Here is a 263,185-nt window from a genome sequence, read left to right as displayed (position 1 = left end):
TACGTGTGCAAGTGGTGCCTGGATGATGCGATAGGTAGATTGGGGATAGACCGGTTATGGTTTTGAAGCAGAGGCAGGCAAACTTGAAGATGACCCTTGCAATTCTGAGATCATATTCGCTTTTTAGGTTGCTAGAATGGGGAGAGAGATACTTAATATCCTACAGATTTATTTTAACCATTTAGGCTTTAGAAGAAATATTAAAACTTTTTTCTTTTCTTGTAATTTGTTTTGAATATGGATTAAGTTTAACAAGTTGCAATTATATTTTAGATTTTAATTTACAGAATATTATTGTAGTTTTACTTGTGTCATGTCATTCTCAGACTGTTTTGTTTTCTTTGTTCTGTAATCGGCTGAGGGGTCCTTTTATTAAGCTGTGGTAAGTAATTGTGGTGCTTACTTAAGATTAAAATGGCTTCTCATGGGATGCACACTGGTAACCTGCAGTAAATGTGCACTTTTGCACACACACAAAATTAAATTTTATTTTTCTGAAAGGGGCCGTGTCTGAGGGCAGGGAATAGGCATGATAATAATAATAATAATAACTTTATTCTTCTATACCGCCACAATCTTGCAACTTCTAGGCGGTTTACAATCAAGAGAGCTGGACATTCAGCGAAACACAATATGCAGATATACATAGGAAATACAGATAGCATAGACTTTAAGAAAGCAAGAATATAGAAATACAATTTGCTTAGCAAGAGTATAAGATGTACATTTTGGTAGGTAATGTCCGAGAGGACCTGTTTGGAATAAGCCACATGTTTTAGAAAATAACAACAAAAAATTACGATATTATAAAGATAATAGTTTATATGTATCACAGTTCCATGAGATTCAGGTGGACTAAGGAGGGGGGGGGATAAAGGTAGGGGGTGGTGGGAAGAGGTAAGGGGGGGGTAAAAGTAGGGGTAGGGGTAGGGGAGACCGTTCTTGGGGAGAGAGGGGGGAGAGCGGGTCAATTGTTTAGGTATTTCAGGAACAGGTATGTTTTTAAGCGCTTCCTAAATTCCCCATAGGTAGTGGGCGAAAGCAGTTGATCTAGGTGTTTACCCCATAGGGCTGCTTGGTGAGAGAGAAGGTGTTCGAGGTGTTTTTTCAGTTTGCAAATCAGTTAGCATGTGGGCCATTGCTGCATGCCAATTGATTAACATGGGGGCCTTTAGGCCTGGATTCTATAAATGGCACCGGCTGCCTTAAAAACGGCCACTGATCACATGTAAATCACATGATGGCGCTGTTTATAGAACTGCACTTTCTGGAAAGATAGGCTCCAGAAATGTAGGCCAGGGTTTTCAAAGCCTACATTTCCGGCACCTAGCTCTTATGTGAATTGTGCCACTTCTGGCATTGTAAAGAGCCTCTATAGGCACGATTCTGGTGCTGGGTTTTTTTAGGCACCCACATTTTTCTTTTAAAAGCTTTTTTTTCTGTTTTAAATGGCATTTCAACTTAAGGCCCCGTTAGGCTTTTTTTAAAGCCGGCTGTGGCAGTATTAGCTCTGATGCTCATAGAATTCCTATGAGCATCAGAGTTAATATTGCCACAGCTGGCAATAAAAAAGCCTAATGCAGCTTCATAAAGGGGTGGGGGTGGGGAGGATAAGTTAGGCACCAGTAGGGCGCCTACCACAATTGTTCTTATAATCTGGGCCTTACTGCCTACAAATTAGAAGGTGTTAGAGGCTCACAAGCTAATTTTTTTAATGGCTGTGCGCTAATGGCAAAATTAACACATATGAAAACAAAACCAAAAACTGTGGATACAGATGTTCTGGAGATAATTTATTAAACACTGACATATAAAACCATGAAAATTCAATTTAAAAAGTACAATGATAAAAAATACAGTGATAAAAATCCAACCGGACTCTAGACGGTCTGTGTTTCGGCGAATACGCCTTCCTCAGGGGTCCTAAAAGGAGGAAGTAATGATGAATAATAATAATAAAGAGAAAGATAAAGAGATAAAAAAATAGAAAGATAAGAAGTGACTGTGATGCCAATCTGGAGCATGCATATTAGTATCTATACTCGACTGCAAGATAAAACAAGTGAGCCAAGTGTGATCATGCTATATACAGAGGCTTGAAACATCAACAAGAGACATGAGAGGAAAAAATGTGGATCATTGGGTCTCCCCATTTTTCTTTGTTGTGCGAAAATTAACACATAACCATTCAGAAAATGCAAATTCAGATCTTTATCTGTCCCCATATGCTTTATGATGACCCCAGTGCCATACCAAGGGTGGGGGGTGGGGAGGGGGGCGGTCCACCCCGGGTGCAGCTTCAGGGGGGGTGCACAGGTTCGCCTGCCTGCCCGACCGACCGGCAATAGGCCCAGTCCGACAAACCTCCCTGCCCTGTGGCCGCGAGTCTAAATGACCTTCTTACAGCAGCTGGAGTATTGAAGCTGCGTGTGGCTGCCGTAAAGGTCATCTCTGACGCAACTGGATGTACAAAGGTCATACATGCTCCACATTTAAAATGACCAAACGAGCCCCCCTGAGACCAGTAATTTGAATACTGGTCATTTTAAATGTGGAGCATGTATGACCTGTGAAGTAACTTTGGAGCTGACTAATACCTTTGTTCATCCAGTCATGGGCCATACTTTTCATCTAAAACATCGGACTTCTTGTACCACTACCTTTGTCGTCTATGTTATTCTCTGCCCGTGTTCTAAAATTTATGTGGGACAGACTTCACGCTCTCTCAGGAGACGCATTACAGAACACAAGAGCTGTTTACACCACAATAAAATCCAGGCTCCTTTGGTGGTTCATTTTCTGGAATGTAACCATACGTTTAATGATCTACGGTGTTTTGTTGTTGACCACATCACAGAAAACATTCAAAATAGATCTCTTCGACTCCTTCAGGCTGAACAATTTTGGATTCATCTCCTTAATAGTGAAGAGCCTGTGGGTTTAAATCAAAGACTGGACTGGAGTGCTTTTTATTGACTTTAAAGATTTTAAAAGCTTTTTTATAATCTTTATCTATTGTTGCACTTTCTTTATGAACTGGAAAACAATCAGATTGAATTTTGTGTTACTAACACTGGAGTGTTTTTAATGTTTTATTACACTGTTTTTAACAATTTTTTGCAATCTTGCCTTTTGCAATACTGTAGCATGCCTCACTTTAATTTAATTTACTGAGAAGATGTAGTAAGATAATAGGACATTAGTTTAACTTTTTAACTCCTTTTTACACGTAGGTTTTGCACTATAGAACGCAGTTTTTGCACAATAGAATTTAGTACACATGAGTTTTACACTTTTTTAAGTTGTAGATGAGAGTTTCAGGCTTTTCCTAAGCAACATATGTCTCCCCGCTCTTCTGTCCATTTAAACTGTAAGATTGACAGCTTTAATATGCTGCTCTAACCAATAGCGTCTTTGATGACGTCATTCTGGTGTCTATCTCCAGTCAGTGGAAATGTTCATATCCGGTTTCCCCCTATAACGGCCATCTTATACTGAGACGTGGAGACGTCCGTTTTGAACAGGTATGTTCTCTATATATTCTTTTTTTTTTTTTTCCATTATATTTTTATTTTCAAATTTCATAAAAAGTGTACATAATAATAAAATATATTTGATACATGCATGTTATCACTTTTATATCTATCACAATATTTGTCTGAATTTGATTTTCCCCTTCACCCTCCCCCCACCCCTTCACCACTTTAATATAATATTTTCAAATTTTGTAAAAGTATATAACATGTTTGAATACAAATGATAATTATTCAATATCATATTTATGTCTATTGTAATATATTCTAGATAAATTTTATTCATTTTCCCTCCCCCCACCCTTCTATTATCCCTTAATCATTTGTTACATTTTGTATCATATATTATAATATATTATATCTAAATTGTTTTTCTTACCCTCCCTATATGTGTGTCATAAGAAGATCTCTAAAAGAAGAAAAGAAGAAAAAGTATTCTATTATTTAATCATTATAGTATTTTGTCAATGGCCCCCATATTTTTATAAATTTATTATATGTCCCCTTTTGTATTGATATTGTTCTTTCCATTTTAAAAACATGGCATATTGTATTCCACCAAAATGTATAATTTAGGTTGTTGTAATTTTTCCAATTGTTAGTTATATGTTGAATGGCAACCCCTGTCATAATTAATAAAAGTTTATTATTTTCTGGTGAAATTTGACTTTTTTTTCTCATCATTGTTCCAAATAAAATTGTATCATATGATATTGCAATATGATTTTCCATTAATTTATTAATTTGTGGCCAAATTGAATTCCAAAATATTTTAATATAAGGACAATGATATAATAAATGATCTAATGTCCCTGGTTCTAGATTACAGTGCCAGCATCTATTAGATTTAGAACTATCTAGTTTTTGTAAACGAGTAGGGGTCCAAAAAGCTCTATGTAATAAAAAGAACCATGTTTGTCTCATAGACGCTGACACTGTACATCCCATTCTCCAAGACCAAATTAGTGGCCATTGAGATGCATTAATTTGATGTCCAATCTCAATGCTCCAAATGTCTCTTAGACCGTTTTTTGGTTTTTTATTCAAATATCCAGATATTAATTTATACCACAATGCGGCTTGATGTCCTAGGAAGTCTGCTTTAAAGCATAAGAACTTTAAACTATATTGATTGTTTAATGATTTCCATTCAGGGAACCCAACCTGAATGGCCTGCTTCAATTGCAACCATTTAAAACTTTGTGTTTTATTAAGACCAAATCTATGTTGCAATTGTGAAAAATCCAGCAGTTTACCTTCTGAAATAATATCATCTAGAGATCTAATTCCTGCAATAATCCAGTTCTTCCACAGGATTTGAGCTCCGCCAATTTTGATCTTGGAGTTTATCCATATGGATTGATTAGTTGATTTATATATTGGGTTGGGTGTTAATTTATCAATAAATCTCAATGTTTTCCAAGTATCCATTATTATTTTATTTTCTCTGTATCTTTTGGGTATATTAATACTTGGTAAATGTACTAAATTTAGGGGAAACATAAGGCGCCATTCCAAATATAACCAATCTGGTGCATTATCCATAAGTTCTGGGAGGATCCAATACATACCCTGACGTAGAATATAGGCTTGATGGTACCTATAGAAATTTGGAAAATTTACCCCTCCCTCCTTAATTGATTTTTGTAAGGTTACTAAAGCTATTCTAGATGTTTTACCAAGCCAAAGAAATTTTGTTAAAATTCTATTAATATTCTTATAAAAGGACCCCTGAAAATAAATAGGTATCATACTCATTTGGTAGCAAACCACAGGCAAGATCATCATTTTAATAGTTTGAACTCTCCCCCACCAAGATATATGTAGTGGGTTCCATTGTTCACATAACTCCGTTACTTTTTTTAATACATATTTTTCATTTTCTTTTACAGTATCTTCAATTGTTTTTTTAACTTGAATGCCTAGATATTTAAATCCTTCTTCTTTCCATATGAATGGAAAAGTATCAAATAATCCTTTTACACAGTGAACATTCAAGGGTATAATTTCAGATTTATTCCAATTAATTTTATAACCTGAAAATTTGCCAAACTTATCAATTAATTTCAATAAAGAAGATAAGGTAGATTCTGGATTTCTCAAATAAAGCAAAATATCGTCAGCATAAGCCGAAATTTTATATTCCATATCTGAATATGGAATTCCTTGTATCTCCTTCGTTTGCTGTATTGCTAACAATAAGGGTTCTAATACAACATCAAATAACAAAGGAGATAAAGGACAACCTTGTCTAACTCCCCTCTGCAATTGAAAACCATCAGATATCTTATTATTAATATTTAATCTTGCAATCGGGAAGCTATACAATGTTTTTACCATTTGTATAAATCCAGAACCTATACCAAACCATTCTAAAGCCTGATACATAAAATTCCATTCTACCCTATCAAATGCTTTCTCGGCATCTAATGAAACTGTAAATGCCGGTTCATCCATTTTTTTTGACAAGTTTAGCATGTGAAATAATAGTCTAGAGTTATTGGAGGAATGTCTTTTAGCAACGAAACCCGTTTGATGCATATCTATAATATGTGGGAGAGCTTTGGCCAATCTCAAAGCCAAAATTTTCGCCAAAAGTTTATTATCAACGTTTATCAAAGATATAGGCCTGTAGTTCGAAACCAAAGTAGGATCTTTATTTGGCTTAGGCAAAACAATTATTATTGATTCAGCCATAGTACCTTTTATATTACCTTTTATAAGTTGTGTCTGATATAATTTTAATAATTGTGGGGAGAGGATATTTTGAAATGTTTTATAAAATTCTACTGTGTAACCATCACCACCTGGAGCGGATCCAACTCTAAGAGATCTCAATGCTGTTTCTAATTCTTTTAATGATATAGGCTCTTCTAAACTTCGTTTTATATGATCAGGAATCTTAGGTCCATTTATTAGATCTAAAAATTTTTTTCCATCTTTTTGTTTCTCCAAATAAGGTTCAGAAGAATATAGATCCTTATAAAAATTTAAAAATTGTTTTAATATTATATTTGTTTGATTTGTTATTATACCATTATCATCTTTAATTCCATTAATATTAGTTCTCCTTTTTTTTGCCTTAAGATAATTTGCTAATAATTTTCCCGCCTTATTAGAATTTCCATAATACATTGTTTGCTTGGAAAACAAATCTTTTCTTATCATTTTTGAAGTTAATTCGTTATATTTACCTTTTACTTTCAAAAGAGCTTGCAAAACTTCATATTCCCATTTGCTTATCAATTTAGCTTCTAATATTTTTATTTCTTTTTCTAATTCTATATGTTGTTTTTTAATTTGTTTCCTAATAAAAGCTGAATATGATATGATATTACCCCTCATAGTTGCTTTAAATGCATCCCATACATTTTCTATAGATGTATCTTCCACTAAATTTATTTGAAAGAATTCATTAATTTGTGTTTTAAAATTTTCCAAAAATTTGTCATCTACAAGCAATGCATTATCAAATCTCCAAAGAGGTCTATTATTTTCTAATTGATCTAATTGTAATTCTATCCATATTCCTGCATGATCCGAAATGATAATAGGATCAATGGAGGCTTTACTCACTTGTTGCACTTTATTTGTTGAAACAAAAATATAATCTATTCTTGAAAATGATTTATGAACCTGTGAACAAAATGAATACTCCTGATCATTAAAATGAAGAATACGCCATATATCTTTCAAATCACATGATCGAACTAAATTATCTAAACCTAAAGATTTAATATTTTTACCTGGTTTTTTATCCAATAATGGATCCATTACAGCATTAAAATCTCCAGCCACCACTAAATTAGAGGCAGCCAGTGGTAATAACATATTTTGTAGCTTTTTGAAAAATTCTGATTGATTCGAATTAGGGGCATATATATTAAATAACGTCAGGGTATCATTTCCCATACTTATATCGATATGTATCCATCTTCCATGTGGATCTGAATTTTTTATCTTTATATTGGCCATACATTTTTTATTTATAAGGATTGCAACCCCTGCTTTTTTACCCACTGCTGGAGCAAAAAAACATTCTTTTATCCATCCACCTGATAATTTTTGTGATTCCTTCATATTAAGATGGGTCTCTTGCAGACAGTAAATATCTGCATTTTGTTTTTTTAAATATGTTAATATTTTTTCCCTTTTAATTACATGATTCAGGCCATTGACATTAATAGAATATATTTTAAAAGACATTATATATTTTAATACTTTTCATTATCTTATTCTTCCTCTCCTCTTTCATATTTAATAAACAAAAAATTTTCTTCATGACACACATATTAAACCCTAATGTATCTCCCTTAATTATTCTAATAAATATTCTTCTTATCCCTCCCTTTCCCACCCAATACATTGGCTGCTTAAGGATACACATTGGAAATATAATCCTAACATTCTCCCCATTCCAGGCAATCAATATTCAATTGTTTAAACAAATTTCCCTTCTATCTATCTATATTGATCTTTTATATTTATTTAATCATTTTCCATAACATTTTATTAATGTATCATTTTCCATTTAACAATGTGTTAATTTGTATTTCCTTAGTGTTTTGATTTCAACATATAATTATTTTAAACTTGTATGCAGTGTATTATTTAATAATTTTCATATATTCTGTTCTTTCTTTCATATAATTATTATTGTCTTTTCTTTGTATTGTTTTCCTCCATTTCTTCAATATTTCGATATGTTGTATTTCCTAATTTTTCATAGAGTCTTCAAAACCTTTTTAATATATTTTGTTAATATATCATAGGTTCTGGTTTAGATAGAAACTCTTTTAGTTTTTCGGGATCCTCAAAATATAACGACTTGTCTCCAGATGACACTCTCATTTTCGCTGGATAGTATAGTCCATATTTAAATCCTTTTTCTTTGAGTAGTGGTCTCATATCTAGTAGTCTTTTCCTTTTAGATGCTGTGTTTTTGGCGAAATCTGGTAAAAACCATAATCTTGATCCTTTATAGTTTAAGTTTTTATCTTTTTTTGCAGCATTTAGTATCTCTAGTGCTTGCTGGTATCTCAACATTTTGAAAATGATTGGTCTTGGTCTGTTTTTATTTTCTGAATTTTTTATTGGGATTCTATGTGCCCTTTCGATTTCAATTGTTTGTTTCAAGTCTAATTGTAGAATTTTTGGAATTAAATTTTCAAGGAAAAGGATAGTATTTTTCCCCTCTAGATTTTCTTGTATTCCAAAGAGTTTGATGTTCTTTCTTCTTCCTCTATTCTCGTAATCCTCCAGTTGATCTTTTAATTTGTTTAATTCCAGGTTGTCGTTTTTACATCTTTTTGATTCACATTCTATAATTTCCATTTTTGATTCTAATTCAGTTGTTCTTTTGTTGTTAACTTCCATTTGTCTATGTATATTTAAAATTTCTTCTTTCATATCAGACATATTAGTAATAGTTTCTTTCAGCATTTGTTTGATTTGTTTTAATTCTTCCATGACTTCAGCTTTGCTTAATGTGTCTGATTCTTCGATAGGAAGTGGTATCTTGCTTGGTGTTATTTGTTCTTGTTTCTGTCTTTTTGCAGATGTACCTGTCTCATTTTTGTTTTGTCTGGTACTTGCCATTTTATTGTTCACTTTTCCTTGGTTATTATTATTTCTTGTATTTAAATCTTTTATATTTGGTATTCTTAGGTTTTTAATCTCTTTTCTTCCAAGATTTTGTTATATCTTTGAATTAGAAAGTTTTCTTTTTAAGTTCTTTTCTTTTCCTTTACCTATGTTATTTTGAAAATTCTTTTCTCACTTTCACTTTTTCAATGTTGTAGGGGAACTTTTTCCTCTCCTCTTACAAGCCCAATCGCAGCTCTGATTAAGGAGAGCAACCCTTTATTAGAGTTATTTTTTCTATTTTGATCAGCTTTAAGCAATTTTCTTCTGTTTTTTCTCAGCGTCTTTCAAATTCCTCAATATCTTGCTGTTTCAGTTTTTTAGAGTTCCGTTGAATATTTTTTTCGTGTCTCCTCTCTCACAAGCCCAATCGCAGCTTTGCAAGAGGAAATTGATAATGAATTCAGTATTTGTTTTTTATTAGTAAGCTGACATTTATTTGTCTTCAGTGCTAAGGCACCCAATTTTTAAGAGAAATGTAAGTCCTCCTCTCTCTCAATTTTTTTTAAATCCCCTTTTTTATCAAAGAATAATTTTTTTTTTCAATATAATTGGTCAGAACACAAATTCCTTTTTTATATTTTTTCCAATCAATACTGATCTTTCACTTGTAATTTGCTAGTTTCAACACTGCATTCAATTTCAATGAAACCGCCAAAATCACAAATGGTTTTCTGTCTTCCCTTTTATTGTCAGCACTTATCCCACTTCAACTGCCGCAATTCAGGTTATATTTTTTTTTTTTTGGCTATATTTGATCAGATCACCTTTTGGTTTTTCACATTCAACTGTATCAGTATTGCTGCTCGCGCTAAGCTGTAAAGTCTCTTAAATCAGTTGAAATACAGGCAGTTCTCAACTTTCCTGACTTTTAACAGCTTCCTTTTTATGTTTCAGTATATATTTGTTCAGAATATAAACTTTTCTCCTCTATTTCGCCAAACTGTTCAATCACGTATATCACGCGGTTTCAGCGCTGCATTTAAACTTCAATAAACTGTCAGCACAAACGGTTCTATGTCTTCCCAACTCTCATCCGCACAAATCCCGCTTTAAATATAGCAATTCGGCTTTTTTTTTTTTTTCTTTAGTTATATTTTGTCAGAATATATTCATTCTTTACTTTTCTCAATTTAACATATATCTCAAAGTCTATTGAAAACGCCGACACTGACAGCTCTCTGCTTACCGATTCCCTTCAGCCTCTTTTTTTTTTTCAGTTTACTTTCGTCTCTCCGTCTCAGCACTGCTTTCAAGCCTCTCCAAACATCCGGAATCACAGACTACTTTCCCGATTCCCCTCAGCTTTTTTGTTATATTTGATCAGAATATAAACACATACTTCGGTACTGTATTCAGTTCTATGTAACCGTCAGTTCAAACGGCTTTCCGTTTTTCCGTCTCCTGTCTGCACATACCCTTCTTCAAATATCGCTATTTAGGATTTTGTTTTGTATCTTTTACTCAGCTTTCCGTATATATATTTATATATAATTATTTTGAAGGAAAATAAATTTTTTTCTTTATTTCATTGCCCGATGGAGAGGAGCTTCAGGATCACACCTCCATCCGTGCTCGCGCTAAGCCACGCCCCCCGTTCTCTATATATTCTAAGAAATTTTTGCCTGACACATTAGAAAGATAGAGCTTGAGGTTCACTATTTTCTTTTGTGTTTTAGAGTCTGATCGGTCGGGACACACCCTGAGGCAGCATGAAAATGTGAAACACTGGCCATCGTTGGTGTACCGATCAGCAGGATAAGTGGAATTTATTCCTCTATCTTTTTTGTTCATTGGCATTATACAGCACAGCATAAGACATGAACATAAAATGAAGGTTTTTTGCCAGTGAGGTGACCGCTCGACTGCCTCTTTAAGCCGTTTTGGTGAGGTGGGAGGGCCCTTTCTGAGGCTTTTTCCTTCATGTTGGAGTGATCTGGTCTATGCTGTTTCTGTTTAATTTACTTTAGTGGACATTACCATACTCCTTTTGAAAGTGTTTATCCTAACATATGCTAGGTACGCCACTGTGATGACCACTTATCATTTTAGAAGCCAGTATTACCTCCTTTCTCATGTGGATCATTCCTCACCCTAAACATCATTCTGGCTTTTCCCCTTACTTTATGAACATCTGGTACCTTCATCTCCCAACTCCACTCTTTTCAATAACAGAACTATCATCCCCTATACTGTACCACTCCCTTAGGTTTTGCAGCCCAAATACATGACCCTGGACGTTTTAGCATTAAATCTTAGTGGAAGCATCTTAGACAAGTGATGGAGGGCAGCAATCTTGTTTTTAGGCAGTCCCCTAATAAACATGCTTGAAAGATATTTGGATACAATACAGGCACTACATGTAAATTGTTCTCATGAATGTGTATTAGGGATAAACAAACAACCTGACTGATTTGTAGCCTTTCAGGACTGAGTTTGACATCCCTGCTCTAGACCAGGGGTAGGGAACTCTGGTCCTCGAGAGCCGTATTCCAGTCAGGTTTTCAGGATTTCCCCAATGAATATGCATGAGATCTATTTGCATGCACTGCTTTTAATGCATATTCATTGGGGAAATCCTGAAAACCCCCCCTGGAATATGGCTCTCGAGGACTGGAGTTCCCTACCCCTGCTCTAGACCATTCCTCAAGTTCTACTAGACCAGGGGTGTCAAAAAGTCACTCCTCGTGGGCCGCAATCCAGTCCAGTTTTCAGGATTTCCCCAATGAATATGCATGAAAGCTATTTGCATGCACTGCTTTCATTGTATGCTAATAAATCTCATGCATATTTATTGGGGAAATCCTGAAAACCCGACTGGATTGCGGCCCTCGAGGAGGGACTCTGACTCCCCTGTACTAGACCCTATTTCTATTTTATTGTAATACATGATTCTTACCTTAATTACTGTAACATGACAATTTTATATTGGATCTACATCCTGGATCTTTATTTTAAAAATGTATATTCCGCATATCCTGCAATTCTAGGCAAAGAAATTACAAATTACAACCTTTACATACAACACATATTGCAATAAAACAACAAAACAACATAGTACAATAAACATATTACAATACAACCAACATACATATAACAATGCTACCGACAATAAACAACACAAACAAAACTACATAATTGCTGTTTCTTGACTAAGACTTGACTGCTGGTTCATTACTCGCTGTTACTGATTGCAAAAGTATGCAAGAACAGAGACGTTTTCAGCTGTTTTTTAAACTGTAAAACTGAAGTTGCTTGATACCTTCCGCCCAATGTGCAGTGGCAGCCAAATAAAGCAAATAAGATGCTAGGAATTATTAAAAAAGGGATGGTTAACAAGACTATGTATTGCTCCATGGTGCGACCTCACCTGGAGTATTGTGTTCAATTCTGGTTTCTCCTTATCTCAAGAAAGATATAGTGGCACTAGAAAAGGTTCAAAGAAGAGCAACTAAGATGACAAAGGGGATGGAACTCCTTTCGTATAAGGAAAGACTAAAATGGTTAGGGCTCTTCAGCTTGGAAAAGAGACGGCTGAGGGGAGATATGATTGAAGTCTACAAAATCCTGAGTGGAGTAGAACGGGTACAAGTGGATCGATTTTTCACTCTGTCAAAAATTACAAAGATTAGGGGACACTCGAAGTTACAGGGAAATACTTTTAAAACCAATAGGAGGAAATTTTTTTTCACTCAAAGAATAATTAAGCTCTGGAACGCGTTGCCAGAGGTTGTGGTAAGAGTGGATAGCATAGCTGGTTTTAAGAAAAGTTTGGACAATTTCCTGGAGGAAAAGTCCATAGTCTGTTATTGAGAAAGACATGGGGGAAGCCTCAACTTGCCCTAGATCGGTAGCATGGAATGTTGCTACTCTTTGGGTTTTGGGCTGGATTGGCTACCGTGATTACGGGCTACTGGGCTTCATGTACTATTGGTTTGACCAATTAAAGCTATTCTTATGTTCTTACGTTCTAATGAGCCTATGGGTCTCAATTTAAAAATAGAGTGGAACCAGTTTATTTAACACTGGACTCGGAGTGTGTTGATTGTTTAATAAGGGAGTTCATTTTATAGTTTCATTTGTCCTTACAGTCAAACCTCGGTTTACGACTGCACCGGTTTGTGAGTGTTTTGCAAGATGAGCAAAACATTCACAAAATCAGTGCCTCGGAAACCAAGCTTGACTCGATTTACGAGCGCCCTCCCCCTGTGATCCGGCATCCCCCCGTGATCTGGCTACCTCCCCCCCGCTTGCATCACTCCCCCCCCCCCCCCCGCTGCGATCTGGCATCCCCCACGCACCCACCCAAACACATTTGCTTACCCCCAGCACCAATGCACAGGACATGTCGGTGCTGGTGCCCGAAGATCTGCTGTCTTCTTTTTGCTGGGCCTTGAGTATCTGCACATGCTCAAGGCCTTCTAGTCTCACTCTCCAAGACAGCAGATCTTCAGGCACCGGCATGTCCTGTGCGTTGGTGCTGGTGCCGATGGCAGATGGGGGTAAGCCAATGTGTTTGGGTGAGTGGGTGGGTGCGTGGGGGATGCCAGATTGTGGTGGTGGTGGTGGGGGGGGGGCGACGCAAGCGGGGGGATGCCGGATCACGGAGGGGGGGATGTGGAGCAGCGCTGGTGGCCTTGGGGGGGGTTAAGGTGGAGCAGCACCGCTGGCCTCAGGGGGTGGGGATGGGTGGGAACGTATCAAGCGAGTTTCCCTTAGTTCCTATGGGGAAACTCGCTTTGAGAAACGTGTACTTTGGTTTACGAGCATGCTTCTGGAACAAATTATGCTCGTAAACCAAGTTTCCACTGTATTTATTTAAGCTGGGAATTCAATTTTATATTGTATCATATGCTTTATAATGGCAGCAGGTAATACTGACCATGATTTATTGTTGTGTGGTGTCTAGTAATTTGGGATATTTACAAAATGTAGCGAGTTTTTCCTTTAATTCTACAGATTCAATATGCTGACAAGCTTGTTTTAATAAATTTTTTATGTTAATGGTGTGAAACAGAGATTTAAGCAAGCTGAAATATTGTAACAAACCGTTCAGTGAATTTGGTTTTAAATTTTGGACATCTGACAAGCTGATTCTGCAAAGATAACCGTGAGAGAGTTCTTAGTACATTACATACCTTCTGAAAGATTCTAGGGTGCTTTATATTGTGACATTTTTAAATTATGGAACGTAACATTTTTTATTTCTCAAGTTGCTGCCTATCACAGTCTCTATTTTTTTTTTTTTAAATGACTAATATTTTAAATAATTCTGGTCTACATGCTTCTTTAAAATTAAAGATGATGCTAGGCCTGCCTGCCCTGCGTATCTATAATGTCGCCGTGCTCCTTCGCTAGATTCATGAGCAACTGGTTTCTTCGCAACGCTATTCCCCTGAATCTTTGCTTGAGGAATGCTGCCTGCCTTGGTCCTTTTCCTCCTTTATCCATGGAGCGGGGGGAGGGGGCGCGCAGCCTCGCTCCGCTGCTATGCCTTTCCTCTTTCCTTTCAGACGGGCATGGCGCTGGTGGCGAGATCTTCAGAACCGGTTGCCTACTGTATCCCCGTTTCTCTCTCTACTACGGAATCCTAACTTTGCTTCCGGAGTGGGGGGCCTGGCGGGACTGAGAGATCGCACTGCACGCACCACGACTGTGGGTGATGTTTTGGCTCTGGGAGGGGGGGAATTCCCCTCCTTTGCACAAATGCGGACGGCGTGGCGTCTGCCTCCTGCACATATGTACACTTTTTTGCAAATTCATCACTATTTCCATTCTTTAGTACGTGCTCATGGGGATAGCTGGAGATGTGGCCCTCTGGATCTGGTTTTTCTCACCACACCTACTGCTTCTAACAAGATTTCTACATGGTATAAGGCGGGGAGAGATCACTCAGGAGAGGGATGCCTCAGTGTCCTGGGGGGTGAGTGGTCCACAGAGCTTGGCATGCAGGTTTCCATAGATGACCTCAGGCTCCTCTTTCAGGCACTTTACTTGCATGTGAAGGCCTCGGGCCTGCAAGAAACACAATATAAAATATTGCATCGGTCCTATATCACTAGAGCTAGAGGCTATCATGTGGGCTTATGGCGTGATGACACATGCTCTAAATGCAATTCTCACAGGAATGACTATGTCCACTCATTCTTTACTTGCTCCAAACTGCATTTCTGGGACTCGGTGAAGCTCTACTTAGCGAATGTCCTGCAGTGTACCGTGCCCTGGAACCCTCCCGCACTGTTACTGGGAGATGTTACTGATTTCAATCAGCAAGGCCTGGACTTTCCTGCTCAGAAGTATCTCCTACACGCGCTCCTTGTGGGCAAGCAACTCGTCCTGAAGTATTGGGCTACTGAGGAGGTACCGACATATAGTATGTGGACAGCGCGGATGCAACTCCAGGCACGGTTTGAACTGGACATCTATGCATCACGACCCCAGCCCCACTGGAAACTCTATTGCTCTTTGGAGGAAGTCCTTAGCTCAGGTTGCTTAGCCAATCTGTAGGATTGGTTCCTGCATTGAATGTGCATGTTTACGCTTATTCTGTATTTTATTACCTACATCATGTACCCTTCCCTCCGTTCTAGTGCTGCGGGTCACAAGTTAGAGCATTTGCATATTTAAGTTTTTGCTTATTTGAGTACCATTACGTTCTTGCTCGTGTGATTCTTGACAACAAGAACAAAACAGTGTGAGTGTGTGTCTGTTGGGTTATTTGTGGTGTGATTGGAGGTTTGCCTGATTTGACTGGGGTGTGCATGACGTGCGGATGTGTTGGATCGTTTGGGGATCCTTGTTGTTGCAGTGCTCTCTAACTAGAAATCATAGGCGAGGGGTGCTGGACAGCACACTGTTCTCTCTTATTGCTAGTTATCCGTTCTTTGCAGGGGTGTAGTGCCTCCTTCTAATATACAGTCACCTGTTTATGCTTGTTTTTGACTATGCTAATTGTTCTGATGTTTGGAATTCCATGTTCATTGCTATGTTTTCATATACACCTGTACTGCTTTTGTTTTGTATTGTAGACGGCAGTGGCTGTCCACGTGTTTCTTGCCTTAATAAACATGATATTTAAAAAAAATAAATAAATTAAAGATGACGTATCTATTGCTGGTAAGAGATATTATAAGAATCTCAAGAGACTGCTTTACCATAAATAATGGGTATGCACTATAGAATTACGTAGTTCAGTGTGGTTTGTATTTGAAAGATGCCTCAACCAAAAGTTATGTGATCACACTTTTTCTAATAAATTATATATTTAGTATAAAGGCGTGGAGGGGCATAATTAAAAAAAATGTCTAAGTCCCCTTTTGGCCTAAGGCCCTAAACGATGAAAGTAGAAGCAAGGAAAATGTCCATTATAAAAAAAAAAAGTCCAAAAGGAGTTTAAAAAAAATAATAATAGCCTGCCTCTACGTTCAGCTGTTTAAACGCCCAGACCACCACTACATCTAAACTTACACCATATAATCAACCTAAAAAAAGCCTAAGTCCCAAATGTCCAAAACAAGGGCTTTTAGGCAAAAGAGGGGCCAGTCCTTCATCTAAAAGCTAGATTCTGTAACCGGTGTCTGTCAAAAAGAACATCGGTTACAGAATGCCCCGCACCCCAGCAATGATCGGGCCAGGAGGGAGCCCAACCCCTCCTGCCCAGGTGACCCCCCCTACCCCACACCTCACTAAGATACGGTCAGGAGGGATCCCAGGCCCTCCTGCCCTCAACACATACCCCTCCCACGATCGCCCCCCTGAACCGCCGATCGGCCCCCATCCGCCGGCCTGCGACACCCCCACACCCCCCTCCCCATACCTGGAAATAGTTGTCCAGATGGACATGTCCCAAACCTGTCCGTCTGGCAGGCCCGCCATCCATCGAATGGCGGGACTTAGGGCCTGATTGGCCCAGGCACCTCAAACCCCGCCCACAGGTGGGGCCTGAGGTGCCTAGGCCAACTGGAATCAGCCCAGTAGCCTTGGGCCTCTCCTGTGGGTGGAGCCTTAGGCACATGGGCCCAACCCATTTCCATAGACTCATAAGAACATAAGAAGTTGCCTCCGCTGAGTCAGACCAGAGGTCCATCCTGCCCAGCGGTCCGCTCTCGCGGCGGCCCATCAGGCCTAATTGCCTGAACAGTGTCCCTAATTTTGTAACTGCCTCTAATCCTATCCCTATTACCTACCTCTACTCCTATCTGTACCCCTCAATCCCTTTGTCCTCCAGGTACCTGTCCAGACCCTCTTTGAAGCCCTGTAGCGTGCTCCTGCTTATCACATCCTCCAGTAGCGCGTTCCATGAATCCACCACCCTCTGAGTGAAAAAGAACTTCCTGGCGTTTGTTCTAAACCTTTCCCCTTTCAATTTCTCTGAGTGCCCCCTTGTACTTGTGGTTCCCCGTAATTTGAAAAATCTGTCCCTGTCTACCCTTTCTATGCCCTTCATGATCTTGAAGGTTTCTATCATGTCTCCTCTAAGTCTCCGCTTTTCCAGGGAGAAAAGCCCCAGCTTCTTCAGTCTGTCAGTATATGAGAGGTTTTCCATACCCTTTATTAGCTTAGTTGCTCTTTTCTGGACTCTCTCAAGTACCGCCATGTCCTTCTTGAGGTACGGCGACCAGTACTGGACACAGTACTCCAGGTGCGGGCACACCATTGCACGATACAGTGGCAGGATAACTTCCTTCGTCCTGGTCGTGATACCCTTCTTAATGATGCCCAACATTCTGTTTGCCTTCCTTGAGGCTGTGGCGCACTGTGCCGACGCCTTCAATGATGTGTCTACCATCACTTCCAGGTCTCTTTCAAGGTTACTCACCCCTAGCGGTGATCCCCCCATTTTGTAAGTGAACATCGGGTTCTTTTTCCCTACATGCATGACCTTGCATTTCCCTATGTTGAAGCTCATTTGCCACTTTTTGGCCCACTCTTCCAGCGCTGTCAGATCTTTTTGGAGATTTTTGCAGTCCTCCTTGCTTTCAACCCTGCTTTATAATTTGGTGTCATCCGCAAATTTAATAACCTCACATTTTGTTCCTGCTTCCAGGTCGTTAATAAATATATTGAACAGGAGCAGTCCCAGCACCGACTCCTGCGGAACTCCGCTCGTGACCCATTGCCAGTCTGAGTAATGGCCCTTTATTTCAACCCTCTGTTTCCTGTCCGCCAGCCAGTTTTTGATCCATCGGTGGACCTCCCCTTGCACCCCGTGGTTCCATAGCTTCCTTAGCAGTCTTTCATGTGGTACCTTGTCGAAGGCTTTTTGGAAGTCAAGGTAAATGATGTCTATAGATTCCCCTTTATCCACCTGGCTGTTCACCCCCTCAAAGAAGTATAATAAGTTAGCGAGGCATGACCTGCCCTTGCAGAAGCCATGCTGGCTCGGCTTTAGCTGCCCAGTGTTTTCGACTCAGCAGACTCAGAACTCCCAGATCATTCCTCCCATTGCATCTACTCCTTCAATGGGCATACCTGTGGCTCTAACTCAGTTGGGTTCTGCTACCTCTCTGAAGCTAGGGTTCCAGTTCTGCTTCATTTGGGCTCAGCAACTAGCTGTCTTTGCTGCTCCCCCTTAGTAGAGTAGGAACCTTCCTTTTCTCTCCCAGCAGTAATGTGATCACCCCCAGGTGCGTCTCTCTCTCCCCAATTGGCTTTTTTCTCCAGGCACTGGACTGGCTAAATAACAATATGCGCATCTGCCTTACCTTTGGGAATTAACCTTTTTTGCACTATTCTCACTGGGGTTTTTAACTCAGTGGTGGCAGGCTTAGCTTTAGACCTGGGAAATGATGAACAGGTACCAGGTTGCTTGTCTTCAGGCTGTGCAATAACTTTGGGGACTATGTTCTTTTGCACAGGCTTAATTGATGCCTTCTGTTTGTGCTGTGCAGGGATGGGTGCTAATCTTTCTGTATGAACCTCTATTACTGACTTTTCCACACTCACAGGGTCTTCCCTGCCACAATGTAGTCTTGGCATGCACAAATTATTATAAGTGACCCCATAAGCATGGAGTTCTTCTAATCTAATCTAATCCTTAGGTTTGTATACCGCATCATCTCCACGTTCGTAGAGCTCAACGCAGTTTACAGTAGGAGAAATAGGAAGGAACTACAACAAAGGGTTAGAGGTAGAAGTGTGAAGAAAATTTAGAGGACTTGGGATGCCAAGATATAAGAGTTTCCTTGATTCCTAAGTTGGAGGGAGACTTACATTTTTTTGAGAAAAGCCAGATTTTCAGATGTTTGCGGAGAGAGCTCAAGCTCAAGTTCTGAAGAGGGGAGGTAAGGTTGTTCCAGAGCTCAGTGATTATGAAGTGGAGGGAAGTCCCTAGCTTTCCTGTGTGGGAAATGCCTTTTAGCGAGGGGAAGGATAATTTTAATTTGTGGGAGGATCTGGTGGTATTAGGGTTTGAGGAATTCCAAGAAAGAGGGATAATGGGAGGAAGGATACCATATAGGATTTTGAAAGTTAAACAGGCGCATTTATAGTGGACCCTGGCGATTATTGGAAGCCAGTGGAGCTTGGCCAGGAGCAGGGAGATATGGTCGAGTTTACTTTTAGCGAAGATGAGCTTGGCCATGGCATTCTGAATCCGTTGGAGTCTGTGGAGGTTTTTCTTAGTTAGGCTTAAGTAGATAGAGTTGCAATAGTCCAATCTGGAGAGGATGATGGATTGGACAAGGAGGGTAAAATGTTTTTGATGGAAGCAGGATCTAACTTTCCTCAGCATGTGAAGGCTGAAAAAGCATTTTTTTACCAAGGATAGGAGGTGGTCATTGAAGGATAATGTGGAATCAATGATGATGCCCAAGACCTTGCTCGAGAACTCAAGCTGCAGAGAGGAGCCAGAGGGTAGTGGGATGGAGGTGGGTAGGTGATCTAGTTTTGGACCGAGCCAAAGAAGTCTTGTTTTGGATTCATTCAATTTCATTTGCACAGTGTGGGCCCAGGATTGTAGGTTCATTATACAAGAGGATATGTTCTTAGACAGGTCGGTGAGGTTCAAATCGGTCTTAAGGAGGACGAGGATGTCATCTGCATAAGTGTAAATTGTTTCAAGGAGGGATAAGTGGAGGAGTTTTATAATAATAATAATAATAATTTTATTCTTATATACCGCCATACCCAGCGAGTTCTAGGCGGTTTACAATAAATTAGATTAGGATCCGCATAGACTTGTAGATTTACAACAAATTTATCGGATTTACAACAACTGTCGCCAAACTTGGCAGATGAAAAAGGGAAATTTACAACAAATTTAGCCAACTTCGTAGATGAAGAGGGCAGAATTACAACAAATTTATCGGATTTACAACGGATTTGGTCAGACTTGGTGGATGAGGAAGGAAGTGGGTAGGAGAAGCAGGGGGAGATAGGAGCTATCGTGAAGGAGAAGAGTCGGGTAAGGGGCCCTGAGATTATCTGAAGGGTCGGTTAAGGGTCTTGTTTGCTGAAAAGGTAGGTTTTGAGTGATTTTCTGAAGTCGAGGTAGGTGGGGGCCTCGAGTATCATTTGGGCTAGCCATGGGTTCATCTTGGCTGCTTGGAAGGCGAGGGTTTTATCTAGGAATCTTTTGAGTTGACAAAGCTTTAGCGAAGGGAATGCGAACAGCTGAATTCTGTGGGATTTCTTATTGGTGCAGTGAAGATTTAAGTGGGGAGTGATGTATCTTGGCGAAAGACCATTTATCGATTTGTAGCATATGCATGCGAATTTGAAAAGAACTCTGGATTCGAATTGCAGCCAGTGAAGTTGGTTGTAGTATGGGGTGATGTGTTCCCATTTCTTCAGGCCATAGATGAGGCGAATGGCGGTGTTTTGGATCGTTTTTAGTCTCCTGGTGGTTTTCTTTGTGGCGCTCAGATAGATAATGTTGCAGTAGTCCAGAATGCTGAGAATGGAGGATTGTACTAGTAGGCGGAAGGAGGTGTCATTGAAGAATTTTTTTATGATACGGAGTTTCCAAAGTACCATGAAACATTTCCTGACAATGAGGTCTGTGTTGTTTTCTAAGGATAGGTTTTTGTCTAGGATGACTCCCAGTATTTTTAAGGTGGGTTCTAGGGGGAAAGTCATTCCTTTCAGATGAATTGTGGTGTTTTTTATTTTTTCCTTGGGGGTGGCTAGAAAAAATTTTGTTTTGTCCGGGTTTAGTTTCAGCCTGAACGATAGCATCCAACGTTCAATCTGGTTGAAAATATTTGTAATGTAGTCAAGTAGTTCTGGTGTGACATTGGTAAGGGGGGATGGCTATTGTGATGTCGTCTGCATAGATGAAAAATTTGAGTTTGAGGGTGTGAAGGAGGTTGCCTAGGGAGGCCAGGTAGATGTTGAATAGAGTGGGGGATAGGGGGGAGCCCTGCGGGACGCCACAGGTGTTGTCCCAGCTATGTGAGATAGTGTTGTCCTTGAGTACCTTTTAGGGAGGACATATAGATGTTGAAAAGGATAGGGGATAGTGGAGAGTCTTGCGGGATTCCACAATTCGGTTTCCAGGGGGAGGATGAGGTGCCATTCATGTTAACAATGTAAGAACGAGAACGGAGGAATTTAGAGAACCAACCTAGGACTGTGGAGTTGATACCTATCTCAGAGAGTTGGTAAACAAGAATATCATGGTGAACAACGTCGAAAGCAGCGGAAAGGTCAAATTGTAGGAGGACGGCGAATTTGTTTCGAGAGTGAAGTTGTTGAACCCTTGAAATCAGGGAAGACAGTAGGGATTCGGTGCTGAAGTTAGGACGAAAGCCATATTGATAGGGTAAAAGAATAGAGAATCTTCTCTTTCATACATCTAGTTTTTCAGGATCTTGTGTCGTCTACAACTTCATCTTCTGTAAGGGAATCAACTTGCTCTTAGAGGCATGGATAACTCATCCTAGTGGCCTCTAGTTAAAAAGAGAGATGATGCCCTGGATGTGCGTGTGATTTTCTGGGAGGTTAGGTACTTTTCACTCTTCTAAAAACTCATCAAATTGTCAGAGGTTATCTCCAAAAAGCAGCTTTTCACTATAGGGAAGTTTATATGAGCAAGTCTTTGATGCAACAGCTGCTGACCAGCTTTGCAGCCATAGAAAACATACTACTGTACCATTAACAGGCCCATTCTCTTGGCCAAAGTTTGAATGAGACTGTATAAAGCAATTGTTCCCAAGCCTTTCCTGGGGGACCATCAGCCAGTAAGATCTTCAGGATATCCCTAACAAATATGCAAGAGAGTTTTGATTGTCTGTCCTCTCCATTATATACAATCTGTCTCATGCATATTCATTTGGGATATCCTGAAGATCTGACTGACAGGTGGTTGTCCAGGACAGGTTAGAGAACCAGGCCAGTACGTTTGTCCCCATCTTCAATCATACTCCCTCAGACTGCTGCCTTCTGAGGGAGAGCCACAACTTTGAAACCCTGTTGGCAGAACCTTTATTCAACACTACTGCAGATCTTCAGGGCCCCTTCATCTGCCACTAGAATAGACTTCTTGGTCATGGCAGACACCAGTATAGTTCCTTAGGAAAACTTACACTCTTCTTGTGATCTCTGCATGCCTAAGAAACAGGGTTTCTCTCCTTCCTGAAAGAGAAAGGGATGATCTGCCTCTGCTTGGCTCATTCTTCAGACTCCAAGGAATTACCTGGTTCTTTAATTTAGGGAAAAAAAAGCAGTAAATATAAGGTTTAAAAGATCCCTTTCAACTAACTGGCAGAGCAAAATCTGATTTTGCAAAATTGATTGAGAACAAGTGTCTAGATCAGTGGTTCCCAAACCTGTCCTGGGGGGACCCCCCAGCCAGTCAGGTTTTCAAGATATCCCTAATGAATATGTATGAGAAAGATTTGCATATAATGGAAGTGACAGGTATGCAAATCTCTCTCATGCATATTCATTAGGGATATCTTGAAAACCTGACTGGCTGGGGGTCCCCCCAGGACAGGTTTGGGAACCACTGGTCTAGATGATGGCAACACATGATTTGGTTGAGCTAGTGACAGAATTTGATTAGGCCGAGACAAAGGTATAGAGAAGGAAGTATTCTATATTATGTATGTTAACCTTGTAACCCATTCTGAACTTGTTGGGGAGGATGACATATAAAACAAATTAAATTCAAAATATCAGCATGAACTGAAGGACCATAACATCATTAGGCCCCAGCCCAAAAGAGAACGGCTTTGTTTTCTGAAAATTGGCTTAGAGGTTTCTAGGCTCACAATACATGCATTGGGTTATAGTTTTGCTTTTGTGGGCCAATAGGGGAAGAAGGATCTACCTGAACAAGAAAATACTTAACTTTTTGGGGATATTCTTTTTGTGCTCCTTTGGAAAGGCATCTTGTGTTTCTGTTGGAGTCCCCAGCTGCACAGAATCCCATGGTAATGGATGCACAGTTGCTGTTCTTACCAGGTTACCAGTGCTGTTGCTTGTTTTAACTACTTCTGGTTAAAAGGACAAGACTTGCTGGCTTGCTCCCCTTCACATTTAAGCCACACCCCTACCCCTGCGGCCCACCAATCTGCAATTACTACGTGTTCCTTAGCACACAGTGCACTATTGATTGTTAGGTCTGCCCATCACCATCTTTAACTCCTCCCCTCAAATGATGTTACATTTTAGTGACACTCCCATCTTTACGTGGCACATAGTTTGCTTTTATTTCTCAGGTTCATCCTTCCTTTCACTCCTCCCCTTCAATGATGTCATGTTTAAGACACACCCCTATCCCTGCAGCCCTCCAATCTGCAATCATTACATGTCCCCGAGCATTGTTTAAAAAGGCTATGTTTTACGTGCGTTTTTTTTTCCTGCTTTTGAGGAATCCTCATCCGCACAGTTATGACTCGGTATTGGTAAGTAACTGCATTATTCATCTTCTTCTTTTGACCCTCCAGTATTTACGATTAAGGCTTGTTTCTGGAATGGTCAGATAGTTTTATGCCCTGACCACCAGTAATTGCAATGGTTTTAATAAGCACCTTTTTAAAGCTCAAATCTCTATAGCCTGACAGCTTTCAAGGTTTCAAACATTATCATAGCAGAGCTTTTTGGTGGCAAACATAACTAGTGGTCTTACCATTTCATTTTTTGTTTTTAACATACAGGTATGCATACAATTTAAATTTTGCTCATCTCCAAGGGGATTTTTAATTTTGTGTCCTTTTAATCCCGCTTAAGCTTTTTTTAAACATTTGCAACAATTCTATGCACGGAGTGTCATGCACACGTTTTTTATTAAAGTTTTTTCTAAATTTTTGTCAAAGGTCTCTTATCTGTTATTAATTTACACTAGGGCTCCTTTTACAAAGCTAGGATAGCATTTTTAGCAAGCACAGAATTTTAGCACGTGCTAAAACCGCTATCGCAGCTTAGTAAAAGGAGCCCTTAATCTTTTTATGTTTTCGGTTTTCAGTTTTTAATCCATGTGTCTTTATATCAGGATTTTTAGGACATGTACATTTCAGTTCATCAAGTCTTACCCATCATTGATCACACCTTAGACCTCTTTTTCTGATGGTCTTGCTGCCGAGATCTTCATTTGGAGATATATATTTATTTTTTTTGCACCTTGGCTGCCTTTCACTGTAGAGTTCTTCTTTTGGACTTTTTTGGCACTTAGGTTGGCTCACTATCCCTCCCCATCTACTTGCCACATAGCACTTGTTAACATTAACATTTATTCATGTCGTCACTTATTATACTTTTTTGACCAGTCACTTTATAAATTAAACACATCAACTACACTCGCAAATATAGGCAGGCACTCTTTAAATACTGTAATATTACATTCATTAGATTGTCATTTATAGTACCCCTGAGGAAGACAGCCTTGTCAAAACACGGACCATGTTAGGTCCATAGCTTTTATATATATATATGGACCTAACAAGTGCTATATATATATATAAAATCTATGGACCTAACATGGTCCGTGTTTTGACAAGGCTGTCTTCCTCAGGGGTACTATAAATGACAATCTATATAGCTATATATATATATATATATATAAGCATATATATATATAAGCATATATATATATATATAAGCATATATATATATATATATATATATATAAGCATATATAAGCATATATATATATATATAAGCATATATATATATATAAGCATATATATAAGCTATATATATATATATAAGCATATATATATATATATAAGCATATATATATATATAAGCATATATATATATATATAAGCATATATATATATATATATAAGCATATATATATATATAAGCATATATATATATATATATATATAAGCATATATATAAGCATATATATAAGCATATATATATATATATAAGCTATATATATATATTAGCTATGGACCTAACATGGTCCGTGTTTTGACAAGGCTGTCTTCCTCAGGGGTACTATAAATGACAATCTAATGAATGTAATCTTACAGTATTTAAAGAGTGCCTGCCTATATTTGCGAGTGTAGTTGATGTGTTTAATTTATAAAGTGACTGGTCAAAAAAGTATAATATATATATATATATATATTGGACTGAGGACTGCATCTTGAACATCATCATCTCCACAGAGTTTTCGTTTTCACTTCCTTTTTGCATACAAGTTAAAATCTTGATCTTAATGCATAAGAATCTTGTTTTAAAATCATCCCTTGTACTCCTACCTGAACCCTCCAATCACCCCCAGTTTTTCATCTTCAGTCCACTAAGCCAGTGGTTCCCAACCCTGTCCTGGAGGAACACCAGGCCAATTGGGTTTTCAGGCTAGCCCTAATGAATATGCATGAAGCAAATTTGCATGCCTATCACTTCCATCATATGTAAATCTCTCTCATGCATATTCATTAGGGCTAGCCTGAAAACCCAATTGTCCTGGTGTTCCTCCAGGACAGGGTTGGGAATCACTGCACTAAGCAATCCATTTTCTTCAGCTATGCTCCAACCTTACGGAATGCATTATGCCCAACCCTCTGTAGCCTCTTGTATGAAAATCAGGTTCAGGTTTGACCAACTTATTTACACAGGATTTTAAGGGAAGCCAAGTAGCTCCAGCTATTTTCTAGGAATGCAGAGATCTCTTTCTCTCCTTTATTACCTAAATCTCTCTTTTACCATTCCCTTTATGCCCTATCTCTTCCTTTTCTATCATCATTTTATATTGTCCTATTATCTGAATGGCATTCTGTTCCAATTTTTGATATCTGTAAACCATTTTGATCAGTCTTCCTGAAAGGCATATATCAAGTGAAACAAACCCACCCTTGACAAGCCCAGCAGAAAGATTGCTCAATTCTATAGCCAATTGCACAGGTCCCCAAGGACTTCTTTTCATTTTTCCTTTAAGTTTGTTACTATTGAAGAGCATGGACAGAGCAAGAATAAGGGATAGGTAGTCAGGAAATGGAAGCAGCAGAACTGCAGGTGAGCATGAACTTGAAGACACATCACAGGACCCTGTAGCAACATTTTGTGGCACCACCTAACAAGTAGGGAAATTGCAAATAGCCAACAGACTGGTTATAGCAGCTCTGAGTTGCCAGACAGAGAGAGAAGCAGTTGGCCCATAGTATGCTGGAGAACTACCCTACTATGATTTTCTGAGGTTGCCACTCTTGAAGTATATAACACATCAAGTTAAGTATTAAGACACTTATACTTCTCTTTCCTCTGCCCTCTGATGTCTCCTTTAAGCATCTCCTAGCCCTGGAAAATAAAGACACCTCCAATCTACAGTACAGGAAGTCACAGACAAGGCCAGATTGGCAGTACACAAGGTAGACAAATTCCTTAGTCAGGTGCTGGGGTAGGGCTAGGCAGGAGAGGAAATAAGCAACATGAGAAAGATAGGGTTCATGAATTTCTGCTACACGCAAAGTGATGAAGGCAATATGCCTCTCAGTAGTGTGGCTCTCTGGATTCTGGGGAAGATATCCACAAGCTATCTTGTGCACTGGTGGATGTCATAATTTGAGCTGCACAAGCTTGCCTTGTGCAGCAAGTACATACAGGGCTAAACAGTGGACTTTTTGGGAATAGCACAGTTGGGGACCTATCAGTACAGGGACTCATGTTAATGCTTCTCTTTCAAGCTCCTACACTACACAAGGTGGCCTCCCTTCATAAGGCTGGAGTGCATCAAGATTTGTATTATATTGTCCACACTTCATCATAAAGATCATATTTTCTATTAAAAGGCCACTCCAATTCCATGTTCTCTGTCTTACTCTTATAAGAACATAAGAAGTTGCCTCCACTGAGGCAGACCAGAGGTCCATCTCACCCAGCAGTCTGCTCCCACAGCGGCCCATCAGGCCTATTGCCTGAGCAGTGGTCCCTGACTATCCCTATAACCTACCTCTACTCCTATCTGTACCCCTCAATCCCTTTATCCTCTAGGAACCTATCCAAACCTTCTTTGAAGCCCTGTAACGTGCTCCGGCCTATCACAGCCTCCGGAAGCGCGTTCCATGTATCCACCACCCTCTGGGTGAAAAAGAACTTCCTAGCATTTGTTCTAAACCTGTCCCCTTTTAATTTCTCCGAGTGCCCCCTTGTACTTGTGGTTCCCCATAATCTGAAAAATCTGTCCCTGTCTACCTTTTCTATGCCCTTCAGGATCTTGAAGGTTTCTATCAAGTCTCCTCTAAGTCTCCGCTTTTCCAGGGAGAACAGCCCCAGCTTTTTCAATCTGTCAGTATATGAGAGGTTTTCCATACCCTTTATCAATTTAGTTGCTCTTCTCTGGACTCCCTCAAGTACTGCCATGTTCTTCCTGAGGTACGGCGACCAGTACTGGACACAGTACTCCAGATGCTGGCGCACCATTGCACGATACAGTGGCAGGATGACTTCCTTCGTCCTGGTCGCGATACCCTTCTTAATGATACCCAACATTTTGCTTGCTTTCCTTGAGGCTGTGGCGCACTGTACCGATGCCTTCAATGTTGTGTCTACCATCACTCCCCGGTCTTTTTCAAGGTTACTTACCCCTAGCAGTGATCCCCCCATTTTGTAGGTGAACATCAGGTTCTTTTTTCCTACATGCATGACCTTGCATTTCCCTATGTTAAAGCTCATTTGCCACTTTTTGGCCCACTCTTCCAGTGTTAGGTCCCTTTGGAGATCTTCGCCGTCTTTTTTGGATGCTACAAACATATTCACATTGTTCCACAGAATAGGAAAAATGTATCCAAAAATCCAAGGTCATCATTTTCCATACTTATTTATTTAAGAAACTTATAATCTACTATCTGAGTGGTTGTTAGTGTAGACCTCAGTGATTGGCAGACATCAGAACCAAGTTTCACAAGGCACTTTCAGATTATTCAAGCAATCAAAATAGAGAATACCCTAAAAAAAGTGACAAAGAAACATTAGATTGCTGGAATTACATTTTCTGTTGCGTTAGAATACAAAATGGAGAGATGAGTTGAATATGATCCTGCCATATTTGAGGGGGATCTTGCTTTTGAGAGCATGAACCAAATTCAAACCATTGCTCAAAAAAAAAAACAAGTCATCTTTCTAGGAACATAAAGAAGGTAAAGATGAACATCCCAAGATCAGAGATTGGGGTTAAATTTTTATAGTGCTGATGTTGCATCCACGATGGAGCCCACGACTGCTATTGCTTCAATTTCAATTCGTCCTTCCTAGATGAAAGAGAGAAATAGATTTGTGGTTTTGATGTTTTTATACTAAGTCTTCACTTAATTCTAAACACAAACGCTGCCACCATAAAAGAACAAGTGTCGTAGGCACAATATAAATGTCAGTATTAGTTTCTGGCCTTTTGGCCAATACCATCACTTAAGCTGCATATTATAACTAAACCAGGGTTAGCAAATGTGCCAAACTTCCAGTGAATGCTGAGTACCATAAACATAGCTACCAATTGTCATGTTTTCCCACATGAGCTTGTCACAAGAAGTAGTCTAGGCTTCTACACCAGGATTTCCATACTATGGCCTAAAGAGATATTTTTTCAGGCCATACTCAATCATTCCTTAGGCTGCATACAATACATGAAAGCAGCTTCATTCTTTTCATAAGGAGCAAAGGGGCTTGGTAACTAGCACCAGTTTATTTTGTGAGCTTATGACCAATGAGATGGGATGAGGATGAGTAGAAGGGAGTGAATGAGAGCAAAAGAAGACCAGAAAGGTAGTAAAGAAGAAAACAGAGGGGAAAGCAAGGGATAAGGCTTCCTGGATCATGACAAGGTTGCCAACTTCTGAGAAATACAGTAGCAGTAATGTTTCTATCTGCCATATCCTTTCCTACCATTCCGCCTAATGGTGAATAAGTGCTCTATATCACAGTTCTTCAACCGCCGGTCCGCAGGAAATTTTTGCCGGTCCGCGCAGGGCCGGCAAGATCAACATGTGAAGCGTGCGCTGGGCTGGAGAGATCTTGGGGAGCCTCCGACAGTGGCTTTCTCCCCTCTCTGCAGCTCTCCTTTACTTCCCAGCGCAGCGATTCACGAAGGCAGCCTCGGGGCTTTTGCTGAGTCGCGGCTGCCTCTGATGATGCAACTTCCTCTTTCCTCAGAGGCGGCGCGACCCAACAAAGGATCCGAGGCTGCCTTCGTGAATCGCTGCACTGGGACGTAAGAAGAGCTGCTGGGAGGGGAGAAAACCACTATCAGAGTCTGGGACAGTGTTCCCTCTAAGGTGAGTGCATGAGCGATCGCTCACTATTTTCAGTGGCGTCGCTCATGCTTCTTCTGGTGTCGCTCACTTGAGCGGAGGTGAGAGGAAGCGGTGGCGGTCTGCCCTGATCGCCTAAGATGCAGCAGCGGCGGCTCCTTTCATGATCCCCGTAATCAGTGGCGTATTAAGTGGGGGGCGGTCCGCCCCTTGTTCTCATTGGTGTAACGCCAGCCCTGCAGCTCCGGACTTCCCCACACCTGCCCCCCCCCCTTCGGATCGCTATTATTTTAAATGTTATAGCGGCGGCGCTGTATCCATCAGTGGAGACGTCTAACCTCAGCCTGCCCCGGAACTCTTATTGCAACAGTGACTTCCTGTTCCTGCCTAGACGGGCGGCTGCTGCAGTAAGAGTTCCGGGGCAGGCCGAGGTTAGACGTCTCCACTGATGGATACAGCGCCGCCGCTATAACATTTAAAATAATAGCGATCCGGAAGGGGGGAGGGGAGTCCGGAGCTGCAGGGCCGGCGTTAGAGGGAGTAAGAGCTGATGGTGCCGCGGGGGGAGGGAGGAAGGAAAAAGAGGAACCAAAGCATGGCAATTTTGGGAGAGCAGGTGTGGGGAAGTCCAGAGCTGCAGGGGAGAGTGTTGCGGTACCCAGCTGGAGGGAGAAGGAAGATGAGGGAGGGAATGAAAGGAGATGCCAGGGCTTGGAGGGAAGGAGGAAGGTATGCCAGACTAAGGGAAAAGGAAGGGGGAGATGTGAGAGCATGGAGGGGGAGCGAAAGATGGAAGGAAAGGAGATAGATGCCAGAGAATCAGGGAAGGGAAGATACCAGACTATGGGGTGCAAAGGAAAGAAAGGAGAAAAGAGAGATGCCAGAGCATAGGGGATGGGGTGGTGACAGAGAAAAAAATGGAGAGGTGGCAGAGCTGGCTGGCTTTGGGGGTGGGCAAAATCTGGAAGACAGTGGGGGGGACATAAGAAAGAGACAGAGAGGGCAGACGCTGGAAGGAAGAGAGTGAAAAGAAGATTGAAAGCAGAAACTAGAGATGACAAAAGGTAGAAAAAAATAATTTTATTTCTATTTTGTGATTAGAATATATCAGATTTGAAATATATATCCTGCTAGAGCTGGTGTTAGACATAACTGGGGACTGCAAAGCCCAGGCAGTGCTTCTTTAGCTTCCAGCTGGCTTATGGCGCTCTCTGACCAGGGGGCAGTTGCCCTAGTTGCACTCCCCTAAAACTATTCCTGTCATGTGTGACTGCAGTATTCTGTTAGCATGATATTTCTGTGTAGCATTCTGTAATAATTTGGCTTGTTCAGTTTTCTTGATAGTAGAGGGGATATATGTGAAGGGGAGGGGAGACAAGGGTTTTGTTGATCCTGCTCTGAATTATTTGTATTTGTAAAATGACAATTGTACAGAATATTGCTTCTTTTTATACTTTAATAAAATACATTCAATATAAAATCATAACTGAGGCTTGTGTGGATGGGATCAGATGATTTGTGGGGACCGACTCGCGGAGATGGGGCGGAAATGGGGTTTTTAAATTTTAGTCCTAGTAGTTTGCCGGTCCACAAAATAATTCTTTTTTTTCTGCCGGTCCACGGGTGTAAAAAGGTTGAAGAACACTGCTCTATATGGCCCTTCTCTTTAAAATTTTGAAGACCTGTGCTCTACTCCCTGTGACCACACACTGAAAATGGAAGTTGGCAGAAAAGCCCTATAAGAAGAGATACTTCAGGATGCCATTCTTAAGAATATTTAATTAAAAAAAACAAACTTGTCTATAGCTCTGGGTCTAACATACCACTTACCATTTTTCCTCTCAAGTCACTTTGATCCTTTCTAGTCTTATTATTTTGTTAGGTATCTCCATATATAAAAAAAACTTAGCGTCCTGAAAGTGAAATATTTGTTGTGATAGTATGATTGAGTGGCTTTGGCCTAAGTACTCTTTGTAAAGGAACAGGGTTGCATGGCCAGAGCAACAGGTAGCTTATGGGACAGAACCTGACAAGACCACCACCTTGAGACAAATTACCGGAATGCAGGAAGTGGTTGGAGACGCTGACTCTTGGCAGTTGGTGACTTCCTCCACAAGAAAATGCAGAGGCCCTAACTCTGTCTCTTTTTCCCCCATACAGGACAGCTCAACATCGACACCTCATATCGCCCTGAGGAACAGATATCAGCTGCTACAGGAAGGTCCGGAGAAAGAGCTACAAGTAGTTGTTCAGCAGACGGTTCCAACTCCGGAATCAACAGTACAGCCCACCCCTAAGAAGCGCAGAGTGGTGGTCATCGGAGATTCGCTGCTGAGGGGCACCGAGGGACCAATCTGCAGACCAGACCTACAATCAAGAGAGGTCTGCTGTTTGCCAGGGGCCAGGATCCGGGATGTCACTGCTTGCATTGACAGACTCATCAAGCCCCAAGACCACTTCCCCATGGTTCTAATCCACGTCGGAACCAACGACACCGTAAGGAGCAGCCCCGACAGCATACCTGAAGACTTCAGGGCCCTGGGGGAGAAGCTGAGGAGGATGGATGCGCAGGTAGTCTTCTCCTCGATTCTCCCAGTGAGGGGCAAGGGCAGAGCCAGAGAGGATCGAATACAAAGGGCGAACGACTGGCTGCGAGGATGGTGCAAGGAAATGAACTTCGGGTTTCTGCACCATGGAGAATCATTGCAAGGACTACAGGGACACGACGGGCTACACCTAACCAGAAGAGGGAAGAATGTCCTTGGACACCGCCTAGCCCGCCTACTCCACAGGGCTTTAAACTAGGTAAGTCGGGGGAGGGTACAGGCACAAACAACATACCAGGCGAACTAAAATGCCAATACATTTATGAGGCTGAGGAAAGTAGACACCGAAATTCTGGGTCAGGGGTGAGTGCACACACTTGAGTCGGGAGTAGGGTCACATCATATTTATGAGTCACATTGTAATTCCGGGTCTAGGGGGAGTACACACTGTAGTTCTGGGTATATGGGGAGTACACATTGTGGTTCTGAGCCTCAGGAAAGCACAAATAACACAAACAATGCTAAAGGTGTTCAAATAGCTCAAACAGGAATATCCCCACTGAGACATAACAAAAATATAACATGGAGGGCTATGTACGTCAACGCACACAGTTTAGGAAACAAGATCCTAGAATTGGAAACAGAAATAAGGAATGCCGACCTGGATGTGGTGGCGATATCCGAAACCTGGCTCACAGACTCCCACAGGTGGGACATGGTCATACCGGGTTACAACTTGCTTCGCCGGGACAGAGAGGGTAGGAAGGGAGGGGGTGTAGCATTATATACTAAAGATGACATTAAGGTCACGAGAATCTCAGATGTCCAGTATACTGGGGAATCCCTTTGGGTTAATTTGGCCAGAGGGAAGGACAAATGCTTGTATCTTGGCGTAATTTACAGACCCCCAAGACAACAGGATGACCTGGATATGGAAATAATCGAAGATATAGAAAATATCACCTTGCGTGGGGACACAGTATTGCTAGGTGACTTCAACATGCCTGATGTGGATTGGGTTACACTTACCTCTGCTTCCGGCAGCAGCAGGAGGCTATTAAACTCTATGAAAGGAGCAAGCCTCAGGCAACTGGTGTTGGAACCGACAAGGGATCAGGCAATACTGGACCTGATACTTACCAATGGAGAAAGTGTCACAGAGGTCTCGGTGGGCGACACATTGGCCTCCAGTGACCACAACATAGTATGGTTCAATATCAGGAAAGGTTTCACTAAATCTACTACACTAACCAAAGTCCTCAAATTCAAGGACACAAATTTCAAAGAAATGGGAGACTTCGTTCACCAGGCGCTACAAAGCCAAGAAGAAACCGATAACGTGGAAGACATGTGGTCGACTTTGAAAGCAACCATCCGCTATGTAAAATCAGTAAGTAAACGGCGAAGGAACAATAAGCCACAGTGGTTTACTGCGGAGATCTCAGACCTGATCAAGGAGAAGAAAAAAGCATTCATCTCTTACAAACAATCAGGGAAGCAGGACTCTAGAGCAGACTACCTGGCCAAATCAAAAGCCGTCAAAACAGCAGTCAGGGAGGCTAAATTCCTCATGGAGGAGTCTCTAGCAAAGAACATCCAGAAGGGAGATAAATCCTTCTTCAGGTATATCAGTGATAGAAGAAAAAACTCAGGCGGGATTGTACGTCTTAGGAAACCAGACGGAGACTATGTGGAAAAGGATTCGGAAAAAGCCAATCTATTAAATGAATACTTCTGCTCAGTCTTCACCCGAGAAGCGCCAGGGCTCGGCCCTCAGCTACAGACAAGGGTTGGCTCAGTTGACCCGTTTAGTAACTTTGAGTTTACGCCCAGCAGTGTCTACGGTGAGCTGTCAAAGCTCAAGGTTAATAAAGCAATGGGGCCGGACAACCTGCACCCCAGGGTGCTTAGGGAGCTGAGTGATGTCTTGGCGGAGCCACTGTCCGCGCTCTTCAACCTCTCCCTTAGTACAGGCAGCGTCCCGTTGGACTGGAGGACGGCTAACGTCATTCCACTCCACAAGAAAGGCTCAAAGATGGAGACAGCAAACTACAGACCAGTGAGTCTAACATCGATAGTGAGCAAACTAATGGAAACTCTAATCAAACACCAATTAGATAAGATCCTGGATGAAGAGAATCTACGGGATCCCCGACAACATGGATTTACTAAGGGGAGATCCTGCCAATCCAACCTGATCAGCTTCTTTGACTGGATAACGGGGAAGCTGGATATTGGGGAGTCCCTGGACATCATGTACCTGGACTTTAGCAAAGCATTCGATAGCGTACCACACCGCAGGTTACTGAGCAAGATGAGTTCTATAGGATTAGGTAACACATTGACAAAATGGGTTGGGAGCTGGCTTGGAGGTAGGCTCCAAAGGGTGGTGGTGAACGGCACCCCCTCCGAAATGATGGAGGTGATTAGTGGAGTACCACAGGGCTCAGTCTTGGGCCCAATCCTATTCAACATCTTTATAAGAGACTTGGCAGAAGGGCTTCGAGGTAAAATAACATTATTCGCCGATGACGCCAAACTGAGTAATGTAGTGGGCAAATGCACAACAGACGAAGATTCAGTGCCCGACAACATGATGCACTACTGGAGCAATGGTCTAGGACATGGCAACTCAACTTCAATGCCAAAAAATGCAAAGTTATGCACCTGGGCAGCCAGAATCCATGCAAGTCTTATACCCTTAATGGCGAGATCCTAGCAAAAACGGTAGCAGAACGAGACTTGGGGGTAATCGTCAGTGAGGACATGAAGTCTGCCAATCAAGTGGAGCAGGCTTCGTCCAAGGCAAGACAAATCATGGGCTGCATACGAAGGGGTTTCGTCAGTCGTAAGGCGGAAGTCATTATGCCATTGTATAGATCCATGGTGAGGCCCCACCTGGAATACTGTGTGCAATTCTGGAGGCTGCATTATCGCAAGGATGTGCTGAGACTGGAGTCGGTGCAAAGAATGGCCACCCGGATGGTCTCGGGACTCAAGGATCTACCATACGAAAAACGGCTTGACAAATTACAGCTATACTCGCTCGAGGAACGCAGAGAGAGGGGGGACATGATCGAGACGTTCAAGTATCTTACGGGCCGCATCGAGGCGGAGGAAGATATCTTTTTTCAAGGGTCCCACGACAACAAGAGGGCATCCGTTGAAAATCAGGGGCGGGAAACTACGAGGTGATACCAGGAAATTCTTTTTCACTGAAAGAGTGGTTGATCGCTGGAATAGTCTTCCACTACAGGTGATTGAGGCCAGCAGCGTGCCTGATTTTAAGGCCAAATGGGATCGGCACATGGGATCTCTTCACAGGGCAAAGGTAGGGGAGGGACATTAAGGTGGGCAGACTAGATGGGCCGTGGGCCCTTATCTGCCGTCTATTTCTATGAACCATGAAACCAGATTCAGCCAGACAGGCAAGCTGAACTAAAAGCCTTAACTTAACAGGGGTGCATATATACATATGCACCTGCATATGTTTTATGGGTGTCTGCTGATTCATTGAAACCCATCATTGGAGTGACTTATCTGTGTTCGAGCAGGCTTAGCTTTCTCTACTATCCATACCAAAATAACAAAATAATTTCAGCAAGTTAATTTCTGGTTAGGACAGCAGTACAATGTTTTATGTACTGTTTCATTTAACAAAAATCACAGTTACTTACCGCAACAGGTGTTATTCAGGGACAGCAGGCAGCTATTCTCACTAGTGGGTGATGTCATCCGACAGAGCCCCGATACGGACATCTTGCAAGCATGTCTTGCTTGAAGAAACTCAGAAGTTTCGAGATGCCCGCACCGCGCATGCGCCAGTGCCTTCCCGCCCGATGTACCGGGCGCGTCTCCTCAGTTCAGGTAGCTAGCCTGAGAAGCCAACCCAGGGGAGGTGGGTGGGACGTGAGAATAGCTGCCTGCTGTCCCTGGATAACAACTGTTACGGTAAGTAACATTGCTTTATCCCAGGACAAGCAGGCAGGTATTCTCACTAGTGGGTGACCTCCAAGCTAACCCCAATGGGATGGTGGGAGAGTTGGCAACTTAAGAGAACAAATTTTGTAACACTGGTTGGCCAAACTGTCCATCCCGTCTGGAGAAAGTATCCAGACAATAATGAGAGGTGAAAGTATGAACCGAGGACCAAGTGGCAGCCTTACAAATCTCCTCAATCGGTGTCGATCTGAGGAAGGCTACAGAGGCTGCCTTTGCTCTGACCTCATGGGCTGTGACCTTACAAGGAAGGGATAATCCAGCCTGGGCATAGCAGGAAGAGATACAAGCCGCCATCCAGTTGGAGATGGTGCGCTTCGATACAGGTCGTCCCAACTTGTTTGGATCAAAGGAAACGAAAAGTTGAGGAGCAGTTCTGTGTGGTTTGGTGCGATCCAAGTAGAAAGCCAAAGCACGTTTACAGTCCAGAGTGTGAAGAGCTGATTCTCCAGGATGAGAATGAGGCTTTGGAAAGAACAATGGAAGCACAATGGATTGGTTGAGGTGAAATTCAGAGACCACTTTAGGCAGGAATTTCGGGTGTGTGCGGAGGACCACCTTGTCATGATGGAATACTGTGAAAGGTGGGTCCGCCACCAAGGCCTGAAGCTCACTGACCCTGCGAGCAGACGTGAGGGCCACCAGAAAAACCACCTTCCAGGTGAGATACTTAAGTGGAGCCTTGTTGAGAGGTTCAAACGGAGGCTTCATGAGATGGAGACAGGACAACATTGAGATCCCAAACCACAGGAGGAGGTTTGATAGGAGGATTGACATGAAAAAGTCCTTTCATAAATCTGGAAACCACAGGATGAGCAGACAAAGGTTTCCCATGTAGGGGCTGATGAAAATCCGCAATAGCACTCAGGTGGACTCGTATAGAGGTAGACTTGAGATCAGACTGCGACAGGTGTAGAAGATAGTCCAACACAGAGGATAAGGAAGCTCGCTGAGGTTCCGTGGCATTGGAAATACACCAAGAGAATCTAGTTCATTTTTGGGAATAGCATTGTCGGGTAGCAGGCTTCCTGGAAGCCTCCAAGACATCCCTCACTGCTTGGGAGAACTGGTGAGGGGTTACGTTGAGAGGAACCAAGCTGTCAGGTGGAGAGACTGCAGGTTGGGATGAAGTAGTGAACCTTGATGTTGAGTAAGTAGTGAAGGAAACACTGGAAGAAGTACTGGCTCCCTGCTGCTCAGTTGAAGTAGAAGGGAGTACCAAGGTTGTCTGGGCCACCGAGGAGCAATCAGAATCATGGTGGCATGGTCTGATCTCAACTTGACCAGAGTCTTTTGGATGAGAGGAAAAGGAGGAAACGCTTACAGGAATCGATTCCCCCACTCCAGTAGAAATGCATCCGCCTCTAGGCGATGAGGAGTGTAGATCCTGGAGCAAAATTGAGGCAGTTTGAAGTTGTGAGGGGCCGCGAAGAGGTCTACCTGAGGCGTCCCCCACTGAGTAAAGATCTGATGCAGGGGGTCGGAATGGAGGGTCCATTCGTGAGGCTGGAGAAGACGACTCAATTTGTCTGCCAAGACGTTGTCCTTCCCCTGAATGTAGATAGCTTTGAGGAAGACGTTGTGGCGCACAGCCCAATCCCAGACCCGAAGAGCTTCATGGCAAAGAGGGGCCGAGCCCGTGCCCCCTTGTTTGTTGACATAATACATGGCGACCTGATTGTCTGTGCGAATAAGGACCACCATGTCGTGAAGCAGATGCTGAAAAGCTTGGAAAGCATTGAAGATGGCCCTGAGCTCCAGAAGATTGATTTGATGGAGTCGTTCCGCACTGGTCCAGAACCCCTGAGTGCGAAGACCATCCAGATGAGCCCCCCAGGCATAGTTTGAAGAATCGGTCGTGAGAACTTTTTGGTGGGAAGGAGTGTGAAACAGCAAACCTCTGGATAGATTCGAAGAGGTCATCCACCAGAGAAGAGACTGCCGTAGAGCAGGAGTGACTACAATGTGACGGGATAACGGTTCGGACACCTGAGTCCACTGAGATGCCAGGGTCCATTGAGGAATTCTGAGATGTAGTCACATGAACTGTAGAGGCCATGTGGCCCAAGAGGACCATCATGTGTCTCGCTGAGATGGATCGGCGAGAAGACACCGACTGGCAGAGCAGAAGGAGAGCATCCATGCGTTGAGGAGGAAGGAATGCTCGAAGTTGGATGGTATCCAGGACCGCCCCGATAAAGGGGAGAGACTGGGTGGGCTGAAGATGCGACTTGGGAAAGTTGATCTCGAAGCCCAAGCTCTGCAGGAAACAAATGGTAGTCAAGGTCGCCGAAATGACCTCTGGAGCTGACGGGGCCTTGATGAGCCAGTCGTCGAGGTATGGAAACACCTGAAGACCCATGTTCCGGAGTGCAGCGGCCACCACCACCAGACACTTCGTGAAGACTCTGGGAGACGATGAAAGGCCGAATGGAAGCACTCGATACTGCAGATGTAGATGTCCCACCCGAAATCTGAGGAACTTGCGGGAGGCCAGATGAATGGGGATGTGAGTGTAGGCCTCCTTGAGATCCAGAGAGCATAACCAATCGTTCTGCTCGAGGAGGGGATAGAGAGAAGCAAGGGTCAGCATACGGAACCGCTCCTTGACCAAAAACTTGTTGAGGACTCGAAGGTCCAAAATGGGACGCAGGTCGCCCGTCTTCTTCGGGACAAGGAAGTACCGGGAGTAAAACCCCCGGTTTTGCTGAGCTAAAGGGACCGGCTCGACAGCCCGAAGCAGAGCCTGAGCTTCCTGAAGAAGAAGAGCGGTCTGCGTCAAGTTTGAAGGATACTCTCTTGGCGGATGGTCCAGAGGGACCCGTTGGAAATGAAGAGAGTATCCCTCTCTTACGATGGTAAGGACCCAAAGGTCCGAGGTGATGCTCTCCCATCGATGACAAAAATGATGGAGACGACCCCCAATGGGAAAAACGGGGGGAGACAGAACGAGGTTGGTTATGCTCCCTGGGATAGAGTCAAAAGGGCTGATTAGCCTTGGGTGCAGCCGGCATCTGAGGCTTCTGCTGAGGCTTCTGGGGAGGCTGTCTCTTTGCAGGTTGTCTCGCAGGGGGAGCCTGCCTCGGCTGATACCGACGCTGGTAAATCAACGGCGGCCTAGTGGGGCGAGACTGTTGAGGCTTTGGTTTAGGCCGTAGGATAGACTGGAAGGACTTCTCATGGTCCGAAAGCTTCTTAGTAACAGTCTCGATCGACTCATCGAACAGATCCGCCCCCGCACAAGGCACATTTGCAAGTCTGTCTTGGAGGTTCGGGTCCATATCAATGGTACGAAGCCATGCTAGGCGACGCATGGCGACCGAACAGGCCGCGGCGCGTGCCGAGAGCTCGAAGGCATCGTAGGAGGATTGCATCAGCTGTAGGCGTAACTGGGAAAGGGTCGCCACTACCTCTTCAAACTCGAATCGAGCCTGAGCATCGATGAAAGGGATGAACTTGCGGAGCACCGGCAAGAAAAAATCCAAATATGAAGAGAAGAAAAAATTGTAATTGAGCACCCGAGTCGCCATCATCGAGTTCTGGTAGATACGTCTACCAAACTTATCCATCGTCCTCCCTTCTCGGCCCGGTGGTACTGAGGCGTAGACTTGGGAGGGATGAGATCGTTTGAGGGAGGACTCGACCAGAAGGGACTGATGAGATAGTTGAGCCCCCTCGAACCCCTTGTGGTGGACGATGCGGTATCGAGCATCCAACTTACTGGGAACTGCAGGGATGGAATACGGTGTCTCAAAACAACGCATAAAAGTCTGGTCCAGCAGTTTATGCAGAGGAAGCCGGAGCGTCTCCGCCGGAGGGTGAGGCAAATGCATGGTGTCCAGATACTCCTTAGAATATCGAGAACCTGTGTCCAAAGTCACATCCAAGTCATCCGCCATTTGTCGGAGGAAGGAGGAAAAGGACAGTTGGTCCGCCAGCGCCGGCCGACGAGACGGACTAGAAGAAGTGGAAGCCTCATGGTCTAGAGAGAGCTGGGAGCGGCAAGGAGAATAGGAGGTAGATGGTTCCTCATACTCCGGTCCCTCAGGCGGGGATAAATCCGACGAGGAGTATCCCATACGATGTATCTTCTTTTGCGGAGACACCTCCGAATGCCGTGAGGAGTGTCGAGATGAGTGTCGAGAACGATGCCCCTCCTGGTGACGGGATGGGGAACGAGATCTTCTATGCATCGCACGATCCCCCGAAGCCTCCAAGGAATGGATAGGACTAGATGCAGTGGATCGCAGAGGTGGCAAGGAGGCGGACTCACGCAGCGCCACCCAGGTCTGGTATGGAGTGCGAAAGAACTCTTCCTGCGATGCAGTATGCCCAGGACTCCGATTATCAGAGGCCGACCTAGCACCCTGATGCCGAGGAGGCGTGATGGGCTCCAAAGGCGGCATATCACCCAAGGAAGCCCGCCTGGAGGCTTCCGCCGCTCTCCTCCGATCCTCCTCGTCGAGCAGAGAGATCGAACGACGAGGAGGAGGGGGAGGGGGCGGTCCGCCCCCCGGGACCGGGAGGTCACCCTGAATAGAGGCAATAAGCCGGGGTCCCATAGACTGCATAAGCTCGACAAACTGAGCTTCTAGCAGGGATCACAGCGAAGCCGATATGGAGGGATCCGCACCGAAAGGGGGTCCTCCAGCACGGTCTTCGCGCTCCTTTGTGGCCAAGTGCTTCTGCTTGCTAGCTTTAGGCACTTTGATGACCACCGGAGGGACAGTGGAAGGCAGTACCTGAACCGAGGAGACGGAGACAGGCACCGGCGTCGAACTCGATGCTGAAGTCGGTGTGAACGATGCTGGCTTCACAATGCCCGATGCAGGAGTCGTCGATGCAGGTTTCGAACGGACCGGCGAAACATCAGCAGAAGTTGAAGCAGACGGCTCCTTGGCAGTCTCCAACTTAAACATCGACTCCCAGAGCAAGCAGCGCCGTTTAAACGAGCGCGCAGTGAGCGTGGAACAAGGCCGGCACGATTTCGGAACGTGTTCTGGACCAAGACACTGAAGACAGCGTCGATGCGGGTCCGTCAACGAAATCGCACGCTGGCACTTGCTGCACTTTTTAAAGCCGGTGATTGGCCGGGACATAGGACGGAAAATCGACGCTGCAAGGTCGAAGGCGCTAGGCTGCAGCCACGAGGCCGGCCCGGCCGAACCGCCGGAAGAAATAATTTTAACTTTTTTTTTTTTTTTTTTTAGAAAATATAAAATAAAATTGAAATAATTTCAAAGAAACAAACGCGGTATAAAGAAGGCAAATATACTGAAATTCAGTCAGCGCAGAATGAAGAGAACTTCTCAGCTCCGCGGAAAGAAAAGAACTGAGGAGACGCGCCCGGTACATCGGGCGGGAAGGCACTGGCGCATGCGCGGTGCGGGCATCTCGAAACTTCTGAGTTTCTTCAAGCAAGACATGCTTGCAAGATGTCCGTATTGGGGCTCTGTCGGATGACATCACCCACTAGTGAGAATACCTGCCTGCTTGTCCTGGGATAATCTCACATATGGGTGACGTCATCGACTTGCAGTGCAGGGCGCGTCTCTTCAGTTCAGATAGCTAGCAGAGAAGCCAACCAGGGGAGGTGAATGGGTTGTGAGAATAGCTGCCTGCTGTCCCTGGATAACACCTGTTACGGTAAGTAACATTGCTTTATCCCAGGACAAGCAGGCAGGTATTCTCACTAGTGGGTGACCTCCAAGCTAACCAGAATGGGATGGTGGGAGTGTTGGCAATTTAGGAGAATAAATTTTGTAATACTGTTTGGCCAAACTGTGCATCCCGTCTGGAGAAAGTATCCAAACAATAGTGAGAAGTGAAGGTATGAACCGAGGACCAAGTAGCAGCTCTACAAATTTCCTCAATAGGTGTAGATCTGAGGAAAGCTACTGAAGCTGCCATTGCTCTGACTTCATGGGCTGTGACTTTACTGTGATGAGGTAATACAGCCTGGGCATAGCAGAAAGAGATACAAGCCGCCATCCAGTCGGAGATGGTACGCTTAGAAATAGGATGGCCCAACTTATTTGGATCGAAGGAAACAAAAAGTTGAGGAGCAGTTCTGTGTGGTTTGGTGCATTCCAAGCAGAAGGCCAAAGCACGTTTACAGTCCAGAATATGAAGAGCTGATTCTCCAGGGTGAGAATGAGGCTTTGGAAAAAACACTGGAAGTACGATGCTCTATTCCCTGCTCAATCCGGCTTCCGAACAGGCCACAACACAGAGTCAGTACTCCTAGATATCATCTATGACAGCTGGTCAATACTAAACAAAGGTAGCGATGCTCTACTAGTCCTACTTGACCTCAGTGCTGCCTTTGATACGGTTGACCACCACCTCCTCATATCCAGACTCTATGACCTTGGAATCAAGGACTCTGCCCTCCAATGGTTCACCTCGTTCCTCCACCAAAGGACCCAAACTGTCTTACTAGGGACGCACAAATCTAACCCCAAGCCTATCAAATATGGCGTTCTCCAAGGCGCCCTTCTATCCCTCCTCCTATTCAACCTCTACATCAGACCTGTCATTGATATAGCGCAAAAGTACAACATTAAAATCCACTCCTATGCCGATGACATCCAGCTGCTCCTCCCATTAGGCGAAAACCGATTGTCCCAAATTGCTAACCTCCAACACTGCTTCTGACATGAAAACCTGGATGAGAAACAACAAACTACAACTGAACGCCTCTAAGACCGAACTCTTATGGATCAGGAACAAAAACACCAAATACACACGCCTAACACTATCATGGGACTCCACTCTACTAACGGCAACAGATCAAGTTCGCAGCCTAGGAGTAACCTTAGACGAACACCTATCCCTATCCACCCACATATCCCAAGTAGTCTCCACCTCCTTCTACTACCTCCGCCAACTGAGAAGAATCAAACCCTACATCTCCACACCTGACCTAGCCCAACTCCTCTATGCATACGTCCTCTCCAGAATGGATTACTACAACTCCCTATTTAATGGAATAACCAAAAAAGATCTCAAGCGCCTCCAACGGGTCCAAAATGCAGCTATCCACCTCCTATACAGCCTCAACTACCATGATCCCATCTCCCCAGCACTACGCGCTGAACACTGGCTCCCAATTAGCCAACGCTGTGCATTCAAGGCCCTGGCAATAGCACACAAAAGAATTTATGCCACCACCCCCTCCTACATAAAATCCAAGCTACCCATCTACATCTCCACCCGCACCCTCCGCTCAGAAATGGAGCTACGCCTATGCATTCTCCCCGGAAGGTCCCTCCTCTCAGAAACCGCCTGCAAGCACTCCTACAACCACTTCATTCCCCAACTCTGGAACCAACTCCCCCCTCAACTCAGACTACAGAACTCACTAATGACATTCTGGAAAACGGTAAAGATCCTCCTCTTCAACTAAAGGTCACCCTCAGTCTACACCCAAACTCTTAAACCCCACCTCTACTCTTCTTTCTCCATTCTAATCTTCTGCCTAAATTTCTGTATAGTCCACTCTCAGCCTATACTCAAATAACTTGTATCTAAACTAAACTACTTATATTTAAACTACTGTTCTTAATTTGCTGTATAGTCCCTATATTTACACTGCTGTAAAGTCTCGTATGTCCAAGTATTTAAATCTACTGTATAATCTTGTATGTCCAATTCACTCCATTGTGAATGCTTACTTGTAAACCGTTCTGAGCTACTAGGAGGACGGGATAAAAATCTAAATAAATAAAAATTCTGAGACCACTTTAGGTAGAAATTTCAGATGAGTACGAAGAACAACTTTGTCATGATGGAACACCGTGAATGGTGGGTCAGTAACTAAAGCTTGCAGCTCACTGACTTGTCGAGCAGAACTGAGGGCAATGAGAAAAACCACTTTCCAAGTGAAATACTTCAGATGAGCCTTATCAATTGGTTCAAATGGAGGCTTCATGAGTTGAGTAAGGACAACATTGAGGTCCCAAACCACAGGAGACGGTTTGAGAGGGTTGACATTGAAAAGTCCTTTCATAAATCTGGAAACCACTGGATGAGCAGAGGGGTTTTCCTTCAATAGGCTGATGGAAAGCCGCAATTGCACCGAGATGGACTCGTATAGATGTAGACTTGAGGCCAGAATTGGATAAGTGCAAAAGATAGTCCAAAACAGAAGATAAGGAGGAATGCTGAGGCTCCTGATGAGAAAAACACCATGCAGAAAATCTAGTCCATTTTGGTGATAGCATTGTCTAGTTGTAAGCTTTCTAGAAGCTTCTAAAATGTCTCTTACAGACTGAGAAAACTGAAGAGGGGTTATGTTGAGAGGTACCAGGTTGTCAGGTGTAGAGACTGCAGGATGGGATGAAGCAGGGATCCTTGACTCTGTGTGAGCAGAGAAGGAAAAACTGGTAGAAGGTATGGCTCCCTGCTGCTGAGTTGAAGTAGAAGGGAGTACCAGGATTGTCTTGGCCACCTAGGAGCGATTAGAATCATGGTGGCATGATCATTCTTCAATTTGACGAGAGTCTTGAGAATAAGAGGGAATGGAGGAAAAGCGTAGAGGAAAAGATTCATCCATTCCAGAAGAGAAGCATCTGCCTCGAGGTGGTGAGGAGAGTATATCCTGGAGCAGAACTAAGGCAGTTTGCAGTTGTGGGGAGCTGCAAAGAGGTCTATCTGTGGTGTTCCCCACTGTGAAAAATGTGGCAAAGAGGCGAGGAATGGAGAGTCCATTCGTGAGGTTGCAGTAGACGACTCAAGTTGTCCGCTAAGTAATTCTTTGCCCCTTGAATGTAGACAGCTTTGAGGAAGGTGTTGTGGCGGATTGCCATAATACATGGCGACTTGGTTGTCCATCCAAATGAGGACTTCTGTGTCGTGAAGTAGATGTTGAAAAGCATGTAGAGCTTTGAGGATCGCTCTGAGTTCCAACTGATTGATATGACACTGACGATCCGCACTGGTCCAGAGGCCTTGAGTACGGAGACCATCGAGATGAGCGCCCCAAGCATAGGTCAAAGAGTCTGTCGTGAGGACCTACTGATGAGGTGGCGTTTGAAAAAGCAAGCCCCTGGAAAGATTGGAAGAGAGCATCCACCAACGGAGAGACTTCTTCAAGGAAGGAGTGACTGAAATGTGTCGAGAAGGAGGATTGCAAACTTGCATCCATTGAGATGCCAGGGTCCACTGAGAAATTCTGAGGTGAAGTCTGGCAAAAGGAGTCACGTGTACTGTGGAGGCCATGTATCTTCATGTATCTTGCTGAGATGGAAGAGCGGGAAGACACTGTATGACAGAGTTGAAGAAGAGCTTCCAGACGTTGTTGTAGAAGGAATGCTCTGAGTTGAACAGTGTCCAGAACAGCTCCAATGAATTGTAGATTCTGTGAGGGCTGAAGTTGAGATTTGGGAAAGTTGATTTCGAATCCCAAACTTTGTAGGAACCAGGTAGTCCATTGGGTCGCTACAATAACGCCTTGAGAGGTGGAATCTTTGATGAGCCAGTCGTCGAGGTAGGGAAATACCTGAAGACCATGGTTTCGGAGAGCTGCCACTACCACTACCAGGCACTTGGTGAACACTCTGGGAGATGAGGCCAGGCCGAATGGTAGTACTCTGTATTGATAATGCAGATTCCCCACCTGAAATCTGAGGTATTGACGGGAGGCCAGATGAATGGGGATATGAGTGTAGGCCTCCTTGAGATCCAGAGAGCATAACCAGTCGTTCTGCTCGAGAAGGGGATAAAGAGATACCAGGGACAACATTCGAAACTTTTCTTTGACTAGAAATTTGTTGAGAGCCCTGAGATCCAGAATGGGCTGCAGATTGCCCTTCTTCTTCGGAACAAGGAAGTAACGGGAGTAAAACCCCCTGTTCTGCTGTTCTAAGGGAATTGGTTCGATGGCATGGAGAGAAAGCAAGAGCGTGAGCTTCCTGAAGAAGAAGGGCGGTCTGGAATGGATTGGAAGATCTTTCTTGGAGGAAGCTCTGAGTGAAATGAAGTGAAATGAAGAGAGTATCCTTCCCTGAAGATGGTAAGCACCCAGAGGTCGGATGTTATTATCGTCCATCGGTTGTAAAAATGATGGAGACAACCTCCTATAGGGGGAAAAGGAGACAGAGACAGAACGGTGGAGGTTATGCTCTGTTGCAAACAGTCAAAAAGGCTGAGAAGCCTTATATGCAGCAGAAGGCTGAGGTTTCTGTTGCTTCTGAGGTTGCTGTTTTTTCAGAGGAGGGCAAGTATGAGGAACCGGCTTCGGAGTAAAATGCCTTTGATAGATAAGAGCAGGGCGTGCAGGCTTGGTGGGAGCTGGCTTTGGCTTAGGTCTGACTATAGAAGCAAATGATTTTTCATTGTCAGATAATTTCTTGGTGGCTGCCTCGATGGATTCATCAAAGAGGTCGTTGCCCTCATAAGGAATGTTAGCCAAGCGGTCTTGAAAGTTAGAGTCCATGTCAATGGTATGAAGCCAGGCAAGACGACGCATAGCTACAGAGCAAGCAGCCGCTTGGGCAGATAACTCGAAGGCATCACAAGATGACTGGAGGAGATGCAGACGTAATTGAGATAAAGAAGCAATGACTTCCTGAAACTCAAAATGCATTTGGGTATCCAAACAATTCAAAAACTTTGGTAGAAGAGAGAAAAGAAATTCAAAGTAAGTGATGAAATAAAAATTATAATTGAGGACATCATAGCATTCTGGTAGATGCGACGTCCAAATTTGTCCATAGTTTTCCCTTCCCTTCCAGGAGGGACTGTGGCATAAACCTTGGAAGGATTGGACCTTTTCAAGGAGGACTCAACGAGCAGGGATTGATAAGATAACCGACAGTTGTCAAACCCTTTGCGATGCACAGTCTTATACCTAGAGTCCAATTTTCCTGGAACAGCCGGTATGGAAAAAGGTGTTTCCATGCAACGACCAAAAGTCTGATTCAAAAGCTTATGAAGTGGAAGCTTAAGAGACTCTGCCAGAGGTTGAGGAAGATGCATGACTTCAATATACTCCTAAGAAAATTTGGAGCCAGTATCCAATTGAATATCCAAGTTTACAGCCATCTGTCGGAGGAAAGATAAGATAGCTGATCTGCCAATGCTTTGCCTCGAGAAGGACTCTAGGATGTCGAGGCAGCCTGTGTCGAAGATGAAGCTTCAGCAGGGAAAAAGGCATCAAAGGAACCTGATGACTTGGACAATGCAATCAAGACCGGGACATCCTTGAGGTCTGGCATCGGAGACCTCGAACGAGGAGTCGGTGGTCTGGTCAAGGTTGGAGTAGATCAAGGAAGAAGGTCTGTCGTGAGATGAAGAACTATGCCTGGAAGGCCTCGAATGTCAGTGAGAACTGTGTCTTGAACCAGATCTCGAGGAGACTTTGCCTCGGAGACGTGGGCAGCCGAAGCCGATGTACGAATAGGACTAGAGGCTGTAGATTGAAGCTCCAGAGGCTTGGTGGAGGAACCTCGATGCACTCTCAAAGACTCTGCTCCTTGTATAGAGTGAGAGGATTCTTGTCGAGGCACTCGCAAAGAATCTGATCCTTGCTTAACGTGTTTGGATGCCAGACCAGACACTCGCAGAGATTCTGCTCCCTGCAAAGAATGTGTAAGTTCAGACTGGGACAAAGGAAGCGGCTCGACCTCGTGGGAGTCTGCTGGATGCCCAGGCTGGATAAGAGGAAGCAATTTGGGCCCCATATTAGTAAGGAACTGAATAAACTGCTTCTCTAACATGGTCTGGAAAGAAGCCGTCAAGGACGATCTGCGTTTGAAACCGAACCACCTGCTTTGGCTGGAGGTTCCTTCGAGGTAGTGTGAGTGTGCTTCGACTTGGGAGTCTTAAGACACTAATCACCACCGGCAGAACCGACTGCTGAGCTATCTGACCTGAGGAAACGGGAAGATACAGCAGATGACGTCGAAGCAAGAGCCGCTGCAAACGAAGAAGGTCTGATGAGGCTCGAGGTGGAAGCAGTAGGAGCCTCAGTGGGAGTCGAGACCGAAGACGCCTTCAAAGTTGAGGGATCCGTAGAAGACTCCATCTTGAAGAGCTTAAAAGAATGAGGCTGAAGTGTTTGGCAAGGCAGGCACGACCTAGGATGATGTTTCGGTCCAAGGCAGCGTCCGTGAGGGTCCGTAAGAGAGATTGCATGCTGACACTTGCTACACCTCTTGAAGCATGTAGCAGGCCGGGACATTGAAGGAAAAATAGCCGCCGCAAAATCGAAACCCTCGGGCTGCGGCCGAGCGGCCTGTCCCAGAAAACAAACGGAAGAAGAAAATTTTTTTTTTAAAAAACTAAAATAAAAGAAATAAACTAAAACAGTGATTCATGAGGAAAAACCCCCCCACAAACCGCAGTTGAGAGAAGGCACAAAGGAACGAAGTTAAACACAGAGAGTCAAAGACAGACTTCTTGGCTCCGCGGAAAACTGAGAACAAAGGAGACGCGCCCTGCGCTGGGCGGGAAAGCATGTGCGGTGTGGGCGACTTGAAACTTCGAGTTTCTTCAAGCAAGTCTGCTTATGAGGCATCCGCATCCGGGCTCCGTGATGACGTCACCCATATGTGAGAATACCTGCCTGCTTGTCCTGGGATAATGTTAATCTCTATATATATATATATATATAAAATCGGAGGTATGTATGTGTGTATGTATGTGTGTGTGTATGTGCCGCGATCACGCAAAAACGGCTTGACCGATTTGAACGAAACTTGGTATGCAGATCCCTCACTACCTGGGATGATATGTTCTGGGGGTCTCGCGGCCCACCTGCACACGTGGGCGGAGATACAAACAGAAAATCAGATTTCACCCATTCATGTCAATGGAAAAAATGTAAAAAGCTGCCATTCTCACAGTAACTCAAAAACGACTTGACCGATTTGAACGTAACTTGGTATGCAGATCCCTCACTACCTGGGGTGATATGTTCTGGGGGGGTCTCGCGGCCCACCTGCACTCATGGGCGGAGCTACAAACAGAAAATCATATTTCACCCATTCATGTCAATGGAAAAAATGTAAAAACCTGCCATTCTCACAGTAATTCAAAAACGGCTTGACCGATTTGAACGAAACTTGGTATGCAGATCCCTCACTACCTGGGGTGATATGTTCTGGGGGTCTCGCGTTCCACCTGCACACATGGGCGGAGCTACAAACAGAAAATCTGATTTCACCCATTTATGTCAATGGAAAAAATGTAAAAAGCTGCCATTCTCACAGTTATTCCAACTATAAAACACTTTCTATGACACTATAACCACTAGGGACATCGTTTCTATTCTACCACGGACTCCATACATATAGAGTTTGTATGTTCTAACTGTGTTTGTAACTGTTTCCTTCATGCACCCCAGTTCATAATGTTATTATATTACATGAGTACTCACATATGCTGAACTAGGAATACAGGTTCCATTCTGAACCGGGAAAAAACTGCATGGCGTTTCTTTTCAACCTGAGTTTCCACATCTTGAGTTGTTTAAATCAATACTGAAACTTTTGGATGCCACTTATTCCAACAGATCTTCCTTTTCAGTTTAAGAGATTGCAAATTCCAGTGAGACTTGCATTCTCTATCACAATGAACAAATCACAGGGACAGACTATTACATACTGTGGAGTGGATTTAAGCTCCCCCTGTTTTTCCCATGGACAACTCTATGTTGCTTGATCAAGGGTGGGTTCACCCAAGAATTTATATGTTCTTGCTCCTGGAGGTGAAACTAAAAATGTTGTTTATAATCAAGTTTTGTGTTAGGTGTATTGTATTCATTTTGTCAAATATTTCACATTATAATTTGAATATTGTACTTTTTATAAAGCTGTAAAAAAATAATTTCATTCACCACTATAAAGTATCTTTATTTCAATCCATTTACTGTGTTATTGCTATAATTAAATACCCGTGCAACGCCGGGGCATCAGCTAGTAACTTAAAAAGTTGTTTAAAATGAAGGTGAAAATCCTCGTGCTGCAAAACCATTTAGGCAGTAAATCTGTTTGAGTGAGCAAAAAGCAGAGGTGAAGAAATCCAATATAGCAAAAAGCAGAGGTGAGAAAAAAGCAGGCTTTGTTTTTGCTATACAGATGTTACTTACTTTGGGCAACTTGGCAACTTGGTATGCTGCTCTGGCTGGGAAGTTATCCTGGAAAACTAAAAGGAAAAAAAAATAATTTAAGAACATTTTATTTTCTACATTTCAATTCTGTACTATTCAAAGTTCTAGATGGATTGCAACAGACATTCACAGTATTAAATGAAACGACAATGAACAGTTAGTGATAATTAACAAATTAACAAAAACACCAAACCAAGATGGTTAGAGAGTAGGTATACTCATGAAGACTATTCTTATTAAATTCCACACAATGTAGGGCATAAAATATTATTACAAATAATAACCCTTTCACCACAGTAAAATGGACTGAATGGGGCACAGTTTGGGACTCAGCATTCTCACAAACCTTATATGTGCCTCCTCACCGGCATAAAAAACCCTGTTCTGACTACGATTAAACAGTCTTGATTTGGGGTGTGTGGCTTAGCGCGCACACAAAATGGAAGTGTGATCGCGACGCTCTTCTTACCAGGGCAACAGTTTTATCAAGTGAAAGATATTTTCTTGGCGGTTTTCGGCTTGAAATTGTCAGGAGAAAGCATGGGAGCATGGCGTGTACTCGGCAGACTAAAAATGAAACCCGAGGGATGGCGAAGCGCCAGAAGCAGGATCAAATTACGCCGACTAAAGTTCCGCTTCCAGGAGACGCATCGGAGGAGCTAAGCAAAGCCAAAGTTATGGGGAATTAAGGCAGATTAAACAAATACTTAAAGAAAACGCAAGTAATATGGCGGAAATGAGGGAAGAAATAATAAATATTCATAGGCAAATTGAACTGGCAAATAAAAGAACCACAGAGTTGGAATCTAAAATGGAGGTTTTGGAATGTGCAGAGAGAAGATGTAAAAAATGACAGTTTGGTGATTATGGAGTTAAAAAATCAAATGGAGGATTATGAAAACCGTGGCAGAAGAAAGAATGTTAAACTTTTTGGCTTACAAGAAAATTTGGAAGGAGGAAATGCCATACAGTTTTTAGAGAATCTTCTACCCAAGCTGTTACAGTTGGATGTCAAACAGCCTATAGAAATAGAATGTGCACACTGGATTCCAATAAAATGTGTGGCTAATCAAGGGATACCAAGACCATTAATATTTAAGATGTTACGGTATCAACAGGCAATAGACATTTTAAATGCAGCTAAACGTGACAAAAATTTAAACTACAAAGGTTTCAAAATATGGTTTTTGCCTGATTTTGCTAAAAATACAGCAAATACTAGGAAACAATTCCTCACAATGAGACCTCAATTAAAGGAAAAATGGTATAAATATGGATTATACTATCCAGCAAAAATGAGTCTCTTGTGGGGATAAATCTTTATATTTTGATGACCCAGAGAAGTTAAAGATCTTTCTCTCAAAATCAGAACCTATGTCATTTTAGAGAGTTGTTTGGTGGATTGGTTGGTGGACATGATCCATGGTGACTCCTGTTTTGATTGATTAATGAGAATAAATATGAAAGAACAGACAAATTAATAAACTGATAAAATGGAAATAGACAGTAATGGAATGGTAAGAAGAAGAAAGCAAGATAAACTGATTACAGACACTGCATTTGTGTAAGAGGATTGAGTGGATGATGACAGGGATGATGCCATCCAACATATAACCAATAATTGGAAAAATCACAGAAACCTTAGTTACACTTTTTGGTGGAATTCTTTATGCCATATATTTAAAATGGAACGAGCAATAGCAATACAAAGAGGGACATTTATTAACTTGATAAAAATATGGGGTCCATTGGCAAAATATTGTGGTGAATAGTCATCAATTCTTCTCTTCTCCTTTTCTTTTTCTTATTTAGCACACTAAAGGGGGAAGGGAGTTGGGATTAATGTTACATAATTTGTTATAATATGATATATAATGTGTACATTTCTGTTGAAAATGTGATGAAAGATGGGTGGTTGGGGGGTGGGGGTTATTGCATCACTAGATTTTTATGTGATAGATATTAATGTGCTATTATGATATAATTTGTATAATATATTATTTTGTGCACTTGCTGTTCAATTTGAAAACGAATAAAGAATTATTAAATAAAAATAAAACAGTCTTGATTTAATCAATGTTAGGATGCACTGGGAAGGGGAAGGACCCACCATTTTGAAGAGGTGGGCCTGTTGGTAGAAGGGAGTGGGCATCCCTTCTGCTGAACTCCTCCCCCCCAAAAAAAAAGGTACCGGGGGAGAGTGTCCTTGTCCTGTGGCAGTGTGCGTAACACATGCACACCACTTGTGCCCATTAAAAAAAAAATGGAAAAGGCTGCTCTGTGCCCTGATCAACTGAGCCGCAGGACTTCCTGAAGCCGCCAGTAGCTTTGGGGCTTCCCTTGTTGGCTCAGCTGATAGCCGAGCCGAGAGGGAAAGCCTTGAATAGCCAAGTGGCAGGGGAAGCCCCCAAAGCTTCCAGTGGCATTAGGCAGCCTAAAGCACCTACAGAAGCACAATTCTGGCGCCAAGTTTTTAGAGAATTTGAGCCTAAGTATATAGCCCTCGATGGAGACTGCTCCAACTTTGTTGGTTGGGCTAAGAACTTTTCAGCAGCCCCTCGTACAGGTGATTCTACACATGAATGGCATACATATAATTTGATGCTATTGTGCTGAGCATCACCAAGAAAAAAAAATTGCTTCTACTACAGCATTTTTTACCGTGGTGTCAGAGCTTTGTGCATCTGGGCCTCAGTCTCCATCTGGTGGCAGGAGCGCACAACCCACTCATTTGGACTGGCTGGAGTCAATAAGGAATGAGTTTTATCTGACTAGATGCTGTGAATGCCAGCAACACTGAGCAGGACTACAAAAAAAAAAAAAATACAAAAAAAAAAAACACATTCACACAAAACAAACTATTAAACCCACTTACCCTGCTTGTAGACTTCATTAACACCAGTGAAATCATTCATGTCAGCCAGCAAAACAGTAGTTTTTACAACTAGAAGACAAAGCAATGCAATTAAGGAGGATCTACACTATAATTACTTTCAAATGTAGAGTTTAAATCTGCTAGTATTAAAGTTTGGGGGTTTTTTGGCACAGGTCACACACTCATGCTACGGAGCCATCGTTTAATTGCAAACCAGGTCAAAACTGAATATTTTCTGTATTTGTACACTTGTGGCTCCTTTTACTAAGCTGCACTAGTGGTTTTAGCGCACGCTATATGCTAATGCCTCCATTGAGCTGGCATTAATTTTTCCGTGTAGCGTGGGGGATAGCACACACTAATCTGCTGCGAACGCTAAAAACGCTACTGCAGCTTAGTAGAAGGAGCCCTTGGTTACACCAGTATATTAACCCTCCGTCTCAAAAAAGAAAAATTAGCACTAGTGTGATGCAGTGGTTAAAGCCACAGCCTCAACACCCTGGGGTTGTGGGTTCAAATCCACGTTGCTCCCCGTGACCTTGGGCAAGTCACTTAAACCCCTCCTTACCCCAAGTACATTAGATAGATTGTGAGCCAGCTGGACTAGACATGGAAAAATGCTTGAGTACCTGAAATTCATGTAAACCGTTCTGAGCTCTCCTAGGAGAATGGTATAGAAAAAAAAATAAATAAATGGGCAGAATTGGGTGTTTAGCCATACTCAGAAGTTGGGCACAATCCTAAAGTTGCCCAGGGGAAATACTAATCCAGCACTATCTAGAAAGAATACATCTGGCTTACTGTTTATTTCTATTTTTCTAAGCACTACTTCCAGTATAGCACATTGGTATCATAGGTTTACTGGATCCAGTTTTCTAAAGGGCTGGTATATACTGAAACAGTTTCAGACAGCATAGAAACATAACAGATAAAAGGCCAAATGGCCCTCCAGTCTGTCCATCTGCAGCATCCACTATCTCCTCCTCTCCCTAAGAGATCCCACATGCCTATCCCATGCTGTCTTGAATTCAGAGACAGTCTTGTCTCCACTACCTCTTACTGGGAGATTATTTCACGCATCTACCATCCTTTCTGTAAAAAAGTAGGAATTAGGTGTAACATAATAATCTAATTTCACTCAAAACATACCATTCAATTTTCTAGCAAATTAGCACACCACTATAAAACAGATGGCAAAATATTTATAAAACTAAGGCATCAGCCCAAATTTTTAGACTCCTTGAGCAAAGGATTACTTATAGTACATGGTTGTCAATATTCCAACAGGGATCTATCTAGATCAGTGGTCTCAAACTCAAACCCTTTGCGGGGCCACATTTTGGATTTGTAGGTACTTGGAGGGCCTAAGAAAAAAAAATAGTTATGTCTTATTAAAGAAATGACAATTTTACACGAGGCAAAACTTTATAGTTTATAAATCTTTCCTTTTGGCCAAGTCTTAATAATAATATTCGAATTTATAGCTAAAGAGACATATGATCAAGAAACTGTTTTATTTTACTTTTGTGATTATGATAAACATACCGAGAGCCTCAAAATAGTACCTGGTGGGCCGCATGTGACCCCTGGGCTGCAAGTTTGAGACCACTGAACTAGATCAAACCCTTTGAAAATGCATCAGGTTAAGCAATTAAGTTCTGCTCATATTCTTGGCAAGCTTAGCAGTGGGGACAGGTCAATGGGGGAAAGCCAGGGATTAATACTCTAGAATCAGTGATAGCCACCCAATTTGGCTTGCAAAATCTAGGTGCTAACTCTAAATGGCATGCTATCCTGAGATGTAGGTGCAACTAACTTGGCTAACAAGCCAATTGGTGCCAATATTTGAGTGCTAGCTATTGGCGATAATTGGCAACATTTTTGACTCCTTTTACTAAGGTGCGCTAGCATTTTTAGCGCATGCACAAGATTAACGCGTGCTAGCCGAAAAATTACCGCCATCTTAAAAAGGAGGCGGTAGCGGCTAGCGCACCTTTATAAAAGGAGTCCTTTGTTTTTGAGCGAGAATCTTGCTAGGTGCTATTCTATAAAGAATTACTCCACAAGTTGAAGAAAAAATATATATTAAGTGCACAAAATGCTATAAAACCAGTAAGTATTAATAAATATAAAGTGAAGTGCTCAGTCACCAACCGATCTGTGCAAAAAGTACTTATTAATACTTACTTCAACTTGTGGAGTATTTTCATTGATTATATTTTAACACAAGCAATTGCTAATTAGCTTCTTATTTTTGGAGAGTTTGTTATTCTATAAAGATCTGTGTGCAAATTTTACAGTATGCAACTCAAAAGGGAATGGGGCTGTTTCCTTATTCACACCTGAAGGTTAGGCCTCTGACATCAAGCCTGAACCATTGTTTGCAAGAAATCATTCCAGCCTAAATCTAGCAAGAAGAGAAAGAAGAATACATCTTTGCTGTTCCTGCCTGATGCATTCTGGGTATATACCAGAACTGTATTCTAGTCAAGGACATCCAGCTATGTCTACATGCTCTGCCTATGTGAATCTTGGGGGAGTTATGGCTCATGTGCTGGTCTTATCTAATGAAGGCGCCTCTGTTTCACGGCCTGAGCGAGACTCTATACAGAAAGGCTATTCATCTAAGTTATGTTTCTGGATTGGTCTGGAGAGGTCATCTGATGAGATCCAAGTGAAATGTGCTAGTTATAAATTTAGTCTATGCTGGGATGTGAGTGAACTTGCATCTTATCATAGGTTTCTCTGCACTTCTTCTATAATAATTAAGACCTGGAAAGTTACCTCTTGTGACTCTCTGCCCGAGAGAGAGAGAACCGGACTTTAAACAGATCTGGATTCCATCACATAAAGGAAACCTTTGCTGCCAACCTAATTTACAGCTGGACCAGTGGCTGACGAACTCTTGTTCCTGTACCAAAGGAATTCATATCTTTCGTGCTGAGAAGAATAATTCCGTCTCCTGGACTAAGGCCTAATTGGATGGTGAGAGTAAGGAACTTATCTATCTTTTCAGCTGGGTTAGAGAGGGAATCCTATTGTCTATAGGATAAGGATTTGTAAAGCTGCTCTTGATGATAAACTGTAATAGTTTGCTGCTAATCAGGAATTATCATTATAAGGAATTATTTAGAGTGTAAGAATTAATTTTACTTATTTATCTAATAAGTGTGGTGTGATAATTATGTACTGAGTTTCATACATGTATTCGGATATTATGTGAATAATTAGTTATTGCTGCTGGCTTATGAATGAATTATGTTTTTCTATTTTCATAATAAAAGTATTTCTCATAGCCTTGGTCTTTATTCTTAGTATAAACTGGCAAAATAACGAACCTTGGGTAGGAAATTATGGTTTCCCTAGCATTTGACTAAAACAGGCACAAATTTGTTTATGTAACTGATTAGTCATCCATAAATCTTTTTACAGGGCCATGGGAGGGGGATCAGTACCTAAATTACGCAACAGGTTTCAATTGGGGTAAAGCCTTGCACGCAAAGTTTGGCACAAAAATTGGCTCTAAATGCTATTCTATGAACAGCATGCAACATGGAGCAGTTTATAGAATAGCACTCTGCACAGATTTTGGGAGGTGCTGGGTTTTTTTAGCGACATTTACTAAATCTAGTCCTATTTGGGGTTTTTTTTTTGCTGCCATCTTGCACTTTTGTTTCAACTACTTAGGGCTCCTTTTATGAGGGTGCGTTAGGGCCTTAAAACGCAGAATAGTGCGTGCTAAAATGCCATGTGCGCTAGTCACTACCACCTCCTCTTGAGCAGGCGGTAGTTTTTCTGCTAGTGCGCGCTAATCCGGTGCGTGTGCTAAAAACGCTAGTGCACCTTCGTAAAAGAAGCCCTTAGATTTTCTCCCTTCTTCTCTGTTTTCTTCCAGTCTCTCTTTTCTGCTGCAAAGAGCAGTCTCAGGGCTCCTTTTACGAAGCTGCGTTAGCGGTTTAACACGCATAATAGCACGTGCTAAAACACTGGCCACGCTAGCCACTACTGCCTCCTCTTGAGCGGGCGGTAGTTTTTCGGCTAACGCGGGGGTTAGCACTTGATAAATGTCGCGGTGTGATAAAACTGCCAACTCTACTTTGTAAAAGGAGCCCTCAGTTTCCCAAAAGAATGACAGTAATCAGGCACACAGATACTATGTAATTTCCCACTCTTACTAAAATATACTAAAAAAGATATTTTCCAGCCTTTAAAAACCCAATGCATACAAACTTCTGTAGTGCAGGCAGTGTAGATATGGGAGAGGACTCGCATGGCCAAAAGAAAGGGAATTTCACACAATCAAATATGTCCCAGAGGGTAAATAGAGATATCAATAAAAGTTTCCCTCTATTCCGTTTTGGAAAAGGTGGATTGCAAGACTGCCCAATCTTAAGGCAAAAGGCCACCTTGAAAACTATTAAGAAAATTTTTTAGTGATTTTGATGTAATCTCAGTGCAAAGGTATAAGCTATCGGCCTTGGGAAATCCAAGTTCCAGGCTTATACACTATGAAAAGGGCCATTTCTCAAGCCACTTTAGCACCATCATAGGTATACATCTAGTGCTTTTAATAATAAACCCACACAAAAGTGTTACAAAGTGATTTAATAATATGGTACAGTATTGGAATCCACCAAACCCAAAAAGGTGCTCAAACTAACGATTTCAAAGAACTTACCTCAAGCAGTCTTCAATCACTTGAAACTGAAATTAATTTTTTCAACGCTTTCCTTCTGTTTGAGATTGTGTTCTGTGCTGTGAATAGTTATTGGAGAGATTACGTCAGACGCACGACGTTCAGTTCTGCTGTTTAAATAGCTGTTTTTGTCTCTGCCTCTCTGACTTGTTAGTGGCACCATAGATTTTCTCCCAGGCTTGCTTTCTTCTCTTGATGATTATGGACATCGCATTTTAGTCCCTTATAATTAGCTCCTGAAGAAGGGAACATTCCTGAAACTGGGCACAATCGAGCCTATTTTCCCGGTGGTGTATCGTGCCAAGAAGAATTACTGTTTGCAGACCCATCAAGAGATTGAGGACTGCCTGAGATAAGTATTTTGAAATCGCTTGTTTGAGCACCTTTTTGGGTTTGATGGATTCCTATACTGTACCATATTACTAAATAATCACTTTGTAACACTTTTGTGTGGGTTTATTATTATTTAAAAGCTAGATGATAGAGCTAAAGTGGCTTGAGAAATAGCCCTTTTCATAGTGTATAAGCCTGGAACTTGGATTTCCCGAGGCTGATAGCTTTTACCTTTACACTGAGGTTACATCAAAATCACTAAAAAATTTTCTTATAATAGTTTTCAACGTGGCCTTTTGCCTTATTAAGATTGGACAGTCTTGCAATCCACTTTTTGCAAAACAGAATAGAGGGAAACTTTTATTGACAAAAGAAAGGGAAAACAACAAACAGACTGCAGACAATGTACAAGATGCAGGCGTTATTAGTAAATGCAGTAACATATACAACCTTATAGCCAACCAAGGGACCCGACACGGTCCGTGTTTCGGATGACACGCCTTCCTCAGGGGTCCATGGTGGTTAAGGTATAAAGCAAACTGCGTAAAAGATAACACACGCCAAATGGGGTCAAGCAACACACGATCAAATGGGGTCAAGCAAGTCTTACACAATTTTTTACCATTGTGTAAGACTTGCTTGACCCCATTTGATCATGATTGGCGTGTGTTTGTTATCTTTTACGCAGTTTGCTTTATACCTTTTTTTTTTTTTTTTTTATTTATTTATACTTTTACAAATTAACATGTCAATCAGTGCTTGAAGGAAATATAACAATCCAATAAGAAAAACAATTATTAATTATAAAATAATGCCACATAGTAACTATGAGTAAAGTCCACAATCTGAGAGGAGAAGGAATCAATCACTTCCAAGGGTAGTTGGTTTCAAGAAATAAACTAAATTAATACAATACAAATAACAGAGTGCAGTTGGAGTTATTTAACTAATGGCCTGCTGGGTAGATTCCATGGAGGTATCTGGAATTCTTGTGGTTACTTTACCTTCAAGAAAAAACTGCAATTGATCGGGTTCATAAAAAATATATCTATTACTCTGATAAGTAATGCAACATTTACAGGGGAAACGTAATTGAAAAGTTGCCCCTAAACTCAAAACAGACTGACGACAAGCCAAAAACTTCTTACGTCTGGCTTGTGTCCACTTAGATACATCAGGAAATATAGAAATTTTGAGTCCATGAAATTCCACCTTTTCAGTCCTATAGAATAGACGAAGAATTGATTCTTTATCTTGAAGAAAGACAAAAGTTACCAATAAAGTAGCTCTAGTCATTAAATCTTCTTGCGATGTCTCCAGCATACCAGTGAGATCCAATTCTCCCGGTATAGCGTTCCCTTTATCTTTATCCTCCTTTGGTAAATTTAAGTAATATATCTTTTGTAATGGTGGCATGTTATTTTCAGGAAATTTCAAAACAGTATTCAAAAAAGAATGAAATAGATCCCTAGGAGATTGAAACTTGGAAACAGGAAAATTTAAAAGTCTCAAATTTAGGTTCCTATTAGCATTTTCCAAATTTTCAATTTTCCTAGCAAGTAAAACTTTCTCCTTAAGTTGTAAATTAGTAGTAATCTTCCCATCTGCCACAGATTTCTCCAATTTATCCATTCTAAGAGACTGTTGCTGGAGTTTCTCTTCAAAAGTTTTAAATTTAGTATTAGTATTTTGTGTGGAAAGTACAATTTGGGAGCATACCTTATGTAAAGTCTCCATAGCGCTCCATAATGCCTCCATGTCAATCACCGCTGGTTTAATCAGGGGAGCAGGGGTAGCTATTCCGGGGGACTCCACCATAGGATCCATCTCCACCTTCCCCGCTTCCCGCTGACTTTCAGGTCCTCCGGTTTCCAATGCTGACTGTAAGGAAGTCAGCAAGCTGTGGTTTCCATCCGGGGTCAGGGGTGAGACCTGCAGCGCCGCCGGAGACATCAATTCCGGCGCTTCCTGTGCGTCTGAGGGCGTCCCCGACATCATCCCGGGACGCGGAGGAACTCCGGGCCCAAAGGGGCTAAGCGAAACGTCGCCTTCCAAGACCGAGGTCTGCCCTCCTCGGTCAGCGGATGCGCCCTCTCCAACTGGGACGACATAAGATGTTATTGCCGTTTGCCGAGTCAGTGAAGTGGAAGAGGAGGCAGGAAGCACACTCCTCTGCTTACCCCTGCGCTTAGGCATAGCAGGTAAATTTCTATAAGAAAGAGTTGAAAAATTGAAAAAAAATGCCAAACAGAGCAGGAGCCACTTGGTAGCTCGACTCACTCCGACGCCATCTTGATTCCTTCTCTTTTGCTTTATACCTTAACCACCATGGACCCCTGAGGAAGGCGTGTCATCTGAAACACGGACCTTGTCGGGTCCCTTGGTTGGCTATAAGGTTGTATATGTTACTGCATTTACTAATAAACAACGCCTGCATCTTGTACATTGTCTGCAGTCTGTTTGTTGTTCTCTGGTTGCTGTTTACTGCAGACTACGTTGGATTTTCTTTCTCCCTTTTGTGCAAAAGAAAGGGAAGCCATGAATATATATTCATCAGTTTTTGATCAAGTCGTTTGTTTTGATTTGAAGACATACAATGAGAATTTTGTATTCAAAATTTAACACAAAAATTGATTAATATGAATATTCAATCAATTTTTGATCTTTGTTGTTTCAGTTTTGAACATATACAATGAGACTATACACAATGAGAATCTTGTATATAAAGTTATTTGATGACATCATCATGCTATGATTTACATCATTATATTTTTAACGTCATTTTGTTGGTGTTTCAGTCCTATAAGTATAGAGAATATCGTCAAGTTTGGTTAGCTCCTTAATGAAGCAGTTGTTTCAAGACATTTTGTAGAAGGTGGTTTTCTTCAGTCACAAATTGTCCCCGAGGCAAAAGATTAAAACAAGGCTTCGTTGAACTTTGAGATCAAAATGAGGCTTGGTTGAACTTTGAGAACAGCCAGCAGCCAGGTAAGTTTTTATATTTTTCAGTGTGGTTTTTTTTTTTTAGCAGCACATTGTATGAATACATTTCATATGTGCATTTATTTTTGCCACTTTGAGAACTTATATATTTCAGAAAGAGTCTGTTATGTTTGCATAAAAAGACACCGATAGATAAGTACAGTTTTTGTAATTATTTAAAGAACTCAGTTTTAGGTGTTTATATAAAATAGAAGAGACAGCATTTGTGATGTAACTGTGCTTGTATTTAAGAGTTTTCTTTGCGATGCAGCTCTTATAGAGCAGTGTTTACCACCAAGGTTACTGAAGTTCTCTCTTCATTATACAGGTCTCCCTCCATATTCAAGGGTTCGGCATTTGCAACTTTGGCTACTCATGAGTGTTCCACCCTCCCCAAACAGATGCAGTTCCCCTGTTCCATTTTTAGTTCTTCCTCCTCACCTGCTCAATTGCAGTCATGCTGCACACTTTTTTTTTTTTTTTTTTTACATTAAAACTGATGCACCAACTCTCACTGTATACTCTCTCCAAACTGCTGTCATCACTGTGGGGACTGGCTTTCAAATATAAGGGATGAAAGTTGTTCACGAAATTATGGTATCCATGAGAGGACTGCACACCTAACCCCTGTGAATATGGAGTGAGACCTGTAGTTGTAAGTGGTAGGTTTATCAGAATATTTTCATCCAAGTTTATGTCAAGGAGTGTTGGTAGCCTTTTAAAGAGAACAACTGCTCCACTTTATAAATTCCCTACCAAAATTAAATCTGAGTTGGACATAATGTATGGTGATGTGCTCCTTCATTTTCAATGGTGAAAGCATGGGCTGCCAAGTTTAAACAAGGCTAGACAAGCACTGTTAATGAAGAACTTTCTAGAGGTCCAAAAATAGCAATAATAGATGCCATCACATTGACGTCCGTGCATGTGCAAAGGCCCTCCAGACAGTGCCCTGAGTCGCCAATGGGGGTGGGGTTCTGGAAGGGAAGAGGCACAGAGATGCGCTGAGGAGGAGAGGTGTTAGCTGACTGCTTACAGCAAGCATGTCAAACTCATGGCCCACACAAAACATCTTTGCAGCCCAGCTAATGTAATCCAGTAAGTCACAACTAGAGTCGCAAAATTTCTCCCGCAATCCATCAGCGCCGAGCAGTTGCCTATCTAAGCCAGTCGAAAACAGTGATAGAACGTACAAGTATAACCATTTGCTTATTCTTATTAAGTACTATGGTGTGGATGCCTTTGGTACCCAAGACAAGTTTGTGCCTATAGTCATAACGCACCATTCCCCCCAGTAATACTAGCAGCGAATCAGACGATAATACCTATCACGCCATTAGTCTTATTGACTTGCTTAGTGCGCCTAACAGGAAATATTTTGCCTTTAGAGTACAATAAAATACGAGTATAGGTTTATTTATGTTACACTTATTAATTTGTGCAATTATTCTGTGTCTGGTAAGATTTAAGAAAAGATATTGATTTTTATTGAAATGTTTTATTTTTTTGTGTTAATGATTACTCATTTATTTCAGCTTTTTGTATTCAGTAGTCTATTGAAACCAAGTGGTAGTTAAACTAAACAAAAAGATTGCTGATGAACATCGAAATTTCCAAGAAAAGTGGGAACTGGAGTATTTTTGTTGTGAAGTAAAAGATAAAATGATTTGCTTGATATGTAATAATGCTATTAGTGTGCCAAAGTTATATTTATTCATTCCATTTTCTATACCGTACTCCCAGGAGAGCTCAGAACGGTTTACATGAATTTGTTCAGGTACTCAAGCATTTCCCCCCTCTGTCCCGGTGGGTTCACATTCTATCTAATGTACCTGGGACAATTGGGGGGGGGGGGGGGGGAGATTAAGTGACTTGCCCAGGGTCACAATGAGCAGCGTGGGTTTGAACCTACAATCTCAGGGTACTGAAACTGTAGCTTTTAACCACTGCACCACACACGAAGGATTAATGAGAAAAGAAAAGTTGAACAAGCTCAAGTTGGGATGAAAACCTCCAACAGTTTACTAAAGTGTCACATGAAGATGAAGCAGCGGTGTATGCAAGCTACGCCTTATCGGAGTTGATAGTTAAACACTCAAAAAACCTTTTACCGAAGATGATTTCACCAAGGAATGTCTAATTAAAGCTGCAGAAATTGTTTGTCCTGGAAGTATGAAGGTTTTTCAAATGAACAATCTTTGTCTTGAAATAGTTGCAGAAAGAATTACTGATTTGGCCGGCAATTTAAGTGATCAGATCAAAGCAAAATCATCTAGTTTTGAAGCTTTTTCCATTGCCTGCGACAAGAGTATGGACATTGGGGCATAGCTCAATTAGCTGCGTTTCTTCGTGCTTGCGACACGAATTTCAACATGAATTATTGGAACTAGTACCGATGCGTGGTACTACGCAATGGCAACAGGAAGTTGCAAGTCAGCTGACGCCGGCACCTCTCTTCAAACCCAGAGTGTGAGATCGGGTACAAGACTGCGGGCCGCAAAATAGCACCTGGGGAGCCACATGTGGTCCATGGGCCGCGAGTTTGAGATCACTGCTCTAGACCATGTACTGTGGCTGTTGAAGGAGTCTTGCTGCCGCAGACGACATCATTCTGCACCGCAGAAATGCCTATAGATGTTGTGCTGGAATTAACATGGCTCCTGTTCATTTTCCAGTGCTAAAGGTCAGGTATCAGCTTATACACTTCCCTTACTAAAAGGCACTTTATCCTCCCTGTGTCTTAAGGCAGGTACAAGGAAAGAAAAATCACCAGAATCATAGAAAACTAGGGAGGGAAGGAGAAAAGAAACTGAAAAAAAACAAAAAAAACTTAAGGATTCTTACAAACCGCACTCAGAAGGCCTCATAAGACCTACTGCCAAACAGATGGGCACCTTCAACACTGAGGGCCACAGGATCAAGTCTTGGAACTGACTCAATTACAGATTAGTCTATGGATCTTTACCCCAAAAGCAAAATCAGGGCACTAGATTTTGAGACCAGAGACCAGTCTGCACCCAGAGAGACAGGACATACAAGAGAAATCCCACTGCACCAGTGCAAGGCTTCATCACTTCTTACATTGGTGATGTAGTCACAAAGTCAGTGTTCTTGCTGCCATGCTGGGGAGCATAACCCACTTATCTTAACTAGTCTGGCAGGATAAGGAAGTGGAGATGTTCACCACAGATATGAAGCTGGATGTTTAAACCTTGCAAATATGAAGCTTGATAAAGGTCTTCCTGATTGGAGAAATTCTAAAAAAAAAAAAAAAAAAAAAAGTATTGATTTTTCTATAAAAACCAGTAAAAGTGTTTTTTGGAATATTAGGGGTAGTTCTTCAGCTCTGTTGCATTCCCTTTGCACTATAACCAACGTATCTGTTTTTTTCAATTGTTTTTCCACAATTGATTATCAAGCATTTCTGAAATATACTGTTTGAGAATGATCAAGGATTCCTTTGCTTATACATTTTGAAAAGCAATTCACCTTTGAAAAAAAGACACCATCTTCCAGCAGAAGAAAGGGGATGAGAGAAAGCATAAATAAATCAGTAAAGGAAACTAGGACCAAGAAATACCAAAGAGGATTACTTTATATTCCCTGGAAAGAGAATTCATTCCTCACCATTACTGTAGTTACAACCTGCAGCTTTCAGAATTTCTCCCATATTCTTAAGAGCCTGTTGGATTAAGAATAAACATTGTTTTAGCAGGACCCAAAGCTGTAGCATATGTATTACAAGCTCACAATTCAGCTGAGTGCTCAAGTTAAAAATTTTATAAGGAAGGGGAAGAGGAAGAGGGAGAATGCATCACTAGTATTTTCAGCTTGTATTCTGAACTGATTTGACAAACAAAATCTTCATAGGACACCCTTCCCCCCCCCAAAAAAAAAAAAAAAAAAAAAAAAGATTAGATTGCAATGTTTTCCTACAAAGCATCAGGGCATAAGATGCATCTTGAAGCTACAAAAGTCTTGAATTCTATTCCTGGGGCTGGGATGGTAAAGGAAAGACTAGGCTCTTACCTCGATAATCTTCTTTCTAGTACACATACGCTCTATTCCTCAACCTGTGGGTAGTCAAGCTCTTCTCGCGAGAACCCTTGTAGGGAGCTTCATTTGGAATCTTTTTGCTCTTCCTCCTTACCTCTGGGCTGCCCTTCAACTTATCAGTCTGTAAAAAAGCAGAATAGGGAGGGCATGGGGACACTCCACCAAGAAACATAGCAACAAGCAGAATAGGGAGGGCATGGGGACACTCCACCAAGAAACATAGCAACAAGCATATAACAGATAACCAAATTCAAATAGTCAAACCTCTGTTAGCGAGTAACCCGGTTTGCGAATGTTTTGCAAGACGATCAAAACACTCAGCAAACTTTTGACTCGCAAACCGAGTGTTGACTCGATTTGCGAGCACCCCCCCCCACCACGATAACCGGCACCCCCCCCCGCCCGAACAACTTAAACTTACCACCCTCCCACCCGTCTAGTGCAGGCACAGATCGTGTGCCTAGAAGATCTTCCGGCTTCTGCCTGCCTTGAGCATGCATCTGTGCATGCTCAAGGACTTCTAATTCTCCCTCTCGCCTGCGCTAGCCAGGGGGGGGGGGGGAGAATGAATCAAAGCGAGTTTCCATTATTTTCTATGGGGAAACTCGCTTTGATAAACGAGCATTTTGGATTATGCTCCTGGAACGGATTATGCTCGTAATCCAAGGTACCACTGTATTTGCAATACATAACAAGGTGAAAACCAAAGAAGTCATCAACTTGAATGCAAACTGCACTAAAATACTCCTGCAGGAATTCTGCATAAAATTGCAGTGTCATCCCCTTTCCCGTGCAGAATCTTGGACGTACTGGAGGGGTGGGGGGGGGCAGGGGACGGTCCACTCTGGTTGCAGCCCATAAAGGGGTGCTCTCTGAGGGCCGGCATCATGAACTTCTTCCGGCAGCAGCAGCATTCACAGTTTGCTACTTTTTCCGGCTTTGGGTCTTCCTCTCTGCCGGGTCCTGCCTACTAACTGTTTCAGCAAAGTGGCGAAACAGGTTCCTGTCAGTTCACACACAGTTTGGAGATGTTTGTCATCTCATGCTATTGAGTCTAGTTAACATCTAAGCAGGCATATCATTGAAGATTGCTAGCATTTCATGGCTATAGGGAGTGTTGCACCCAATGGAATTTTTTAATGTGATGGAGTGCTAGGAGAGCCCAAGCCATTTTTTTGAATTTCTCTGCTTTAATCTCTCCCTTTGCGTTAATACTGTGTGCCAATGGTATAAAATTTACAAGAGATCTCATTTGGATATAAATGTTTGTTTTGCCAAAGGTTTTTTCACTTTTTATTTAAAAAAAAAAAAAAAATTCCCAAATGGGATCACATATTGAGAAGTAAAATATTTTTAAAAATTAAAAATTTATATATTTGAAAATTCTTGAAGGTTTTTTTTAGGATTAAATAAAGATATCAATCCGTTGATAACCAATCAACAGTCAACTAGTCTATGGTTTGGATTTCTGAGATCCTTTTCCCTTAAATTTTGAACATATCACTACTAAGGGCTTCTTCTACCAAACTGTGTTAGCAGTTTGTTGCGCGGTGAGCCACACTGCTCCTGACGCTCATAGAGTTCCTGGGCACCATCAGGAATGGTGCACTTCTTGCAGCAGACATAAGTGCGCCCTTGCCCAGGGGACTACTTCCATGGTTGCAGTCATCGACCCCAGAACATGCAAGTACTGCCAGACAAATGGAACAGGCTAGCTCTGAACTCCCGTTTCTGATGCAGCAGCTTTTCTTTGCAGGCTTCCGGAAGGAATATTTTGTTTTCTCCCCCATCTCTAACTGGACTCCCAGATATTCCAGGCTCTGCACTGGTTCTAGGTGGCTCTTCCAGAGTTGACTATCCAGCCAAACTTCTGCAGCAACTGGATCACTCAGTGAACCACTAGTATGCCCTTGGATTCGCACTGGGCTCTGATTAACCAATTGTCCAGGTATGGATGAACTTGCTCGTACTCGTAGATGAGCTGCAACCACCACCATCACTTTGGTGAAGGTCCTTGGTGAGGTGGCCAGCCCAAAGGACCAGCTGTGAACTGGAAGTGTTGATACAACACATGGAACTTCAAATACTTCCTGTGGTCTGGAAAAATGTGCATATGCAGATAGGTCCCAGTCAAATCCAGGGTGCCAAGAAACTCCCCTGGTGCCACTGATACAATCACCGACCACACCATCTCCTTCAGAAATGTGGTAATTTGAAGGCTGCATTCACCACTTTGAGTCTAGAATTGGCCTCCAGTCTTCGGAGCCTCTCTTAGACCCGATGACGTATATCAAGTATCTGCCGGAGCCCGAATCTACCTCTGGTACAGGCTCTATGGCTCCCAGATCTAGCAATCTTTGCACTGTCACTCTGACTTTGGCCACTTTTTCTGGATTCCCTGCTGGGGAGTCTGATTAAAAAAAAAAAAAAAAAAAGTCCACTTGTGTTGCTCTCCAGGTCAAATCTGAACTTTTTTCCTGTTCCTTGGACTGACTGGGTGCTAACTCCCCCCCCCCCCCCGAGGGACCAAAGGAGGCTAAACCAATGACTTCTGCTCCCCCATATACTGTGCGGCACGTGAAACACAGGTGCTCCTCAGACTGCCATCCACTACAAATGAGGCATGAAGCCAAAGTATCCTGACCCGAGTCCATCCTACCTGTTTTTAAGCAAGGTCTTTTGAGGCAGATAGAGACTTTTAAATTCAAATTCAAATCAGGAAATCCAAGATGGCCACAGCAGCAGTGATTTTAGTGCCAGAAATGCCCTGGGGAGCCACATTGAAAAATAAAAAAAAATAGAGATTTGGGGCTTTTAGGGCCGTAGCAGTAGTGATTTTAGTGCCAAAAACGCCCTGGCGAGTAACATTGAAAAAATAAAAAAACAATGATTTGGGGATTTTAGAAATGGGGGAACCTATCTCAAACTCTAGAATTCCTAAAAAACAACCCAAAAACAACTCAATCAGTTTTGGAGGACACCCTCCCGATTTGGTTTGTCAGCATGTCACTCATTGTGCCATGCTGTGTGCTGGGAGCTGCAAGAATGGAAACTGCATAGAGCTTATAGGGAGAACCTCTGCCTCAACAATCCTGGAATCCGAACTGCTCGTGTATTCAGACTGCCTCTTGAGCCCAACACACTGGCCAGAGACCTGAACCCCCCCCCCACCAGATCAAGCGCATGCAAACAAGGGGGGGGGGAAGTCTGTTGACCCCAATCCTAGAAAAAGCCACCATGGAGCCAAGCAGACTGCGAACAAGCCCACTGCGGATGAACCTGGGGTGAGCCCTGCTCCCAAGGGAACAGTTCCTGAGCAAAAAACACTTTGTGCAGGCTGTCCAAAAAGTGCACTGCAAAGTAGTCTGCCCCTTGGAAGCAGACTCTCGACATCAGAGTCTACGCTCTCCTGCAGCCAGAGCTGTCCCACAAGAAGGCTCCTCTGAAGCACCTTGCAAATTTATCAGATCTCCCCCAATTTAAATGAAAATACATACAAGCAAAAAAGACAAGCTTCTACTGTCTCACTTGTAGTAAGACAGCTGAGGAGTTTAAGGACAGTGCAGAAATAAGGGAGAAAGAGCAAAAAGAATGCAAATGAAGCTCACTACAAGAATTCTTGTGAGAAGAGGTCGAGTACTCACATGCTCAGGAATAGTGTCTGTCATACTAGAACGGAGCATTCACAACATTTGTGAGGAGAGCATCTTACTTATTCATTAAGATAGACATCTAGGGGTCAGATTCAGAGATCAACTTCCTGCATTGTGACCTCTTGTCAAGGATTACTTCTGAAATGACCAAGCAAAGCTAATGTTGAACCCAGTGGTTCTCAAATCAGTCTTTGGAATACATCTAACCATTCTAGTTTTTGGAATATCCGCAATGAATATGGGTATCTTAAAAAATCATACAGGCTGGACGGGCTCTTAGGAAAATCTGCTTAGTACTAATATACAGTGGTGCCTCGCATAACGGACGCCTCGCAGAGCGAACGCTGCGCACAACGAACTTTATGTCTTGATCCGTACAACGAACTTCGTTTCACACAATGAAGTCGCCCGAGCTGCATCCTTCCGCGCAGGCACTGCGCTTAACTGCCCTCTCTCCGCCTGGTTCCCTCTTGCCCCCCCGACTCACCGACACGATCGGGGCAAAAAGGAGCCCAAGCCCTCTTGCCCCGCCGATTCCCCAACTCCCCACACAATATCGGGCCAGGAGGGAGCCCAAGTCCTCCTGGCCACGGCGACCCCCTAACCCCACCCTGCACTACATTACGGGCAGGAGGGATCCCAGGCCCTCCTGCCCTCGACGCAAACCCCCCCTCCCCCCAACGACCGCCCCCCCCCCCAAGAACCTCCGACCGCCCCCCCAGCTGACCCGCGACCCCCCTGGCCGACCCCCACGACACCCCCAACCCCCTTCCCCGTACCTTTCTGTAGTTGGCCGGACAGACGGGAGCCAAACCCGCCTGTCCGGCAGGCAGCCAACGACGGAATGAGGCTGGATTGGCCCATCCGTCCCAAAGCTCCGCCTACTGGTGGGGCCTAAGGCGCCTGGGCCAATCAGAATAGGCCCGGGAGCCTTAGGTCCCTCCTGGGGGCGGGGCCTGAGGCACATGGGCCCAACCCGACCATGTGCCTCAGGCCCTGCCCCCAGGAGGGACCTAAGGCTCCCGGGCCTATTCTGATTGGCCCAGGCGCCTTAGGCCCCACCAGTAGGCGGAGCTTTGGGACGGATGGGCCAATCCAGCCTCATTCCGTCGTTGGCTGCCTGCCGGACAGGCGGGTTTGGCTCCCGTCTGTCCGGCCAACTACAGAAAGGTACGGGGAAGGGGGTTGGGGATGTCGTGGGGGTCAGCCAGGGGGGTCGCGGGTCGGCTGGGGGGGCGGTCGGAGGTTCTTGGGGGGGGGGGCGGTCGTTGGGGGGAGGGGGGGTTTGCGTCGAGGGCAGGAGGGCCTGGGATCCCTCCTGCCCGTAATGTAGTGCAGGGTGGGGTTAGGGGGTCGCCGTGGCCAGGAGGACTTGGGCTCCCTCCTGGCCCGATATTGTCGGGGAGTTGGGGGGTCGCCGTGGCCAGGAGGACTTGGGCTCCCTCCTGGCCCGATATTGTCGGGGAGTTGGGGAATCGGCGGGGCAAGAGGGCTTGGGCTCCCTTTTGCCCCGATCGTGTCGGGGAGTCGGGGGGGCAAGAGGGCTTGAGCTCCCTCTTGCCCCGATCGTGTCGGGGAGTCGGGGGGGCAAGAGGGCTTGAGCTCCCTCTTGCCCCGATCGTGTCGGGGAGTCGGGGGGGCAAGAGGGCTTGAGCTCCCTCTTGCCCCGATCGTGTCGGGGAGTCGGGGGGGGCAAGAGGGCTTGAGCTCCCTCTTGCCCCGATCGTGTCGGGGAGTCGGGGGGGGGCAAGAGGGCTTGAGCTCCCTCTTGCCCCGATCGTGTCGGGGGTGCCAGGGACCACACGGAGTCACCCACCGTACCACCCGATTCGGGTAAGCGCAGGTATCGGTGGGTGGCTTATTTGCGGGGGGGTGCCTTATTTTACATTTTTTTCTAAAAAGGGGGGGCTGTCTTATTTGATGGCCCTGCCTTATCATCGGGGAAACACGGTAGAAAAAAAAAAAAAAAATGAACAGTTAAGTCCCAGTTTTTGCCGCTGAGACTCTGCCCTCTCACTGTAAAATTAGACTCTACTTAAGTCTGTCTTTAAATTTAAAAAATGTGTGTTGTTTTAAAAAACAATTATGTTTTTAGATGTATCTAAATAAAAATAATAACCAAAAATTTATCTTTTTTTATGTCATCTTAGCATATTTTATGCTACAGAACGAATTATTTTTTTTAACATGTATTGTTATGGGAAAACGCGTTTCACATAACGAACTTTTCGCATAACAAACTTGCTCCTGGAACGAATTAAGTTCGTTGTGTGAGGCACCACTGTATATGCATCCTGCACAAAAGGAATTAGCATTTTTTGAAATGTTACGACTACTATTTGAAGAGTTAACTATAAACAGTAAGACATTCTTTTGAGATTATATTTTCCATAAACCAATTATAATTAGGGACTAAAGGACATCACCTTCATAAATGCCCTACCCTTAAAAACTGCCAATAGAATCAACTTCTTACCTGTTTAGCTTCCTCCAACACACCACCAGATACGAGCTGTCCAGATGCAGGGTCCATGCCTAACTGTCCAGAAATATACATTGTCTTCTCTACCACCACAGCTTGGCTGAAAGTTGGAGATAGTCATTAAAGAAGAAGAAAAGGGAATGGGATTTGAATACTGCTTTATTTGTGGTTATTTATTGGTAGAGGGGAGAATTCTGCTGAAATGCTGAAAATCTAAATTATAAATTATATAAATTATGAAATAAAGAAAACTAAACAATAGAAGTAAGCTTTTGCCATGTTGGGAAGAATGAGGAATTGAACCCCAGTGAGTTATGATACTCAGGGGGAGGGGGGTTGAAATCTCATAGGCACTAGGCAAGAGTTTGTTTGCAACGTGACTGAAAATTGGTATTGTGTTACACTGATCAGAACGTGCACCAATTAAGAGAAGATGGCTTATTTGTAGTTACACATTCAAAGTGGTTTACATATATACAGGTATTTATTGTGTAGCTGTGCTAATGGGGGGATTAAAGTGACTTGCCCAGGATCACAAGGAGCAGTGCCTCAGGGTGCTCAGGCCACAAAAAGTGCCAACAGACGATAAAGCTCAGTTTCAGCCGAGGAGATCTTACTTTCCTGTAGATGTTCAGTTTTCAATTCTTATGCAGCAATGATTGTGATCATTTTATAAGTTAAATTGGCTTCTATAATGCTACTCTGTATATAAGACAACATGAGAGTTAAGATGCTTCTCAGCTAAACTAAACTAAACTAAACCTTAAGCTTATATACCGCATCTTCTCTTTAAATATAGAGCTCAACACGGTTTACAAAAATTAAAAGGGAATTACAGTGGGAGTTGGCTTTACAAAAGAATATATTGCTCTATATAATTAAATCCAATAGCCAAAGAAACTGCCCAACAGGTCCCTCTGTTCTTCTCTGACTGAATCTGCTCATATGTTATAAAAGACAATAATTAAACTGTAATGTATAAAGCAGTGGTCTCAAACTCAAATCCATTGCAGGGCCACATTTTGGATTTGTAGATCAGTGTTCTCCCTAGGGCCTTTTAGCCAGACGCTCCGCCCGGCTAATTTAGATGACCGCCCAGCTATCATCCACTGTGAATTCTGCTGCCGCCGCCGCTGCTGCTCAACACCAAAAAAACAAAACAAAACACGGCTTGGAGATTTCACATCTTAGCCCGTAGCGAACTTATGCTCCAGGGCTCTAATGTGTGCGTGCTGGCTTCCCTTCTCTTCCCTCCGAAACCAGAAGTTATGTCCGGGGGGAGGGGGGAAGGGAAGCCGGCACACACACGTTAGAGCCCCGAAGCATGCATTCGCTACGGGCCAAGTCAGGAGACAGGTCAGTGAAGCTTACAATTTGCTGTTCTTGCTGCCGGGTCCTACCTACTTTCTGTTTCCGCGAAGGCAGGACCTGGCAACATTTCTCCCAATATGTCGATCGTGATCTTGGGCCGATCAGCCTTCCTCTCCCCGACGTCAATTCTGCCGTCGGAGAGGAAGTTCTGGCCAGCCAATCGCTGCCTGGTTGGACCGGAACTTCCTCTCCAGCAGCAGAATTGACGTCGGGGAGAGGAATGCTGGTCGGCCCAAAGCAGGGAGAGCTTGGGCGGTGGTGGCTTTGGGGCCTGTTCCCTGATGGCAGCGGCAGTGGCTTGGGGGAGGGCAGGAAGAAAGAAAGAAATAGGGCAGGCAGGGAGACAAAAGGAAAGAAGAGAAACAGAAAAAAATAAAGGGGGCATGAAGAGAGAAAGAAAGAAAGAGCAGGGGAGAGAGGAAGAAAAAGTTGGGGGAGGGAATGAGGTCTGGAGGAGAGGAAGCATACAGGCTGAAAGAAGGGAAGAAAGATTGGATGCACAGTCAGAAGAAGAAAGTGCAACCAGAGACTCATGAAATCACCAGACAAGATAGGAAAAATGATTTTATTTTTAATTTAGTGATCAAAATGTGTCTTAATTTATATCTGCTGTCTATATTTTATACTATGGTCCCCTTTTACTAAACCGCAATAGCGGTTTTTAGCACAGGGAGCATATGAGCGTCGAGAGCAGCACTGAGCATTCAGCGCAGCTCCCTGCGCTAAAAACTGCTATCATGGTTTAGTAAAAAGGGAGGAGAGTATTTGTCTATTTTTGTATGGTTGTTACTGAGGTGACAGTGCATAGAGTCATCTGCCTTGACCTCTTTGAAAAAAACCCCGGAATATAAATGATAATTAACATTTTCTCTGCATACAGTGTGCTTTGTGTTTTTAAAAAATTTTATTGTTGGTAGATTATATTGACTTGGTCATTTTAAAAGTAGCTCGCAAGCCCAAAAAGTGTGGGCACCCCTGCTCTAGAACATCGCTCCTTAGTTTTATCAAGTGGTGCAGTGAGGGGCCAGCACTTTACATCTTATCACCTCATTCTTTCTATTTTCTCCTCATGTACAGCACAGTTCTTTATTCTAAGCAGCTCTGGCACTAATAGTACTACGGGTGCCTTATGCTACTTTCACTACCACTTGCAGTCAGGTTCGGCATTTTATCATGGTTTTGGTTTTTTATTTAGTTTTTCACCAGTATTTTCATTTATTTATTAAAGCAGCATTTTTTAACAGCCTGATGCCCCTCCCCTATCAGTGTGCATTCAATCCACTGCAGACACTTTTTTGGCGCCTCTTTCAACTGATCAAATATCATAGCTCCACTGTCACGTGTTCACATTTATTCTGCGTACGAGTTTCTCATTAGTGCAGAGACTTTTTCGGTAAGTCCAATTTACTCTCCCTTTTTTAATTTCGAATACTGTGGTTTTATTCTTTGGTTTTAATAGAAGCTCATTTAAACAATAATTTAGATTTTTCCCAGGTTTCACTTTTCATCTATCCGGTCATCTTGTCTGAGCTACTATCGGCTTATGTTTTCAAGATACACTCTGTATTATCAGCTGTTATTTCCCATACGTTTACTTTTGCCCTGTTTCGGTCTATATAGTCTAGGCATACTGTTTGTAACCAGCCATCATTTTAAGCATGTATATGCCCTATTTTAAGGGGGGGTTAAGTTCTTTTAGCATGTTATTTCATTAATTCTGAGTTTGTTGTTACAATATGTTGTTCTTGGTTTTTAGTTTACACATTATTTATTCTTTTCTATGACGTTTGCATCGCAATTTTACTCAAAAGTTTAAATAGGTATCCATATTCAAGTTTCATCACGGTGCTCTGGTTTTGGCTCCAGTATTTATCACTTCCATCCACCAGGTCTGGCTATCCGTTACCGTCTCATATTTTAAAGACTCACTCGTTAGAATTAGCGGTGATCCACATGTTTCTTCATAATGGACATGTCCGATTTTAGCATTTGAATCGTAGTACTATGAGTTTGGTCTTTTCTGGTTTCCTTTCTATAATCTGCTTTTCGTCTGGAGTCTTGAGTTTAGAATTACATTTTATGACATTTTTGTGGTTATAATTGTACGACATGTCTAAATTGGTCAAGTTATCCATTCTTTTTATTATTTTTTGTCCCCTTATACAGTGGCAGACTGCCCCCGGTGGCAGACTGCCAGCCCTTGGGGGGTACACAGCCGGCTGGATCCAGAACCTTCCGAGATGCTCTAAATGGCACCTGCACCTCAGCGTGGCTGCCGTACTTATTCTGAAACAGAGTCTGCAGCCGCACTGAAGTGCAGGAAGTTCCCGCGATGACAGCATTTGCCGCCTCTGCCTCCGGAAGACATAAGTGACGGAAGGGGTGGACCGGCAGCTGCAGTCATTGCGGAACCTTGCCGCAACTCCCTGCTTCTGCCGGCCCACCCCCTCCAACGTCACTTACTTCTTCCGGAGGCAGAGGCAACAGAAGCAGTCATCATGGGACCTTGCTGGTTTGGAGGGAGAGAGGAGCATAGAAGGGTGGTGGAGGGAGAAAAAGGGGGTCAGGGTGGTATGGAACGGTGATGGAGGGAGAGAAAGGGGGCAGATGCTGATGAAATTGGTGTGCAGGGAAAGGAGAGAGAGACATAAGGGGGAAGGATACTGGATGGAATTGGGTTGAGGGAAAGAAAGGGGGCAGGATACTGATGGAAGTGGGGGGGAAGGGAGAGGAGAGAGTGAAATGCCAGACCATGGGGGTGTGGGAGAGGGAAGGAAAGAAGAGGAGAGAGATGCCAGACCATTGGAGGAGGGAAGGGAAGAAGATAGATGCCAGAATAATAGGGGTGAAGGGAGAGATGGAAGTGGAATACAAGGAGAAAAGATGCCATATAGATGGAGCAGAGAGAGTTTAGACAGTGGATGAAAGGAAGATAGTGACAAGACTATGAGGAAAGCAGAAACCAGAGAAGACAATGTAGAAAAAAATTCTATTTAGTTATTTTTTTGATTTAGGGGAGATGCATCACTGTTTCTGTGGTGTTGCATTGTATGCAGAGTCCAGCTTCTTGGTGGTTCAATTTAATCTTTGTCTACGTTTTTCTATTTATCCCCCTTTTACAAAATTGTAGAGCGTTTTTTTAGCACTGGCCATGGTGGTAATTGCTCAGAATTCTATGAGAGTCTGAGCTGTTACCACCATGGCTAAAAACCACATTACAGTTTTGTAAAGGGAGAGGGGTTAGTTTGCGATTACATATTCCATACTAGGCAAAGGTGTTTTCTGTGTTCAAAAAGACATGGTTTTCTGTTAGGATTGATCTGTACAAGTCTGGCTTGTTTAGTTTTACAATGGGTGTATTGATGTACTGCTCACTGCAGTATGTAAGATGTTGCCTTTTCCTAGGTACACTCTTGTGTAAAGTGTGGATTGTTACTAAAAATCATATTTTTCATACAGATGGTGGGAGGGTGTCAAAATATGATGGGCCCCGGGTGTCACATATGCTAGGTACACCACTGCCTTTATAGTTTATATCTAATCCACAAGCCTGCTTTTCAGACCTACAGGGTATGTATCCCTCCGATTCATGACAATTTCACTTCTCATATTATCTTATCCATTCTTTTTATTATACAACTGCCCAGATAAGCATCATTCTTTGACATGATTGGACCTTGAAAACTAACGGCAACAGTGTTCTCCCCAGAAATTTTTTCAAGCCATGAAAAACATTTGCTGCATTTAGTGTGCCGGAGTTAAAAAAGTTTGAGAGACGCTGCTCTATACCATTTGAAAGAGGGCAAACATCTAATTATTCACTTCTAGAATTGGATAATTCTTAAATTTAATAAAAATATTATGGAACAAGTATCAAACTTTAAGAAAGGCAGTCATATTGAGCTTTGGAAAATAACTAATAATAATTAACTAATACAAATAGTACACATTTAGGGCTCCTTTTACTAAGCTGTGATAGCGGTTTTAACGTGTGCTTAGCTCGCGCAGAATTGCTGCATGCGCTGGTGTTAGTTCTAGCCATGTAGCACAGCAATTCTGCAAGCGCTAAAAATGCTATTGCAGCTTAGTAAAAGGAGCCCTTAATTTTCCCCACCACCAAATTTCCCCGTCCCACCCCACCGGCTTCTTTTTTATGCCACCCGGCTGGAAAAAATTTTGGGGGAGAACACTGTAGGTACTTGGAGGGCCTCAGAAAAAAATAGTTAATATCTTATTAAAAAAATGACAATTTTGCATGAGGTAAAACTCTTTATAGCAGGGGTGATCAACCTTTTGGCTTCCCTGGGCCACACTGGCCAAAAAAAAAAAAAAAAAAAGTTTTGGGGCCTCGCAAATGCTGCAGCAAGGCAGAGGAGGGAGCAGGCAAGACGGTAAACACCCGGGGACAGCAGAGGAAAACATTGCATCGCCCTCGACCGGGGCCGCACACAATACTTCATGGGGCCGCTGTGGCCCTTGGGCCGCAGGTTGGACACCCCTGCTTTATAGTTTATAAATCTTTCCTTTTAGCTAAGTCTTAATAATAATATTGTAATTTATAGCAAAAGACAAATGATCAAGAAACTGTTTTATTTTACTTTTGTGATTAAGATAAACATACCGAGGTCCTCAAAATAGTACCTGGCGGGCCGCGAGTTTGAGACCACTGGTATAAAGGAATGAACATTACCATTGAATAGTAAAACACATTAAATAAAAGCAATAGCTTGAACATTAGTGGAACTCAATAATCTCTTGAGATTCTGTTTACAAACTGATTCTGAACCCGTAGTAGGACCGGCAGAGAAGTCTTAGCTATGGAGAGGACCATGAAGCAAAAGGCAAAACAGGTGCATCAGAATTTATTGGGTGAGGAGTTCAGCATACCATTCCTATCTACTGGAAAAGATATTATCAAGGTAAGAACCGGATATATTTTTCCAGTGCAACAGGAATGGTATGCCGAACCTTAGGAATGTACCTAAGCAGTCCCCAAAGTCCCAGGTGGGAGAGATAAGCCTGCTCATTGAGAATCCAAAAGCGCAATCCTCGTGCGCTGCCACATTCACCTTATATAATTTAGTGAAAGTGTTTAGGGAAGACCATGTCGCAGATCTATCTTGAGTTGGGCACGGTTTATAGACTATGCATAGCTTCCATTCCTACAATTAAAGTTTAAGTGCAGCTATTTACACAACTAAAACTTGGTATAAATACCTGCACCTAAGTTAGGCATGGATCGAGCGTATTCTGTAACAGTGTACGCAACATAGTAACATAATAAATGACAGTAGACCAAACAGTCCATTCAGTCTGCCCAATAGTCACACACATTATATATTCATGGATAAATTGCCTTTATTTAATATTTCTGGGCAATATACCATAGAAGCCCACACAGTACAGTCTTTAGATTCTTACTGCTGGAGTTGCCATTGAAGCTCACTCCAGCTTATCCTAACCATTCTGTCACTGGAGCTTCCATCAAAGCCCTCCCCAGCTCATCCTAAACCAAGTCATCATATACGGGATACAGGCCATGCAGGATTGCCCAGTACCGGCCTTAAGTTTGATTTATATCATTCATTTTCTAATTAGAGATCCTCTGTGTTCCATCCTATGTTTGTTTTTTAATTCTTTCACCGTTTTCTTCTCCACCATCTTCCTCGGGAGGGCATTCCAGGCATCCACCACACTCTCCATGAAGAAGAATTTCCTAACATTACTCCTCAGTTTGCCATCCCTCAACCTCAATTCATGCCCTCTAGTTTTACCATTTCCTTTCTCTGGAAAAGATTTGTTTCTATAGTAATATCTTTCAAGTATTTAAATGTCTGTATCTTATCTCCCCGTTCCACCTCTAGAGTATACATATTCAGGACTTCTAGTCTCTTCATGAATGTCTTTTGGTGCAAACCCCATCCCATTTTTGTTGCTTTTGTCAAGATCACTTTAAGTCTTTTTACATCCTTAGCCAGATATGGCCTCCAAAATTGAACACAGTACTCCAGGTGGGGATCTCACCAACGACCTGTATAGGGGCATCAACACCTTCTTTCTTCTGCTGGTTATGCCTCTCTATACAGCCCAGCATCCTTCTGTCTACAGCCACCGCCTTGTAACTCTGTTTCATTGCCTTCAGATCCTCAGACACTATCACCCAAAAGTTCCTCTCCCCATCTGTGAATATCAATCTCTCACTTCTCAGCACATACAGTTCCCTCGGATTTCTACTCCCTAACTCTGGGCTTATTCGCATTGAATTTTAATTGCCAAACATTAGACCATTCTTCTAACGTTTGCAGATCCATTTTCATGTTTTCCACTCTCTCTGGGGTGTCCACTCTGTTACAAATCTTGGTATCATCCACAAAAAGGCAAACCTTACCTTCCAACCCCTCAGCAATGTCTCTCACAAATATATTGAACAGAATCGGCCCCAACACCGATCCTTGTGGCACTCCACTACCCTCTGACTTATGTCCATCAACCAATTTCTAATCTAGTTCACCGCTTTGGGTCTTAAATACTGCCTATCAAGTTTATTCAAGAGCCTCCTTTATGCTCCTTCCTGACTAGGTTCCGTTTTGAAATCTACGAGGCAGAATTTATGCACACAAATTTTATAGAACATGCTTAGCAAGCTGTGAGTGTAAATTCTAATTAGTGTCAATAACTGCTTGTTAAGTGGCAATTATTGGTGCTGGTTGGCTTGTTAACCAATTAAGTTGTGCATGCAGATCAGCAATATGCAGAGATTTGTGTATGCAACTTTTGAGTCGCCATATACAGAATCTGGGGGGTTTGTGAAACTGCCTCCTAACATAGGCTGTCCAGCTAAAGGCAAGTAGAAATCCACAGCACGGGTTTAAAAAAGCAGCACTGCTGGAAAATTCTTAGGTTGACCATAGTTGCTCGAGAGCTCTTCTTCTTAGTGCCATTACATGTATCTGCCCTGGCTCCTCATCATGACATAGGACCTTGCCAGAAGTGAGCAGGACCTATCACAGCTCAGCACTTTTTAACTAAGCCTCTCCTAAACTGCAACCACTTACATTGCCTATCAGACTTAGGCAACTCCGGTCCTCAAGGGCTGGAATCCAATTGAGTTTTCAGGATTTCCCCAATGAATATGCATTGAAAGCAGTGCATGCAAATAGATCTCATGCATATTCATATGCATACAACCGATTGAATTCCAGCCCTCGAGGACCGGAGTTGCCCATGTCTGGCCTATCATGTTTCTTAAGCAAGGAGTTTGCAACCCCATCAATGTGTTGCCTGTAAAACTCCAGAATATTTTCTAGCCTTTTAAATATGTATAAGCCTGAAAATTCAACAGCAAGATATTCCCAGTAAGTCAAAAAAGAGTGTCATTGCATGAACTGATAAAATGCAGTTAACAGCTGAGAAGCATACACAGCACACAACAGTTCAAAGGGTATGGTCCATTTGAACAGTCCACCCTTCCTATAAATGGCCGAGATCCAGAACTCCAAAGTTCAAAGCACTTTATTTTATGCAAATTCCAAGACAAATCAGGCACTTCTGCAACTGTAGCACAAAGAAACAAAAAAGACAGGATCAAACACCAAAATCTGCTTTTTGATGTTGCAGCTCCTTTAACAGCAGTATGTGCTCTCATTCTCTGACATTCAGTTAAAGACATTCTTGCAATATGAAAGACTGCTCTCAGTAGGATTTCCGCACATAGAAAGGAAAATTCCTGTACTATTTTACAAGAGGTTCGGACAAATATAAAGCCCCCCTCCCTAAATAAACACACAAAGCTGCTTCAAGGTCCAAGACTGCTGCTCCCTCTAGAAAGGGCTACCGGTACATTCTTCCCATCAGTGGCTCCCCTACCCAGTTTGCTAGCTCAACCCCTCATAGGCCTAAGTTAACTCCCCAACACCCCAATCAGGTCCCCACATGGAGGCAAGAGCTTGACATGCAACAACCTCCCTCAAGTTAAACATCTCTTATGTACAAACTCCTCACCAATTGCAATCCACACCCTCCATCCCCGCCAATGCTGCCTCCAGGTTTACCAGGGTCCCCTAGGTCACTAGCCAGGCCTGACCCTGCTTAACTTCCGATGGTAAGAATGGACCTCAGGGTGGCTAGGTCACAGGCCATCACTCCATACATTCACAAAATTGTGTAGAGTGGATGTGGCATCACAAATTGACTCCACTTTTGGGTCCTCAGTGCTAGCAGCAAGCTCATATGTGCCACCCTAGACTCAGAGGACTGCTTTGCTACATCCCACTGGTTCAAGTCTCGTATGCCTTTTGCACTAGAAGGGACGATTTAGGTTCTTACCTCCATAATCTTTCTAGTAGAAAGGCATACAAGTCCTTTATCATTTTAGCTTGCTGTCTCAGACATATAGGTATTTCTAGATGTTTAGTTTTCTCCTGTCGGGCCGGTCTGAAGAGTAATACGATACCTCTCTGTTAAGAGGAAAATGAGACTTTGAGAGCTACATAAGTTTTAGTGCTAGTTGCACTTAGGTAGGTGGCTTGGTTGTTTCCACCTTTGTTTATGTTTCTATTTGCATTGATTTGTTGCATTTTAATGATTGCAGAGCAGAATAGTGGTTAGCTGGAGAGTTCCCCCGTGCCCCGCCTCCATATTATTCCTCTTACGTTAATGGTTAACTGCTTTGGTATGAACTGAGGAGCTACAACATCCAAGTGAGGCAGGAGGCGGAGCCGAGAGAAAAAGAAAAGTAGATGATTTTCCTCCAGTTGCTAGTTTTGTGTAGAAGGAATAACCCACTGGTTCAATACTCGTATACCTTTCTACTAGAAAGAGAAGATTATCGAGATAAGAACCTAATCTTCCCTTCCAACTTTTCAGAATACCTTGCAGAAGCACAGGTATGGATCATCAAATAAGCCTGGTTATAGTCTAAGGGTGTTCCATATACTTCTGAAGCTCTTTGGGTTTCTCTTCACTTCTTTGCAACTAAGAAACTTATGTATTGTCTCCTTGAATACCTTCAGGGCAGGAATGTCCAACCCCTTCAGATCTTCAGGGCAGGAATGTCTAACCCCAGTACTTAAGGAAAGCAAACTGGACAAGTCTTCAGGAGATCCTTAATAAATATGCATGAAATACGTTTACATATAGCCGAGGCACTGTGCATGTAGAACTCTCTCATTAAGGATCTCCTGAAGACCTGCTCATTTAGTGACCTTGAACTAATAATTAAATCTGATAAGCGCTCTTGATTTGTATGAAAGAGAAACTAAGCAAGAAGAGTTTTGTGAAGTTAATCATTGTGTGTTTGACCGTTAATTTCCTGAAATTTATATGGGCTGTCTTAAATAAACATAATTGTTTAATTTTTGTTGTAAAATACACTGGATTTTGCATGTTGCTAAACATATTGGATACTTAATCTAAATTTAAGCAGTTTTTTGTTTAGAAAAATTGATAAAGTCCCTTGTATATTTGGGAATACATTTCCTCCTGATATTTAGCCAACAGCTGTCAGCATTGTTTTGGGGTTTTTTAAGCACTAAGTACTACTGACTAAATTTATTCCCCGATACTCAGTGCCGGGCCATTTCAGGCACTGAATATTGGGGCATAACTTCATGCAGCCAGGCTGTTATTCAGCTGGGCCCACATAAGTTGTTGGGTTTTTTTCTCTTTATTAAAAAAAATCTGCCCCCTCCACAACTGCCCCACAGTGCCTTCTGTCTGCCCCCTCCAAGCAGCCAGCATTAATTAATCCTTCCTCAGAAGGTCTCCCAACCCACCCAAAGCGTTGGTAGGCCTCCCACCCACTCCTCCCCACCCCCATCCCAGGGGCTATTTTACAGTGTTGCTTTTACAGGCTAAGAAAGATTAGATCCATTTGAGCCTTTCTTTATCCTTACACACGCAATATTCTGATATATTCATTAGTTCTAGTGCAACAGACACTCCATTCCTGAATCTGTGGATAGTCAATCCCTTCTTGCAAGAATTCTTGGAGGCAACTTCATTAGCATTCTTTTAATCTGCCTCCCATCCTTCTGGGTTGCCCTTCAAGTCCTTGGTCGTCTCTCTACAAGCAAAATGGTAGGAGCCTGTCTTTTCTGCTCGTGTTTATCTTTCAATTATATTTGGGGGGTTTTGGACTGTTTGCGAGTCTTTTCGGTGCTGCAGAGGATCCCACTCTTGGAACAGCTCTGGCCGCAGGAGACTGACGTTAAGGGTCTGCTTCCAAGGGGCAGACTGCTTTGCAGTGCACCTACTTAGACTTGAAAGGTGGCAGGAGCCTCTGGCTTAGCCTCTTCTGGTTCCTCGGGTGGGAGTGTAGTTGTCAGTTGGTCCGAGGACCCAGCAGAAAGTTGAGGGAACATGGTCAGGGGGGGTCTGGAGTTTTATTTATTTATTAAAACAAAAAAGTTGTGGGTGCCAACACTGAATATGCTGGTATTCACATAACCTGGGGCTCCTCCCAAGTGCCAGCGCCAATCCTGACCTGTCAACTTTTTAGCTGAGGGTGTGAGAAAATGCTCGGTGACATTTTTCAGTTAAGTGCCACTAAATATACCTTCTTAGGCAGCCAGAAGCAATTTAAGTGGGCAGGAGAGCTTCCTGTCCACTTAAATAGCTCTGAATATTGGGCCCATTGTAGCCATTTTTCAGCAACACAAGTAAGGTTACTTAAAAGGATCATTGACATAAGTAATTTATAACCAATTATTGCTCAGGCAAATTTTGAGGCTAGATGGGAGACCACATGGGAATACCAGCTGCTGTAGGTTGAGGAGCCCTATGTTGGAAAGCAGCAACAGAGGAGCCACACATTGCATGGGAGAAGGCAATGGCAAACCACTCCTGTACTCTGCCGCGAAACATCACTGGGTAGCCTCCTTACTGTGCACATTGCCATGAGTCAGTGGCTGACTATGTGGCATAAGCTATCCATGGAGTGAAGATCAAGTGGCCACCTTACAAATCTTCTCAGATGGAACTCCTCAGGACTCTGCCCATAAAGACACCACACTTATGGTAGCATACGCTCTTAAAGCAATCAGTGATTTCTTACCACACCCAATGTATGCAGAAGAAATGGCCACGCAAATCCATCTTAATATGGAAGTCTTAGCAGCTGGCCTCCCTGGGCAACTAGGACTTGTAAGAACAAAGATGATCCGAAAGAAGAAATCATTCATCATCTCAAGATATCTGAGGAGGACTCTCCTCGCATCCAACAATGCCAAAACTTTGTTTTTATTCTTAAAATCTGTGGTAGAGAACACAGGTAGTTGGACGTCCCGATTTATGTGGAAGGCCAAAAATCACCTTTGGTATAAAAGAATGTACCATGCGCAGTGAGACGCCAGCCTCTGTAAATCTGAAGAGATAGCTACTAGGAAAACCACCATCAATGATGCTTCTTGTAGAGGCTTGTACGGAGCCTTAGTGAGGGCATGCAAAACAATATTAAGATTCAGCCGCAATGTTCCCTTAAAGAATCTAGCTATATCAGGATGAGACCAAGGAAACTTTCTCCACTCATAAGAACAAAAGGATAGCCTTACTGGGTCAGACCAATGTTCCATCAAGCCCAGTAGCCTGTTCTCACGGTGGCCAATCCAGGTCACTAGTACCTGGTCCAGGTCACTAAAGCACGAGAGGCCTGCCACCTGCAGCTTGAGGGATCCTACTGCCAGGCTCTTCAAGACCCATCCTGAAGAAAAGCCAGGACCACTAACATCAGAGTCTTGAAGGGCTCCACATTCTGTTTAGCACACCAGTGCTGAAACATCTTCCAAGTCTTGGCATAGGCCACAACTATCACCGGTTTCTTAGACCTCGCATGAGACCCTGAATCTTCTAGAACTGAAGATTCACTCTGAGGGAGTAAAGGCATAGATTCTGACCCCAAGTCATCCCAGTACTGTTATGACTGGACCTCCAGTTCCTACAAATGAACTTACATTGGAGGAATGCTGCTCTGTGAGGATAAACCCTCCTGCAAGACCCTAGCTGGTGCAGGTCACCCCTGATAATTCAGGTAGGCTCATAAAAATCAGGGGTAAAGCCCTGAACAAGATGCCCAGAGGACTCCTGCAGGGACTCCTCTTGTATTCTCATAGGGCCAGCAATTACTGTGCATTTGCACTTCACTGAATCCCCAAGTCACTATCCAAGGGCTTTAAAATGATTTTTGACCCTAAAACTGAGCCTACTGCAATTCCATTGGCCCAGATCAGAAAGATGCCTTCCAACTCATGTGTAGAAGAAAAAAAAAACACAGCCCTGTGAGGCAGGAGGTGGAGTCAAGAGAGAAAAAAAATGTAGATGATTCCTTCTACACAACTCATGACTAGAGATGAATAACTCACTGATTCAAGAATCATATGTCTTTTGTACTAGAAATCCCATTCTGCTAGAGCAGTAGTTTTCAACCCAGTCCTTAGGACATACCCTGATATTTGTGGATGCCCTGAAAACTAATGTTAGTGAAATGGATTTGCATGCAGTGAAGAATGCACATAAATCCTTCTTGTGGATGCCCTGATATCTTTGCCCAGCTTCAATATCACAAGAACTGGATTGAGAATCCCTAAATTGTCTCTCATGAGCAGGAAAATCATACAGTTTAGCCATATCCCAAACAGGCCTTTTTGTTGGACTTTCCTGGAATAAACTGTACCAAATCACTACAATATCATTAATGTTAGCAACTGTCAGAAGTTGACTTCCACAAGGCAGTGTAGGCAATAGATGCCAAGTATTAGTGCCCCTCACTGAAATGGGCAATTCCGCAAAGTCCTATCATTATTTTAGATCCATTTACCAATGCAACATTGAGGGGTACCCCTTTGGGCCCACTGCAACTCATGAATTCAGAGGAGGTCCTCCCTCTTTACTGCAGACAGCTGGCTATCTCAATACCTAGGAACAGCTGGATGATTAAATCTATCAATATGATGTTGGACTACCACAATATTCTATATTCCGATTGTCTGTGTATTAATATAAAACATTCAAAACAGGTTTCTATCCTGCTTACATCAGTTTTTCAGCTTTGTTAAAAAAATAAAAAAATTCTGAACAGAACAGTTGTATGCCAAGCAGATTGGGGGGGGGGGGGGGGTGATCTCCAGCTGCTGAACTATGGAGGGGTACTAGCTGACCTAGAGCTTAGGAGCTTCACTACTGGAAGGAGAAATGGATGTGGTGAACCAACTGCAGCTTTACAGAGCAAGACAGATCACAGCTATAGGGGCAAGACAATAGCTGTTGCTAAGGATGGAACTGGGTATTAAGCTCAATACAAAACTACCCTTCCCTGGACAATGAAGAAGCCTGTACAACACTGGATGACTGATATATCCATAGACAGATGGAGGGGAAGAAAAGATGACAAAGAAAAACAGATGCAAAGGAAGAAAGGATAATTGAGAAGAGGAAGTAGAAAAAGACTGGCAGACACAAAGCATGTCAAAAGCTACTGTAAATGCAGCTCCTAGAACAGTAGCCATTACTTCTTCTCAAGGGCAGTTTTGTTGGTTGCCTGTCCTTTGGAGAGTCAAGTCTAAACTGGTGATCTTACTATTTAAGGTACTGCACAGAAATGCCTTGCTTTAATAACTGATATCTCTCCATGCGTGCATAGGCCTCATTTGACAAGACAATGATTTACTAGCTGATCTTGCAGTAACATGTGCAATCATTTTCTGCTGCTCCTACTGTAACCCACCCTTTGAGATCAGATTGAAGTTCATTTTATAAACGTTAAGAAAAAAATGTTAATGCTTTTTTAGGCAAGTTTTTGATCAGTTTCTAATGTGTATGCTTTTTATGTTACGATATTGTTTGCTTGTTATGCAATATATTTTGCTGTAATCCACTGTGGATCTATCAAATAGCAAAAATAATACTGAAATTCTGTTCCTTGTTGTTCACTATGCACCATTATGCACATACATTGCCCAATTCAGAGAGGAGAAGCGGAATGGTTAGGGATACTCCCTAGGAATAACTTAATAACCTTGGAATTTTTAGCTTTGGTATTACTGTATACTTAAATCAAGGGCACCTTGCTGATTTTGACAAATATGTCTCCTACATAAATATGTATTAACCCCCTATTAATAGTGTCACCACGATTTATAATTCATGCCCTTTCCTTAGTAGCTCATGGCGAGTTACATTTTAGTAGATATATCTCTATGTCCAAAGGTCTAACAATCTAAAACAGTGGTTCCCAACCCTGTCCTGGAGGACCACCAGGCCAATCGGGTTTTCAGGCTAGCCCTAATGGGAGGCTAGTACCTGGATGGGAGACCACTGGGGAACACCAGGTGCTGTAGGCTGCAGGGCCCTATGTTGGGCAGTAGAAACATAGTAGAGCCACACATCAGAGGATTATTTACTGTGCATGCAGCCATGGGTCAGTGGTCAGCTCAAAGGCATATATACACACTCTTTATATCACCAGTACCTGGTGTGTACTGAAAGGGGGGGAGGAGGAATGAGTGATCACTAGTGACTCTCTCTTTCAAAATGGTGACAGCAGTAATCTCACAGTAATACTACTAAGGGGGTCAAATTATAACAAACACAGGGGCCGATGCAGAAAGCCAGTGCTGTATGCACAAATTAATGGAAGGTACAGGTGTATCTCACAAGGAAAGACATGGCCATAGACTATTACAATATATGGTAATGAGGCCATTTCAGTATTTTACAACATAAGATATATCCTCTAATGGTTGCATGACACTTCTGCTGTGAAGTGAAGCAATAATTGTAGAGAACAATAGGAAGCCCCTCATATACACACTGGAGGCCTGAGCATTCTCGGAACATAGCAAGAACAATAGGTGCGGTCAATGAAAAGATTCATCTCCCAACTGGTTGAATAGAACATAAGAACATAAGAAGTTGCCTCCACTGGGTCAGACCGAGGTCCATCTCGCCCAGCAGTCCGCTCCCGCGGCGGCCCATCAGGTCTGCACCTGTGAAGTGGTTTCTGACCACTTTTATAACCTACCTCAAGTTCTATCTGTACCCCTCTATCCCTTTATCCTCCAGGAACCTATCCAAACCCTTCTTGAACCCCTGTACAGAGTTCTGGCCTATCACTTCCTCCGGAAGCGCGTTCCATGTGTCCACCACCCTCTGCGTAAAAAAGAATTTTCTAGCATTTGTTCTAAACCTGTCCCCTTTCAATTTCTCCGAGTGACCCCTAGTGCTTGTGGCTCCCCTCAGTTTGAAGAATCTGTCCTTATTTACTCTCTCTATGCCCTTAAGGATTTTGAAGGTTTCTATCATGTCCCCTCTAAGTCTCCTCTTCTCCAGGGAGAACAGCCCCAGCATTTTTAACCTGTCAGCGTATGGAAAATTTTCCATTCCTTTTATCAGCTTAGTCGCCCTCCTCTGCACTCCCTCGAGTACCGCCATGTCCTTCTTGAGGTACGGCGACCAGTATTGACTTCAGAAATTGAGGGGTTGATATTCAGTGGAAGTTAGCTGGACAGAAACTTCTCCTGCTTGGTTAACTCCCACTGTCCTGTTTCTGAGCTGATTTTTTGGTAGAACCTAACGAAACAGTAGACAGCTCCAATCTCAAAATAGCTGCCATACTGGGACAGACCAAAGGTCCTCAAGCCCAGTATCCTGTTTCCAACAGTAGCCAGAAATACCTGGCCAAGATCCCACAGAGTAAACAGATTTTTTTGCTGCTTATCCTAGGAATAAGCAGTGTATTTCCCTAAAACCACCTTAATAATGGCTTATATATTTTTCTTTTAGGAAATAATCAAAACTTTTTCAAAACCTTGCTAAGCTAACTGCTTTCATCACATTCTCTGTCAAAAAATTCCAGAGTTTAACTAAACGTTGAGTGAAGACGCTCGGGAAAAAAAAAAAAAAAAAAAAGCACATTTTTGAAAAAACAAGATAGACGTTTTGTAGTTTTGAAAATGGACATGTTCACTACATGGAATGAGAATGCCTCTTTATATCATTTTTTGAGATATGGTAACCAGAATTGCACAAGATGGAGCATTACAAGAGCATTTTGTTCTGGGCTCCTTGGGGAGGATGGGATACAAATAAATAAATAATTTACTGGTAATAGTTGGCCCCCGGAACTCCAAAAAATTCCCTTTTCTCTGGACCTTCCCCAAGTTGACAGCCCCAGTGCCCCAGGCCAACATGTGCAATGACTGTTCAATTCATCCTCAGACCAGTGGCAGAGTCCGGGCCTTTCCAAAAGGTCCTCCCCAGCTGCCTGCATTTAAAATTGGCTCGAGAGTGTACACCGGAATCCAAGATGGCCGCACACTGGAAGTGCTGAGGAACGCTCCTCACGGTTCGACCGATATAGGAAAGAAAACTTCGAGGAGTGAGATCACTACCTACTAGGAATGCTGAAGAGACGAGGCCGGAGTGCCGCTGCTGCCTCTCGGCACACCGGAGGAATTTTGGTTGGCACTTTAGATGAACTGCTGAGGAGGATGCAAAGTGCCCTGTTGGCGTCAGTAGTTAACCCGCTGGAGATGCTGGGAGAAGGCGGAACCGCGGCAACTCTCCTTGGGCCAGATACCACACTTAGTCCCACACCGCCCTCGCAGCCTCGGACCACAAGTTCTCCACGGAGTGGGGAGACTACGCGGATCGGATTGTCTCCTCCTCTGGAGGAAAGCATAAATCTGAGAGTCTGGGATATGGGGAATTTCGGCAGGAAAGCCCCATTATGGAGACTGAGGCAATATCAACGCTGAGTGAAGGACATGCCCAGAAGGGAAAATGCCAAGCAGATTCAATTGACGATGAGCATTTTTTCACTAAGCAAGGGGAAATTCCTAAAACTAAACCTGCTGAAGTGACCCTGGAATCATTATGGGATCTTGTGGCTAACAAGGACAGGGATAACAGAATGTCGCGATTAAGAAAATGTTTAATTGAAACACACAGTCACTCGTCACTTCAACACCACTGAGGTTCAGCAGTATCCATCAGTCCATCCATGTCAGATAAGTTTTTATTTATTTTTGTTTGTTTATTTCTTATTAGAAATTGAGTTGTTATTTGGATGGCATGGGGGACAATGAAGGCGATGATGGGCCCCCCTAGTTAACCTCAGTTTGGTGTTATCACTGAATCACGGGTTATAGGGTCTGAGCTATTCACAATTAAGTTATATATATTTTGAATAAAATATTTTAGAACTGTGATTATTGATATCATTTATAACTTTGGTAAAACCAAAAGTCCCCATTTTCAATATATAGAAGGGAAACTAATTGAACAAACAAGAGATATAAAAGAACTTAAAGATGATATGCTTTCTTCTAAAGTAATTAGTGGAAAAATGGAACAGGACTTGGTATCTTGTAAAAACATTCAAGATACATTAATCAAAGATAACACAAATCTTAGGAGAAAAATTGAGTTTTTGGAAAATAACACTCGTGGTAACAACCTAAGATTGATTAATTTCCCAAGGGTCGCTATGGTGTCCCCTAGAGAAATGATTAAACGATATCTACAGGAAATACTGGGAGTTTCGGAGGAATGTCTACCTCCACTCTCTCAGGTTTACAATTTGCCTACAAAAAACCAAGTTAAACGTCAAGTGATTAACAACCAGGAGGTATTAGATGTTTCAACTTTACTTGAATTAAATTCACTACTCACAGCTCTAATAATATTCAATAAATAATTAATAAATATGAAGTGCTCAGACCCAAACCATAAAGATGTTTGTGATAACTACAAACTTATGGCTGTCTTATGGGACCATCATTGCGCTTTATTGTCCCATACCACTCACATCATTGACAACATGCCATAAAAAGCAATGATATAATAATCACTTATCTGTTTGAATGAGTGGTTGATGATTATTGAGGCAGCCAAACTTTACTTGAGACATCAAATAAAGAACTGGCAATTCCAGCGACATTAATCTTAACAGTGGCTCTTCAGCCAGATAAAGCATGGATTTTGAGACTATTCTTCAAAAATAGACAAAAAGAATTTCATGGACTTAAAATTCAGATGTTTCCCGATCTCTCACGTGAGACGTAGAAGCGCCGACGTGAATTTCTTCTTTTGAAGCCAGGTGTTTTAGCTTTAGGGGCTACATTTTACTTAAGGCACCCTTGCAAGTGTACTATATTTTCACGTAGATAACGCGCACCCGTGTAAAACGCGCACACGGGTATAGCGCGCGGAAAACACAAAATTATATACAGAAATTTTTATATACCGCGCACACCCGTATACCACGCATGCTGCCCGACTCTCCCGTCGCCGCCCGACTCTCCTTTCGCCCGCCCCGACTCTCCTCTCGCCCTTGAAGTCCTGACCCCACCCTGAAAGCCTGATGCCCCCCCCCCGATGTCCGATTCACCCCCCCGCAGGACCGCTGGCACACCCACCCCGAAGGACTGCTCGCACGCACTCCCACCCGCACCCCCACCCTGAAGGACCGCTCGCACCCCCACAGCCTCCCGACCCCTCCCCCCATCATGTAGAAGCTCCTTCCGGTGTCCTGCTGCTTTCTCTTGGCGATCCCGGCCCTTCCATGAGCCCTGAGCCCTGAGCCTGCGCTGCTTCCTCTTCCAGCGGTTCGCCCTTTCTCGAACGTCAAGCCCTCTTGCCCCGCCGACTCCCCGACACGATCGGGGCAAAAGGGAGCTCAAGCCCTCTTGCTCCAGCCAACCGCGGCACCCCCGACATGATCGGGGCAAGAGAAAGCTCAAGCCCTCTTGCCCACCCCCGACACGATCGGAGCAAAAGGGAGCCCAAGCCATCTTGCCCCACTGACTCCCCAACTCCCCGACAACATCGTGCCAGGAGGGAGCCCAAACCCTCCTGGCCACGGCGACCCCCTACCCCCACTACATTACGGGCAGGAGGGATCCCAGGACCTCCTGCCCTCGACGCAAACCCCCCTCCCCCCAACGACCGCCCCCCTGGCCGACCCCCACGACACCCCCACCCCCTTTCCCCGTACCTTTGTGTAGTTGGCCGGGCAGACGGGAGCCAAACCCTCCTGTCCGGCAGGCAGCCAACGACGGAATGAGGCCGGATTGGCCCATCCGTCCCAAAGCTCCGCCTACTGGTGGGGCCTAAGGCGCCTGGGCCAATCAGAATAGGCCCGGGAGCCTTAGGTCCCTCCTGGGGGCGGGGCTGAGGCACATGGGCCCAACCAGACCATGTGCCCAAGGCCCCGCCCCCAGGAGGGACCTAAGGCTCCCGGGCCTATTCTGATTGGCCCAGGCGCCTTAGGCCCCACCAGTAGGCGGAGCTTTGGGACAGATGGGCCAATCCGGCCTCATTCTGTCGTTGGCTGCCTGCCGGATAGGTGGGTTTGGTTCCCGTCTGTCCGACCAACTACACAAAGGTACGGGGAAGGGGGGTGGGGGTGTTGTGGGGGGTCGGCCAGGGGGGGTCGCGGGTCGGCAGTCAGAGGTTCTTGGGGGGGGCGGTCGTTGGGGGGAGGGGGGTTTGCGTCGAGGGCAGGAGGGCCTGGGATCACTCCTGCCCGTAATGTACTGCGGGGTGGGGGTAGGGGGTCGCCGTGGCCAGGAGGGTTTTGGCTCCCTCCTGGCCCGATATTGTCGGGGAGTTGGGGAGTCAGTGGGGCAAGATGGCTTGGGCTCCCTTTTGCCCCGATCGTGTCGGGGGGGGGGGGGGGCAAGAGGGCTTGAGCTCCCTCTTGCCCCGATCGTGTCGGGGGTGCCGCAGTTGGCTGGGGCAAGAGGGCTTGAGCTCCCTTTTGCCCCGATTGTGTCGGGGGTGCCGCAGTTGGCTGGGGCAAGAGGGCTTGAGCTCCCTCTTGCCCCGATCGTGTTGGGGAGTTGGCAGGGCAAGAGGGCTTGACGTTAGAGAAAGGGCGAACCACCGGAAGAGGAATCAGCGCAGGCAGGGCTCACAGAAGGGCCGGGACCGCCAAGAGGAAGCAGTAGGACACCGGTAGGAGCTTCTACATGATGGGGGGGGGGGGGGTCGGGAGGCTGTGGGGGTGCGAGTGGTCCTGCGGGGTGGAGGTGCGTGCGAGCGGTCCTGCGGGGTGGGGGTGCGTGCGAGCGGTCCTGCGGGGTGGGGGGGGTGAATCGGACGTCGGGGGGAACTATGTAAAAAAAAAATTTGTACAACGCGCTCATGCGTATAACGCGCAAAATTATGCGCAGTTTGTAAAAACCACGTATAACACGCGCGTTATATGCAAGAAAATACGGTATAGTGCATCACCGTGAAATTAAGTATGTTTTCTTTGAACCTTCTCAGCTAACTAATTTCTTGGCATTATCTCGTTTGAAGGAAGAACATAATTAGCTCTTTAGATTAAATTTAGGCATTAGCTCTCAGCTCTACAATTTTATATCCTTGACTATTTTCTTAATTTTCTCGCATTTTGTTAATCTTGGATCCTTTTGTAGAACTTGAGTAAAGTTAAAACATATTTTCTTTTCTTTTATGATTGTTGCAATGTCAATTTTGATGGAATTTATTCTCATGTTTAACTTCTTTCTGTACAAGTTAATATGGTTGATATAAGTTTGAAAATGATAAATTAATTTAAATAAATGTATAATTAGTTTTGTCTTTCTCTTTGAATGCCTAGCACTTGAAACAGTTCATACAGAATTTACATTACTGACTAAGGCTAAATAGATAACCACCACAAAGAGTAAGTCTACAGCTTCCAGAATTACTAGTATTAAATAACTAAAAACGTATTAGATGCATGCAGAGTAATAAGAAAATAAGCAAAAGCACTTTCTCAGAAACATATTGGAACTACAAAGTGCAATGTCTGCAGAAATACAAGACGATATGAGCCAACACTTAAACATACCCGAAGTTCGCACAGTGTCAGAGAAAAAAGTTTGCATTTCACAGTTCATTAATATTACCTGTAGGGCCCAATGGCCGCTGGGGCTTTGGTAGTACAGATGATCCGCCTGACCAGTGAAGCCATTCTTCCTTCCGCAATTCAATCACAACTACACGTTTAACCACCTGCACCAAGACACACTACCAAAACGAGAATCCCTTTATAGTTGCCAACCTACGCGCCTCGATTATTTGACCAATAACCTTCGCCCACTTCAGCGAAGGCGTATTCCTCCTTCGGAATGAGGCTCGGAACGCAAAAAGATATTCACGCACAAGCCTCGCGTGAGAACAGCTAATGGGCGTGGGGTTTAATCTAGGGGCAGGGCACATAGTACGCGTTCCGTGATTGGTAGTCCTTCTAATGGTGGCCGAGCCTTTTGATTGGCCTTTGGGCACGGCATGGGCACTTGGCGCATGCGCAGTGCTTTGTCACGTTTGAGCAACTACGGAGCTCGTAGTTGTTGGGCTTTGGTTTGAGCTGGCTAATGAATTGAGGTAGGTAGTTGCTATAGGTGTTGGATAGAGGTTTGTCTTTCCTTGTACTGTACTCGTTCGTGTGTTTTCATTCATTCACTCACTAGTTTGTTCTTGCACGTGCTTACATTGGGTTGATTGCTTTATTATTCATGTGCTTAGGCATTCTACGTTCTGGTGTATCAGTGTAATACGCTTTTAGGTCCTGGTAAGGCTGAGCGGTCAATGTGACAGTCTTAAAGCCTTGTGCTGATGCTTACCATACTGCTTCCTAACCTAGGAGTAACACCAAGGTTTTGCTTCTCCATACAGTGACTAAGTAGTATGCAAATAGGCCCAGTATAAAAAAGTGCACTTTATACTCAGTTGGAGTGGAGGAGTAGACTAGTGACTGGAGCAGTAGTGCTGACAACTAGGGAAGCCGGTTTCAAATACTATTGCTGCTTCCTGTGATCTTGGGCAAGACATTTAGCCTTCCTTTGGCTTTTATAAACTGCCTTTTCTCCCAGTGAATTCAGAGTGGGGTAACGGTCAGGAAAACTGATTCTATGTTTGGTAAGGATGATACTACATTAGGTCATAAATCCTTTTTTAAAAATATGTGACACCTACCCCACACCCCATGAAAACATTTATTTGATATGAAAGAAACAAAAGTTGCCCAGAAATAGTACCCTTCGGCTGACTGGAGCTTAACCCAGTCCTAGCCTGTGCCCAACTGAAAAACAATCCAAAACCCTTCTTCTCCAAGCCCAGGTGACAACCTGGCCCAATCAGGACTTGTCCAGTAGGTTATGGCCAGTTACACATAAGAAGAGTGTATGGACTTCTTGTTGAGCCTTCAGTAGCAAGGCAGGCACAAAATGTCTTGCCAAGATAACGAAACGAGATGGACTTCATAGCAATGCCTGTGAAGCTTTGTAAACAAGTATCGGACAGGATCTTTGGTGCTTGGTTCAGAAAAGATGGTTCATGGCCTAGCAAGGCCTGAAGTCTCCAAAAGGTAAGGCAGGGATGCCAATGCTGGAAAGAGAAATAAGCAGTAAAATTAATTTCAGCTGCAATAAATTTCATATCTTTGTACTTTGCTAAAGAAACTTTGGGCTGGATGCACTAAAACCAGTCGTTTAGACTAGGGGTCTCAAAGTCCCTCCTTGAGGGCCACAATCCAGTTGGGTTTTCATGATTTCCTCAATGAATATGCATGAGATCTATGTGTATGCACTGCTTTCAATGCATATTCATTGGGGAAATCCTGAAAACCCGACTGAATTGTGACCCTCAAGGAGGGACTTTGAGATCCTTGATTTAGACCATGCAAGTCACTGGGCTGATTTTTTTTTTTTTTTTTGGGGGGGGGGGCAATTTTCAAACCAGCAGTCGAGAACAAACAGCTTCCCGTGCAAATGAGTTTTGCGGAGGTCTGCCATAATCCCATACAATCGTTTGTTTTGAAAGCAACTCGCACATGTGCAGAGCCAGTAGGATAAGTCACAAAGCTCTAACCACAGCACCACATTTTCAGACATAGAATGAATGGTCAAAGGAGGTATGGTAAATTTGGTCTGCAAAGATGGCAAAACAAAGTTGGCAAAGCATGGTAAAAATGTAATATGATAAAACAAGGTATGGTGAGATATATCATGACAAGCCTTACCACTGAGCACATATGCTATTGTTTGGCTGGTTTTACTTTGCTTTTGAAATTTTTAAATCTGATGGGTGTTTCTTGCTGTTTTATGTTTGCCAATTGATGATACTTAAAGACTCTTTCATAAAGATTGTGACTTAAGAGAGGCACGAGCTGTCGAAACACAGGCAGTGTTGTGTCCATAACCAATAAAACAGCCATTCAGCTGTTTGAGGCTTTTTTTTTTTTAATGGCACAGATGTGCATGTGTTACACACTCACAATACCTGTCCTCATTAGAAAATAAGCCATGTAGGGTCCCCCCTCCCCCCGTATAAGGAATCTTGGCAGGAGGAATGCCCACTCCCTTCTGCCTTGCCCCAAAGATCGTGGTGGAGCCCCCCCCCCCCCATGAAGACCCTTGGAAAGAGGGATGCCCACTCCATCCTGCCTTGGCACGTTTTAGTGCATCTAGTCCCCCTGACACATAGGCCCCCCCCCTTTCTGACCATCCCACCACCCCACCAAAGTCCCCCCCAGCTCAAGAATACACCCCAACCCCCTCTCATACATTGTAGGCATGTCATCATTGAAATCTGGCAGGAGGGATGCCCACTTCCAACTGCCTCGGAACATTTTAGTGCATCCCTTCCCCCAACATGAAGGCCTCCCCTTACAACTCTCCTACCACCCTCCCAAAGTCCCCAAAAGAGGGCCATGGTGGACTGGGGGAATTAGGTCCCCCCCCCCCCCGCAGCTCAAGGACACACCCCAATCTCCAACAAAAGAATCCACCTTCAAAACTACAATAATTCATATATTAAGTCGTTCAATAATAATCATCAAAATATTAAATTACATTACATTAGGGATTTCTATTCCGCCATTACCTTGCAGTTCAAGGTGGATTACAAAAGAATTTTCAAGGAAGTATTACAACAAGAACTTAAGAAATGAGTATGGTTATTTGTTTGGAGGTAGTTGGCTTTAGTGAGAGGTGGTGTTTGAAACTTGCGGTGTTATTTCTTTTTTCAGGCCTCTCTTGAAGAGTATGGTCTTTATTTCTTTTCTAAAAGTCTTGTAGTCGAGGGATGCCGTCAGTAGATTGGCGATTTGGTTGTCTAGTTTGGCTGCTTGAGTGGCTAGTAGGCCATCATATAGTTTTTTCCGTTTGATTTCCTTAATTGGGGTGTATGAGAATGGGGTGTGAGTTTTCCTATGTCTGGTTGAGATGTTGTAGATGAGGCGATTGTTCAGGTAGCTTGGATTGTCTCCATATAAAGTCTTAAATAGTAGACAGTAGAATTTGAATTGTATTCTTGCTGGGATTGGAAGCCAGTGCGATTTGAGATATGCTTCTGTAATGTGGTCATGTTTCTTCAATGAGTAGATGAGTCTTAGTGCTGTGTTTTGGATTGTTTGTAGTTTTGTTATTGTTGCAGGGCAGGGGAGGTAGAGGATATTACAGTAGTCTAGTAGGCCTAGTATTAGGGACTGTACTATAAGCTGGAATTGCGATTTTTCAAAGAATTTCCGCACTTGTCTTAAGTTTCTCATGATTGAGAATGATTTTTGTATTGTTTTATTGATTTGCGGTTGCATGGTGCAACATCTGTCGATTGTTATTCCTAGTAATTTTAGAGTAGTTGATTGCATTGATTTCAATGTTGGTTATAGTTGGTATTTTATTGTTTTCGAGGAGGATGAATTTAGTTTAGTCTGGATTCAATTTCAGCTTGTGATTTTAGTGTTTGATGTATTGTGTCTGTCATGGAGGGTATTGGTTGAACGAAAGGTACGAAAATGGTGATGTCATCTGCATAGCTGTATGAGGTTATGCCTTGTTTGTCCAGGTGGGAGCTGAGGGAGGCTGAATAGAGGTTGAAGAGTGTAGGAGATAGAGGGGATCCCTGGGAAACTCCGCAGGGGTTTGACCAAGGTTCAGATTTTTCTTTGTCTGATTTAACTCTATAGGTTCTTGATTTTAGGAATTCTTCAAACCACGAGTATACTTTATCTGTGATACCTATTGTATCTAGGATTTGTAGTAGGATGTATGGTCCACCAGGTCGAATGCAGCAGTCAGGTCTAGTTGTATGAGCATCATTTTTTTTCCCATGCTAAGATGTTGTCTGGCTGTGTCTACTGTGTTACTCATATAATCAATTAAATCCACATACATCAATACATATACAAAATACTTTAATAATCTCAATATAATCTTCAATAATCATAAATACACATATACATCCACATTCTCAAGCCCTAAAAAAGCAAAGGAGTCCAGAAGTTCATACTATTAACATGTTCACATCAGTCATTTCAACAAAAACTTATCTTGGATGGAGCCAAAGTACAGCTCAAGCACAGCTAATTCATCTTCCAAAAGTATGGTCCACCCAGATATAAGGAACAAACCGGAATCCTTAGCTTGAATTCATACATTCAAGTGCAAAATAATCCCAAGTCACCATAGTAAATATCGTGTAAGTGCGAAAATCCAGTGAGGCAATCCACAAAGCTTTCAGTGCCCTTAGCGCCCTTCTTGACACGAGCCGTGTTTTGATATTAATCTTTGTCAAGAGGAAGAGTAACACTGGAAAACAATAAAGCACAAGAACATATCGACTACAATGCACATAAAATCTTATAACAAACAAACAATCTAAGCATAAATGCAAGCACTCATACCAGGTGGGAGATAGAAGCCGGCATAACCAGGAGCCACGAACAAGGCTGCCGCCCAAGCGACTGAATATATGAATTATTGTAGTTTTGAAGATGGATTCTTTTGTTGGATATAGTTTTGAATCCTCTGTTTGTGTTTTTTTCTCTCAGGGATTTTGTTTTGTTTGTAGCACACCCCAATCTCCCCATACCTTGTAGGCATGTTGTCACTGAAATCCGGCAGGCTCCACCTCTGCAGAATGGTGGGTCTTCCCCTTCCTGGTGCATCCTGGGATGCAGTGGGAGGGAGGCTTAAGACTCTGCCTGCCGGCAGGAGGGTGCAGCATCCCTCCTGCCAGATTTCAGTGATGACATGCCTACAACAGGGTATAGGGGGATTGGGATGGGGTGTCCTTGAGCCGGGGGGAGGGGTCTGACCTGAACCCCCCCCCCCCCCCGGACAACCAAGGCCCTCTTTTGGGGACTTTGGTAAGATGGTGGGAGGGATGGAATAGAAGGCTTTTTGGGGTTTGGAGGTGTGGGGGTGGCAGATGCCCTAAAATGTGCTGAGGCAGTTAGGAGTGGACATCCCTCCTGCCATGGATATTCGTCAGGGGGGGGGGAATGTTGGGGGTCCAGGTAGCATGACATGGTGTTGTAGGGAGGGGCAGCATGTCGAGCATATTAAGGCACTTTTTTATGGGAACAGGTATTGTACATGTGTAACACACACACCTCATCTGTGGCCTTAAAAAAAAATGGGAAAATAGGGCAGACTTGCCAATATAACAGCTACTGATAGGTCTAACTAGCCCTGTCAGTAATTTCAGGCCCTTAGTCAAACTGGTTTAGCAATAATTGTTAGATGGTTGGAGAGTTTTGTGCATCCGGCCCTTAGACTCATAAAAAGACTTCAACCTCGGACCTTTCACAGATGGAAAGTACAAAAGTGATTGGTTCATATAATGATGTAATAGTCTAATAGATGTGCATAAGGTCTCAGACTAGTGTCTTTACAGTGACTTAAAAACTAAACAACATATTTTAAACTGTACTTTTAACTCTTAACCAGCAACCAGTGAAGATGTCTCAACAATGGCATAACATCAGTTGACCATTAGTAATCTATATTGAATTCTGTTAAACAATTTTGCAGATAAACCAACATATAAAGAATTACAGTAAGTTGTGAAACCCCTCCACAATTGAACAGCAAGAGCAAGTTCTGATCATCCGATCTCTAACTTCTATCCTTGAAACTAACTCAATCACTATCCTGATACATTCATTAGTAATTTCTCATCTCGATTACTGTAACTCTCTTCTAAATGGCCTCCCTCAAAAAGAAATTCGTCGTTTACAACTAATACAAAATACTGCAATAAAACTTATCCATAAAGTAGGCAGATACGACCATATCACCCCTCTTTTAAAGAAGCACACTGGCTCCCTATTACTCACCGCATCACCTTTAAAATTATCTTACTATCCTTTAAAATAAAACTTTTTCATCTGCCCTCATTCCTTGACAAACTTCTCATTCCCTACTGTTCCTCATGCACTCTGAGATCAACTGATCAAAAACTTCTTTTTATCCCCTCTATCAAAGACTTCTACAATACACGTAAAGTAAATTTCGCAGTAACTGCCCCTACCCTGTGGAATTCCCTGCCACAGCAACTCCGCGACGAATCACGACTCGATAAATTTAAGACAGATTTAAAAACTTTTTTATTTCGTGACGCTTTCGCTAACACTTAGAGCTATCATTCCTTTTTTTTTTTTTTTTTATTCTATTTATCAATAATAACCGCTTTCTTTAAAGCGTCCCTCTCCATTATGTTTTATCCTAACCCCACTATCTCCATTTTTCTTCTCAAATATGTAACTTCACCCTCCCTTCCCTTCTATCCTCACTGTCTAGTTCGTCTGGTAATGTTATTTGTATATACACAATACCTTTTTTTTTAGTTTCTTTTAGTTTCTCTTTCTTTTAAATATATTGTTAACCGGCCAGATATTAACTTGATGGTTGGTATATCAAAATTAATAAAACTTGAAACTTGAAACTTCTGTAAAATATGAACAAATTAACAAAAGTTGCTTAGGTTTATAAAATGTAAGCCCTGTGGAGACAGGAAAATACCTAGCATGCTTGTGTATAATGCATTGTGAGCTAAATCCAAAATGAATAATGTGGAAAAGCACACTGGATACATGTGTGCATGTCTCTTCACTAGTGGCAGCTGTGTTTTGTGTACAAATAACCTGGATTTGCATGTGCTTGGAAAGCTGTTCTGTGTATAAATCTTTTTGCACCATCGATTATTTCTATATGTAGAATAGCATTCTGGGACCGGATGGCTTCCATCTGAGGGTCATCAAGGAACTGAAAGAGACTATAGCTGAACTGCTTCAACTAATAGCCAATCTGTCGATCAAATCGGGAAAGATTCCGGAAGACTGGAAGGTGGCGAATGTTACGCTGATCTTCAAAAAAGGTTCGAGGGGAGATCGGGAAACTACAGACCGGTGAGTCTGACCTCGGTACCGGGAAAGATGATAGAGGCGCTGATAAAAGACCGCATCATTGATCACCTTGACGGACACGGTCTGATGAGGACCAGCCAACATGGTTTCAGCAAAGGCAGATCTTGTTTGACGAACTTGCTGCACTTCTTCAAGGGAGTAAACAGGCAGATAGACAAGGGCAACCCAGTCGACATTGTATATCTGGATTTTCAGGAGGCGTTCGATTAGGTTCCACACGAACGACTACTTCAGAAAATTGCGAGCCATGGAATCGAGGGTGAAATACATGGATTAAAAACTGGCTGGAGCACAGGAAACAGAGTGGGGGTAAATGGACAATACTTGGACTGGAAGAGCTTCACAAGTGGGGTGCTGCAGGGCTCAGTGCTTGGACCCGTGCTCTTCAACATATTTATAAACGATCTGGACATTGGTACGACGAGTGAAGTGATTACATTTGTGGACGATATTAAGTTATTTAGAGTAGTGAAGACACAGGGGGATTGCGAAGATCTGCAACGTGGCATAATCAAGCTTGAGAAATGGTCATCGACATGGAAAATGAGGTTCAATGTGGATAATTGTAAAGTGATGCATGTCGGTAACAAAAATCTCATGCATGAATACAGGATGTCCAGGGCAGTACTTGGAGAGACCTCCCAGGAAAGAGACTTGGGAGTTCTGATTGATAAGTCGATGAAGCCGCCCATGCGGCTGCAAAAAGGGCGAACAGAATGCTAGGAATGATTAAGAAGGGAATCACGAACAGATTAGAGGTTATCATGCTGCTGTACCAGACCATGGTGCGCCCTCACATGGAGTACTGCATCCAGCACTGGTCGCCATACATGAAGGAGGACATGGTACTACTCGAAAGGATCCAGAGAAGAGTGACTAAGATGGTTAAGGGGCTGGAGGAGTTGCCATACAGCGAGAGATTAGAGAAACTGGGCCTCTTCTCCCTTGAAAAGAGGAGACTGAGAGGGGACATAATTGAAACTTTCAAGATACTGAAGGGAGTAGACTTAGTAGGTTGTTCACCCTCTCCAAGGTAGGGAGAACGAAAGGGCACTCTCTGAAGTTAAAAGGGGATAGATTCCGTACAAACATAAGGAAGTTCTTCTTTGATACTCAACTTTTGGAGGTCAATATGGGGTAAGATTAACAACATATTGAAATCATCAATTCCACTGATGTATGACATATGACATATATGTTAAGCCCCCCATGGATCAATATAAATGCCGTCTTTTCCTAATCATGACCGGGATAGTCATGCAGATGGTAACCCGTAATTGGAAGAATTACGATTGCCTAAAATTTTCCTTTTTGGTGGGCAAATCTTTGTTCCAGCTATAGGTATGAAAAAATGAATGAAAAATGAATGCCGATAGTTTGGGGCATAGTAATTTATTTAAATTGGTTTGGGACCCATTGACATCTTATATTACTTCATTAGAGTAGGTCTTTAATTATGAGTCAATTTTTGTTTATTTTTGTACCAATCTAGGGGAGGGGGAGGGCTATTTCTGTTTCTGTCTTAATTTTGACCTTTGAGTGTTTACACCTGGGGTGGGTGAGAGGAGGGTGGGAGGATATTAATTTGAAAAGGGAAAGGTTATTGGAAAAATCTCTATTTCTGTTTTTTATTGATTGATCATTGGGTGGGTGGGATAAAATGGTTGTAAGATGTATGTAAGATGAATGTGCTTTTATCGACTTATTATATGTTATATGTTATATTGATGTTTGGAAAATCAATAAAGAATTAAAAAAACAAAACCAACAATTTCTTCTTTGTTCCAGCACACCTCTTCCTCATCTTTGCCTACTCTACCAGCCCTGCATGCCATGTTTGTCTGTTATAGCTAGATTGTAAGCTCTTCTGAGCATGTACCGTCTATTAAATGTCAAAATGTATAGAGCTGCATACGCCTTTCAGCGCTATAGAAGTGAAAAATAGTAGTAGTAATAGCCTCTCTTACTTTTCTGGATATTTTTGCCTGTCTTCCTCTTTCTGCTATCTTTTGTAGTTGATGAAAGCTAATCTTTTTCCTTATTTTCTCAGCTACTACTTTTGAGAACCAAATCACCCTTCTTTTCCTCTTACTTTCCTTACAGAATGGTTTGTTGCCCTTACAGTCCCCTATCTGAATAAAGTTTAGAACATTCAATTTCGAATGAGCCCTCTCTACACCTGTCTTATTATTAAACCACACCATGCGGTGATCACTGGATGCCAAATAATTATCCATTATAACATCAGAAAGACTTTCCCGTTTGTAATCACTAAGTCCAGTATGGCTCCATCCCGCATGGGTCCTATTACCAACTTCTGGAACAGTTCTCCTTGTAGAGAATCCATGATCTATCTATTTCTCAGAGATCCCGCAATAGGGATACCCCAATTAACATCTGGCATATTAAAATATTAAAGTACGTCACCTTTTTTTATAGCTATATTTTGAATGACTTCTATTAAATCTCTGTCAACTTCTTCCATCTTTGAAGGAGGTCTATATATCGCACCAATATAAAAATATTTTCCATTCCCTCTTTCCAGTTTGACCCACAGTGCTTCTTCTTACCAGGCCTTGCAACTGAATTTCAAGTTAAATGACGACTATTACAATTCCCAATACTTTTGAGTTCAGATTCAAATTTCAAAGATGTATCTTGCAGTTTTAATTGCAGATCATAAGTGATAATCAGGGGCATATCCATGCATAAATTAAACTTATTGATACAGAGATTTATTCTAAATCCAGGTAGATAAAAAGTTAGTGGTAGGAGGGTATAATGCAATGTATACATAGGTGCTTATTTTGGGATTTTTTAGAACATGTACAAAATTACTTTGTGTGGCAACTTTTGGAAAGTAATTTTGTGTAGGTATATACAGGTCAGGCCCATCTTGTACTTGTTTGCTAAAGATAATGTATCCTTTCATAGTATGGGTATCTTGTTAACAAAATTACCCTTAATATGTAGCAAGCTTCAGTAAGAGAAGATTTTTCTATAGAAAAAAACCAACTCGGGGATGAGGTTGAGGATTCATGGTTTGAAGATGGAAGTAAACAGACAAAATGATGAAATATTTGTTTCCTGAGAGAGTTGTAGATGTTTAGAATAGCCTACCAGAAGAAAAGATAGTGATCAGAAAGGACAAAATTTCAAGTGTGTGTGGAATAGCTGTGTATTAGGAGCAATAAATACTTATATCTGGCCTAGCCACAGTAGGCTATAATAAGAAATAATATCATCTTCAAACAAGAAAAACAGAAGAGCTCTGAATATCCACATGGCCAGAACAACCATATCATAAGAACATAAGAATAGCCGTACTGGGTCAGACCAATGGTCCATCAAGCCCAGCAGCCTGTTCTCACGGTGGCCAATCCAGATCCCTAGTACCAGTTCATAGACAAAAGCGCGCGCCGACAAAGGCGCGCTGACAACCCAGCACAGACAACTGAGCGCAAGACGGAAGTGCGCCGAAGAAAAACAGTATTTTAAAGGGCTCCGATGGGGGGTGTTGGTGGTGAAATCCCCACCCCCCACTTAACAGAGATCGCGCGGCGTTGTGGGGGGTTTAGGGGGTTGTAACCCCCCTCATTTACTGGAAACTTAACTTTTTCCTTCTTTTTTTTAGGGAAAAAGTGAAGTTTTCAGTGTAATGTGGGGGGTTACAACCCCCAAACCCCCCCAACGCTGGCGCGATCTCTGTTAAGTAAAGTGAGGGGGGGGGTTCCCCACCAACACCCCCCATCGGAGCCCTTTAAAATACAGTTTTTCTTTGGCGTGCTTCCGCCTTGCGCTCAGTTGTCTGCGCTGGGTTTTCGGCGTGGCTTTGTCGGCATGCGCTTTTGACCTGTCACCCTAGTACCTAGCCAAAACCCAAGGAGTAGCAATATTCCATGCTACCGATACAGGGCAAGTAGTGGGCATGGGATTTGATATACTGCTTGGATAAGGTGTATTAAGCGGTTTACAATCAGGTACTCAAGCATTTTCCCCTATCTGTCCCAGCAGGCTCACAGTCTTATCTAATGAACCTGTGACAGTGAAGGATTAAGTGACTTGCCCAGGGTCACAAGGAGCAATGCGGGGTTTGAACCTACAACCTCAGAGTGCTGAGGAGGAAGTGGAGAAAAATATACAAATAAATCAAAAATTATACCTCCAGTATTAACTATTACTACTACATCTGTGACATGCATTCATACCGCTTGCCAACAAAAATGCAGGACTCCATGTGCACTCAAAAGCTAGAATAAGCAGACATTTAACAGTTTCCTTCAGTGGTGTCTGATTTGATGCAGGTAACCAAGCTGGACTTAGTGGCCCTTATCTGGTGAATATCAGTATTTATGTGGGTTGGAGATGTGGTTTTATTTAAAAAAAAAAAGAGGAGGAGGAGGATGGGGAGGGTTGTTGGGAATTGTGTTTAACTTTATTAGTGATATTTAAATAATTCTTTTATGCATGGTGAATTGGCACACTGAAATCAGCTAAATGCATTGTTTGGGTATTCCCTGACAGGAAATGTCTAATGCAAAAGAAAAGAAACGTGCTAAAAAGCTGAGAAACCAACCTTTGAATGTGGTCTTGCCTTTTTCTGATACTGGAGCTGGCCATGGTGGAAGATCACATCAAGATGGAGAGAGAACTTTCCAGCCTGCACAATCAGGTAACATAGTAAATAAAAGCAGATAAAGACCTGAATGGTCCATCCAGTCTGGTTAAATTGACTTTTTTTTTTTCCTTTAATATTTCTGTGCAATTGATCATAGAAGTCCGCACAGTATTGTGTTTAAGTTGCCACTGCTGAAGTTGACATTGAAGCTCCCTCCAGCCTATCCTAACCATCCTGTCACTGGAGCTTCCATCAAAGCCCTCCCCAGCTCATCCTAAACCAAATCGCCATATATGGGACACAGGCCAAGCAGGATTGCCCAGTACCAGCCTTAAGTTTGTTTTATACCATTAATTTTCTAATTAGAGATCCTCTTTGTTCATCCCAACCTTTTTTGAATTCTGTCACCGTTTCATCTCCACCACCTATTGCTAGATGTATTTAAAAATGGTACTATTCAGACTAGTGTCATAGTTCTTAATGTCATTCACTGTATATATCTCATAACCTCACTCCCAATATTTTTCCGTGAGGACAATTTTCAAAACAGTGCAGAATCACTGATGTCTATAGGGATCCTCAGACCACCGCTCCAACAATCTAACTCGTAACAGTATAAATCCTCATTAATCCCAGCAACATCTATCTTAGAGAATTGCTTTACTGGCATTCATTTAATTTGCTTTTAATTATTTTTGTACAAGTTTTATGCTTTTCATATATAAATGCTACCTAGTTTAGCTTTTGGTTAAATTCCCATGCCTACGTGTTTTGGGTTTCTTTATCAAGGACGGGGTTAATCATAGACAAAGCAGTCTGCAAGACTATTCATAAACAGCCGCCATAACCATACAATCTATTACAGTCATTCTGTACTGTTATTTGGTTAGTGAAAAAAAAAAGAATTGTACCTACCTTTAGCAGTTTACTTTAGATATCCGTGTAGCTCTGAGAGAAGGGTTTATATTTAGAGCGTCTAATCTTTAGGTTAAACACCCCAGTGTGTTTTCTTGTGTCTCTGATATTTTATTTTGTGCTGTTTTCTTCACGCATGTATTTCTGCCTCTCTACCAGAGGCACATTCTGGTACTTCGCATCATCAGAAATTGGGACATTCCTTTCATGGGGCTTATTCTAAGCAACAGCCATCAATGTCTAGAGGGGAACGTAGAGGAGGAGGGAGAGGGCAAGGAATCTCTCGGGAAATCCCTAAATACATAACCGGTAAGAATTCAAATGTGACCAATTCTGAGAAATGAATTCTGTTATAATAAACAATTTGTAATACAGTAGTCCAAATCTTAATCCTTTTATGTGTGTGTGTGTGTGTGTGTGGTGGGGGGGAAAGGAGTAAAAATATTCAGCCAGCAGTGGTGAGCATTTTGCCAGTGGTATTTCCAAATATTCAATGCCAGGCCATGTCTGTCTGCTTTGGCACTGAATATCCAGTTAATGCAGCGCCAGTATCACATAGCCAGTTAAGTCAATATTCGGCACTTAATTGACCATGGGTGGCCAAGTTACATGTGTATGTAAATAATGTTTCTTCTTGCCACTACCTCACTGGCACTGAAAGGAGGCAACTAGTATTGATGATATTCATTGTAAGCCATATCCTCCTAGGCTATTGAATGTGATTTAGGTTTGAAAAACATTTTGATTTCACAGGCCATAAGAAAAGATCTTGTGTGTTAACTGTAAGTGTCTTGTCATCAGCAGCAGATGAATCCAGACGAGTGGGTTAAGTCTACTTACCAGCAGGAGGCAATGGCACAGAGTTGAGCTCTGCCATATATGTGATGGTATGGTCACTGGTACCTCAGTATTCTCTATCTCCACAGGTGGATGGATGTTCTTATATGCTGCTCAGTTTGGCCTGTAAGTGGTGGCTTGGTTCAGCTAATCTTCAGTTGCGGCCATGCTGTCTCAGTTGAGCAATGGGATTACGCTTCTAGGTGCCTATTTAGGGTATAACTGGTGGTGCCAGTTCCCTACCCATCCCTGGTAGCCCCATTTGGCAGATTCTTGCCAGAGAATGACACGGGGAAAAAATCTGTCCCCGTCACCGCCCCGTCCCACCATCCTCTGCACTGCCCCGTCACCGCTGTTCCCTTCACCGCCCCGTCACCGCCATTCCTTTCACCGCCCCGTCACCGCCACTGCCATCCCATTCACCGCCCCGTCACCGTCCCCGCAGCATCCATATAAGCCTTAGTACTGTAATATTTAGCTTATTCCTTTCTTATAAACCAAAGTTCCTGCTGCTGAACTAGAGAAAGAGATGTTCAGCTGGCAGGGCTTTGTTTATAAATTTTTATCAACACAACTAATATACTATTTTATCCTAAAGCAAAAAATAAATAAATAGAATTTTTTTTCTACCTTTGTTGTCTGGTTTCTGCTTTCCAGATCTTCTCATTCAATTCCTTCCATCCACTGTGTGTCTTCTCTCTGCGTCTTCCATTTGCTGTTACTGTGCCTCTCCCTTCACCCCCCCAATTGGTCTAGCACCCATCTTCTTCCCTCCGCTCCCCCATAGTCTGGCATCTGTCTTCTTCCCATTCTGTCTTCCACATTTCCCTTCAGGGTCTGTTCCTCTCCACCCTCCTTCAATGTCTGTCCTATTCCTTTCCACCACCACCCTTCCCTCCCTCCTTTACCATCTGTTCCTTTCTACCACCCTTCAGCTCCTCTCGCATGGCCTATCTATCTACCTTCCTCCCTCTTATTTTCATGGCACATTACAATGTAATTTGTGCAAGCCACTGGAGCCTGCGAGCTTGGTCCCTGTCCCATCCCCACAAACCATCTCGCTTCTGTGCTCCTATTTTCCCCATTTCTAATATCTCCCCTATGTATCTGCCATTGCCCCCCCCCACCCCCGTGTCTATATACCATCCCCATGGCATGTCCCCTTTATGTCTCTGTCCCTATGCTCCATGCACATAATTTCCCCTCTTTCTGTTACCTTCCTGTGTCCAGATTTCCCCTTCCAGTGTGTCCAGATTTCCATACCAGTGTGTCTCTTCTTTTCAACCCCATCTAGCTTTTTTCCCTCTTTCTTCCTCCCCCCTGCTTCTAGCATCTGGCTCACCTGCTTGTCCTTCCCTTTCTTTCCTGCTGTGGGGTTTTCTTTCCATCTTCATCCCCTTGGCCCAGAATCCTTTTCCTTTTCACTCCCTCCTTCCAGTTTGAGCCGGGAACACGGGCGATCGCACGGTCTTCGCAGCCCCCACCTGCCTGCCCGCCCAATCGATCCTAGTGTTTAGCCAGCTCTCTCCCTTCTCCTCACCTTAATTTGCAGGCTTTCTTTTTCGGCGACCTGCACGCTTTCCCAAAGAGCCGCGCACGCGCGGCTACTCAGTGTTCAATCTTCTGCTCTGCTGCAACTTCCTGTTTCCGGTTGCGTCAGAGCAGAAGATCGAAACTGAGCAGCAGCGGGTGCGCAGCTCTTTGATAGCATGCGAGTCTCCGAAAAAGAAAACCTACAAACTAAGGTGAGGAGAAGGGAGAGAGCTGGCTAATCACTAGGATCGATTGGGCAGGCGGGTGTGGGCTGCGGGGACCGCGCGATTCTTCATGCCTCACTGCGGGGACAAGACCATTCACCGCTCCACGGGGCGGTGAATGGCCTTGTCCCCGTCGCCGCAGCGACTGCTAGTTTTCGTTCCCCATTTTGGCGGGTTACCCGCGGCTAAACCCGGTGGCCGCGGGTAAACCGCCACCGTGTCATTCTCTAATTCTTGCACTCCTTGCTCCACCTTCACAAAAAAAAACTCCTAGAGGTAGTGCAGTGTAGGAGAGACAAATTGTGGTATATCATCAGTATTACTTGTCTCAGAAGTTCCGGGGGTTTGTTTTTCTTACTGCACAACTCTCATGCTTGGGGTCCATCTCGTTAACTGGATCTTGGCACTGGTGCCGTTCCTGGGGAAGGGGATAGAAACATAGAAAGATGACGGCAGAAAAGGGCTATAGCCCATCAAGTCTGCCCACTCTACTGACCCACCCCAATAAGTCTAGATGCTAGTGATTCGTCCTACGTAGGGATCCCACGTACATGTAATGTACATGTCCCATTTACTCTTAAAGTCAAGCACGCCGGTGGCCTCGACCACCTGCACCGGAAGCTTATTCCAGTGATCTACCACCCTTTCCGTGAAAAAATACTTCCTGGTGTCACTACTAAATTTCCCCCCTCTGAGTTTAAGCGGATGCCCTCTTGTGGTCGAGGGTCCTTTGGGGAAGAGGATGTCATCTTCCACATCGACACGTCCTGTGATGTATTTAAATGTCTCAATCATGTCCCCCCTCTCCCTGCGTTCCTCTAGAGTGTAGAGCCGCAGTCTGCTCAGTCTCTACACTCTAGAGGAACGCAGGGAGAGGGGGGACATGATTGAGACATTTAAATACATCACAGGACGTGTCGAGGTGGAAGATGACATCCTCTTCCCCAAAGGACCCTCGACCACAAGAGGGCATCCGCTTAAACTCAGAGGGGGGAAATTTAGTAGTGACACCAGGGGATGGGGTGGACAAAACTCCTTGTTCTTCTGCAGCGCCCTAGGGGTTTGAAGGCTCTGTAAAGGCGATGGGCCTTCTGCTTGTTCCCATCAATGCTGGATGCTAAGGCTGTTTCTCTCTCTCTCTCCCCTCATTGGGTCCCCGAGCCCTGATTTTTCTGTCTTTGGGATCGGCCATTGTTGGTGTGTCTGCTTTCCGTGTATGACCCCTTTAGCGCCCTTTTTTTCTCCAACAGCAGTAGTAGCCATCTTCCTTTCTCTTGGCACACTTCCTAGTTTGGGGCCTTTCTCCTTTTGCTCGCTGGATCCGAGATTACGTGTTGCCAGTAGGGAAGACTGGCGGAATCTTTGCTATCCAGTCTGCCTCCCACATTTGAGGGAATGTTCGCTCTGGATTCAGGTCCATGTTTGCTGTAGATACCACTCTGCTTAATTTCCTGGACACGCGGTAGAAACTGCAGTTAAGCTCTCTAAGGGGCTTAGGGCATTCCTGAATTGGCCTCTGCTGAGTGCTGTCTGGGCTTGAGGAACCTTGGCAGTTATAAGGGCTCTGTTTTTTTTTCCCCTACTGTTTGGCTCAAAAAAATAAAAATTAAAAGGTCATGGCAGGACCTCTACAGTTTTCGCTGTGGACTGGATGGGAGGGTTGCCCCCTCCTACAGTTTGCTTTCTCTTCTCTTTGTGTCCTACATTGGGTTTTATAACCCTCTATCTCTGGGACGCTGGAAATTGCTGGCTCCATTTCCTCTGCTCTTGGGACACTGCCAGCCATTTTTTCATCGATGTGGCTCCAAGTAGCAAAGAGCCTGCAGCTTCTCATGCCATCTTAAGTAGTTTGGGGGTCTGCTAGCGGTGCCGGTAGGCACCGGTTGTTCTCAGCAGTCGGCTGCCATTTGCCCACCCTTTCTGAGGCGTGGAGTTGTGTAACTGTGATACAATGATAGGCAAGTCCTAATCCTTGTCCTAGGGTTTCAGCCTTTTTTGTCCTTCCAAGCTGGAGTCTAATGAATGGAGGCCTCCTCAACAACCCGCAACATGGGGTTTTCTCCCCATCTCTGTCTGCAGTCCTCGGAAACAGGGTGCCAGTGTCTCTAAGGTATGTTATCCCGCCATGCGCTATGATACACTAATGCATTCAGGTTCTGTTTGTTAATTCAGTGTGTTCTTCCAGGGACGCTTCCTCTTCTGGGTGGTTGCTTATGCCACTCTGAGTTTCTAACTGGAAGCCTGTTCCCAAGTAGCTCTTCTCACAACTTCCGGTATTTCTTTAGCAAGTTTCTGGATGTTATTTTTGTCTATGGCTGTACTGGTGCTTTCCTTCCAACTTCAGGGTTGACATCAGGCCTCAGTGGCCTTTATAAAAGGCAAACCCCAGGGAGTCGGATCCAAGATGGCTGCAGCTAATTACTGTTGATATCAGCACGGATTCAAGTCTGCTTTTTATTGCTTGACCCCGATTTACTTTGAGGTCAAAATGACGCACTCAAAACAGAAAGGAAGTGTCCGAACTGTTCCCCTTGTGACTCGGACATCCTCTTCCATGCAACATTGAATTCTTGAGTTCGCTGCTACAGCCGAGAGTCCCCTTCTTTTTACTGGAGGTCGATCTGCTTTGTCCTCTGCAGGAGGAGTTACTTGGACCTAGATCTGGAGGTTTCTCTCTCCCTTCCACTGGCTGTTTGTCCACCACCCCCTGCTCTACCCGCGGAACAATTCAGGGACACCCAGTAGATTATTCAAGTGGGGGAGAATTCAACAAGACGTGAGTTCAACAAGAACAGAGTGATTTTGGAGTTACCCAGAAGGAGAGCTCCCCACTGTTGAGACCATCGGTAATAACACTTGAGGGCATTTGGGAAGCTCTTGAGAAGCTGAATTTGTCAGTTGCCAGGTCTTCCCAGGAGGTTGAAGCACTTGTGAGTATAGTGAAAGATTTGGGAAAAACTCTGATACCAAAGAAGGATTTACCACAGAATTAAAAAAGGTTAATGAACAGGTGGAAAGTATTCAAGCAGTATCCACTGAACTACTTAAAGACAAACATCTCTAGCTGTAACACCATTCGAAATGTTGACAAAATACCTTGTAGAGATACTGAGATTTTTGCCTGAAAATATACCACCAATCAATCAGATATTCTATTTGTCTACAAAGAAAAAATTAAGCGCACCTTTGGAGACTGGTCAATTGGGACTAGATTTAAGAAATCAATTGAATATCACTGAATTGCTTGAGACTTCACTATTTGAAGTTTCAGACAGAGCTTCCTTTGTTTTCGAACAAGATGTTAATGCTATATTTAGATTATTTTTCTGCAACTCTGAGACTTTGTTTCATGGAAGTAAAGTTTCCCTGATGTCACTAGACAGACATAGGAGTGGAGGAAATTGTTCTTGGCAATGAAAACTGAAGCATCAGCTTTAGGTGCGAAGTTTCTATTGGCTTATCCATGTAAATGCATGGTTAAGTATTTAGGGGTAATTGGGCAAGCTTAGTTATAGAACAGTATTTAGATTAAAGGGGTCTCTGCTGTTAAGCCTATTCCTTATTTAAAGTTCTTGATTCTGAGTTTTCCTTCACTCAACTGTGATCCACCTTCCGTTTTTGTGGTCTAAGGAAGATAGGTTTATTACATTGTTTATGCAGATTAGTTAAATCTGATATCTTGATTTGATGTTACTTCTATGTTACTTTAACAAGAGTTCTCGTGTGAATATTATTTTAAATTGCAATTAAAAAAAAAAAAAGGCAAACCCCTTGCTGTCTGATATATGTTCTTTTTTTTTTTATATGTTCTACCCTTCATTCAGTGGACTCTGCCCCTTCTGAAGGCATAGTGTGCCCTGCCCCTGTTGAGGGTGTAGCTATGCCACAGTTTCTGGAAGCTATCTAAGGGACTTACGCTATTCTTTGGTGGAAGGAATTCTTCTCTGCTTTCCTTAATGGTTGTAAGGTGATTTGCTCTCCTTCTGCAGAATTGGCAGCAGGCTTTGACGATGAGCTGATTCAGTCACAAGTGCCCCTATCTCAAGCTTACCTTCTTCCTATGAAGATGGGACTTGCCTCAGTTTTCACAGGCCTACTTTCCACCTTCATATACTCGACATGGAATACTCAGGTGGGCATTGGTGGGCCTTCACACTTGCGTGCTTACTTTGAAGCTGTCCACAACTGTGGATTTGGCCATCTCCTGCAGAGACCTTCTCTTACAGGGGCGAGGAGGTGATGGTTTATGTTTATGCCACCGCTGTTATCTCTGTGGTGTGGGTTGCAAAACAGACCTTGGCGGTAGCCTGTCCAGCTCTTCCTAGGAGATCATTGTCTCCTTCATAATACTAGTTTCCTGTGTCTGTTCTTCAATCAGAGTGTGGACCCTTCAGCTGCAGTATCGCCGAGCGCAATTCTATTTCCAGCTCCTTATTCTATTCCACTGACTAATGCAGCTGCTTCGCTGGCACACTAGCTATTGCCGGTACATTTCCAGATTCAGTTTGGCCTAACCTGCTCGTCTCCTTCTCTGGGTTAGCTCCAAAGCAGATGAGTCCAGAGCCCTATCCTTTAGGTTGCTTTAGTTTTTGTCTTTTGCTCCATAGGAATTGGGCCTGGAGGTGGCCTTGATGAAGGCTCTACATTTGTGAGGAGGGAGTTCTGTGCCGACAGACCTGTTCGGTCGATCTTCTTCTTTATTACAAGGAATACCGAAGTACCATTGAGCATACCATCGCATATATGGCAGAGGTCAACTCTGTGCTCTCAGTCTACGCCTGCTGGTAGATGGACTTTTAACCCACTCATCTGTATTCATCTGCTGTGACTAAAGAAACAAACATTATCAGGTATATAATGTTCCAAGGGTGCTTTAGCTGAATTGCTCAACTTGTTGAATTCTAGTTTTGAAACGTTTGTGGATTTGATTGTGCAATAACCTCATAAAATAATCAGAGTTCCGATAAGATCTATAAATATTTATGTAGTGCTCAGACCCACAACCTATAAAAGTGAACCAAATGTAGGCTGCCCAATCAGACCATCAGAGCACTTACATAGTCTACATGCAGATATTTCAAAATACTTATCTGCATGCTTGTGGCTGGAATGGTACAGGTCACAAAACATGGGCAGGCGTCTGTTTGTAAGTGCTGGTGCAAAGGTGTATTTAAAATAAAGCTGAAGCCATGAAACACAAGTTGTCTTCCCCCCCACCCCATGACAAAGTTGCCTCGCGTATCTGTGCATGTTTTTAACACATAAATCTGGGCTTCTCTATCTGTAGAACCCGTTTTCCTACATTCCCCCCAAAAAAAACTGGTTCCTATTTTTCTGCCTCATAAGCAGACCTTGTTTTAGAGCCATAGCTTTATAAGGATCTAGTGATCTAGTTCTGGATGCTAAATGGTTAAATCATATACACTTCTCCATATATACATAGACAAGGGGGAAGTAGGGTCACAAGTTATTATAGGCTTGAGTCAGTGGCAGTCAGCTGGGATGCTCCATTGAGTATCACACCCAGCCCTGACATCTTGAAGTTTATATTTGCGTTAATATCTATCCAGAGGTTCCTGGATCTTAAGCTAAGTAATACTGTATAGCCATTAGGAGTACAAGCTATCTAATTTTGTTGTTGTTGTTGCTATTCCTGTGTGTTTTAATTTCAGCCACAACGTTTGCCCAGGCTCGTGCCACTGAAATTAATGCTATGCTGAAGGCTGTGTCACAGAAGTCTGCCAGTTCCCTGGTTTTCCAGAGTCTGCCCCGGCACATGAGGAGACGAGCAATGGGGCATAATGTTAAGCGCTTACCTCGGCGTCTCCGGGAAATTGCTTTACGAGAGGTGCGCTATACCTTTGTAGCTATTTTTAAAAAAAACAATCAAAAAATGTTGATAATGTTCTTTTAAAATTATTTCAGCTGCTATAAACTCTTGAGATCCTCCCTCTTCTTTCCCCCCCCCCTCCCCTCTAAAAATGTAGCTATGACATGTATGCCTGGGAAATTAAGAGCTAGTGCATTAAGGTCTACAAGATCTTTGATTGATCTGTGTTGACTGTCTATAATTGAACAAAGGGTATGGAAAATCTCTCATATACTGACAGACTAAAAAAGCTGGGGCTGTTCTCCCTGGAGAAGCGGAGACTTAGAAGAGACATGATAGAAACCTTCAAGATCCTGAAGGGCACAGAAAAAGTAGACAGGGACAGATTTTTCAAATTATGGGGAACCACAAGTAAAGGGGGCACTCGGAGAAATTAAAAGGGGGAAGGTTTAGAACAAACGCCAGGAAGTTCTTTTTCACCCAGAGGGCGGTGGATACATGGAACGCGCTTCCGGAGGCTGTGATAGGCCGGAGCACGTTACAGGGCTTCAAAGAAGGTTTGGATAGGTTCCTAGAGGACAAAGGGATTGAGGGGTACAGATAGGAGTAGAGGTAGGTTATAGGGATAGGAGCAAGAGGTAGTTATAGAAATAGTCAGGGACCACTGCTCAGGCAATAGGCCTGATGGGCCGCCGCGGGAGCGGACCGCTGGGCGAGATGGACCTCTGGTCTGCCTCAGCGGAGGCAACTTCTTATGTTCTTAAATGGGCAAGCAACTGATCCCTCCTTGACCAATATTGTGAACAAATCTTTGCAAACAAGTATGAAGCCACAGCTATTGAAAATTGCTACAATTAAACCAGTGTTTAAAAAAGAAAATCTGGATGAAGCTGTTAGTGAGAACTATAGGCCAATATCAGTGTTGCCTTTTGTAGGGAAACTAATTGGAAAAAGTAGTTTTTAATCCATTAGAAAATTATGTTAAGCAAGAGCATTTATTGGATGTTCATCAACATGGTATTTGATCTGGCCATAGTTAATTTCTAAATAGCTACTTTATATCACAATACAAAATTAATAAATTAACATCTGGATTTGTAAATAAAAAACAAAAACATGGTCTTAGAGACATTTGGAGCATTGAGATAAAGCATCAGATTAATGCATCTCAATGGCCACGACTGTGGTCTTGGAGGTTAAGATGTACAGTCTCAGCATCTATGAGACAAACATGGTTTTTTCTTTTACATAGAGCTTTTTGGACCCCTGTTCGTTTGCAAAAAATAGATAGTTCTAAGTCTAATAGATGTTGGCACTGTCATCTTGAAGCTGGGACATTAGATCATCTTTTATTCTATTGTCCATTCATATTATTATTTTGGAAATCAATTTGGCCTCAAATAAATAGGATGTTGGAGAATCCGGTAGCCTTGACATATGATACGATTTTATTTGGCACAGCAATGAGAGCAAAGAGTCAAATTTCTTCAAATAACAACAAACTTTTATTTATATTAACTGGAGTAGCAGTTCAACAAATAACAAACAATTGGAAAAACTATGACAGGTTAAATTATAACTTTTGGTGTAATTCAGTATGCCATATATATAAAATGGAGCGTACATTTGCAACACAAAAAGGGTATATATATATAAGTTTAAGAAGATTTGGGGACCATTAACAGACTTTTGCAATGAATGATATAATTTTCCCATAATAAGATATTTGATAAGGGGGGTGGTGGGTGGGTTTATTTTATTCATCATAGAATATAAATAATTTAACATTATATTTTGTTTTATTGTATGCATTTCCCAAAGTAAGGGGAGGGAGGGGGCTTATAATTGAGTAATAGTTGACATACTTATTACTTATTAAGTATTATATGCTGTTTAAAAATTATAGTAAAAGAGTATATAATGAAATGTTATATTTACAGTAAGGTATGAAAGAATGTCAAGTGTATACTTAATGAATTTGTATGAATTTAGATTGTACACTTGTTGTTATATGAAAAATGAATAAAAAACTTAAACCAAACAAAAACCACAATACAAAATTTTTTAAAATATAAATATATCCATATAAATTAGTAAATAGTGCTCAGACCCACAACCTTAAGTGTTTAAGTGTATAAAATAAAACACAGGCTGCCATCAGACCATCATAGCACCATTGTTGTCTGTACCACCTGATATTTTTATAAATTCACTTGTTTAATAAAAACAAAATGGACTTATCTTTTATGGTGGTAAACTTGCATTCGAAGGTCACGTGACAGGCAGCTCCGTGTTATAAAGTGCTTGTGCCAATTATAAAAGACCTTCCCTTCTACTCGAGTTTCGCGATGAGTGCTTCCTCAGGAAGGGATATCTAGAGTTAAAAATCAAAACAATCCATATACCATATGTTTTTTCTACCACTCTTGTTAACCACTATAAATAATCTTGTATCTTAATACATTCTTTCATATACATAATTAACATTTACCTTAGTCTAGCCAAGTGAATTTATAAAAATATCAGGTGGTACAGACAATGATGGTGCTATGATGGTCTGATGGCAGCCTGTGTTTTATTTTATACACTTAAACACTTAAGGTTGTGGGTCTGAGCACTATTTAATAATTTATATGGATATATTTTATATAAAAAAAATTTTGTATTGTGATATAAAGTAGCTATTTAGTATATCATCACAATTATAGATTCATATTTATCCCTGTTGGTAGTAACATAGTTAATTTCTACCATTGTTGAACTGAGAATTGGGTATGGATAGAAATGAAACATTTTATCTAGTGCCATTAGATGTTGTCAGCTTTCGACACTGTGGATAGTGATATTTTAATGGGTAAACTGAAAACAATAGGGATTGGTGGGTCTGTGCATACTTGGTTTTCCTCCTATCTTCAAAATAGGCCAGTCCAGGTTAAGAGTAGAGGGTATATTTCTAAAATTACGTCAGTAGATAAGAGGAGTTCCGCGTTTTCAATGTTATTTTTTAAAAAAATTTAGCGTCATTGAGCAATGTGTTTAAGTAATTGGGTGTCGGCTATAGATTTTATGCAGATGGCATCTAATTCTTTTTCCCAATGATTGACAGGCAGGGGAATTACAAAGTAAAGTGGTATTATATTTGAGAACAGTACAGGCAGCAGCTTGAAAGTGGAGGTGGACATGGAGAAGATAGCAACTGAGATCCCCCAGTCTGAGGAACAAGCTCGCAAGCGACAAGAGGAAAGAGGAAAAAGAAGGAACCAAGCAAGTTGAGCAGAGTCAAAATGCAGCAGCAGCTGTTGAAGAGGAGAAGGCAGCCAGCAAGACTGAGGGAAAAATGGTGCATAGTTTTAAAATATAAAATTGATCCTTTTTGTATTTTGACCAAACCCAGTGCTGCAAATGGCAGTAAGATACTGCCTTTGAGAAAATAGTAAAGATTCTTCTGTGGTCTCGCTCAACTAGATGTGTGAAGGGGCATAATAAAAAAAAACATCAAAGTCCCTTTTTGGCCTAAGTCCGTAAACGCTGAAAGTAGGCAGCAGGGAAATGTCAATTCTCAAAAAAAAAAGTCCAAAATGAGGGTTTTTTTTGAGAATTGCCTACCTCTTTGTTCTATCAAAAACGGATGATGAAAGATGTATATCAACAAAAACTAAACAAGTACTACAACAAGTTGATATTAAGAAAATTACTTATCAGGAGGAAAAGATCTCAGATTTTACCACATAGGGAACATATATGTTTTCTCCCTATATTTTTGTGGCAATGGTTGTCTTTCATTGATCAAAAACCTCCTTTATTGTGTGAACAACTAATCATTTTTAATGCATAAATGCGTTTTTTATTTTAATCTTTTTATCTTATTCTTTATCTTTTTCTAATCTTAGAATGAGACTAATATCATGAATATGACAAATACCAAAGGCTAAATCAAGTAAAAAGACGTTACTTATCTTCTTCTTTGTAAAAGTAGAAGCCTTTAAGGAAAGTGCTGAGTGCTACGATGAAAAGTGCTGAGTGCTTAGATGAAAGTGCTGAGTGCTTCAAATAGAAGGTGCTTCAAAGATAAAGTGCTAAATGCCTGAAATAGAAAAAGTATATTGCACAATGAATAAAGTGCAAATGCTTAAACGTTGCCACAGTATATTGAATTCAAATGGCAAAAAAAGCACTTATCTTAAGATGCTGACAAGTTAAAGTCACTCCAACAGCTAAAAAGCTCGAAGCTGAAGATAGCACTCAAAAAGCAACTTTTCCCTGGTTATATATTCGGTTATTCATTCAATCCACGGGCCCCGTTTCGCCCAAGAAGGGCTTCATCAGGAAGCTCTCTTAAACATAAGTACAATAAATACAGTTAGAAAAATCATTCTAAGTAGATTAAATATTGAGTATATTCATACAAACTTACTTTGTGTCTGCTAGGAATCAATTCAGTACACAAACTGCCAAATGTAAAATGGCGCTTTTATCTAAAAAGACGCTTGCACATGCGCATTTTCATCACGGAATTTAAAGTGATATTCCGTGTGTATATAGCTGATATGTAAAAACGAAAAAGAAAAAGAAAAAAGAAAAATATATATCAGACATTCTAGAAGACCCTCCATCATTCTGTAGTATTAGATGAAGCTAGACCATTCAACTTTCGTGTTCAAACCTTGTGGATACACACTATTTAATCTGAAGATCCATCTGGACTCACGTTGCTTCAGACGTCCAATTCGATCTCCTCCCCTAGATGACTTGGGTTCTATGTCAATTACAAAACAGCGTAAATCGTAAAAAGAATGTCCTTTTGATTGACAGTGTTCCACAATCACTTCAGAACTACGACCCAACTTTAAATTTGACTTATGTTCACGCATGCGTGTTCTTAAATCACGTGAAGTCATGCCAACATAAATTTTGTCACACGGACAAATAATTAAATAAATTACAAAGTTGGTTTTGCAATTGGTAAAGTTCCTTAAAGTGTATCTTCTTAAATCTTGAGGATTAATGAATTCCTTACATTCTTTTGTGATTTGACAAATATTACAACCACCACACCTATAATGTCCTAACACAATGTCTTTAAATGAGCATTTTGATGAAAGGGACGAAGGACTAAGAATTTCTTTTAGATTTTGATTTCTAGAGAAAGCAATTCGCAGTTTACTATTTTCAAAACAAGGATGTAGATTAATAATCTCCCAGTTTCTTCTAATAATGTCCGCTGCTGTCTTACTATTGGAACAATATCTCATAATGAATGTATGTTGATCTTCATCTTGAGTAGAGGTGCCTTTCAGTTGTTGTAATAAATGATCACGATTCAAATACTTGGCACGCTTTCGGGCTTGATGTAATGTATTTTTAGGATATCCTCTCATTGTAAGTTTTGATGATAAATCTTTTGATTGGATATTAAAATCATTGAGAGAAGAACAGTTCCTTCTGATTCTGACCATTTGAGAGAAAGGGAGACTTTCTTTTAACTTTCTCGAATGACTGCTATCAAATTGCAAAAACGTATTGCGGTCTGTTGGTTTGAGATATACTTTCGTAGAGAAATTATTGTATGAATCCAAAAAGATATCTACGTCCAAAAATTGTATATTGTTGGTTGAAGATTTTAAGGTGAATTGGATATGTATATCACAAGTACCCAACCAAAAATAAAATTGATTTAACTCAGAAAGGGTTCCACCCCACAGCATGAAAATATCATCAATGAAGCGATACCAGCATAAAATTTTTTCTGCAAATGGGGAGTGTTGTACCCATTCTTTTTCAAAATTACTCATATAGAGGTTAGCGATGGACGGTGCAAACGCTGCCCCCATCGCTACACCTGAAGATTGCAAATAAAGCTCATTGTTGAACATGAAAAAATTTTCGGTGACGGCTAGTCTAGTAATCTGAGTCAGGAATTCAAAAGGAATCAACTGTGGTCTAGGAAGATTCCAACGTATCTTTAACAATCTGAACTGCTGCTTTTTGGGGAATGGACGTATATAAAGAAACAACGTCTAATGTAGCCATAATACAAGGTGAATTTAAATGAATATTATTTAACAGTCGCAAAAAATGTGCTGTATCTTTGATGTATGAATCACTCTGCATGACTTGGTTTTGAAGAAAGAAGTCAACAAATTTACTGAGGGGTTCTAGTACAGAATTTCTAGATGAAATAATAGGTCTACCTGGGGGATGATGTAAATCTTTATGGATTTTTGGTAAAAAATACAAAATTGGTGTAACCGGATGAGATTTATTCAAAAATCTTACATCCCTTCCAGTTAAATATCCGTCTTTACATCCCTTATCAGTTAATTTTCTGATCATATTTTGTAGTCTCTTAGTTGGATCTAACTTGATTTTTTTATAAACAGTGGGATCACTAAGTTGTCTAAACGCTTCATTCATATATTGACTCTTGTTTAAAACTACGACTGCACCTCCTTTATCGGCCTTACGTATGATAATTGAATCATCTTCTACCAGTTTTTTTAAGGCTAATCTTAATTCTTTATTTAGATTATTAAATCCATCCCTTTGTTCTAAATTGCTAGACTTAATTTCTTTTAAAACCTTATTTTTAAACATATTTAAGATATTATCTAAAGGGCCTGGAGGATACCAATTTGAATGAGGAGACAATATAGAGTGATCGACAGATTCCCTACCGTGAAAAAAGATTTTTATTTGGAGATTCCTAATGAATTTCTCCAAATCTATGTTAAATTGAAAAAAATCAAATTTTTTTGATGGAACAAATGATAATCCACAGTTCAACAATTGTATTTCTTGAGATGACAAAAATCGATCAGATAAATTAACTACAGCAGGATCCACTATTATGGTTGTTGTTGTTGGTACTGGGACCTCGTAAAGGGCCGTCCTCTTTGAAACCATTTTCCTCTTGTATTTCCCTTTCTTCCGCGATTGGTTCTTTGAGGTAAAAAATTTCCAGAACCGCTACTGTTAGAAGAAGAAGATCTATTGTCCAAGCTGGTGTTACTTGTATAAATGTTTGTAGATGAATCTCCTCCCTTATCTTGATTAATGTTAGACCAAGCATATACATGATGTTCTCTATAGTCTTTTTCATCTCTTTGGAACTTACGCAATTTATTTTTCTTTAATTGATCTTTAAATTTATCGATGTTATCTTGCATCTGCTTGAGTTGAATATCAAATTCAGATTGATTATATTTAGTTTTGATGTTGATTAATTCATCTTTAATTTGATCTTGTAAATCCACAACCACTGATTTACTTTTCTCAATAATCAAAAGCATAATATCCAAAGAGCACTTATTCAAAATCATTTTCCATTTATCAAGAAAGTCAGAGTCATCTTTAAAAATTTGTGGACTAGTATTAACACGTAGTCCTCTAGGAATTCTACCTGCTCTGCAATATTCGATCAGGAAAGCACTATTTAATTCAATTCGTGTAGCGTTCTTATTTAAGTTTAATAACTTGAACCACTCATTATTATCTGACAAAGGACTCAAATCACCAAATATGGATGGGACTTTAAGAATGTCTAACATCTTCTCATTAGAGAAGCTTAATGTTGGTAATAAGGAATTATCAGCCATCTTTCAAAAAATTGAACTATCAAAAACGGATGATGAAAGATGTATATCAACAAAAACTAAACAAGTACTACAACAAGTTGATATTAAGAAAATTACTTATCAGGAGGAAAAGATCTCAGATTTTACCACATAGGGAACATATATGTTTTCTCCCTATATTTTTGTGGCAATGGTTGTCTTTCATTGATCAAAAACCTCCTTTATTGTGTGAACAACTAATCATTTTTAATGCATAAATGCGTTTTTTATTTTAATCTTTTTATCTTATTCTTTATCTTTTTCTAATCTTAGAATGAGACTAATATCATGAATATGACAAATACCAAAGGCTAAATCAAGTAAAAAGACGTTACTTATCTTCTTCTTTGTAAAAGTAGAAGCCTTTAAGGAAAGTGCTGAGTGCTACGATGAAAAGTGCTGAGTGCTTAGATGAAAGTGCTGAGTGCTTCAAATAGAAGGTGCTTCAAAGATAAAGTGCTAAATGCCTGAAATAGAAAAAGTATATTGCACAATGAATAAAGTGCAAATGCTTAAACGTTGCCACAGTATATTGAATTCAAATGGCAAAAAAAGCACTTATCTTAAGATGCTGACAAGTTAAAGTCACTCCAACAGCTAAAAAGCTCGAAGCTGAAGATAGCACTCAAAAAGCAACTTTTCCCTGGTTATATATTCGGTTATTCATTCAATCCACGGGCCCCGTTTCGCCCAAGAAGGGCTTCATCAGGAAGCTCTCTTAAACATAAGTACAATAAATACAGTTAGAAAAATCATTCTAAGTAGATTAAATATTGAGTATATTCATACAAACTTACTTTGTGTCTGCTAGGAATCAATTCAGTACACAAACTGCCAAATGTAAAATGGCGCTTTTATCTAAAAAGACGCTTGCACATGCGCATTTTCATCACGGAATTTAAAGTGATATTCCGTGTGTATATAGCTGATATGTAAAAACGAAAAAGAAAAAGAAAAAAGAAAAATATATATCAGACATTCTAGAAGACCCTCCATCATTCTGTAGTATTAGATGAAGCTAGACCATTCAACTTTCGTGTTCAAACCTTGTGGATACACACTATTTAATCTGAAGATCCATCTGGACTCACGTTGCTTCAGACGTCCAATTCGATCTCCTCCCCTAGATGACTTGGGTTCTATGTCAATTACAAAACAGCGTAAATCGTAAAAAGAATGTCCTTTTGATTGACAGTGTTCCACAATCACTTCAGAACTACGACCCAACTTTAAATTTGACTTATGTTCACGCATGCGTGTTCTTAAATCACGTGAAGTCATGCCAACATAAATTTTGTCACACGGACAAATAATTAAATAAATTACAAAGTTGGTTTTGCAATTGGTAAAGTTCCTTAAAGTGTATCTTCTTAAATCTTGAGGATTAATGAATTCCTTACATTCTTTTGTGATTTGACAAATATTACAACCACCACACCTATAATGTCCTAACACAATGTCTTTAAATGAGCATTTTGATGAAAGGGACGAAGGACTAAGAATTTCTTTTAGATTTTGATTTCTAGAGAAAGCAATTCGCAGTTTACTATTTTCAAAACAAGGATGTAGATTAATAATCTCCCAGTTTCTTCTAATAATGTCCGCTGCTGTCTTACTATTGGAACAATATCTCATAATGAATGTATGTTGATCTTCATCTTGAGTAGAGGTGCCTTTCAGTTGTTGTAATAAATGATCACGATTCAAATACTTGGCACGCTTTCGGGCTTGATGTAATGTATATTTAGGATATCCTCTCATTGTAAGTTTTGATGATAAATCTTTTGATTGGATATTTCTTTCTGATTCTGACCATTTGAGAGAAAGGGAGACTTTCTTTTAACTTTCTCGAATGACTGCTATCAAATGGTCAGAATCAGAAGGAACTGTTCTTCTCTCAATGATTTTAATATCCAATCAAAAGATTTATCATCAAAACTTACAATGAGAGGATATCCTAAAAATACATTACATCAAGCCCGAAAGCGTGCCAAGTATTTGAATCGTGATCATTTATTACAACAACTGAAAGGCACCTCTACTCAAGATGAAGATCAACATACATTCATTATGAGATATTGTTCCAATAGTAAGACAGCAGCGGACATTATTAGAAGAAACTGGGAGATTATTAATCTACATCCTTGTTTTGAAAATAGTAAACTGCGAATTGCTTTCTCTAGAAATCAAAATCTAAAAGAAATTCTTAGTCCTTCGTCCCTTTCATCAAAATGCTCATTTAAAGACATTGTGTTAGGACATTATAGGTGTGGTGGTTGTAATATTTGTCAAATCACAAAAGAATGTAAGGAATTCATTAATCCTCAAGATTTAAGAAGATACACTTTAAGGAACTTTACCAATTGCAAAACCAACTTTGTAATTTATTTAATTATTTGTCCGTGTGACAAAATTTATGTTGGCATGACTTCACGTGATTTAAGAACACGCATGCGTGAACATAAGTCAAATTTAAAGTTGGGTCGTAGTTCTGAAGTGATTGTGGAACACTGTCAATCAAAAGGACATTCTTTTTACGATTTACGCTGTTTTGTAATTGACATAGAACCCAAGTCATCTAGGGGAGGAGATCGAATTGGACGTCTGAAGCAACGTGAGTCCAGATGGATCTTCAGATTAAATAGTGTGTATCCACAAGGTTTGAACACGAAAGTTGAATGGTCTAGCTTCATCTAATACTACAGAATGATGGAGGGTCTTCTAGAATGTCTGATATATATTTTTCTTTTTTCTTTTTCTTTTTCGTTTTTACATATCAGCTATATACACACGGAATATCACTTTAAATTCCGTGATGAAAATGCGCATGTGCAAGCGTCTTTTTAGATAAAAGCGCCATTTTACATTTGGCAGTTTGTGTACTGAATTGATTCCTAGCAGACACAAAGTAAGTTTGTATGAATATACTCAATATTTAATCTACTTAGAATGATTTTTCTAACTGTATTTATTGTACTTATGTTTAAGAGAGCTTCCTGATGAAGCCCTTCTTGGGCGAAACGGGGCCCGTGGATTGAATGAATAACCGAATATATAACCAGGGAAAAGTTGCTTTTTGAGTGCTATCTTCAGCTTCGAGCTTTTTAGCTGTTGGAGTGACTTTAACTTGTCAGCATCTTAAGATAAGTGCTTTTTTTGCCATTTGAATTCAATATACTGTGGCAACGTTTAAGCATTTGCACTTTATTCATTGTGCAATATACTTTTTCTATTTCAGGCATTTAGCACTTTATCTTTGAAGCACCTTCTATTTGAAGCACTCAGCACTTTCATCTAAGCACTCAGCACTTTTCATCGTAGCACTCAGCACTTTCCTTAAAGGCTTCTACTTTTACAAAGAAGAAGATAAGTAACGTCTTTTTACTTGATTTAGCCTTTGGTATTTGTCATATTCATGATATTAGTCTCATTCTAAGATTAGAAAAAGATAAAGAATAAGATAAAAAGATTAAAATAAAAAACGCATTTATGCATTAAAAATGATTAGTTGTTCACACAATAAAGGAGGTTTTTGATCAATGAAAGACAACCATTGCCACAAAAATATAGGGAGAAAACATATATGTTCCCTATGTGGTAAAATCTGAGATCTTTTCCTCCTGATAAGTAATTTTCTTAATATCAACTTGTTGTAGTACTTGTTTAGTTTTTGTTGATATACATCTTTCATCATCCGTTTTTGATAGTTCAATTTTTTGAAAGATGGCTGATAATTCCTTATTACCAACATTAAGCTTCTCTAATGAGAAGATGTTAGACATTCTTAAAGTCCCATCCATATTTGGTGATTTGAGTCCTTTGTCAGATAATAATGAGTGGTTCAAGTTATTAAACTTAAATAAGAACGCTACACGAATTGAATTAAATAGTGCTTTCCTGATCGAATATTGCAGAGCAGGTAGAATTCCTAGAGGACTACGTGTTAATACTAGTCCACAAATTTTTAAAGATGACTCTGACTTTCTTGATAAATGGAAAATGATTTTGAATAAGTGCTCTTTGGATATTATGCTTTTGATTATTGAGAAAAGTAAATCAGTGGTTGTGGATTTACAAGATCAAATTAAAGATGAATTAATCAACATCAAAACTAAATATAATCAATCTGAATTTGATATTCAACTCAAGCAGATGCAAGATAACATCGATAAATTTAAAGATCAATTAAAGAAAAATAAATTGCGTAAGTTCCAAAGAGATGAAAAAGACTATAGAGAACATCATGTATATGCTTGGTCTAACATTAATCAAGATAAGGGAGGAGATTCATCTACAAACATTTATACAAGTAACACCAGCTTGGACAATAGATCTTCTTCTTCTAACAGTAGCGGTTCTGGAAATTTTTTACCTCAAAGAACCAATCGCGGAAGAAAGGGAAATACAAGAGGAAAATGGTTTCAAAGAGGACGGCCCTTTACGAGGTCCCAGTACCAACAACAACAACCATAATAGTGGATCCTGCTGTAGTTAATTTATCTGATCGATTTTTGTCATCTCAAGAAATACAATTGTTGAACTGTGGATTATCATTTGTTCCATCAAAAAAATTTGATTTTTTTCAATTTAACATAGATTTGGAGAAATTCATTAGGAATCTCCAAATAAAAATCTTTTTTCACGGTAGGGAATCTGTCGATCACTCTATATTGTCTCCTCATTCAAATTGGTATCCTCCAGGCCCTTTAGATAATATCTTAAATATGTTTAAAAATAAGGTTTTAAAAGAAATTAAGTCTAGCAATTTAGAACAAAGGGATGGATTTAATAATCTAAATAAAGAATTAAGATTAGCCTTAAAAAAACTGGTAGAAGATGATTCAATTATCATACGTAAGGCCGATAAAGGAGGTGCAGTCGTAGTTTTAAACAAGAGTCAATATATGAATGAAGCGTTTAGACAACTTAGTGATCCCACTGTTTATAAAAAAATCAAGTTAGATCCAACTAAGAGACTACAAAATATGATCAGAAAATTAACTGATAAGGGATGTAAAGACGGATATTTAACTGGAAGGGATGTAAGATTTTTGAATAAATCTCATCCGGTTACACCAATTTTGTATTTTTTACCAAAAATCCATAAAGATTTACATCATCCCCCAGGTAGACCTATTATTTCATCTAGAAATTCTGTACTAGAACCCCTCAGTAAATTTGTTGACTTCTTTCTTCAAAACCAAGTCATGCAGAGTGATTCATACATCAAAGATACAGCACATTTTTTGCGACTGTTAAATAATATTCATTTAAATTCACCTTGTATTATGGCTACATTAGACGTTGTTTCTTTATATACGTCCATTCCCCAAAAAGCAGCAGTTCAGATTGTTAAAGATACGTTGGAAAATCTTCCTAGACCACAGTTGATTCCTTTTGAATTCCTGACTCAGATTACTAGACTAGCCGTCACCGAAAATTTTTTCATGTTCAACAATGAGCTTTATTTGCAATCTTCAGGTGTAGCGATGGGGGCAGCGTTTGCACCGTCCATCGCTAACCTCTATATGAGTAATTTTGAAAAAGAATGGGTACAACACTCCCCATTTGCAGAAAAAATTTTATGCTGGTATCGCTTCATTGATGATATTTTCATGCTGTGGGGTGGAACCCTTTCTGAGTTAAATCAATTTTATTTTTGGTTGGGTACTTGTGATATACATATCCAATTCACCTTAAAATCTTCAACCAACAATATACAATTTTTGGACGTAGATATCTTTTTGGATTCATACAATAATTTCTCTACGAAAGTATATCTCAAACCAACAGACCGCAATACGTTTTTGCAATTTGATAGCAGTCATTCGAGAAAGTTAAAAGAAAGTCTCCCTTTCTCTCAAATGGTCAGAATCAGAAGGAACTGTTCTTCTCTCAATGATTTTAATATCCAATCAAAAGATTTATCATCAAAACTTACAATGAGAGGATATCCTAAAAATACATTACATCAAGCCCGAAAGCGTGCCAAGTATTTGAATCGTGATCATTTATTACAACAACTGAAAGGCACCTCTACTCAAGATGAAGATCAACATACATTCATTATGAGATATTGTTCCAATAGTAAGACAGCAGCGGACATTATTAGAAGAAACTGGGAGATTATTAATCTACATCCTTGTTTTGAAAATAGTAAACTGCGAATTGCTTTCTCTAGAAATCAAAATCTAAAAGAAATTCTTAGTCCTTCGTCCCTTTCATCAAAATGCTCATTTAAAGACATTGTGTTAGGACATTATAGGTGTGGTGGTTGTAATATTTGTCAAATCACAAAAGAATGTAAGGAATTCATTAATCCTCAAGATTTAAGAAGATACACTTTAAGGAACTTTACCAATTGCAAAACCAACTTTGTAATTTATTTAATTATTTGTCCGTGTGACAAAATTTATGTTGGCATGACTTCACGTGATTTAAGAACACGCATGCGTGAACATAAGTCAAATTTAAAGTTGGGTCGTAGTTCTGAAGTGATTGTGGAACACTGTCAATCAAAAGGACATTCTTTTTACGATTTACGCTGTTTTGTAATTGACATAGAACCCAAGTCATCTAGGGGAGGAGATCGAATTGGACGTCTGAAGCAACGTGAGTCCAGATGGATCTTCAGATTAAATAGTGTGTATCCACAAGGTTTGAACACGAAAGTTGAATGGTCTAGCTTCATCTAATACTACAGAATGATGGAGGGTCTTCTAGAATGTCTGATATATATTTTTCTTTTTTCTTTTTCTTTTTCGTTTTTACATATCAGCTATATACACACGGAATATCACTTTAAATTCCGTGATGAAAATGCGCATGTGCAAGCGTCTTTTTAGATAAAAGCGCCATTTTACATTTGGCAGTTTGTGTACTGAATTGATTCCTAGCAGACACAAAGTAAGTTTGTATGAATATACTCAATATTTAATCTACTTAGAATGATTTTTCTAACTGTATTTATTGTACTTATGTTTAAGAGAGCTTCCTGATGAAGCCCTTCTTGGGCGAAACGGGGCCCGTGGATTGAATGAATAACCGAATATATAACCAGGGAAAAGTTGCTTTTTGAGTGCTATCTTCAGCTTCGAGCTTTTTAGCTGTTGGAGTGACTTTAACTTGTCAGCATCTTAAGATAAGTGCTTTTTTTGCCATTTGAATTCAATATACTGTGGCAACGTTTAAGCATTTGCACTTTATTCATTGTGCAATATACTTTTTCTATTTCAGGCATTTAGCACTTTATCTTTGAAGCACCTTCTATTTGAAGCACTCAGCACTTTCATCTAAGCACTCAGCACTTTTCATCGTAGCACTCAGCACTTTCCTTAAAGGCTTCTACTTTTACAAAGAAGAAGATAAGTAACGTCTTTTTACTTGATTTAGCCTTTGGTATTTGTCATATTCATGATATTAGTCTCATTCTAAGATTAGAAAAAGATAAAGAATAAGATAAAAAGATTAAAATAAAAAACGCATTTATGCATTAAAAATGATTAGTTGTTCACACAATAAAGGAGGTTTTTGATCAATGAAAGACAACCATTGCCACAAAAATATAGGGAGAAAACATATATGTTCCCTATGTGGTAAAATCTGAGATCTTTTCCTCCTGATAAGTAATTTTCTTAATATCAACTTGTTGTAGTACTACCTCTTTGTTCAGCAGTTTAATCATCCAGAACACCAACATATTATCAACCATAAAATTGCCCAAGTCCCAAACACCCAAAACAAGACCTTTTAATCGAAGGAGGGGCCAGTCCTTTGCCTAAAAGGAGGATTCTGTACCCGGCGTCTGTCAAAAACAATGCCAGTTACAGAATCCTGGGGACCCCCCTCCCAAACGATCGCAGCAGGAGAGATGCCTAATCTCTTCTGCTTCTCCCCCCCCCCCCCCAACTGGCGTGAACCGTCAGGAGAGATGCCCAAATCGCTGGAGTGGGGGGGTTATGCGCCTTCAGGAGGGCTTGGGCTCCCTCCTGCCATATTCGGGGGAGGTGGTGCCTGCAGGAGAGATTGAGCATCTCTCCTGCCAGTTCGCACCAGTTCGGTGGGGAGATTAGGAAAGATCACGGCAGGATCAGATCAGCGGCCCCTATTCTGAACTTATACCTGTTTTGACTTGGTCTAAGTCAAAATGTATAAATTCCATCTGGCAACCTGTCAACCCTTTTATGGCTGCCAGACGACTAAGTCTAGGTCGGCCCTCCTCCAAAAACACCTCTTTTCACGCTAGGCATTCAGAGGCAGGGTAAAGGCCTAAGCTGGTTTTAGATACGTCTAAAACCAGCTTTGATTATCGGTACTTGGACGATCTGTCTTTTTTATCGTCCAAGTACCGACTTAGGCCACTTTTTGAATTTTTTTTATGATCCCCTTAACCTTTTGGTTAAGTATTTCTAATTTGCAAATCACGGAGGGTTGCTTACTGAGAAGAGAGGTTGATCCTTTTGTTGGCCTAATCATCAATATTCAGTTAAAATAGAGGTGTTTATGTGCACTGTAATTTGAGATCTTTGAGGAATAGGTCTTTTTTTAGGGTTTTTGACCTTGGCTGTGTTTTGTTTGCTCTCTTTTATTGTATGCTCTCTTTTATTGTAATCTACCATTGTGCTACTTTACAAAAAGTAGAATGTTAATCAAATAAATGACTGTCTACCCTTTGCAATGTTTGCTTGTATAGTTAGTTGAAAAACATAATGTTATTCCTGTAGGCTTAGGCCAAGTTTTTATATACCAATATGAAAAAACTCAGTTGTTGTATAAATGTTTTTGTTGTGGAAACACAGGTGGAAAAAGTTGCCCATTTGAAGAAAGAACAGTCCAAAAACAAATGTCGCAAAGCTAGAAGGCGTCATATCAACTTACAATTGGAGTTTAACCGCAGGCAAAAGAAGAACATTTGGCTAGAAACCCACATTTGGCATGCAAAGAGATTCCATATGGTGAAAAAATGGGGATACTGTTTGGGAGACAGACCCACAGCAAAGTGTTACAGGGCCTGCTACCGTGCCATGGCCAAGTATTGCCTTCTACAGGTAGTGAACTGATCTTAAAATCACTTAAGGTTGTTTTTGTGCTTGCAGGGTAAATATTATCAGACTCGAGTTCAGTCTAAATTCAGAATGAAAATATTCAAGTAGCTGATGAGTATTTTTTGCTGGTAAAGAGACGGCTGAGGGGAGATATAATTGAAGTCTAAAAAATCCTGAGTGGAGTAGAACGGGTACAAGTGGATCGATTTTTCACTCTGTCAAAAATTACAGACTAAGGGACACTCGATGAAGTTATAGGGAAGTGCTCTTAAAACCAATAGGAGGAAATTTTTTTTTCACTCAGAGAATAGTTAAGCTCTGGAATGCATTGCCAGAGGATGTGGTAAGAGCAGATAGCGTAGCTGGTTTTAAGAAAGGTTTGGACAAGTTCCTGGAAGAAAAGTCCATAGTCTGTTATTGAGAAAGACATGGGGGAAGCCACTGCTTGCCCTCTATTGGTAGCATGGAATATTGCTACACCTTGGGTTTTGGCCAGGTACTAGTGACCTGGATGGCCACCATGAGATGGCGGGCTACTGGGCTTGATGGACCATTGGTCTGACCCAGTAAGGCTATTCTTATCTTATGTTCTTTTAAAAAAATTGCCTAGTGTGTAATACAGTAGCAGTTTTTTAATGCATTATTTTACCAGCTATATGTGGAAGTGTTTGAAACTATCTACACTGATTTGCATACTCTCCCAGTTAATTTTTGAAATTCAAGTATGCTTATGCTTTTATTTATTTTTTTTTTTTTTTTGTGAAAAATCCTGTGAAGTTCCCATGTTGTGACTTGTATATAAAATTACCCTTAAACCACACAAGATGGGTGCAACAAGCAGGTAACTTTAGTAATGTCACAGGTTTTTTTTTTAGTTGTTTTTTTTTTAGCACCAATAGATTCTCTCCCTTTCTCTGCTTTACTCCTATCTTCATGCTCCCTTCTTCTTTGCACTCCCTTGAAAATTTTGCTTTGTTGTAAATAAAAAATGAGGTCCCAGTTGACTGGAATTCTGCTGTCCTATGCAGATCTGGATTTTGTGTTTAATAGGTTTTCCAAACCTTAGCTCACAATGGGTTAACTTTCAAGTGTCTTCCCCAAAGGGCTTACAGTGTAGATTTCCATCTAATGCAGTAGAAGGTAAAGTGACTTGCCCAATGATTCAAGGAACATTATTAGAGAAAAAAGAGTTTAACTGGGGCTTCCCTAGTTTCCTTGCCTGCCATCCCATGTAAGTTTATCTTGGCAGAGTAATAATCGCCAAAGATGTCATTTGTTTTTTAATGGTAGTCTGTTAACTTTTCTTTTTTTTTTTCCAGGATTTATCATACTTTTGTTGCCTGGAGTTGATGGGAGAAGAGGAGAAACTCTTGAATGCTTTATCACGGTTGTCCAGTATAGATACAGGTAATGTCCAAACACATTTCATAGCTAGTGAAATTTTCAACAGTAAAAATCTTCAGAATATTTTAATCATTTTTTTCTGCCTAGATTCTAAAAGCCCATGTCTGAAAATATATTGTTAAAAGATAAGTGACTTGGGGCTCCTTTTACGAAGCTGCAATAGCGGTTTAACGCGTGTAATAGCACGCGCTAAACCGCTAGCTGCTACCGCCTCCTGTTGAGCAGGCGATAGTTTTTCGGCTAGTGCAGGAATAGCGCATGATTAAAAGTCACGCGCGTTAAAGCCGCTATCGCGGCTTCATAAAAGGAGCCCTTAGAAAAGATGTCACTGAGCTCCAGCAGCAGTGCTGTATTTTACCTTGGTGGCATGACATTGATTTTAAGTGCATTTATAATATATAAACACGGGATTATATCTATATACAGTTGATATAGATGCTGGATTACTTTGTCCTTTAAATAGGTTTCTATGTTACATTAGAGCTTATTGGATTTGGCTTTCCTTGCTGTAATTTAATTGATGATAACTTGAGTTAAGGCCTTTAGGGCCAGATTCTATAAAGGACGCTTAAATCAGTGCTTACGTTAATTACCTAAATGAGCTTTAACAAGCTCTTAATTGGAAAAAAAATTAATTGGACGATAAGGTGCCTGCCCAATTCTATAAATGATAGGCGCCTATCACCTGATGCCTAGCGGCACCCAGTGCTTAAATGTGCATATTTGGGGGGTGGAAACATTAGTCGTAATTCTGAAAAGAACTTTGGTACCTGCAATGTAGGCCAGTAAAACCCTGGTCTACATTACTGGTGCCTAAGTTTTGTGATGGGCACTGTGAGATGCGATTCTGTAAATGGCGTCTACGTGTGATTGACATACGGCTGGCGCCTTTTTTTCAAGATGCCTGCCGATTTTGGTGCCGTTTTATAGAATCTGATGCTTAGAAGAGCCTCATTTGTGGAATCGGCTTGCACCATAAGGACAGATGTCCAATGAACAAGATTTATTGAAGAAGCTTTCACATAAATCTTGTTCATTGGACATCTGTCCTTCTTTGTTGCTAAAAGCCTTTCTTATATAGTTGGTAAGTTGGATGACTGTATTAGTTTAATAACATCTTACAGAAGGGTAATTTTCTTATTTTGTTTGGAGAAGATCATTTTGACTCCGATTCCAAAAACAGAAGTTGCAGATTGAACTATTGTTTCAAGCTTTCAATCAGCAGCTAGTATCCCTTGAATGGCAAAACGTTTAGAATTGATTGTTGCTGTCCATCATATTTTGAATCATTTAAATGTTTATATGATTCTCAATTTGGTTTTAGAGTGATGCATAGTACAGAATCCTAAGAGAACATGTAACCCAACTCCACGGGGAGAACATCTTTAAACCTACCAGTCCATTCTATGGACTTTCACAACAAAATTCAAATTCTTTAGCGTCTCTGCAGACTGGCACAGAAACAGATGGGTTTACGCTCTTGTGCCAGCAGGTGGAGACTGAGGCACTGAATTTTGGCTACAGTACAAGTGGGCTGTGCAGTCCCTATTACAATCAGTCTTTTCTCAGTCTCCAGCAGGTGAAGTCGTAAGATTGTGCAATCTGTGCTGAGGTTTTTTTGGGCCTGTTGGATCTGATTTAAGGAATCTTTCTTGTCCCTTTTGCTTTCTGGGGGTCCTACTGACCTAGGGGTGCCACCTGGAGGGAGTGGAAAACATTAAAAAGGATCTGCAAAAGTTGGAAGAATGGTCTGATGTCTGGCAACTAAAATTCAGTACAAAGAAGTGCAGAGAGATGCATTTGGGGAGCAAAGAAATCCAAAGATGTATGTGCTGGGAAGCGAGAGGCTGATATACATGGATGGGGAGAGGGACCTTGGGTGATAAGTGTCTGAGGATCTGAAGGCAACAAGGCAGTGGCTGTAGTCAGGAGGATGCTAAGCTGTATAGAGAGGCGTAACCAGCACAAGAAAGGAGGTGTTGATGCCCCTGTATATGTCATTGGTGAGGCCCCACTTGGAGTATTGTGCTCAATTTTGGAGGCCGTATTTGGCCAAGGATATAACAAGACAAAATGCTAGGGGATTTGTGCCAGAAGAAATACAAGAAGAGACCTGCAATGGATGGGGAGAGGGACCTCAACATGTATACTCTGGAGATTGTAATGCATGTGATCACAGGGCAGACTGAATGGACCATTCAGGTCTTTATTTGCCATCATTTACTACGTTACTCTTGTTAACTCTTGGTTGTATTGCTTTAACCACTTGAAATTTTTGTAATCTTTGTGGGTTAGGTACATGGGATCTCTTAGAAAGAGGAAAGGGTAATGGTTACTGCGGATGGGCAGACTAGATGGGCCATTTGGCCTTTAACTTTCATCATGTTTCTAGAACCTTTGAAGGTAGACGTGAAATTTAAGCTCAGAATAACATAGCATAAAGAGAATTTAAAGTGACGTTTGCCTAGAGAATGGCATGGTGACTGTTATCCGTAACCCGCCGAAACGGTGGGGAAAAAAAGTGGTCACTGCAGGTATGGGGAGAAGGCCATTCACTGCCCCATGGAGCGGTGAATGGCCTTGTCTATGCAGTTAATGGAGGGAACCCGCGAGGTCATTAATTCCTTCTTCCTAACGATCGCTGACATCAATCCGAGCATCTCTTTCCCTCCCTTCCCCTTCCCTTCATGGCAATTTTTAATTTTCTTTCTACAAGCAGCTGGAGCCTTGAAGTCACGTGTGGCTGCCGGAAAGTTCTCATCTGATGCAACCGGAAACAGGAAGTTGCGTCGGAGGAGAAGTTTCTGGCAGCCGCATGCGACTTCAAGGTTCCAGCTGCTTGTTGAAAGAAAATTAAAAATTGCCACGAAGGTAAGGGGAAGGAAGGGAGGAAGATGCTCGGACTTCGGTGAGCGGGAGGGAGGGGGCTGCTGGACCACATGAAGGGTGCTGAAGGGGGGGTGGAGAGGAACAGACGCTGGAACGGAAATAGGGAAGAGAGAGTGGGGAGAATATTCTGCAAGGGAAGAAGACAGAAATGCCTGACTGGGGGGAGTGGAGAGAAGAAGATGGGTGCCAGACCAAAGGGTGGAGGGAGAGATGGAAGGGAGAGGCACAGTAACAGAGCATATGGAAGAGGCAGATAGTGGATGGAAGGAATTGAATGAGGAGAAAATGAGGAAAGCAGAAACTAGACAACAAAGGTAGAAAAAAAAATTCTAATTTTTTTTTTTTTTTTTTTTTGCTTTAGGATAAAGTAGTATATTAGTTGTGTTGATAAACATTTATAAACAAAGCCTTGCCAGCTGAACATCTCTTTCTCTAGTTCAGCAGCCAGAACTTTGATTTATAAAATGACAATTGTACAGAATATTGTTTCTTTCTATACTTTAATAAAATAAGATCAGTATAAAAGTATTTGAGGTTTGTTTGGATGGGATCAGATGGTTTGCGGGGACAGGGACAAATTTTTCCCCGTGTCATTCTCTAAGTTTGCGGTAGGGGCAAAAACTTATTAAAACCTTTTCAGGTATAGTACAAACAATAAAGGTTGGTAATCCCCTATACACCAACTAGGATATTTAGATCATTACAGAATCAAAGGTTAGTGATACCTATGTTAAAAAAAAAAATAAAATCCAACTAGGTGGAAATCACAAGATTCAAAGCTTTTTGTTACTTAACACTATCATTATGGAATCAATTGCCCAAATCAATTGGATTAGAGGAGAATTAAAAAAGATTTAAAGTGCATTTGAAAATCTGTTTGTTTTTTTTCAACAAGGATTAACCCCCTCCTTTACAAATCCACGCTAGCATTTTTAGCGCCAGCAGCAGCAGTAAGAACACCAACGCTCATAGAATTTGTATGAGCGTTGGAGTTCTTACTGCAGCAGACAGCGCGAAAAACATTAGCGCGGCTTTGTAAAGGAAGGGGTAAATTATAAGACAGAGTTTGGTCTGGTGCACCCTTGACTGGGTCAGAAGGATAAAGTGGAGGCACATTTGCACTTTCTTTTAGCTCTATAAGGGTGGTTTGAGGTCTATCCTTTCAATTTTATGGAATTCTTTTCTGTTATATTTTTGAATGTAACTGTTTTGAATCTGTTGCAAGTTTAAAAGTGGATCATCGGATTTTAATAAAATATATTTCATGTCTTTCTGTAGTACAATCAAAGTGATTTGCATATATTTTATATGCAGGTACTTTCTCTGTCCCTAGTAGGCTCACAATTTTTATTTTGTATCTGGAGCAATGGAGGATTAAGTGACTAAAAATGAAGGCTTAATAATGACCAAATTTAAAATAATTCCTAGTGCTTGAAAAGTGGAACTGCAAAGTTGGCTAGGCACGTCCCTAAAGTTATGGCTTTCAAACATTGTGTTATCAATACTGTATGGATTTATTTACAATTTCAGGGCCAACATTTGCTGCTGTCCAGTGTCTATCAGGAAAACGCCAGGGCTCGTTGGTTCTCTATAAAGCAGACAGATACCCAAGGGACTCACTGGGCCCTATCACATTTATCTGGAAGCCCAAGGATAGACTCTTTAACTCTTCTGAAACCAGGCAGCTATGGATTTGGGTACATCCAGCTCTGAAAAAGGTACTTTCACAGTAAAAATATGGCATTGCATGGTAGCTATTGGTTCCCCCTGTGGGAGTCTTAAGCCTCATTTCTGCCAGTGGAGAGGGGGTTATGGCAGTGTTGCTTCAATAATTGTCTTTGCAGAACTTTCCTCTTCCTTGCTATTTTTCTGAAAGGGGAAAGGGGATGGGATTTGATGTACTACCTTTCTATTTACAATCAAATTGGTTTACACATTATATATACAGGTACTTATTTTGTACCTGGAGCAATGGAAAGTTAATTGACTTACCCGGAGTCACAAGGAGCTGCAGAGAGAATCAAATCCAGTTCTCCTGGTTCTCAGGCCACTGCACTAACCATTAGGCTAAAAACAAAGTTTTATTGCATGAAGTAAATTTGTTAAAATACTGTAACAGCAAGTGGAAACTCAGTGTAAAGCAGGAGTGTCCAACCTTTTGGCTTCCCTGGGCCACATTGGCTGAAAAAATGTTTTCTGGGGCTGCACAAACACTAACACTAGCCGATGAGCAAAAAAAAAAAAAGTTGAGCAGGTCCCAAATTTGCAATCACTAATATAAAAGATGTATGTATCTAATAATAAACCTTCATTAAAGGGACACTTACCCTGACTGAGTGATCCCACCACGTGTACCGCTGACAGTGGGAGCAGCCACAGGCTTCCGCATCCCCATTCTGATGAGCAAGGATGCGTGGATGCGTGCTCCTGGTTCCCCCATTCACTTCTATTACAGCTATGGTGAGCCTCATCAGAGCAGGGATACTGAATCAGCTGTCAGCAGCGCACATGGAGGATCGTTTAATCAGGGTAATTATTACTGCTTTTTTGGGCCTCCGACTTTGAGCTTAGGCTCCCTCAAAATGAATATCTCCCCTGCTGTAGCTAGTAGGGATCCCCAAACATCACCAACTAATGGCCACCTCCTCCCCCTCCAACTTCCCAAGTTCTGCAGCTGGCAGCAATATTGCAGAGGGCTGCCTTCCCTCCTCCCTGCACCCCCCCTTGGCATTCATGCATGCATGAAAGCAGTGGCAGCTTGAGGATATTGCCATTGGCTGCAAAGCTTGGAGATTTGAGGTTGCAAGACCGGAGGAAGTTGTCTCTAGTTGGCAGGGTTTGGGAATCCCCCCTACTTCAAGTATTTATAAATAGAATTCAGGCAGGGAGAAACTTTTGTGCCCATCCACTAATTATGGGCTCCAATCCGTCCCCCAAATCAGCTGTATATGACTACGCCACTGAATACAAAAATAATTGTGATGCACATATCCCAAAGCTAACATATTCCAGTTAATAAATTCAAAATAAAACAATTTTTTTCCTACCTTGTTGTCTGGATGTTTTGTTTTTCCATCAGTTTCTCTTTCTGCTTTTTGTCTGTCTTCAACTTATTCTCTTTCCAGTGTCTGCTGTCCATTTTTTTCTCCTCTTCTCTCATTCTATTTCCTTCTTATGCCTGTCTCCAATGTATTGATTTTTACTTTTCAGCTTTCTTAACTTTTTTTTTCTTTTCTTTTTTGCCTCTGTCCACTCAAATCTTGCCTTCTTTCTCACCCTTCTTCTTTTTAAATGTTCAGCTTCCTCTTAATTCTCCATCTTCTCTCAGTTCCTAACTCTCCCATTTACCATCTCGCTCCTTTCCCAGCCTCCTATTTCCTGCTGTCTACTCTCCATTACCATATTTCTACCACTGTACTAACTGCTCTGTCACTCATCTTGTCATCTCCCTTTTGACCTCATCCATCTGGCTCACCACTTTAAGAATCCCCCTCCATCTCTCCTCTGGTCAGGCTATAATTCCCTGTCCTTTTCTTTCCATCTCCTAGCATCTTCTTATCCCAACTCTCTTCCCTCCTGCCCTCCTGCTCCTCTATCCCCATGGTCCAACATTTTGCTCCCTCTCTTTTCTGTTTTTCTTCTTTCCTCCCCCCTTGATGCTGAACAATGAAATGGAGGGGAAAAAAAGAGAGATGTTGCATCTCTCTGCCTTCCATCCACAGACCTAATATTTCTCCCTTTCTCCCTTCCATCCCCAAATCCAACTTCTCTCCCTTTCTCTTTCCAACTGCCCCCATCCCATCTCTCCCCCTGCCTGCCTGCCTTCCCTAGGTCCACTATTTCTCCCTTTCTCTTCCCAACAGTTCTCCCTTCAAGTATCTCTTTCCCTCTTCCTCCACACCACCCCAGGTCCAACTTTTCTCCCTTCAGACTATTTCCCACCATCTCTCTGGCCTGTTTCTAGCCATCATCTCTTTGTCATCTGTTTCTGGCCCTATAAGCTCTCTCCCCACATCCAATCTAGCACTTCTTTTAATACCCTCCCCCTCTGTACTTAAAAAAAACAGTCCAGGAGGCTTCCTCGGCCCAGTATGTTCTTCCCCTTCTCTCTCCCCAATTGCACCATCTCTTTCCCTCTCTCAGATACCCAATTCTCCCTTTCTGTTATCTCCCTCACCTCTGTATCTCTTTCCTTCACTCCCTCCATTCTTCCATCTTATGGCTCATGCTCCCCTCTATCATTCCCTTCATTCTGTCTCCTTCACTACTGCCCCCAGCCCTCTCTGCCTTCTCTTGGAGGGCTACTGCTGCTGGTGTCTGTAACTCCCAGTTCCTAAGCCTGTTGATGTTTTGGGGATTTTTTTGTAATTCTTTATTTAAACACAGATAGGAAACAAGAAAAACACAAGGACCCAATCTCCTGAAAAGTAACAACCAAACAACAATGTCCCACCAAGCACAAGAACTGATGTCGAAGTGATGATGATGTACGCATGTCTGATGTCATCACATCGCCATCCGCACAAGCGTGGAGACCCTGTAGCCATGGCCCTGAGCTTGCGAACCCTGGGAGGAAAGTTACTGGCAAGGAGAGGTACCGGCACTGGCTGACTGCCTATGAGACGTGCCTCTTGTCACGAGAATTCAAAACCCCAAAATGATTTTTTAAGACCCAATTTAATTTCTCTCAAACCATCCTTCAAATAAACTCGTACCATTTCAATAAACAACCTTAGCTTTATCAAAACTTCAGAGGTGCCACTACGAGCTCAGTTAACCTCTCATTGCAAGGAGCTTTAACGCACCAACCTCCTCATTAGTTTTGAGAAAATATCAGGTTTTAAAAATTTTTTTTTACTTATTAAACCTTTAAAGTGTAGTTAAATATATAAATATTAATGAAGTAAAGCTTTTAAACCCTAAATCCCACCATTTAGCTTTATCAGGGTAAATAGAGACATGTACTTATCTTAGCATATTCAAAGGGCATTCTGCCTGTGGGCCAAGGGGTGTGAATCCGACATGTTTCGCCTAGTAACAGCGGCTTTTTCAAGGATTCCCCCTCTAATTGCTGAATCAACTGGATGCCCCCACAGTTCTGCATTTATTTAAGTCTTCTGCCTTGCCAAATCTTATTTCAGAGTCTCTGTATGAGTTGGACTTAGTCATTCAGCCGGCTCCTTCTACTTCCTCCTCCCTTATGTGTGGCATGAGAGCTCAGTCCTCAGCGTTTCCTTGGCATCCTGATATTAACATCTTGAAACAGTGGGATTCTGCATAGGGGGGCTCTCAAAGTAGCGAGAGCCATGTCCCTTCTGTATCCTATGGCTTAAGTGTGTTAGCATCTTTTTAGTTAGCCTTAAGTAGATTCCTTGGTTGCCCAGGTCACTAAGTGTACTTTCCTTGTGAGTGAAGGCAGTGTGGTGCTCAAGGACATGCAGGACCGCTGAGTGGATGTAGTTCTCAGAAATATTTTTGAGGTGGTAGCTTTGGGAGTCCAAGCTGCCTCAGCGTTGTGTTTGTCTAGACTGCGCACTTTGGAATATAAGAACATAAGATTTGCCGCTGCTGGGTCAGACCAGTGGTCCATCATGCCCAGCAGTCTGCTCATGTGGCGTATGTTCTGTTCCAGTAGGAACTTATCCAACTTTGTCTTGAATCCCTGAAGGGTGCTTTCCCCTATAACAACATCCGGAAGAGCATTCCAGATTTCTACCAATCTGGGTGAAGAAGAACTTCCTTATGTTTGTACGGAATCTTTTCCTTTCTAACTTTAGTGAGTGCCCTCTCGTGAGGGTGATGAACATGTTCCTCAACTTCTTTTATCTGCTGTGGATTATGTAACTGACTTTATTCTTGTCCTGAGTAAAGCGTCGGCTTATTCATTTCTGCTCGATTCCATCTCTAAAGCTACTGTTGCCAGACTCTCTCTTTTAAGTGGCAACTATTATTTGATAAAGGCCTGGATGATCTCATGAATTGTGTGGTGGACCGTCGCCCCGAGACCCTGCCTGATAGTAGACCCAGAACTTCTAGAGTCTCGGGGCATTCTTAATTTTCATGGCTCCAGGTGATCTCAAAAGTATTCCAGTCCCACATCGCAGAGGTTTTCTCAGGGCTAGAAGCAGAGGTTCTCCGTATACGTATAGGCGCAACCAGACTTCCACTTCCCATGCTGCTATATCTACCAAGAAGTCACAATGATGCCAGACCAAGGGAGGCCCCTCTGCGTATCAGGGGCAGGCTCTCGGCATTTCTGCAGGCCCGGGTCCAGATTTCATCCGATTGCTGGGTTCTGGACATCATTCACTCCGGCTACAGGCTGGAATTTACCCAGCATCAAATGGATTGGTTTGTGGACTCTCCTGCAGGGTGCCCGGAAAAGCCACTGTGAGGAGGTTGCTCAACATTCAGGCCATAGAGCCAGTGCCGCTCGAACTCTTGGGCTCAGGCAGATACTCCTTATACTTTATACAGTAGTGCCAAAGAAAGGGTCCAACGATTGGAGACCCATTCTGGACTTTCACGTAAATGCAGCGCACAAAGCTCCGCGCTTTTGCATGGAGATGGTTTGATCATGATGACGCAGTGCCACCTATCTCCAAACATCTCTTCTGCACTCTTGGATGTGGAGGGGCGAGAGGGAGAGGTGCTGGACATTGGGAAGGAGGGAGCAAGGAAGAGAGAGAGAGACAGATAATGCACCTAGGGGAAGAAGAGAGAGGGAAGGAAGAGTGGTAGAGATTGTTGGATCTAGGGGGGTGAGTGAGCAGAAGAGGAGTGGGATTTGATATGCCACCTTTCTGTGGATACAGTGAGAGATTTACATCTAATACATATATATAGGTACATATTTGGTACATGGGGCAGTGGCGTGGTTAAGTGACTTGCCTAGAGTCATAAGGAGGTGCAGTGGGAAATAAAATACCTTTAATTGTGTGAATAATTAAAATATAGCCCTATCAAAAACATAAATAAAAGTTTGTGCTAGGTTAGCTGTCATACATTGCTGGACTTTAAAAATGTAGTATGAGATGGCATGGAAAATTGTATTAATCTCTTTATACTTGAAATTATTTGTAATGAGTATATGTGGCTCTTTTGAAGCTCGTACCTAGAGCAGGTCAGACAAAAGAGGGGTAAAGAATCCTCAGTTTAAAGCTCATTACAGGGAAAAGGGACTCTACAACAGGAAAGAATGAGAGAGACACTGCAGACTAACTGAGGTGCCCAAAGTAAGGTATCTCATTTGTGCCTGCTTTTTTTTTTTTCCCCTCTGTTTTGAATCTTAGTTTCATTGATTTGATTTATACTCTATGCATGATGTTTGTCCCTTATTAACAAAGAAATCTACTGCTACCCTCATACGTATGCTTATGAACAAATGAATTACTGTACATTATACAGAGTGTCTGTGTTCTTGATATTAGATGTTGACAAATCAAAGTGCTGTTCTAAAACTCATGCGACTCCTCTTATGATTGCTGAGTATTTGCTTCTCATCTCTTCAAAAATCCTGTATAAACTTGTCCTTCTAACGTTCAAAATTAGGGAAACGGGATGACATCTGTTTCATCTCCTAATTCCCTAGGTCCTGGCAAGGAATGTTGATCTTCACACAAAATCCTTGAAAGTCCCCTCATTTTGCAGTGTTTGTTTTGATTTCATAAGGATCTCTGTATTTAGCTCAATTATATCTTTAGTAGGAGACATCTTTGTTGAATTTTGAGCAAAAATTTTCCTTCTTTTAGTTGGGTAATTGGTATGGGAATGTTGGCTGACACCAGGACAATATGTTAAAAAAAAATCCTTCGGCTGTTCTTTTTTCTGTTTATGATATAATTTCTCTCTAATTTTTTCATGTACATTGCTCAAATGGAACTCAAAATGTAGTATATAAAATATTATAATAAAATGTTTAACTGCTATATGCCTTTTCTGTGAAAATAAGAAATGTTCCAACTGAAGCTTTACATGAATTGTTTCTCCAGGATATATTGATAGAGCTAAAACAAGTGTGCCAGTGTGCCGAGATCACAAATACAAATGCTTGTACTACTGAGCTCATACCAGCTCCACATCCAAAGGAGAAGCTAGCTGTAGGAGCAAAGATTGTGGGCAAGAAAAGGAAAAGAGAATCTAGAGAAGGGGAGAAAGCGGTGCCCGTGAAAAAGATTATCGGAGATGGAACCAGGGATTCACTGCACCCATATTGCTGGGTGTCGCAAGATACTGGCATCAAAATCAGGTATGTACTAGAGAGTGACGGGATGGATGTCAGGGGAGGAAAGGAAGGAAGAAAGGATGGATTCCAGAGCAGGGAGGGATGGGTGGATATCAGAGCAGGGAAGAAAGAAAGGATGGATTCCAGAGCAGGGAGAAATGGGTGGATGTCAGAGCAGGGAAGGAAGAAAGGATGGATTCCAGAGCAGGGAGGGATGGGTGGATGACAGAGCAGGGAAGGAAGAAAGGATGGATTCCAGAGCAGGGAGGGATGTGTGGTTGTCAGAGCAGGGAAGAAAGAAAAGATGGATTCCAGAGCAAGGAGGGATGGGTGGATGTCAGGGCAGGGAGGGAAGGAAGGAAGGATGCCAGGGAGGGGAGAGATGGATGGATGGATACTATAGCAGAGCAGGAAGGAGGGATATCTTCCTGCCTGCCTGCACAAACATAGAGGGTGAGGAGAGGAAGGGGGAGAGACAGAGATGCCAGGAGAGAAAAGGGGGAGAGAAAAATGGTGAAGGGTGAAGCTGAAATGAGTTATGTATAAAGGAGAAAAGGGGCACAGGCCTGATGGAAGGGGATGAGGGTAGACAGTGTATGGAAGGGGTATAGAAAGAGGGAAGATGCCATATGGAAGGGAGAGAGAGGACAGACAATGGATGGAAGGGGCAGAGAGAAAGAGAGCAGACGCTGGATGGAAAGAAATGATGAAAGCAGAAACCAGAGATGACAAAAGGTAGAAAAAAGATTTTTGCTTCTTTTAAAATAAAGTAGTATTGTAGATATGTTGATAAGCATAAATAGTAAATAAGGCAATCTTTTTATTGGACTAATTTTAATACATTTTTTACTAACATTAGGAGACCAAAACCCCCTTTCTCAGGTAAGAACAGGATACCGTAACAGCAGTATACTGTACTGAACTGAGGAAGGAAGTTTTGGGCTTTGAAATAAAATGGCATTATCTGCTTAGGCAGCTGCTGAGACCGGCATCCTTTTCAGAACTTCCCCCTATGTGTATGTCTAGTAGAGTTATAAAAATGGTAAGTAATACGTTTTTGGGTTTTTTCCCCCAAAAAATCTGTTTGTTTTTTGTTATTGCCTTTTTAAAAATATAAAGAAATAATTTTTAAAAATATATATATAAAGAAAGGTGAAATAATTTTTTTAAAGAAGCCCAAATCACGGGAAAAAAAGACAAAAAAGAGAGAATACTCACCTGCTATAAATTGAGTTGATAATATATAGCCCCATTTCACTAATCACCACTAAAGAACATTAGCCTAATCACCACTTTCTGCTTCACTCCCTAAAATAAATTTCTCCAGCTGTGAAGGTTCAAAAAAAGTTTGTCATACATATATTTAAAATATGCAGATCTGTGTTGAATTATGTAGATATGAAACCTCCAAATAGCATTATCATTTGAGAACTGAGAAAAACAGATAGTATTGGTAAAATAAATTAACTTTTTAAAGTGACAAGGTAAAAATGGAGAGACAGTAAGCAGCAGCATAGAGATACAGGGATACAATAAGTTTCTTTAAAGGGATCAAGGATCAGTCTGCTATATGTTGGCCAAGTCCTCTAGGGGCCAGTTTTCTTTGGTAATCTGAAAATTGCTGAGAGGAACTAGATTTTTAACAGTTTTCTAATGTCTTAACAGCTTAGGTGAGATCTGATAAAACTAAGATGGGTATGACATTTGGGTATGTATTCTTCATTGGGGTTTGGGGTGTTTTTCAGTGATTTGACAATGGAGTTGATCCGCTTTCGGCTGATTGGACCTCTCTCTCATTGTGTTCTTGGTGAGGTTCTGAAGGCTGCTCCTATCCATTCGGTAAGATCACACTTCATTTATTTATATACTACTACTATTAATTATTTCTATAGCGCTATCAGACGCATGCAGCACTGCACAGAGTCACAAAGGGTAAGAAAACAGTCCCTTCTCAAAAGAGCTTACAATCTAAACAGGCAAGACAGACAAACAGGATGTCATGGATACAATTAAGGGGAATGGTTAATCAGTGGGCTGGGTTGAAGGGCAGAGGAGTAGGGTAAAGGATTGAAAGCTGTATCAAAAAGATGGGTTTTCAGTCTGCTTTTAAATGAGGGAAGAGGCTTGACGGACAAACTCAGGTAATTTATTCCAGGCATGGGGGCAGCTAGATGAAAGGAACGAAGTCTGGAATTGGTAGTGGAGGAGAAGGGTAACGCTAAGAGTGACTTATCTGAGGAACAAAGTTCTCTGTGAGGTGTATAAGGAGAGAGAAGTGAGAAGAGATATTGAGGGGCAGCAGAATGAACACACTTGTAGGTCATCAATAAGATCTTGAACTTTATGCGATGATGGATAAGGGAGCCAGTGAAGTGACTTAAGGAGAGGGATGACATGAGCGTAGCGAGATTGGTAGAAGAGGAGTATATTATAATACTGTTACAAAATTATTCTGAATGTTACTATGCCAAAGTGGTATTTTTGAGGCTTTTTCTCCACTTGTTGAAAATACCACATACTCCTCAGTGTTCTCCCACTTTTGGCATTGTAACTTTCAGAATAGTTTTATAATAGAATTAGTTACTATACAGTAATCAATGTTGTATTGTAATACTGTGCCATATAGATAAGTGTGCATTCTTAGCATCAATGGCTCAAGGCCTCACTCCCAGTGGGCCTTATTGGGCAGACTGGATGGAACATACAGGTTTTTGTCATCTATTATGTTACTAGGTAAATACAGATTTTCTTTTTTTTTTTTCATATGAACAAACATGAGTATTCTGTAATGTAGAAAACAAAAAGGATTCTACATTACAGGTTTCGCTAATAATTCTTGAACCACAAACTTCTATATGTTGGTATAATCTTCTGGTCTTGAGTCGACCCCATTGTCTACTGTTGTTAAGACTCCTGGAGGCTCACTTAGCATTTTCATGTTCTTATAAAACCATAGAACATGATGTATTACTTATTCAATTGCTTATGTATTCTGCATGGTGTAAGGTACTGAATATACAAGGGATGTGCAGAAAATAATGCAAAAGTGGGCATAACTTTTTGATTATAGGTCGTTCAAATTTTGCTTGTTGGTAGAGTAACTCTTCCTCTTTACAGGTGTTTTAGAATCTTTCTTCATTGCAGGTGAATAATGGATTCTAAGCAGAAGCAGCATGTCACCGTTGATCAAGTAGATCAAAAGAGGAGATATGTAGTACTTGACGAAGAAGGGGCACAAGCTGTTTGACATTCACAAAAGGCTACAGAATGTTTATGGAGATGGCACTATTGACGAGCAATGTGCACAGATGGATGAAGAAGTTACGCAGTGGAAGACCATTAATGGAGACCACTGACACAAACTGTTAGTGAATGGATGAATTTATTAATGCATACAGCCTTGCACAACTGGACTGTGGTCACTGCCATCCAGAAGATGGTGGAAGACTTAGGTTATCGGAAAGTGTGTGCCAAGTGTGCCTCAGCAGTTGACACCCGATTTGAAGAAGAGTGGAAATCTAGTAGATCAGAGCAGAAGAGTTTGAAACCAATGAAGACACATTTTTTTTTCTGATCTGGGATGAAACGTGGGTGAACCTTTATGATCGTAAATGAAGAATCAGTCCATGGAATGGCGTGACACCTCTTCTCCAAGGCCTAAGAAGTCCAAGAGCCAACAATCGGCAGAGAAAGTCATGGTGATTTTTTGGGGAATGACAAAGGCATCATTCTCCTTGATTTTCTGGAATGTGGCCTTACCATGACCAGCGAGTGGTACATTGAGACACTCCAGAAGCTTAGAGAAGCCATTAGGAGGAAGAGACCAAACAAGAATCTGGAAATGATCCACATTCATCATGACAATGCAAGACCACACTCAATCTTTGGCAACAAATCAGGCGATTGGCAAATTGGACTGGTCAGTAGTCCCCCATCCACCGTACAGCCCGGATCTAGCACCCTTCAACTTCCACCTGTTCGCTCCAATGAAGGAGAGTCTTCAGAGAAAACAAACAAGAATCTGGAAATGATCCACATTCATCATGACAATGCAAGACCACACTCAATCTTTGGCAGCAAATCAGGCGATTGGCAAATTGGACTGGTCAGTAGTCCCCCATCCACCGTACAGCCCGGATCTAGCACCCTTCAACTTCCACCTGTTCGCTCCAATGAAGGAGAGTCTTCAGAGAAAACAAACAAGAATCTGGAAATGATCCACATTCATCATGACAATGCAAGACCACACTCAATCTTTGGCAGCAAATCAGGCAATTGGCAAATTGGACTGGTCAGTAGTCCCCCATCCACCGTACAGCCCGGATCTAGCACCCTTCAACTTCCACCTGTTCGCTCCAATGAAGGAGAGTCTTCAGAGAAAACAAACAAGAATCTGGAAATGATCCACATTCATCATGACAATGCAAGACCACACTCAATCTTTGGCAGCAAATCACGTGATTGGCAAATTGGACTGGTCAGTAGTCCCCCATCCACTGTACAGCCCAGATCTAGCACCCTTCAGCTTCTGCCTGTTCGTTCCAATGAAGGAGAGTCTTCAGAGAAAACAATTTGACACAGATGAAGTAAAAGTGACTGTGAAGAAGTAGGTGCAACAAGCGTACCCCTGAATTTTTTCAAAGAGGATTCGAGAATTGGGTTAAATAATGATGCAAATGCATTGCTTGTGATGAGACTTATGTTGAGTAGTACCTTTTGTATAGAGGAAGAGTTCTCTACCAACATGTGCAATTTGAATGACCTATGTCAGTTAATAAAAAAAAGTTAAATGTCCACTTTTGCATTGCTTTCTGTACAACCCTCATATTTCCCTCAGCCCAGACCCTATACAGTCGGGGCAACTTTAAAAGGCTTTTTCTGCATGATTCTTTTTTTTTTCAGGCAGAAAAGGGCTTTTTAATTGGACAACTGAACACATATATTAAAGTAGGCATATGGGAAATGATTTTCTTCCTTATACATTGAGATGTGCTTGGGAAATAGTTTGGGCTGAGCAGAGATTGACACACATTTATAAAATACACACAAATTTACAGTTTCAGTGCAGGTATATTTATTTAAAAAATTTATATACTGCCTAAAAATCTAGGCAGTTTACAATCAACATACAAAGTATTAAAAACAGCACCTCATATATCTAATAAAAGCTTCCCTTACCCACACTTCTGTCCATTTTATAATTTTTCACATAATTCCATCAACAAACTAACTATCTCCTCCAAATTCTAAAGATATTGCACAAATGCTGATCATGCACAATCTGTTGACATAAATGTGTCAACAAATAATTGTGTCTTCAAGAGTTTTTTAAAGATATCTCTAGGCTTACATAAGCGCAACTGACTTGGCAATGTGTTCCAGAATTTCACATCTGCAACTGAGAACATTGAATTCCTAAATCTAGCATGCATTATGTTCCTCTCCTTTTCTGTAGATAATCTCTTAACATTTTCAGATCTTAATGCCTTTCTTGGACAGTACAACTCCAGCATATCTTGAAAACATCCAGGTGCTTTATAATACAAGACTTTCCTATTTAGAAAGCTAATGCAACTGCTTCAAAATAATATGGGTCATCCATGAGACACCTGTCATAATTCTTGCAGCAGAAAATTGCCCACTATACAGTATGTATAAATGTGTGATTAGCCCTAGGCTTTTTAGGGTTTGTTTGTTTTTTAAAACAAAGGGTTCTTTTTTATTTTTCTCCATTAAACATCCAGTTAAAAAAAATAAAAACATATTTTATGAGATTTGAGAAGGATTAGTTACACTTTAATTTACTTAGATGAAAAGAATAATCTATTTGAGTATGCAGAAATAAAGGTCAGTAAACAATATAAGCTATATAAGTTTAGATTAGCTTAATAAATTACATGGAACCTAATACTCCTTATCAGGCCAAAGAAAGAGAGGTCACTGCCTGAAGATACACATGAATCACAGAATAGTTACATTCACACATATGATTTGTGATTCACTTTCATCAGATCTGCTCTTGTGCTCATGTTTTTCCTTTGGTCAGTCTGTCTGCTAGTGTTATCTGTGACAGCATTGTCATAAATGGACTGACAAAACTGAAAACAAGCGCTTTTATTTCATAAATAAGCATAAAACAATTATTTTATAAATTGTTTATCTGTTGGCTTTCTAGGAACTGGAAGCTTTAGAAGTTAGTCCTCACCAGTGGTGGACAGAACAATGCAGGAGCCCTGATGCTGTCGCTCTTCATTGCCAGCAGGAAACAATCTTTCAATTGTTGCAAGGTATGAGCTATGCTAGGCAGATACCAGCCCTATGTTTTTACATATTGACTTTTTAATAAGTCTTCAAATATAAAATGTGAATGAGCCCTTTTTATTTAGGTAGTCATATTGAATGATTGATAGCTCCTATCAAAGATGTGAAAGTGATGTGCTGGAAGGAAATCAGAATAGAGCCTCGGAGGGATTGGAAGAATAGCGGTTGTCCCACTATAAGCTTGCACCTTCAACTCCTTCTCCTTTCTTCTTTTCTGAATATACAAGCAGGATGTAATCAGCTGCTTATAGGTGATGTTGTCGCAAACTACTCCCCGGAGCTTTCTTGGTATGCATGAATGTTCTCGCCTGCGTATCAGCCATTGTCTTCCAGTCTTTTATTCACTTGGCCAGCAGAAGAAATTCTGCTCTGTCTCCCTCTCCTTTCCTTTTCCAGTTTCCATCTTTAAAGAATTTGAGACCTGAAAGTTTTCTTCTGTTCAATGGCCTTTGGTGTTTGAAAAGACTCCATTTTTAATCTAAACCTTAAGTTTATATACCGCATCATCTCCATGAGTATGGAGCTTGACACGGTTTACAAGAACTTAAATAATAGGTAGAGAAGAAGAAAAAGGTTTACGTGAACTTATGTGTAGAAGGGAGGAGAAAGAGGGGGAGAGGATAGAGTTACAATTTGGTGAAAAGCCAAGTTTTCAGTTGTTTGCGGAATAATTGAAGGGAGCTCAGGTTCCGCAACGGGATGGTGAGGTCGTTCCAAAGACCTGTGATTTTGAAGAGAAGGGATTTTCCCAGTTTGCCTGCATAGTGGATGCCGTGTAGAGAGGGGAAGGATGTGCCTGAGCAGTCATCTTCTAGGACTGCCGGAATGAATGCTTAGAGCTCCAAAGTGGAGAATTCTGCCATGTTGTTGGCAGCCATATTTAAATTGACCTGCAGATGATTCTTTGGGAGTGTCGGGCGGTTGGGTTCTGCCAAAAACAGAAAGCTGACTTTATCCACCCCTCTAACTTAATCATGGAGGGACTCGTTTTATTTTTTTATTTATACCTTGCCTATACCTAGGCAGCTAACATAATAAAAACAACTGTTAATAACACATTTTACAACAATAATACAAAACCCCCCTAATAAGCTGCTGTACTAAGACTCAAGAGTTGGAGAAAGCCTGCACATACAAGTGTGTATTAAGCATTTTTCAAAACCAATGCCTTCCCATGGAAATGGTCTATTTGAAAATTGCCCACTGTGTGTGTGGGTAAAGGTAAATCCAGGTAGATGTGTAGTGGAGATGTGCTGGGTATAGGGCTATGCAGAGACTGCAAAAGTACAACATGCGTGTATATTCTTTTTCTGCATGTACTTTTACAACCAAGTTAATGCATCTCAGTGTTGTTCCTGTTACCCTGTTGAACCCTTTCTAATAAAAATGATTTTTTTTTTAAAAGGATATCTTGCCTTGGATCATTTTCAGAGTGAAAGTATGGGTCTGTTTTCCTTAGAAAAACTGGAGCCAAGTCCATGTGTAAAGAATACTTGTGGGCCTCCTAGCTGTGCAGCAATATGAAAACCATGCTCTGTATGTCTTACTCGGGTTTTACAGAAATCGGGTCCAGTGATTGGGGCTATTGTGTTTTCTTGGTGTCAAAGCTACACCCAGATTTTTCAATCCATAGCAGTGGGAGTGACTGAGAAGGAGGACCTTTCAAAAACTTAAGACCAATGCTTGCCTTGGGCATGAGACTAAAATTTAGGATAATCCAAAGATTTTTTTTAACTGTTGTTCTATTGTCATCCACAATCTTAAACTGCATTGGTATTGCTGCTTTAAATAGTAAACTTTTTTTTGCATAAATATTTGACTTTTACTAAGAAATGCAGAATAACAAGTTAAAATGAAGGCTGGTGTTTATAATTGCCACTTGGTAACATGAATGTTTAACTTGTGTTTCTGATTTCAAGGGGTAACTTCATCAGCAGAAATCCCAACAGGCACTGTGCTTGGATTGACAGTTGGCGATCCTAGATTGAATTTGCCAAGAAAGAAGACAAAAGCCATGCCAGATTTATCAAAATATTCAGGTATGTCCCTTCAGATCCTTGGTTTACATGGCTCTGATGGAAGAAATAGATTCTGGCAGCTGTTTAACCCTTTTTCACTGGAGTTTAATTATCTGGAGATGGAAATCGAGATGACCTTTGATGTACGCCTATAAAATGAAGGACTTTTAACTGCTAGGAAGGGACTTGTACACGCTGCTGGTCTTGTGCTCAGAGGGAGCCTCTGTCTAACCATACAGGTGATCCGGGTTCAAATCCTGGCAAGGCCAACAAAGTGCTCAAGTTAGCTAGCATTAAGTTAGATAATGACAATTATTTGTTCTTTGCTTGTTGACAGAATGTTTTTGACTTTATCTATGGCCAACCTCCATTTTGTCCGGGGTTTCCCAGCACATTGTACAAAGTGGTGCCTTGGGGCATCCCAGCCACCTTCAACACAAGTTCCCTTTTCTGCGATCTTTTGCATATCTAAAAGGGCAGCAGGCAAATTGTTGATGACTTAGCTTTTTTATTGGACTAACAAACATCTGGTGCTAGCTTAGCTTCCTTTTGCTATTTAGATGAAGAGGCAGCAAAGATACATTGACTTTAAGTAGAGAATCAACTAGGCATAAGGCTCTTAAAATATACCATTGCAGCTTTATAAAGCATGAGAAGGTGTGGTGTTACAGTAAATGTTAGTTTCTACATATTCAAGTGGAATAAGATTACAACAATAATATTCACTTCACCCTGAACATCAAAACCATAGTAATTTGTGCGGAGTCACTGGTCCAAAATTATTGACAGCTTTCCTCCTTTTTCTTGGAAGATGTATCTAAAGATAAGTCGTGTTACTTGAAAATATAATATGGAGACAATCTGCATACAAGCTTCTTATGTATGGGCATTTTGTCAATTGTGTGTCTAGATTCTACAAGTAAAAGGCCTAACTCCTAATATCAACAGAAAAAGTATTTGTTTTGCTTCTCACCTGCACATGTCACTATACCTGTCCTCCAGAAGATTACAAGTTTATAATACACAAGCATGTCACTTAGATCATTCTAGTATGTCCTAAGAATAAAAGCAGAAGCATGTTGATTTAGGTATCCATCAAGCCCACTATCCTGTTTGACAGTAACCAGTCTAGGTCAGAAAGACCTGGAAGGCATGTTAATAATAATAATTTTGTAGATTTTTTCCTTCAGGAACTTATCCAAATCAGTTTTGAATCCAACCATATCATAGAAACATAGAAAATGACGGCAGAAAAGGGCTATAGCCCACCAAGTCTGCCGATTCCAAGTGTCCGCCCCCCAGAGTTCACTCCCTTAGAGATCCCACGTGAGTATCCCATTTCCTCTTAAAATCCGTCACGCTGCTGGCCTCAATCACCTGCAGTGGGAGTCCATTCCACTGATCCACCACTCTCTCGGTGAAGAAGTACTTTCTGGAGTCGCAATGAAATTTCCCTCCCCTGATTTTCAGCGGATGCCCTCTGGTGGTTGAGGGTCCCATGAGACAGAAGATATCATCTTCCGACTCGATACGTCCCGTGATGTACTTATACGTTTCATATCCTGTAGCAACAAATTCTACTGCTTAATTAGATGCAAGGCTTCTGATTGTTTGTTTGTTTGTTTTGGATTTTTTTAACTAAAATTTTAGATTCAAAATGGTACAGGCTACTATGTATGAACTACTGCCAGATGCACCAATAACTAATAATTCTTTACTTTGGTTTTAATGGAAGATGATGTAAGAGATCTGTCTTTACCAGAAATAGTTTTTAAGGGTGACCAATGTGGAGGAACTGAAATCTTGGTGAATGTGGAAGACATACTGAGCCAAACTGACAAGTTAAAGTGATAAATCACCTGGACCAGGTAGAATTCTTCCCAACATGCTGAAAGAACTTATGAAATGACTGATCTGCAACCTGTCATCAAAATTGTCCATTGTACCTGAAGATAGGAGGGTGACCAATGAAACGCCAGTTTTTAAAAAGATTTACAGGGGTGTTCTGGGAAATTAGACTGGTACTTGATGTCCATGCTGGGCAAAATGGTGGAAACTATTACAAAGAATAAAATTACAGAAAACTTAGAGAAACATGGTTTAATGGGCCAAGGGATGTCTTGCCTCACCAATTTGCTTCATTTTTTTTGAAAGAGTAAGTAAACATGGATAAAAGTGAGCCAGTTGATGTAGTGTATCTAGATTTTCAGAACGCTTTTGACAAAGTTCCACATGAGAGACGCTTGAGAGAATTAAAATGTTGTGGTATAGGAGGCAATGTTCTGTTGTGAATTAAGAACTGGTTATTGGACAGAAAACTGAGGGTAGGGCTAAATGGCCAATTTTTTTAATGGAGGCAGGTGAATAGTGAGTGGAGTGCTTCAGAGATCTGTACTTGAACTGGTGCTATTTGAAATATTTATAAACAATAGGGAAATCAGAACAAGAAGTGATATGATTAAATTTGCAGATAAGAACATAAGAATTAGAACATAAGAATTTCCATACTGGGACAAACCAAAGGTCCATCAAGCCTAGTATCCTGTTTCCAACAGTAGCCAACCCAGGTCCCAAGTAGTAAAACAGATGTTATGCTGATTATCCTAGAAATAAGCAGTGCAATCTCACCTGGAGTAGAGAGTTGCGCGGGGACAGAAATCCCACCCGTTCCCGTGAGGGATCGCACCCGTCCCCGCGAGGAATCCCTCCGTCCCCACCCATCCCCGCGAGGAATCCCCTCCGTCCCCACCCGTCCCTTGGAGGAATCTCCTCCATCCCCGCCCATCCCTATAAACTTCAGAAATAGTTATTTCATTTAATTATGCTACTGAATATTAAAGGCTCTGGTAGAAACCCATTTATAAATAAGCAAAGAGACTTTATTAATTTGGAAATATTAATTGGGAAGAATACATACTTTTTAAACGGGTTTCTACCAGAGCCTCTAATGTAAATATAAAATATAAATACTCAGCTGATGAGAACCCCCAAGCTGTCAGCTGAGGACTTCCTTTGCAGTTGGCCAGGGGTCCCTTTTGCCAAGCTTGGCAGACACCAGTAGCATCCCTGATGCTGGCACCTCAGTGGCTCATGGATGTTGCCAGTGACTGCTGTGCTTGGTGGAGGGGAAGTTCTGGCTATCTCTAGAGGAGGTCCTCTGCTGGCGGTGCTTAGAGATCCCCACCAGTCACAGCAAGGGTCAGCAGGTACTTCAACACTGTAGAAATAAAACCAGAAATGCATTTCCTTTTCTTTTGAACACAATACAAAGACATCTGCTATATACATTTCTCAAAGCTAACATATTTTAGTCAATAAATTCCGTTTTTTATCTTTGTTGTCTGGAGACTTATTTTTCCATAAAGTTGGTCCCAGTTTCTTTTTTCTGCTTTGCCATCTTCTGTAAATTCTTGTTTCTGTCCATTGGTTCCTCCTACCATGGTCCAGCATTTATCCCTTTCTCATCTTTTGCCCATGCCCAACATTTCTCCTTCTATCACCCCTCTCCAGCACCATGCCACATCTCTCCCACTATTCCCTTCACCACTATGTCCAACATTCCTCCCTCTTGTATCCATTTCAATCTGTCCGTTCCAGCACAATATTTCTCTCTCAATTGTATCTCACTCCCTCCCTATGACCAAAAATTCTCCTTTCTTCTATTCTCCGTGTACACAACCATCTCTTTCCCTCCCTTCCTCATCTGCCAGCAAATTACCATCCAAATATAATAATAATAATAATAACTGTTTATATACTGCAGGACCGTGAAGTTCTATGCGGTTTACAATGGTTAAAAGATGTTACAAATTAAGTAGAATTAACAAGGTTAGAAGCTATTCATATGTTCTAATACAAAAAAAAAAAAGTTTAGCGAGCACAAATCCTAAACTTAACAAGGAACATATTAGCACTTAATGCAGGACCCTCTAATTAGCTAGGAATCAAACACCTAAATTTTCTGATAAAGAAGCACCTAAGAATAAAAGCCCTAATTATGTGCTATGTGTATATTGATGGGGGGAGGGGTGTTGGAGAGACAATTTTTTAAAGTAATTGATCCACCTTATATGAAATTTGAAAACAGGATGGGCTTGTGCACTTAACTTAAGTTCCTTCCAAAAATAATGTTGAGTTTCCATCTTAACCTGTCAATTTTTCCTGCAAATATTTTCACAGGGCTTCATGCCCTTGTGTGTGGAAGTGCGCTGCATACATTGTATTGCAGGATAATCTTAGCCTTCTAATTGGAGTGGAATAAAGCCCTGAAAAATCCACCCTACACCCTCCCTCCATCTCAAAATTGCACCCAAATTTGAGGTGCCCATTTTCTCAGCATGTATGCACACTTTTAGGCTTATGTAACCTCTATTGGCTGGGTTTCCTCATTGTCAGCTAAATAATTACAGCTTGTGTGGAACCCATCAGTGAAGCTATTAAATGCTAATGATTTCATCATGTCCCTTTTTACTAGTTCCACAACATTGTCTTTCCATCTACTGCATGTTTACACTGACACTCCTGTCTGTCTAATTTCTTATTCCCTATATCGATCTTTAGGTCTTCTCAGGTAAACTACTTTGTTATCCCTTCTACAACTAGATTTATCATCTAGTACTTCCTTTAGCTGTTTAGCCCCATACTCAGAAATTAGTTGCTGTAGAGAAATCTTACAGGAAATTTTTAAGTTTGGTGTAAAGAGATGGGGGTCGATATTCAACCGGTGGTGTTATTCCCGGAGATTAGATACTGGGCCATGTCCGGGTTCCAGCATTTAATTTCCGAGATTATAGAGCCAGCGAAATCATAACAGTGTAAGTGCGATATTCAGTACTTAACTGGCTATGGTAAACCGCATAAAGGTGTGGTTACCTTGGCTGGTAAGTACTGAATATTGGCACTTAACCAGCTAAATGCAAACTGCAAAAAAAAATCCATTTGTGACATAGGCATTAGCCCAGGAGTAGGGAACTCCGGTCCTCGAGAGCCATATTCCAGTCGGGTTTTCAGGATTTCCCCAATGAATAAGCAGTGCATTCAAATAGATCTCATGCATATTCATTGAGGAAATCCTGAAAACCCAACTGGAATACGGCTCTCGAGGACCGGAGTTCCCTACCCCTGCATTAGCTGGACATTTTTAGCAACACTAACCGGTTAAGTGCTACTGAAAATGACTGATTAGCCCTGAATTGGTTAACTTGCTAGTCGCCATTTCTGGTTAAATCACTTTGAAATATCAACCTCATGGCTTTTTAATCAGACACTTGCTAGATTAGACATGGGCAACTCCGGTCCTTGAGGGCCGGAATCCAATCGGGTTTTCAGGATTTCCCTAATGAATATGCATTGAAAGCAGTGCATGCAAATAGATCTCATGCATATTCATTGAGGAAATCCTGAAAACCCGATTGGATTCGGCCCTCAAGGACCGGAGTTGCCCATGTCTGTGCTAGACTATTAAAAATAATCTCTGTTACCGTCTGTTAGCTGGGATGGTTTGGCTAGGTTTGACAGGCAGCTGTTTTTAACCTTGTACCTTTTTATCTACCTGTTCAGTTATTTCTACACAGTTTTGGATATTATCTGTTCAGTCCCCTCCTTTTGTATGTTCTTTTCATGTTGTCTTTAAGTTTCTTTTTTTTTTGTCAGAATATTGCTGGTATATCAAGTAAATGAAACACACACTAACCTATTGGATAGCAGATGGGATTTGCTTCATTTATGCCCAAGCAGACTTGATTTATCACATCACAGCTGTTAATGTCAGAGTGATGGCAGTGCCAGTAGCCCACTTTGCCAGCCTCTATGGATGAAATTTGCAGGGATACAATATAAACTTCGGTTCATACATTCAATGCAATAGTGAGTTTTGCCAGTCACTTCTTTAGAATATCTTTTGGGTTTAGAATCCAACTCCATTTCTCTTTAAGGTCGTTTCCTTTCTATTGTAGGCTGCCTTCCAAAAAGAGAAAAACATGGAAAGGGCCCATCAAAATATGTTGGTGTCCTCACGTTGCAGCTCCATAGTACTGTTTTCCTCTTTTCAAGTTTCAAGTTTATTAGGTTTTTATATACCGCCTATCAAGGTTATCTAAGCGGTTTAACAATCAGGTACTCAAGCATTTTCCCTATCTGTCCCGGTGGGCTCACAATCTATCTAACGTACCTGGGGCTATGGAGGACTAAGTGACTTGCCCAGGGTCACAAGGAGCAGCGCGGGGTTTGAACCCACAACCCCAGAGTGCTGAGGCTGTAGATCCAACCACTGCGCCACACACTCCTTTTCTGTTGAAAACAACCTGTAGAGAGAGAAATCCCATGTTTTGACTTCTTGTTCTGTTTGTCCATGAAGAAAACCAATTGACTTAACTTTTAGTAGGTGTTCTCCACTGACGGCAAGATACAAGTCCTTGCATACCCATCCATCTCCCCAAGGAGTTGTATTCTACTCTTAGTAGGGTTACCTTATGGCTCCAGAAAAGGAGGATGGATTGAGACATCCGGGTTTTACTTACATTGAAAGCAGTAGAAATATACCCAGATATCTCAATCCATCCTCCTTTTTTTGGAGCCATATGGTAATCCTAACTCTTAGCTAATGAAGAGACAGAGGTTACTGTGAAGCTTTATGTTACAATAAATTGGAGTAACTTCCCACACAGGGGCGCTTTTGGTGACGTCATCTATGTTGCGAGGTCTTTATTCTGTGGAAACTGTATGTAAAATAACTCTATTTTAGGACAAATCAGGCTCTTGAATGTGGGCATCTTGGTCCTCTGAACAACGGACCCTGCTTAATAAGCTGCATGAAGAAATGGTGGCTACATGTAGAATAAAAAGTAAAAGTTGGCTGCTCTCAAGGGCACACTGAGTCTCTGAATGCACGTGCTGCTTTCTCACATAGGGATCTCCACATTATTCCCAGAGTGGTAGAAAACTGGAATGCTCTTCCGGAGTCTGTCATAGGGGAAAACACCCTCCAAGGATTCAAGGCAAAGTTAGACAAGTTCCTGCTGAATTAGAACGTACTCAGGTAGAGCTAGTCTCAGGGCGCTGGTCTTTGACCAGAGGGCCGCCGAGTGAGCAGACTGCTGGGCACGATGGACCCCTGGTCTGACCCAGCAGCGGCAGCTCTTATGTTCTTACCAGTGTGCCACTTCAAGCTCTTGTGTTTTGTTCCTTTTTCCAAGCCTCAGTAGCACTCTTGTGGTGGGATCCTTGTCCTAAAGTATGTATGGCATATTGGCAAGTGACCCTTCAATTTTTAGTGCCCCAATTTAGTTCTTTGTAAATAGGTTGGGGGTGGTTTTTCCCCAGCAGCTTTTGGCTCATTTTGTAACAGAACAGATACACTTTTTCTCTTTAGCTGTCAGTCAGTTGGTTGGGTTATTTTGTTTTGGGTATGGGTTGCCATTTTTAGGTCATTAGCTCTGCATTTCCTCGGTTATGAATGTAGATGATTAGGGACAGAAAAATAACTACTGTAAAAGGCATGAACTAAATCCAAAACTCTTCTTCCTCCTGTCCAACCTATCGCAACAGCCATTCCTAGCCAGCGTCCTCAGGAATTTGATTTATAGGTACCCTGAATGTGGCCAGTAGGTGTCGCTATTACATCATGGTTAGAGGCTGTGAGCTCTTCAGCATTACCAGCTCAAGGAGAAGCCAGACTAACCTTGGAGATTAACCCAAGTCTGTGTTGTGAGCTATCTGACTGCCCACATGCTGCATGTTAAAGTGAAATGGTAGTAGAAGAAAGTGCAGTGTTGGCACTTTTTTTTATCACCACCACTATTTGTGTTAGGCTCAATACATTCTATGTACACTGTGGGAAATAATTTCAAAACATCTAATACATTTTGGCTCATGAAAGATCTTGGAATGCATATCCATGCAGAAGGCCAGAGTAAGATAAAATCACTATGAATTTTAATGAGCTCAAAACAAACAGTGCTCCAAAGTGTGTGTGATGGAGATCTTACCCCAAAGCACTGGTTTGTGCTTTTGTTTTTATACTGGCAAAGTTTAAATTAGATTATCATCTCTTCCAGTTTGATTTATGGATGGATATAGGTACAGATTGTACTGAATAATATTTACTTTATTGAGATGATTTGTATCGATAGTTAAACAGTTCTTTACACAAGGGCAAAAGAAATGCTGATGCAAAAGCTTAAAATCAAGGTTGGTAGCTGAGGCAGCAGCTGGTGGCGATTCTAAGATCACAAGAAATATTGATGTTGGAAGCAGAGTCTGAACCCAGCTCTCCTATGTCCGATTCTGGTCAGAGTCCCCAAGCCACCCACGTTACCTGAGGGGGATCTATAAGGAAACTTTTTTTCCTGGGGATTATTTTGAAATCTAAAATATTTTTTAAATGCTAAAAGGGGTCAGAAATACAGTTTGAAGCGAAATGATAAAACTCTTCTTTCAAAGATCAAAATGTTCTGCCCAAAATTATTTACCAATCAGAAAAGACATATGTACGTTTGGCTTTTCTTTTCACTTTTTACCTTTATCAGCAATTTCGGAAAGATTTTAAGACCTATCTATTTAAACAGTACAATACTTAATAAAACAGTACAATACTTAATAGATATCAATAACAATTTGATAAATGGATTTTTATTATTTTTATGGAATAAGGCTTACAGAAGCTTATCTATTTAGTATAAATAACCTGTATTGTGCATACTTTGTTTGAATGAGTTAGGGTCGTACTTTGTCAGTTAGTATCTTTTATTGAATTGTGTTACAGTGGTACCTTGGATTACGAGCATAATCTATTCCAGGAGCATGCTCGTAATCCAAAATCCTCGTTTTATCAAAGCGAGTTTCCCCATAGGAAATAATGGAAACTCGCTTTGATAGGTTCCCCCCCCCCCCACACGAGAACTGGCATTGCTCCCCCCGAAGGCCCCCCCCTTGCGATCTGGCACACCCCCCCCCCGATGCGATTGGGCACCCCTCCGCCGTGATTGGGCACTCCCTCCCGCCGCTTCTTACCGTCATCTGGGCACCGGCATGTCCGGTGCCGGTGCCCAGATGATGTTAAGAAGCGGCGGGGGGGTGCCCAATCGTGTGGGGGGGTGCCCAATCGCGTCGGGGGGGTGCCCAATCTCGTCGGGGGGGGGGTGCCCAATCGCGTCGGGGGAAGGGGGTGCCGGATCGCGGGGGAAGGGTGCCGGATTGCGGGTGGGTGCTCGTAAATCGAGCCATGCTCGGTTTCCGAGGCGCCGATTTTGCAAATGTTTTGCTCGTCTTGCAAAACACTCGCAAACCGGTGCACTCGTAAACCGAGGTACCACTGTATTTCCTTTTATAAGACACTGTTATCTGGCTCTGCACTTTAAATACTTTGTAATTTATTGTGTAAACCACCAAGAACTGATGGTGTGGCGGTATACAAAAATAAACTATTATTATTATTATTTGTGCTTTTTCATGGGTTTTATAATGAAAAATGTAAAAGTAGAGTTACCAGACGTCCGGATTTCCCCAAACATATTCTCCTTTTGAGGACATATCAGGGGTCCGGACAGCTTTTCAAAACCTGGCACTTTGGGTTTTGAAAAGCCTCCCTTAAAATCACTTTTGGGCAGGAGGGCAACGTGATGACATCGCATGCCTGCGTGCATGTGTGGATGCCCTACTGCCCGACCAGAGCAGGTAGCAGGGGGTGGGACTGGGATGGGGGATGAGTGGGGCGGGTCTAAGGGGTCCGGATTTTCCAAACTGAATAGTAAAAGGCATTTTTATAAGCCCACAGGAGGGTATGGGTTATAATTTTGTGCACACAGTACAAGGTTTCTGAGCGTACCAAGAAAACAAAAAAAGTTGTGTCAAACAGTGCAGTTTTAATCTCGACACTTTAATCCTTGAATAAGGACATTGCCTGATGTGCCACTAGTGATGGGCAAGGTAAGGTTAAAACTTTACTCCCCTTTTTAATATACCGTATTTTTTGCTTCATAAGATGCACCCGATCATAAGACGCACCCCCCTGTAGAGGAGGAAAACCCATGTAAAAAATAATTCTGCCCACCGCCCTGCCCTGTACCCTGTCCCCCATCTGGTGATCTAGTGATAGATCGGGACAGGGTACAAGGAAAGTAGAGAGAGAATGAAGATTGCCCAGAGAATGGTTTTCAGAATAGCCCTGTAAGAAGAAAGTAAAGGATCTAGGTGGGAATACTGAAAAGGAGAGGAGAGAGGGGGAGATATGAGAGAGATATGCCAGCGACAGAAGCTGGAAGTTAGATCAGTTCAAAGATATGCTAATCTTGTACTTTAAAGTTAACAGAAATTTGATATACAAAAGGAATGAAAGTAGCAGTAGGCAGCGGTAGGGTAGGCAGGCAACCCCCCCATCCCTGGTACCTTTTTTTAAAACCCGGCGGCTGAGCACGCTCCTGCCTCGCTGGACGGCTGCCTCCTGATCTGTTCCCCTGCTCTCTTCTGGCAGCAGCAGAGCGGCTCATGAAGTAAGCACCTGCTTTTTGCATGCCTTCCTGGTACTTAACCACTCCCTGAATGGCTGCTGTCGGACTTGCAAGAACTGACGGCAGCCATTCAGGGAACGGCGCAGAGCCAGGCAGACACGCATAAAGTGAGCGCCTGCCTCGTGTGCCGCTCTGCTGCAGCCAGAAGAGAGCAGGGGAACAGATCAGGAGGCAGCCATCCAGCGAGGCAGGAGTGTGGAAAGTGCGAAGGACCGCCAGGATTTAAAAAAAGGTACAGGGTTTTTTTTGTTGTTTAGTTATATTCACTCCATAAGACGCACCCTTATTTCCACCCACTTTTTTGGGGAAAGAAAGTGCGTCTTATGGAGCAAAAAATGTGGTAAATGTACTTTAAAACTTGCACAAATCCGGCTCCTACGTGGCTCTGACGGTGGAGGAAAACTGACAAAGGAGGCAGCAGCAGGTGGTAAATGCTGTTCTTTAGCTAACTGGAGGACAGCACATGAGGAAGGGGTGAAAATGGACATCTGCTGGCAGCAATTGTTTGGTCTCCCTCCCTCCATACTCTCATTTCTGCCAGAGCTAAAATCTGCCTATGGAATCATAGGATTACACATCTGAGAGGGTGCCTCCTAAACATTTGGGCTCTAGGCACATGCCTAGTTTGTCTGTACCTTAATTCTGCCCTGTATCTGTATAGGCACTGTGGGAAGTGGGAGAATTATGCCAACTAACAAATTGAAAAGGGAAGATACTACTATTATTTATTTATTTATTAATTACTTACTATATCGCCTTAATAACTACAAAACAGAGCAAATCGGTGTGCAATCTAAAAGGAACCATGACGAGAAAGAACTACAATAAAATTGATTGGACAGTAGCATCCATTCAAGCACAAAACACAGCAAAAAGAAAACCCCCAACCCTTAATTGTCCCAACACAACAGCCGGGTCTACCGACTCGTCAATTAAGGAATACCTGTGTAAATAACCACATTTTAATAGCTATTAAATTTCTTAAGCTTCGAATGTGTTGTGGAAAGATCCAGAGTTATAAAGAAAAATGCAGCATGTCTAGTGGATTCAAAATGTGCTAAACAAATTATTGGTCTATGATCAGATATTGAACGGAGGCTACGAAAGAGAGTATATGAAATTTGTTAACCATTATGTCCTGCTACAAACAGGACAAATAAGAGCTAGGCAGTTTGATTTATTGTGGGAAATGATTAAAAATAACACAGGTATAAACTGGAGAATTGGGGGGACATGTGTGAGTGGCTCCTTGCAAATCCTCTTCTGTTTTCTCCCTGAGGTCCCTTTTTGTCGTCTTCCTACTTGGAGATCCCACCTTTCTTCATTCCCACACTTTAGAATTATCCCTCCTCCTATTCATGCCTCTCTTACTTTCCCAAAACTGATCACTGACCCCCAACCCTTTTACAAAACCACAAAAGCGGTTTTTAGCACTGGCTGGCGTGCTGACTGCTCTGTTCTGCTCTCGACGCTCATAGCAAACTCTGAGCGTCAGAGCAGCGCAGAGCATTCACCGTGCCGGTTGGTGTTAAAATCCACTTTTGTAAAAAGGGAGAGATAAAAATGTTTTCTTCAAGAAAATGGCTTTTTTTTTTTTTTTTTTTTTCATACAAACTAATATGCTGATCTGAATAAATTTATACAAATACACTGCATTGTTTCAACAAAGTTTATTATTGTCTTATGAAACTAGGGGTTGTGCTTTAATTTTTGTCCCTTTACTGTTTTCTTAATTGCATCCTTTTTGTTCCTTCTAAAGTTGTGGGTTTGTTTGTTTTTTTTTAAGAATTCCAGTACTACCGGTAATCACTTTACCTTTTGCATAGTAGTTGCTTTCCTTGTTTTTTTTATTTTTTTTGCTCCTGGGAAGAGCTTTGTGTTCTACATTTTCCTGAATTCTGAATGTCTTTTTGTAAATTTTTTTAGTGCTTCATTCTCCCCGTCAGAAGACTTGTATCGTCATCACTCCAAGCTTGACCTAGCCCTAAACCAATGTTCTTTTCAGGCTTGCCCCTCCCCACCTCTCCGTTCCCAACTTTAGCTCCCTATATTTGATCTCTTTCTTCCCAGCACTCTCTCTCTCTCTCTCCCCTTCTCCTCCAGCTTTTTTTTTATTTTTTTGCTCTTCTGTTCTCTGTACTTTCAGCTAGACCCCCAGGTCTATCTCTGACTAGCTCTTTTCCTAACTCCTAGGAACAATCCCCATTTCCTCTTACCACATGCTCTTTCCCTTCCCGCTTCCTCTCCAGGAACACTTTCCTCTCTCCTACTATCTCTTGCTAACTCACTTTCATCACCCTCATGGCAATATCTTCAGCCTATCTCTGCCTTGCCGCCACTCCTCCTCCAATCCTTTCATGGCAAATCAGCTTGCTGTCCAACTCCCGCCCCCCTTCAGCAACAATCATTTCTGCTGCACACAAACCGTTGCATGCTGTTTTAACAGTGTGAAGCAAGGAGGATTTTGGCTGCTTCTTGGCCATGTCCTCTTTTTCTGCTGTCCAGACTTAGTCTATTGATTTTGAATACATATCTGTACAGTGTCCCACGCAGTTTAAATTAGAGGTTCGGCGCAGAAAGAAGTTGCAGCCCAATGAGCGGCCACTCTCCATTTTGCACATGGCTAGACAGCAAGGAAAGGTTGTGTGGTACGGAAGTGGTTTTTGTGGAGAGAGGGCAAGGTTTGGGGAGAAGGAAGGGGAGCTATGAACTGTCATTGTACTGAATTTTGTGCGATTCCTCCAGGACTTTTTTTTTTTTTTTTTTTCCTTCCTTTTTTATTTTTTAAGGTTTTCTGAATTATGTAATCACAACAAATTGTTATGACAATTGAAATCAGCAAAATTCAATGAAATAAAGGAGTATGGTAAAAATAATAAACCTTTATATTTGCTCACAAAATTATAGGAAAAACAGTAACAAAGTTAGGAAACAAAAACTTGAAAATAATTTTCATCAGTTACTACTTCTCATCAATATATCTCAAACTGACCACTGTGATGAACTAGAGTACTCATGTCTGAACATTAATATCTTCTTTTGACACAATAAATTCCATTTGCTGTTTAGGGGGAAAAAAAAAAGAAAAAACAGAAAAGATTTATCCTTTAACAAAATATCACAGGTGCAAGGAAAACATAAAAAATAATACCTCCCACTGCCAGGGCTCTTGGATGTAATGCCAAGAATTCTTGGCGTTGCTTCTACATAGCCCTAGGTAAGTCAGGAAAAACTCACTTTAGATCCCAAAAACAACTCATTCATTGCACAGAAATACAAAGGACTGTTAGTCTATCTCCAAAGCTAATACTGTCCCTGAGATAGTTCTTTGAGTTACAGCCTCCCAGGATGATTCCAAAAACTGTCAAATTCATCAGACTCTTGATCTGATTAAGGATCTCCAATTTCAGAACATACTGTACCATTAAAGTTAAATACTGAGCTCCCACAATCGGAGGAAACATTTCCTCAGAAAGTCTCATGCCTATTTACATGCCATATTGACAGGGGAAAGTAATGGCTATTTTGGGAGGTTCAAAAACCTAAATATATTCCTCCTTACTCGACTCTCCAAAAATTCCATCCTCTTATGCAAATAGTTGTTATGTTTTACCAGTACTCCAGTCAGTTCTTGGAATTCCTGTAGGCTGTGATCTTTTCTTTGTCTGGATCAATAATAGTTATATTCAGTTGCTACAATTCTGGTAATTTACACTGAGTTGAAGCATAAAAATAAAGACCTTATGGTGTATCATGATTTTGAAACTGTTTTGAGGGCATCCGGCCTCCATGATGGCAGAGGCTTGTAGACATACTATGTGCTAGGGGAAATTTCTTTAGCGAGAGTCAAGGAGGCAGTGGATCTCCCCCTCCCCTCTGGCCTCTTTCACATTTCGGGGGTGGGGTGTTTTTGAAAGCAAAAATGGCTTACTAAACCATCCTTCAGATAATTGATGACCAAAAACCTTAGTACAGCAGATCCTAATGACAAACCACCAGAAGATGTCATATTAAAGACAAATAAAAATTAGGTACTGTATATTAAGGCTTCTGATTCCATGATCTAGGAAATCATTCCACCTAAAGGCCTGAAACTGAGAAAAGATACAGCATTGGTATGAAGGGTAAAAGGGGAGGGGTCATAGATTTAATATACCTTGTTTCTGTGGTACAACCAGAGCAGTTTACATATATCATATGCAGGTACTTTCTCTGTCCCTAATGGGCTCGCAATCTAAGTTGTTTTTTTTTACCCGGGGCAATGGAAAGTTAATTGAATTTGGCCAGGGTTGCAAGGAGCTTCAGTGGGAATTGAACCTGGTTCACCAAGTTCTCAGCCCACTGCACTAATCATTTGGCTAATCCTCAACTCCAAGGCCAAGTAACAATAAACAGAGAAGGAGTTAAATCTTAAGGTAGGTTATGTCATGACAAATCACAGTTCCATAGATGAAACAATTTTCCCAGTGTCTCATTGCATCAATAAGGTTTGAACTGGAAGATCCAATATGGTGACTTGAGCAAGCATACTGTTTTCTGTTTAGCCCTAATGATTTAAATGTATGATAGACAAGAGGAAAGTGCCCTAACCCACAGTTCTTCAACCACCGGTCCGCAAAAAAATCTTGCCGGTCCGTGCCACAAGGAAAGGTGCCGGTATCAGCTGACTTGCAACTTCCTGTTGCCGTCGCTGTGCAGGGACTCCTGCCTTCCACCGTGTATGCTTCCTGCCTTGTCTCCGCACCTCCAGACCAGCAGCGGCAGCTCTGTGTGCTTTTAACTTCGGCACAGAGCTGCCCCTAAGCAGTAGTTTAGCGCGGTTTCATGAGGCAGCCTCAGGGCCTTTGCTAGGCCAGCCCACATCGCATCATCGAAGCGGGCCGGCTATCAAAGGCCCCGAGGCTGCCTCATGAAACCGCGCTAAACTACTGCTTAGGGGCAGCTCTGTGCCAAAGTTAAAAGCACACAGAGCTGCCGCTTGCCTAAAGACTCTTGGGCCGCTGAAGGAGGGCAAAGAGCAGCTGTCCTGGAGGTCTCCCTTCATCTCACCTTTGCAGGTCCCCTTTTTTTTTTTTTTTCTTCAAACGGCAACGGGCCCCAGCATGACATCAAACAAGTTCCACTGTTCCTTGCAAGTGGTTCTGCTCGGCCAAAGCTTCCCCTCTGACATGAGCCACCCTCAGGGGAAAGAAAGTGATCCGCAAAGGTGAGGGAAGGGGGGCAGATGATGGAAGTTGGGGGGGGGGAAGAGAGAGAAGGGGCAGATGATGGAATGGAAGAGATGAGAGAGAGAGAAGATGATGGAAGTGAGAAGAAGGGAGAGAGAGCAGAAGGCAGATGTCAGTTGAGAGGGGAGAGCAGATGCTGAATGGAAGTGGGGAAAGAACACATACTGGATGGAAGGAGGAGATAAATAAAGGGGGAAGAAAATAGTAAGATAATGGAGGGGTGAGGGAAAGGGGTGACAAGCTGTGGGTAGACACAGTGAAAAGAGGGAAACAGGACTAAATAGTAAGAAAGAATTTAATTTAGATGGAGGCAGAAAATAGAGAAGGAAGACCAGAGAAGAAAAGGGAAGAGAGAGCAGAGAACGATATCAGATCTGAGTGGAGGAAATGAGAAGAGAGAGATGCTAAAAACCACAGGGGGGAGGGAAGGACAGAGATGCCAGACCATGAGGGAAACAGAAGGAAGATGATGGATGCCAGACCAAATTGGGGGGGTCAGGAGGAGAGATGGCAGGGAAAGACAGACAGTGAATGGAAAGGGCAGACGCTGGACTGAAGAGACAGAGAATGTTATCATGCCGCTGTACCGGGCCATGGTACGCCCTCACCTGGAGTTCTGCATCCAGCACTGGTCACCGTACATGAAGAAGGACACGGTACTACTTGAAAGGGTCCAGAGAAGAGCGACTAAGATGGTTAAGGGGTTGGAGGAGCTGCTGTACAGCGAAAGATTAGAGAAACTGGGCCTCTTCTCCCTCGAACAGAGGAAATTAAGAGGGGACATGATCGAAACATTCAAAATACTGAAGGGAATAGACTTGATAGATAAAGACAGGTTATTCACCCTCTCCAAGGTAGTGAGAACAAGAGGGCGCTCTCTAAAGTTAAAAAGAGATAGATTCCGTACAAACGTAAGGAAGTTCTTCTTCACCCAGAGAGTGGTAGAAAGCTGGAACGCTCTTCCAGAGGCTGTTATAGGGGAAAACACCCTCCAAGGATTCAAGACAAAGTTAGACAAGTTCCTGCTGAACAAGAACGTGCGCTGGTAAGGCTAGTCTCAGTTAGGGTGCTGGTCTTAGACCAGAGGGCCGCCGCGTGAGCGGACTGCTGGGCATGATGGACCACTGGTCTGACCCAGCAGTGTCAATTCTTATGTTCTTAAGGCAGACGCTGGATGGAAGAGAGTGAAAAGGCAATGAAAGCAGAAACCAGAGACAAAAAAAGGTAGAAAAAAATAATTTTATTTCTATCTTGTGATTCAACTATATCAGATTTGAAATATGTATCTTGCTAGACATAACTGTGGAGTGCAAAGCCCAGGCAGTGCTTCTTTAGCTTCCAGCTGGCTTAGGGCTCTCTATGACCAGGGGGCAGTTGCCCTAGTTCCACTCCCCTAACACATTTGTGTAGCATTCTGTAATAATTTGACTTATTCAGTTTTCTTGATAGTAGAGGGGATATATGTGAAGGGGAGAGGAGACGGGTTTTGTTGATCATTGCCCTGTATTATTTGTATTTATAAAATTACAATTGTATAGAATATTGTTTCTTTTTATACTTTAGTAAAATATGTTCAATATAAAATCATAACTATATGAGGCTTGTGCGTATGGGATCAGATGGTTTGTGGACCAAGCTCGCGGGGACGGGGCGGCAATGGTTTTTAAAAAATATTTCAGTCTTAGTAGTTTGCCGGTCCACGAAATAATTATTTTATTTCCGCCGGTCCATAGGTGTAAAAAGGTTGAAGAACACTGCCCTAACCCACCTACCCCATGGGCATCTGTCTGGCCCAGCAGAATAGAGTCCAGACAGCAAAAAGGCAACAGAGCCACAGAAGCCTAAGCAAAACACCACAGCAGATCCAAGATCAATAACAGAATGTTTGACACAATTTATTAAAGTACAACAAATACAAAAGAAAAGCAAAGCTGATGTCACAATACAACACAAGGGATTATTTTTTTTTTTTTAAGTTCCTATGGGAAGTATCAACTAGGATCAGGAAAGGTGAGTAGTGGAGTCTCTCAGGGTTCTGTGCTGGGGCCGATCCTGTTTAATATGTTTGTGAGTGATATTGCTGAAGGGTTAGAAGGAAAAGTTTGCCTTTTTTGCAGATGATGCCAAGATTTGTAACAGAGTAGACACCAAGGAGGGAGTAGAAAACATGAAAAGGAACTACAAAACTTAGAGGAATGGTCTAAAATCTGGCAACTAAAATTCAGTGCAAAGAAATGCAGAGTAATGCATTTGGGGATTAATAATCGGAAGGAGTCGTATATGCTGGGAGGGGAGAGGCTGATATGCATAGATGGGAGAGGAATCTTGGGGTGATAGTGTCCGAAGATCTAAAGGTGAAAAAACAGTGCAACAAGGCGGTGGCTGCTGCCAGAAGGATGCTGGGCTGTATGAAGAGATGCATAACCAGTAGAAGAATGAAGGTGTTGATGCCCCTGTACAGGTCGTTGGTGAGGCCCCACTTGGAGTATTGTGTTCAGTTTTGGAGACTGTATTTGGTGAAGGACACAAAAAGGCTTGAAGCGGTCCAGAGGAGGGTGACGAAAATGATAGGAGGCTTGCGACAAAAGATGTATGAGGAGAGACTGGAAGCCCTGAATATGTATACCTTAGAAGAATCGAGGAACAGGGGAAATATGATTCAGACGTTCAAATACTTGAAAGGTAGTAACGTAGAACAAAATCTTTTCCAGAGAAAGGAAAATGGTAAAACCAGAGGAAATAATTTGAGGTTGAGGGGTGGGAGACTCAAGAGCAATGTAAGGAAATTCTTCTTTACGGAGAGGGTGGTGGATACCTGGAATGCGCTCCCAAAAGAGTTGGTGGAGAGGAAAACGGGGACTGTGTTCAAAAAAGCGTGGGATGAACACAGAGGATCTAGAATCAGAAAATAATAGTAAATGTTGAAGAACTAAGGCCAGTACCAGGCAGACTTGCACAGTCTGTGTCTGTATATGGCCATTTGGTGAAGGATGGGCTGGGCTGGGGTGGGCTTTAATGACCGGGAGGGTGAAGATGGACTGGAGTGAGCTTTGACGGAGACTTCAGTAGTTGGAACCTAAGAACAGTATCGGGCAGAGCTTTGGATTCTTGCCCAGAAATAGCTAAGGAGAAGGGGAAAAAAAACAATTTTTAGATTGAATCAGGTTGGGCAGACTAGATGGATCATTCGGGTCTTTATCTGCCATCATCTACTATGTTACTATGTTTTCCTCAGGGGACATACTAAACTGATAACAGGACATTACAGTAATATCTCTATTTCGGCTACTGCACACTATCGGTTCTCACTGTGAGTTCTTCAACAAGTTTCTTTAGAAGTTTGGCTGTCAGTACTTCTTTCAGTACGTTCCTAAAGGTCTTTTTCAAGACTACCCGAAACCAGGATCCTAATTGGGACTTCCCATAGGAACTTTCAATAAAATCCCTTGTGTTGTATTGTGACATTGTCTTTGCCTTTCTTTTGTTTTTCTTCTCACTGTGCGGGGCAAAGAAAGACTCCCCTTTTTCTATCGAGTTACATTAAAGTAGAACAGTTTTCAAAAACCTACAGATCATGATCCAAAACAGAGAAGAAAAGAAGAAGATGGAAAGGAATAGGGCAACACACACTGTATCTAGTCACTATCTAAGCAGTCACAAATTCACCCATTTGCCTGTCCATCCAAATCCACTCATGCACACAGACCCCTATTACAGGCTTTATCTACTGGATCTACTCATATCCCAGGCATGCACATACTTACCATTTCCAGGCTTTTTCTGTCTTCATCCTCCCTTGTTCAAAGAGGTTTTACTCCCCGATGCTCAAAAGTTTTCTGTGGCAAGAAGACTCGTAAAAGCAGTCTTAACTGACATGGAAAGCTCTATCCCAGTGCACAAAAGATTTCTCCATGGCTGCTATCAATCCTCGTAGCAGCCACCGAGAAACCTATACTAATGCATTACTAATGCACTAATAAGAATGCTCCCATCAACTCCCCCAGCACTAAGTAATTGGTGGCAAAATTTTCCGGTAGCTCTATGCATGTGGTGCCAAAATGTTCCGGTAGCTCTGTGCATGTGTTGTGCGCATGCACAACAGTTGTGCCCATTAAAAAAAAAAAAAAGCTCAGCGGTTCATCACTATCATGGCAGGGGAATCCCTGATCAGCTGAACCAGCAAGGAGTGACCCATTGATTCCTCCCTCCCTCCCACTGATCCCCCCTGCCCCGAGCCCTCCAAAGAGGCTTGACCTCCCCCCCCATGACATTCCCAAACTTGTTTAAATATCTGCAGAAGAGATGCCCACTCCCTCCTGCCTCAAAAGCCACCTTTTCAAAATGGTGGTGCACCTTGGGGTACACTTGGAGGGGCCCAAATACCATCTAAAACCCATGCATGTAGCATGCATATAATTTGCTTGCTATTTGTGCTGAGCATCACCTGTTCCTGAAAAATTGCTCCCACCATGGTTTCGGAGCTTTCTGCATCCTGCCCTTATTCCCTCTTTCTTAACCACCACTGCAGGCTTGTTCCCCCCCCCCCCCTCCTTGTTCTAGGACTCATCTAGCCTCAGCCATTCATCATCATCCTCTGTTACCCAACCTTTCCCTTCTCTTTTCTCTGAGGCTCATTCCTTCACTCTCCCACCAGACTCACTCATTCATTCCTCCCTTTCTTGTTCATTCCATTTCACTCATTTCTCTCCAGACTTACCTTTACCAGACGACTACCATTTCTCCTTTCCTAAAAATACCTTCTTACACTCAGTCTTCTACAGTCTTTCAACTCCATTTACCTTGTAAATAGTAGACCATTACCAGTGGGAGGAGGAAAATGAGGGTGCTTCAGGTCATCCTGCATGGTGGAAAATTGTAGTACTGACCTCTTTCCTTTTTTTTTGGGGGGGGGGGAGGGGCGAAAACAATGAGGTACAATAGGCTTGGTGCTAGAAGGAAGGGAGAGAAGACCTAGTAAAGCTATACTGATGTAGGCTGGAGAGGAAGGCAAGAAGACCCTGGCTGATGATTTGTACAGATAATGAGGATCAGAAGACCCAGGAAGACATTGGTGGTGATCAGCAAGGTGGGGGGAGGGGACATGCCAGAATTGGATATGGTGGTGATCAGTGGAGTGAGCAGGTCTTGGCTGGGAGTGACAGCGATGAAGAGAAACAAGAGTAGGTTTGGGTGGTGGTAGTGATTGTCGGAGGGAAAACAGTGATGGTGAATCCCTTTTAGAAAAGTACAGGCATATGTGTTTGTGTATAGTTAATGACCATAGGGATTTTTTTTATTTATTTTTTTGCAGGGAAGATATCTGACACTAATTGAAGATTTTGTGATCCCATTGGGATCATACACAACCCCCCTCCCAATTTGGGAACTGCTGCATTGTTGTGTTCTAAACCAATAGTTTCCAAACTTCTTTTGGGGACCTCATCTGGTCAGGTCATATCCACAGTTAAATATTCATGAGAGAGATGAGCATGCAGTGCTTCTAAAGCATTCATATTCATTGTGGATATCCTGATAAATTGACTGGCTTTGGGTCCCTGTTCTGAAATGTTATGTGTAACATGTTCGTATTGAGGGGGTCTAGTTAACTGAACTAATCTTCCATTCTATGAATAAGCTGCTAATTTCACTCCATCTGAAAGGAAAAGATCCACAACTTGTACATCCCACTTATTTTATTAGCCGCAGGAATATAGCTATTTTCTTGGAAATGCAGGCCTGCTGTCATCCTGGTATGTGCAGGATTGATGAAGCCCCAATCTGTCTACCCTTTTATCTATTGTTCTTTCATGTGCAGTGTTTTACTGTTGAGCATGGTTACTGTAGAGCAGCAATATCCAGCTGAGCATGTTGTAGGTGTCCAAATATCCTTAAAGAAAAGCTCACTGTGGAAATAGAGGCCATAAGGGTTACAATATCTTACCATTGTTAATAGCTACCCTAGAGCAGTGGTTCTGAACCCTGTCTTGGAGGACCACCTGCTAGTCAGGTTTTCAGGATTGCCCTAATGAATATGCACGGGGCAGATTTGCATGCCTTTCACCTCCATTATATGCAAATCTCTCTCATGCATATTCATTAGGGTTATCCCAAAAACCCAACTGGCTGGTGGTCTTCCAGGACAGGGTTGGGAAACACTGCCCTAGAGTACTCAATTACATTGAATCACAAATTGTCTAGTATAGGAGACCTTTTCCATCTATATCAGGGGTGTCAAAGTCCCTCCTTGAGGGCCACAATCCAGGCGGGTTTTCAGTATTTCCCCCAATGAATATGCATAAGATCTATTTGCATGGACTGCTTTCATTGTATGCTAATAGATCTCATGCATATTCATTGGGGAAATCCTGAAAACCTGACTGGATTGCGGCCCTTGTGGAGGGACTTTGACACACCTGATCTATATCATTTGTCAGAAGCAACAAACCGAGCAGAATGGCGCTGCCCTCTTGGCTGGTCTCTCTTCACTGGCTACAGGAGGTATGGCAGGTAAAGTTTAAAATGCTGGTTTTGATCCATTATGCTTTCGTTTTGGGAGATCTTCCTTTTAACCCTTTAATTGGCAGATGGTGAAATGGCTGCTTTATGTAACTCGATGTTGAACAAGAGCAACAGTGCCAAATAACAGGCATTTGGGGTTGCAGATCTCCTATAAGAGCCATAGAAAACGCATGTTGCTTCTGAGCAACAATGCCAAATAAAGGGCTACTAAGGTCTTAAGACCTTTGTGATCATTCCAGTCTGAAGGTACTCAAGTTACTGCCTAGTCCATCAGTAGGGTTAGCGATCTTTGCTAAAACGAGGGATCAGGCATTTTCCATAGCTGGTCCAAGTGTCTGGAATAAATTTATTTATTGGGATTTATTAACTGCCTCTTATAAAGAGATTCACCCAATCGCATTTAGACTTTCAAATGGTAGAACTGGAAACTGTTTTAAGGAAGAAAATTAAAGTGTTCTCCTGAATATCAGGTTAGCAGCCCCAAATATAAGGGACTGAACAGCTTTGTGGAATATCTCTGAGCAAAAACAGCTTCCTCGGGCAATGATATTGGACATCATAGGAGGAATTTATTTTTAAAATGTATATATCGCCTGGAGTCTCAGCGGTTTCCAAGATAACATACATAAAAATAACACATACATAACATTATACAGTAATTCAAAACAACTTAAATAGGGTAACCTAAAGACTTCTCTATATTATCTTTCACTACAGTTAGAACATAAGAATAGCCTTAGTGGGTCAGAACAATGATCCATCAAGCCCAGTAGTCTGTCTTTACAGTGGCCAATCTAGGTCAGTAGTACCTGACCAAAACCCAAAGAGTAGCAACATTCCATGCTAATGATCCAGGGCAAGCAGTGGCTTCCCCCATGTCTTTCTCAATAACAGACTATGGACTTTTCTTCCAGGAAATTGTTCAAACCTTTCTTAACCCCGGCTACATTAACCACTCTTACCACAACCTCTGGCAACACATCCCAGAGCTTAACTATTCTTTGAGTGAAAAAATATTTCCTCCTATTGGTTTTAAAAGTATTTCCCTGTAACTTAATCGAGTGTCCCCCTAGTCTTTGTAATTTTTGACAAAGTGAAAAATCGATCCACCTGTACCCGTTCTACTCCACTCAGGATTTTGTAGACTTCAATCATATCTCCCCTCAGCTGTCTCTTTTCTAAGCTGAAGAGCCCTAACCGTTTTAGTCTTTCCTTATACGAGAGGAGTTTCATCCCCTTTACCATCATGGTCGCTCTTCTTTGAACCTTTTCTAGCCCCACTAGGAAGCAATTCACAGATATGCATCGACAAAAAGCTTTGTTTTAAGCAATCTCTTAAAGCCAAGACATAGTATTAATTGACCCCGTAGTTTATTCCATAAAGAAACACCCATACATATGAGGCCTCTGTTGTCTCTGTTTTTGACATTGTGAGATTGTTGTATGTTTCCACCATGAATTTTATGACAAGAAAGGATATGAATGATTTTAAATAAAATAAATATACTCTTATTGTTGGGCTGTTTTGCAGATGTAGGTTTCTTGCATGTACTGTATCTTATCTTACTAATTAAAAAAAATATATATATACCAATCAAAAAAAGAATTGAAAGTAAGGGGGCAGCAACTTAAACAGAAGATTTCACAGATGCTGGACAGTACTGCTTCTGACATCTAGTGCCTAAAATGAGAACTGCAGGTTTTCACTGATGATTAACGGGGAGCAGAGGTATGTTTACCGATTTTCATATTATTTTTGCTTTTATGTGTTTTTTTACTTATCTGTACAAATGTATGTATTTTGTGTATTATGGAGTTTCCCCTCGGCTATCTCTGCTGCCATTTACCCTCTCAGCATATCTGGATGACTCAGTGGACCCTCTACTAGATGCACCCTAAGAATTGCTGGGTTGTTTGACAGAGCTGTTTTCCCCATCTCTCAAAGTCCGAGGATGTTGTGTGTGTGGGATGTAGTTCACTGCAACACAAAGTACTGTGATCTGAACCACAAGACCGACAACCTTATGTTCGTATGGTATCTTATGTACTTTGTTTATTAAAGAGAGAAATTTATTACTTGGTTTACTGTCTCTTGTGCTGTTTCAGCTGTGTTGTATATATTTGTATTGTATTTCCTTCCATTTTTGTTCTCTGCTTGTTCTGTTAAATATAAGAACATAAGAATTGCCATACTGGGACAGACTGAAGGTCTATCAAGCCCAGTATCCTGTTTCCAACAGTGACCAACCCAGGTCCCAAATACCTAGCTAGATATCAAGTAATAAAACATATTTTATGCTGCTTATTCTAAGAATAAGAAGTGGATCTCTCCAAGCCCTCTCAATAATAGCCTATGGACTTCCCTTTTAGGAATTTATCCAAACCTTTTTTTAAACCTCGCTAAGCTGATTTCACCACATTCTCTGGCAACAAATTCTAGAATTTAATTACATGAGTGAGGAAATATTTTCTATGGTTTGTTTTAAATTTACTGCTTAGTAGTTCCATTGCATGCCCCATAGATGTGAATTGCTTGTTTATTCTTTCCAATAATACTAGGACTAGGGGACATGTGATGAAGCTACTAAGTAGTAGATTTAAAACAAACCAGATAAAATATTTCTTCACACAATGTGTAATTAAACTCTGGAATTAATTCCCAGAGAATATGGTGAATCAGCCTAGCAGGGTTTAAAAAAGATTTGGATAATTTCTTAAAAGAGATGTCCATAGGCCATTACTGAGTTGGCTTGGGGAAATCCACTGCTTATTTCTAGGATAAGCAGCATAGAATCTGTTTTGCTATTTGGGATCTAGCTAAGTGCTTGGGACCTGGGTAGGCCACTGTTGGAAACAAGATACTGGGCTTGATGGACCTTTGGTCTGTCCCAGTATGGCAATTCTTATGTTCTTATGAATGTGGCTTGCCTTATGCTGCAATTTGAAAAAGACATGAGCTAAACCCAAAACCTTTTACCTTTCACTTCCCTAAGTGATTCAGAGTGCCTCTTGGTTACAGGAACCCAAACCACCACACTACATGTGAAAATTCAAAATAAATCTAAGTCAGTGTGTATAAATAATCTTCACAAAATTATAGCCTTCATATAGACCATTGAATATTTAAGAAGCAGATTAATTGGGTTTGAAAAATGAGAGCTGGTCGTGAAGATATAAAATATGAATAAAATAATAAAATATTATCTCTAATGTTCGAGTGGGTGCTCACCTGGGAAGTAGCGATCATCAAACGGTTTGGTTTGATATAACGGCTAAAGTGGAGAGCGGCCACACGATACTTAAAGTCCTAGATTTCAAACGTACAGACTTTAATGCAATGGGAAAGTATCTAAAGAAAGAGCTGTTAGGATGGGAGGACATAAGAGAAGTGGAAAGACAGTGTCTAAGCTGAAAGGAGCGATAAAAATGGCTACGGACCTTTATGTGAAGAAAATCAATAAAAACAAGAGAAAAAGAAAGCCGATATGGTTCTCCAACCTAGTGGCTGAGAAAATAAAGGCGAAAGAGTTGGCGTTCATGAAATATAAAAAAACCCAAGAAGAGGAGAGCAGAAAGGACTACAGGGTGAAACTGAAAGAAGCCAAGAGAGAGATACGTTTGGCGAAGGCACAGTCGGAAGAACAAATGGCTAAAAATGTAAAAAAGGGAGATAAAAATTTTTTCAGATATATTAGTGAAAGGAGGAAGATAAAAAATGGAATTGCTAGGCTAAAAGATGCTGGGAACAAATATGTGGAGAGTGATGAGGAGAAAGCAAATGTGCTAAACAAATACTTCTGTTCTGTGTTCACAGAAGAAAATCCTGGAGAAGGACTGAGATTGTCTGGCAAAGTTACACGAGAAAATGGAGTAGATTCTGCGCCATTCACGGAGGAGGATGTTTATGAGCAACTTGAAAAACTGAAGGTGGACAAAGCGATGGGACCAGACGGGATCCATCCCAGGATACTAAGGGAGCTCAGAGAGGTTCTGGCGAGTCCTATTAAAGACTTGTTCAGCAAATCTCTGGAGACGGGAGTGATTCCTGGGGATTGGAGGAGAGCGGATGTGGTCCCTATTCATAAAAGTGGTCACATGGATGAAGCAGGTAACTACAGGCCGGTGAGCCTCACTTCAGTTGTTGGAAAAATAATGGAAGTGTTGCTGAAAGAAAGGATAGTGTACTTCCTTGAATCTAATGGGTTACAGGATCCGAGGCAACATGGCTTTACAAAAGGTAAATCGTGCCAAACGAACCTGATTGAATATTTTGATTGGGTGACCAGAGAGCTGGATCGAGGACATATGCTAGATGTAATTTACTTGGATTTCAGCAAAGCCTTTGATACAGTTCCTCATAGGAGGCTGTTGAACAAACTTGAAGGGCTGAAGTTAGGACCCAAAGTGGTGAACTGGGTCAGAAACTGGCTGTCGGACAGACGCCAGAGGGTGGTGGTTAATGGAAGTCGCTCGAAGGAAGGAAAGGTGACTAGTGGAGTCCCTCAGGGTTCGGTGCTGGGGCAATCCTGTTCAATATGTTTGTGAGTGACATTGCTGAAGGGTTAGAAGGAAAAGTGTGCCTTTTTGCAGATGATACCAAGATTTGTAACAGAGTAGACACCGAAGAGGGAGTGGAAAATATGAAAAAGGATCTGCAAAAGTTAGAGGAATGGTCTAATGCCTGGCATCTAAAATTCAATGCAAAGAAATGCAGAGTAATGCATTTGGGGATTAATAATAGGAAGGAACCGTATATGCTGGGAGGAGAGAAGGTGATATGCACGGACGGGGAGAGGGACCTTGGGGTTATAGTGTCCCAAGATCTAAAGGCGAAAAAACAGTGTGACAAGGCAGTGGCTGCTGCCAGAAGGATGCTGGGCTGTATAAAGAGAGGCGTAGTCAGTAGAAGGAAGAAGGTGTTGACGCCCCTGTACAGGTCATTGGTGAGGCCCCACTTGGAGTATTGTGTTCAGTTTTGGAGACCGTATCTGGCGAAAGATGTAAGAAGACTTGAGGCGGACCAGAGGAGGGCGACGAAAATGATAGGAGGCTTGCGCCAGAAGACGTATGAGGAGAGACTGGAAGCCCTGAATATGTATACCCTAGAGGAAAGGAGAGACAGGGGAGATATGATTCAGACGTTCAAATACTTGAAGGGTATTAACGTAGAACAAAATCTTTTCCAGAGAAAGGAAAATGGTAAAACCAGAGGACATAATTCGAGGTTGAGGGGTGGTAGATTCAGGGGCAATGTTAGGAAATTCTACTTTATGGAGAGGGTAGTGGATGCCTGGAATGCGCTCCCGAGAGAGGTGGTGAAGAGTAAAACTGTGACTGAGTTCAAAGAAGCGTGGGATGAACACAGAAGATTTAGAATCAGAAAATAATATTAAATATTGAACTAGGCCAGTTACTGGGCAGACTTGCACGGTCTGTGTCTGTATATGGCCGTTTGGTGGAGGATGGGCTGGGGAGGGCTTCAATGGCTGGGAGGGTGTAGATGGGCTGGAGTAAGTCTTAACAGAGATTTCAGCAGTTGGAACCCAAGCATAGTACCGGGTAAAGCTTTGGATTCTTGCCCAGAAATAGCTAAGAAGAAAAAAAAATAAAAATTTAAATTGAATCAGGTTGGGCATACTGGATGGACCATTCGGGTCTTTATCTGCCGTCATCTACTATGTTACTATGACTTTTCCAGAAAATTTATTTGTTTGTTTAATTTTTGAGAAAAGGAGCTCTGTAATAGACATGAGATCTTTTATATTGGACCTATGATCAGATGGGAAGTGAAAGGAGCTCTAAAACTCGATAGAATGTTTCCTTCTTCCCTCTGAATTCCATAATTCATATCTTTTCATCCAAGGATCGTTATGAAGGTTATAATTTTGTGAAGAATGTTTAAATGTTATCTTAGTTTTTGTTTTGTCTTGGTGAAGCTAAGCATAGTGTGTGGCATGGGGTGGGCTGTTGAGTCATAGATCCCAACAATATTTTACCCAATGCAGCCTCAGCAATTAGAAAGCTTGGGATAGGACCAAAAATTAGTTTCTTTGTGCCCTTCAACTAAAAAGGTATTCCACTGGCCCTGAAGCTAGGTAGAGTGGGAACTGACCTAGGTTATCTTATGGTTGTTAATTTTTGGACAGCAACAATGAGGAACTGATTAGACTCTTGAGTTTTTATATCATCTGATATGTCAGTTCCGCAAGATCTTAACATGCATTTTGAAAATTGGCATGATTCAGTGGCTGTGAGGCTTTTAGCAGCAGCGTCAGTTCTAAATCTTACAACAATTCATTTTTTTCCTAACCATGAAGCAAGCTACACCTTAGATTTACTACTGATACTTTAAAGGCCAGAATTATCAAAAATAATATTGATGTTTATATCTTTTTTTTTTTTCAGTAGAAATGTATATATCTATACTTGGAATATCCAATCAAGTGATTGGAGTGGAAGGGGCAGATGCAATAGTGACAGTAACCCTGGTCAAAGTAGTCAGCAGTTCAGCATAGGAAGCTGGAGTGAGAATTGCTTCCCTTACCTAATTAATTATATCAGTTTAATCCAGTTAAGGTAGCACAGATACAACAGCTAATTGCTCATTTGGGCAAGTTCTTAGATTGCTGACCAAAATGACTGTCAAAGCATCTACATCAGGGTGCCCACACTTTTTTGGCTTGCGAGCTACTTTTAAAATGACCAAGTCAAAATGATCTACCAAAAATAAAATTTTAAAAAAACAGAAAGCACACTGTACACAAGAGAAAATGTTAATTATCATTTATATTCGGGGTTTTTTTCAAAGAGGTCAAGGCAGATGACTCTATGCACTGTCACCTCAGTAACAACCATACAAAAATAGACAAATATACTCCCCTCCCTTTTTACTAAACCACGATAGCAGTTTTTAACGCAGGGAGCTTCGCTGAATGCCCTGCGCTGCTCTCAATGCTCATAGGCTTCCTTCATTAAAACCGCTATTGCGGTTTAGTAAAAGGGAGCCATAGTGCAAAATATAGACAGCAGATATAAATTCTCAAAACGGACACATTTTGATCACTAAATTGAAAATAAAATCATTTTCCTACCTTTGTTGTCTGATTTCATGAGTCTCTGGTTGCACTTTCTTCTTCTGACTTTGCATCCAATATGTCTTCCCTTCTTTCAGCTTGTATGCTTCCTCTCCTCCAGACCTCATTCCCTCCCCCAACTTTTTCTTCCTCTCTCCCTGCCCTTTCTTTCTCCCTGCCTCCCTTTCTTTTTTTCTCTCTTCATGCCTCCTTTCTTTCTGTTTCCCTTCTTTCCTTCTGTCTCCCTGCCTGCCCCTTCTGTCTCCCTGCATGCCCCCTTTCTTTCTTTCTCCCTGCTCTCCCCCAAGCCACTGCCACCGTCATCGGGCAATAGGCCCCCAAGCCACCGCCGTCCCAAGCTCTCCCTGCAGAAACGTCGGGCCGACCAGCATTCCTCTCCCTGACATCAGTTCTGCTGTCGGAGAGGAAGTTCCGGGCTAGCCAGGCAGCGATTGACTGGCCCAGGACTTCCTCTCCGACGGCAGAATTGACATCGGGGAGGGGCACCCCTGATCTACATGATTGTACTAGTGTACTACTTTGGCTTATCTTTATTGTTAATATTTCATTCTCTGCTGGGAAGGTACAGGGCTTTTAAAACAGAAATGCTTTGCCACACCATAAAAAACCTTCCTTAAATACCACAGAGAAAATTACTACCCTGTTTCTAAGCTACCATTTTATAGTAAACATGATGATAAATTCTGTTACATGATATATATTTTTTTATTTTGGGGGCCTTATAAATAGCTTAGATCCAGCACAAACCAGTATTCATTCTATCTTTAGTGCTGAAATTGTCTTAATTATGTTAATGGACAGTATGCGGCTGATGATGGTTCATGGAGGGTTAGGAATATTGAACCTTCTTAATATCACTCTTGGTTTTGACGTGATCAGTCTTATGACTCTCTCTTGAGACAGCCAAAGAGATTTGATATTTTGAGTACTGCAGCTAAAAGATTTGCCTTTTTACTCTTTGAGAGGTCATAAATCAACACAATAGAAAGTGGTTTATTAGTCATAGCCTCTTCAGTGGAGTAGACCACAGGTATTCCCCTGTGTGTCTGGTACTGTCCAAAGTATACCTTCAACCTTTGAGAACATTGGTTTGAAGATATACAGAATCAAAGAGGAAAGCAGAACTCCAGAGTCTGAATTTATATATGAGGCAATGTGGTGGGGGGAGGAGAAATTTATATAAGCATTTGTTAGAAACTGGGCAGTAGTGCTGCCCGATTCATGAAAAACAATTTTGTTTCGATTCAGCCTATTGAATCGATTTTTCGATTCGATTTTCTTGCCCAATTAGGTGTTTTTTTCAAACATCCTAGTGGGTTTATTTTATATCCTCTTCACCCACTTCTCCCCTTTACCCTCTCCCACCCACACTGGCGCTGTGGCATAAACAAAAAAGACTTTTCCTCTCTCTGTTAGGTCCTAGCTCACGTTCATTGTCTAATACCAGCTCTGGCAGGATACACATTTCAAATCTGACACATTGTAATCACAAAACAGAAAATAAGATGATTTTTTCTACCTTTTGTTATCTGGTCATTATTCAAATTATTTTGGTCCCATGCTCTGGAACAAAAGTCTTGTGATTACTCGCTTGGCAGGGTCTCGTGCCCATTTGTCGTTTTCTTCTTTCTCCGTGCTAACCATCCATCTTCCATCTCTGTCCTCCCCTTCCGTTTTCCTTCCCTCCCCCGGAGGTCTGGCATCTTTCCTTTTTTTCATCTCTATTCCTGTAGCTGCAGCGATGGACCCCACCATCCCCAGATCCACCATATCTCCTTTTTTCAACTACCCTTTCATCCAGTATCTCTCCCTCCTTCCCCACCAGTTTTCCCTTTCTCTTTCTAACTACCCTCCTATCCAGTATCCTAATGGCCCCCCTCTACACCATCCCTTGTGTCCAACTTCTCTCCCTTTCTGTTCCTTCCCTCCCTAAATCCCATTGTCCACCATCTCTCTCTCTTTCCTGTTTTTAGATCCATTATTTCTTCTATCCCTCCCCCATATCCACTCTCCATGATCTCCCTCAAGTCCATCTCCCCCCTCCACCAAGTTCATCTCTCCCATCCATCTTCTCCCCATCTCTCTTTCTCCAATCCACCAATTCCCCAAAGTTCACCTCCCCTCTGCCTCCATCTAGCTTTATTTTTACGTTACAATATGTTGCCATTGGCGGTAGTGATTTAGCGATTCACTCCTTGCGGTCTTCTCTCCACTGTGGCCCGCCCTCAGTGAAAACTTCCTGTTTCCGCTTGGACGGCCGAATGGAGAGAAGACGCTTGGAGTAGCGGCAGGGTAGTGAATTGCATTCTCTACTGCTGCTTTTGCCTGGCCGGAGAGGAGAAATACTTCCTGCCGGGGAGGAGAGAGCCTTGCTGCCACCGATCTGCACGAAGAGACCCGTTCTAGCTTTGCCACCGGAGTCCTTGCTTCTGATGTAACTTCCGGTTTCGCAAAGATGGAAGGACTCCGGTGGCAGAAGGAAAGCCAGAACGGGTCTCTAGCAAGGGGGGCCAACGAATCTGTAAGTTTGATATTTTTTTTTCCTCCCCCCAAAAAAACCAAATTGATTCGAATTGGTTCACCCTACTGTGGTCTATTGGAGTGGCACGGAACTTCTGTAAGGAATCAGTGGCCTTGAAAAAACTTTTGAGTGAGACATGTCGGCACCACTATCCCTGAAAGGAAGACCACATTAAAGTTAAGTAGCAAACTACATAATAAATATTCTTAATGTTTCTTATAAATAATTTTGTAGTTTATTAAGTATTTATTTATAAAAATGCAAATATATGATCCAGTGAGATTTTTTTGAGCCCTAAGTGGTACTTCTGAGGGTCATTGAAGAAGGCTGGTTATGAGGTCAACTACAGAGAGTATTAAAAAATATATGCTCTGAATGGATGATATGTACTAGTATAAGCATATAATCAGATTTTTATAACACGCTGAATGAATTCTCAGTGTGGTAATAAATTGAACAAGGGGAAATGATTTAAAATTAAATGCTGAAAAAAGAGAATCTAGGCTACAGTTTGAGTTGCTCTGCCTAAATAGGTTCAAGGCGACATATACTTCAAGCAAAGGCAGTAGTGTAGAGGAGTGTTCTTCAACCACCGGTCCACAGAAATTTCCTGCCGGTCCACAGGGCCAGCATGTAGGCCCAAAACAGTGTTCTTCAACTGCCGGTCCACGGAGCGATCGATGTGGTGTTATTTTCGAGCCAGCTCCCTCTTCCTAACTGATTCAGTGCACAAAGCCACAGTCAGTGGCTCCTATGGGCATCCTGTGCCTGAACCGGAAGCCTTCTCTCTGACGTTGCAACGTCAGAGGGAAGGCTTCCAGATGAGGCACGGAACGTGCAAGGTGCAATTAGTACTATTATGGGGGCGGGGTCTGGGGTGGAGATTGGGTAGAGATGTGCAGGATCTGGCCCATGACTTAGCCCAGTGTTCTTCAACAGCCGCCTCGTTTTCCTTGCCTGGGGGTTTGAATGATACTGTAGTCAGGGTGGGTCAGTTGGGTCAGTTCTAGGCTAGTTTTGTCCTTGAGCCAGGTTTCCGAGAAGAAAGCAAGGCCGAGATCCTTGAATGTAATCAGTTCATTCAGATGTAGTAGTAGTTTGTTGACCACAGATCTGGCATTGATGTATATACATAGTATAGGGGTAGTTATACTTTTATTTGCATGGTATGGAGCTGTTTGGATTTGTTTCAGGTTTGGGTGAGCAACAGTATGAGGAGATCTGGGTTTCTTTTTGTAGGGGGGACGGTTGCTGGAGATAGTGAGTATGGGATTGTGGGTTAGGATGGAGTGGTCAGTGTAGTATGGGTTTAATTGCCCGGGAATTTCATAATTTCTTGATATGTGACAGGGAACCACGTGGGAAAAGGCTCTTTCGGTGGTTTGTGTGGGTTTGGCTACAGTGAAGTTTGTAAGGACTAAGAAGAGTATGAGTAGTGTATGGAGATCCTTCATGGCTGTAATGAGAAGAGGTCTGTGGTCTATGGAGCTTGTGTTTGGTTTAGTAGCTGTGATTATTTATTTATACCATTCTCCCAAGGGAGCTCAGAATGGTTTATATGAATTTATTCAGGTACTCAAGCATTTTTCTCTGTCTGTCCCTGTGGGCTCACACTCGATCTAATGTACCTGGGGCAATGGGCGGATTAAGTGATGCCAGATCCACGATTGTGAGGGGGGGCTGCCGGGAGAGGAGGTGGGGAGAGATGCAACTCATGGCAGTCATCCTTTACTGTGGGACCAAGGTCCTTTTCCGTTCCCATAGGGCAGTGAAAAGCCTTGTTCCTGAACCTGCAGCAAATGGGCCAAATCTTTCCTCATTCCTATGGGTTTGCCACAGCTTACTGCAGGAAAGACACCATGTCACTCTCTAGTGTGCAGCAGCAGCTAAGAAAGCATATAGAATGTTAAGAATTACTAGGAAAGGAATGGAAAACAAAACTGAGAATATTATAAACCTTTGTATTGATCCATGATACAACTGCACCTCCATATTGCATGCAATTCTGGTCACTGCTTCTCAAAAAATATATGGTGGAATTGGAAAAAGATAGAAAAGTATTGAAAATAATAGAAGGGATTGGATGACTTCCTTCTAAGGAAAGGCTAGGGCTCTTCAGTTTGGAACTGAAATGGCTAAGGGAAGATACGACTTGGACAATTTCCTAACTAGGCCCTGCGAGTCTACTACGGGGATGGTTGCTTTACTGATTGTTGGCTGCTTAAACCATTACCCTTGACACAGCATGTGTGCGAAACAGGACCTCAGTCGGGTTTGGCCTGTTGGAATATAATGAAGAACAGCTGGGATTGTGCTGGCATATTGCTAAGTACTTTTTGTTTCTCTGTATGATGTTTTGAAAATATTGTGGAACTTTCTCCTTTGGAGCTATCATCTATAGCAGTGTTTTTCAACTTGGTCCTGGAGTACCCCCTTGCCAGTCAGGTTTTCAGAATACACACAATGATCTTTTCTGCATATACATTGTGGATATCCTAAAAATCTGACTGGCAAGGGGGTACTCTAGGACTGAGTTGAGAAACACTGATGCAGTAATGAAGAATGGATTTTAGCCTTACTGATATATGGAGGGTTTTTTTCTGAGACCGATGACTGTATTATATGACATGTTGAATATTAGTTTAATTGGGGTGAAATTTTCTGAGGTTTTTTTTTCCATGTGATTTTTGCTGATTTGTATATGATCTGCAGGTGTGCTGTGACTTAGTTCCTACTTTATTTTGATTAGTGTGGTTCATGCATGTATAAACCAGGTGTCTGCTATAAATTTATTCAATTGCTGAGGGTTCTACATCCTTCCTCCTCTTTAGACTATTGTTGCTGTTCTCTGCAAATGTCAGAAAACAGATACCTTTCTGTTCTTGAATTCATTAAACTTGTGTGGTTCACTTGTCCTAAAATCCCCTTTAACCTTCTGTCCAAATGGATTTCAGCCAAAGTATACACATTTCGCCTACCATTGCATTTTAATTTTTTTTTTTTTTGGTCAATCCTGTTAAATTCTCTTGGCCCTGGAGCTGCTTCAAGCTGACTATGCACAGACAGTCGTATGCTGTTTGGAACTGAATCAGGAATTGCTTCACACCTTGTGGTTCCAGAAGTATTTGTTTTAAGAAGCCATCTTTTGCTATTTAGAAATTCTCTTCCTTTGGAACAATGGACTCTGTGCTTGAATTTGTTGTCTGTAAATTGTATCCCTAGGATTAATTGTTTAAGAGACTCAGACAATAGCCAGACATCAGATATTCCTTGTTTCCCTCTCGTTTTTCCCATTTCCCTTTCTTTTATTTTTATGCAATGTATCCCACCCATTCTCCTTTTGTAGCATGTATTGACTGTGTAACCAGTCTTTTATTTTTCTTTTTTATATATTAAAATTTTTTTAAAAAAATTTGTACAACTGTAAACCGCTTTGGCATTTAAAGTGACATATCAAGACTAAATAAACTTGAAACTTAAATGGGCTCTTCATCTTGGAGCTGGTAATTGTCCTAAACCCAAAGGAAAGTCAAATATATTAAATATTACATTACATTACATTACATTACATTACATTAGGGATTTCTATTCCGCCATTACCTTGCGGTTCAAGGCGGATTACAAAAGGTTAGTTTAAGGACAGAATTACAATGAATAAAGAATTACAATGAATAAAGAATTACAATGAATAAAGAATTACAGTGTTACTGAATGACAGATTTATATGAATTGTAGAGAATAGCTAGAGAGATAATATGAAGATCTTAAGGGTTTTCAGTGGTCGTGTTGTTATTTCTGTTTTAGGAATTTCTTGAAAAGTGTGGTTTTTATTTCTTTTCTGAACGTCTTGTAGTCTGGGGTGGTCATCAGAAGGTTGGAGATTTGGTTATCCAGTCTTGCAGCTTGTGTGGCTAGGAGGCCGTCATGTAGTTTTGTTCTTTTCACTTCTTTGGATGGGGGGGGTATGAATGGGGAGTGCGTTTTTCTGTGTCTGGTGCTGGTTGCCTGGATGAGGCGATTGTTCAGGTATGATGGGCTGTCTCCATGTAGTGTTTTAAATAATATGCAATATATATTAAACTATAAAAAACAAAAAACACCAAAACCTAAAGAATTAGAACCATAGAGATAACTATGTATTCCAGAAAAAAGAAACCAACTATTACGAATGCATAATCTAAAAGAATGTTTTTATTCAAATATGAGCCTCTGTTAGGTTGTGATAACTCCCATCTGTGCTATGGTATAAAATTTCTTTTCTCCTAGGGAAGATGACCCTAGCTAATGGAACTACTTAATCTATAATTAGGTTATTTAAATAGGTGGAAATGTGTAGTATTTAGCTTGGTATCGGCCCAACATGCATACAATAATACTGACTTTTATCTGATCTTTCTAATACAAACATTCACTTTTCCGTTTATAAATGTATATTAACCAGATTTGATTGCACACAGATTTTCTACCAGAATTGCATGTTTTTTTGTCCTTTGGCTATCTAGCAATAAAGGCGATTAAGAACTGTTTTTGATCTCCTGAAATACTTTACTACTATTTTGGGGTAAGTAAAAATGAAGTTCCAGTACATGATATATAGTCAGAACTGACCAGTTGTGAACAAAAATCGTAAATGTACTCCAGTGTTCAAATGTCATATTTATCACACACACACCCCATCTCCTTTTTTTTTCAGCGCGGCAGTTTCTTGCTGCTCACTATGAACATTTGTACCTGTTTATTTTTTGGTGCCAAGTTCTTTTCCTTTAATTTGGCCATTCCAACAGTATCCTTGCCACAGCTAAATTGGTAATTTGACCCCATTATACATGACACGGACACTGACTGACACAATTCTGTCTTGCAAAGAATTTGAAAATACATTTCTACTTAATACTCAGCCTGATATTTATTTTAAAATTTCCTAAAAAAACTAACACTGCAAATTGAAACCTAGCCTTGCAATTAAAAACCTGTAAGCTGGTGAGAAACTGGGGAGGAGCTAAAGGACTAACCATGCACCCATTAGTGGGCTCGCACCAATAACTCTTGCACCCTATGATACAAAACAACTTCATCTGCAATCTAAGATCCTTATTGAAGATCAACCTCACTTCCTTTGTCTACAACAGCGTCTCACAAACTTTGCAAAGTCACAGCACACTAAACTGGTGGCCGCAGCTCGAGGGTATCCAGAAGTACGCGGACGTTGTCATGCACATGTGTGATGTCATCACATCGACATCCGTGCATGTGCAAAGGCCCTCTAAATGGGGCCTTGAGCTGCCAGTGGGAGGTGCTGGAAGGGAAGAAGCATGGAGAAGCACCAGGGAAGAGGAGGAGGAGGAGGAAAGGTGCTGGCTGACTGCCTATCGGATTTGCTTCTTGCCGCAGTCAGCCGGCACCTCTCCTCATCCCCGGCATCTCGGCACATGGTTTGCAATATACTGGTCTACAGAATTCGAGAACAAGTTTATGACGGTGAGAGGGAATAAATTTTTCCACCCATATTTCTGGAAGATCCAAGAACTATATACTAACTCCTCAAATCAGAGGAGTTTTGTTATTCACAGATCTCATGTTAATCAAGTATATTCCATACAACATCCACCAACCCTCCCCTCAGTTGGATTTAGGGATTTGCAGCCTACCATTTCCCTTGTCATTTATGGGAATTTTTGTTGTGTTTTATTTTCTTTTTTTCTGTTACAGGAACAATAGGCTCAATATTCAAAACAATTTAAGTGGGTAGGAGAGGCACTAATTGGCCATATTGCATCCAAGCAGGAAAGGAACATTCCAGGGGCAGAGCTGGGGAGGAACCTGGAGTTATGCAGGTGCCGGCAATATCTAAGGCGAGTGCCCACATAGTTAATTGGACATAAAGTACCACATAAATTGCAGTCCTAACTGCATACACAGCTATGCTGGTGTCAGCACTGAATATTGGCTAGCATCCACATTAATTTCCAGGTAGCAGTTGGTAGCCTGCCAATGTCTCCCCTCCCTCCTGACCCTCCAGTGTGACTTGGCCCTCCTGTCAGATCCCCACAACAAATTTCACCCTCCATTTCACTCCCCAGGTCAAAAGACTCCCATCCAATCTTTCTTCCTCCTTTCTTCTCCCTCTTCAAGATTAAAAGGCCTACCCCCTGATTTGATCCCTCCTCCAGAGCCTTTTAGTTCCCAACATAGCTGCATCATACCTTGTAGCACTCTTCTCCTTCCCCCCCCCCCACACACACACACACGGGCCTACCTTTGAAATCCATGGTCTAGGGGTTTTCGGAACAGGAGTGATGTCAATCATGGCTTCATATTTGAGATGTCTGCTGCAACCTCTTGTGGGAGCTTCACATTGCTAGTACCGCAAGTGGGGGATCATTCCTGCCATGATAACCCCTTGATCACCATGAATTTCAAAGATAAGGTGGGAACATGTTTGGAGCTAGAAAACTCTGGGGGGGAGGGGAAGCAGTTTGATTGGATCAGGGATGGGCCTTTGCTTTTGGAGAGATGGATTTGGGTATTTTTTGAGGAGAGAGAACCTCACCAGAAACAGTTATGTTGGTTCCCAGCTGAATATTGACTGAGAACCACATCAGGGTCCATAATTTTTTTTCTATCCCTTTCTGTCCTTCCTTTACCTCCTAAGGCCATTATTTTAATTTCAAAAAACAGGGCATGTCACCTCCCCTCCCTTCTTCTTTCCAGCCTTTGTCCTGAGTTCATACCCCCTCCCTTCAGTGTTCCTACGCAGTCCCTCCCTTCCTCCTGTGTCCCAAGCTCATGCCCCTTCCCTCCTTCCATACCTTCTTTGTCCCAACATACCCCTCTCCTTCCCTCCATCCATACCTTCTTTATCCCAAGTTTGTACTCCCCTCCCACGGGTGTGTACCTTTGGCCAACTCTAAGATATTCATGTAGACCACCTTGTCATCCTTCCTTCCTTCCAGTGGCTCCTGCACACTGCCCATAGCTGACCCGGAAACCTGTCAATTGTCCTACTAATTTTGATATCCTACCAATTGTTTGATGAATTGACTTCCTTTCTACTAATTGTCATTGTCCACTCAATCCCTAAAACCAACATAAACTCTCACTCATTACTACTTAACTTTAAGACAATAGGCTTAGTTTGAATCTGAACAGATCTAAGGCTCTCCTTTTTTACCAATCAACAAGGGAATCTTTCTTCCCCTATTTTTCTTGATAACATACCAATTTCTCAGGCGCAAACTACATGGCTACTTGGATTCTTTGTAGACACTAGCTAGAAAGAACTTGGTGCAAATCCGGCACAGACACTCCTGGTGAAAAAAAGTTATTGAATACAAAAGAATGATCAAAGAGAAATGCTCCAAATACTACGCCCAATCAATCAACACCCCATCCCTGAACAGCAATAAACTCTTCAGACTAGTCAACTCCTTATTTGACATCAACTCATATAAAAGCTCCCCCACAGATCTTCCACCCTCCCCAATAAACCTAGCCAACTACTTCATCAATAAAATTCTTAACTTAAAAACCTCTCTTGCCACAACAAACACCAGCCCAATAACCCATCTGCCTCCCCCAAACAATGAAGGTACTACCGCCGACATGACTTGGAATCGCTTTGAAAACCCAGACTGGAACCTATTTCTAGAGCTATACTCCAAATCCAACTGCCTACTAGATAATTGCCCACCCTCTATCATGAAAATAGCTCCCCCCCCCCTTCAAAGTGGAGCTCTTCAACTGGGTCACTCTCTGCCTATCCACCGGCTACTTCCCGCTGGAACTCGGCCACATCCTCATATTTCCAACTATCAAAAACCCCAAAGAACCACTCTCCACAGCCACCAACTACAGACCCATTGCCAACATATCATTCTTCCTCAAAATTATGGAAGGCCTTGTCAACCAGGACCTCATGTTACACCTCGAGAAATTCAACATCCTTCATGACTCCCAATCTAGATTCCGCACTAACTACAGCACGGAAACCGTCATAGCATCACTAACCGACTACCTCCTCCAACTATTCTCCCAGGGAAACAATGCTCTGTTACTCCAGTTTGACTTCAGTAGTGCCTTTGACCTGGTAGACCATGACATTCTGCTTAGTTGCCTTGATTCTATAGGCATTTCGGGACAAGTACTAACCTGGCTCACAAGCTTCCTAAAAAACCGCACCTACCAAGTACACAATGAGGGAGCCTACTCCCATACCTGGTCCAACCCCTGTGGAGTCCCACAAGGCTCCCCCCATCACCTTCCCTATTCAATATCTACATGGCATCACTGGGACACATGTTGTCAGACCGAAAACTGAAATCCTACATTTATGCAGTTGACATTACAATTGTCATCCCCATCTCCTCATTGTCACAAGAAACAGAACAGCACATCTCATCAGTACCCACCATGGTCGAACATTGGACAACACGGTTCAAACTGAAACTAAATCCAGAAAAGACTAAACTCTTCCTTGCAAGTCCCAACCACAAATTAATGACCACCACCCTACAACTCAACGGTCTAACTTACCCTATTAATCCCACCATCAAAATCCTTGGAGTCATCCTAGACCGCTGCTTGACCTTCGAAGTCCACACCAATGCCCAGGTCAAAAAATGTTTTTATACCCTCTGGAAACTCCGCACCATTAAACATTACTTCGACTTCCTCTCCTTCAGACTGCTGGTCCAATCCCTAATCTTAAGCACCCTGGATTACTGTAATATCATATATTTGGGCTCCTACATCATCAAACGTCTAAGACTCATTCAAAACACCACCGTCCGCCTAATCTATGGCCTCAAAAAGTCAGACCATATCAGCCCTTACTATAGAAAACTTCATTGGTTGCCACTAGAAGCGAGAATCATCTTCAAATTCGCCTGCCTCTGCTTCAAAACCCTAACTGGCTTGTCCCCGATATATCTCTCTCACCACTTTGCGTTCCCAGGCACCACTCGCAAACGCAATGCCTATCTGTTCACCTACCCATCCCCACAGGGATGCACTTACAAAAGATTCCTTAATAGAACTCTCTCATTCCAAGCTGGCAAATGGACAGATTGCCTGACCACCCTCATCTCATCTGCCCCATCTTACTCATCCTTCAGGAAATCTCTCAAATCTTACCTCTATGATAAATTTATCGAACCTCCCCCCTCCAATTAACCAAACCCTACCACCTCTCCTCCCCCCCGATCTCTCCCCTCCACCTCAATCCAATACTTCCACCCTTCTCTCTTACCCCTCCCCTCTCGACACCCTCCCTAACTGATACTTGTCATTTACCACTCTTTATCCTCGCTATATAGGTAACTATCTTTGCATTGTAAACCGCTACAACCGCATTATCCAGTCTCTTACACTGTATCTTACTCTTTAAGTCTCTCGCACCGTATTTTCACTGTATAAATATCGCTGCTGTAGATGTACAGACTTCTGCACTGTAATTCTGCTTTGATTTCCGCTGTATTAATACCTATGCTAAATATGTACAGTCCCCTGCATTGTAAATTGCTCCCAACTGCATAGTACATTCCCTTACATTGTATCTTCGCTGTATATGTACTGTCTCTTACATTGTAAACCACTCTGAACTGTTTGTGGTATTGCGTTATACAAAAATAAAGTTATCATTATTATTACATTACAACACCAAATTTCCCAGGTCATATAACTTCTCTGTACAACAACTACAAAACTGCTACAAAACTGTATTTGGTCTATCCCCAAGCTACCTCATCCCCCACTTTAAACTAAATCTCAACAATAAGAACTCTTGCAGAATTCATCTGTTCGCCTTCCCCTCCTTAAAATTATGTCACCTCAAAAGGATCCTTGACAAAACCTTCTCCTTCCAGGCAGCCAAACTAAACCCATGGCTTGCCCAAATTGTACTCGACGCCCCCACCTACCTTGACTTCAGAAAAAAACTCAAAACTCACCTATTCCATGGACAGAACTCCTAACACACACTCTCACTTCTTCAACTCCCATCAATACACGTGAACCTACACCTTCCCCTCTTATTGTACCCATCAAACCAATCAACTTCTATGACCGGTATTTTTCCCTGTAAATAAAATTTTACCTTCCTATTGTACACTCTTGTATATTCCTGTCAACTTCAATGACTTGTACACTCCATAAATTGTTAACTCCAATGTTATCTTCGTTTGTAATCTTAATTAATTGCTGTGAACCGCCTAGAACTCTCTGGGTATGGCGGTATACAAAATAAAGTTGTTATTATTATTATTATTACATTACAACACCAAATTTCCCAGGTCATACAACTTCTCTGTACAACAACATTTATCTTTAACTCAATTTAAGACCTCTCTAAAAATGTTTTTGTTCCAAGATATGTATTCCTAAACTTCCTGTCCTTTTCTGATGACTGAGTATGAATGACTATAGAGCTATGGAAGATGTGAACATTTACCTTATGTACTTTCCTCTCCATCGTTGTATCAATAATTATAATTTCCCATTTCCTATTGTATATTGCTATGATCCGGTCAAGTCCCTCTGGTTCACTTATGTGATCTGGCCTGGTCCCTCTGGCCACTCGTCCTTGTGTTCACCTCTGATCTACTCTTCCAGGTTTACTGAAGGTTAGGTGAGAAAGCAGCATTCCTCCCCTCAAGGATTGCCTGCAGGAGTCAAAACTTTAAAAAAACACTAAGAGATCAATCTTAGAATAAAAGGGCAAAACAATCCTCCAGAGCCCTTTCCCCTCAGGGTGAGTGACTTCTAGTAACTCGAAATAGAGTCTCTTTATTTCCCTTCTCACTTCCAAAGGTTTGCTCCCACTTTCATTAGTTTCCGAGGTCCCAGAAAATTCCTAAGACCTTTTAAGCAACAGTTTTCTTCACTAAAAAAAAAAAAATACAAAGCAGGTCCTCTTCAAACCATACAAGAAAGGACCAACTGTCTCTCAAGCTCAGTGAATTCACGTCAAACTTGCGGGATGTGATGTTTCTTCCACCTCCTACTGTAGCCTTCCCTGACTAGCTACTTCCACCTGCTGGCAGAGCGTTGAACCCCCCTCACTCTGATACTAACAGGGACCTATCAAGACCTAGTCTTGAACCCAGATTTTCTTCCTTGAACTTAGGGTTCCTGGTGATGAGATGTCTTTCCTGTCACAATTGCCTAGCAACAAACCAAGCTTAGTATCATGTCTATGTTTTTCTATTCTTAGATTGTAAGCCACCTAGATTTCATACACTATTGAGCAATGTAAAAAGTTTTAATAAAATGTGAAACTTTGGAAATGAATCCAAGTCTCCAGCATAAGTCATTGGGCCATCCCAGAAAACTAAAACTAAGCTTTTCAATGCATTGATTTGACTTCCTGTAATTTAGTCCCTTATGCACAAAGCTTACTGTCTGATTTAGACTGGCTATAGTCAGTCTAGCATGCACATTATTCAGTGTGTAATGCGAAAAAGGAGTTCTGTGTCACTTCTTCCATTCACGATAGTAGCTACCGATAAGCCAATTCAAATGTATTACAAAAAGCTCATTAGTATTAAAATGAACATTCCATGCAATGCACCAGAATCTTTAATGCTCAAACTTTTCCGATAGATCTGGAGCTGCTGTTGCATGAGGGCCGCATCTGAATTTATAATACTTTTGTTTAATGCTTAGCTCTGGAGTAAAACAGTTCTGCTTTGCCTTTCCTTCCTATAAATCCCATCATTTAATTGAAATGAAAGAGACAATAAAACACATTTTATAAAACAGAATTTTGAACTGTTGAATATTATGTACTAGTAGAAATCCAACCTGTTCATGTACGTTAAGTTTAATCTTATAAAGTACTCCAGTGACATTTGTTATTTCTTTCATGGAGCTTCAAACTGTTTAAAAAGAAAACCCGATAGACAACTCAAAACTCTTTTATTAAATGCAGATTTTATAATAGCAAAACAATGCTTCAGGCCATATGTAACTATATAAAAATGCATTTTTTTTGCCTTATTATTCCCTGCTTTGCCTGTACTAGATTTTTTTGATTGCTCTGTGATCTAGTTACAAGGTAAATTCAGATTTTGTTCCTGCTAACTTGGCTTCATTTCAAGTTTTATTTGTATCTTCTGTCTATACACTAGGGCTTGAATACAGATGCAAAACAGTAGAATTGGGGGACCTTGGTGTCTTCCCACACCAGAATTAAGATGTTTCCTTTAGGTACCACTTTCACATGGATGAAGAAAACTTTTATTGTTTTGCTAATATTTTGCTAGAGCAACATTTGACTTGCTTCCAGTGCTTCAACTGTTGCATAATCTGGTATATTTTTACCAATCACTATGTCTAGATGATGCAAAGAGCTTATTTCTCTTTTAGATGAAGAGGTTAAACGATTAACTCTAGAAGGAGTGCCTGCGGAATGTGCTTGGAGCTCCATTTGGACTCAGACGGTCCGAAACAGTGTGACTGACAATAAAATATCTGAGCAGGTAAAGCCAAGGATGACAAAGAACAAGATTAATTTTGCATAGTTTTCCTTCCCACACTCTTAAAATATCTTTGCATGATACTGTTTCATTGACTAATTAAATGAATACATGTGCTCATGTCTCTCATTTGCAATGACACAATTCCAAACCTATCCATAAGACCACCAGGCGGCGAGAATACAATAACATAACCATAAAACATTCTAACCAAATAACACACATCACTACCAAAAAGAACACTACTCCGATCACGTGTCTTTATCTCAATGCCAGAAAAGTAAGTAATAAGACACATGTCCTGAGAGTTCTCATGATCGGTCAACAGCCTGGATTGGTATGTATCAAAGAATCTTAAGAGCATAAGAATAGTCTTACTGGGTCAGACCAAAGGTTCATCAAGCCCAGTAGCCCATACTCGCGGTGGCCAATTCAGGTCACTAGTACCTGGCTAAAACCCAAAGAGTAGCAACATTCCATGCTACTAATCCAGGGCAAGTAGTGGCTTCCCCCATGTCTTTCTCAATAACAAACTATGGACTTCTCCTCTAGGAAATTGTCCAAACCATTGTTAAAACCAGATATGCTATCCGCTCTTACCACAACCTCTGGCAATGCATTCCAGAGCTCAACTATTCTCCGAGTGAAAACATATTTCCTCCTATTGGTTTTAAAAGTATTTCCCTGTAACTTTGAGTGTCCCCTATTCTTTGCAATTTTTGACAGAGTGAAAAATCGATCCACTTGTACCCATTCTACTCCACTCAGACTTTTGTAGTCTTCAATCATATCTCCCCTCAGTTGATTCTTTTCTAAGCTGAAGAGCCCTAACCTTTTTAGTCTTTCCACATTTGAAAGGAGTTACATCCCCTTTATCATCTTGGTTGCTCTTCTTTGAATCTTTTCTAGTGCTACCATATCTTTCTTGAGATAAGGAGACCAAAATTGAACACAATACTCCAGGTTGCACCCTGGAGTGATGCAGAGGCATTTTAACATTCTTAGTCATGCTAAATGTCCCTTTTTTCATTCCTAGCATCCTGTTTACTCTTTTGGCTGCTGCCGCACACTGGGTGAAAGGTTTCATCATATTGTCTACAATGACACCCAGATCCTTTTCTTAGGAGCTAACCCCCAAGGTGGACCTTAGCATCCGGTAACTGTGATTTGGGTTATTCTTCCCAATGTGCATCACTTTGCATTTGTCCACATTAAATTTCCTATGGTCTGCCTGCAATTTTTTCACAATCTGCATGCGTTTAACTGTTTACTCTGCTCTATTGAGAAAAATGACCATTTAACCCTACCATCTGTTTTCTATCAGATAACCAATTCCTAATCCACAAATGAACTTTGCCACCTATCCCATGACACTCTAATTTTCTCAGGAACCTCTCATGAGGAACTTTGTCAAAAGCTTTCTGAAAATCTAGATCCCCAATGCAGACTCCCCCCTCCTAAAGGATATCTGTCTACCAGACTACAAGCTTATCTACTTCCCCAGATTGTGAAAAAGAGGAGGGCTTTGTCAGCCCAGCCTTAACTTGCTGGCCTATTGCATTGCATACCAGGGTCAGACATAATATATGATCTCATATCCCATACTCTCATACTCATGGCATCTTGGTACCTTTTAAGCCTGAACCTCCTGAGAAAGCTTCTTGCATCCCTTATGAACTGTTCATTCACTCAAAGACGGGTAAGATATAGCATATTGGGTTTCCCTGCCCAGATGACTGTACAACCTAAGACAGAGGTCTGAAATCGTAATGGGAACTATATCTTCATAGCTTGGAGATTCTGCAGGACAAGGGGACATGCTGATATAATGTTGGAGGTAAGAGAGGCATCTGCAAAGGGCAAACTGTTTACAAAACAGTTGCAGAAGTGCATGTCATATAGAAGGGTACCGCAAGCTTGCTTTCATTCCAGAATAATAAAAATAAAAAAGGTATGGAGTGTCAGCCCATCCTTAACTTGCTAGCCTTACCAATGTCAGTAAAGGCCTATGGGCGATCATATCATTCATATCTGACCTTAGGATATGTCAGTTCAAACAGCCTCAGATTACCCCAGACAGTCTAAATTACATCAGTGCTTAAAGGTAACAAAAGACCTTGGTACAGCTAAGATGTGCTAAGATGTGTTAATGTCTGTTCTCAAGATATACAGTAAGCCCAGGTGCATGGTCTAACACAGATAGTTAGGTTAATCAGAAACCATTGTGATACTGGAAATTCTCCTTCTTTTCTTCTAGAGTCTCTCACACCCCACTCACCATTGTTTCAAACAGTTTACAAATTATAAACAGAAAGATACTGGGACATACAATAGTTTAAAACTCCAACCTATAAAAGCCCCCTCTCTGCAACACCCCCTCCCTTCTTTCTCTTTCTCTGGATTCTGTAAGGCAGGTAAACTGTCTTTTCTCTCTCATTAATTATAATGCTTGATGTATCTTTTATAAATCTTGCTTTTCTGTAATATTAAGCTAATTTCTGCACAATATATATATTCTTTATGCAAGCACTCTTAGCTGTCTTTGTCAGTAATTTTACTGCCTACTGAATCTTCGAGGGTATTGAACACAGGACCTGGCGGATTGTAAGGCCGCTTCAACATTACCCCTCCAAAACCTTACATTGGGGGGGGGGGTTAACCTTACAGACTTCTCTTTCTATATAACCCCCCTCTCCCTTAGTCTTTTCAACAGCAGAACTGACCAATCCCTAGAATACGTGCTCTGCAGCATCCCAAACCACAAGAGTGGAAAAGACTTAGGATTAACATAGTAACATATACATAGTAACATATGTATATGTTACTATGTTAATCCTAAGTCTTTTCCACTCTTGTGGTTTACTATGGATTACTTTTGATCTGCAGACCACCAGGTAACTGGTCCTCAGCAGAAGAAAACTTGTACAATCTAATCTCCCACACCTCAACCTCATTCCCAAACATGGTGCTACTTGGAGTCATAAACCTCCACTTGGAAGATCTTGCAGACCCCCAGAGCCCGCTCCTTCCTTGACATGCTACTCCAGCTGAACCTATCAACCTTCCCTCATGATAAGACCCACACAGGCGGGCACTGCCTCAACTTCATAGCATTCAGCTCGGATGACCCAGCTCACCCCCTGATTAATCTAGCTAAATGAGAGCCAACAAACTGGTCCAACCACTACTTGCTCTCCTTTTAACTAAACCTTCCTGCAGCCTTCAAAACCAAACCAAGCATCAAATCACTGCAAGTACGGTGCGGTAAAATACCACCTGAGACATTCTGGGAACAGACTTCAGCCCACCTAGCTACCATTGACACAGATATAGACAGATATAGTGGCATAGCAGGGTCTAGTCTCATCTGTCCTTGACGACCTCACACCGGAAAGACCTATCAAACAAACAAACAAAAAGAAACCAACCCATGGATCTCGACATCACTGCTAACACTAAGAACTGAGGTGAGAAAGCTAGGACACACTTGAAGAAAGTCCCAGACTCAGGAAAACCACACCCTCTGGTGGAGGAAAGTAAATCAATACAAAACAGAGATAAGGGAAGCCAAAAAACTTCCCTATGAAAAACTAATTAACCAGTCAGAGAACTCCTCCAAGATCTTTACCTCTCATCTCTACCAAGGAGTTGACAACCTCATTGTATTGAGTCCTAGCACAAAACAACCGGATGCCAAATGCTTTGCTACTTATTTACAAGACAAAATTAAAATTGTCCAGAGACTCCTTTAACCACACTTTGGAACATTGCATTGAACTAGACCATGCCATGGCAGATGATGTAACTGGCATTCCAGCCGACACAGGCTGGGATAAATTCAGCCCTATCAACACAAGCACCATCTCAGACCTACTGAACAGGCTATCAAAGAAACTATGCTGCCTAGGCATCTGCCCATCCCATCTGCTAGCATATGCACCCGATGCCTTCAAGCAATGGCTAACCAATCTCATCAACCTAAGCCTAGAGCAAGGTCAATATCCAAAATCCCTATCCTCTATTGCCCTATCCCTAAAACAGCAGGAAAAGATACACCCGAACCTGAACACTTTAGACCAGTGGTGGGAATCCCATGGCTGTCAAAATTAATCGAATTCTGTGTCAACTCCCAACTGACAGATCATCTATACAATGTTGAAGTGCTACATAATACACAACATGGATTTAGACCCATGCATAGCACTGAGTCCCTGCTACTGGAACTAATGTCAAAGGCCAATTCATACCTCAGCAAGAGTACACAAACAGTCCTCCTACAATTCAACATCTCTACAGCATTCGATGCAGTAGTAGACTATTCACTCTTAATGTTCAGACTCGACGAGCTAGGCATACAAGGTGCTGTTATGAAGTGGTTTACAGGCTTCCTCTCTACCAGAACCTATGAAGTGAGAAAAGATGATGACATATCTCCGACATGGAAGGCCACTTGCAGAGTTCCTCAAAGCACTCCCCTGTCACCTGCTCTGTTCAACATATACCTCAGCACCCTAGACAAGAAACTCAAACCCTTATGTCCATTTGTGCTCATATACAGATGACATCTTCCTACTGTGCCCAGCTAAAGACACCTTCACTGGCACCACAACACACATAGAGAAACTAAACAATCTCAGTACATGGACCATGTTGAACTTTCTCAGACTCAACAAATTGAAAACCAAAATTTTATTGTTTGGAAACTTCAACATATTACCTCACATTGACCTGGTACTGCCAATTGGAAAAGCTCAAAATAGAGAGATGTTCAAAAGTACTAGGGGTGTTCCTAAACTCATATCTTACCTACATCAAATCAATGCTCTAGCCAAAAAAATTCTTCTTACGCCTCTGACAACTAAGAGCAATCAGATTATCTCTAAGCCAACCAAACTTCAGAACAATTACACAAACAGTTGTCCTCCCCTATCTGGACTACTGCAACTCCTTATACAGTGGTATTGTAGAAAAAGACTACAAAAAACTGCAACTCCTCCAAAACACAGCAGCCAGACTAATTTTCTGACAAAGCAAATTCGACAGCATCTCCCCTCTCTTGAAAAATCTACACTGACTCCCAATACGAAAGAGGATACAGTACAAGATAGCTTGCATAGTCTATAAGGCCATTTATGGCAACAACTCCACACTCTTTTCTCACTGCCAGACTACAATAACATTTCAAACTAATGCCATCCTGCACAGGTCATCCGTAAGAAACTACATTAATCCACATTCAAGTACCAAGGACCCAAGACTTGGAACAACCTCCCGCTTCATCTACAACAAATACAATCATAACTATATCTTCAGGAAGACACTAAAGACTCACCTTTCAAACACATAACTACAGTTCTAACCTGCCTATATTACCTTAACTGGTGTTCATTCCCTCATTAAGACTCTTGTCAGGAATCCACTACATCCTATTGTAAATCTCACCAATCTTATTGTAAACCGCACTGAATCCCAGTTGGAATTTGTTGTGTAAAAGAAACTATGGTATGATATTTAGAAGGAAAACCAAAGGAAACATGAGATCTATTAGCATACAATGAAAGCAATGCATGCAAATAGATATCATGCATATTCATTGAGTAAATCCTGAAAACCCGACTGATTGCGGCCCTCGAGGAGGGACTTTGACACCCCTGCTTTACTGCATGGCTCAGGCTCAAATCCATGTGAAACCAGAAAAGTGGCTTTGATTGGACAGTCAGACAACAGCTGAAGGCAAGGTTCTATTACAGGGGTGGGCAGCTCCAGTCCTCGAGGGCCGTGTTTTCAGGATTTCCCCAATGAATATGCATTGAAAGCAGTGAATGCAAATAGATCTTTTGCATATTCATAGGAGAAATCCTGAAAACCCGACTGGATTCCGGCTCTCGAGGACTGGAGTTGCCCACCCCTGTTCTAGTGGCAGGTAGAATTGTGCAGGGAGCCAACAGGTACTCTTCATGGCTGCAGTAAAAGCCTTTGGAATGGAGGCGTGCAATGACCTGAAAATCTGAGGAAATGATCATTCCTTGTGACTCTGGGCAAGTTTCTTAACCCTCCATTGCTCTGGGTACAAAATAAGTACCTGTCTATACACAGAAAGGCAGTACAGGCAGTCCCTGAGTTAGACTTAAGTATGATTCGTACTTAAGAATGTGGTCGCGGCTTCATTTGATTTCACCAAGCAGTATTTCCAGTGGCATAGACGCCTACACTTCTCCTGCAGCATATTCAGGAATGGTGCATGGCCACATTAAGAGCGGTGTGTGCTTGTGCATGCTGTACCCTAGAGGGAACTGGTGGGGACAGTTGTCCCTTTTATCAGCTGTGATCAGAGGTAAGCAGCAAGAATCTTAAAATCTACAAGTTCTAAGTTGTATACAAATCCGACTTAAGAACAGCTTTAAAAACATAACTCGTTCTTAACCCGGGGACTGCCTGTGTTTAAAATTCCACCCCCTTTCCCTTCCCATTGTTGCTGCATCTAAGAAAATGTGCAATGACTGCATCAAGTCTCATTCTAGGAAAAGACCTCTGTTGTATGGCTTTAATATTGTACTGAGAAGAAACCTCCAGCAATATATAGTGAATGATTAATTTAGTGTATCTTGTCACTTCCACCAGGAAATAAATCGTATGAGAAGTGAGCTTTTGGTGCCTGGTTCACGGCTGGATCTTGGAACACATGAATCAAAAATTCCTGTGCTTTTAATTCAGCAGCCAGGGAAAGTAACCGGAGAAGAACGCCCAGGATGGGGAAGCGGCTGGGATATCTGTTTCCCAAAGGGTTGGGGTATGGCTTTCTGGATTCCTTTTGTAAGTGATGCTTTTGTTTTGTCACATAAGTGAAGTCTATATTTCATCATATTAGTGTTAAGTAAGATCTCTGTGCTAAAATTTCAAGTTGATTACTATCTTTGTGTCTTTTGTGCCTGCTACAGAACAGTGATGTCAGATTTATTTATTTTTTTTCAGTGAATGCACACTTAAGCTGTGACTTTTGTTGCCAGAGATCTGGCCAAAGCTAGTAGTATAGTTAGATTTTTAAAAGGTTTGGATACTTTTCTGAAGGTGAGTTCTATTAATAACATTACCTCATTAGACTTGAGAATTAATACCTCAACAGCCAGAACTGAACAAGAAATAGACTATTGTTCTGACCTTGATTGTTATTCTTATGTTGCTAAATCTAGAACCAAACAAAACGTGAGCTGTCAGACCAGACCAGACCATCTAGCCTAGTCTCCAGGGGATGGGCATACTTCCCTAGCTGAAAAATATTTCACCTTGAATTTTGAACATGGAGTTATTCTTTAATGTTACCTCTCCTTGAGCATTTTTAATATTTTCATATCTTTTCCTAAATGTTCCATTAAAGTCCTTATGCTTAACTTTTTCTGCTGCTTTGCCAACATCACTATAGTTCAGCAACATAGCTAAACATTTAAGAACTGTTGTAATAGTGTACAGATGAAATAATAAAAACAGAGGTAGAACATAGAAACATAGAAGATGACGGCAGAAAAGGGCTACAGCCCATCAAGTCTGCCCACTCTGCTTACCCACCCCCTGTCTATGCCCTAATGACCCAATTTCCTTATCTTGACCCTCGTAGGGATCCCACATGGGTATCCCATTTATTCTTAAAGTCTGGCACGCTGTCTGCCTCGATCACCTGCACTGGAAGCTTGTTCCAATGATCAACCACTCTCTCTGTGAAGAAATACTTTCTGGTGTCGCCATGAAATTTTCCGCCCCTGAGTTTGAGCAGGTGCCCTCTTGTGGCCGAGGGTCCCTTGAGAAAGAAAATATCATCTTCCACTTCGACACGTCCCGTGAGGTACTTAAATGTTTCGATCATGTCTCCCCTCTTCCTACGTTCCTCAAGAGTGTAGAGCTGCAATTTGTTCAGTCTCTCTTCGTACGAGAGACCCTTGAGCCCCGAGATCATCCTGGTGGCCGTCCGTTGAACCGATTCAATTCTGCGCACATCTTTACTGTAATGTGGCCTCCAGAATTGCACACAGTACTCCAGATGAGGTCTCACCATGGCCCTGTACAACGGCATTATGACTTCAGGCTTTCGGCTGACGAAACTTCTATTGATACAACCCAATATCTGCCTTACCTTAGATGAAGCCTTCTCCACTTGATTGGCAGTTTTCATGTCTGCACTGATGATTACTCCTAAATCTCGTTCTGCTGAAGTCCTAGTTAAAGTTTCTCCGTTCAAGAAGTACGTCCTGCATGGATTTCCGCTTCCGAGGTGCATGACCTTACATTTCTTACCATTGAAGCCTAGCTGCCAGGTTGAGGACCAACTTTCCAATGTAAGCAGGTCCTGCGCCATATAATTCTGTAAACTGCATTCACTTACTATATTACATAGTTTGGCGTCATCGGCGAATAGTGTTATTTTACCTTGAAGCCCTTGAGTCAGATCCCCTATGAATATGTTGAAAAGGAGTGGACCCAGGACCGAGCCCTGCGGCACTCCACTGGTCACCTCCGATGTTTTAGAGAGGGTACCATTAACCACCACCCTCTGAAGTCTGCCACTCAGCCAATCATTGACCCATGCAGTTAGTGTCTCTCCTAACCCCATCGATTCCATCTTGCTTAGCAGCCTGCGGTGTGGGACACTGTCAAAAGCTACTGTGGGTGATGAGGATTTTGGGCACTTCGGGAAAAGCAAACCATGCTAAAGCTGCTGATCACTTTTTTTGATAGCTTCCATGTTTTTCTCAATGCGTTTAATTATTGTAAATATAAATATATGTAGTACTCGGAGAAGAGTGCAGTAACAAGCAGTTGTTCCTTTCTAGCTTTCTACAAGATTGACTCTGGTAAATTGCAGGAGTTGAGCAGCAAAAATAGCATGGAGGCTGGTGGCATCCTATGGATTTTAAGAGCCTGTTTACTAAAGGGTGTGCAGTGCTTTTTAAGTTTATTCCCTTGTACTTCTAGAGGAATAAAGTTATTGGGGAAAAAAGAGGATCACACCGGTCCAAATAGGCAGCAGGGAAGTTCAGGTTTAGTTGTCCAACTAGGTCCCCATGCACTGGTAAGCTGCGGTAGGCTGTTGGGGGGGGAAGGTTACACAGACACCAGACATGTGATGTCCCTGACATCATAGGTAGGCAGTGGTCATAATAACGTGACTTGTCTATGTGCATATGAGCACTAAAATTACTGTTTTGGACTCTGCAAGCCCGCTGTTGTGTGACCTTCAGGAGCTGGCAGCAGAGCAGTGCTGCCAGCTCCTTTTGTTCTGCTTGAGTCAGGACCGCACCAGACCTAGAGCTGCTGAGCAAAATGAGGCATTCTTGTAGGGCCCGTGATTGATGTGTCGTCATTTTGCAGTGTGAGTGGCTCTGGACATTTCTGCAGCAATTTCATGGTTGACTCTGCAGTGTGGGAGTTTTACTATTTCGAATACAAGCTCCACACAATCTGATATAAGATAAGTGCAAATGGACAATTATTGAGAGAGGAAATGAAATGCTTTTTGAAAATTGTGCTGCTATCTTGTTAAATAATGAGTAAGAAATACATGGTTTAGTCACATTATTATGACCACCTGCTAATATCCAGAATAACTGCCTCTGTCAGCTCAGATGGCAGCGACTTAATAAGATGCTGGATGGTTGCTAGAGGTATCTGGAGCCATACAGACTGCAGTGCATCTGACAGCTGCATGGTCCCAAATGTGCTCGATTGGGATAAGGTCTTGGAAAGTCAGAGGCCAGAGAAGTAGCTGAAAGTCTTGCTCATGCTCTGTGAACCACTTTGAAACAATTCTGGTGATATGATGTCGCATTGTCCCATTGAAAGATCTCAATGTCTATGGGGAAGGCCTTCAACATATTCAGGTGTACTCGAATGGCAAGGATGGAGAGACACCCATATCAGCTGAAAGTGCCTTCCAGAGGTATTAAGGCCCAAACCATACCAAGAAAACATTCTTCAGACCATAACGCTGCCAACAATGGTTGTGGGGTGTTATCAGCAGTTTCACGCCTGACACACCAATGATCCGTATCCCTATTTGCAACAGGGTTCACTGCACAATCATTTTGGACACACATCTGGAAGTCCCCTGGTTGTTTGGACGGTAAAGGTGGTCCACGGTAGCATGCTGATAAGCCTGCACCAACCTGCCCATCCAACGTTCACCTCTCGCATTAATGGTGCTGCCCTAAAGTTACCACATTGGGTCATCAAAAATGTTTCATTTGTCCACTCATGGTGCACTTTAACCACAGCAGCCCATGAACAGTTGACAAACTCCACCGTTTCTGAAGTGCTGTTGCCCTTGGCTGGGTAGCCGATGATCATGCCTTTTTCAACGTCTGATATATCGTGCTTTTTTCCCTATGACGGCCATAGTTGCTATATTGGCAATTTGCTGACATCCCACCTTATATACCCATGAAGTCTGCATGCAACATGTGCATTCGTCCAATGGCTGTGCATCCCTGACATCAGAGGTAGGCAGTGGTCATAATAATGTGACTTGTCTATGTGCATATGAGCACTAAAATTACTGTTTTGGACTCTGAATTATTGCACCATTTTACTGCTTGTTAGTGGAGTTTTTAGGACCTATGATGATAAGCTCAAGAGAGATTTTGAGCTTTTAAACTCTCACTAGATTTGAGACCGAGTTCCCTTTTCTCCATTTTTAGGCAAGTTTATCATTGGGGCAGAGTAGTTCCAGTATTATATAGAGTATGCTCTAGTTTTTGTTCTCTACTCTATAGTTTTGAGGTAATTGAAAATACCCTGCAATTTCAGAAGGTTTCTAATTGCTCTTCTAATCAAGTGAAAGTATAATAGAAGCCTTTCAAAATTGAGTGTTTTTATGTATGTGGCTAGAGGCCTATTAAATTTTGGGTTTGGCTTCAGTGCCAAAACTTACCCAGAATTTATGTTCAGCCTTGTTTGGTTTCAGCTAAAAATTCCAGTGCAGAAAGATCTCCGCTCCTGGGTCCACCATATCATTGTTGACTAGTGAGGGCAGGAGCTATTCCCTCTCCTGTGTTTTGTCATATCTATTTACAATTTATTCCGCAGTTGGCATAGATAATTTGCAATCTTTACAATCAGACTGCTCTGAATTTAAGGAAACCTGGTCTACTGTGGCCTGTATTGCAATCTCACTATCATGGATGCTCTGTCGTCCCTTTTATGATGATATCTTATAAAGATACTTTGTCCTAAACCATGCTTTTTTGAGCAACTGTCGGCCTTCCCGTATCTGTATCCCACACATGATGTGATGGTTTGAATAGGCTAGAGTGAGCTTCGACTGCAACTCCAGTAGTTGGAAACCAAAGTTTTAAGCTTCAACAATAACTTCAGTGGTTCCAGGTGGATTTCTTTGGTCTAGCACCCATTAATATCAAAGAAATAAGATGATTAAATTTAAGCATGAATTTATAATGAGTGTATAGACCATTATCTTCTGTAATTTACTGTTACTTAACCACTTAGTGGCACTGAAAATGTCCAGTTAATGGCTATTTTGAGGGCAATCTGGGGATAGAGTTGGAATTTGGCCAATTAAGTGCCAATATTCAGCACTTAACTGTTCAAGGTAACAGCATATGTTAGTCCTGTGTGATTCGCCGTAGCCAGTTAAGTGCTGAATATAACACTTAACCAGCTATGGTTTAACCAGCTCCATAAACCCAGAAATTCAATGCCAGAGCCCAGGCATGACCCAGCATTGAATTTCCAGGAAAAACCTTGTGACAGCAAAATGCCGAGCGTGGCCAGTTGAAAGTCAACCCTTAACACTTATTGGTTGGGCAGATTTTAGAACTGTGGAATTCAACCTCCCAACTATGCTTTAACCTGAGGAAAATCATTGTGTTTATTCTTAATTTTATTGCTATGGTGTTATGGTTCTCCAACAGATATACAGAGGTGCAAGGGTAGGAGGCTTACAGCAAGGTTTGCAGCACTCACAGTACATGGGAGTACCTCATATTACCAGTGATTTTCCAGATTGCCCTGCTGGAGTCCAGATGGCCAAGGATTTAGAGAAAGATCTTCTTAAAATATATAAAAGGTAAAGAAAAAAATTCTGTTTTGGGACTTTTTTGTGTGTGTCTGTTTCATTTGTGTAGTTTTTACACACTGACTACAAATAAAAAACCAAAATCTCTCAAGGAGGAATAGACTTAGTAGATAAAGACAGATTGTTCACCCTCTCCAAGGTAGAGAGAACGAGAGGGCGCTCTCTAAAGTTGAAAGGGGATAGATTCCGTACAAACCTAAGGAAGTTCTTCTTCACCCAGAGAGTGGTGGAAAACTGGAATGCTCTTCCGGAGGCTGTTATAGGGGAAAACACCCTCCAGGAATTCAAGATAAGATTAGACAAGTTCTGCGGAACCGGAACGCCCACAGGTAAGGCTAGACTCAATTAGGGCACTGGCCTTTGACCTAAGGGCTGCCGCGTGAGCGGACTGCTGGGCATGATGGACCGCTGGTCTGACCCAGCAGCGGCAAGTCTTATGTTCTTAGACGTAAGTGAGCTTAAACCACAGATCTGCCCGCCTTGCTACAAGCTGAATAAAACCCAAACTTATAAATTCCTAACAAATATCTAGAGCCTGAATTTACGGAGTTCAATATTTTTAGTGAACAAAGCAAATAGGTCATTGATTTTCAGAAGAAAAGCTCTTTTCAGAGACATAAGAATTGCACTCTCAGCTGTGAACAACCCTGCTTTTATTTATATGAAATAATACATTGTGGATAACCCACCCCCCTATGTCTTTAAAATCGAGAATAATTTTGTAGTTTTGTGTAAGGCCAAGGGCTCCATTTACAAAGGTGCGCTAGGGCCTTAACGCGCGCAATAACGAGTGTTAAATTCCCGAGTGTGCTAGCCACTTCCGCCTCCCCAGATCTATGCATCCCCTACGTAAATCTGGTGTCTTCAGCTCCATCTTGAAAGCTCTTTGGCTGTAATCTGTACTTTGTATAAACTACACTATACCCCCCCCCCCTGTTTTCTTGCATAGAAAGATAACCTTGGATGTGTCCTTTCAGCCTAAATCTTTTGTCAAAATAAGACCTCCTAAGTTCTTCAGACCAGAAATTACTTAGAACCTTATATCTAGCAGTATTGTTTTACTGAAAGAGGTTGTAAGTGTCCATGATGTTGGGATAGATTTCTCATTCTAGGCAATGATATGATAATCTAAGGTGGCTGTTTAAAATTTTGTCCCACTCTATCTGATATCCTGAATAACATGCAAAATAACAAAAATACAAAAATAACATACAAAATAATAAAAAATATATATGAAACATAATAAAGATAGAAATACTGTAAATACAATGACATGCAATAAAACATAAATAAGATTCTGAATTAATACTCAGATACACAATATACATTGGTTTGCCCCAATGTAAAGTGAAACCTGACCATATGCCAGTCGGGGCAGTGCTAGACTACCAAAGCATTGAATTAAGTCCTCAAACAAAAAATCATTGCAAAATTATCTTATTAGGACCTTGATACTTAGCATTTTTTATGTTCAAATGATTTTTATTGTTCCAATAGAAAACAAACAGTACAATCGGTAACTTATTACACTAAAGAACAATGCAACCATCCCCCCCCCACACCCAACCCTCCCCACCCCCGGAGTCCAGTGCCATAACGAAAACTGAGAGTCCGAGATCTTCCTAAATATTCAAGAGTCTGCTACGTGCATGTGGAGTGAGATCCTGCCAGAAACATTCCCAGGTCTGGCGAGATCTACGACCCGGTCCACGATCCAGATCTCCCACCAATCTCCGCTCTAGCGTTGCGTGAATTATCATCAGGGATCTCCATTGAGCATAAGTCGGGGGAGTAGTAGACAGCCAGTTGGTGAGAATGGCTTTCTTCCCTAGCAAGAGTACTCTGGTTATAAATCTTAGCATTTTTTAAACATAATTTAAAAACCAAATGGTTATATTTTATTAACAAATTCATATTCATTTTTTATTGAAAGTTAAATGGCATAATAATTTAAAAAAAAAAAATAAAATTTAAGAAATCTCTTCCTAGTACTTCATCTATAGCTACTTCTCAGGGGAAAATGTTTTCCTTTAGGATTTAGTAGTTCAAGGGAAAACTAGTTGCTTGCATGCCTAGTTTGCCTAAAGAGGAATTCAGTTTGTCTACAAAAAAAGAAGTTGAAGTTAAGATTTGGCTTTGCTTTTATGCTTAAGAAAACAATAAAGTATGTTTGTTCTGTCTGTGTAATTGCTTATAATGTCATCACTACTATTCATCTCATTGGACCAACAGATGGAGACCAAGAACTAGATTGTTGATGTCACCCTCTATAACAGGCTTGTCCAAGTTGACTTTTCAAGGACTGCAAGCAGAGCAGGTTTTCAGGATATCCCTCATGAATATGCATGAGAGAGGTCTGCATACAATGGATATAGTAGGAATGTAAAGTTTTCTTATGCATATTCATGAGAGCTATCCTGAAAATTGGCCTGTTTACAACTCTCAAGGACAACGTGGACAAGTCTGTTCTCAATTGAGAAAGGTAAATAGTGAGGTTCCCCAGGGGTCTGTGTTACGGCTGCTGCATTTTTAAATATTTATCAATGATCTAGAGATAGGAATAACTAGTGAGATAATTAAATTTTCTGATGACACAAAGTTGTTAAATCTCAAGAAGATTGTAAAAATTGCAAGAGAACCTTGGGAGACTGGGCATCAAAATGGCAGATGACGTTTAATGTGAACAAGTGCAAAGTGATGCATGTGGTAAAGAGGATCCCAAACTATAGCTACATGATGCAAGGTTTCACATTAGGAGTCACTGCCTAGGAAGAAGATCTAGGTTTCATCGTTGAGGATACATAAGAACATAAGAATTGCCACTGCTGGGTCAGACCAGGGGGGTCTATCGTGCCCAGCAGTCCGCTCACGCGGCAGCCCCCAAGTCAAAGACCAGTACCCTAACTGAGACTAGCCCTACCAGCGCACTCCTTGTTCAGCAGGAACATAACCAACCCTGTCTTGAATCCCTGGATGGTGCTCTCCCCTACGACAGACTCTGGAAGAGCGTTCCAGTTTTCCACCACTCTCTGGGTGAAGAAGAACTTCCTTATGTTCGTCATTGAAGCCCTCAGCTCAGTGTGCGGTGGTGGCTAAGGAAGCAAATAAAATGTTAGGAATTAATCAGGAAAGGAATGGAAAACAAAGTTGAAAATGTTATCATGCCTTTGTATCGCTCTGTGATGCAGCTGCACCTCAAATACTGTGTGCAGGTCTGGTTGCCATATCTCAAAAAAGATATAATGGAATTAGAAAAAGTACAGAGAAGGGTGATGAAAATGATAAAACGAGTAGGACATCTTCCCTATTAGGAAAGGCTAAAGTGGCTAGGGCTTTGTAGTGTGGAGAAAAGACGGCTTGGGGCCGATATGATAAGAGGTTTATAAAATATTGAGTGGAGTGGAAAGGGTAGATGTAAATCGCTTGTTTACTCTTTCCAAAATTACTAGGACTAGGGGGCATGGGATGAAACTACTAAATATTAGATTTTTTTAAAAACGGAGAAAATATTTCTCCACTCAACAGGTAATTAAACCCTGGAATTTGTTGCAAGAGAATGTAGTGGCAGCGGTTAGCTTAGCAAGGTTTAACAAAGATTTAGATAATGTCTTAAAACAGAAGTCCAAAAGCCATTATTAAGATAGTTTGGGAAAATCCACTGCTTATTCCTAGTATAAGCAGCATAAAAATCTCTTTTTTTCTTCTTGGGATCTTGCCAGGTACTTGTGACCTGGGTTGTCCATTGTTGGAAACAGGATACGGGCTTGATGGACCTTCAGTCTGTCCCTGTATGGCAGCTCTTATATCTCACACGTGCTGAGAACTGGAGCACATCCATTACATTACATTACATTACATTACATTAGAGATTTCTATTCCGCCATTACCTTGCGGTTCAAGGCGGATTACAAAAGATATAAAAAAATGGGAGTTACAAAAGATATAAAAAAGGGGGTTACAAAAGATATAAAAATGGGGATTACAATGGAAGAATCTCTCTTGAGATTGATGATTCTAATCTAGGACTTAAACTTAATGCTCAGGACTCTGGTGCCTCCATTTGAATTCATTAGAAAATATTTTAGACAACAGCCCTCAAGGATATTACCCTTAAGATAGTGATTTTGGTGGCAATGTTAATCTCTGACTGCCATGTCTATTTTCAGATAGAAAGAAAAATAACTGTGTTTTGTTCCTTTTAGACGGCCACCTGCAAAGAGGGCAAACTATGTCAAGCATGGCACGCTGGCCCCTTTTCTCTGTCCTTGGGAGCAGCTCACACAAGACTGGGAAGAAAGGTTCAAAGCCCTAGGTATCTCTCCTGCAACTGCTCCTAGTGGCACCTATGAAGATCAAGTCCAGCTCTCCAGCAGTTCGAACTTCGCAGGTGCAACGGCTGTTTCAACTGAGGTTGGAAGCCCTGGAAAATCAATGGTGGAGGTGAAAAAGGGAGTGATAGGAAATGTGGAAAAACACCAGGATGTACACAGAGAAGAAGAAATTAAAAGTAATGACTTTTGCGTAATCAGGTACGTAGATGCAAATGATTTTGGTATGTTAACATGGAAACCATCCCTATAATTCATTTTTAATTAGAAATATGACGGCAGATAAAGGCACTGAAGAAAAAAGCCCAAGGTGGCCTCACCAACGAGAAGAGCACAGCACAACAGAGGAGTCGTGAGGATAAGATATCAATAATTCAGCTATGGGTGTAAAATTCAAGATACACTTTGATTGTAGCACTGCGAAGACTTGAAGACTTGATACTGATAGTGTTTCGGCATCTTATTCATGACCTTCAGCTTTGCTTTGGACACCAGTTACTGCTCTGTTCAGTCCTTAAATTGACCTGTGTTGAATGCTCTATTCATGTGATAGAGTAATAAGCCTTTGAGACTCTTGACAAAGGCATAGACGCTGAAACACTGTCAGTGTTGAGTCTTCGCAGTGCTACAATCAATAAGGTGTATCTTGAATTTTGCACCTGTAGCTCAATTATTGACATTTATCCTCATGGCAGATAGAGGCTAAATGGTCCAGCCAGTCTGCCCATCCTCAGCATCCACGATCTCCTCCTCTCCCTAAGAGATCCTACATGCCTGTTCCTTGAACTGTGTTACCGACAGGTCTGCCAGGGTTTTTTTATTTTTCATTTTTTTTAATGGCACAGATATTTTGCATATATTACATACGCAAAATATCTGTCCTTCCCCCCCCCCCCCCAAAAAAAAAAAAATATATATAAGAATTCCCTACTGCTGCCAACGGTTCCCCCCCTCAGACAATCGTGGTGACCCACCCAAACCCCAAAAAGATGGCAGCAGGGATTCCCACTCCCTCCTGCCATGAAGACCCTCCTTCTCCACCCCAAAGAAAAAGGCAGGATGGATGCCCACTCCCTCCTGCCCCCGAAGGCGCCCGCCCGTACCTGAAGAAAAAAAAAAATGGCAAATGGGATGCCCACTCCCTCCTGCCTGCAAATATCTCCTCCCTCACCCCCCCCCCCCCGAAAAACCTGGCCGGAGGGATGTCCACTCCTGCCATCACCCCCCGTTGTCGGCCCCCTCCCCCTCCTGTATCTTTACATTGGGAGCAAGAGGGGTGCCCAATCAGACCCTCCTGCTCCTCCGGCCTCCTCCTGCACAGGGAGGGGCTTAAAGCCCTGATTGGCTCAGGAACCTCGGGCTCCTCGCTTGGGAGGATCCTGAGGTGCCTGAGCCAATCAGGGACTTCCTTAGGGAGGAGACTAAGGAGTCTCTGGCCAAAACAATGCCATTTTTTTGGGTTCGGGGAGGGAGGGACGCTTTGTCAGGGAAGAGCGGGTTTTTTTTTAAATTGGGCAGATATTTTGCAATACACGCAAAATATCTGTGCTATTTAAAAAAATAAAAATGAAACCCAGCAGAAGCCCTGACAGCAGTGACGGGAGGCTGCTTCTCCTGTCACTACTGTCCGACTCAATCGCTCACTGAGTGATTGAGTTGGTGAATTTGCATGCAAATTTAATAGTGAATCAATCACTGTTTTAAAATCGACCAGAGAATCGGCCAACAGCCATTGAGTTGCTATCTTTCGGAATCTGGGCCTTAGCATGCTAACTGCTAAGTTAACAGCTAACACAGTTTACTTAAATAATCTCTTCCTCCCCAAAACACCAACCAAGTATTCAGATCCCTGAAATGTAACGGAATCTTATTTGTACTCTAACTGTAATCTATTTGTTATATCACACAGTAACGTACAGTCAATTTTTTTTTCAAAATTTTTATTCATTTTCAAAATTACATAAAGTGTAAGTACATATTCAATCAGATAATCAATGCAAATTTCACTTACATTCTATCTTTGGTTAATTACAGTCAATTTAATATCAAATTTGCAAGTTCTTCCGGAATTAATCCAGCTACCTCTCCTCCCTTGTAACCAAAAAAAAAACCCCAACCAATACTGTTGTAACTTCACTGGAAATGTCCAGTTAGCTCTTTTGTAATCCGCCTTGAACTGCAAGGTATAGGCGGAATAGAAGTCCCTAATGTAATGTAATGTAAATAGGTCCCACAAAGTATGTTAAAAAAAAAAAGATGAACCAGTTGCTCACAGTGCTTTTCAACACAGTCCTTGGGGCACACCCAGCCAGTCAGATTTTCAGAATATCCACAATCTATGCTCTGCCACCTTGGTATGCAAATCTCTCTCATGCATATTTATTGTGGATATCCTGAAAACCTGATTGGCTGGGTGTGCTCTAAGGATTGTGTTGAGAAGCAGTGCCCTAGCGCAGGGGTAGGCAATTCCAGTCCTCGAGAGCCGAAACCAGGTTAGGTTTTCAGGATATCCACAATGAATATATGTGAGATGGATTTGCATGCACTGCCTTCTTGAGATGCAAATCCATTTCATGCATATTTATTGTGGATATCCTGAAAACCTAACCTGGTCCTCTCGAGGACCGGAATTGCCTACCCCTGCCCTAGAAGATAGAGATTTTTTTCTGAAATATAGCAAAGCAGTGTTTCTCAAGTCAGTCCTGGAGTACCCCCTTGCCAGTCAGGTTTTCAAGATATCCACAATGAATATGCATGAAAGATTGCAGACAATGGAAGCAGTGTATGCAAATGAATCTCTGACTCGCAAGGGGGTACTCCAGTACTGACTTGGGAAACACTGCTTTGCTATATTTCAAAAAAAAAAAAAAAATCCCTATCTGCTAGGGCAGGGGTAGGCAATTCCGGTCCTCGAGAGCTGGAGCCAGGTCAGGTTTTCAGGATATCCATAAGGAGACGAGTGAAATTATCAGCAAGAGGTGTCATGAGGAATACCTGATGATTGAATTATGTTTTCTGTTTTTTTTTCTGATTCCAGCTGTGGTATATTCTGATCATTTTCATGTTTGTTTCATTTTATTTTTTACCTATGTTATGCATTTAATTGTTTTATGTAATTTATCCTTTGTTTTACTTGTATACTGCTTCGGGCAGTGTTTTGAGTTAAGAATACAAATAAAGTAAAACAGAATTTTAGATGCTATCTTGTATATGCAACATAAGGAACTTTTTCTATGTATGTCCTCAGGTTCAAACTGCTCTCATTGAGAGAATTTGCTGCCAGGAACTGCTGCCTCCTGCTGATCACCATTCTCTGCCAGAAAGTAGCTACAGTACTCCCCCGATATTCGCAGGGGTTCCGTTCCAGGAGCCCCCGCGAATGTTGAAAAACCGCAAATACGGTTTTTAGCAGGAGAGGGCAGCCTGAGAGGCAGGAGAGGGCAGCCGGAGCACCGGCGAGTGAAGGAAATCACTTGTGGTATGCTCCAACCGCCTCTTCCTGTACTAAAGCCGGGCCTCACCAATCAGGAGCAGCTTTGACACGCAGCTCCTGATTGGTGAGGCCTGACTTTAGTACAGGAAGAGGCAGTAGAAGCATACCACGAGTGATTTCCTTCACAAGCCGGCGCTCCGGCTGCCCTCTCCTGCCTGGTTATTCGTGGTCAGAAAATGCCGCGAATGACCGGGACCGTGAATCGTGGACCGTGAATGACCGGGGGAATACTGTATTACTGTTAAAAGATAATTAGGGTTTCTCTAAGATTTTTTCATGGGTTATTTTAAATATGTAAATGAGATAGAGTATAGAAACTTTGAAGCGGGACTAGTACACAGTTCTAGATGACCCCAAAAAACTTAGAAAATAGCACCAAACCAGTTAACTTCAGCACTGCCTTCCCGAAAATAGCTAGACGTCCAAATATCGAATGGAAAAAAAAACCTCACAATTCACAAAATACTGCTTCAGAAGTACCATAACTGGGTTATATTTCTTCAGTGGCAGCCTGTACGCTACAAAATCATTAAAGTGATATACTGTCATGGCTGCATCCCAGAACTTAAGCCCACTAATTTAATAAGGCTGTTACAGTGTTTGTGGTCTGTGAGTTCTTGTGTGTAGGCCATGACAAAATGTCTTCTAATGATTTTGTACTTTGAAAATACTTTTATGGTAGCTGCATTCCCATTCCAGTATTTTTGTGGTTTTCAACTGTCCCCAGTTTCTTTGATTTTTGCATTCTAAATAACCAATTTGCTTATAAGGAAGCTGGGCATTTCATTTCCACACAGCATTATGTAAATAAGTGAATGCTTTCCCAGAGATCTTTTTATTCAGAACGAGCAATAAACATATGCAACTTGTGTGTTAGTAAAATGATTATTATTAGATGTTCTGTACATTTTCAATTTAGGAGCAGAAAATTCCTAAAGCGGCTGTCAGCCTGGTGTAGTCCTTCTGCTAGGAGAGGTCAGAGAGCGTGCCATTCTTCCCAAACGCTGGAACCAGAAATGAGCACTGGAGCCTCATCTCCTCTTGTGAGCCACCTCCCACAAGCACTGGTCTGGATCAGACTCGCTCTGCTGAGAAAGGGTAATCCAGAGTTGCATGCAATGATCTGTATTCCAACAGAAGAGGATTTGCTCAGACTGAAGAAAGACCAGTTATACTGTGGCCCTCAGGAACCCAAGCACAGAGATATATTCAAATGCAAGCTGGTGAAACTCAAGAAAAACAAGAAGACAAAAAATAAGACAAAGGATGAGGAAGCTGGTGTGCCTGGTGCTTTGCAAGCCCCTGCAGTAGGAACAGATCACGAAGATCTGATTCTTGGTTTATGGTCAGCACCTCTTCCCAATGTGAGTTTACATTGCTCTAGGGTCCTTCTAGGGTTTGCCACCCATGGTGACTTCTCCTTGGCTACAGGCGGTGGCGAAGCTTTGGGTTTTGTTAGTTTGACTGGACTACTGTACATGTTAGCCAGCCAGCCTGCTGACAAGAAGGGGCTTGTTTTAGTCCGGAACCCAGCATCATTACAGTACAGGTTTGGGAGACTTACTGTTGATGTATGAAAATTTGTTACAAATAAAAAATTATTGGGATGAACAATTTGTTGTTGTTGGAAAGGCCAAAGATTTATGGGCCAAATTTCAATTTTAAGGGGACAAATTTAAGTTTTAAAATGCAAATAGATTAGATTCAATCCGTGTGGTTCTGAAATAGTGCATTGTTTACCCTTGAATTTAATTTCTTGCACCTTATAGGAATTCCACCTACATTTGTGCAGGAGAAAACTTCTATACAAAACTGTGTATTTTTTTTTTTAATCCTAAAATTTAGTATTTTCAGAGATAGTTGCCACAATAATTTTGTACAATTTTTGTGACCTTTTTTTCTTTCCAGAAACTGCAGAAAATTAAATCCTTTAGTAAGAGATGCAGTTTTAAAAATTGTGCAAAAAATAACTTGCAAGTATTTTCTACCTTTTTTTTTCCCCCTGAAATTTCAGTTTGGCCCTAAAATTTGATTTGGCATTGCTTCACCCCTCCCTCTCTCCCCCCCCCCCCCCCCAGCTGATGTGGGAAGGGAACAGAATTGCATTTATTGAATCTAACATGTTCATTGAACTGTATAATGGTTACATTATTGAAAAAGCATATTCTTAATGAACTATGTAATAGGCTTTAAATCAATTAATTATATACAACAAGCAATAACATATGGAACTTTTAACAGCTGAAACAAGTAAAATAGTCCTTTGTGGCATGAGAACCATCTGGATTTTTAACTGCAATAAATGTATAATGTAAAATTCTCCTTGGAAGGGCTGTTCTATCAGAATGAATTTCTCCTCTAATTCTGTAATTACTATATGACAACAGTCAAAAAGAGCCAAAAGTGGTGTCAAAAGATGACTCCACCTAGAGTAACTTTTTTTTTTATTTTTTTTTAATAAATTTGTGTAGTTTGCATGTTTTCATAAATCCCAATATGGACCTATGTTTTAGCATTGTAATGCCACCTTCAGGGCAAAATACATTGAATACCTCTATAAAATTGTAAAAAGTAGCACACACAGTGGAGATGACCAAAATAAACTAATGGAATGCCAGATAGATAGGATTGATTTAATGAAGAAGTTCAATGAGACTCAGCATAGCTGCGTTTTGGCCACCAGCCCTACATCTGGAGTCTTTCATCAACAAACATGTACACATAAAAACAATCTTCTGAAAAAGGTGCCCTGATAGGAGCCAATATGTAGAAGCAAATCTCACATTGCCATAGGAATTGGATATATAAACCAGAAGGTGACTCTTCAACTGCTTGTGAAAAAAAAAAAATAAAAAGTTATTCTAAAAAATGTTAGTCCAGGTCATCTTTTGACTCTTTTTGACTATGGTTACATGTAGGGTTATTGTTCCTTTCTGGTACTTGTATTACAATATAACTCACACTAACTGGGGTTTTTGCAATTAATGAAAAATGAAGCCAGATACAAATTCTCTTCCAGTTGTGTTTGAGGTCTTCATTTCCCTACAGGCAGGGGTCCTCCATACGAGTCTTGATTTTGATGATCTCCACAATGAATTTTGTATGAGATCTGTTTACATGCACTGCCTTCATTATGTGCAGAAATATTTCATGCATGTTTTTTTGTGGAAATCTTAGAAACTCAGCTGGATTGTGGTCCTTGAGGACTGCCGCTTCAGAGGGCCATAATATGAACTGTTAAAGCTTTCCTATGATGAGCAGAATTTTTTTAAAATATATATTATAGGTGGTAAATGACTATTTAGTCACCATGTTTTATTTTTTCCCCAGTCACAAGGGGCAAATGATCATTGAAATTGATTGTTACAATTGTTAGAGCCCAACAATAAATCCAGCACAGAAGAAATAAGATCAAAATATACAATAATTTCTTTTTTTTTTTTTAAACTTTATTAAGAAAAATAAGAATTGCATGTCGTATATATCCCAGTCAGAGAGTAAAAAAAAAAGTCTTATGCTAGAATACTTCAGAATGTGAGTAAAGGGATTTTATTTTCTTTTGTTTAAAGACGATGCCTCTTCCCTGGTAAAAGTAAAGGCAGAAATGATCACGAAAGAGCAAAGAAAAGGGGACATTATTTACTTCTGAGTACAGAATGACATGGGGACAATTTTCCTGTCTTTTCCTCTCCCTGCCCCATTCCTGCAAGCTCCGTCCTCATCTGCACAAGTCTCAAATACTTTAGAATCATAAGTGTTCAAGGCTTGTGTGGTTAAGGCAAAGCTTGCAGGATTGGGACAGGGACAATGAGAAAACTCGTGGGGATAGGCTGGGGAAATTGAATTCCTGCAGGGATGGGGACAAATTTGCCCCCGTGTCATTCTCTACCTCTGAGCTTCTTATAGTTTTCTAAGTTTGGCAAGCCAAATTGTCAGCATGAACATTTTTTGAGAGAAATTTGCATATAATTGAGTCTCCAGTGCTCGCAAAGTTTCTCTTTTGCCTAGGGCAGGGGTGTCCAATGTCGGTCCTCGAGGGCCGCAATCCAGTCGGGTTTTCAGGATTTCCCCAATGAATATGCATTGAAAGCAGTGCATGCACATAGATCTCATGCATAGTCATTGGGGAAATCCTGAAAACCCGACTGGATTGCGGCCCTCGAGGACCGACATTGGACACCCCTGGCCTAAGGGGTTCCATTGGGATACCCATCCTAAATTTTGCTTTCTGCTTTTGCCCAACCCAAGATAATGGAGTATTAGATAGATGGCAGATATTCTTAGAAGATTGTACTAAGGTCTCAAATGGTACTGGGGTTGACTTATTCTCCTTCCACATGGCATGATCTTACCAAACTGCAATAGGCAGAATTACAAGAAAATGCTAGACATCTAAAAAAAAAAAAAAAATCTCTCTTTATTCTTTTCAGTTTAAAAAGTCTCTTTCCCAGCTCCTTTTTGCCTTCCTTCTAAGGGGAAGGATGACTTTCTTTAGAGCAGGAGTCACTCTTTAAATTATGCATTATTTTTTAAGCTATCTTACTGATTTATGAAACGCTGAAAAATTGAAATAAAATGTATTTAAAGCTACACATGATGTGAATGTTTCGTGCTTGAGACAGTATTGACCTGACATATCTGTATATTAAACTGAAAATTTATAAGCTTGCATCTTTGTTGTGCACATTTCTTTTTTTAACCAAGTTACAGAATAAAAAAAAACCCTGAGTTAGTCGAGCTCTGGGTATTTTAATATGAACTCTCAATTACAGCTTCCCTAACCAAACTGAGGTACCTTGTAGCCACAGCTTTTCAAGACATTCCTAACAAATATACATGAAGGGTCAAATTTTCCAAATAGCGTCCTGAAGTTAGGCGACAGAAGACATCCTACCGCCATCTAACGAACCAATTGAGACGCTTTTTTTTTTTTTTTTTTAATGCAGGCACCGTTCTTAGGCGTCTGTCTCACCCCTCAAGAGGTGCATAGGGACGCCTATGGACACCTAAGGCTGGTGTGGGCGTGGTTCGCACCAGAAGTGGCATTAGGCGTCCCTATGCGCCTCCGTAGGTGTGAGACCGGCACCTTAAATGTAGGCCTTTAAGGTGCCTATGGTAAAAAAAAAGGCGCAATTCTGGATACGGCAACTGCCGGTGATGAACATGCAGTAGGCGCCTGTTTTGCAGACACTTGCTACGACAGGCACTGCTTCCAGAATCAGGTCCGTGAGATACTTGAATGTCTCGATCATGTCACCCCTCTCTCTGTGTTTCTCGAGTGAGTACAGCTGCAACTTATCCAGCCGTTCCTCGTACGGGAGATCCTTGAGTCCTGAGACCATCCGGGTGGCCATTCTCTGGAGTCGGTCCAGAGAATGGCCACCCGGATGGTCTCGGGACTCAAGGATCTCCCGTACGAGAAACGGCTGGATAAGTTGCAGCTGTACTCACTCGAGGAACGCAGAGAGAGGGGTGACATGATCGAGACATTCAAGTATCTCACGGGCCTCATCGAGGTGGAAGAAGATATCTTCTTTTTCAAGGGTCCCGCGGCAACAAGGGGGCATCCGTGGAAAATCAGGGGCGGGAAACTGCACGGGGACACCAGGAAATTCTTTTTCACTGTAAGGGTGGTTGATCGCTGGAATAGTCTTCCACTTCAGGTTATTGAGGCCAGCAGCGTGCCTGATTTTAAGGCCAAATGGGATAGACATGTGGGATCTATTCACAGAGAAAGGTAGGGGAGGGTCATTGGAGTGGGCAGACTAGATGGGCCGTGGCCCTTATCTGCCGTCTATTTCTATGTTTCTATACAATGACACCTGTGTATTATTAGTATGACAGGGTTCTGAGGACCATCAGCACACTTCATCCTGTGTAAACAAGCAGGAGATGCTTTTTGAACACGTAAATCTAATGAGGAATGCAATAAATAGCTAATTGAGAAAGGAGGCATTTCAGGTAGCAATTGAGTTATTTATACAAATTAATTTCATTATATTTTACATTTGGGTTGCTACTGCTGCTTTTATATTTGTTTGGAAATGACATGAACAAGATTATGGTCTGTACAACAACCTTGGGACAATGGATATCATAGAATGAATAGCTTCTGGTCTCTAATTCACTTATCAGCAGGGCCAACTTCATCATTAGGCAAACCATGTGATCACCTAGGCAGGGCCAGTCCAGTAGTGTCTGACACCCTAGGCAAACCTCACTCATGCACCCCTCCCCTCCCAGATGTGGCACAAAGCTTTACACTTCCCTTCCCATCAGTATCTCCTGTTCCCTTCCCTTCACTCTACCAAATTGTTCAGCATTTCCCTTTCTCTTTTCCTGCCCGCCGCCCCCCCCCCCCCCCCCATTCTTCCAAGGTGTTCAGTATCTCCCCTGTCCCTACTGAAGATGTTTATCATCTCCCCTTGTCTAGTCCCCCCAAGTTGTTTAGCATCTCCCTTTTCTCTATTCCCTCCATCTCCCTAAGATATTCAGCATCTGCCCTTGTCCTACCCCCAGTTGAAATGTTTAGTATCTTCCCTTATCCCCCCCAAGTTGTTTGGTGTCCCCCCTTTTCTATTTCCCATCCCACTAAAGTGTTCAGCATTTGCCCTTCCTTTCCCTACACCCCACTGAAGAGTTCAGAATGTTTCGTTCTCTTCCCTAAACCTCCATCTACAGGGGTAGGATGCAGCATGCCTTGAGCATGCATGGATGCTCAAGACCCAGTGTGAGCTGCACTGACTTTTGTTCTTCCCTATGCAAAGACCTAGTATGCCTAATGTCAGGCCAGCCCTCTGCCTAGCAAAACAAACCAAAACCCAGCTGCAACCACAGAACTCGATAGCGAAACTCTCTCAGACTTCTTCCAGTCCAAAATACAAAACATCCGAGCTAACCTCGACCTCAACACCAAACCCACTCCTACTCAGCTCCAACCAACTCCATATACCCCCCCTTCCGCCTCTCTCTCCCAATTTCATCTAGCCACTCATGCGGAGGTCCTCGAAACTCTGAGAGAACTTAAACCCTCCAACACCATCCTCGACCCCTGCCCGTCCAGCCTCCTGCTGGCTGCTGGAGACACCATGGCAGAATCCATCCTCCCCATCATTAACACCTCTCTAACTACTGGAACTGTCCCCCTCAGCTGGAAATCAGCTATTATCAAGCCCACTCTCAAAAAACCCTCCCTTGATCCTAATGAACCTGGCAACTATCGCCCAGTCTCCAACCTCCCAATTGTCTCCAAACTCCTTGAACGAATTGTACTCCACCGCCTATACCCTTTCATTGAAGAACAAGCTGCCCTATCCCCAGCCCAATCCGGCTTCCGTAAGGGCCACAGCACAGAATCAGTTCTCATTGATATCATAGACGACAGCTGGTCAATACTGGACAAAGGCAACGACGCCCTACTAGTCCTACTTGACCTTAGCGCTGCCTTCGACACAGTTGACCATCACCTACTCACATCTAGGCTCCACGACCTCGGAATCAAAGACACAGCCCTCCAATGGATCACCTCCTTCCTTCACCAAAGGACCCAAACAGTCCTACTAGGGACTCATAAATCTAACCCTAAGCCTATCAAATATGGCGTTCCTCAAGGTGCCCTTCTATCCCCCCTCCTATTCAATCTCTACATCAAACCCGTCATCGATATAGCGCAAAAATATAAAATCAAAATACACTCTTACGCAGATGACATCCAGCTGCTCCTCCCCTTAGGCGAAAACCGGCCATCCCAAATTGCTAACCTCGAACTCTGCCTCACTGACATGAAAACTTGGATGTCAAACAACAAGCTTCAACTTAACGCCTCCAAAACTGAACTCCTATGGATCAGAAACAAAAACACCAAATACCTACGACCAACACTAACATGGGATTCCACTCGACTAACGGCAGCAGATCAAGTTCGCAGCCTAGGAGTAACCCTAGACGGACACCTATCCTTATCCAACCACATATCCCAAGTAGTCTCCACCTCCTTCTACTACCTTCGCCAACTAAAAAGGATCAAACCCTACATCTCCAAACCAGACCTCGCCCAACTCCTATACGCATATGTCCTCTCCAGAATGGATTATTGTAACTCGCTATTTAACGGACTAACCAAAAATAATATCAAACGCCTCCAACGGGTCCAAAATGCAGCCATCCGCCTCCTACACAACCTCAACTACCGCGATTCCATTTCCCCGGCACTCCATGCTGAACACTGGCTCCCAATTAGCCAACGCTGTACTTTCAAAGCCCTAACAATTGCCCACAAGAGAATCTACTCTACCACCCCCTCCTACATAAAATCCAAACTTCCCATCTACAACCCCACTCGCACCCTCCGCTCAAAGTCAGAGACACGCCTATGCGTCCCCCCCGGAAGATCCCTGCTCACAGAAACTGCCCACAAACGATCCTACAGCCACTTCATTCCACACCTCTGGAACCAACTTCCCCCCCAACTTAGACAACAGAACTCATTATTAGCATTCCGTAAATCGGTAAAGACCCTCCTCTTCAATTAAAGATCCCCTCTGTCTCTCCCCCCCTTAAGCCCCACCCTCCACTCTCCTATCTCCTTCCCGAAATTCCAGTATTACCCTCTCTTACTCTTTCCACTAAAAAATTGCACCTATACGCTTATAACTTTCCTTACATGAAACTACTGTATTTCCCCCCTCTCTCTCTCTGCTCAATCCCCCTGTATTTAATTCTCTCCAAAAACTATAAATCCAACCACCAAACCTGTTGTACTACTTATATGTCTAGTTACTCCGCATTGTGTATGTTCAATTGTAAACCGTCCTGAGCTACTGGGAGGACGGGATAAAAATCTAAATAAATAAATAAATAAATAAATAAATAAAAACCAAAGAAAATCAATAGGGCTTGACAGCTGAACGCATTCAAAACTTTCAGAGCTAGATGCACTAAAGTCAGCAATTGTTGCTAAACCAGTTTTAACTGCTTTAGCAACGATCACATTTGCCGACCCGATGAACAAAATGGTTCACTGTGTGTTTTTCCCCTCGATCGCCCATTTTCTGATCTGACCATGCAAATTAGCTATTTAATATTAAAACCCCATGCAAACTACCTGAACAATTGATGCACTAATATCGCTTGGTGATGCACAAAAAGAAAGTGACTGGTCAAGACCAGTCGCTTACCTTCCCCGAACAACTGAGTGGCAAGAGGCTGCTTTGGGGCTTCCCCTGCCTCTCAGCTGTTTGGGCTTCCCCTGCCAGCTCTGCACATATGTGTGAGTCGCTTTCACAGTGATCAATCAGATAAGAAAGATGGGGATTTTAATGAACCTCCACATAAATCATTTGTATGCAAAATTTTTAGTGCATCAATTTAGAATCAACCAAAAATCAGAGCGGATCGGATCCACATGGTCTTACTGATCCTGTTTTGTGCATCTAGGCCTCTGTGTGTACTTTGATATGTAGGGAGGGTGAGTAGTTCTCAAATAACCCACTTACTCAGGTAAAAGACTGGAGAAATTGCCGTTAATCGGACATTCTAATTTTTATATATTAAGTTTTATAGGATTGCAGTGGAAGGAGTGAGATTGGGATAATCTCTTGGTCACTATCTCAGAGATGTGCCTAAGGGTCTGAAATTTGTGGGGAGAAGGAGTGCAAATCTGAAGTTTTACCTAGGGGCCTAGTATCTTTGTACCACCTATGGCCGGATTTAGACACGCTAGTGCCTATGGCAAAAATTAAGGAGGGGGCCCCAATCTCTCTCTCCCCTACCTCCTCCCTCAATCTCCCCATCTGCCATTATTACCACACACAAAACATCTTTAAATTAGATGGCTTCATCACACACAAAACACAGATAGACCATCACCAAATACAGAACAAAGGAATGCAAATAGAAATATGAAGACCAAAATTGAACTAGTAACTCCAAGAAATTAAACTCAGCAAGTACTGCAGCACTGGAGAAATAAAACAGAAGTGCACTCTTTTTTTTTTTTTACTGAACATAATCGGTAATTCAGCTAAAGGGAGTCCTGCCCCCCCCCCCCCCCCCACTGTTGAAGACAACCTCATTCAGTTATGCAACAAGAAATCTCCAATTCTGCAGCTAGTGGCAGTGTTCCTAAGCTGCCACCAGCTGCAGAGCTTGGAGAAATTTGATGCCTGTCTAAGTGGCAGAGATCTTCAGCTGGTGGGGCTTAGGGATCCCTGCCATATCAGGTATTTATGTTTTGCATTTGGTCAGGGGACATGGAGAAAATTTGGCTCAGCCTCCTCCCAATCAGTTATCTGGTTATGCCACTAAACCATTCAAAGCTAACATATTCCAGTTAATAAAGTCCAAAATAAAAGACTGTTTTCTACCTGTGTTGTCTGGACATTTTGTTTTTCCATCATGTTGGTCCTAGTTTTGTGTCTTCTGCTTTCTGTGTCTTCTGCTAATTCTCTTTCCAGTGGCTGCTATCCATTTGGCTTTTCTCATCTCTCCTGTCTTGTGACATATATATTAAAATATTTTTTAATTTTAGTGTTTATAGACCACTTATAGCCTAAGTGCTTTACATTCAGGTACTCAAATACAGTCAAACCTTGGTTTGCGAGCATAATTCGTTCCAGAAGCATACTTGTAATCCAAAGCACTCGTATAGCAAAGCAAATTTCCCCATAGGAAATAATGGAAACTCAGACGATTCGTTCCACAACCCAAAAACATTAATACAGAATACTGTACATATTTGTATTGAAAGACTTTGCTTGTTTAGAACAGTCACTACACTCCAGCATCAGAGAGAGAAGAACCATCGGCTCAGTTGTGATGACGTGACGTGTGTATACTGTATGTACTCGAATCACAAGACTTTGCTCATTTAGAACAGTTGCTACACTCTTGCAACGTCAAAGAGAGAAGAACCATCGGCTCAGTTGTGATGATGCGACACGTGTATACTGTATGTACTCGTATTGCAAGACTTTACTTGTATATCAAGTTAAAATTTAATAAAATGTTTTGCTTGTCTTGCAAAACACTTGCAAACCAAGTTACTTGCAATCCAAGGTTTTACTGTATTTCTCCCTATCTGTCCCGGTGGACTCACAATCTGACTAATGTGCTTGGGGCAATGAAGTGTTAGTGATTTGCCCAGGGTCACAAGGAGCAGCACTGGGCTTGAACCTGTAACCTCAGGGTGCTGACGCTTTAGCACTAACCACTAGGCCACTCCTCCACTAAAGCAGCGTTTAAAAAAGGCTTGGATAATTTCCTAATAGTGAAGTCCATAGGCCATTATTGAGATGGTTTGGGGAAATTCATTGCTTATTCCTAAGATGAGCAAATGGAATCTGTTTTACTACTTGGGATCTAACTAGGTACTTGATGGCCACTGTTGGAAACAGGATACTGGGCTTGATGTATCTTCAGTCTGTCTCAGTATGGTAATTCTTGTTTTTATGTTTCATTCCCTCACTACACCTGTCTCTGATATACTGATCATTCCCTTTTAGTTCTTTCCTCCTTTTTTCTGCCTCTGTCCACTCAAATTTCACTCTCTTTCTTTTTACTTTACAACTTTCTATCTCCTCTCATGCTCTAGTGCTCCCATTTCCTATCTCACTCTTTCCCTAGCCTCCAGTTCCCTGCTACCTTTCATCTATACCTCATTATCACATTTCTATCTCTGTACTCGCTATTCTTATCTCACTCATCTCCTTGCCATCCTTTCCCTGTATTTCTCCTACATGATTCCACTATTTCCAGTATATCCCATCCCTGCACTCTTGTAGCTCAGCATCTCGTCTCCCTCTCCCTTCCCCTCATGGCCTCATATCACCCAGTCCCTATCCCTCCACAATCTTCTGGCCAATCTCTCTTCCCTCCTTGGTCAATCTACTCCCCTCCATGGTCTGACATCTCTCCTCTTTCTCCCCCATCCAATTCTGCTTTCTCTCCTGCTGTTCTTCCCTACTCCTATCCCATTATCCAACATCTCTCCCTCCTTCCCCTGTCCAACATTTCTGTCCGTCATTCTTCCTTCCAACCCCTAAGATGAACATTGCTCTTGTTTCCTAACTATGCTCTTATTCCTCTCTGCATTCAATATCTCTCCTTTTATCTTCCCACCTTCACCCCCCACACACACACTTTGTCTACTATCTCTCTCTCTCTCTCTCTCATCCCCTCCCCCTCCCATTTTTGGGCTGATCATTTGTTTCTCCAGGCCTTTTCCCCCAGCTTTAGTCCAGCATGTCCACCTCTCTCTCTTCCCCCCCCCCCCAACTAAATTAAAAAGGCTCCAGGGGACCTTGTGGCTAGCATCTCCCACGTTTTCTCCAGCATGGCCCAATGTTTCTCGCCTTTTCCCCTCAACTTCCAGTCTACAAAATCCATTTCCCATGGTATCGACTCCAAATGGCTGCCTTGAAGATTTCTCTCTGCTGCAGTATGGCACTCCCCCATACAACTTCCTTTTTCCACTTGGGTGGAACATGGCAGAGAGAAATCTTCAAGACAGCCGTTCCGAGTCACTGCCACAGGAAATAGATCTTGTAGACTGGAAGGTGAGGGTGAAGGGAGAGAAGTGTCAGGCCATGCTGAGGAAAAGGAGTGAAATGCAGTTGCTGTGGGACCCAAGGCAAGTGCCCTGTTTGTACCTCCCTCCCCCCCCCCCCTTTTTAATGCCAGCCCTGACATCACCTCAGTTTACTGGGAATAACCACAAGAAATATGCAAAAGCTGCATTTGACCTGTTTTGTGGGCACAAGGGCCAGAGTTGAAAATCTGTTAGCTTAGAGGTTTCTGAGCTCTTGTCTTTTTTTTTTTTTTTTTTAATATAAAAGCTGTATCGTTTTAATCTTTTAAGTGTGAATGGTCTGTCTACTGATTTATGGTGTGCTTTTCTTTATAATGATTTTATGCTTGTATTTTATTGTAAACTGTCTGTATCCCAGTGGGCAAGGTGGCGTATCAAGCTTTTAATAAACTGTGAACTGTTTTCAGACTGTCCAAAATGAATATTCAATATTTATGTTTTTATATACTTGGCCCTTGCATTGGTTTAATTAGCATTTTATGGCTACCTAAAGAATTAGAATTGTCTGTGGCCTGTGTAGGACCACAATCTATGTACCAGCCTCTGAATGGAAGGACCAAATCGGAGAACTTCTGCCCGTGTGGGAAAATGTTGCATACCTCTTTGTCTTGGTCTTACCGGTAACTAGAAGCTGTACACTAGATGGCTCCATAAGCAAGCCCAATAGCATATTAAATCTGGGCCTTGAGAAAACTTGGCACTCGGCAGTTCTGTACAAATTAGACAACTCCCCTCATTTCGGGAACTTGAAAGATGTTACTGATGTTGCATTCTTTGCTGTCGAAAACAGTTCAATCAATGCAAATATTTTATTCAAACTTCAGAAGAAATTAATTAAGATCTTTAGCAAATAGAATTTGACAGCTAATTGTCTCTTGAGTTTTTATTTTCTTCTCTTCCTTATGTATTCCCTTAGATTTTATCTGACATGTTAGGATTTTTTATTTCACCATCATCTTTAGTGCTACGTTTTTGGGTACTATGTACGAATTTGGGTTTGCATTCAGGGCTTATAGGTCTGCTTAAGTTTGTGTACAATTCCAGAGACTATGGGCTCCTTTTACAAAGAAGGTGCGCTAGCGTTTTTAGCGCACGCACCAGATTAGCGCTCGCTATAGCACGCTCTAGCCGAAAAACTACTGCCTGCTCAAGAGGAGCCGGCATTTTAGCACATGCTATTCCGCGCGTTAAGGCCCTAATGCACCTTTGTAAAAGGAGCCCTATATCTTCAAAAAGATATAAACAGGATGGAGTTGGTCCAGGGAGCAACTACTAAAATAGGCAATGGCCTCCCATCATAAATCATATGAGAATAGACTTAAAGTTCTCAATATGCAGTGGTGTAATGAGGGTAGGAGGGTTCATAGACAACGGTGCGAAAGACAAAGGCGCGCCCAGACAATTGAGCGCAGCGCGGAGGCGCGCGCAGCTCAAAATTACTGTGTTTAGGGGCTCCGATGGGGGGTTTTGTTGGGGAACCCCCCCCACTTTACTTAATAGACATCGCGCCGGCGTTATGGGGGGTTTGGGGGGTTGTAACTCTCCACATTTTACTGTAAACTTAACTTTTTCCCTAAAAACAGGGAAAAAGTGAAGTTTTCAGTAAAATGTGGGGGCATAATAATTTTGAGCGGTGCGCGCCTCCGTGCTGCGCTCAATTGTCTGGGCGCGCCTTTGTCCCGGCGCGCTTTTGACCTGACACCGGGTAAGAGGCACCCTCCCTTCCCCCCATACCTCTTTAAATCTTCGACAGCATGAGCAGCTACTCTGACCTGCTGCTCATGTTGGCATTGGCTTTCCCTCTGATGTCACTTCCTGGTCCCGTGACCCAGAAGTGATTCAGAGGTGAGCCAGGCTAGCGCGAGCAGCAGCCTGGAGAAGTTGTTCATGCTGGCGAAGATTTCCCACGTTCCACCCAGAACTCTCAGATCTCGTTCTCTCGCATAAGACTATTGGCACTCGCTGCACAACACTTTCAGTCACTGCACCCCTTACTTGGAACTAGATAAATTTAAGGGGGCATTAAAATGCTTTTTTGTTCAAAGACGCCTTTGAGCACTGGTGTTAGCCCACCTTCCCCAAACTTGGGCGTCTTGTTTCGCTTCAAATCTTTCGTAAATCTTTGAAAACTATGTTGTTTGCTAAACATTTTGAAAATTGATTCTTCTGCGATCTAGTCCTTCTTTTCTAAGGTCTTTATTTGTGGAAGTTAATTATTGTAAACAGAGTCGAGCTTTCTTGGAATGAGGACTCAGTATATAAAGTCAAGCCTTAGATTAGATTAGATTAACTAGTAAATGGCAGCCATTAAGAAACTTCTCCCCCTCCCTTTTGTTCTTCCTTCTTTATGTTCTCTTTTCTTTACTTTATTATAGTTCACCCCTCTCCATCTTGTTTATTTGTATATGCAATTTGTTTTATGTTTTTTAATTAAAATTTGTATGCCCCATTTTATAAAGTAAATCGCCTAGAATCCTGGATAGGCAATTAATCAAATTTAATTAAACTTGAAATGATACAGGGGGGGGAAAGTATGGGCGTGATTGTGATGTGGGAGGGCAGAGAGGAGCCGGCACCCCCCTACTCCCACCTTATTACGCCACTGTCAATCTGTATACTTTGTAAGAAAGGTGGTAAAAGGGAGATAAGACAGAGACATTTAAATTCTTCTGTGGCATAAATGTCCTGGGGGTAGATCTCTTTCAACTGAAAGATCACTTGAAGGGGGGGGGAGCGGCATAGAATGAAGGTGAAAGGGGTCAATCTCGAGAGTAACATGAAGAAATATTTCTTCATGGAAAGTGTGGGGAATGGCCTTGTGGTGGAGATGAAAATTGTATTTGATTTTAAGAAAGCTTGGGGCAAATTCAAGGATTTCTAAGGGAAAGGAAGGAATCTTAGATTGGATGGGCATAAGAACATAAGAATTGCCGCTGCCGGGTCCATCCTGCCCAGCAGTCCGCTCATGCGGCGACCCTCAGGTCAAAGACCAGTGCTCTAAATGAGTCCAGCCTCACCTGCGTACATTTCAGTTTAGCAGAAACTTGTCCAACTTTATCTTGAAATCCTGGAGGGTGTTTTCCCCTATAACAGATTCCGGAAGAGCGCACTAGCTTAGGCCACATGGTCCTTATCTGCTCTCATTTTGTTATGTTTCTAAGTAAGTTTTAAGGGGGGTGGGACTTTTAGTTAAATACAGAATTGAACTAGGAACTTCATCTACTTAATTTTAGCCAGAAAAATAAACAGTAGAAAAAAGCTTGTATGCTTAAAAAAAAAAGACAGAAAGGGTGAGTGTATGAAGTTAAATAATTTCTTACATTAGATGCTTTGGTTCTATAAATATCAACACTCCAAAAGCCAAAGCAATGTGGAAATACAGAAATTTGTGTTTCAAAATAAACATGGATAAATACAGATGGAAACAGAAAGCACAAGATACATTACATTAGTGACTTTTATTCCGCCATTACCTTGCGGTTCAAGGGGGGTTACAAAAGAGGTTATCTGGACATTTCCAGAAGTGTTACAGAGTTGAGCGGGTTACTTCGGGGGACCTAAATCCTATGAGAGGAGCAATATGTTAAAGTACTTCAAATGTATTAAACAGTTCACAGCGGAGTTTTGTGCCACCTCACAACGCTGACCTGGTGCAGAATTTCGATCCCCCTGCAAAACTAGATATTTCTAGAAAGAGTTTGAGTGCAGTGCTGTAGCAGTGCCATAATGTAGAGGCTGGTAGTAGACAGAGTTGGGACAGTGGATACAATATTAGGCTGTGTGGGACAGAGGTGAAGGTAGCAGCACTGCGGCACAGAGGAAGTCGATTGGTCTATTAGCTCTGAGAGAGAGTTGGGATAGTCAGCAGTGACAGCTGTGAATTGGAACAAGGCAGCAGAGGTAATGGGGTGGAGAAAGAGACTGTCCAGGAACGAAAGGAAGGAGAAAAGGCTGGCTGGTGGAGAACGTGAGAGGCTGGTAGAGATAGCATATATTTCCACATCCCACCTCCATGAGTTCTGGCCCTGTTCCTGCCCCATCCCTGCAAGATCTGTCCTCACTTGCACAAGCCTCAAACACTTTAAAATCATAAGTGTTCGAGGCTTGAGCAGGGGAGGACAGAGCTTGCAGGAATGGGACAGGGATGAAAATAGAGCCCGCAGGGACAGGGATAAATTTGTTCCCCTGTCATTCTCTACACCAGCACAGTAAATGATAGCAGCAAAAGACCCTCACAGTCTACTCAACAAGGTGACCATAGCCTTACCCACCACTCTATGCAGGCCTGGGTCACCCATGTTTAAATGCTGGTTGTGAAATCACCACCCCACCAATCGTGATGGGGATGATATGCAGTGTATTGCTGACAGTATTCAACTTACCTGACAAGATGCCCTCCAAAGCTGCCAAGTTCCCCACTTACAGTATATGACAATAAAATGATCAACACATTGGAGTTGTTGATCCTTCAACAAACACTAATATGTCATAGAGCACTACCATTATAGTAGCTCAGGGTTTACCAACTGGAGTTCTTGAAACATACAAGAAGTCTACAGTACAAACTTACTCATGAAATATGATTGCATACATTTCAGCTAATTAAATAGGTACATAGGGGGCAATTCTATGAATTGATACCTTTGGTAAGGCATGCCGTTGATGTGTGCTGAGGGTCAAGTCTACAGTGGTATCTAAGAGGTGTAACGGTAAACAGATGTGCTTATGGAGAGTGTGGCGCACTGGTTAAAGCTACAGCCTCAGCACCCTGAGGTTATGGGTTCAAACCTACACTGCTTCTTGTGATCCTGGGCAGGTTACTTAATCCAAACATACATCATATACAGGCAATCTGAGAGAAAAAAAAATCAAATAACCATCAAAAATACTCTCTTCACTTATTAATTCATCTTCACACTTTTTAAAAAAATATCTTTATTAATGTTCAAAACTAATACAAAGTGCAAGGAATTATACAGACAATAATAATCAACGTAAGCACTTAAATTCCAACAATAACAATGCAGAAGAAAAATATTCCTCCCCTCCCATCTAACAATTTAATCCAGAAATAAACCAAAAAAATATCCCCCACCCACCCACCCACCCCTTCCTGGATATGTATAAAAATAAACAAAAAGAAAATAAAATAAAACTATGTTTCTAAGCAGGGACCATAGCTGAACTGCTGCTTCAACTAATAGCCAATCTGTCGATTAAATTGAGAAAGATTCCAGAACACTGGAAGGTGGCGAATGTTACGTTGATCTTCAAGAAAGGTTCGAGGGGAGATCTGGGAAACTACAGATCGGTGAGTCTGACCTCGGTACCGGGTAAAATGGTAGAGGCGCTGATAAAGGGCTGCATCATTGATCACCTTGACGGACATGGGCTGATGCGGACCAGTCAGCACAGTTTTAGCAAAGGCAGATCGTGTTTGACGAACTTACTACACTTCTTTGAAGGAGTAAACAGGCAGATAGACAAAGGTGACCCAGTCGACATTGTATATCTGGATTTTCAGAAGGCGTTTAACAAGGTTCCGCATGAAAGACTACTTCGGAAAATTGCGAGCCATGGAATAGAGGGTGAAATACTCATGTGGATTAAAAACTGGCTGGATCATAGGAAACAGAGAGTGGGGGGTAAATGGACAATACTCGGACTGGAACAGCGTCACCAGTGGGGTGCCACAGGGCTCGGTGCTTGGACCCGTACTCTTCAACATCTTTATAAATGATCTACTGCACTTCTTTGAGGGGGTAAACAGTCAGTTGGACAAAGGGGAACCCGTAGACATCATTTACCTCGACTTCAAAAAGGCCTTTGACAAGGTACCCCATGAGCGGCTACTTAGGAAGCTGTGGAACCACGAGGTGGAAGGGGAAGTGCACAGATGGGTCAAACACTGGTTGGCAGGCAGAAGGCAGAGGGTTGGAGTGAAGGGTCATTACTCGAGCTGGAGGAAGGTCACGAGCGGGGTTCCGCAGGGGTCTGTACTCGGACCATTGCTGTTCAATGTATTTATCAATGACCTGGAAACGGGGACGAAGTGTGAAGTTATCAAATTTGCGGATGACACTAAACTCTGTAGAAGGGTTAGAAATGCGGAAGAGTGTGAGGACCTACAAAGGGACCTAAGCAAACTGGAGGAGTGGGCGAATAAATGGCAGATGGACTTCAATGTGGGGAAATGCAAGGTCATGGATTTAGGGAGAAAAAACCCGATGTTCAGCTACCAAATGGGGGGGATTAGTGTTAGAGAGAAGTAGCCTTGAAAGAGATTTGGGTGTACTGGTGGACACAACAACGAAGTCAACAGCACAATGCGCAGCAGCCGCGAAGAAGGCAAACAGAATGTTGGGTATTATTAAGAAGGGTATTACGACCAGAACGAGAGAAGTCATACTGCCGTTGTATCGGGCAATGGTGCGCCCGCATCTGGAGTACTGTGTCCAGTATTGGTCACCGTACCTTAAGAAGGATATGGCAATACTTGAGAGGGTCCAGAGGAGAGCGACACGAATGATTAAGGGCATGGAAAACCTTTCATACACTGAAAGATTGGAGAGACTGGGGCTCTTCTCCCTGGAAAAGCGGAGACTCAGAGGAGACATGATAGAGACCTACAAGATCATGAAGGGCATAGAGAGAGTAGAGAGGGACAGATTCTTCAAACTTTCAAAACATAAAAGAACAAGAGGGCATTTGGAAAAGTTGGAAGGAGACAGATTCAGAACGAATGCTAGGAAGTTTTTCTTTACCCAGCGTGTGGTGGACACCTGGAATGCACTTCCAGAAGACATAATAGGACAGAGTACGGTACTGGAGTTCAAGAAAGGATTGGACAATTTCCTGCTGGAAAAAGGGATAGAGGGCTACTGCACAGGTCCTGGACCTGTTGGGCCGCCGCGTGAGCGGACTGCTGGGCACGATGGACCTCGGGTCTGACCCAGTAGAGGCACTGCTTATGTTCTTATGATCTAGACGTTGGTACGATGAGGAGGTAATTAAATTTGCAGACAATACGAAGTTATTCAGAGTAGTGAAGATGCAGGGGGATTGCGAAGATCTGCAACATGGCATAATGAGGCTCGAGGAATGGACATAGACATGGCAAAATGAGGTTCAACATGGATAAGTGTAAAGTGATGCATGTAGGTAACATAAATCTCATGCACGAATACAGGATGTCCGGGGCGGTACTTGGAGAGACCTCCCAGGAAAGAGACTTGGGAGTTCTGATCGACAAGTCGATGAAGCTGTCCGCGCAATGTGCGGCGGTGGCTAAAAGGGCGAACAGAATGCTAGGAATGATAAAGAAGGGGATCACAAACAGATCGGAGAAGGTTATCATGCCGTTGTACCGGACTATGGTGCGCCCTCACCTGGAGTACTGCATCCAGCTCCGGTTGCCATACATGAAGAAGGACACGGTACTACAATGGAACCTTGGTTTACGAGCATAATTCGTTCCAGAAGCATGCTCGTAAACCAAAATACTCATATATCAAAGCAAGTTTCTCCATAGGAAATAATGGAAACTCGCTTGATACGTTCCCCCCCCCCCACCTCCCCCGAGAACAGTGGCGCTGCTCCCCCCCCCTGCTCACAAAGGGAGAATTAGAAGGCCTTGAGCATGCGCAGATGCATGCTCAAGGCCTGACAGAGGCAGGAAGTTCTTCAAGCGGCACCTGTGGGCTGCGTGCCAGTGCCAGACGGGGGATAAGTTTCAAGTTGTTCGGGTGGAGGGTGCTGGTTCGAGCGGGGGGGCCTTTGCGAGTGAGGGGGATCGATGCCGGTTCTCGGGGGGGGGGGGGGTGCTCGCAAATTGAGTCAACACTCGGTTTGCGAGACAAGTTTTGCGAGAATGTTGTGCTCGTCTTGCAAAACACTCGCAAACCGAGGGTTGACTGTACTTGAAAGGGTCCAGAGAAGAACGACTAAGATGGTTAAGGGACTGGAGGATTTGCCGTACAGCAAAAGATTAGAGAAAATGGGCCTCTTCTCCCTCGAACAGAGGCGATTGCGAGGGGACATGTTCGAAACATTCAAGGTACTGAAGGGAATAGACTTGTAGATAAAGACAGGTTGTTCACCCTCTCCAAGGTAGGGAGAACAAGAAGGCACACTCTAAAATTGAAAGGGGATAGATTCCGTACAAACATAAGGAAGTTCTTTTTCACCTAGAGAGTAGTAGAAAACTGGAACGCTCTTCTGGAGTCTGTCATAGGGGAAAACACCCTCCAGGGATTCAAGACAAAGTTAGACAAGTTTATGCTGAATCAGAACGTACACATGTAGGGCTAGTATCAGTTAGGGCGCTGGTCTTTGACCAGAGGGCCACCGCGTGAGCACGATGGACCACCGGTCTGACCCAGCAGCAGCAATTCTTATGTTCTTATGTTGAAGTAACAAAAGATGTCAACGGGCCCCAAACCAAATTTAAAAAATTGCTATGCCCCAACATATCAGCATACATCTTTTCATATTTGTAACCTAAACATAAACTGGCCCACCAAAAAGGAAAGTTGAGGGGGGGTCGCAATTTTTCCAATTGCGGGTTATCATTTGCATAGCTATCCCTGTCATAATTAGGAAGAGCCTGCCTTTGTAGCGATCCATGGGAGGCTTGTTATTCAGCAATGTTCCACATATAATTGCCTCATACGTCAAAGGGATTGTTGATTCCAGTATGAGGTTAATCTGTCCCCATATTGACTTCCAAAAGCTGAGTATCAAAGGACAATAGAACAACAGATGATCCAGTGTCCCAATGTCTAAATGACAGTGCCAGCATCTATTAGATTTAGAACAAATTCAGCATCACACTTTAAAAGCAACGGACAGCTGACTGGCACTTTAGTGCAAAGAGCTAAGTACTCTTACTTTTTGAGTATTTAGATTATTTTTCTACTTTTAAAGTATCATGCAACTAAGCATAAACTGTCTGAATTATGATATATAGCAAGCAGATAATATAAAATTAAAAATGAAAAGTATTAACTGGGAGTTTGGAGGTTTAAACCAGGGAGGATTGTCCCGCTTATGTTTGCAAGCTGAGTCAAATAGCTGGCGGCAAACTGGGACCTGAGTTTTTTCCTCCAGTAGTTAGAACATACGAGAGTTGTTCTAACTCAGTATAGACCACCCTAATACATTTATATTTACACTGCTTTCAAAGTGTGAAGATAATTAATAAGTGAAGAGAGTACTTTTGATGGCAAGTTACTTAATCCTATAAGGTGTCACCCAAAGTGGCTCAAAGGATTCAACCTATTATATATGCCAAAACATACCACTTATTAGGGACAGTGCACCTACTACCATCAGCTATTATAGTGTCTTATAAGAACTAGACTCAGGAAAAGGCCTCAGAATCGGAGCCTACGCACAGTCTTGAACACAGACTGAAGTTGTCAGAGTAGTTTTTTTAGCTCCTTAGCTCCAGTCATAGGCCAAAAACCTGAGAATGTGTATTAGTATTTTTTAATAATTTTTATAAATATTTTTAATAAATAATTTTGAGTAACTGAATGTTATTTTAGTAGATGCAACTATTCCTAAGTTTTGAAAAAACTAGCAACTGAGCACTTATCTCAATCTTCTTTCATGTGCTTCAGTATTGCCTCAGCTTCAAATGATTCATTGTTTGCTGTTAGTTAATTTAGTTAGTTAGTTAAGTTACTAATTTAGTTAGTTAGTTAAGTTACTTAATCCCCCATTGCCCCAGGTATGTTAGATAGATTGTGAGCCCACCGGGACAGATGGAGAAAAATGTTTGAGTACCTGAATAAATGAATGTAAACCGTTCTGAGCTCCCCTGGGGAACGGTATAGAAAATTTAATAAATAAATAAATGCACCTTGGAAAATGCATAATTTATAGTATTCTATAAGTCACATTGTAGGTAAGCCTCAATTTAAGCAGTTTCTGAAAATCGATTTAGGTTTAGCATAACTGCACAATTTGGTCACAAGTAGTTTATAAAGTTTGAAAAAAATAAAATCTGCCTTTAAAATTGACACGTCTTACTGCTTATGGGCCCATAACATGAAAAATCGCCCATTCTCAACATTTTGAATTCGCTGCTATAGTCACTTTTTCCAGAGAAGGTCACATATGGCAGGAGTTCTCAGCTTTGGTCCTGAAAGACCTCAAGCGGTTCTGATTAGACTTGCTCTGGAACGCGTTGCCAGAGGATGTGGTAAGAGCGGATAGCGTAGCTGGTTTTAAGAAAGGTTTGGACAAGTTCCTGGAGGAAAAATCCATAGGCTGTTATTGAGAAAGACATGGGGGAAGCCACTGCTTGCCCTGGATCGGTGGCCTGGAATATTGATACTCCTTGGGTTTTGGCCAGGTACTAGTGACCTGGATTGGCCTCCGTGAGAACGGGTTACTGGGCTTGATGGAACATTGGTCTGACCCAGTAAGGCTCTTCTTATGTTCTTATGTCTGCTGAATCTTCATTTTCAATATCCTGAAAACCAAGCCACTGGTCTCTGGATATCATGCAGCTATAGCTGGACTAGGTAACTGCAGATGTTTGTGCCATGTATGTTTAACTAACGTACAAGATTGGTACTACAGACTTTTTTTCTTTATATACATATACAGTACAGTATATATGCACACTCACATATATGCTTTTTAATGTAAGTTTCATAAAAGGTATAAAACTGAGATCTTATTTTAACATATTACCTTTGCATAAAACTTGGTACATATGTTTAGGATACGTTACCTTGGTAACATAGATTATCCCAAAGGATAAACCATCTTGAAAGATGAATTTTGTCTCCAAGTAATTTTGTCAACAGAACAATTGCATCCAGGTTTTCCAACTATGTGTTATGTGCAATAATTCTGGCAGCATAGCTGGCCAGCAAAGCAAAGGTTTGTATATGAAATAAAAAAAAAATATCTGGTTTAAATTAAATCAGGTATGAATGACAGCCTGAGTGCTCCAAAGGGAAAACATATTTTAAAACAAGCCTTAAGGATAAGCAAAATGGGCTTGATGTAAGAATTTGTCTTCTGGTGAAGCCTGATAGCTTTGTAAGCCACAGGTATGCTATGACTAATAGGAGTAACCTAGTGGTTAGAGGAGGCTGAGAAATGGGAACGCTGAGGTTCAAATCCCACTTATTCTCCTGTGACCTTGGGCAAGTCACTTAAACCCACCACTTCCTCAGGTGCAAATAGATTGTGAGCCCTGTGGGGATAGGAAAATATCTGCTGTACTTGAATGTAAGTCACTTTGGAATACTACTGAAAAGCTCAATAAATATAATATTTCAGGGTCTTCATTCTTGGAAAATATTATACAGCTAGACATAAAGAAATACTGTAGTAGATTATTATTATTATTTTAATCATTTCAGATGGATCATTGGAAGACTGTGAAAAGTCTGTTGAAAATGTACAAAGTGTTATTAAGGTTCTTGTTCCTCGAGACAAACTATGCTGAAAAAGTTCTGATCCTTTAAGAAGATACAGCCTGAGCTAGCTTTATTGGCATTATTTTTTCATAGCTAAGAAACTGGTCACTAAACTATGAGATGGGTGAAAACTTTGCAGTAGGACAAAATATTCTTCCTGAATTCCCATAGGCAATTGGGAGGCAAGAAGGGAGGGGGAAGGTGGTGTACTTCACCCTGCCCCCAATCCTCCCCACTTCCTGCATCCTCTCTTTCCTTCCCTTAATGCAGGGGTGTCAAAGTCCCTCCTCGAGGGCCGCAATCCAGTCGGGTTTTCAGGATTTCCCCAATGAATATGCATGAGACTGGATTGCAGCCTTCGAGGAGGGACTTTGACCCTCCTGCCTTAATTACACGGTGACAGAATTTGCCACTGTATCCGTCCCCGCAGGTAACTGCAAGAAACCATCCCCACGTCATTCTTTAAAGAGAAAGGGAAGAATCAGAGTACGAATGGGCACAGCCACTAACTCTCAAGCCTTACATTGAAGAATGCTGGTGTAGAAGGACTGAGTGAGATAGACACACAAAAAAAAAATGACACGGGAAGGTTTCCCGCAGGGATGGAGATGGTAACAAGTGCTGGAGCAGCAGCAGCAGTGAAGCTATTTCAAACATTCAACAGAAGGTCAGCAATCTTCGCCCTAATGAATATGCATGCGAGAGATTTGCATATAATGGAGGTGACAGGTATGCAAATCTACTCCATGTATATTCATTAGAGCTATCCTGAAAACCTGACTGGCTGGTGGTCCTCCAGGACAGAGTTCGGAACCACTGTTCTAGACCAGGGAGTTCTCAACCCAGTTCTTGGTCTTTGGAATACACCTAGCCAGTCAGGTTTTCAACATATCCACAATGAATATGCATGAGATAGATTTGCACAGAATGAAGTCAGTGCACATAAATTTATCTGATTGGATGGGACAGGCCAATCCCACTAAGTCATGATGATTGGTGAGTGGTGATTGGCAGCAGTCTCACATATAATACTGAGATACCAAGCCGAAAGCAGAACGCCTCAGAAACACTACAGAACGCCTCAGAAACCATGCCACAGTCATGTTTTGTGATTAAATATTCTGAAGGACTTTTGAGTTAATGATACATAGACTTTTGATGTTCCGCAGTGCTGCTTATGGAGATATGAAGTCCATTATGCCCCGGAGAAGTGGCCTTAGTATCGTGGAATGTCTTGCATGGATTGATTTAAAACAGTTTAGCAGTGGGAGGTGGCTTCAATTGGATTGAAGCTCCATGCTTTAATTGAATCTGAGTTCTGCTCTTGGCATTAGTCACTTCTGATTAAAGTTTTTTATGCTGATAATGTGGGTGGTGGAGGTGAAAGTAGAGCTTATATATACTCACCAGTGTCCTGAGGTTTTTTCTGTCATCATAAAGTGACAGCTTCGCATGCTAATGGAGGTTATACATAAAAAGGTTTTGAGTTCATGAATTTAACTTATGTATATTCATTGCAGATTTTCTTTTAGCTCTACTAATTTCCTTCACCTCTCTTGTTAACCATGCTGGCTGTTATGTAGTCTTCCTTCCTCTTTTTAAAATACATGGAATATATCTGGTCTGGGCTTCCATAATGGTATTTTTGGATAACATCCACACTTGATGTAACTATTTAATCTTTGCAGCTGCTCCTCTAAGTTTCTTTTTTACCATTCTCCTGTCGTGGAGGACCATTTTTGATAGTGTGTCCAAGTCTGACTTTGGACATTTCATGCAAGGACTTTGGACATTGGCTGCCAGGATATCCAACTTTAAGACATCAAACTTTGTTTGCCATTTTTTTTTTTTAAACTTTATTATTTTCCAATATGAACAGTGCAATACAAATATATACATCTGAAACATATCAAACCAAAAAGAAGCACCTTTGCACTACAAAATTTAAAAGTCATTATTTCCCCCCAGCCCTTTACAAATCAGCAATGTAAACATATTCCAATATATTGCTATGAAATACCCCCCCCCCCCCCCCGGATAGGCATGGGAACCAAACCTAATTTAAAATGAGATATAAATTATTAATATATAAATTAAATAGATGCAACAAAAGCTGCCAACGGGCCCCACACTAATTTAAATATCTTATTATTCCCCAATAATTCTGCATTCATTTTTTCATATTTGTAACTAGAACATAAGTTTGCCCACCATAAAGGAAAGTTAAGAGTATCAGAACTCTTCCAATTTCTCATTATCATTTGAATGGCTATACCTGTCATTATCATGAAAAGCCGGCCTTTATACCGATCTAATGGGGGTTTAACATACAATAAGGTACCACATATGACCATCTATTATGACAATGGAAATGTTGAATCAAGTATTTCATTGATCTGTCCCCATATCAATTTCCAGAAGCTGAGTATCAGAGGACAAAAAAACAGCAGATGATCTGTATGACAATGCCAGCATCTATTAGATCTAGAACTATCTAGTTTCTGCAAACGCACAGGGGTCCAGAAGCTTCTATGTAACAGATAAAAACAAGTTTGTCTCATAGATGCTGACATTGTACATTTCATCGTCCAAGTCCAAATTCGTGGCCATTGAGCTGCAGAAATATACTGCTTAATCTCAATGCTCTAAATTAGAGAATGATACGGGGACCGTTTACCGTGGTAAACCGCGGGTCATCATAGTAAATCCGCAGGAATGGAGACATTTACAACTGGTTTACCGCAGGAATGGGGACAAGACATTTTACCGCCCCGTGGGAGCGGTGAAAAGTCTTACTCCTCTGGTAAAAAAAATTGCACCCATGTCAGACTCTGCATCTTCTCCCCAGCTCCTCTTATGCCTATTTTACCTTCAGGAGCCAGCCATGCCACGATGAAGACAGAAGGAACCTAAAACCAATGTGAGTTGAAGAATAAAATTACCAAACAAAAAGAAAAAAAATAAATTTATTTTATATTTTGTGATTAGAATATTTCAGATTTGAAATATGTATCCTGCTAGAGCTGATATTAGACATAACTGGGGACCGCAAAGTCCAGGCTGTGCTTCTTTAGCTTCCAGCTAGCTTAAGGCTCTCTTACTGACCAGGGGGCAGTTGTCTTAGTTGCACTCCCCTAACGTTATTCTTGCCATGTGTGACTAAAGTATTCTGTTAGCTTGATTTTTCTATGTAGCATTCTGTAGTAGTTTGGCTTGTTCAGTTTTCACAATAGTGAAGGGGATATTTGTGAAAGGGAGGGGAGATGGGTTTTGTTGAACCTTGCTCTGTTTTATTTGTGTTTATAAAATGACAATTGTTAGAGAAGCTTCCACCCATACACATGCGACTGCAGGGCAGCACAGGCAGGCTTTGCTGGCATCAGTTTCTTTTCTAAAGCGCTGTGAAGGTAAGGGGGAGGGAGGAAGATAGATTTGGCTGGAGGTAGGGAGGGAGGGAACAGGCCGCATGAGTGATCAGTGACCACGCGCCTTCCCTCCCTTAAGTTTCTTTACGCCACGAAGGTAAGGGGGAGGGAGGGAGATTCTCGGGCTGCTGAAGGGCAGTGAGGTGGGATGAGGGAAGGGTGGATGCTGCAGGGATGGGGCGGTGAAGGGGACGGTGGGGATGGGGACAGGGTAGTGAAGGGGACTGCGGGTTCAGGGACGGGGCGGTGAAGGGGACGGTGATCCGGTGACGGGGCAGTGATGGGGACAGATTTTTTCCCCATGTCATTCTCTACTCCAAATGTCTTTTAGACTCGTCTAGTTTTTTATTCAATAAGTCAGATATGAATTTATACCACTGAGAGGCCTGATGCCCTAGGGAATCTGTCTGAAAGCATAGGATCTGCAAGCTATAGCAATTTTTGAAATTTCTCCATTTAGGGAACCCTTTCTGAATGGCTTGCTTCAATTGCAACTGTTTATAAATTTGAGTCTTAGAGATATCAAAGGACTGTTGAAATTGTGAAAACTCAAGCAATTTTCCATGAGATACAACATCATCTAAAGTACATACGCCTGCTTGCATCCAATGCTTCCGGGCAATCTTCGTCCCACCAATTTGAATCTTGGAGTTTACCCATAATGATTGACATGATTATCCCCCTCACTATTTTTAACATGAATTTTCTTGTGTTTAAATCTATAAGTGCAATCAACACAAAATACAGTGGTACCTTGGATTACGAGCATAATCCGTTCCAGGAGCATGCTCGTAATCCAAAATGCTCGTTTATCAAAGCAAAGTTCCCCATAGAAAATAGTGGCAACAGCAACGATTCGTTCCAGAACCCAGGGTCTGTACCTGTCGGGTGCCAGGTGCTGCAGCGCCGTCTCCTCCGTCCGCCTCCACCGTCCGTCATCCAAAGAACCCCACAGTGCCTCTTCGGGAGGATGTCTCTAATGTCCGCCAGCCGCCGGAGAACCCCACAGTGCCACTTCAGAAGGATGCCTCCTCCATCCGCCGGCCAGCCCTCCACTTCGGATGCCCCTCGCATGCTGGAGAGCCCCCACCCAATCCCATGCAACCAAGCGCCGCCCTACCCACATGATTGATGATTGATGCTGTGTGCGTCACACGCAATGCGCAGGGGGGACGGCACCCAACCGCGCAGTCCCAGACAGAGGTCCTCCAACCTGCGGAAGGCACCCGACGTGGAAGGCTGGCCGGAAGACGGAAGAGGAATCCCCCAAAGCAGCGCTTCCTGGACTGTAAGTGCTTGTTTATCGGGGCAGTGCTCAGTTTGTGAGTCAAAAGTTTGCTGAGTGTTTTGCTCGTCTTGCAAAACACTCACAAACCAGGTTACTCACAAACCGAGGTTCCACTGTAATGGATAGTGAAAAAATGAGAGTGTTTCTTTTTATATGGAATTTCTTCTCATTTTTTCACTATCCATTATTTTGTGTTGATTGCACTTATAGATTTAAACACAAGAAAATTCATGTTAAAAATAGTGAGGGGGATGGGAGACCCAGTGATAATATTCATGACCCCAGCAAGACGCAGGGTGTGTTCCCACATTTGGGTGTTTGAGGTCTCCCCCCTCGTTTCACAAATTGATCTAGTTGTGCTAGACTATTCTACTCACGTACAGCCTTGTATATTTATGAGTTGTGTTTAGAACCCAAAGCTTCTACTTTTTTCTTTCGTTTCACATGGATTTCTACCCATAGGGATTCCAAGGTGTTGTTTTGGTTCCTGTAGAATTTTTTGTCTATTCAATTCAAAGTCCATAGAAACATGATGGCAGACAAAGGGCAAATGGCCCATCCAGTCTGCCCGTCCGCAGTAACCATTATCTCTTCCTCTCTCTCGCTCTCTGAGATCCCACGTGCCTATCCAAGGCTTTCTTGAATTCAGACAAAGTCTCTGTCTCCACCAACTCTTCCAGGAGACTGTTCCACACATCTACTACCATTTCTGTAAAAAAAGTATTTCTGAGCCTATCACTTAACTTCATCCTATGTCCTCTCGCTCCAGAGCTTCCTTTCAAACGAAAGAGACTCGACTCATGCGCATTTATGCCATGTAGATACTTAAATGTCTCTATCATATCTCCCCTCTCCCGCCTTTCCTCCAAAGTATATATATTGAAATCTTTGTCCTCATATGCCTTATCATGAAGACCACACACCATTTTAATAGCCTTCCTGTGGACCAACTCCATCCTTTTTATATCTTTTATGAAGATGCAGTCTCCAGAATTGTACACAATGGCTCCACCAATCCGAACCACTCAATTACTGCAATATAATTTGTACCCTGGCATCACAGTGTAAATAATGCATTTTCTGGAATGTACAGCGCTGCGTGCGTCTGGTAGCACTATAGAAATAATAAATAGTAGAACAGGTGCAGGGCAGAGGTGGTAGCGATTGGAGATGGAGTAATGTGAGGCAGGGGAGTGTGTGCTAGTTTCCCTCTAAAAAATTCTGGCTCTGCCCCTGGCATTATTTGGAGTTTTCCAAGGAGGTCAGAAGAAGTATTCAGCAGCACTGTCTAGTTAGTGCAGTGTCTCGGAAACTTTCCAGCCGGCGGCACACTAAACCCAGTGCCCCGGCCGGAAGGCACCCGGAAGTGTGCGGTTGTCGACGCGATGTCATCATGCGCACACGTGACATCATCGCATTGACATCCATGCATGCGCGGAGGCCCATCTGACTGCGATCCGCTTCAGTGGAGGGATCCGGGAGGAGGGGAGGTGCGGGACGAGGAGGAGAGTCATCTGCGCCAGCTGACTGCCTACAGGACGTGCCTCCTTGCCAGTGTGTCACAGCACACAGTTTGCGATACACTGAGTTAGTGTCATGGAATATCCTTGCATTGGCACTTATCTGAAGTAGGGACTAGAGAATGACACGGTGAAAAAATTGGTCCCCGTCACCGCCCCGTCCCCGTCTCACCATCCCCGTCACCGCCCCGTCCCCGTCTCACCATCCCCGTCACCGCCCCGTCCCACCATCCTCTTCACCGCCCCGTCACCGCCACTGCCATCCCATTCACCGCCCCGTCACCGTCACTGCTGCATACATAAAAGCCTCAAACGGGTACGATTTTATATACTTTTCTAATATCTCCCCTATGTATCTGCCATTGCCCCCCCCTGTGTCCATATTCCATCCACATGGCATGTCCCCTTTTTGTCTCTGTCCCTATGCCCCAATGCACATAATTTCCCCTCTTTCTGTTACCTTCCTGTGTCCAGATTTCCCCTATCTTCCTCTTCCATACCAGTGTGTCTCTTCTTTTCAACCCCATCTAGCTTTTTTCCCTCTTTCTTCCCCCCCCCTGCTTCTAGCATCTGGCTCACCTGCCTGTCCTTCCCTTTCTTTCCTGCTGTGGGTTTTTCTTTCCGTTTTCATCACCTTGGCCCAGAATCCTTTTCCCTTTCACTCCCTCCTTACAGTCTGAGCCGGGAACACTAGCGATCGCACGGTCCTCGCAGCCCCCACCCGCCTGCCCAATCGATCCTAGTGTTTAGCCAGCTCTCTCCCTTCTCCTCACCTTAATTTGCAGGCTTTCTTTTTCAGCGACCTGCACGCTTTCCCAAAGAGCCGCACACGCGCGGCTGCTCAGTGTTCAATCTTCTGCTCTGCTGCAACTTCCTGTTTCCGGTTGTGTCAGAGCAGAAGATCGAAACTGAGCAGCAGCGGGTGCGCGGCTCTCTGATAGCGTGCGGGTCGCCGAAAAAGAAAATCTACAAACTAAGGTGAGGAGAAGGGAGAGAGCTGGCTAAACACTAGAATCGATTGGGCAGGCGGGTGTGAGCTGCGGGGACCGCGCGATCCTTCATGCCTCACTGCGGGGACAAGACCCATTCACCGCCCCGCGGGCGGTGAATGGCCTTGTCCCCGTCGCCGCAGCGACTGCTAGTTTTCTTCCCCGTTTTCGGCGGTGACCAGCGGCTAAAATGCGGTGGCCGCGGGTAAACCGCCACCGTGTCATTCTCTAGTAGGGACTGCTCCCGCAAGAATACGTGCATTGAAAGTTTCAAGTTTATTTCATTTCTTTGATTACTTCGCATAGTCCAAATCCAATGCGATTTACATAAGTTCAAAAATTGAATAAAATTTTAAAAACCGACAAACATAACATTCACTACTAATACATTAATACATGTAAGGAGGGAAGCGGTTGACAGCAATTGACATAAATACAATTCTAAAAAAAAAATAAAAGTAAAAATAAAACCATAGGAGGGTCAAGACATAGAATAATCTATATAATAAAAGGCTAACTCGCGCATGCGCACTCCTATCAGCGTGCTTCCGTGATCCGTATGTCCGTGGCCGGCAAGAGTGCACATGCAAGCTTACAACAGCCCGCACTCACGGTCTGGCAGGCTCACTACAGTTTTTCGCAGTGGCGGCTCACCTGCTCCGCCTTCCTCTTCCTGCCAGTCTCAGCCGGGCTCACTCCTGGCAGCCCTGAACCTGTTCTCCGTTCCTCGCACGACGGGCCAGTGAGTGGCGCGGCGGGGGCAATGCAGGTGGAGACTGTTGTTGGCGGCGACTCTTGGCGTCGGAGACGGAGGGAAGGGGGGTGGGAGGCAAGAAGTTCGGCAGCATAAACGCAAATTGTTTGCAGTGCGAGCAGGAGGAGGGTGAGACCGAAGCCATTACTCCGGAGTTTTACAGCGAGATCCCGGAATACACCCTCCCCTACGAGTAGGCATAGGAAAGGGGTGTGGCAAAGGGGGAAAGCAAGGAAAGGCTGCCCAATCTCCTGTGGGGACCTGTGTCCGTCCGTGGCCGCGGCTTCAGGCGTATGCGCCAGTTAGGGAGCGGCGCTGGCGGCGGATGGCGGAAGGAGGGCTCATGGTCCTGCCGCCGCTGCCGCTCCTGTTCACAGCAAGTCGCCGACTCCCCCCCCCTTCCCGCAACAACCGCTACCACTCCTGTTCAAAGCGGCCTGCTGAGGTTCGCGGCCGGCTGTAACGAACCTCGCAGGCCGCTCTCCACATGGTAGCACGTTCCCTCTGACGCGATCGCCTCAGAGGGAACATGCTACCGAGTTGGAGAGCGGCCTGCGAGGTTCGTTACAGCCGGCCGCGAACCTCAGCAGGCCGCTTTGAACAGGAGCGGTTGCGGGAGGGGGGGGGCGTTTTAACAGGAGGAGTCGCCGAAAAAAATCTTCAGCCGCAGCAGGCCAGCACGTGGGAAGGAAAGGGGGAGGGGCCGAACGGAGCAGGGCAGCTCAAGGTAAGAAGGGAATGGGGGGTGGGTGAAAATGCTTCTACTACTCAGCAGGGACCTGGAGGGGAAGGGAAATACCGCTGCTGCTTCTGCAGAGGAAAGTGGTGGTGGGGGAGAGAAGGGAATGGGGGGTGGGTGGGGGAAAATGCTGCTACTACTTCTCAGGGATCTGGAAGGGAAGGGAAATATCACAGCTGCTTCTGCAAAAGAAAGTGGGGGGGGGGAGAGAAGGGAATGGGGGGTGGGGGAAAATGCTGCTACTGCTTCAGCAAGGACCTGGAGGGAAAGAGAAATACGCTGCTGCTTCTGCAAAGGAAAGTGGGGGGGAGAGAAGGGAATGGGGGTGGGTGGGGGGAAATGCTGCTACTACTTCACAGGGATTTGGAGGGGAAGGGAAATATCACTGTTGCTTCTGCAAAGGAAAGTGGGGGGGGGAGACACAGAAAGAAATACAGACAGACAAAGGAGGCTAGGGAGAGAGACAGACAGAAATAAAGACAGACAGGGGACCAGAGAGAGACAGAAAAAAAGACAGACAGACAAAGGGTGCCAGGGAGAGAGAGAGAGAAAAATTGCAGGAGGGAGAGAGACAGAAAGAAAGGAAGAAAGAGACAGGAGCAGGGAGAGAGACATAAATAAAGAAAGACAGACAGCCATATATTCTAGCACCCGTTAATGTAACGGGCTTAAACACTAGTAATAATAATAATAACTTTATTTTTCTATACTGCCATAGTCAAACTGACTTCTAGGCGGTTCACATAGAAAGAAGGCTGGACAATCGGCAAATTACACAATGTAAGAAGAAGGAAGTTACATAATAATTAGGGAAGCATAGGGAAGGAATACATGAGAGAAAGAAATTACATAATACATTGGGGTTATAAGGGGAAAGAATATCTGAGAGAGGTCATCTGATTAGGCAAGGAATTTGTCAAATAGAGCGGTTTTAATTGATTTTCAGAATGTGTTGTAGGTCTGTCTGGCTTTATTTATGTGGTTTCCCAGCCAAGATTGCTGTCTGTTTGATTGGAACATGAAGGTTCTGTCCAGGAAGGATTTGTATTTGCAGCCTGTGATCTTTGGGTATACAAAGATGTTTTTGTTTCTGGTTGTACGTGTGGGGTTGTGCAGAGTGAAGTGTGTTTGCAGGTAGGAAGGTGCCAGGCCCCAGACTTGTTTGTAGCAGATACATGTAAATTTGAACAGTATTCGCGCCTCCATTGGTAGCGAGTGTAATTTTTTGTAATAGGGGCTGATGTGGTCTTTTTTCTTCAGTCCGAAGATCAAGCGAAGGTTGGGGAACTGGTGAATTTAGTTTGAATAATCTGGTTAAGAAATGCCATTTTCTCTTGTCAGCGGCAAGAGCCATCAGCTTTCATTGCTGTCACCCAAAACTTTTGTTTGTTTCTTCAGTGTGTAAGTGATTTTAAACAAGTTTTCCACGTGCACGAAAGCTGTCCTCAGTCCAGTAAACATACCTTAAACCTGTTCTTGATTAATACTGAAATTGCATTTTTCTGTAAATGTAAAGTTCTAAAACACTGGCACCACATCCCCAGATTTACAGAGGCAAGACACAGAAAGGTTAGAAAGGATTTATATTGGAATAAAGAGATTACATTCACACAATAAACCATCTGCCAATGATGCAATGTACACTTACTGTATGTCCCTGCAGTGTTTACAAATGAATTCTTCTGAAGCCAGCAGGGTGTGCTTTGACTCTATGACATTAGCTGCAATAGCAGAATGCTGCCTAAAAACTGGTCTGACCAGCCTACACAGGCCATAGCTCTTCCCTTTTTCCTAACAGCCTAGTACGGCAGAAATCTAATAGTTGGCTGGGCCTGGAGGAAAAAGGAATCTTCAAAGGACAGAAAACATTTTATTGCATCAACAAAAAAAGCGGTAGTGTGTGAGGTTTCCAGGCCAAACATCTTAACCTGTTTGATCTTAAAAACTCATGTGCAATATAATCTATCAGAGCCATTGTGCTGTGTATGAAACAGAGCTCACGGGAGCTTCGTTGCCGCTATAGACAGATACAGCCTTTCAGCAGCCCGGCTGTTCAGGGTGCTGGCTCCAACACACAGGGCTGTAGCGAGCTGTGTGCATGCAGCATGACCGCACAGAGTGCAAAGGGAGTCAGGGCTCCAGAATTGTGTCCTGTCCTTTGAAGGGATATAGCCCTGGATGGGGGTGGGCCTGGGCCCACCCAACAACCTGACAGCGGGCATGTGGTAAAACTCTGTGACACTGCTCCACTCTTGCTCCTTTTCTTCATCTGCTATCTTTTTCAGGCTAGCAGCAGTAGCGGTAATACTTCCAGATCAGCTGCAGGCAGTGAGTAGGAATCACTACCACTGTTGCTGGTCCTTTGAAAAAGGTAGCTGCTAAAGAGATGTGCAAAGGCTGTGGAGTTTTACCCCATGCCTGCTGTCAAAGCTTTTGAAGAAGTTCATTAAGGTAGACATGGGATGGAGAGAGAGAAGGAGGGTGGAAAAGGAGAGAGAGAATTGGTGGACATGGGGAGGGAGGGAGGGAGGGAGGAAGGAAGAGATGCTGCCCAGAGGAACAAGGGGAGAAATGCTGGGGGAAGGAGGGGAGGGAGAGTGGCAAGAGATGAAACCTAGGGGAAGAAGGAAGAGATGCATGGAGGAAAAAGAGAGGGGGGAGATGCAGCAGGGGAGGGAAATATGTTGGACCTAATTGCAAAGAAGAGGAAAAAAAAAGAAAGAGAGAGAAATGGTGGACAAAGGGAAAGATGCACAAGAGGGAAAAGGAGAAAGATGGAAAAATTGGATCCAGGGATAGAAGAGATTGAAGGAGCAATGCTAGGCAATGGAAGGGAGGGAATAATGCAGGACCCTAGGGGAAGGGGAAAGGAGGGAAGAGAAAAAGGACAGGAAGATGCTGGGAAGGGGATAGAGTGAAAGGGACAAGGAGGTAGCATATTATCAGGGAGGGAGAAAGAGGAAGCAGAGAAAGAGGGGGGAGAAAGAGGAAGCAGATCCAACTGCCAATCAAAACCGCCTTATAGCATGTATATATGGACATATAGCAAGGTGTCCCAGCCTCTGTGCGTCCAAAGCATGAAATGGGCATGGTGGAGGCATGCTATGGGTTGGCTTTGGGCATTCTCAAAGACAGGTTAGACATGGACGTCTTGCAGTGATAATCAAACATTTTGCAAGGCATCCTGGATGGAACTTAGATGTTTGGAACTAGACCTGTTTTAGAAGCATTTAAGTGCCACAAAGGTACCCAAACTGACCAGATGACCACTGCAAGCATCGAGACACCCCCAGACTCCCCCAGTGTTCACTGACTCCCTTCCACCACACAAAAATGAGAAAAAGGTACTTACCTGGCTCTAAAACAGCAGCATCTGGTATGGGGAAGTCTAGTAGAACTGCACACAGGTGTGTCAAGTAGCCTGGGGGGTGGGCTAGTGAACCATAGAGAGGAGTACCTAGGCCCATAAGCCACTCTAACTACTACATTTATGATAGAACATGTTAGCCCATCCAAATTCTACTATACTGCCATATAGATGTGCCACCTACAGCCATAAGTGCTATTGGGGTGGTACACAGGTGGGTATAGTAGGTTTGGGGGGGGGGGTTGGGGGGACTCACCATAAATTATAAGGGGGTTATGGTGAGATATACATCTGGCACTCTTTATGTAAAGTTCACAGCAGTGCCCTCTAAGGTGTCCAATTGCTCTGTCAGGATGTCTATTTGGCCAGTCCATTACTATGCTGGCCCCACCCTTATCTACATGGTCAGGATTAGGACATTTTCAACACTGCTATTTTTCTGATTGAAAATGGGTATAAAGTTGGACGTCCCAGTGGCCATGAAGTCTAAGTAGACAATTAAAAAAAAAAAAAAAATTAAATTTGGACATCTATCAGTTTGCCATTTGAAAATGGCCATTTTTGTTCTTCCAACTTTGGACGTTCAGCTGGAAACGTTCAAGTTTGGCTTAGACGTGTTTTTTGAATATGTCCCTCATTGGACGCAAGTGCACATGCTTCTGTGCTAAGGACAGCACATGCTGAGCAGAAAAACATATTGCCACATAATTGTGCATGGGCTGGAATGCTAATCTGTGCATAAATTTGGTGCAATGCTGATATTTTATGTGAACAGTATTCCAGCACATGTGCAGACGAGTGCTGGTACATTTGTTTTCCTGTTCAAACCTATGCGCAGTTCGAATTGCTCTTAAAACAAATCTATCAGTGCCCTCATTCTGCCTTTTTCCTTTTTATCCATTCTTTCCATGGAGTCCACAAAAAAGTTGGTAGGTCTCATATGCTCACAGAAAAAAGAACAGGTGCAACTGTACAAGAACAGGCTAAACCTTCTATGCGTCTTAAGACATGGTGTTAAATCTTGGCATTGTGATCAGCTTTTAAATCTGTGCATTTCCCTGCATCATTACTATGCTTTGAAAATTCAGTGTGCTAGTGTCTTTGTGCAGGGTTTGCCTGGGTGCAAAAACCCTTTCTGCATTGTGCACCCACAAAATTCTACACCAAAACTGCATTAACCCTGCCATAGCAGCCAACTTTTCAAACCGATTGTGGGTTTTAAGCCATTGGAAATTATCCCTCCCTTGATACCGTTCAAAATTGGGGGTGCTAATCCTAGAAACATAGAATATGATGACAGAAAAGGGCCACTGGCCCAATAAGTCTGCCCACTCTAAGGACCTTCCCCCTAAGCACTTCCACAAAGTGAACCCACATGCTTATCCCATTTTTTCTTAAAATCGAGCATGTTGCTTGCCTTAATTACCTGAAGAGGAAAATCATTCCAATGATCAACCACCCTTTCAGTGAAGAAATACATTCTAGTGTTGCTATGAAATCTCCCACCCCTGAGTTTCAATGGATGACCTCTTGTTGCCGTAAGTCCTGTAAGGAAAAAGATATCTTCTTCTACCTCAATACAGCCAGTTACATATTTGAACGTCTCTATCATATCTCCCCTCTCTCTGCGTTCCTCGAGAGAGTATAGCTGCAACTTACCTAGACGTTCCTCATATGGGAGATCCTTGAGTCCTGAGACCATCCTGGTGGCCATTCACTGAACCGACTTAAATCTCAGCACATCCTTTTGATAATGTGGCCTCCAAAATTGAACACAATATTCCAGATGAGGTCTCACCATGGACCTGTACAATGGCATTACAACTTCGGGCTTCCGGATGACAAAACTTCTTCGGATGCATCTCAGCATTTGCCTAGCCTTGGATGAAGCTTTCTCTACTTGATTGGCAGTCTTCATATCTTCACTAATGATTACTCCTAGGTCGCGTTCTGCAGCAGTTCTTGTTAAGGTCTCACCATTCAGAGTGTAAGTACTGCATGGATTTCTGCTGCCAAGGTGCATAACTTTACATTTTTTGGCATTAAAATTCAGTTGCCAAGTTGCGGACCATTGTTCCAGTAAGAGTAGGTCCTGCGTCATACTGTCGGGCATTGTGCTTTTGCCCACTATATTGCACAGTTTAGCGTCGTTGGCAAATAATGCAATTTTGCCTCGAAGTCCGTGAGGCAGGTCCTGTACAAAGATATTAAATAGGATGGGATCCAAGACCGAGCCCTGCGGCACTACACTGATCACTTCCGATGTTTCGGAGGGAGTACCATTTACCACCACCCTCTGAAATCTGACGCTGAGCCAGTCTTTAACCCATGCCATCAATGTTTCCCCTAATCCCAAAGAACTCATCTTGTTCAATAACCTACAGTGTGGGACACTGTCAAAAGCCTTACTAAAGTCCCAAGTACACGATATCCAGGGACTCTCCCATATCTAGCTTTTTCGTTACCCAGTCAAAGAAACTGATCAGATTGGATTGGCAGGACCTTCCCTTTGTAAATCCATGTTGGTGGGGATCCCTTAGTCTCTCATCGTTTAGGATTGTATCTAATTTGTGTTTAATCAACATTTCCATAAGTTTACACACTATCGATGGGAGACTTACCGGTCTGTAATTTTCAGCCTCTGTCTTGCATCCCTTTTTGTGCTGCGGAATGACGTTATTTGTTTTCCAATCCAATGGGACACTTCCTATACTCAGGGAAAGATTGAAGAACGTAGCTAATGGTTCCGCAAGGACATCTCTCAACTCCCTAAGTACTCTGGGATGTAGTTTATCCGGTCCCATGGCTTTGTTCACTTTGAGCCTTGATAGTTCTTGGTAGACGCCGCCGGTGGTAAATTCAAAATTCCGGAATGGGTCGTTTGAGCTCTCCCTTGCCTGCAGCTGTGGACCGGATCCCAGCACCTCGCAGGTAAAGACTGAGCAGAAGTATTCATTGAGTAGTTCGGCTTTATCAGAGTCCGATTCTACATATTTACCGTCAGGTTTCCTAAGGTGCACTATCCCATCTGTGTTCCTTTTCCTGTCACTAACATACCAGAAAAGGATTTATCCCCTTTTTTGATATTCTTTGCTAGATTCTCTTCCATCCGAAGTTTGGCATCTCTGACTGCTGTTTTGACAGTTGTAGATTTCGCCAGATAGTCTTCTTTAGCTTCTAGTCTTTCTGATTGTTTGTAGGATACAAATACTCTTTTCTGTTTCACACTTTATTGCATTGGCCCCACAGAGAGCACAATGGTATAGATTTTCACACATATCTAACTAGTTTATCAAGGAGTTTTGTAGCAGGATCAGAGGGTTAGAAAATGTACTGCTGCTGAGTGGCTAAATATAGCCAGCTTGAGATAACATTATATTAGTGATTTTTATTCCACCATTACCTTGCGGTTCAAGGCGGATTACAGAAGAGGAATTCATGGATTTCTTGAATAGCAGGGTTTTTATTTCTTTTCTGAAATTTTTGTAGTCTGGGGTCGTGATTAGTAGATTGGAGAGTTGGTGGTCTAGTTTTGCTGCCTGTGTGGCTAGAAGGCCATCGTACATTTTTTTCCGGTTGATGTCTCTGATTGGAGGGTATGTGTCTGTAGTCTACCCAAGTCCACTCTATCAGGCTCGAGTATTTCAGACCTCTTTAGGTATAAAGCAATAGAAAACTAACTAGAAGGGGTCTTAAAGCATTTATTAAATGTTCAGGCTAGCAGACCTCAGAAGTACCCTACTGTATGTCTATAATCTTTAAAGAACATACAGATCAATTGGCACCCATGATCATCATAGGCCTCTATAACACTTTTTTTCAGTTTTTATATATATAAATATAGATAAATATAGATATTTGAGATATCAAAATGTACTCATCTTTCATCTACGCGGGTGGGGGTAGGCACTCCGTCATAGACTATGTTTCGCCCCAAATGGGCTGTATCAAGGAAAATCCCCCTTACATCCAACGGCTCATGCTTCCCGCGATAGATTTTTAATGGATTAAAAATCTATCACGGGAAGCATGAGCCGTTGGATGTAAGGGGGATTTTCCTTGATACAGCCCATTTGGGGCGAAACATAGTCTATGACGGAGTGCCTACCCCCACCCGCGTAGATGAAAGATGAGTACATTTTGATATCTCAAATATCTATATTTATATATATAAAAACTGAAAAAAAGTGTTATAGAGGCTTATGATGATCATGGGTGCCAATTGATCTGTATGTTCTTTAAAGATTATAGACATACAGTAGGGTACTTCTGAGGTCTGCTAGCCTGAACATTTAATAAATGCTTTAAGACCCCTTCTAGTTAGTTTTCTGTAGTCTACCGGCAGACGGAGCAGGTGAAAGATAAGAACCAGCAAATTTTCAAAGACTTCCTGGGTAGGTTCTCTCCCCAACTTCATTAAACATTACATATACTCGTATACTAACCTTGCTGTTAGGCTGCTTTCTGAACACCACTAAGGGCATATAACAGCAGACAAGGACCTTGGGACTCATCTAGTCAGCCTGGTTCTCCTTCCCTAGTGCAGTTCTTATCGGGCACTAGCTTTGCCCTTATTTCCTCACATCTAGGGATCCTCTGTGCTTACTCTATACTTTCTTAATTTCTGATATTGCCTCCACAGCTGCATTCTTCTTTCTGTGAAGAAAGATTTCTTTACATTACTCATGGGTCTTCCTCTGTGCTATGACTCCTTGCTTCCTTTCCACTGAATAATGCTTGCCTTTGTACACTGTTTGATAGATGCAAATGCCTAACATATTCCCCACTCAGCTTTCTCTAGGGGGTATTCATATTTACATCTCCCCTCATACGATTCAGATCATGCGCTATATAATGAAAATGTTTATGTGAACTGTTATAATAAAAGGCAGACTGTAGTACAAATTGTTGACATTAGTTTTGAAAGAGAAGGAAAAAAGAATATCCTCCCATTTCTTTTTATTCAAAAGAAAAAAATCCATTGGTTATGCTCTAATGCCTGTTCAATGCATAAATTCCACATTGAGAAAAGGGTAACTAACAGACTCTTTCACCTATTGAGAGCATGCTTACTAGAGGTACTGAATAAGGAAAAAGTTCTAGCTGTTTTTAGGCTCATTTTCAAAAATGCAAGAATACCCTTTGCCAAAGATCAGTCCACACGTTTATTGCAGATGTGTAAGCCTGAAGAAGAGGCAAAAGCAGTGAACTAAAGCGTAGCAAGGAAGTAAGGTCCTGCCACCTGAAGACCTGGTAGAGTCACTAGCGGGATGGCAGAAGTGAGGTCTCACCACCCAAAGACCCTGGTGAGGCTGCTAGTGGGATGGAAAAATGTTGATGTTTATTATAATCTTTATATAGGGCCCAATTTGCTAAAAAGGGTCAAAGCGGTTAACAATCCAAAGTAATAAAATGAACTCCATTTAAAAATAGGAAAGACAAAGCAAAATAAACTAAATATCAAACATCAAACATATAAAATATTTAATACAGTCTATTAAAAAAAGAAAGAAATGAAATGATGCAGATTGAAGTAATGAATTCAAATCCTATCACTGCAAAAAAAGCCAATTGAAAATAATGGGCCTTTAAATACCTTTCCAAATTTAGGATTCTTCCTCTCTCAATTCTATGGGTACGTTATTGCATAAAATTGGAACCAGATAAAAGAATGCACAATTTCTAGTCGAGGCAAGATGAGCCTTCGATATATGAGGTATAGCTACTCTATTATCATTCAATGATTCTTAATAATCGCCTAGGCACATAGAATACCTCTAAATTGAAAGATACGAAGGTTGTAATTCAAATAGTGCTCTATGAGCCAACATCAAGATCTTAAATTTAATCCGATATTCCATTCATAACTAATGGAATTTCAAATACAAAGGAATCGCATGATCCTTAATATATACATTACCTAACATCCGAATTGCAGCATTTTGCAACGTTTGTAAACGTTTTAGTTGCCCTGCTGTTATCCTGCATACACTAAATTCCCATAATGCAATTTAGATAGAACAAAAGCATGGATTAAGGTATGTAAAGATTTCTCATCTAGAAAACTTTGTATAGCTCTAAGCTGCCTCGACGCACCAAATCCTTGCGCAACCACAGAAAGGACCTGTTCTTCAAAATTCAGATGGCAATCACTCATAATCCCCAAGTATCTAAAGCTATTCACCAGTTTAATGCACTGGTGAGGTCCCACCATCTAAAGATTGCAGAAGACCTGGCAATTGTGGAAGAAATGCAGGAGTCGGCTGCAGCTGTGATAAAAGCAGCAGGGGCTTCAGGAAGCCTGAACCTTGCCATACAAAGACATAGAGGAGGCAGTAGGAGGAGGAGTGTGTGGCGCAGTGGTTGGATCTACAGCCTCAGCACCCTGGGGTTGTGGGTTCAAACCCCGCGCTGCTCCTTGTGACCCTGGCCAAATCACTCAGTCCTCCATAGCCCCAGGTACGTTAGATAGATTGTGAGCCCACCGGGACAGATAGGGAAAATGCTTGAGTACCTGATTGTAAAAACCGCTTAGATAACTTTGATAGGCGGTATATAAAAATCTAAATAAACTTGAAACTTGAAACTAGTACAACCATGACAGAGTGATGGGTAACCTGGATCCTGGCTTTGGAAGAAATAAGGTTGTTACAGCTATGTCAAAAGTGGTGGGGAGCCCAGGCTCTGTCACTGGAAGAAACTGATGAGCTGCTGGAAGGCAGATGATAAGAGTAGGTTAGAAAAGGTTAGAGACTGCAAGAGAAAAAAGGGATGAGAACATGGGAGGACAGGAAGAGAGAAGATAGAGTAAGGGAAAGAGTGTACTCCTACACTCTCCTTGCACCCCACCCTGACACAAACACATGCCCCACAATCCACATCCCGCATGTCTACCCACCAACTACATATATCCTCATCCCCATCAAATCCCACTGTGACTTCTTGTGATTTGGGGCAAATCACTAAATACTCCATTGCACATATGCAAGTAATTGCCAAAAGTGCTAAACTTAGTGTGTATTTCCAAGGGCATGTACACTTGGGCACAGCAAGGGTAAGGCTCACAAACACATATAGAATACCATAATTTACACATGTCTCTGGTGGCTAGGTGGTAACATAAATAGCTCTCTCTGGCTGGCATATATGGTCATGCCTAAATGTTAAGGCTAATATTCTATAGGCATCTACATTTCTTTATAGAACATGTTCCTACCAGTTGCCCTTCTGGCTGCCTAATTTTAGCTACCCTGTTAATAGAATTGCCCTCAGGGAGGGCAATTTCAAATATCCATTTTGTTGATAATTGGCTACCTCCCTGCAGGGAAAAATATGAGTGGCCGAGCGCCCTCAAATCCATTTCATTACACAGACAGACACTTGCAGGCTGGTGGCAAAACCAAGCTGCTATAAGAAGGGCAAGGGCATGAGAGATGCTATCACAGAGGCTGAATGTTATGCCATCTAGACACAGGTAGCTTGTCTTCATAGATGGACTGCTACTTCCCTCTTCCTCATTCTCACATTCACCCCCATTTCCTTAGATGGGTCCTACATCCTTGAAGGGAGACATGCCCTGTCTTGCACTCAGCAATACCTCAGAGGTAAACTTGGCCCTGATAAAACAAACATAATATGCCAATCTGAATCCACTGTGGGCCTGTACCATACATTAGATCAGGGTTGTCCAGCATCAGTCCTCAAGGGTCGCAATATAGTTTACTTGGGGTTACCCCCAAAATTTTTTATTAAGACTTCGACTGGTACAGAATGCTGCAGTTCGCCTTATTTTTGATCTTAAAAAATATGACAATGTTAGTCCTTTTTATACCAAATTTCATTGGTTGCCTTTTGGGGCCAGAGTGTTTTTTAAGTTTGGGTGCTTCTGTTATAAAGCACTTTTCAGATTATTGCCCTCATATCGGACTTCCTATTTGAAATTCTCTTATTCATTTCGGGTAAGTTTATCTTCCTTATCCCAAAGGCCTGTCGTTATAAGACTTTTTTGGACAGGACTTTGGTGTACAGGCAGGGAAGATGAACTCCTGGTTAAGTCTGATGATTGTTCAATCCTATTCTTACCTTACCTTTAGGAAAACATCAAAAAACCATTTATTTCACAAACAAGAATGCTGTTTTTGATAGTATAATGAGCTGTTTTGGTTTTTATTCTTTTTAATACATGTTTTAATCTTTTAATTTTTTTGTAATATTTTATTATGTAATACTAGATTGATGTATGCAGTTTGTGTGTTTTGAAATTGTATCAAGTGCTGAAATGTCTTAGCTTTTTCCTGTTGTGAACCGGCCAGAACTACTGGTAGGGCGGTATATAAGAAAATAAATTATTATTATTATTATCATGTCGGATTTTCAGGAGTTCCTCAATGAATTTGCATGAGATCTATTCTCATGTACTGATTCCAAGTATGCAAATAGATCTCATGCATATTCATGTGGCAAATCCTGAAAACCCGACCTGCCAAGGGCCAAGGTTGGACACCCCTGCATTAGACCTTATCAGAAGAGCGACCAGCACGAATCCTATTTTAACTTTTTATACTTATCCAAAAACAAATTCTAACACAAGGTGAAATTAAAGTTGCTCTTACTTTCTTTGAGGATTTATTTTCCTATAATTCCATGGTGCACCTACTTTATGACAGAGGTGCTGTTACTTGCCAAAAAAGCAACTAATTTGTGGTGGTGGTGGGATCCTTATAAAGCTGGAAGGCTGGAAGGACAGGAAGAGATTTCAGATGATGCAGAGGTTTTTGTGGAAAAACAAATTGGCTGTAATAAGCAGAATGAGTGTTACTTGACTCCAGGGGACCCAAATCTCACGACAGCTTGTGCTAGTGATGAAAAGAAATATATGAAACAATAAGGAGAACATATAAACATGAGATATGGGAATAAACTCAGCAATGATTATAAGAGAAAACACTGTATGTGAAAAACTGCTTTTCTTGGACACATTAATCTATAATGCATGACAACAAAATAATAAAACCTGTCCATCAACTTGCTCTTTACATTGATGCTGTTCATTGTGTTATATAATGTATAATGTATTCGAAATTAATTTTCCTATGAACTGTTTTCCTACCTTCTTCTACTCTATGTTTATAACCTAAATAATTTATTTTTCTCAAGTACTTTAGCAAGAATGTGAGCCTTTGGGACAGTCAGGGAACTCTAAGTACTTTCTCTTCATCTTAATTAATCTTACTTATTGCATTTCTTCTGTTTCTATTGTAAACCGCTTAGAACCTCACGGTACAGCGGTATATAAGAGATAAAATTATTATTATTATTAACTGCAAAAACATAAAAAGAAGAAACAGAAATGGATTAAAAAAAAAAAAAAATTCAGAGTGTTGAAACAAAAATGAGGTAATTTTGTAAACCTGTTTTCCCACATGAAAAATGACATATACCTCTGGATCTATATATCATGCCCAACTCTGTGCGTGCATCAGAGATGCATGAGCAAATAAACTAATGAGCTCAGAAAATCAATAAGGCGCAGATTCTAAATGGCAACTTAAGTTAGGTGCTTTCTTTTGTCCCTACACAAAAATATGATTAATTTCTCACACGAAGTCATCTTCAAAGATTTTTATGAAAATTGCATCTTAAATTGTTTTATGGAGACATTAAGATAGATACTGTGGCTATGACTTTTAAAAAAAATCTAAATATCACAAATCTCGTTCATTTTGGATCCCCCAACCCCAGTGACTCCATCGTCAAAACCTTTTCATCATCTAGTGTTATCAGAAGTGGAGAAACTGGAATCTAACTCAGGGAGGCAATATTCCAATTTGACTAAATAACATAGAATAGCTACTGTATAAATCAATAGCAAATTGATCAATCATTACCTCTAGGGTAAAGGGGGTGTGGTAGTGATTCAGGACCACACCCATTATGAAGCAGCAGCCTTGCACTAATTGCTAGATGAGAGTTATTAAGAACTCTCATTAAATCCCACCCAGCAATATCAAAGAATAGTTTTTGAGGTACTCACTAAAGCTAATACCTATGTGGTTATATTACTTGAATATAAGATGAGATTTTTGGGCCAAAAAAATGGCCCCAAAATTGGGCTTGGCTTAAATTTGGGTCAGCACCTAAGATCTGGTGGTCCAGCGGTGGGCTGAGACAAGAGGGATCCCTCCTGCCTCAGCCTACTGCGATAACTTAACTCCCACCAGCCTCCCCTGCGTACCTTTGAAATC

The 263,185-nt window shown here is 42.1% G+C and overlaps 2 protein-coding genes across 3 annotated transcripts; one reads left to right on the top strand and one right to left on the bottom strand.

The window, feature by feature from the left end:
- Window positions 1-28,370: 28,370 nt before the first annotated feature.
- RIDA (reactive intermediate imine deaminase A homolog) lies at window positions 28,371-94,061 on the bottom strand. The gene is made up of 6 exons (XM_033934547.1): window positions 93,816-94,061; window positions 71,545-71,650; window positions 64,987-65,041; window positions 53,349-53,417; window positions 50,453-50,508; window positions 28,371-28,819 (listed from the first exon to the last, which is right to left on the bottom strand). The coding sequence occupies exons 1-6, from the start codon at window positions 93,878-93,880 to the stop codon at window positions 28,751-28,753; spliced, it is 420 nt and encodes a 139-aa protein (XP_033790438.1). The 5' UTR covers window positions 93,881-94,061; the 3' UTR covers window positions 28,371-28,750.
- Window positions 94,062-94,146: 85 nt separating this feature from the next.
- Window positions 94,147-220,881, top strand: POP1 (POP1 homolog, ribonuclease P/MRP subunit). 2 transcript variants are annotated; one of them, XM_033934545.1, is made up of 16 exons: window positions 94,147-94,293; window positions 105,644-105,791; window positions 106,812-106,961; window positions 114,919-115,094; window positions 131,488-131,736; window positions 133,053-133,140; window positions 137,557-137,744; window positions 144,018-144,274; window positions 145,996-146,089; window positions 150,426-150,537; window positions 152,491-152,610; window positions 196,820-196,932; window positions 203,551-203,742; window positions 208,848-209,002; window positions 213,214-213,540; window positions 217,752-220,881. In XM_033934545.1, exons 2-16 carry the CDS (start codon window positions 105,647-105,649, stop codon window positions 218,407-218,409), a joined length of 3,024 nt encoding a protein of 1,007 aa, XP_033790436.1. In that variant the 5' UTR covers window positions 94,147-94,293; window positions 105,644-105,646; the 3' UTR covers window positions 218,410-220,881. The 2 variants fall into 2 exon arrangements, with proteins under 2 accessions (XP_033790436.1, XP_033790437.1); XM_033934546.1 differs by lacking the exon at window positions 94,147-94,293 and having other exon boundaries at window positions 105,665-105,791; window positions 106,841-106,961.
- Window positions 220,882-263,185: the final 42,304 nt, after the last annotated feature.

Source organism: Geotrypetes seraphini, chromosome 2, assembly GCF_902459505.1.
Source record: "Geotrypetes seraphini chromosome 2, aGeoSer1.1, whole genome shotgun sequence".
Classification (NCBI taxonomy): Eukaryota; Metazoa; Chordata; class Amphibia; order Gymnophiona; family Dermophiidae; genus Geotrypetes; species Geotrypetes seraphini.
Note: the sequence above shows the minus strand (reverse complement) of the source record. Positions and strands in the feature narration are given on the sequence as shown.

Excerpts from the sequence above, each read along its gene's own strand:
- RIDA (XM_033934547.1), bottom strand. The coding sequence starts at position 93,880 with ATGGCTTCACTGGTCAGGCGGATCATCTGTACTACCAAAGCCCCAGCG. Across the intron at positions 65,042-71,544 it reads TGTTGGAGGAAGCTAAACAG|GCTCTTAAGAATATGGGAGA; the intron begins GTAAGAAGTTGA and ends TTAATCCAACAG. Across the intron at positions 28,820-50,452 it reads AAGTTGCCAAGTTGCCCAAA|GAAGGACGAATTGAAATTGA; the intron begins GTAAGTAACATC and ends TCTTTCATCTAG.
- POP1 (XM_033934545.1), top strand. The coding sequence starts at position 105,647 with ATGTCTAATGCAAAAGAAAAGAAACGTGCTAAAAAGCTGAGAAACCAA. Across the intron at positions 106,962-114,918 it reads AATCCCTAAATACATAACCG|CCACAACGTTTGCCCAGGCT; the intron begins GTAAGAATTCAA and ends TTTTAATTTCAG. Across the intron at positions 137,745-144,017 it reads TACATCCAGCTCTGAAAAAG|GATATATTGATAGAGCTAAA; the intron begins GTACTTTCACAG and ends TTGTTTCTCCAG.